The following is a 288,358-nucleotide window of genomic DNA, read 5'->3' as shown; positions in this document are numbered from 1 at the left end:
TTCCTGAACGCCGTGATGGATGGGGATGTTCTCAAATGAAGAGGAAGGGTATTCCAAGCTCTCGCCGCTCTGACAGAGATGGATTGGCCGCCGAGCCTACTATATTTAAATTTTGGCACATTCATTTGATGGAGATTGCTTGACCTAATAGGCCGTTGGGGACATAAAGGGAAAATCTATTCCTCAAATAGGCAGGACCCGTTTGATGGAGTGCTCGGTATGCCAGCACGAGGATCTTGAATAGAATCCTTTGAGCAACTGGGAGCCAATGAAGGGATCTAAGAGGTTGACGGACACTGGATCTTCTGGGTATGTTAAACAACAGCCGAACCGCAGCATTTTGGATGACTTGGAGGCGATGAATCAGATAAGCCGGGAGTCCACAGAATAGGGCATTCGCATAATCCAGTCTGGACAATATGAGAGCGCGAATGACCGTCTCCTTGGCCTCTCTCGGAAGCAAAGGGAGAAATCTGCGTAGGGTTTTGAGGGTGGAAAAGCAACTTCCAGTACGTTTTTTCAGATGGACCTCAAATTTGAGATTGTTACTAAACCAGACTCCTAGATTTTTTGCAGGTCCACCGATGGATTTGGGACATGAAAGATCAATGGGCCAGAGAGAGTCACTAAAGTTATCTGGAAAGGAGCCATACAGCAAGATTTCAGATTTGCTCTCATTACATTTAAGTTGGGCACAAGCCAGCCAGCGGAAGACCGATGATAAGCATAATTGAGCTCTCGATGTGTCCAAGTTGTTTTTGGGCCATGTGAACAAAAGCTGAGTATCATCAGCATAGGCCATAATTTTGGCTCCTAGCTGTTCCGCAAGATAAATGAGAGGGGTCACATATATATTAAAAAGCAGGGGGCTGAGGGTAGAGCCCTGTGGGACACCAGTTGAGAGTTTTTGAGAGAGGAGGAAAAAGGCGGCATCCACACTTGCTGGGACCTGTTGTGTAAAAAGGATGTCAACCAGCCAAGAGCGGAACCAGTTATGCCTATGGCCGCTAGTCTGGTAAGTAGGAGGGAGTGAGGAACCGTATCGAAGGCGGCAGAGAGGTCCAATAAAATCAGAGCCGCTCTGCCACCTCCGTCCAGACATTCCCGAATGGCCTCAGAAACCTCAACTAGAGCCGTCTCTGTGCTGAAAGTGGCTCTGAAGCCTGATTGCGCAGGGTGAAGAGCCTGAGAGCTTTCAACAAATTTGTCCAGCTGTGTGAAAGCAACTTTTTCACATATCTTTGCCAGGGCCGGCAACAATGATATGGGCCGGAAATTAGCAGGAACCTTCGGATCTAGGCCATTTTTTTTAAGAAGTGGTAACAGTTTGGCCTGCTTCCAGCATGCCGGAACAGTGGCAGTGGAAAAAGAGAGGTTGACAATATGTGTCACCTCTTGGCCAACTGTGTTAGCTAGGCCCGCAAGGACTCTGGCAGGGCAGGGATCAGCAGGGGATCCTGATTGTAAGGTAGCAAGAATTTTAACAATATCTGTTGTATCCGCTGGAGTAAAAGAGGCAAACTGATCCATAGGGACAGGCATAAAGGGGGAGGGAATAGACATTGAAGGTGGAAAGCTGTTGCATACAGTGAGCAGATCATCTTGGATTTTTGCAATTTTGTCCACGAAGAACGCGGAGAGTTCTTCACACCATTTTGCCGAAGAGGTTAGAAGAGGTTGAGCGGCACAGGGAGAGACAAAGCTTTTGACAACAGCAAAGATTTCCCTGCTGTTGTTATTGGCCTTGGTTATACGCTCATTATAGTATAAACTTTTTGCCGATTTAATTGCTGCATAGTACCTCTTTTGTGCCATTCTCAATTCTTTCTTAGCCTCAGGGAGATAGGCTTGTCTCCAACGTCTTTCAAGTTTTTTGCAACCTGATTTAAGATTGCGGAGAGTATTGGAAAACCAAGGTTTAGAAGGGGTAGAGCGCACTCTGCAAACACGACCTGTTTTGGTTGAAGAAGCAGCACCACATTCAATCCATGAATTAAATAAACTAACGGCTGGTTCAATTTCAGAGGGAAGTGTGGGGCGGGAGGTGTGTAATTGATCACAGAGCGTGGCTATATTAATTTTCTGTGTGTGAGCAGTAGAATGATTAGTCTCAACAGAGCGGGACAGGGGCCAGGTAAATCTTATCAGCATATGGTCAGACCAGGTTACTATTTCAGGGTCAGACGTATTTATATCAAAGTTAGTGCATAGTAGGTCAAGGACGTGACCCCCTGAATGGGTGGGAGCCTTAACCCACTGTTTTAGCTGGGCCATCGCAAAGGCATCATTTAGCCGAACGGTATCAGGTAGATCTAGCTGATCCACATGAATATTGAAATCCCCCAATAGGAGATATCTGGAGTATTTCAGGGCCCGTGGGACTATCATGTCCTCCAGTGCCTCTAGAAATTTACCTGCGTGGCCAGGTGGCCGGTATACCAGAGTTCCACGTAAGGTAAAGTGTGCCACCAGAGTGAGAGAAAAATGGAGCACCTCAGCATCAGCTGAGGGGCCCATAGAATCAAGGGAAAAAGTCCACTTGTCTCTGAAAATGGCTGCTATGCCACCTCCTCTGCCTAAGGGGCGATCCTGTCTGATGATTTTAAAGCCACGTGGAATAGCCAATTCCACCACTGGGTTGCATGTCTCATTAAGCCACGTTTCTGTGACAAAGAGAAGATCAAACTCATTGTCACTTAGTAATTCAAATATATCATTGGAGTGTTTGACCAATGATCTGGCATTGATCAAACCGGCTCGAAGACATGCCGCATCGATGGAAAGCTGGATAGGAGCAGTTAGAGTAGGCTGGAAGCAAAAATTGCATTTTTGGCAGGTACGCTGAGATGTATCAGCCAGATCCCAACGGTTCCTGCAGGGGCAGGAGTTAGCACTAAGTGCTATGAGATACTCACGGGAGTAAGAGACACGGGACTGATCAGTGGATGGAGGAGCGCCAACAGGGGGACTGACGCTGGCCGCGTCCGGGACACGCACGGGCACAGACGGGCCCTCCTTTGGCGCTCCTTCGGCGCGCAGACGGCGCGCCCGCTGCGCGTGGCCGCTGCGCGTCCTGAGGGGCATGGCTAATTATAGACTGAAGCCCCAACCTCCGCTGGACCGCTAACTCGGGTCCGGCAGGGTACGACCCACACCAAAGATGGCGGCCGACCTAGCCCTCCACAGCAAACGGCACGTGAAGCCGCGGTGGAACGGGGCTTAGGGGGAGTACAGTCAATGACAGTCAAATCACGGTAGGATAGTAAAATGAGCAGATAATATGGACACAATAAATGTAACAGGGTTTAAAAGTTCAGCAGCGTGAATTAAAAGATTTTTAAAAGTAAATCAGTACAAATGCATCCAATGGTAGTGACCAGCAGAGGAGAGCCCTCGCAATCTGCTCGCCCTTCTCGAGCGTTGTGCCGAGGTACTGCCACTGCCTCAACACAGAACGCGCTGCCCAACGAGCATCAGGTCTAATTATAGACTGAAGCCCCAACCTCCGCTGGACCGCTAACTCGGGTCCGGCAGGGTCCGACCCACACCAAAGATGGCGGCCGACCTAGCCCTCCACAGCAAACGGCACGTGAAGCCGCGGTGGAACGGGGCTTAGGGGGAGTACAGTCAATGACAGTCAAATCACGGTAGGATAGTAAAATGAGCAGATAATATGGACACAATAAATGTAACAGGGTTTAAAAGTTCAGCAGCGTGAATTAAAAGATTTTTAAAAGTAAATCAGTACAAATGCATCCAATGGTAGTGACCAGCAGAGGAGAGCCCTCGCAATCTGCTCGCCCTTCTCGAGCGTTGTGCCGAGGTACTGCCACTGCCTCAACACAGAACGCGCTGCCCAACGAGCATCAGGTCTAATTATAGACTGAAGCCCCAACCTCCGCTGGACCGCTAACTCGGGTCCGGCAGGGTCCGACCCACACCAAAGATGGCGGCCGACCTAGCCCTCCACAGCAAACGGCACGTGAAGCCGCGGTGGAACGGGGCTTAGGGGGAGTACAGTCAATGACAGTCAAATCACGGTAGGATAGTAAAATGAGCAGATAATATGGACACAATAAATGTAACAGGGTTTAAAAGTTCAGCAGCGTGAATTAAAAGATTTTTAAAAGTAAATCAGTACAAATGCATCCAATGGTAGTGACCAGCAGAGGAGAGCCCTCGCAATCTGCTCGCCCTTCTCGAGCGTTGTGCCGAGGTACTGCCACTGCCTCAACACAGAACGCGCTGCCCAACGAGCATCAGGTCTAATTATAGACTGAAGCCCCAACCTCCGCTGGACCGCTAACTCGGGTCCGGCAGGGTCCGACCCACACCAAAGATGGCGGCCGACCTAGCCCTCCACAGCAAACGGCACGTGAAGCCGCGGTGGAACGGGGCTAGGGGGAGTACAGTCAATGACAGTCAAATCACGGTAGGATAGTAAAATGAGCAGATAATATGGACACAATAAATGTAACAGTGTTTAAAAGTTCAGCAGCGTGAATTAAAAGATTTTTAAAAGTAAATCAGTACAAATGCATCCAATGGTAGTGACCAGCAGAGGAGAGCCCTCGCAATCTGCTCGCCCTTCTCGAGCGTTGTGCCGAGGTACTGCCACTGCCTCAACACAGAACGCGCTGCCCAACGAGCATCAGGTCTAATTATAGACTGAAGCCCCAACCTCCGCTGGACCGCTAACTCGGGTCCGGCAGGGTCCGACCCACACCAAAGATGGCGGCCGACCTAGCCCTCCACAGCAAACAGCACGTGAAGCCGCGGTGGAACGGGGCTTAGGGGGAGTACAGTCAATGACAGTCAAATCACGGTAGGATAGTAAAATGAGCAGATAATATGGACACAATAAATGTAACAGTGTTTAAAAGTTCAGCAGCGTGAATTAAAAGATTTTTAAAAGTAAATCAGTACAAATGCATCCAATGGTAGTGACCAGCAGAGGAGAGCCCTCGCAATCTGCTTGCCCTTCTCGAGCGTTGTGCCGAGGTACTGCCACTGCCTCAACACAGAACGCGCTGCCCAACGAGCATCAGGTCTAATTATAGACTGAAGCCCCAACCTCCACTGGACCGCTAACTCGGGTCCGGCAGGGTCCGACCCACACCAAAGATGGCGGCCGACCTAGCCCTCCACAGCAAACGGCACGTGAAGCCGCGGTGGAACGGGGCTAGGGGGAGTACAGTCAATGACAGTCAAATCACGGTAGGATAGTAAAATGAGCAGATAATATGGACACAATAAATGTAACAGTGTTTAAAAGTTCAGCAGCGTGAATTAAAAGATTTTTAAAAGTAAATCAGTACAAATGCATCCAATGGTAGTGACCAGCAGAGGAGAGCCCTCGCAATCTGCTCGCCCTTCTCGAGCGTTGTGCCGAGGTACTGCCACTGCCTCAACACAGAACGCGCTGCCCAACGAGCATCAGGTCTAATTATAGACTGAAGCCCCAACCTCCGCTGGACCGCTAACTCGGGTCCGGCAGGGTCCGACCCACACCAAAGATGGCGGCCGACCTAGCCCTCCACAGCAAACAGCACGTGAAGCCGCGGTGGAACGGGGCTTAGGGGGAGTACAGTCAATGACAGTCAAATCACGGTAGGATAGTAAAATGAGCAGATAATATGGACACAATAAATGTAACAGTGTTTAAAAGTTCAGCAGCGTGAATTAAAAGATTTTTAAAAGTAAATCAGTACAAATGCATCCAATGGTAGTGACCAGCAGAGGAGAGCCCTCGCAATCTGCTTGCCCTTCTCGAGCGTTGTGCCGAGGTACTGCCACTGCCTCAACACAGAACGCGCTGCCCAACGAGCATCAGGTCTAATTATAGACTGAAGCCCCAACCTCCACTGGACCGCTAACTCGGGTCCGGCAGGGTCCGACCCACACCAAAGATGGCGGCCGACCTAGCCCTCCACAGCAAACGGCACGTGAAGCCGCGGTGGAACGGGGCTTAGGGGGAGTACAGTCAATGACAGTCAAATCACGGTAGGATAGTAAAATGAGCAGATAATATGGGCACAATAAATGTAACAGTGTTTAAAAGTTCAGCAGCGTGAATTAAAAGATTTTTAAAAGTAAATCAGTACAAATGCATCCAATGGTAGTGACCAGCAGAGGAGAGCCCTCGCAATCTGCTTGCCCTTCTCGAGCGTTGTGCCGAGGTACTGCCACTGCCTCAACACAGAACGCGCTGCCCAACGAGCATCAGGTCTAATTATAGACTGAAGCCCCAACCTCCGCTGGACCGCTAACTCGGGTCCGGCAGGGTCCGACCCACACCAAAGATGGCGGCCGACCTAGCCCTCCACAGCAAACGGCACGTGAAGCCGCGGTGGAGCGGGGCTTAGGGGGAGTACAGTCAATGACAGTCAAATCACGGTAGGATAGTAAAATGAGCAGATAATATGGACACAATAAATGTAACAGTGTTTAAAAGTTCAGCAGCGTGAATTAAAAGATTTTTAAAAGTAAATCAGTACAAATGCATCCAATGGTAGTGACCAGCAGAGGAGAGCCCTCGCAATCTGCTCGCCCTTCTCGAGCGTTGTGCCGAGGTACTGCCACTGCCTCAAAACAGAACACAGTGGTGCTCTCAACTCGATGGCAAGTCCATTTAGTCCGGAATTCGTACATTATGGTTTAATAGCAACAACGCAAACGAGACTCTGCATTTAACTGCTGTCTGAAGGAGTCGGGTCAAGGCCTATTCCGCTTGTACCTTTAAAGGTTGCCAGCGATCAAAAGATGAAAGCATGCACGTCAGGGGCGCAACTAGGTCTTAATTTCGGGGGGGGCTAACATGGCAGATGAAGGGGCGTGGCTAATGAAAATCAATGGGGCGGAGCTAAAATGGCAGATAATCAGGATCGGTTAATGCTCAGGTCAAGCTGAGAAAAAAATGTGGTGAATTCTGCATTTGAAACTGGACAACAATTAAAGCACACATTTTTGTTAGTTTGATGCATTGCCCCCCAAAACCCATACTCGCCCTGAATCTTAAAATTACCCCTAGCACACCAAAACACATACCCACGCTGAACCCTAAAATTAACCCCCTCACACCCTAAAACCCATACCCGCCCTGAAATCTATAATTACCCCTGGCACCCCAAAACCCATACCCATCCTATCCCTAAAATTATCCCCCCTGGCACCCCAAAACCCATACCCACCCCACACCCTAAAATAACCCCCTGGCACCCCAAAACCCATTACCACCCTGAACCCTAAAATCACCCCCCTGGAGCCCCAAAACCCATACCCGCCCTGAACCTTAAATTACCCCTGGCAACCCAGAAACCATACCCATGCTGAACCATAAATTCCCCCCTTGCCCCCCAAAACCCAAACCCACCCTGAACCTTAAAATTACCCCAGGCACCCCAAAACCCATACCCATGCTGAACCATAAATTCCCCTCTGGCTCCCCATAACCCATACCCACCCTGAACCCTAAAATAGCCCCCTGACATCCTAAACCCACACCTGCCCTAAACCCTAAAATTACCCCTGGCACTATAAAACACATACCCACGCTGAACCCTAAAATTAATCCCATGGCACCCCAAAACCCACACCCACCCTGTACCTTAAAATTACCCCTGGCACCCCAAACCCCATACCCATGCTGAACCATAAATTCCCCTCTGGCACCCCATAACCCATACCCACCCTGAACCCTAAAATAGCCCCCTGACATCCCAAACCCACACCTGCCCTAAACCCTAAAAAACCCCTGGCACTATAAAACACATACCCACGCTGAACCCTAAAATTAATCCCATAGCACCCCAAAACCCACACCCACCCTGAACCTTAAAATTACCCATGGCACCCCAAACCACATACCCATGCTGAATCATAAATGCCCCCCGGCAACCCATAACCCACACCCTCCCTGAACCATAAATTCCCCCCTGGCACCCCATAACCCATACCCACCCTGAACCCTAAAATTGCCCCCTGACACGCCAAAACCCACACCTGCCCTGAACCCTAAAATTACCCCTGGCACACCAAAACACATACCCACGCTGAACCCTAAAATGTCCCCTGGCACCCCATAACCCATACCCACCCTGAACCCTAAAATAGCCCCCTGACATCCCAAAACCCACACCTGCCCTAAACCCTAAAATTACCCCTGGCACTATAAAACACATACCCACGCTGAACCCTAAAATTAATCCCATGGCACCCCAAAACCCACACCCACCCTGTACCTTAAAATTACCCCTGGCACCCCAAACCCCATACCCATGCTGAACCATAAATTCCCCTCTGGCACCCCATAACCCATACCCACCCTGAACCCTAAAATAGCCCCCTGACATCCCAAACCCACACCTGCCCTAAACCCTAAAATTACCCCTGGCACTATAAAACACATACCCACGCTGAACCCTAAAATGAATCCCATGGCACCCCAAAACCCACACCCACCCTGAACCTTAAAATTACCCCTGGCACCCCAAACCCCATACCCATGCTGAATCATAAATGCCCCCCGGCAACCCATAACCCACACCCTCCCTGAACCAAAAGTTCCCCCCTGGCACCCCAAAACCCACACCTGCCCTGAACCCTAAAATTACCCCTGGCACACCAAAACACATACCCATGCTGAACCATAAATTCCCCCCGGCACTCCATAACCCATACCCACCCTGAACCATAAATTCCCCCCTGGAACACCATACCCACCCTGAACCCTAAAATTGCCCCCAGACACCCCAAAACCCACACCTGCCCTGAACCATAAAATTACCCCTAGCACACCAAAACACATACCCACGCTGAGCCCTAAAATGTCCCCTGGAACCCCAAAACCCATACCCGCTCAGAACCCTAAAATTACCCCCTGGCACCCCAATCCGTAACCCACCCTGAACCATAAAATTACTCACTGGCACCCTAAATCCCACACCCACCCTGAACTCTAAAATTACCCACTAGCACCCCAAAAAAAAAATGAACACTACAAACTTACACTACATTTGCATATTTGGAGGGGACCGTCCTCTTTGACGTTTCTATGTATGTAAGTCAAAAACAACATTCACAGTAACCTAGATATGCAGGCAGTAGGTAATGCTGTGCTGAAAAATGCATTAAAGTTACTGGAACTTTCACAAAAAAACTGCGGCCTGCTCTTCTGATACTGTACTGTGGAGTCTGGCTGATCAGCAGCACTGCGTCCTGGCATCCAGCCCCTCCCGAAGGTCTCACTGTGTAGATCAATGTGGGTCAAATGCACAGACAGCAGGGGGAAAGGGATGGCCAGTGCAGGTAAAGCTGTTCCTTTGTAAATTAATTCCTGCTGGATAGCCCAGGGTTTGCTGTCTGTGCACTTGTATGGAATACACATCTATACAAGTGCACAGACAGCACACCCTGGGCTATGACGCCAGCAGAAATTCCTTTACAAAGGAAAAGCGTCACCTGCACTGGCCAGCCCTTTCCCCCTGCTGTGCACTTCACACCCCATGCTCACAACCCATTAAGTGCTTAGGTGAAATCCCTGCCTTCAGGCAAGGATTTCACCTCTGCACCACTCTAAAGGAAAACAAGAGGTGGGGGCAGGGGGGTTCACTCGAGGAAACTGTTCAGAGGCTGGCTGTCTGGGTCGGGCTGCCGGGCCTCTCAGAAAGCATTAAAAAAAATCACATTCTCGGATGCAGCCTTCTTGCATCATTTCAGTGCGTGTCATCTTAGCCCGGGCAGAGGAGGCGACGGGGGGGGGGGGGGGGGGGGGGGGGGGGCTGAAGCCCGGTGAGCCCAATGGGTGTTGCGCGCCTGATGCACGTGCATTATAGCACTGGTATGGGCGATATTGCACTCTTGGAGGGTGCTTTGCACACAATCAGAGAGACACTAGATAGCTGGCCGAGAGGCATGTTTATTTACACTATGGAAGCCAACCTGCGACCCATATTAGGTAGTACAATAAATAAAATGATCCGAAAAATCCTGTTGAAGAAGAATCCCTCAGGGTGAGGTAAAAAGTTAGCTTTACAAACCATTCAACCGCCTTCTCTCTGACTGCCAACATCCTAAGGCAAGCTCCATGTTAACATCCTCAAAAGGAAAGTGGGGCAATACAAAGAGAAGAAGAAGAGGGGAGCGAGAAGAGGGGGAATGTACCACCTAAAGTAATTTACAACACCTCTCCACCAAACTAGCTCAATATGTACACATAAACAGTTAAAACAAAGTTCTACAGATTAATCCAATTAGTAATGTGATTGCCAACGTGGGGTCAGAGATTAAGTGTTTTCTCTAGGTCCTTGTGTTTTAGGGGAAATTTTAGATGTACTGTCGGAAAATGTATTCTTTGGATGAGAGCTTCTGGGCAACGAGCTACATTGTCCATACTCCAAGTACGACCATTTTCCAGCTCACCGTATTATGCTTAACACATTCATTTTTTTCTGGTGTGGAGAACAAACTTCTTACATGTATGGTAGAGTTTTTTTATTCTCACCCTTTGGCCTTCGCTCAAATCACGTTTAACCGTTCCCACTTTGACAGAATCCTTCTCTACCCATACAAGATTACCATCATTCAGCCAATCGGGGTGGGCTTAGAGCCGGGATTCCTTCCTTTAAGGGAGACAAAAGGAGATACCCCTGCATTGGGGTGGTGTGATATAACTATAACATTTTTCTCATCGCTTTATCAATTTGCTCCCCTGTGGTTTAGGCTAATTGTATGGCTTCTTTAATCATCCTGTTTGCCCTTTCCACTAGGCTAATTACTTTGGGATAATACAGGAGAGTTTGTATATGGTTGATGGATACATTTTTAAAGAATTGCATCATTTCTTCTGATGTGAACTGCACCCCATTGTCGGTGACTATAGTACAAGGAATGCCCTCCTTGAAGAATGTATCTGATCAAATTCAATTAATGCGGAGGTGTTAAAGTTGCTCACAAATTTAGTTGTGACCCAATGTGACTGGTAATCAACCACTACAAACATGTATCTGTTAAATACATTGGACACATTTATAGGTCCAATTATGTAGAGACCCAATTAGTCCCACGGTTTGTTAGGAACATTTACCGGGAGAAGGAGAACCTTGTGGGTAATCTTGGTTTTACCACTGGCTGAGCAAGCTGCCGTCAGATCTTCACCAGTCAGTGAGGGATATCATAATATGGCACTGACCTGGAGAGTCAATCACCAAAGTCAAAATAACCTTCCAAAGTACAACACAGAGGTTGATATTACGACCCAACCTAATTGTACTGAATGTATCAGGCTCTGAAAGATGATCAGCTGGGCATCCATGCCCAGAGAAGAGCTTCTGACCTGTAGCCCATTGAGCTCATCTGTGTGCACTGGAGCTGCTAACATCCTCAGGTGCTTGTAAGGCAGGTATGGGGCTGCTATGACAGGCAGTTGATGGATGCTCAGTCCAAATAAACACACTCAAGCTACTCAGTTTAAAAGTTTAAGTTTTCTGTGGTCCATGTGTTTCTGCTGGAGCCAGTAGCATTCAAGTCCTCTCTTAGGTTACGGAAACATTTACCCACATTGGAACAATTATTATCATCTGTGGTTATTAATGTGGCCCATTAATCATTTTACGCTTGAACGCTTTAGCAGTATGGATTGCCTTTATTGTAATATGCTATAAACGTCTGTTTTTCTCGTTGCCCGTAGAACAGATGGTGATTTTATTCTTTCACTTTTCACCATAAAGATTATGCATTTGCCTTTGACTCAGTCCTTCCATCTTCTATCGAAGTCTCAGGTCCTTAGTACATGCATAAGTGAAGAAAGCACAACCCCTTAAATGTGAGTGTTCTTTCATTTACATGGGGGACAGTTCACATATTTGTCTGTGCACGTGTCTGTGTCTGTGCACGTGCTGCATTTTATCAAACCTCAGGTAGAGACCCTGGAAGGAATGCCTGAGAGTAAGACACTCACGGGGTCGCAAGACCTTCCTCTGGTCCTCCCATTAAGGGCAGCAGACTGATATAGGTGCCTGGTCAGGCCAGGGTACCTCATGCACAGGCACCAGCAGTTTGACAGAGCAGAGCTGTCAGTATCTGGGTAGGGGTAGGCTAGAAGGGGGCCCTGAAGACTTTCACAAGGATGGATGCAGTCTGTCTGCACCCCCTTTCATGGGTTCCCCCCTCATGTATTGATAGGTCATCTGTATGTATATGTAAGTGGTATTTCTGAAGCACAAACCTAGCCAAAAAGCAGTAGAGCAGTGGAAATTGTGTAAGTCCAGCATAAAGCTAATGAGTGATATGAGTGGCAGCTGGTATGTTGTCTGCTGAACATGATGATTTAACGCCTTAACCGCTGTGGTTTTTCCGCCGCGGTGCAGGCGTTCTAAAGGGTGGGCGGGATCTGCGACGACCAACGGTCGTGTGCAGGAGGGAGTGCTCCCGTCGGCCAACAGCCGACGGGAGCACGGAAGGGGTTAATGCTCTTTAAAGAGGTGAGTGTTGTCGTCTCACTCCTTTACTGGAGCATCGTTGGGGTTATCCTGGTTGATACACAGACGTTGTTCCAGATCCTGGCTGCATAGATGGAAAATGCCGGTTCTCTTGCTTTTTTTCTTTTTTACACTTCCTATTCTGCAGTCTGATGTGTGTCCTGCCTGCTGGTATGCCAAAAACCCCCAGAGATGGCGTGCCGAGAACCACCATGGTGAGCTTGTCTGTAAAACAAGTAGGAGAGCTGGTTGTGATGGCTTTGCAAATGATGCAGCTGTTTTTGAAGATGATGCAGGCTGACAAGGAGATACAAGGCATTCCATCAGGTTGGGGGTGATGTGATTATCTGTATATAAACAAAGAGCGGTGTGACAAAATGAAGAAATAAATTGCCATGATAAAATAATAAAATATAAGTGTGCTAATCGATCCATAGCTATGTCAGTTAGTGGATCTGCCATAAAATTAAAATATATCTTTTTTGGCACTTGAGAGTAGGATCCCAATATGCACATTGGGTACTTGGTATAGGCGTACTCGTGGGCTGAAAGCCCATTTGATGAACAGGCCTCTGTTGTCCTGATTTCTCCACACCTTACTCTACTCTACCCTGTCCTATCCTACCCTACACTGGCCTAGCCTACTCTACCCTACCCTACAATATCCCTACCCTACCATATCCTGGTCTATCCTACCCTTCCTTGCCCTATGCTATCCTCGTATATCTTATGAATTTAAGTTCCCCAGTTTATGCGGATTCGTTTTTTTTATTTCAGTTGTAGCACCCTCAACGTTCCAATTTTGAGATACTACTTCCTCCTTTCCTGCCACTCAGCATTTCAATCTTTATTTTCTTTTTGTGATGGACTGATTTTCATTCCTTCCAATTATATTCTTGTTCTTCTATTAAAAACCAATCCTTATTCTACTGGCACCAGAGAAGAAGAAGCCTCTTTCCCTGCTACAAGAACAATCTTGTTATCCAAATCTTTGTTTCTTCATGAGAAATCCTTCGTGAGAATCAACTTTCCTGAGTCATGCTTCCCTTACTTCCGACAACCAGATTGCCTTGCTTCCTGCCCCTCCAGTGCCACATTCTTTATTTCTTCTTGTTCACCTGATGTCCCAATCTGTTTCCTTTTGTGACATTGACAATATCCCTCAGGAACCCAATGATGTTTAAAACTCTGTTGAGTTTTACTTCCTCCTCCTCCCAGACTCCACTACCGGAAGGAATACTTCTATATGGCTTGATTCACAAAGGTTCCTTAAAACGTTCTCACTAACATAAAGTGCAAGCTATAACTAGGTCTTGAGCTGCTCAGAATGTGTTGTCAATTTAAAAACTCTCCTATTGGTACCTAATGAACCATGATGCGTTTTGCAGAACACCATAGAAATCTTTTGATATTGACACTAGAGGAGACATCAGATTATTGCTTTAAAAGTTTGATTATATAAATGACCTACTATATAATTATGCATACATACATCCTTGACCTCCCCGGACGGACTCACATCACCCCGCACCTCAAGAAGCCTCAGTGGCTCCCGATCCCGTGGACATGCTGGTTCAAGATGCTGACTCACACATACAACCCTGCACGACGAAGGACCTTCATACCTCGAGAAACGAATGCCCTTCCCTCAATCAACCAGACACCTGCGATCTGCCTCCCTTTTCCTCGCAGACAGCCCTGGATCCGCCAATTCAACAGCGGAGGACACTGCTTTTCTCACCCAGCAGCTAAAGCCGGGATGACCTCAGGGCCGGAATGAGAACCAAACCCGGCCCTGGCAAAGTGCTCGGCCGGCCCCCTGGGGGTGCAACCGAGCTCTCTACCGGGGCCGGTTTTCGGCCGATTTTGTTACAGGGCCGATTTTGCAGCTATGCTGCAAAAACAGCCCTGTAACAAAAACGGCCTCCAGGTTCCAAAACCGCCCCCACCTTTGCGGCGCACCGGGGGATTGCCCGGTGCCCGCAACGGCCAGTCCGGGCTTGGATGACCTTCCCCTGCACCTCAGGAACGCCGCATCGCTCCGGTAATTCAGAAAAGGACTCAAGACACATTTGTTCGATTGAGCAGAGCACCGCCAAGCAGCTAGCAAATCCAGCGCCTTGAGACCCTCGCAGGTGATTGGCTGTGCTATATAAAGCTTGATTGTTTGATAAGGTAAATCTTTACAGCACCCAAATTATTTATTTAGATGTAAATTAGAGGTTATCAAGCCTAAGTACATATCACAATTTTGTGAACACATTGGAATTCCCTCCCCTTCATACTGTCTGACATCCCACTCATATGTAATTTACACAGTAACTGTTTGTTTGAAAGGTTTTATATAGCGCTGGCTAGACCCGGGGGTATCAGAGCGCTTTACATGGGGGAAAAACAAGATTACAGGAGTTGCTCAAAACGCATAGTATGAAACAATAAATAAAAACAAACGTTCCATTGAGGTCTAATAAACAGAGACATAGCAAGAGTAGAAAACTTTACATACATTTTTACATAGGATGGGGGATAGAAGGGGGGAGTGGGGGGTGAGGGGAGTAGAGATGGATAGGGTCATCAGAGGTCAGAGGTATGAGTACAATATACAGACACAACTTACAACTAAGGGCCTTACTTCATCACAAACGTGGCAGATGTCCCGCGTCCCTACAAGTGCATTACGTCACGTTGGTCCGAGTATCCGTCACCTGAACTCTAAATAAGTTCCTACATTTCTGCACCTTTGAATCGGTGAACCCTCTATACATTCCAAATAATAAATTACAACTCTTCAGCTGGTCAGTGAGACTTAGGCCTCAAAAAGTGTTATAAATTAGCCAAACAGTATTTATTAAATACACTTTGTGGATCCTTTGGATTCTGGTTGGTGGTCTCTTGAGGCACCAAAGCTGCAGAGGACAAGCCTGAGTGCAACACACATCAAACTGGCCTCATCCTGGTTGAGTGAACCTCTTTTCGTGGTCCACTTCTAAAAAAAATCCTCTTGGTGGACAGCGGAATCACTATTTCACACATCATTAGCATGAACACATTCCGGTCAGCCGCTACGCCAAGCTTGCCAGCTCTGTATTCGTTTTTGTTCCACAGAAACAAATCTATACTGTGGGAATGACACAAAACCTATGGCAGACGCCTATATCATAACACACAGCTTACTATCTGTGGCTGGAATGTCATAATGTCTGACAACTACTATAGTTGAAAACATTCATAGCACATTGGTGCGCACTCTCATGACAACGCAATTGGCTCCTCGACCCACCATGTAGACAGATGTGCATAGCTTGCACTGCCTACTGGCTTTGACTATGATATGGCTTGTACCGAGGGCAATGCAATGATAACAATACAGGAAGTTGAAAAAAGGCATAAGATGATTGACCTTTGCCAATAATTGCAAGACACAATTTATAGATTACTGCTCCCACACTCCAGGAGAAGCTGCAGCACTGGTTGTCCTCCTGGGTACAGCGCTCTTAAAACAGCATGGTTTGTCCGTCAATACTTTGTTTCATCGAAAAAAGCCATCTAACATTTTACAGAAAATCAAATGATTACAAGCACGTGTTGAACAACCTTTTCTTTCTATTTCCTGATAGCCTTGCAAGAATATGTCTGCGTTTCATGTTGTCCTACAGAAGGAGGCAAAAAACAAAGCATTGAATTCTTTTTGTGATGCTAGTCCCCCATCTCCATTTCATGGATTGCCAAGACTTTTGAAAATTCACTTTTATAGATTCCTTAGAGTTTAATACGTTTCCTGTTGGAGGGAAAGAGCGGGTTGGTTGGCTAATTGATAGCAACCCAGGTCAACACATTTCTGCTGGTGATGTCTGGAGCCTTTGTTCTTCTGGGACAGGATGTTTGATCCCTGTTGGTAATAACAGCTGGAAAGTGTTGTGTCTGGGGTAGTTTAGTGTCTGCATGATTGCTAAAGCTCGCACACCACAAGATAAATCCTTGGGACGCTTGCCATTCTGTGGTCTGCGAGGCAGCCGTCTGATCTGAGAGGTTTGCGAATGACCTCTCGCTCATCCCACTGAGGAGGTCTCCATCCAGCCACCATGCATTCTCTCCAGAATGGCTTCCAGGGGCATCTGTTTCTACAGCCTAGGTTGGCCTAGGTTGAGGGACTCCCATTCATCTGAGTCCACTATATGTCATACGGTGCTGAGAAAATAATCAGATATATTTTCATAAATTTTGAGAAAATTGCTTTTTTGGAAAATGACCGCATAGAATGTCAGTTTTCCATTCCCCAGTGTGCTTGGGGAAGAACATCTGCATTGAGAAGCCAGCGATCCTCCCGGATAATGGAATCAAAAAGTAACGCTGTCAGAGTGCTGAGTCTCCATGACGACAAAGCCGTAGGAAAGCAAGCCAATCACAGGTGGCCTCAATCTGGCCCCAAAGGCAGATGGACCTCCCACCACGAGGCCATTGGCCGCCAATGGCTGCTCCTGTTAGCGGAAGGGGTCCCATTGGAGATGTGTCCACATTTCAGTTCCCATGCCTTTCAAGACTTGGGGGCATATCAGCAACAACCGGAGATAATTATCGATAAGTGTACTTAGCGCTATGATAATTATCGTCGGCTATTGCTGGATTCTGTCGCGGAGATAGTGTGCTGTCAGCAACGCATATCTCCAAAACAATAGAAATCCAAGCGTTAGCTACAAAACAGCGCGATTATCGCTGGAAAACCAGCGATAATCGCACTGCGACAGGCGATACCTTGCTGATAGGGCAGGGTGGATTTAGCCCTGTAATCCACCTCCCATTGGATTACATGGCTAAGTCATATTAAAAGCAGGCATACAGAAACCTGCGTTAAGCGCGGTTAGTGCTTCTTTTATTATCGCTAAGCAGGTTAGCGATTTACTTGTTAATTGGAGAAATGTCGTTTAGCGACATTGTCCACGTAAGTTTGGCAAGGGACGCCCAATTTGCATCTCATTAGAGATGCAAAGCTGGACGTTGGGGTGAAAGGGCACGAAGGCAAGGATTCGCGCGATAGCGTGACCTTGCTGATAAAGCGATAAAATTATCGCTGCTTTTCGGCCGAAAACGGACGCAAAAGCGGCGATAATTTTATAGCGCCGCCTTTATGAAATGCCCCTTAGAAACCTATTTGGCATATAGACCATGTATTAACCAACTAGGTGGTTGAGGCATCAACGGCAAATAAAAGCAGAGGAGCATGGGTAATCGGGATTTCGTAAGCCAGGCCTCCCAGGGCGTAATTTTAAAAGACTGCGTAATTAATTACTAACAGTCAGGAGAACAGCTCATGGCTACTACACATGTGCACAATAATAGTTATACTAATTAGGCTCCAAAGGACACACTTGTTACGTTATGATTAATTTGAAGACCAATTGGTTTTTGCTGCAACAATGCTGCAATTTCAATAGTTGGTCCAAAGGGATCTTCCAGAGCAGGGGTGGCCCTCAGCCGAGAATCTAATATCCTAAGCAAATCATTGAATTAGCACCCCCACCATTTTTTAAATATTTTTTTTCTTTCCTATAACTTGGCACACTAGGCGACCGCCTAGTTCGTCAATATGGATATTCAGGAGTAGCCACTTTCTGTTGAGCTAAGTGCAGGGTTAAAAAGTGCCCCAGCCATGATGTATGAGGCGTGTACGAGGTGCATGTAAGATGGAGGCATATGATAGCTATTTGTAAAAAGACATTGCCAGACTCATGGAAAGTATTCCACAGAGCCCTTGGCAATCAAATGCAAGAATCAGATAATTGCACGCGCACACTGAAGCATGTAATGGCCATGTGCTGCGTAGTCTTTCTTGATTGGACATGCATTTATGTCACTCAGTTGCTTTCATCCTCTTTCTTAACTTAATAGTAGCTAGCTGTCTAGGTGATAGCTGCAGTTCTTTTCTGACAGGGATAGTGTCACAGGATAAATACAAGGAACTCGCTTTATTAATGTCATCCGCGAACTACGCAAAACCAATTGATGGACAAAATGCAGAATAATGTCAGACATTCTCCCCCAGTACAGAGATCTGGGCATAAATCCATAGTTTTTTTGCTCCCCATGCCATTCCAGTTTGAACCCAGCCATAAGCAAATCAGTCTTGACCCTGCGCCCAATGGGAACAGTCCAGACCGAACTGCCAGGCCAGGTCTTCCCTGCACTGGAAACAAGCGTCCTAGGGTCGGTTTCGGGGTATCACCCCTCATCAGCCTGGATAGCTTGACTCCAGTGGCATGGCGAGCACAGGCTCAATGTGCCACTGGATTCAAGATAGCCTGGCTGATGATGGGTGACATACCCAGAAACCAATCCCAGGATGCTTGTTTCCGGTCGGGGTAGGAACTGGCCTGGCAGTTAGGTCTGGACTGGGGAGCCAAAGAACGATGGATTTAACCCAGATCTGTTGACTGGGGGAGAATGTTTGATTTGCTCTGCATTCCTTCCATCATCTGTGTGTCTTTTCTGCGCAAACTACGTGGCACAGAGTACAGACAGCAATTCACAAAAATTGAAGGGGCATTCTTACCATCTCACACAGTGCCGCCGTGTGATACATGATATCGGCTCCCATCACACGGTCTCCCGGTGAGGAACCGATACCACACGGTGGCAGGGAAAACGAGCAGAAACCACTGTAAATAGTGGTTTTCCATCTCGTTTTTCTGAGGTTTTGAACTACCCACGTCCATTCAAGGGTGTGAAAACACCCCAGGACATCGGCACCAGCCTCAGCAAGCTTGGTTTTTTAGGCCCCTTCAAGGTCCCGCCCACTCCTCACGCAGTGAGATTGTTCTTCAAGTTGGCAGGTATGCAGGGGTAGAGGAAGTGGCATTATGAACCCTTTGATGACATCATAGAGTTGGTCATTGTCTTGCCCTTTGCCACTTAACAGAGTAAGGACAAATAGTGAAAACTACAGGAAGTCACCAGGCCCTAAGGGACCGGATTATATACTCTTCCTGCTCATTCACACAGGAGCAGGGAGGGCAGTGCCAGGGATACCAAAGGGGCAGCAGCTGTTACCACTGGCAGACAGTAAAAAAAGACTTGCTACAGCAAGGATTATTTGCTCCGGGGTAACGGCAATGCATTTTTGGAAACCCGATTTTTACTGCACAGTTTCGTATGCAGGTTGCCAGTCGTCCGATGCACTAAATCCGGGGCTGAGCCGTATGGTACCACGCATGTGTCCTCACTCATCCTTGCCCATGAATATGCATGTGGCCACGTGACTAAGGTAAAATCCTGTCTGTCCGTGCAGTATGCAAGACTGTGGCATGGCCCAGTACTCACCTCATGCAGGACCACTCGCCAGAGTCATGGTGTAAGTGGTCTGCCACATGGACCTATTCAAACCTGCCTTTGTTTGAGCCTTTTTGGAGCAAGCACAAAGCAACAAATCAGCAAGGTAATTCTCACTGCTGGACATGTTGCATCATCCCTCCCAGTGCATTATGGTATCTGTAGTTCAATTTATTCATTCTACTAAAGTTTCCAAAATTCTAAATGTTTATCAGTAACATACTACTTACAAGCAGCATATACTGCCCCAATTACTGACCGGTAAGCTTCATTACTTTTAGTCCTACTCGTTCGTGTCACAAATAATTACATTTGAGGTGATCCCACCTCTCAGACAGGAAAAATGCGCAGGAGAATTCTGGAATAACTCCCCTCCCCCACCTTCACCCCGGGTGCTATAATTAGGGCAGTATTTTCCAGAATCCTACTGTAATAACTAAGTGTGTCAGAGGTTTGTAATGACTGTGACAAGGACGTATAGGACTTAGAGTAATGAAGATTACCGGCAAGTAATTGGGGTATTATCTCTACATCCCTCGTAATTAGATTTGAGATATACCAAAAAAAAGAGCTTTTGATTGGAGCACAAAGACAATTCCTCTTACCTCCCTACTCAGGAAATATAACATCCCTTTCCACCTATATGCGGAAGACACACAACTATTCCTGGAAACCTCCTCCATTGCTGACATCCAGAGACTCAACGCAACACTCAGGGAGGTACAAGTCTGGCTCTCAAATAATCACCTAAAACTCAATCATGAGAAAACGGAAATACTCCTAATCACCAATAAAGATGAAAACCCACAAATTGCAAAATGGCTCAAAGCTATTGATGCCCTCAATGGCAACCTCATCCTAGCGGAGTCGGTAAAATCTCTTGGTATCACCTTAGACTCGAAACTAAACTTGAATAAACATATCTCAAAATCTGAAAAAAGTGCCTTCCTCAATCTGAAATTACTGTACAAAATCAAACCCTTCCTCCCACCCATTGACCTGCAACAAGCCACCCAAGCACTAGTGCTCTCCAGAATTGATTCAGGGAATGCAGCCCTGACGAGGACTTCTAAATCTCAGCTCGCTCCCCTGAAAATAACGTTAAATGCAGCAGCCAGAATGGTTACTGGTACTAAGAAATCTGATCACATCTCCCCTGCACTCAAAGAACTCAAATGGCTCCCAATTGAACTGAGAGCCAGCTTAAGAACAGCCTGCCTCACCCACAAAGCCCTGCACACAGGCAAACCGGAATACCTGGCTGCCAAACTCAAAAAGGCCGGCCAGTCCAGAAACCTCAGGAGCTCCAACACTCTGATACTCATCCCACTGAAATCTCGCAAGCAGAAAAACGCGACAAAATTGATTGCCGGAAACGCCCCAAAATCTGGAACTCCATCCCCCCTCACATCAGAACGATACCCTCATTTCCCAAATTCAAAAATCTGCTCAAAATCCTCTACCTAGACTGGTCTCAAACATACCGATAGAAGCCAGGATGCTCTCCACCCTGCACCTCTTCTATCCTTATATTTTGACCAGTGGCATTGACTCGGACCAAGAAATTCTTTCGGGACTCGCGTCCGGTGTGAACTAAGCAACCTTTGGGCGGCGCCTTGCTCGAACTGCATCTTCCTTGCCCTCCCGCGCCACCGCGCCTCTGTTCGTCCTACTCTCGGCCTGATCCACATCTTTGACTATAACCTGTACTGCATACTTGCTCATAATTTACTTGTTGTAAAGCGCTCAGATACCCTCGGGTCCAGCTAGCGCTATATAAAATTCCTAAAATAAAATAAAATAATTCAACCATTAGAATGCACACATGTCAGTGAAATTGCTCTCCCTCCCTCGCAGCTCCACCATCAAGTTAGGCCTTCCCCCGAGTCCCTGCACTCTCGAGTGTTGGTGTTCAAGGCTTGTCTCCTTTCTCTCGCTCCGCTCTTTCTCTCAGTTTTCACTCGTCTTTCACTGATTTCAATCTCCCCCTTTTACTCTCCTTCTGTGTCTTAACTCCATTTTCACCTGTTTTTCACCGATTTCAATCTCCCCCTCTCACTCTCCTTCTGTGTCTTTCCTCAGTTTTCACTTGTTTTTCACTAATTTCAATCTCCCCCTTTCACTCCCCCTCGGTATCTTTCCTCCGTTTTCACTTGTTTTTTCACAGATTTAATCTCCCCCTCTCACTCTCCTTCTTTGTCTTTCCTCCACTTTTCTTGCACTTTTCACTGCCTTATTTCCACGCTTTTTGCATTTTTCTGCCCGTTTTTCCCTGCCGCTGCTGCCCCTGTGGCCCCTCTCCCCCAGTACGACCAACGCGACCGGCCCAATCCAGCTCCCCTCCCCGCTCCCGCCTCCCAGCTGTCCAGCACTCCCCGACCTCTACTTCATGGCGGCCACTGCGGGGACAGGCGAGCAAGACCACTGACTCATTGTCCGTGAAATTGCTCTCTCTCCCTCGCAGCTCCACCATCAAGTGAGGCCTTCCCCCGAGTCCCTGCACTCTTGAGTGTTGGTGTTCGAGGCCCTCCTCCACCCGCAGGTTTTACCTGCGCCTCATCCCTGGTGATCTAGTGGATCTCTATCTCCTTTCTCTCACTCTGCTCTTTCTCTCCATTTTCACTCGTCTTTCACTGATTTCAATCTCCCCCTTTTACTCCCCTTCTGTGTCTTTCCTCCATTTTCAGACCTTTTTCACTGATTTCAATCCCCCTCTCTCACTCTACTTCTGTGTCTATCCTCCGTTTTCAGTTGTTTTTCATTAATTTCAATCTCTCCCTCTCACTCTCCTGTTTTTTCTCCGTTTTCACTTGTTTTTCACTAATTTAATCTCTCCCTTTAACTCCCCCTCTGTGTCTTTCCTCTGTTATCACACATTTTTTCACTGATTTAATATACCCCCTCTCACTCTTCATCTGTGTCTTTCCTCCAATCTTCTTGCACTTTTCACTGCCTCATTTCCACTCTTTCCTCTCTTTTTGCCTTTTTCTGCCTAATTTCCTGCTGCTGCTGCCCCCACGGCCCCTCCCCCCAGCACAACCTATGTGACCTGCCTAATCCAGCTCCCCTCCCCGCTTCCCAGCAGTCCAGACCTCCCTGACCCCTACTTAATGGCAGGCGCTGTGTGGCCGCGCAGCGGACACGCGTCAAAGGCTAGCCCGTCTGCACCCGTCGTTGACCGGACCGCGACCAGCGCCAGGAACCCTGGACCTCCGCATTGCCAACACTACGACCCAGCGGCACTCCACGCTCTCAACCCAGGAAGCAACAACAACTGCAAGCTTGCATCACCAGCCGACACCCACGGACCCTTCCGCTGTCACCGCTGCCAGCACACCCGTAACACCGCCAAGACCACGGATCCGGCGCAACCCACATGCAAGTCCACAACCAAACCGAAGCGCCCTGCAAGGCATCCTCCTAAATGTCCGATCCCTCCACAAACACGCCACCAAAATCTGGGACCTCCTCGACAGCACCACCCCGGACGTAGCATTCTTCACCAAAACATGGACCAACACCACCTCGGGACCGGACATCGCCATCGCCATTCCCCAAGGGTAAAGGAATCCCATTCCGCCGGGGAGGAGGAATCGCCATCGTCCACAAATCCACCCTCCGCCTGAGCGCACTCCCAGACGAGCCCACAGACCTGATGGAACCCCTTCACTTCAAGACACTGGCCAGCCCTACCACCACCCTCCAGGGAACCCACATCTACCGACTCCCTGGACGCTGTGAACTATTTTGCCAACACCATCATGGACATCATCTGCCCACATGCCATCGCGTCCACCAACTACACCCTACTGGGACACCTCAACTTCCACCTCGATAGCAAACTGGACCCCAGCACCACATCCCTCCTGGACAACCTCCACAACATTGGACTCCGCCAGATCGTGACCGAACCCACGCACTCAGCAGGACACACCCTCAAACCCCTCTTCACAACAGGAAATTCCATCTCCTTCACCCACACCACCGAACTCCCATGGACTGACCATCGATACGTCCACTTCACCTTCAGAACACCCACTATCCACAGACACCAGCACCTGCTCCAACGAAGAAACTGGACCAGAATCACTGACGACCAGCTAACCTCATCACTCAGCAACTCCACCTCAACCATCGCGGAAATCGACGACCCCAACATCGCAGCCCGAACCCTGCACAGATGCATCTCCAACAGTGCCAACACCATAGCCCCCTCAAGAAAAACAACAACACCCACACCCAGATGGTTTACCACTGAACTTCAAGAGTCCAGACGCACTTGCCGCCACCTCGGAAAGGCCTGGAGGAACATCAAATCCACAGAAGCCCACAACAACTTCAGAGCCGCCACCAACTCCCACCACCAAATCATTAGAAAAATGAGGAAAAAAGGGATTGAAGACAGAATCTCCACTCACGCACACAACAGCAAAGAACTCTTAAACATCATCAAGGAGTTCGCCCAACCGTGAGTCCACCAACATCCCTCCCTCACAAGACCTCTGCGACAAACTCAGCACTTTTTTCCACCACAAAATCAGGGTCAGACTGATTTGCATATGGCCATGTCTGAACTGGGGTGGCAGAGTGGGCTAAAGAACGGTGATGGATCTGATCTGTTGACTGGTTGTGAGTGTTTGATTGGTTCAGATGCTCCGTCCATCATCACCCCCCTTTGTACAACTAAACACCAACAAAACAGAAGTAATCATGGACCCAAACCCCGACGCCTGGAACAACACCTGGTGGCCCCCGCTCTCGGAAGCCCACCCATCCCCACGGACCTCGCACCTAACCTGGGAATCACCCTGGACTCCGAGCTCAAAATGAACAGCCAGGTTAACTACATCTCATCCTCCTGCTTCCACACCCTCCACCTCAATCAATCAATCAATCAGGGGTTTATAAAGCGTGCTAATCACCCGTGAGGGCCTCAAGGCGCTGGGGGGGAGCAGCTCCGGATCAATTGAAGAGCCAGGTCTCGAGGCCCTTCCTGAATGTGTGCAGGCTCGGGGAGTGTCTGATGTTGACAGGGAGCTCGTTCCAGGTCTTGGCCGCGATGTAGGAGAAAGCTCTCCCACCTGCTCTGTTTCTGCGGATGTGGGGGACTTCTACCAGGGCGAGGTTGACGGAGCGAAGGTTCCTTTTGGGTATGTGGAAGGAGACTCTCTTGTTGAGGTACTTGGGTCCGATGTTGTTGAGGGATTTGTAGGTGTGGATGAGGAGTTAGAAGGTGACCCTTTTCTCGACGGGGAGCCAGTGGAGGTCTCGTAGGTGTTGGGTCAAGTGCTTGTGGCATGGTGTCCCGAGGACAAGCCTGGCTGCGGCGTTCTGGATGGTTTGGAGTTTCTGTCGAAGATTTCTGTTGATTTCGGCATATAGGGCGTTGCCGTAGTCCAGTCTGCTGGTTATGAGCGCATGGGTGATGGTCCTTCTGCAATCTGGGGGGGATCCATTTGAAGGTCCTGCGGAGGATGGGCAGGCAGTTGAAGCTGGGGGAGGCGAGGGTGTTGATCTGGCGGTTCATGCCTCCTATGTAAGATCTTCAAAAGGATCCCCCTAAAACACAGAAAGACCATCACTCACGCTCTGGTCACCAGCAGACTCGACTAAGGCAAAGCACTCTATGGCGGAATAAACAAAAACCTCACCTGCAAGCGACAGAACATCCAGAACGCCGCCGCAAGACTGATCTTCAACATGCCAAGACACTGCCACATCTCCCAGCACTTGCGCATACTCTACTGGCTCCCCATCGAAGCTAGAGTCACCTTCAAGATGCTCACCCACAAGGCCCTCCACGACACCGAACCAGCATATCTGAACAGCCGGCTCAAATTCCACGCACCCCAGAGGACCCTATGATCAGCCAGCTCTTTTGCCGCTGTGGTTCGCCGCACCAGAAAGACCAGATCGGGAGGCCACTCTTTCTCCTTTCTTGCGGCCTGAGCCTGGAATGCCCTTCCGCTCCACCTCAGACTGACAACATCGCTCCTCATCTTCGCAAGAAACCTCAAAACCTGGCTCTTCGACAGACCCCCCCTTGATGGACTGGAACCTGCTAACACCACCCACCCAACCCAGTGCCTTGAGACCCTTACGGGTGAGTAGTCACGCTTAACAAACACCTGATTGATATACTTAATGTGAAGAAATAAATATTACAGAGTGATCTTCAGATGATTTCAGAACCCCAGTACCAAAATTCAATTGATTACCACATTATTCAGTCTATAATGTCTCACAAAAGTATTGTCTGATGCCCAAGTGGCCGCTCTCCATTTCTCCTGCATCAAGACTCCCCGAGGTTCTGCCCAAGAAGCTGCCACACTTCTTGTAGATCTGCCTTGCACTGAGCTCTGAGCTAGGACTGATTAATCCGCCTGAATAATCGTGGATTTGATCCATCTTCTCAGAGCCATCTTGATGGCTTTCCTACCCATTCCAGATTTACCAAAAGCCACAAAGAGATGATCAGAGCATCTGAATTACTTTGATGTGTTAAGATAAATAGAAATCGCTTGTTTAACATCCAGAGTATGCAAAGCAATTTCGACTTCAGGTGTGGAAAGAAGGAAAGAAGGCAGGAAGAATCACCTCTTGTGCCTCTTGTGAAGTGTGGAAAGAAGAATTAGCTTTAGGAATGAAAGAAGGGTCAAGTCTCAGAATAACCCAGTCATTAAAAAAATTAAAGAAAAGGAGATCGACAAAGCAAGGCTGGTAGTTCACCAAATCTACGGGCAGACGTAATGGTCACCAGAAAACACACCTTGAAAGAAAGAAATTTGAAATCTACTGATTCTAAAGGCTCAAATGGAGGACCCTGTAGGCCTTAAGAACCGAAGGAAGATCCAAGTACAAAAGGAGAGGCCTAGAAATAGGAAAGTTTCTGAATAACCTGAAGACCAAGGCCTCAATCTCATGGTGGTGTTCAGAAAATTCCCTGAAAGCCTTAATTGCAAACCATTAAGACTTCAAAGTAGAAATTGCAAGGTCAAGCTGAAAACCCTCCACCAAGAACTGTAACACTGAAGCAATCGGGCAAGAGGGTGCAGAAAGATAGTGCTTAGAACAACACAACAGTTATCAAAAGAAGCTCTGTGTTTAGAGCAAGCCCTAATAGTGGAAGGACACCAAGAACTTTCAAGCGTAGTAATCAAAGTGTCAGGAAAACCCCTCCTCACCAGACGCAATCTTTCAACTTCCATACCAACAGATTTAGGTTTGGAGGTAGAGGAAGAGAGGTGAAGGAAATAGAGGAACAATCTAAAAAGGACCCTGGACATGGATTTCAGTATCAGAAACCAAGAACAGCGAGGCCAAAAGGGAACCACCAGGAATACATTTGCCTTCACTCACTGAAATCCACCTTTGGAATCAAAAGACATGGTGGCAAGGCATAGATCAGCTTACTGGGCCATTCTAGCAGAAGAGCATCTGTTCCTCAAGCGTCTGTCCTTCTCCTTAAACTGATAACAGCATCTTTTGACCAGGACATTGTGCTGGGATGCAAACAAATCGAGGAACGGAATCCCGAACCTCCTGCAGATCTTCCTGAAGGCGGACTAAGATAGGGCAAGACCCTTGGATGCTGGACAACGCCTGCTCAATAATTCTGCCTGCAAAGTGTCCATCCCCCTGATGTGGACAAAAGTTAAGCTCTGTAGATTCATCTTTGCCCAAGAACTCAACACTTCTGTCACCATGTTGAGAGATATGGCGTGAGGACTGCTCTGGTGATTGACGTATGCCACAGAAACTGTGTTGTCTGTTCGCACAAATACACCGTTCTGAAAGGTCAACTTCTTGAAATCTAGCATGGCTCTGTGGATTGCGGAAAGTTCCCTCCAATTTGATGATCTTATCCTCTCAAACAGAGACCACTAGAACTGACAAGAATGATGATTGATGGTCGCACCCCAGCGCGCCAGGCTGGCACTCGTTATGAGGAATAGAGGAGGCTGGGGATGCATCTCCATACACTTCTCCAGACTCTGTGAGCTCCTTCTCCACTCTAATTTCTCCTTTAGTTCCAGTGACAGAGTCAAGGATTCCAAAGACTGGAACCTCAGAGAGGAACATTATGTGAAGATGCCATAACATTGGCTGGAGATGCATACGAGCCCACTGAGCTGCAACAACATGTGCCGCCATGTGGTCTTGAATCTCCATGCAAAGCCTGGCAGGAACTTCGTGTTTTTTGAACAAAGGTCTGATCAGGTTCTGTAATCGGATTGTCCTCCTCTCTGGCAGCCATCCCAGATTCATCTGAAATTGTGCACCAATGAAGACTATATCTCTCAAAGGATGAGGCTGGTATTTTGGAAAGGTTCAATAACAGGCCTAGACTGCTGAGCACTGACTTTGTCTACTCAAGAGAGTGGTTTGTTCGGTGGGAACAAGCAGCAACCAATCGTCTAGATAGGGGAAAGTCTGGATGCCTTGAAAGAGAAGAGGTGCAAACACTGATGCATCATTTTTGCAAAAACTGTTGGAGCAGATTTTTGGTCGAATGAAAGGACAATAAACTGCCAGTGTTGGTTGCCTACCACAAACCTCAGAAATCTCAAGTGATCCTTAACTATTGCCATAAGCACGTAAAGCATCCATCAGTGCTAATGTAATCTGGAAATAACCAGATCGTACCAAAGGGTTAATCCTCAGCAAGGTTTCCATCTTAAATTTGATAACTTGAATGAAGGTATTCAAGGGTTTCAGGTCTATCACCAAGCAAAATCCTCCTGTGGCTTTCCTGGCCAGAAACATAATGGAGTTAATGCCCAAACCCCTCTCAGAGAGTGGGACTGGGTGCATTGCTTTCTTGCAAACCAGGGCTGCTTTCCCCTTGAGGAGTGCCTTCTTCTTGAGTGGGTTTCTGGGTACTGGCATAAGAATGGTTCTTGAGTCCTCTGGAAGGGATAGCAACTCGATCTGGTAACCCCTCTTCACCACATTAAGAACTCATCTGTCTGATGTTATCTTCTGCCAGAAGGAGAAAAATTCCTTTATCCGTCCTCCAAACATAGGTTGCTGGCCAATTTCTTCTTCCTCTGCATAGACAGGAAGCCAGACCCTTGGGCTTGTATCCTGTTTCTGTCTTCAAAAAGAACAAAAGGACGCCTTCTAGCCTTGACCTCTTGGAGATTGCTCATAATTCTGCCTCCTTGACTGTTGCCTGAAAGATTTCCAATTAGAAGGCTTGGAGGATTAGGAAGACTACTTCCTGAATGAAGAAGAATCCTTTCTCTCTTTGAAAAGATGGTGGAGCTTCTCCTCTAAATCAGAACCAAACAACTTACAGCCATGGAAAGGCATCCGTAAAGCCACTGACCTCTGAGCTGAGTTAGTGCTCCAGTCCTTCAATAAGAGATTAGGTTTAGCAGCCATAATCAGCAAAACCAGTGGATCTTACAATATGAAAGAAAATATCCGACATTGAATCTACTTGCCGCTCCATTGACCCAAAGAAATCAGAACATTACTTTCCAAATTGCAAGCCTTTAAAAAAAACTTTAAAGTCTGAGATCAAGGATTGAGCATTATAGGCCCCATAAATGCCACCACTCATAGAACCTGGGTACCAGAAACACCTTTTTAAGTGAGGAATGACCCTTCTTAACCGCAGGGTGCGTCAATATGTTATCTTCTACCATCGACGACCTGCCCACCAGACTGGCCATCACAGAGTCAACATGAATATTATCTGGTCGGAGAGCCTCCATCTTCTCCAGGGGATATAATTTGGCAGTGAACCTAGGAAGTGCAATTTTCTCTGGATCCTTCCACTCCTGTTTGATCTTTCCCAGCACAAATTGATAAATAGGAAGTCCAGACTTAGCAGGTTTCTGAAAGTGCTGTAAAACCAGCACTGTGAGTGAAAATATTGTCGCGAACTACATATACTAGAATGCATTGCGAAGGAGGCCTGCCCAGTGTGCAAACCTCCCCTGTGAAAATGTTGAAGAACTCATCCCAGTAGGATGAATGCTGTCCTTCCTGTCTGAGCCAGAAGCGACGCCTTAGCTTTGTTAGGCATTTCACCTCTGTCCATTCCAAGAAAGAGACAGCGTTTACAACGCTGTGACTACCACGCGCGTTGGTAACAACGCGGACGTTACATCGTCCGCATTATCACGCATGGCATTACATCGCAAGTCGTTTCTACGACTTGCGCTAGATGGCGCGCAACACCAGGGAATGTGTTGGATTTTAATTCCAACACATTCCCTGCTATTGCGCTAAATGGAGTAGGAATAGTAATTTATACTATTCCTAAGTCCAGTGCACCATCTAGTGCAAGTCGTAGAAACGACTTGCGTTGTAATGCCATGCGTGATAACAACGAGAATGATGTAACATCCGCGTTGCTACCTACCGCAATGAAATTTGTGGCGTTGTAACATAACATATTCTTGCAAACAGCAGACAATACAAGGAAGGGGGTGTCCAGTACTGGCTGCTCAAGTACCAGACTGGAATAACTTTTTTTATGTGAGTAATACTACTTGATGAACTCCATGCTTCAGAATGGGTTGGGAGAGCTGGTGTAGTATGGTCAGTGTGTGAACCACTTTGGTGGGTGTAAAAATAACACCAAGGACCAAAGTTATGAAGGATTTGCACCGGTGCAGTGTCACAAAAAGTGATGCAAACTGGCGCAAAGTCTAAAATGGGATTTACTTTCCAGCGCAAATCTTCGGTTCATGCTGGGAAGTTGGCCTTAAGTAATGCAAAGTAGCACTTAGCACTACTTAGAGCCACTTGCCTCAAGGGTGTGTCCCATGGGTTATACATGAGCGTTCTCATGCAAGCACTCTTAGATTTTGACACAAAGCTCTATCTACTAAAACAAGCATTACAAAATGCAATAGGTCTCACCTTTCGTTAAGTTAAAGCCTTTAGCTTTGCTATACAATACCATTAGCAAAGCAAATGGCTTTAACTTAATCAAAGGCGAGACCTATTGCATTTTCAATGCTTGTTAATGATGCTCTGAATGTTAAGTTCGCGTGGATGAAGGGCTTGCACTGCGAGTTACACTCAGTATGCGCTCAACTCACTGTTTTCTTTGGATGGCCAGTATTTCCTCCGTTCCAGCATTGGCGCTTCAAACAATACATGTTTGATTTGCCCCTACGTAAAATAGGCCTGTGCATGTCACCATGGCATATACAACACTCACCTTGAACCGGCCTTGAAACTGACATCTCAACCCTACCTGTGCACCAACCCTTCACGTGCACACTCACCGGATCCAGTGCCAGTGCGCTCAGTGCGCGCACCTTAAGATGCTTCCGGCTGGTCTTGTGGTTTTAACTAAGCTGTGAAAATGGCTGTGCACCTAGAAGGTGTATGATTGAAAAGTGCAGCAGGTGCAGTGACACCAGGGACAAGGGGTTTGAGGGGTTCACTACACGCATACACCCCAGTTATGGTTTTTTCCCTACCAAACAAGAGGATGCGGGCCTATTTTCCTTTGAATTTGCAACCCACAGCCCCCTTGCTACAACCCTGTATCCAGCCGCATTTCTACTGCATTTTGTTATTACATTTTTGGTTGTGTACCAAACAGAGATTTTTCAAGACATTTCCAGAACGTTGTACCTTCCATCTGTGAACATTTGCTTTCCCTGAAGAACAAAACAGCGCTTTCGAAGGGTTGGTTCTGTCAGACACATGGGTACCCGCACTTCGATACAGGCCCTGTACTTTCAGTGGAACGGCGCTGACACAGAAAAGGGACACATTTGAGAGGCAAAAGCTGACTTCCGGCAGGTGAACCTCGATTCCCAACCTATGTATTCTCTGAGAAGGAAGCCTAGTACTTTAGTTAAAGGGCTGGTGCTGTCCGCCCTGAGTGCCTGTAATTCTCAGCGCTGCTGCAGTACATTTAATAGGAGAGAGCCTGCACGGCTCAGCAGGGTCGGACAAGGACAAAAAATAGACCCGGAGATCAAAATAAAAGTGGTCCCCATTTGCGAAAAAGGAGCAATGTCTGGGAAATCAACAGTACAAACCGGCCCACCTGGCCATAAAATCGGCCCACGACTGATTAAAAACTGGCCCACGCTGTTCTTCCAGACCAGCCCTTCCGGCCCTGCCTGATAGCCCAGTCCGACCTCAGGGGCAAACAGGCGCTAATGAGTACCTGCACTTCTCTATTTACATTTGAAGGTGTGGAAGGAAGGAATGATGGAAACGCTCCGAGTGGTAACCCGCGCCCGGCTGCTCGCAGGGGGTAGTGTCGTGATAACCACTGGACACTAGTGGAGTGACGTCATCTGTATATGGAAAGAACAGGGACCGCCTGGAGCAGAAGCAGACGTCATGGAGACAAAGCAGGGAAGATGTTCAGGCGCATTAGTACCAAGAAGCCAATGGCCGAACAAGTGGAGTCTGTGAACAGAAGAGAGTAAATGCTGCTTTTGGTGTTCAGTTCTGTGGTTCCAAGTTAATTCACGCAGGGCATCGGCATGACGGCGCAGACAGTACGTGTAGTGCCGCATGAGCCAGTTATATCTAGTAAGCACTGTTTAGCAATGTATCTTATTATCTGATGTAAAGCTGTTACTCAAAACGGATTTCAGCGAACGGGACCTCCCGAACAGCGTACGTTCAGTGGTACGTTTGAGTCAGTCTTCCCATTAGTCAAGTTACCAAACTTTAAGAAGTGTCACTCATTTAAATGTAGCAAGATGTTTCACCGCGGTTTGCACAAGATCATACCCAGTGTATGCATGTTGCGTGTGTACACAGAATGATCAGCGAAATGTAGTTTTCAGCGGCGCCTCATTTTCCGAGAAGGCAGGTTGCTAAAATGCAGTTAATGGGTGTCAACATTCTTTTGGGCAGATAACAGGTTAATACCACCCACTTAAGCAAGGTGAAGAGGGGGTAAATTGTGCTGCGAGAAGTCAAGCGGTATTTTTTTCGCTAGCTTGGCCAAAGGACAACTAAGCGCCGATAGCTCCGTATAACAAAGACTCGGTGAAATGTAAATAAAAGGTGGTGAGAAAAAAAAATAAACAAAGATGGCGTCAGGCTGTCCACATGTGCGGGCATTTGCATTTGTAATCGATTCAACATGTGCACGCATACGGAGGGACAAAAACTGCACGCGCATGTGGACAGCCCAATGCCATCTTTGTCCCTCCGTACACGTGCACATGTTGAATTGTTTACAAAAGCCCTCGCATGGCGAGGGCAGCGCTGTGCGCTGCTAACGCCAGGCGAGACCTAAAAAGGTAGACAGGGTTTTGAACCTAGTGGCAGTCATAACCTTTAAGAAAAGTTTTCTCACTAGCGCTCTGGCTTTGCATGTGTGCTGTACTGCACTCAACACCAGGACAGTTAGAAAAGATTTACAGTACCCATACACGGAAAAGTTTAAAAATATTTCTAAGCGTAGTATTTATGGTAGACCTAATGCACGCGTCTTTGCACTATGAGGCATATATGTGTGTGTGGTACAAAGCCGCCTACAGTGCGATAGCTCAGGGGGAGAGAAAAACAGCCCCATATTTTAGCAGATTTGGTGCTGTCCTGATCACTCTCTTTGACATAACACAGAGCAGTGCAGCAGCTCAGGTTTCTGAGCTGCTTTGCAGAACAGTTTTTAAAAATGTGCTCCCTAATGTTTAGCTACATGCTCATTTATGTGTTGCGACTTGCAGGTATGGGGGAGCACTGCCTTCAGGCTGCAGACACAGGTGATGGATAACAAACCAGCAAAGTGTCTCTTGCCTGAGAGCCTGGACCAAGAAACATCTGCTCACTCTACATTTTGTAGGCCAGAGAGGGTGGATAGAGCTGCAAGCAACATTACAGATCACAGATGATTTGTGTAGGCCTGGCTGCCCTAATTATTAGTGTGTCTTGTCCACCTCTAGTCCATGGTGTTTCCTGACTAGCATTTAGATGTCCTTGGTGGGAGTCTAGTGTTGCACCATAGTTGCTGGGTTGATGTAGAGTGTGATGAGGTCATGCTACGTGAGACCAACCACAAGATGAGATACCAGCATCCACATCTGGAGCAGAAGTAGCTTTGCCCCAGCTCCCTACATGAGGGGTCTGGATTTTACAACTATTCCCTCTAGTGTAAAAGCTGTGGACAGGCAAGACATGTTGGACAACGTCTTAGTCCCAAGGAAGTAATGCTGGATGGGTGTTAAGCATGTCTGAACTGTGCCGCTAGAGGGGCGGGCATAACTAGGATAACACCCTTTGAGTAACATATCTCACTAGTGCACATTAGAATGTGTCCCTTTCCTTGACTTGGTTTGCAGCAGCAACAGACATGAGTCAGGTCTTTACAACTATTCATTCATTCCCACTATTGAGTATTAATAACAGGTCCACTATTGAGCATTAGTAGCTTGCCCCTCCATTGAGTGCTAGTAAGGTTTCTCACTATTGGGTACTAGTATTGTGTCCCTCTATTGAAAGCTAGCAACATGTTCCTCAATTGTGTACTAGTAACATGTTCCTCTATTGTGTACTAGTAACAGGTACCTCCGTTGAGTACTAGTAACGTGTCCCACTATTGAGCACTTGTAATGTATTACACTACTGAGTACTAGTAACATGTCCCACTATTACTCAACTCAACTCACCTTTGATGAGGAGAACGGGAAATGGTAGGAAACGGAAATTAGCTAAAAGTGAGCGGATGGAGGTCAGAGCCAGAATAATTTGCCAGACTGGGGAAAACAGGCTAAAATTAGCAGTGTGGTCACGAACTTGGGATCTACTGATTCTGTTGGCAGGCATGAGTCCAAGACAGGAACCAGGACCCAGGTTAAACAATGTACTTTGTATGAGCCCCACGTCCCAGCTCAAAAATAAAAAAAGTCTCATTGATACACAATCAGCCCAAAAACACTCCTCAACTGCCACAAACTCCATTCTGGAATTGTCACATAGTCACCCTCACAGAGACTTAGTTAGACTATCATCCTCGGTGACTTACTAAGTGACCACCTCAAAGACCTCCTCTGCCCGAGGCCAAAGATCTTCAAAAATAAACAGGCCAGGAGAGGGGTTGGACTATCTGTGGTCTTCACAGATGGAGTAACTTGCTCTAAGTTACCCCTCCACCCAAAACAGTCTATCCATAATCCAAAATACATTGCTGCCCACTGCAATCTTTAGGCCAATAGTTCATTTATCATTGCAGTGGTATAACGGTCCCTGGATACAACCAAATATTCCTTTATTTTTTGACCTCTCTAACCAGAAATCCACCCCAATTCCCAGCAGCTGAAGTTAGCCGGAATTTCCACCCTCTACATAAGTTATCACATCAAGTAGTGAGGCCCATCTGGTTTCCCAACTCTATCATTTATCTTTGACCAGCGGTTGGGTTGGGGGTCCGGGCGGCATGGGAGAGAGACTTCGGCTACCCTCTACTGGACCAGACTTGGCTTTATTGCTGCGAGCAAACACAGTACATCTCTAGCAATCATCTGCATAAACTGGTGCATCTTGAATATCTACACAGAGCATAGATCACCTGCTAGCGAAGATGGATCCCAACAAACCACATTGATGCTCCAGATGGGCAATGGAACATGCCGATTTCTCTCTTGGCGTGGAGCTGTGCACCCATATTGGCATATTGGGGCAGGTCTTTCACCATCTATCCCTGATGATTGAATCCAAATTACATCCGACCCGGGTGCTGGTCCTGCTGGGTTATGTCAAGCCTTTGCTGGCGGGAGTAAGACAATTCGTTGCTATACTTCTTGCTAAGAGACAGGTCTAGTTACATTGGGGGGACCCACTATTCCAACGGTGAAGGCTTGGTTTTATGACTTAATCTATTGTGACATTACTAGTGATACGCATGCCACATTACAACCACTAACCCCGCGACCAAAACATATATGGCAGCCATTGACAGTACAGAAAGAAATTGGAGCAGAATTTTTTTAACTAGCCGACAGAAGGAAAGGACAGTGTACAAGGCTTCACATCACTGATCAGACTCTGATATCCCATTTACAGTCAGCAGTGCGTTGAAGTAACCGCAAGGGGACACATAGTTATAGTACTCTCCAAACCTCCTAAATAAATAATGCAAGAGGGTGCGCACTCCTGATCAGGGTGGAGTTGGCCCAGGCCACAGGTAATGTATTGAAGGGAAGTGCATTTGGGGCACTTCTGGACTAGGCTACCAGCATGACAGCTCATCAGGATCCCCTGTTGCTCAACCTCATCTGCCTGACGGATGCTGGGTGAGTCCCATGGTACCCTTACAACGACTGGTAGAGACATGTGCCCAAAACTCCAGAGAAAGGAGGAGAGATAGAGAGAGAGACAGAGAGAGAACAATAACACCTGAGGATGAAACTGTAGAACATGAGAAGACACAGCTCCAAACCAACCCTTTCCTTTATGCACAGGCATTGACGACACCCACCATGTGTGCAGAAACATCAACCGACCCATAGAAGTGTCCTATTGAACTGTGCACTCCAGCTCTTGTTAGTACCCTGAGATTCATGTTAATGGAGTCCTCATCTCCCCAAATTTATATTCTCCTGATGGGATCTGGACACGTCCTACAAGTGAATCTCATTCCTGCTGAGACGTCTTTGTCCCCTGCGTTATATGCTTTCCATGCTTCCCAGACCTATGAACAGGAAGTGTAAAGTGTGTGTGTGAGCACGCGCACCTGGCCTGAGAGGAATCATAGATGCTCCTAGAAAATGTTCCTGGTGTGGCTCCCGAGAAGTAAAGAGGAAGTCCTTCTTTATAGGCACACCAACCTGGAAGCTACGTGTGCACCACTTCTGTAAATGGCAGGTCGAATGTGCAATCCCAGAGTGGTGAACCAGCATGGGGACCTACTGCATGTTAAGAGTAGGCGCGAGGATGCTGCAAGGCAAGCATACTCAATAATAGTTTTCACCACCGAGCTACTCAAGATAACACATCGGAATGAATAGCAGAACCATAAAAGGAGTGGAGGCTGACCTGGCCCTAGTTTAATTACACATATGCCCATGGGAAGATCTCTACAGAAGCATAGTCCCAACTAGGAAATCAAACCGAGTAGACATATTAACCAAGGAGTATGTGTTAATTTAAGAAATGGGCTTTTGCCACAAATACAATACTACATTAAAAAAATAATATTTGCATTGATTGGTGTAGTGGTGGTACCTTTGGTGGGATTCTATAAATTATATCCTGTAAAGTGTGATGAAATAACCAGAATTGAATGCAAGAATTGGAAGTATGTGGGCTCTCTTTCTATCTTTTATGTAAATGTTTTTAATACGTTTCTTTGCACATATGTGGCCTCAAAGATGGTGGTAGATATCTAGCATGGTTCTGAATTTCACATACACACAGACAAGGATATTCTTCGAAGAGAACAGAATGATGTAAATGTGTAAAAAATGCAGGGATATGTTGTGATACAAAACAATCAAGGAATTGTAAGAAATTGAGTTATTGGTTGAGGGGATGGAATACCCACTGAGGCAACAAAAACAGTCCTTCTCATGGGGAACCACAAAAGTCACTAAATTAACCTGTGCTTAGCCCTCTGGTAGCTTGGCACAAAAGCAGTCAGGATTGACTTAGAGGCGCTGTGTTAAATAATTACGCGGCACACAAACAGTATTGTAGTGAAAACTAAAGATATAGGTAATTCAATCAGTGGACCAGAGATATGGAATTTCAAAGTTTTAGGTAAGTAAAGCACCTTAAAGCACAAACCGCTACTTGCTGTCATCTGGCCAGGCTAGATCAGGGGAAAGTCACAAGTTCAGGCCAACCGAGATGGAGCACGGGTCAGATACAGGGACCAGGCTAGTCCAGCTGAAAAATCTACCTTCTCAAAGTCCAGCGTGAAGAATTGAAAACTTCAGGATTTCACAGGAGGAGCTCAACTGATTCTATCCAAGGATCCAGGACCTGTGGGGGCACCTCTTTAGGATAAAGAACTCACTTGAGCAGAGGCCAGCAGGGCTCAGGCAGGTCCAGTTGCAGACCCAGACTGGGGCAATTGCAGCAGGACAGTTGGGCAATTGCAGGGAGGGCTCTGGAACTTGTTGTGTCCCTTAGCTTAAAATAGAAGGTCAGCTAACTGACCCTTGAAATCAGATGAAGGTAGCAGGTCAAGTCTTTTTTCTAGCAGAGCAGGTATCAAGCAACAGGGCGGTCCTCTGGGGAACAAAGTAGGCCTTAAGCAGCAGGGCAGACCTCTTGGGAACAAAGTGGGCCTCAAACAGCAAGACATTCCTCTGGTAGCAGTAGGGCAGACCCCTGAGGAACAAGGCAGCCCTCAAACTGCAGGGCAATCCTCTGGGGAATACTGGAGTCTTCAAGCAACAGGGCGGCCCTCTGTGGAACAAGGCAGTCCTTCCTCTGCAATGTCCACAGGTCCAGGAGTGTACTGATGGGTGGGTTGGGAGGTCCCTTATTTATTATGGAACAGTGTACTCATTGTTTATTATTGGTCCAATATTTATGCCTGGTGCCAAACTTTGAAGTGGGGGAATCCATCTACTAGTCTACCCCGATATCTGGTTCAGGGAATCTGGTTCCCTTCCCCAGCCAAGGCTTCAAGAACTCTGGGGTGACAGCAGATATGGGTCATGTTTCTTTATGTGTGTGTTCAAAGCAGCCCTTTGAAATGTCAGTGGGGCAGGGAACAGCTCCACCCCAACCCATCCTGGCAAGAGGGCCCTCTCTCAACTAAACCCATATCCTATTGTTTCCTGCCTGGGCTCAATAAGCCTTCCTAATGGGGGAGTCATTAACAAGCCTAGGCAGCTGGAAACTCCTAAAAGGTCTCAAAAGCTTTTGGAAAGGAAAAGGCCAACTTTCAAAAAGTGGCATTTTCAGAATTGTGACTTAAAATCCAACTTCACCAGTAAAAAGGATTTAAAATGACAAATCATTTGAGTTCAAACATGACATTTTTACCTGCACCCAATCAAAAGTTAGCACTTATTAAATGTAAAAGAATAACCCAATGTTATCCTATGGGAGATGTATGCCTCACGGTAATGAAACAAAAGTTTAAAAACACATGTACTACTTTCTTAAATGCAATATACCCTGGCCTATGGGCTTTATAGGGCCTGTCTTAAGAGTGACTGGGTGTTTATTTTGCTAGGTCGAATCAGCAGTTCAGGCTGGAATGGCAGACCTGAGACATGTTTTAAAGTGCTACTTTAGTGGATGGCACAATGAGAGCTGCAGGCCCTCTAGTACCATTTAATTTACAGGTCTTGGGTACATGAAGTACCATATAGTAAGGACGTATAAGTAAATAAAATGGCCAATCATGTGTAGGCCAATTTTTCCATGTTTTAGAAAGAGAGCACAAGTACTTTAGCACTGGTTAGCAGTGGTAAAGTGCACAGACTCTTAAAAGCCAACAACAATGAATTCAGAAAACAGGAGAGGTGAAGTCAAAAAGTTTGGGGTAAGTCCAACTGTGAACAATCATAATTAAATTCAAAATAAATATAGAAACTCTAGATTAAATTCAATTATTGCCTTTATAAAAGTAAAGAGAATTGATGACAGGCTTAAGGACTGTTTGCCGCTGTATGTGTGACAGACCTCACTTTCAGCAATCCACGTACATGTTTGAGAATGTGTCACAGTGGCATTTGCAGGCTCTTGGCCACACCTGGCCACCCCTTGCACATGCTTTGCTAGATTTCTTAGCTGGCGCACACAGTAGCAGTGGAGAATAAGCATGTTGCAGGCGCTGTTTCCTAGGCTTGGTAGGTATAGGGGCTTCCTAAATGGGAAGAGGCTGATGGTCCCTAGCAGATACAAAGATCGCAACAGACAGTCGGAGTCTGTTAAGCATCCTCGACCCTCTGGTTAGACGTGGGTGAGCAGTTGAGGGGTTAACACAGAAGAAGGTATTTGACTTGAGTCCAGGTAGAGTGCAATACAGTGATCCGAGCAATAATAGAGTATAAATGCAGAGCCAAAAACTTTTTTGAATCAACACTTTTATTAGCAACTCAAATACATATTTACGGTATAAACACTTCAGATCAAATAGAAAGCTAACAAAACACAATAATACTCACAACCCCACACAATTCTCAACATAAAGCAATAGTACAATGAGCCGGTGACGTTTTAAATGAGAATGGAAATATTAAGTGAGATCACTGAAACTTAGTACAGTTACACAACCAAAGGCACCAACCTGGCAAACTTTACTCTGAATGCAAAGTTCTAATGAGCTCGAAGTTCTAGTGAACTTCAGATGTAATAGTTGAGAAGCACTTATGAGGCCTAGAAAAACCTGCAACCCGGAAAGCAAAAATGCAATACACAGTGATATAAGTATGCAGAGTTTACAAACACAAAAGGTGTTCACAGTCCTGAGTTTTCAAGTTCATCAAATGAATATAAGCACACAGTGAACACAAGAGCAATAACAGTGTCATATGTGCCAGCAGGACAAGGGGAAAGTCCCTCAGACTGAATAAAAATGTGGAGGTACTGTGAAAGCAAACTGACCTCGGCCTGCTAGCTAGCACAGAGGGACAACTTACTAGGGATCATGTGTCTCAAGACAGATCATAAATGCCCCTGGATCTGGCTAGCTGACTAGCAAACTAGTAGAGTGACGTTTGTGCTTAGCAAGATCAAGGGAGTAACAATAACATCAACTAAAATAATAAAAGTTGGTACAATTAGATTTGTGTCAACACTGTCTGAGTTACATATGAAGGTTTGATCTCTTGGGTAGCCTGTCTCCATCATTACTGCGGGCGTCAAGGGGTTCAGCAGATGCTCTCAACCATTGATGTCCAATGAGGCGGAATTGAAGGCAGCCCACTGTTGTCTTGTGGAGAGCCTAGGACATCCGTATGCTCTCTTTAAGTGCAGGACTGCTTAAGCTAGCATTGGTCTTCCAACTCAGTTAAGCATAGAAACAGCAGAAAGGCAGTTAAAGCAGACCCTTAATGAACATTGAAATTCAATATTTATACTTATCTCAAGTAACTATAACGCATACCCTAAACTAACTATAACTCACGCCCCCACCAAGCACAACAATATGTTATTTCAGATGTTGCCATCTGTTATTAATTAGGTCATTGAACTTGTTAGGTAATTAGCAATGCATGTAAGGGCCCAAGTTATAGTTACTTTAGACCATAGGTTATAGTTACTTAAGATAACTATAACTGGTGAATTTCAGTGGTTTTATTAGTTTAAAACGGTACTCCCACCCCAGACCTATTTAATGCCAGCTGCAGCAGGGTCGCGCAGTAGGTGTTTTGCTGTCACACTGAAGGTGCCCCAAAGGCAAGCCCTGGCCCTCCCGCCCCCCAAAGATATACCATCGCTGAGCGCTACACCCTCAACCTCGGATGCCGCAGCAAACAGTGCGACTTCACCTGCCACTGCACACACACCAGCCCATCGACCAGCCCCACCCCGAACACACCACCTGAACAAAAACAACAACTTGCATGTGCCCTTCTCAAAACACGCTCACTATGCATGCATTCCACTGAATTATGGGACCTCATTGCCCCACTCGCACCCAACATTGTCTTCCTCACTGAGACCTGGCTCAACCCCAAATCTGCCCCAGACATTGCCACTGCGATCCCTGATGGATATAAGATCACTCACCAGGACCATACCACAAGGCTGGGAGTAGGAGTGGCCATCATCCACAACGAGGCCATACAGTGAACCACGGACAACATCAACACCCCCATGGAACATCTAAACTTCAAGCTCCACACATAAAACACAACCATCAGAGGCACCCTCACATACCGGCCCCCAAGCACAGGCTCCAGCTTCTGCAACACCATTGCAGATTTCATTGCACCCCTATCCTTAGACTCCAAGGACTACATCTTCCTCGGCGACCAAAATTTCCACATAGACAATCCCAATGACAAAACACACCACACACCTCCTGGACAGTATGAGCAGTCTCCGATTGACTAAGATCATCCACAACCCTACACACACCGTAGGGCACACGCTGGATCCAAGTTTCACCTCCAGCAACCGCGTCAAATACAGTCATGTCACAGAACTCACATGGACCGATCACTCCATCTCCAGCCCCTGGGCCACCAGCCCCAAGATGACCAACGCCCCCAACAAGAGGTAAAACAAAATCTCAGATACCAGCTTGGCGAACTCCCTCCATACCTTCAACCCTGCTATCGCCACCACCCTCAAACAGGGAGTGAAAAACGTCATCGACTGGATCACCAATTGCGCAGACTGTATCATATCCATCAAGAGCAAAATCAAGAGAAAATCCTTCAAAAAGACCAGCTGGTACACCAAAGAACTTAGAACAGTGAAATGAGCAAGCAAACAGTTGGAGGGGAGATGGCACACCAGCAAGGACACCCTTGACAGGGCAGCCTTCAAGACCTTCCTCAGTCTTTAGCACTGCCTCCTGAGGGCAACAAAGAAGACAGCCCCTGCTGCATGCATTGCAACTAGCGCCAAAAACACCAAGGAACTTTTCAAAATCGTTAAGGAATTCTCCAACCTGGCTGCCAGGGAAAACATCACACCCTCACAGGAGGTGTGTGACAACCTCACCCACTTCTTTCACAACAAGATTGAAACCATACTTCGAACGCAAACCCAAACCTACGGACTTCCTCGACAGATACACCACCACCATATCCAACACAAACCACATACTGACCACCTGGAACATTCTCTCCACCCAGGACACCACCTCTACCATAAAATCCATCCACTCGGGAGCTTCCACAGATTCATGCCCACACCACATCTTCAACCTCAGGAACCAAACAAACAGGCAGGAACTCACCACCCTACTCAACACCTCAATCAATGCCTCGATCACCACCATAACATTTCCAGATGCCTGGAAACACCATGAAGTCAGACCACTACTGAAAAAACCCACTGTCACCCCAGCGAACTCAAAAACTGCTGGCCAATCTTCCTGCTCTTATTCCCAGCGAAGTTACTGGAAAAGATCATCAACTCATGGAGCAGAACCAGCTACTTGATGTCTCCTAGTCTGGCTTCCACAGCAATCACGTCACTGAAATCACCCTGATCACAGCCAGCAACCCCCCTCACACAAGTAGAAACAGCAGCATTGATCCTCCTTAACCTCTCGGCAACCTTCGGCACCATATTCCACAACACACTGATTGAAAGACTCCACAACATCGGCATCCATGGGGATGTGCTCAGATGGATCAATTCCTTCCTCAACCAGATGAACCCAGAGGATCCACCACCCACCTTTCATCTCTGAGCCGAAGGAGATAACCAGCAGTGTCCCCCAGGGCTCATCCTTCAGCCCCACACTTTTCAATGCCTATATGATGCCGCTGGCCAACATTGTCAGATCCCATGGTCTCAACATTATTTCCTAAGCAGACAACACCCAACTCATCCTCTTACTCTCTGACGAACTTACCCCAATGAGAACCAACTTCCACAGATGCATGACAAACAGCACCGACTGGATGAAGACCAACTGCCTGCAGCTGAACACAGACAAGACGAAAGTACTGATCTTTGGCAACAGCAGCAACACACAGAAGAACTCCTGGTGGCCATAAGACCTAGAATCTGCACCTACGCCCTCCAACCACGCCAGAAACCTCAGAACCATTATTGACAGTAAGCTCAGCATGAAATCACAGATCAACACCATCTCCTCCGCCTGGTACCTCACTCCATGCATGCTACGTAAGATTTTCAAGTGGCTACCCCTACACAGGAGATACACCATTACACAAGCCCTTATCACCAGGTGACTGGACTATGGCAAAGCCCTCTACATAGGAATCACCACACACCTCCTACAGAACTTCAGACCATGCAGAATGCTTAAGCCAGACTCATCCTCGGCCTTCCCAGACGAACTCACATCACACCCCACCTGAAAAGATGCCAATTCAAGCTGCTGACCCAAGCACACAAAGCTCTACACAACCAAGGACCCGCCTACATTAACCACCACCTGAACTTCCACCAACCATAGAGAAGACTACGCTCCGCCTCCCTTTCACTTGCTAAAACTATGTTTAAAATGACATTTTCACCCAACTATAACGTCCCTAAAACCTTTGTTTTATTCAGTGATTTTTTCAATATAAAGTAAGATGTACATCACCATGCCTGCCATGGGGTTGGGTGAAGGGTTGTACAACAGCTGTTGACAGCCGAAACGCGTCCTGTCCCGGGTGACCCAATGGAATAAACAGTGGTGATTTCCTCCCATCCCATAGTGCTGTCTCTTTTTCTGATGAGGAAGGTTTTTGTGCTAATTTTACAAAGAGCTAACGGTAGCACTTTATCGTGTACCACTAGCGTTCAGGAAGCAAGCTGACCTAACCGCACCTTTTTGTAATATATATGATATACATATATATATTTTACTCTCCAATGTTGCGGCATAGCTCTCGAGGTTGACTCCCCTTCCAGTCCTCTAAGCCCCCTTTATTCTGTCCTGCTGTTCGGAGGACCGCCTGCCCTGCTGGATTGGTGGCACAGCTCTCACTTAACCTGAATTACTGGTACTGTTAATGTGAGTGGTTTAGTGGTTATTGGTAATATTTCTTGGTAAACTGATTTTCATTGGTCATTGGACTATTTAGTTCTGATCATTGGCACACTCAATCGTATTGGTCATTGGAGTATTTCATTTTATTGGTCATTAGCGTATTAAGGGGTCTATTAGAATAGCGGGCGGATCGCCACCGCACCGCACTATAAAATCCATGGAAAACGGACGCGGCGATTGCTGCCGCTTGACGCACACTGCGCTCGTATCATTTTCTTGCCTGCAAGGAGTTACCTGTAATTATTTTAAACTTGTGTGTGCACCTGTTTTTAACTAAACTTACCTGAAATTACTTTGCTGGAGACCCCGGTCCGCCGCGGCATAGTGCCGATTGAGCGGAGGGTCGCCCTAACGGCAACACCACTTCCGGCCTCCTCCCTCACTTCCGGGGGTTAGCGCTCCAGATTGCTTGGAGCTAGGCTATAATTAGATGCCCCTGGCGGCGCTCTGCAAACGGACGCGGCGATTGCTGCCGCTTGAAGCACATTGCGCTCGTATCATTTTCTTGCCTGCAAGTTACCTGTGATTATTTTAAACTTGTGTGTGTACCTGTTTTTACCTAAACTTCCCTGAAATTACTTTGCTGGAGACCCCGGTCCGCCGCGGCATAGTGCCGATTGAGCGGCGGGTCGCCCTACCGGCAACACCACTTCCGGCCTCCTCCCTCACTTCCGGGGGTTAGCGCTCCTCTCCCTTTCTCCCAGGGGGCTACTTAATATGGTGCCCAGTAGGATGCGCAGCGGACGTGCGCAGCGGGCGCGCCGATGGCGCACCAAAGGCGTGCCTAAGGCAAGCACATCTGCACCTGTCCGCGCAAGGCCCGGCCCAGGGGCCAGGCATAATGCCCCTTACATTACTTACACCTTGTCTGATCTTTACAACCTACAACATGAGGGTCCTATGAACCCTCTGGACAGGCAGGCTGCACTTAACTTGGGTATTTATGTCTCCAAACCCACCCGGTCCAGCCGACAGATAGGATTACTTCCTGTTAGGTCACCTGGGATCCCTCACTGTCCTCCTATATCCACTGTCCCGGCCCTAGTCCCTTTGACTGTTACCTATCTTAATACACGTTCGATGGTGAAACATCAACTGGAGATCTTTCAACTACTCGACGCTGGTACTACTGACATTCTCCTTCTGTCAGAAACTTGGCTGACGGACGACTCCGCACCTGATATTCTTGCCGCAATTCCTAATGGGTACTATATACTCCATTCTAATCGCCCTCAAGGTAAAATAGGTGGCGGAGTCGCAGCTATTATGCATCAAAAGCATAAATTTACCATCTTAGAAAGGGTCAGCCTTCCTGGTGTTGATAGTCTTGTACTACAATTCACTGCCCCTAAGTTTGCCTTTATTTGTGCCCTCTTTTATCGACCCCCTGATCACATGCCCTCATTTCCTCAGCTCTTTGGAGAACTGATCTCTCAACTTGCTCTCAATCATGCCAGAATCATTGTTATTGGCGATTTTAACTACTGGCCTCTAGATCCAGGTGAAAGCAACCTATCGGTTGAATTCTCGGATCTACTGACCGGCCTAAATTTCACCCAAAATATTAATAAAGCTACTCACATCAAGGGGCATATTCTAGATCAAGCTTGGACCTCTAATATTACAATCACTCCCCCTATTTTTTCTCCATGTCCTTGGTCTGACCACTCCTTTATTTCCTTTGTCATCACTCAGACCACTTATGTCCCTCCAATTCCTGTCAATAACTTTTTAGCCCGAAATTGGACACGATTTGACCAGAGCGATTTTCATAGTCTCTTGATCTCCTCTGCCCCTAAGGAACTGTCCTCTACCTCTGCTCAAGCTTCTAGTATTGCTAACTGGTTGGAATCAGCATGTGATAAAGTTGCTCCAATGAAAAGAATTAAAACTAAGCGTCCCCATGACGCTCAGCGCTGGTTTTCCAAGGATTTAAAAAAGGAGAAATTAGCCTTGCTCAATCAGTAACAACAATTAGAGAGAGAGGGAAACACAGGGACACTCTCATTCCCCTGGGGTCAATTTATGTTAAACAACAGAAGAGTGTCAAAATAAATGTAAGCACTAGAATAGAGAATGGAGGAAATCACCTAATTTCATCACACTGGAAATCATTAGGGATTATCTAGAAGCCCTCACTCACCACCCTGGGTGGTAACATGCTTCATCATCGGGCCCACCAGGAGAAGCCGAAGGCCTCCCTGGTGTGCTACAACGCCAGCTTACTGCGGAGCTGGTTATTGTGACAGTGATGTGAAAAAATAGTGATTTAAAAATGCCAAGAGGCTGTACCAGAAGAAAAATGTATTCGGTGGTCAGCTCGGCATAAATAAAACCATATGTGTTTGGAAATCTACCAAGTATTATATTGGATGTTTCCCCTTACAGTGGGGCCGACATGTTTCTGCCCGTATGTGTATGATTTACTGGCCTTTCATCAGGACCATATAGATGTGTACCTCGGCGGTGTGGGCTTGCTAAGGCCCACCCTTACCAGAGGACGTGAAAGTTAAAATTCAGTGAAAAAATTTGCAAAAAAACAAACCAACAAGTAGTGGGGTATTTTCTCAAAATTTGAGGTACCTGTATAGTTTGTAAGTTAAAAGATCCACGCCCCATAGGTCTCGGGAGGGGGGTGGGGGCGACAATGGCACACCGCCCTCAACGCCCGGCACCCGTTATAGCACCTAGCGATACCCTGCAACCGGACCTCGTTGATCCACGAGGTCCGGTTGCAGGGTATCACTAGGTGCTATAACGGGCATCCAGGGCATGGCCCTGGAGTGGATCAGATCCTTTCTATTCCATCGCTCCCAGGCTGTTCACCTATCCACCTTTTCAGCCACCCCCGAGAAATTAACCTGTGGGGTCCCACAAGGGTCTGCTTTATCACCACTTCTATTTAATCTGTATATGCAACCCCTGATTCGATCCCTACACAATAACTCGGCCACCATCCTCAATTACGCTGATGACATTCAAATGGTCTTTAATCTTAATTCCTCATCCACATCCATCGCCGACTTTCAGTCTACTATGACTTTTATTGGCGAATGGATGTGCCAAAGCCAATTGAAGCTGAACCCCAACAAAACAGAGCTGGTCTTAACAGGAGGCTCCCTTAATCCCTGTAACCCCAACTATTGGCCACCTTCTTGGGGCTCCGCCCCCTCCCCTGCCGACTCCGTAAAGAGCTTAGGGGTTATCATCAGCAAAGATCTTTCTCTTACACCTCAGATCAAGGCAGTTACTTCGTCATGTTTTTTCCATCTACGGAGAATTCGAAAAATTTCCAGGTTTTTGACCACTGAGGCCCTTGTATTAGTCATTATGGCATTGGTCACCTCCCGCCTTGACTATGCCAACGTTCTTTACGTTGGCATCCCAGCCTACCAGCTTCACCAATTACAACTGGTGCAGAATCAAGCGGCGAGACTTGTTTTCCGTCAATCTAAATATCAACACGTCTCCCCTCTGATGAAAAGGCTTCATTGGCTGCCAGTGGCGAAACGTGGTATCTTTAAACTTGGTTGTACTGTCTTTAAATCATTGACCGGCCATGGCCCTGCCTTCGTAACATCTAGGATTCACCGTTATGTCCCTTCTCATAACCTCCGCTCTTTGCACCACAATCTTCTTTCTGTTCCCTCCTTCAAGCGGAAGAAACACGGCAGCCTTGGGTTCTCTTTTTTGGCACCCAAGCTTTAGAACTCTCTTCCTTATGCACTCCGGTCCACCTCCTGTTATACATCCTTCAGGAAACTATTAAAAACTCACCTGTTTCGGCAAGCGTACGATGACTGAACACCTGCACCCTGCCTCCACCTGTGCTTATCCGTTCTATAGCGCCATGAAACCAGTGGTGTCCGAGCGCTTTATAAATAATTTTTACATTACATTAAATTACATTACAACACACACCTAAATTAAACTATAAAATAATAAAACACAATTAAAACTTATTGTAACTATTACTAACAACTATTAATTAAATAATTAAAATGTATTTAATACCCACCCTTTACCCCTTTAAAAGTAAAAACAACACACAAGAAATAAACAATTACCCCAAATAAATATCTAATAATTAATATTAATTAACAATTATATATCAATTAAACACAAATTACTTCCCACGGTTTACTCCTATAAACACCACAACACACTCCTAAAATGAATTACACAATTACCATAGTTAATTACCAATTAATTCATTAAAATTAATTAACAGCCAATTATTAATTAATTAGTCGTACATTACTTTACACATTTAGCAAAATAACATCTCAATTAAAAAAATATGAACAAATACAAATTAATCAATAAATGTAATATAATTAAATTACTTCCCACCATATTCCCCTATAAACCCACAACCCGCTACGGAACTACAAGCGCAAAATTCAAATAAAACAAATTTAATGACTACTAAAAATGTAACACATATGTTAAAAATACAAACAATTCTTCTACAAAAAAAATACATCACAGACATCACATACTCATGGAACATCGGCAGTTCCATTCTGCTGGCTGGCAAGGCCCTCGGACAGTATCCTAAGAAGATTAACATCCCAGCTCTCTCTAGAGCCTTGGCCCTTACACCTCCAGATAAGGTCGTTGACCTTGACGGAGCAGTGGAAATGTTTTCGAACTGGATCAGCCAGGCCGTTAACTCTCTCCCTCAGGCCTCTACAAAGGGGCTCCCCCTCTCAGCCTTGGTTCACCGACTCCCTCAAATCTTTGAAACTAGGGTGTAAAAAATTAGAGCGGGGTTGGCGCCGGGAGTATTGCCCCCGTGCGAAGGCGGCACTCCGTGCCGCTCAGAGGGAGTACTACGCTGCTATCAAAGAAGCCAAAGGCAACTTCTTTGCAGATAGAATTTCTAAAGCTAATAACAACAGCAAAGAAATTTTCGCCATTGTTCGCAGCTTTCTATCACCCGCTGCGGAACTCCCCCCCTCTCCTAATTCATTCCAATGGTGTGAGGATCTATCCAAATTTTTCACCGCCAAGATACAAAAAATACAAGACAGCCTACGGACCACCCCACTAGGCCTATCCCCTCTTTCTATACCGTCCGCCCCATGCTCCACTATACCCAACCAATTATTTTCGCATTTCATCTCTGTAGAGGAGAAAGACGTCCTAGCCATCCTCAAATCATTAAAATGTGGTTCGCCTGCAGACCCCTGCCATGCTGGGGTCCTGAGTGGGGTGGCAGAGACAATCGCTCCAGAGGTCGCGAAGTTGGTTAATAACTCATTTCAATCTGGAAGTTTGCCCATGCAATGGAAACATGCAAAACTCCTCCCTCTCCTTAAGAAACCTTCTGCCGATGCCACACTTCTCTCTTACTATCGCCCCATTTCCCTTCTTCCAGCCTTAGCTAAGGTGTGCGAGAAGGTGGCCTTCAAACAACTGGAGAGATTTGTGGAATCCACAGGAGCTCTACACCTGGCACATTCCGGATTTAGGACAGCATTTAGCACAGAGACTGCGCTAGTGGAAATTGCGGAGGCTATTAGGGAGTGCCTGGATGCAGGCGGCAGGGCGGCTCTGATTTTACTCGACCTCTCTGCCGCCTTCGATACGGTACCCCACCTCCAGCTCCTCTCCCGCCTGTCTGACATCGGTATTACTGGCACGGCCTGGGAATGGGTTAGATCCTTTTTGGACAATCGCTCCCAACAGGTGTGGATGCCCCCCTTCTCTTCATCAGACAGTATGGTAGCCACCGGTGTTCCTCAAGGGTCTACATTGAGCCCCCTTTTGTTCAACGTCTACCTTACTCCCCTGATCTGTCTGGCGAAGAAGCTGGGTGCCAAAATTATGGCTTACGCCGATGACACCCAGCTTCTCTTTACATGGAAGGGTGATGATCTGCAGACGGAGGTGGCCCATATGCCTCTCAGCGGTATTTTCGTGGCTAGCCCAGGCTAGCCTGAAATGTAATGAAGAGAAATCGGAGGTGCTCCTCTATGGCCATTTCCCCCCTGCTTTTAGAGAGTCTCTCCGGCCTCCTGGATTTCCGTGTCCCTCAGGAGATTGCGGTGTGGCAAAAAACCTGGGAATTTGGTTTGGGGGCGACTTAGGCTTCCATGAACAAATCATGCGTCTGTCAGGGGTGTGCTTTGGCACACTTAAAGCCCTGAGAAGATTCTTTCCCCTGCTTCCCCATGCTGCTAGGGAGACTGTGGCCAGGGCACTTATACTGGCACGCCTGGATTATGCCAACGCTCTTTATCTCGGCATTCCAGGGTACCGTCTGGGAAAATTACAGGTCATCCAGAACGCGGCAGTCAGGCTTTTATTTAACATCCCTAGATGCCTTAGCGTTCGCAAGCAGTTGAGCAACCTGCACTGGTTACCTGTTGCCCAGCGTGTGCATTTTAAAGCACTAACCATGACACATAAGGCACTTCATGGTTTGGGCCCTGCCTATATCAGTTCCAGGCTCTCCTTCTACACCCCCAGTCGTCCCCTGCGGTCAGCTATGCAAAGACGGCTGGTGATACCCAGATTTCGGAGAGCTCGTCTGGGGGGGCAGTCCTTTACGGTCAAGGCCGCCGCTCTTTGGAATGCTCTCCCCGACGATCTTCGGCATATCAAGGAACTGTCTACTTTCAAAAAAAGGCTAAAAACTCATCTGTTTAAACAGTCTATTTAGCCCTTACTGCCTCCCATGTTACTGTTTTCTCCACGCGCCAGGACACTCTTGAGTAGCAGTGCGCGATATAAATATCTTTATAACATAACATAACATAACATAACATAACACCTAAAATACATAACAATGATATTTCTAACAATCATATTAAACACTTCGATATTTATAAAATCGATATTACTTACCTTAAGTCGATATTCTTAACAACGATATTCTTGCTGTCGATATTTCTGACCCACGATATTAATAACTCGATATATGTGCAACTCTATATTTTGTACTCGATATTCTGTCTCTGCACCGGACGAACTACCTAAGAGTCGGCCCTCAATAACTATCACTGCAAGCTCAATGCTGTGAAAAAGGAGGCTTTGGCATACCGGATCAAGACCAGTGCCAACCAAACCAAGGAACTCTTCACCATTGTCAGAGAGTGCACCTGTCCGTCAGCCACCGAAAATTCGACCTCCTCCTCACAGGAACTCTGCGACACCCTCGCCGACCACTTCAACAACAAGATAGCAACATTAGACAGCAACTTTGATCCTCGAAGCACCAACCTCCTCAGCATCCCTGTGACCACTGCCTCCTACCACCCGCTCACCACATGGGAACAACTCAGTACACCAGTACTCTCATGAACTCCATCCACTCAACCAATGCCCTCACTGACTTTTCAGCCTCGGAAGAGACAAGATCAGTCACCAGTTCACCACGCATCCTGTAACATCAGTTTGATGCGTTAGGCCACCATCGGACCATGCATGGCTTCTGCACACATACCTGCAACATGTTCCCTAAGCTCTAATCCTATCCCATCCATAGTCGCACAGGTCCCGAATGCGCCCATGAATGTCCATTGATAATTTCCACTTGAACCACCAGCAACAGCTAATCGGCTGAAGGTGTTTGGGCGGGGCTAGTGCTTAACCAGGCTGTGGGCACTTGCCTGTGTAGCATGGACTCTGCAGCGGAATGAGGGTAGGGGTGCTGACTGCCTGGCAGTTTCTGTCCTGCAGTGCTACATGGGGATGCCTGACACAGTAGTGGAGGAGTTTTTGAGCCAGGAAGACAAATAATATATTGCTTGATATATATATTTTCCTTTTGTAAACATAATACATAATGTTTTGAAAATACACACACTCTGGTGTTTCATATTTATTATCCATGCTCTAAGGAGTACAGAGTCATCCTATCTGTCTTTTTCTTTGGCGTAAAACAACATGACCACATCACACCTGCACTGAAGGCCCTTCATTGGCTCCCTTGACAGAAAAGAGGAGATGTTCAATGTATCTGCCTTGTCCACATAGTCTTGCATGGACGAACTCTGATTTACCTGTCAAAAGTTGTTTGTCTCTTTTCTCTCCACCAGATGTTTAATGTCTTCCAGTCTTCTCCTGCTGTCCATCCTTCAACTTCTTACAAGAATTCAGAGGAATGAACCTTCATGCATGTGGCTCTTCTTTGTGGAGCTCTCCACATCTGTCTCCACAAACAGGATCTGACCCTATTTCTTCTTGCAGACTTCTGGCTAACCATCCTCCTGCTTGCCTTTATTCTCCTTCTTTTGGCAGACTTGTTTGTCAGATGCCTTCACCCTGTGTCTGCCTCTTTATGTTGCAGGCTCTTCACCAAGACTGTATTACTTTTCTACCAGCATACATGGTTGATGAATTCCTTCTGTTTATCCACTCTAACAGATGTTCAGTTATTATCCTGAACCTAGGGCCAGATGTACAAAGAATTTTTGTGGTTGCAAACGCTCCGATACCTTTTTCAGTGTACAAAGTCAATTTTGCAATTCGGCTAACAGGCTACCGAATCGTAACATGAGTTAAAGGGGACAAAAAATTGCTTTTTTAGAAGGGATATGTTTAGGGTGTTGTTTCCAAACAACAATTCCTTATGGTATGCATCAATGTTTTGCGATTGAAAACTGGTCACACAGCATCAAAATTCTCCCAGCACATGGTGATAACCCATTCACAAAGAATAGGGTACCCTGGGGACTGCTTCTCCTTAGTGAATGTAAACAAAAAAATTCTGGAGAGTAGGTAGTGCTCTAGGAGTCCACTGTCAACTCTCAATCAAACTTTTAAAAAGTTTCAAACTTTATTTTCTAAACTCGTGTTATTTTTTATTTATTTTTTTATTGAAAATGCGATCACAGAGATGGCTATCTGTGGATGCAAGCAGGCTACTATCTCTGTAATGGCCACCAATTAGCGCGAGTCACAGTTTGAGGCCTACCTCATAAATACTGATGAGCTACATCAGATTGTGACCCACTGTGATAAAAGTTTTGTGACCCTACCTATTTTTTCATACGTTGGTTGGAAACATTCCACACTTGTCGCAAAAATATTGGTCACAATTTGCAACAAGTATTTAGCGACCAGTGTTTTGTATATCTGGCCCTTAATCCATATTCAGTATTCTGTGTATCTGATTCATGGTACTCTGAACTACCCAAGACTAATTTTGCAGTGCTTTATGGAAAACACAATAAATAGGATAGAGGTCATCACAAATAGCTCTATGTAGGAAAAAAGGTTCTGCTTTTATGGTTAATGTAAGCCTCAGTTCAAATGACTCATGCTAACACATCAATGTACTTGTGGCTACTGTGATCCTGTTTAACTTTCTTTCTCATTACAGGAGTCCAGCTCTAAGCTACAGTAGTTTGAATTAATTAGGTGTTATACATGTTTTGGTTTCTGTAAGAATAGATAATCATTATCTGTGTTCATAGAATGAATAGTGATTTTACACACCTGTGCCTGGGACGACCTGACTATGATGGATCATCCTGTTAAGAGATATCTCTTGAAATCAATGCAGCTGAAAGCGTCCATTGTGTGATGCCTGGAAGAAGACTGCTAAGGTTTTATTGTCAATTCGTAATTCTGGTTGGTTACCCCTCACTGGGTACTGTGGGGAGTTTTTCAAACAGTTGAGAATTGTATGTTTAATTGTGCATTGTTTAGCTAGTTAGTTTCAGAGATGTTCTTTCCACTTGCTTGGCTCTCTCAGGGACTTTGCTCCTTCTAACAAAGAGTTAGACTACTGAGCAAATCCTCTCATCATTTGATTCTGCCTTGTAGAAGATGTATTAGCTCATACCTTCTGCTCCATAACCCTCATTCTTTCTATTTCCGAGCTTAGTATAGTAAGGAATCTTCCCTTGATGTGAAGCTGAATTTACCTGACCTGCTGATGGCACCTTTAAACAGTCTGTCTTTGCTGTTTTCAATTGCTTTGAATTATACTGCCCATTATAATGATTATTGATTTAAGACTAATGTGAATGATTTTAGTTGTTAGTCTGCTAATCTGCTAATATATTTGTAGTAACCAGGCACACACAAGAAGTCTTGAGCTGGTTAATTTATTGGCTACATGTATAACAAAGCCAATGTGACTCACTCTGCCAACAGCTAACAGCATAAGAGCAACAGAAAAGGTTGCTATGATACATGCATTTTAAAACTCCACATCATCATAGAACTAAATACTTTAAAGGTACACTACACATGAGATATACATCACAACATATCTTCTTCTCCTCTTAAAAAAACCAAAAGAAAAACAAAACAAAATAACAATAACTAAAACAAATATAGATTACAAAACTATGACCTATATCTGCCAGGTCTAAAAATGTTCCTAGAACTTTTCCTGTGACATGTCTGGTCACCACTAGAATGACCACAGTCTGATGAATTTGAATGTACATGTTTCTCCCGAATTTTCACAACTCTGTTAAGGTTCCACCAATGACCACCATCAACTTTTACAGCATTATCAAGAATTTTTACAACTTTAACAGGTGAACTAAATTTGCTGTCTCCTTTCTTTTTGTGAACAGCAGATCTAATTTTGATCATATCACCCACATTAAGCGGACTTTGAGAGATTTGAACGAATCAAACCAATCCTTTTGTTTAGCTTGAGCAAGGGCTACATTGTCACTTGCAATGGACATCAGTTGGGCTACATCTGATTCAGACTTTACCCATTTGCTCATCCAACCAGGTCTACAATTTGTGTTGGGTTTACGTCCCCTCAACAGCTCAAACGGTGAAACCTTCGTTGAAGAGTGTGGCGTTGTCCTATAGAACCACACCATAGTGTTTAAAGCTTTACAAATGTCATTCTCACTAGCGCTGGCCCACTTAATACACTCCCCCACCACCCTATTCCTCCTCTCAACTAAGCCATTGGTTTCCGGGTGATAGAGGGAACTCTTGTTGTGCTTAACACCTGACTCCGCAAGAAAACTCTTGAATTCTGTGCTGACAAATTGTTTTCCGTTGTCCGAGACCAGAGTTTCAGGAACACCTTGTCTCAACCACACATCTTTGAGAAATTCAACAACAGTTTTTGTGCTGGCCTCCTTCCCCATTCTCACTTCCGGCCATCTTGATTCATAATCCATAAGAACCAAAACAAATCTTAAACCCCCAGGAAGATCTTCGTATGGTCCCATGACATCAATACCTAACTTCATCCAAGGACCCTTGGGATATTCAATGGGGATCAAAGGAGGAACAGAAATTTTCAAACTTTTGTCGGATGCACCACAAACACAGCAACTGGCAACCACAAGATCAACCTCGTTATCCATACTTGGCCACCAATATATGTCCCGGAGGCGCCGTTTGGTAAGGGTAGCCCCAAGATGACCTTCATGAGCCCTATCAACAATAGTTTTCCTGAAGACACTGGGAGGTACAAACTTGTCCCCCCCTCAATAGTAAATCATCCTCTATGGATAATTCATCCTCAACTTTCCAGAAATGTTGGAGAGCAATAGGTAGGTTCTTTTCTCTTGGCCAACCATTTTTGACATAATTGAAAACTTCATGAATCACACAATCAGATTCCTAAGCCTTGATCCAATCACTCTCAGAACCCAGATCAAGATCAGGAAGATCTAAAACAGCAACCAAGCAGTCATCACAGTCCTCATTACAGAAATCATCTAAATTAACCTAATCAAGTTCATTCACTTTGACAGGGAAGCGTGAGAGAAAATCTGCCCGTCCATTTTTCCCACCAGAAATGTGTTCAATTCTAAATTGATATTGCAACAGTTTTGTCACCATACGAATTATTCTCGGTGAACAGCACTTACTCACACTTCCACCCAAAATGTTTACCAGTGGCTTATGATCCGTTAAAAGTAAAAACCACTTTCCACAGATGTACAGTCTGAACTTTTCTATTCCCCATGAACAAGCTAACAACTCCTTCTCAATGACAGAGTACAGGAGCTCAGGAGTCCTTAACACCCTAGTTGCAGAGCACACCGTATTCTCACAATTTTAGTCCCATTGAGTTTGGGTGGCACCAATACCTGCTTGACTCGCATCCACAGTGACACAGCAAGATAAACTAAGGTCAAATGGTTTTAAAATTGGACCATCTTTCAAGGCTGACTTAATCAACTTAAAAGCAGCAACACACTCCTCTCCCATACAAACTTGACTCCCTTGAGTAAATTACTTATGGGACGTGCCATAGAGGCAAAATTAGGAATGAACTGTTAGTAGTACTCACATAGTCCTAACAATGACTTGACACCAGCTGTGTCCACTGGTTCAGGAGCATCCATAATTGCCTGAAGTAAACCTGGACGAGGACTGATTCCATCTTGAGATATGACATGCCCCAAGTATTCAACTTTTGAGCAAAGAAATGTACATTTTTCTTCCTTTAATACCATACCACGTTTTTCGAACAATGTTAACACTTTTTCTAAAACAATGTCTTGAGATGTGATATCATTACCAAAAATTAGTACATCGTCCTGAAATACCAGAACACCTTCAACATCTTTGAGTATATTGCTCATTATCCTCTGGAAAACAGATGCTGCTGAAGCAAGTCCAAAAGGCATGCGACAGTAGCGAAATGTTCCCAGAGGCGAAACAAAAGAAGTTAAATGACGTGACTCAGGATCCAATTCTACCTGATGGTACGTACTGGCTAGATCCAATTTGGAGCAATAACGTGCACCCTTTGTTAACAAAAACAGATCATTGATCTTTGGCAAAGGGTGCAAGTCTACCCATATTTCTTTATTTAGGGATCTCAAATCAACACAGACCCAAAGATCACCTCCCCTCTTCCTTGCTACGATTAATGGAGAAAGGCACAAAGAGGAATCAGTAGGTTCAATGATACCTCTTTCGCACAACCCTTTTAGCGCTGCAGTAAGTTATGTTACCTTACTTTGATGAGGTAGTAGAAGTCCAACAAAGTCTTTTCGTCAAGATACTTCTTAGGTACACAGAATTTGAAGCCAGAAAATGCACTGCATAGCTCCTTACATGTAGCCAGGAATCGTCGCCATAAATTTGTAGTAACCAGGCACACACAAGAAGTCTTGAGCTGGTTAATTTATGTATAACAAAGCCAATGCGACTCGCTCTGCCAACAGCTAACAGCATAAGAGCAACAGATCATGTTCCTATGATACATGCATTCTAAAACTCCACATCATCATAGAACTAAGGGGCATATTACCAAGGAATAGCGATATTGATCGCAAAATGCGCTTAGCGCATTTTATTTTATCGTTGCCTATCGCTGGATATGTTAGCAGAGAAAACATGCTATTAGCAACGTTTTTCTCCATTGTGCTAAAATATCCAGGGATAGTGGCGAAATGCGTAAATATCACTGAGAATACAGAGATATTCACGCATTAGCGATGAAATGCTCTTAGCCATGTTATCCACCTCCCATTGGATAACATGGCTAAGAACTGGTCTGGGCAGGTGTTAGTATTTGGAGATATTCGTGCTTAGCGCGAATATTTCCATCGCTGCGCCTGCCTTACTAATAGGCGATAGCGACGTTAGCGACTGCTTTCAGTCGCTAACTGGTTGGGTACGCCCACTTTGCATGTCATTAGCGATAAACATCGCTGACATGCAAAGCGGGCCCCAAACCGCTTGCTATCGCCTAAAAGCTGTCGCTAACATCAGTTAGCGGCAGCTTGCTAATAGGGCGATAGAATTATCGTCGCTTAGCGGCCGAAAACAGCTGCTAAAGCGGCGATAATTGCCTATTGCCCTGCTTGATAATATGCCCCTAAATACTTTAAAGGTACACTACACATGAGATATACATCACAACATAAACCTTCATGGTTTGCAAATCTACTACTCTCTGTCGTTCTTGTGGGGTCTAATGTGCTCACTGTCCTTTACATATTGTTGATGTTAAACTACAGCCCTGGACAAAACGTCCATCCACTCAAGTGGAGCTTGGGCTTCATTTTCACCGTGGATCTGCATGGTGTAAATCCGATCCAACTGCAACACAGAGACAGTGCAAACTTCCCATGCACACAGACCAGATAGAGTAGCTTAGGCAGTAGCACTGCTAGCTTATACACACATGCAGTCACAGATTTACACGTACAGCCTAGATAACAGCAGTGGCCGCTTTCTTCACACTTTGAGGCAGATTTATCCACACTTTGAGCCAATGCACAGTCACAAAAAATGCCTAAACCAGTGCAAAGAGTTGATTTGCTATTTACTTTCCAGCGCAAAACTTTTTTTGCACTGTTAATTTGTCTAAAATTAAAACAAAGTTGCACTTTCCGCTGCGTTGTACTTTTGTATGTCCAGGGGATGTCCCATGTGTGGTACATGACCGTTCCAGCACATATACAATGTTTGAAAAGTTTTAAAGTATGTTGTAGCAAGTTTTTTGTACTGGAAGAACACAATTCCTGTAGAAAATCTAGGCTAAACGTAACACGCACACACGTGTGTGTGTGTGTTTGGCGCTAGCAGCCTGTTTCAGCTCCAGTGTAGGGGATGGCAGCAGCAGCATACAGTGGCGGCTCCTCTGCTAAGGCGGAGGAGCGGTGCCCCACTGCTCTTTGAGCAGTTAAAAAAAATGAAAAGAAATAATGATGATGATAAGACGTTATTATAATTTTATTTTTCTGTGCGACTCAAAGCCAGGTTAGTGTGGGCGGGGCTAGGCTCGCCACCGTCAGAGGGAAGAGTAGTTTGCGCTCTCTGAGTGAGCATGATGGTTTGTCCGGCCCTCAAACCAGCCAAACCGTCATGCACACTTAGCAAGTCTCCACCTGGCTGTGCTGCACAGCCCGGTGAGGAACATGACCGCTCAGGCACTGCCTGAGCGGCCAAACAGGCCACTCAGACCAATTGCAACGCTGCTGATGCAACGTCGTGATTGGCTGGCTGGGAGAGTCTGGGAGCCTGGGTGCGTCCGGTGCACCCAGTGCCGAGACTGAGTGATGGAGGAGAGGAAGCGGCGTTGACAGCGATGTTTTTTATATCACCCTATCCCTCACCCCTCTGCCAATGGCATCATATCTTTATAATTATAGCTCCGCGCTGTGTTGTCCCCAAATGCAACACAGTTCGGAAACATTGCTGCACTGCGTTGTGCAACTTTTTAACAAATCTTTCCGCGTGTGCGTAGTTATTCTTTGTGCGCAGGCTCTGTGGCACAAGTGATTAGATCACTATGCTTGAATCATGGCTGCCTTTCACTATCCAGCCAGTTTCACACACCCAGAGCTGAGGTATTGTACAAGCAAGAAGAATGCAGGCGGGAAACACACACTCACGCACACACACACTCATGCGCACACCCCTACACGCACACACATACGCACCCCCAACCATCCCTCCATGGAATGTAATAGGACATACAGAGAATGGCATTTTGTGTACAGTATTAACTCTCTACACGTTTTTATATTAGAAAGAAGTAAGGGTGTTGAATATAAGCTTTTAACTGGTGAATGAAAATGGCGAAATGACAACAGGTTGTGTAAATGCCACCTCAGTGACCACCAGATCAAAACTGCAGGGTTATTAAATGGTGTTTCCAACCTTCTTAAAGTCCAAAGATTGTTTCCTAACGCATTATATTGCATTCCAAACGCGTCTGGTGAAATATACGTGCACAGGACAGTAGAAACACTAACACTGCTTGTTGAGGCGGGCCCGAGCGGGTGCAGGGACGAGGCCGTCCGTGTTCCTGCCCTGTGAGACCCGGCTGTCCTCTCTGAGGCCTGGACTGCCACCTACTTGGCGAGCTTGACCCAGCTTTCCCCTCAGCCTGGAGCTGGTGGCATAAAGGCCGCATTCTCTTCCTGCTTGTGTGTCACCTGATTTCCTGCTTTGCCGCGAGGCATCGAATGCACCAGGTTATGTTACTTTCCAGTCTCTATTCCTTGTTCTCACCTCCCTGGGAACCCGAGCTGGCCATTAAAGTGAATTGCAATCAGATTCCGTGCGGTGGCTTCCCTGTCTCCTGCCAGAGCTGAGCTTTGCTGCTCTCTTGCTTCTGTTTAAAGAGCTGAAGGGAAAGAAGGTTTAATGCACCGGTTACTTACTGGATGTCTTTTTTACTCAAAGTCCTAGGGCCAGATTAACAAACATTTTGAAAACACTTTGCAAAAGTGATACAAAACCTGCACAATTTTTTTTATGGATTTACTTTCCAGTGCAAAATTGTTTAGCGCAAAAAGGTGGTCTGAAAGTAACGCAAAGCAGTGCAAAGTGCTGGTTTGCATTACTCTGCGTCAAGGGCAGGTTCCATGGGTGGTACACTGTCGTTCCCATGCAACCACCAATGGTTTTTGACCCGTAACCCTATCTACTAACAATGGTAGACAGGATTTTGAGCCAAAAAGTTACACCACTTGAAAGCAGGAGTTAAAAATGGGAAATGCTTTTTTTTCTCCTGTTTCCCACTTTGCAGCATACACCCAACATGCGAAAAGTTTTATAGTTAGTCTAGGCATAGTATTTTGTACTGGAAGGGCACCCTTACCGTACAAAACCCATGCTAGACGAACACTGACACCTTGGCACTATGATGCAAAGGTGTGTGCGTGGTGCTCAGCAGGCTAATTATGTGCCAGCCCTAGGGAGAGATCAGGATAGAGCCATATCTGAGTAGATAGGGTGCTTTCCAGTTCTCTCCCTCTCACGCAAAGCAGCAACTTTGGGTGCTGCGCTGCATTGGGTCAAAGTTTTGTTAATCTGGGCCCTAATCTTCCTTGTCTTAGACCAGTGGTTCCCAAACTTTTTTGACCCGCGGCTCCCTTGTCCCATTGACCATTGCCCGTAGTTCCCCCCTTTTACTATTTTGGGAAGGTGGGGGGATGTAAGCCCAGCCTCGGGAGTACTTGCATTTTTCTCCCTGAAAATAATTGGGATGAAGTTGATGAAGGTATTATAATCATACACGCAGGGTGTTTCATATTACTAAGGCGGCGCCTCTAATAAAATATTCCTAGTTACATTTCTTTTCCCATGCCTTTTTCAGAGTACCCTCTCACACTTTTTTATCCCACTTACAGTGCTCGATAGAACCCCAATGCATGTCGGCCCCATTGCCAAAGGGTTTCTGCGCTCGAAGAATATTTGCATGCACCTCCATTTCTACCCATGTCATACGTGCCAACACACCTGGCTCAGCAAGGTGACTCACGATTTATTAAACCACATACAGTTTATTTTTGCTGTCTTCTCCCAAAAATCGGCTCCAAATCAATGCAAGCCAAATAAATTCCTCTGATTTCTTTTTTTTTAAACATCCCTCTTTATTGCTACTAAATGATGGCATTACGCTGTATACTTCCCTGTGCTGAAGGAGAGAGCAGGTATGTCTGGAAATGTGTGTGTACTGAAAGAAATATGTACTGGAAGTACCTATGGTTCAAGTACATGTATCAATACTTAGGGGCTCATTAGGATGGCGGACGGAAGAGCCACCGCAGCCCTGGAGTAGGCGGAAAAACCCTTTTCCGTGTCCGCCTGCCGCGGATACTCCGTCCGCCATATCAGGATAGGAAAACGTGTCAAATTTCCGTCCGCGACGGTAAAGCACGCACCGCCGCCGAACTACACACGACCACGCGGCGGACGGAACACATCCGGAGGCTCCGCCGTACGTACTGACGTCTAAGACCGTCCCCCAAATCAAGATGGCGGAAAATACACATAAAACCGCAGCGGAAAAACAACCTGTCTGAACACGGCGGAATCCCCACAGCGAACATAGGTGACATAGCAGAGATACCCACCGCAAGCTGACCACCACCATGGACCCAGCGCTACACGCTTTCCCGATGCTCTTCGCGATCCACCACGTCCTAGTCATGGCCCACTATCGACGACGACGCAGGTAAGGCACAAACCATTGGCTGTCTGGAGGGGAATACCAGCAAGGGTCGTGACGTAGGGAGGGGGAGTGTCATGTTACCGAAACCACTGATGAGAAGCAAATACGAATACACATTTGTAGTACGCAAGCAGGAATGACAACGACAGACCACGAGACGTGATAGACTACCTTCATTGTACATCATAGGGGTATAATGACAGTGTATGCGTGAGCATGGGCAAAGTGGGCACCAGAGCAGCTACATCATTGGCAGTAAACGAGAGGGCAGAATGCAGTATCAGAGCATCAACAGGGCATTGTGGAGTACAGAGCAGGTACATCATAGGCAGTAAACGAGAGGGCAGAATGCAGTATCAGAACAGCAACAGGGCATTGTGGAGTACAGAGCAGGTACATCATAGGCAGTAAACGAGAGGGCAGAATGCAGTATCAGAGCATCAACAGGGCATTGTGGAGTACAGAGCAGGTACATCATAGGCAGTAAACGAGAGGGCAGAATGCAGTATCAGAACAGCAACAGGGCATTGTGGAGTACAGAGCAGGTACATCATAGGCAGTAAACGAGAGGGCAGACTGCAGTTTCAGAGCATCAACAGGGCATTGTGGAGTACAGAGCAGGTACATCATAGGCAGTAAACGAGAGGGCAGAATGCAGTATCAGAGCATCAACAGGGCATTGTGGAGTACAGAGCAGGTACATCATAGGCAGTAAACGAGAGGGCAGAATGCAGTATCAGAACAGCAACAGGGCATTGTGGAGTACAGAGCAGGTACATCATAGGCAGTAAACGAGAGGGCAGAATGCAGTATCAGAACAGCAACAGGGCATTGTGGAGTACAGAGCAGGTACATCATAGGCAGTAAACGAGAGTGCAGAATGCAGTATCAGAACAGCAACAGGGCATTGTGGAGTACAGAGCAGGTACATCATAGGCAGTAAACGAGAGGGCAGAATGCAGTATCAGAACAGCAACAGGGCATTGTGGAGTACAGAGCAGCTACATCATAGGCAGTAAACGAGAGGGGCTAAGTGCATCAACAGTCCATTGCACTGAACAGGTCCATCCGAGGCAGCACGTGAGAGTGGCTAAGTGCATCAACAGTCCATTGCACTGAACAGGTCCATCCGAGGCAGCACATGAGAGGGGCTAAGTGCATCAACAGTCCATTGCACTGAACAGGTACATCTGAAGCAGCACGTGAGAGGGGCTAAGTGCATCAACAGTCCATTGCACTGAACAGGTCCATCCGAGGCAGCACATGAGAGGGGCTAAGTGCATCAACAGTCCATTGCACTGAACAGGTCCATCCGAGGCAGCACATGAGAGGGGCTAAGTGCATCAACAGTCCATTGCACTGAACAGGTCCATCCGAGGCAGCACATGAGAGGGGCTAAGTGCATCAACAGTCCATTGCACTGAACAGGTACATCTGAAGCAGCACATGAGAGGGGCTAAGTGCATCAACAGTCCATTGCACTGAACAGGTCCATCCGAGGCAGCACATGAGAGGGGCTAAGTGCATCAACAGTCCATTGCACTGAACAGGTCCATCCGAGGCAGCACATGAGAGGGGCTAAGTGCATCAACAGTCCATTGCACTGAACAGGTTGATCAGAGGCAGCACATGAGAGTGCAGAATGCAGTATCAGAACAGCAACAGGGCATTGTGCAGTACAGAGCAGGTACATCATATGCAGTAAACGAGAGGGCAGAATGCAGTATCAGAGCATCAACAGGGCATTGTGCAGTACAGAGCAGGTACATCATAGGCAGTAAACGAGAGGGCAGAATGCAGTATCAGAGCATCAACAGGGCATTGTGGAGTACAGAGCAGGTACATCATAGGCAGTAAACGAGAGGGCAGAATGCAGTATCAGAGCATCAACAGGGCATTGTGGAGTACAGAGCAGGTACATCATAGGCAGTAAACGAGAGGGCAGAATGCAGTATCAGAGCATCAACAGGGCATTGTGGAGTACAGAGCAGGTACATCATAGGCAGTAAACGAGAGGGCAGAATGCAGTATCAGAACAGCAACAGGGCATTGTGGAGTACAGAGCAGGTACATCATAGGCAGTAAACGAGAGGGCAGAATGCAGTATCAGAACAGCAACAGGGCATTGTGGAGTACAGAGCAGGTACATCAGAGGCAGCACAAGTACGTGTCCCTACCAACCCGTCACAGGAACCACAAGAGTGCCACGCAGTTCTCAATGGACACACCATGTGAAATAACATTTGAGTGAAGTGTTCAGCACCTCACATCACAGAATCAGGGGGACTGCGTGAACTACCTGCCTCGGACACACTGGCAGCACCAGCAACAGGAGTGTGAGACACAGCCACAGCCCGAGTGACACACACATGGGCCACGGACCCAGACACACTGGCAGCACCAGCAACAGGAGTGTGAGACACAGACACAGCCCGACTGACACACACATGGGCCACGGACCCAGACACACTGGCAGCACCAGCAACAGGAGTGTGAGACACAGCCACAGCCCGAGTGACACACACATGGGCCACGGACCCAGACACACTGCCAGCACCAGCAACAGGAATGTGAGACACAGCCACAGATGTAGTCACTGACACGTGACCCACTGACCCAGACAGACTGCCAGCACCAGAAACAGGAGTGTGCAACACAGCCACAGATCTTCTAACTGACACGTGAGCCATAGACCCAGATAGACTGCCAGGACCTGCAACAGGAGAGGGCACAACAGAGACTGTGCCACTACATGATGCATGACAGCCAACAACAGACACAGTGCCACCATCTGATACATGAGAGTCAACTGCACCAGCGCCACTGGGACAACTGAAATGATGAGCCACAGGGCTGTATGGGCCAGGAGGCAGGGTGGGCCTGGGAGCTGGGGATAGCTGACCTTGAGCCAAATCGGGGTTGGCAGGTGTCAATGGTGTGTGTCTGCGTTTCTTAGGGATGTGTGAGTGCACCCTGGACAGGACAGGACTGCCAAGAGGTGGGGACTCTAAAGAATCACCACCCACCATAGGTGGAGCATCTGCAGCCGGGGATCGGGTTTCTGGGGACGTGCTGGAGCCTGCTTGTCGTTTGCTGTGTGCCTGCCGCCTGGACTCTGAATCATGTGTAATGGGGGATGCAACAACAGGGGACACCCTCCTCTGCTTCTGACTGGCCTGGATGGGAGTGGAGGTATGGGGGGACTCCGCCGCGGAGACATCTGTTTGGCGGTCAGTAGAAAACATCAGCCCCAGTGCAGCCAGGGGTGAAGTATGCCTGTCCTTGATTGCGCCATTGTCCTTGCTAGATGCCTTGTCCGTAGGATGTGCCTTATCCTTACGTAGAGTGTTGTCTCTGGATGTAGCCTGTGCCCTGGTCGCCGCCCTGTTCCTGCCAGCAGACTTGTCGTCTGTGGTGCACCTGTCTCCAGTAGACACCTGCTCTCTGTGTGTGTCCCTGCCCTTGGGAGATGGACCTTGCTCTGCTGTGGGCCTGCCCTTGGGAGTCTCCCTGCTCTTAGGAGGTGCCTTTGTCCTTTCACTGTCCTTGGGAGTGTCCCTTTCCTCTGCTGTGGGCCTGCCCTTGGGAGTCTCCCTGCTCTTAGGAGGTGCCTTTGTCCTTTCACTGTCCTTGGGAGTGTCCCTTTCCTCTGCTGTGGGCTTGCCCTTAGGAGTCTCCCTGCTCTTAGGAGGTGCCTTTGTCCTTTCACTATCCTTGGGAGTGTCCCTTTCCTCTGCTGTGGGCCTGCCCTTGGGAGTCTCCCTGCTCTTAGGAGGTGCCTTTGTCCTTTCACTGTCCTTGGGAGTGTCCCTTTCCTCTGCTGTGGGCCTGCCCTTGGGAGTCTCCCTGCTCTTAGGAGGTGCCTTTGTCCTTTCACTGTCCTTGGGAGTGTCCCTTTCCTCTGCTGTGGGCCTGCCCTTGGGAGTCTCCCTGCTCTTAGGAGGTGCCTTTGTCCTTTCACTGTCCTTGGGAGTGTCCCTTTCCTCTGCTGTGGGCCTGCCCTTGGGAGTCTCCCTGCACTTAGGAGGTGCCTTTGTCCTTTCACTGTCCTTGGGAGTGTCCCTTTCCTCTGCTGTGGGCCTGCCCTTGGGAGTCTCCCTGCTCTTAGGAGGTGCCTTTGTCCTTTCACTGTCCTTGGGAGTGTCCCTTTCCTCTGCTGTGGGCCTGCCCTTGGGAGTCTCCCTGCACTTAGGAGGTACCTTTGTCCTTTCACTGTCCTTGGGAGTGTCCCTTTCCTCTGCTGTGGGCCTGCCCTTGGGAGTCTCCCTGCTCTTAGGAGGTGCCTTTGTCCTTTCACTGTCCTTGGGAGTGTCCCTTTCCTCTGCTGTGGGCCTGCCCTTGGGAGTCTCCCTGCTCTTAGGAGGTGCCTTTGTCTTCTGACAGGCCTTGTCCAAGGTACAGTCCATGGACATGTGAGTATCCCTTGACTTGGGAGTACCTTTTGTGTTGAATGCCTGTGTAGCTCCTGAAGGCATGTCCCCCAACAACACTTGTGGATCCTGTGTGTGTACTCCAGTGTATCTGACGTTGTCTACGTGAACAGATTTAGCTGATCTAGGGGATGGGGTCTGTGCCCTGCGTGCCCTGACGTGCTGTCTGACACTGCTTCAGTGACAGTGCAATAACCTGTATTTGAGTCCTGCTCAGAATAATCACTACCCCCTGAGACATCCAGTGGTGTAGATGGGGAAACAGAAGTAGCACCCTGTTCATGCGACTGTACTATTGCAGACGACACACTGCTTGCCAATGACTGCACTGTCCTGTGTAGACCTGCAAGATCGCCATGCATCCCTTCCATAAATGCCACCACCTGCCCCAACTTCCTATCATGGTCCTGGAAAGCATTTGTCATATTGGTCTGCCCCACACACAGCTGTCGCAGCAGATCAACGGCCTCAGCACACAGTGCATTTTGGCTCACCGTGGCAGGGGCAGCGGTGCCTGCACCGAACGCCACTCTGCTCCCCCTACTCCTCCGGCCACGAACAGTACATGGTGCAGTTGGCGGAAGTGTGGGCCCTGTGTGCTGTCTTCCGACAGAAGGTGATGATTGCCCACTCCCAGTCTGTGACAACACTGCAGGCTCACCAAGAGTGTCCGACGAGGAGGACGATGGTGTCTCCACATGCGAGTCCTCAGGGACGGTCCTGTCCCCCTCTCCGGCGCTGGCCTCCTCTGTGTCAGTCTGCGTGTGTGCGAAGTCTGAGCCGGACTCATTTCCTTGACTCATCTCCACCGTCTGTGGTGAGTGTCCTCTGTCATTGCTGAAATGCACATAAAAGATGTGTGAGTCATGGGCACACTGACGTACAGAAGGACCAGGATTGCCAAATTCCATAGCTGACAAAGATTTAGTAGCCCCCATCCTGCACACGGCCCACCTCTACCAGTCATCCTCACATTTCCTGCCATGGGGCCATGGACCACTAGGGGATGTGCTTCAACACTCAACTACTAAGCAAGTGGCGTGTCAACATGGCGGACCTGGATGTCAAATGACAACCACCCAATGGGACCAAAATGGCATCACAGAGATACATACGCAACACGGAACTCAATACTGTGTCTGTGCACCAATACATGCATAGCACTCACAGGTTTCCTACACAGACAGTCTGCTCACCGCTAGTTTGCTGTTGATCGGCACTCAGACGTTCGGCCAGTTCAGGATGCGTCACTGCAATGATACGGTGCATGAGAGGGGTCATGGAGCGTCGGGCCAGACGGGGCGTCCTTGGAATCATGCCCAGTGTTACTTCCGCTACATTCTTGCTCAGCCTGGAAATGTCGTCCCAGCGTTTGTGGCAGTGTGTATGTCGTCTGTTGCACACCCCCAATGCCCGTACTTCCCGTGCTATGCTCCTCCACAGGTCCTTGCGAAGGTGCAGCTTGACCTACCATGATGGGAGACAAAAGGGTTTAAGTCAGTGGACAGTTGGCCTGTCACACACATAGGGGCAAGACGTAACTGTCAGCAGCCATGCACAATCAGGAACATATGTCTAGCCCACACTACACAGCTAAGATAGAAATAGGCCTGATTATTTGGCCCCCTCATGCACACCAACATGTCCCACACTGCACTTACCACCCGTCCTGGTGCGCCGTAGAGGCGGCCATAGTTGCGGAGTACACCGTCCACGAGGACATCAAGATCCGCGGCGGTGAAGGGTCGAGACCGGATCTCTTTGCCTCTCGACATGGCAAGATCACGGAGTATGGCACTAGAGCAGCAGTCGGTGGTCAGCTCAGCAGCAGCAGCAGGTTGAGGTGATGGTCACAGGCAGCAGTCGATGGTCAGCTCTGCAGCAGCAGCAGGTCGAGGTGATGGCCACAGGCAGCAGTCGGTGGTCAGCTCAGCAGCAGCAGCAGGTCGAGGTGATGGTCACAGGCAGCAGTCGGTGGTCAGCTCAGCAGCAGCAGCAGGTCGAGGTGAACAGGCAGCACTGGTCCCCAGGGTAGGAAGTGTCATTTTGGCCATCACACATATATAGGCCCCTCAGCACATGTCAGTGGCATACGTCGCCAGCAATTGGTCAGCCCTGGAAGCGTGTTCGTGAAATGGGCCAATGACTGGCCCTGTTGTTGCGGTGCACTGCTTCCGCTACTTGCGATTGGCCATATGCGGCCAGCGTCCCTCTTCCCATTGGCTGCACGTGCTCGGACCGTCACGGGCACACACCGGCAACCGCACGTGCAAGCTTCAGGCACGGATGCTTCAGTTGCAACAATGTTCTATCACTGGCACCACCATGGCGGTGCACGTACTCAGCGGGGGAGGTGCAGGCCTATACACCCTTTAGATGTACTCAATGGACATGCCAGTTCATGTCCCCTCTTACAGTCACATTGCATCATCCACCGTACACCGGCCGGAGCGACCGGGCCTAGGACGGCCGTGGCCGGCCATGTCCACAACCGCCGTGGCCGGCCATGTCCACAACCGCCGTGGCCGGCCATGTCCACAACCGCCGTGCCCGGCCCGCCATGTCCACAACCGCCGTGGCCGGCCATGTCCACAACTGCCGTGGCCGGCCATGTCCACAACCGCCGTGCCCGGCCCGGCCTAGGACGGCCGTGGCCGGCCATGTCCACAACCGCCGTGGCCGGCCATGTCCACAACCGTACATGGCCGGCCACGGCGGTTGTGGACATGGCCGGCCACGGCCGTCCTAGGCCGGGCCGGGCACGGCGGTTGTGGACATGGCCGGCCATGGCGGTTGTGGACATGGCCGGCTACGGCCGTCCTAGGCCGGGCCGGGCACGGCGGTTGTGGACATGGCCGGCCATGGCGGTTGTGGACATGGCCGGCTACGGCCGTCCTAGGCCGGGCCGGGCACGGCGGTTGTGGACATGGCCGGCCACGGCGGGTGTGGACATGGCCGGCCACGGCCGTCCTAGGCCCGGCCGCTCCGGCCGGTGTACGGTGGATGATGCAATGTGACTGTAAGAGGGGACATGAACTGGCATGTCCATTGAGTACATCTAAAGGGTGTATAGGCCTGCACCTCCCCCGCTGAGTACGTGCACCGCCATGGTGGCGCCAGTGATAGAACATTGTTGCAACTGAAGCATCCGTGCCTGAAGCTTGCACGTGCGGTTGCCGATGTGTGCCCATGACGGTCCGAGCACATGCAGCCAATGGGAAGAGGGCCGCTGGCCGCGTATGGCCTTTGGGAAGTAGCGGAAGTTGTGCACCGCCATGGCGGCGCCAATTATGTTATCTTGTCAGACGCTGAACCGTGATGTGTTGTGTGCAGTTGCGTCATGAGGGTTGTGAGCGTGATAGGGAAAGGTCATATGTCATACAATATAGCATGTGTGTCCATACTATGCCCATCGGTCGGCACACAATGGGCAACAGATGTGAATTTGGACGTGTTGACATCGGGTGTGACCCTACAGACGTTATTACATCTTCACAACTACACAGTACATCACGGCTGTATGGCCAAATTATGAATCTGTTGTCAGTGTGTGGTTCTGGCGAGGTGACTACAGTGGTGGTGGTACACATGCATTCCGTGTATGTGTTTTGGACGTTGTGTCACCATGCATCTAATTACCGTATGCACAACATTATTGGTGTTGGCATTGGTGCTTGATGACATGGCGTGTGTATCATTATCGTTTGTGTGCATGCAGTTGCATGTGTGTCTGTGATGTGGCTACTAAACATTAGGGTGAAGACTGACGTTTTGTCAGTAAGGTTCACATGTGATGGAGTTGTACACGTATGCGTCGTTTGTAAGTTGACCTAAGTTACATCTCTCTCCCACACAGGAGGGCTCCAAATGTGCATCGGCCATACACTGTGCTGGAGGATATGGTTGACGAGGAGGTGATTAGGAAATTCCGGCTGGATCGACGTCGGTTGCTGGAGCTTGTTGCTCAATTGTCTCCTCATCTGCAGCCACGTAGGACTTATCCTGGATCGATTACACCCACTGCTAAGGTAATGGCGGTACTACATTTCTTTGCTACTGGCACCTTTCAGTACACAGTTGGACATGCCGGGGGGATGTCACAGGCCATGTTCAGCACGGTTCTTCGGGATGTCTTAACAGCTATGATGCTGTACAAGAATGACTACATACATTTCCCACGGCCGGAAGAGTTGGCAGCAGTCAAAGCTGACTTCTATGTACTGGGCCACATACCTCACGTTGTGGGTTCAATTGATGGCACACACATCGCTATCATTCCACCACGGGCACGTGAGCAAGTTTTTAGGAATCGCAAACACTTCCATTCGCTGAACGTGCAGGTGGTGTGCCTGGCAAACAACATCATCTCCCATGTGTGTGCAAGATTTCCTGGCTCCGCACATGACGCCCACATCATGCGGAGCAGCATTGTCCCACGACTTATGGCAAATCTGCGACCCGGTCAAGCGTGGCTTGTTGGTGAGTGTGCAGTGGGGACTCTTGTGATCTCTGTGTGGCATGGGGTACCCACCATATCTTGTTGTGATGTTTGTGTCTGTCATCCCCCTACATAGGCGACTCGGCGTACCCAAACCGGCCCTGGCTCCTCAGTCCCCTACGTAATCCTACTACAGCGGGTGAAATGCAGTACAATGATGCACATGGAAGGACACGGAGAGTCATCGAACGTACCTTTGGACTGCTAAAGTCTAGGTTTAGGTGCCTCGATAAGACGGGAGGGGCCCTGCCTTACTCACCAGGAAAAGTATGCAGGATCGTGATTGCCTGCTGCATGCTCCACAACCTCGCAGTACGCAATGACATTGAACTGCTCTTGGACCCTGAAGACGAAGAAGTTCCTCGGCCTCCCATCCCACCCATGTCGACTGATGAGGATAGTGGTGAGGAGGAAGGTGTGGACCAGAGGCGCCAGCTCATAGATCGCTACTTCCCTTGAATGTGAGTAACTACCTCTAGTGGCGGTTGACAATGCCTCATGTATGTTTGCTGGTGTTGTGTGGATGTGGGGTGCATCAGCTGTGTGTTGTTTGTGATGGTTGCATATGTGTGTCTTCATTTCTTTGGACATACAAGTCTCCATGATGTGTGTGCTCTCATCCCATGCTTTTGTGATGATTGTAGTTTGTGTAATGTTGCTGTGCATTGTGTTGTGATGTGTGTCAATCTGTTTCCTGACGTGTGTTTGGTGTCTCTGATTTTCCCTAGGTAACTCCCGCAGCGCCATGATCATGTACGACTATGATCCCTGAACCAGTTTACGTCTGTTTCTGAAGGCAATCATGTTAATAAACATGGAGGCAAAACATCATTGTGTGTGTAAGTGAAATTTATTTACAGGTTGTGCTTTTGTGCTGGTGAATATTTACAAGTAAGTGGGGTGGAGGGAGTTGGAGTTGAAGGTAATGGCAGATGAAATGTCCGTGCTGACACCACATTGGGGGGTGTCAGGGTAGTCCAGCAGACCAGTGGGAATGATTGTCTATGTGGGACAGGATACTTAGGAGGGTGAATGTCTGGCACAGGCAGTGACATTGTCATTGGCGTCCCCTCTTGGAGCGTGTGGATGGCGCTCCAACACTGCTCTCAGCCACTTCCTGCCTTGGCCGGCCCCTCCGTCTCTGAGGTGGAACAGAGGCAGCTGGGGGGGCAGGTTGTGGATGTGCCACATCCGTCGCCAGGGGCGCAGGTGGTGGTGGCGGCGGTGGAGGCGGAGGTGACGGTGGCGGTGGAGGCGGAGGTGACGGTGGCGGTGGAGGTGGAGTTGACGGTGGCGCTATGACACTTGGTGGAGGGGGGGGGGTTGTTCCGGCCAACCCATTCCCTCCACATCGTTGCCTGCTGGCCCATGATGTGCACCATCTGGCCAAGGAACCCAGAGATTTCGCGCAACATGTTGGTGTTGTCCACTGCGTCCTGCTGTGCACGATCAGCGTTTGCCTGGGACCGGTCGTATGACGCCTGGCACCTGGCAAGGGCTTGTAGGGACTCTGCCACTGGATGGGGTAGCTGTCCTTCCTCTGTACGGCGGTGTGTGGGTCGCCTGATTGGCTGATGTCCCGTTGCCTGTCTTTGTGGCCCACTCACCCTGCTTGTGTGTGAGGCCGATGGACCAGCGTCGTGCGCTGGGTTAGGCTGGGTGGCACAGGCAGGAGTCGTGGTACTGGTGGTACTGGTGGTACTGGTGGTGGTGGGGACTGTGCAGATCACAGAGACAGGTGTCGCTGGAGTCACACATGCAACGGTGGTCGCTCCCGGGAGTCCCTGTGAGCCAGATGGCCCTGGCTGTGTGCTTGGTCCCGCTCCATCCTCCGCACCGGAGCTGCCTGTGTCCTCTTCACCAGAGAGTCCTGTATGTGTGGGAGGCGAGGCTGGCGGCCGGGTACTGGTTTCCCCAGTCAGTTCACGATCACCTGAGGGACAAGATAGAGCTGGTCAGTAATGTGGACATTACATGGTCATATAGATTAGTAGACATTTCTGTTTCCTGTCGCACACACCCCACCCTCCACCACCACCACCCTCCCCGTGAACATGGAGGCCTGTTGGGAGTTGTAGTTTGGACCTCTCACACACCCCACCCTCCACCACCCTCCACCCACCACCACCAACCTCCCCGTGAACATGGAGGCCTGTTGGGAGTTGTAGTTTGGACCTCTCACACACCCCACCCTCCACCACCCTCCACCCACCACCACCACCCTCCCCGTGAACATGGGGGCCTGTTGGTAGCCATGTACATGTTGGTGAGTATGTGTCCGACGTGCATGGGTTGGGGCCTGGGAGATGTGTCTTCTCAGTTGTGTGAGCCTGACCATGTCGTGCTGATCGTGGTGCTTGGTTTGTACTTACCAGCCTCTTCTCCTTCGTCAAGTCCGTCTAGGCTCTCTGGGTGTAGTATCACCAGCACCTTCTCCTCCCAATCGGTGTAGGGTATGGGCTCCGGGGGTGTTCCACCGCCAGTATGAATGGCTCTAGCGAAGTTTTTAGCTCGGATGCCCTTCACCCTGGTCTTCAGGTCATGCCACCGCCTCTGAATGTCATGCTTCGTCCTCGGCACAGTCCCCGACGCATTCACCCGAGTGACGATCCTGTCCCACATGTGGTTCTTTTGCGCCACGGACGTCTGCTGGACTTGGGCCCCGAAGATGTGGGTCTCAACACGGATTATTTCATCTACCATTACCCTCAACTCGGTCTCCGTGAATTTTGGGTTTTTTTTGGGTGCCATGGTGTGTGGTGCTCAGTGTGTGAGTTGAGTGAGTTGGGGGGTGCAGGTGTGTGGTGTGTGATGTGTAGGATTTGTGTGGTGGGTGTTTGTGTGGTGGGTGTGGTAGGGTGGTGGTTGTGTGTCTTCTATGTGAGTTAGCAGTATCTCGAATAGGGCCTCTTGCTAGCAGCAATGCTGTGATGCAAAGGATTGTGGTAGTGTGTGGGTGTCATTTTATAGTCGTGTCTCAATGGTTGTTGGCAGTCAGGTGGTAGGTGGGCGTGTTGACTAGTGTGCATTATTGGATACTTGGGACGTGTCATGGTGGCTTGTGCTTGGTGTTGGTGTATGGGGGGGCCTTGTCAATGTTCGTATGTTTGCTTTGGACTTGCGGTACACTTTCTAACATTTGTTTGCCGCTAGAGATGTTGTGCGTGTTGGCCTTCCGCAGTGATGCAGTGTTTATCGTTGCATTCTTTCCGCCGTGGACGTGGATGGCTGTGCGTTCCGTTGTACGGGCGGATTTATCCTAATTGCGGCCACGGAGTAATCACAGGTATGGCGGTACATGTGTTATTTTCCGCGGTCATTTCCGTCCGCGGCAGTGGTTGTTCATTGGACTCCGTCCGCCGCGGACGGAGTTGGATGTGTTCCGTCCACCACGGACGGTGTTGGTTATGATCCGTCCGCCGCGGTCGGAGTTTCGTGACATGATTATCCTAATCCCAACCGCGGAATCTCCGCGGCGCAGCCGGGAGTAAAATTTCCCCGACCATGGCGGACTGTACCCATTTCCGACCGCCATCCTAATCGACCCCTTAATACTTAATGTGTTTAATTGTCAGGACAACTATACTTTCCTGATAACTTGTATTGGTGTCAAATGCATTTGGAAAAAACAAAACTATTAAGGAGTCTAACAAAATAAATCATGCATCTTTGGCTTACTTTGGGAGTTTTGGAACATGGGGATCCATTGAAATATGGAAGTCATCTCCCTTGACATGCCATCAATTAAGCACTAGCTTTACAACTTTAGGCATGTCACTTACAAATCATCAACATCATGCGTTTAAGTCTAATTAGTTTAACTGAAGCCAACAAACCCTTCAACATTAAATGCATTAAAGTGCTTGGTGCGCGGCAGCCCAGGCTTGGTTTGGAGTTTCCCCGGGGAGCCACGGCACACAGTTTGGGAACCACTGTATTAGCCCCAGATTCCTCCTTAGCTCATCTCAACAGGTATATGAGGTGCCCATAATTCTAACATTTGTTTTAAAATAATTTCTCAGGTTCGGGCACTTTGCTGAGTGTAGGAAGCTGGCTCTTTATATGGTATACCAAAAAGAGGTATACTGTGCAAAGAGTCCAGATATTCCCTTATGAGTGGACAGGGGCTTGCTCTGGCAATCCCAAGATTCTCTTCTAAGGCATAGTGTGGTCGAGCATCCTTAGACTTATCAGAGAGCAGTGTTCAACATCTGCAAAATACACATAGTAAAAAAATTATGAATATGACTCAAGAAGAGATCCACATCAATGTATAAAAATAACATGTATCTTTATATATGTGTACGCACCAGAATCAATACAATCAGGTAAGTACATTTTGCAAGGGAAATACTTTTGCGTTTAAAAAGTCAACAGTGCATTTTTCAGAGGCTGTAATGTTGTCCTATGGAAGGAGAAACAAATACGGCATACAAGTTCTTTGCAGCGGCTTATGAGACCAACCTCCTGGACTTGAGGTGAGTAAGGGGAAAGGTCCAAGGCAGCGCCAGCAGGTCACCTCCAGTAGCACTAAGGCGGCTGGGTGCAGTGGTGCAGAACAGTGTTGGGCGCACAATGCAAGTCACTAGGGATCGGTCTTCTTGAACAGAGGCTGTAGGGTCGGACTTGGAGGCTAGTAAGGCTGAAACAACAGGGGGTTCAGGCCTCACAATGCTCGGGGACATGGAGACACCTTTGGGCCTCTTCGCCAGGGACAACTGGTGCAGAGGTGTCTTTAGGTGTCGGGTTTTCATCACCGTGAGCAGTTGTGGTACAGAGGGCCTGCAAAGAGAGGCTGCAGGCAGTGTTGATAAATCCACAGCGGGGAAACCCAAGGTGGGCTTCACGTCTGAAAGGTCTGGGTATCATGTTGGCACTGTTGGCCCACTTCAGCTCGGCAGCTCGGGTGCAGTGGTGCTTTCCGGCATCTAGTTTTCACACCTTGGTGCCTCTCAGCTTAGTCTTTGGTGCCTGCAAGATGCAGGGGAACAGCTCTGCTGCTCCAAGGGAGTTTCTGAGTCTTTGGAGAAGCGCTGGCAATCCTACCAGGCTTTGGAGGTTCACCAGCTTGCAGGGAGAGCCGACTCTGGCACAATTGTCGAGAATAGGTAAACAGGCCAGCAGGATTGGTGCCAAGTCAGTTGCTTCTTCTGCAGTTGTTGCTTTTGCAGCTCTTCTGCCCTTCTTCTTCTTTTAGTAGGCATCATCTGCTTCTTTGGAGCCAGGGCTCCCCTAAATGCTGAATTTATGGGCATTAGGTGACTGTAGGGTAGTAGCCAATGGGCTCCCTCTGCTTGGTGTCACTATGGCCCCTATATGACAACTTCCTGTGGGAGTAGGCATAACCCTGCCCTAGAATTCCTAAATTTGCCAAAACCAAGATTGCTAACTTTGAAAACTTGTCTCCACTCAAGTAGCCCACCTCAGGGGTGGCACCAGTCTGAGGGTGGACATGCCCTAGCTAATTTTCCCACCTGGCCAGGTGCCAAAGGGCTGTGGACAAAGGGAGTAGATTGGGTGGTGTGGAGTGGGGTACATTCGAGTGGAGTATATTGGGGTAGATTGGGGTCCATTGAAGTAGAGTGGGATAGTTTGGAGTGGGGTAGATTTGCTAGGGTAGAGTGGAGTGGGGTAAGTGCTATGGAGTAGAGGGGCATAGAGTGAAGGGGCGTGTTGTGTCATGGAGTGAGTGGCATAAATTTGAAATGCATAGAGTCAAGTTGTGTTGCATGTCGTAGAGTGCCTTAGAGTGAACGGATTTGAACCGAAATATGGTTTTACAGCACACAAACAATAATGTGTGCGAAATGTCATCACCTAGTGTATTGATTTGTCTTGATCGCTTCATTAGTACTAATTCAGATATATTCTAAAACGTCAGCAGAGTTCATGTTTTTTGTTGTGTGCTAGAAAATAAACATCCTACAGCCTCTCCTCTTACCTGGATACTCAGTAGGATTGTCACATAAGTCACAGACAGAAAAGTAAACACCTAGTTCCCACAGAAGAGAGAGCTTGACAATTGCCTTCTGTCTTTACAGAGAGTGAGTTTGTGGAAAAATACAATAAAAAAGGTTTGGGCAATGTGAGGGACGAAATCAAGCTGGACAGCCTAAAGCAAATAAAACCAGCAAATAGAAAGCCTGAAAATTAAAATTACAAACTACAAAGCCAATGGTAAGCAACTTGTAAAATGTATTAGTAGGTCAACTTTCTGAATGTCCTTAAGATGTCTTTAGAAAACCATAGACTTCGATCTAAAAAACAAATTACACAATGCCACTATATCAGTAATTGTTTGGCCTACCGTTCTGAATGCATTTATTAGATAAGTGATAGTTCTTGTGATTTTAGAGAAAAAATCTGGAGAGCATACCATCTCATTTCTATCTTGTAAGGTAAACAGATTAAGGATGATGAAGGCGGGGGCATGGCCTGCAGCCGAGAGGAATGGCTGCACTCTGAGTCGGGTCCTCTAACTACCGAGTGTTAACCCCAAATCCTGCAGAATCTGTCCTCATCTGCACTCCCCTGTCTTTCAGACAGCAAGGGTGAGACCTACCGCTCCGAGGGAGACAGCTGGAGCGGCTGGAGCGGCCGGAGCGGACAGAGCGAGTGGGGTGGAGTGCAGCATAGCGGCGCCTGCCTCCGACTCTGCTGCCTTGTGGTGAGGTGAAGGATCCCCGTGCAGCGACATTCACAGAGTTCGGGCCGGCGGGTGGCCAAGCGGGTGCTGGACGCCGGTCTACTGTGTCCTGCTGTTGGCAGTCCCCAGCAATGTGAACTCCAGACAAGCGGCTGCCATTGGACGTGCGGGCCGCAAGAGGCGGAGTGGGCCCAAGCAGCTGGGCGGTGGAGCCAAGTGGGCGAGAAAGAGTGGGTGGAGTGTCTAGCCCCCAACAGAATCCGATACAGAGATTGGCAAGGTGAGATGGCTGACCGTGCGCTAGGAAGCCCAGAGAGACCAGCGGAACCCCTGTGCGGCGCCGTGCTGCGACATGGGAGCTTATAGAGCGGTGCGATCGGTCCTAAGCCGGGGGAAGAGAAGGAGCCCTACGTATTGGGAAGAATATTGCTCATTGCCACTGACGAGAAAATTGAACAAGGCGGGTGGGCCCTGCGTGCCCATTCTGGTGGCTGGGCCACCGTCTGATGAACAACAAAGGAGCACATTGCCCGCGCCTGGTCCCAACCAGCAAAGAACTTTCAAAGAGCACGGGCCTGCTCTAAAATCGGAGGTCTCCAAAACCCTGTCAAATGTAAGGGGACAAAGCGGGCCCACGATTAAGGACAGAGGATCCACGGCCTACGCAACACATATACTCTAGCCATGACAGAGGCGCTAGGAACTCAGGGGATCTTCCACTTTGTGCCACGCGCCTGGTCATTGCCTGCCAGACAGCACAGAGGAACATGGCTCGTGGTGGGCCCCTATAGAGTGAGAATCCTTTGGAAGTATGGAGCCCTACTCCACACTTATTGGCCCTCCAGGACTCTACCACAACCAAAGAGGAGACATACGGTGTACAGGGTCCCAAGAAATATTCATGCGCATTACCTTCAGGCACAGAGGAGATCAAAAAAAGCTTGAGGTGCCACATAGGCCATATCTTGCGCATGCTCCCTAACTCTTATCAAGTATAGTGCATACAAAAGGACCTCACCATGGACAATCTAACTAAATAGATAAATACACTGTCTCCCTGTGGGCTCGGAAGAGGTACGATACACCTCCAGACAACTGGGGCAGTAGGAGGAATGACTCCAACACAGGACCCCACCCTCAGAGACATAATGAAAGCCGCCCGAGACTTGAAAAGCACGCTTGAACCCAAATTAGATGCGGTCACGGAGGAAGTGAACCTCCTTCGTGAGGATTTCCAGGGAAGGGCAGAAAAAGTGTCCGCAGCCAAAATGAATATAGGCAGTCTACAATCCAAAACGAAAAGGCTTGAGGACCAAGTCACCAAACTCACCAAGCAACAATGAGAAGTACTGGTGAGGCTTGAAGATCAAGAAGCTAATGTAAGTCGAAACAACATCCTAGTGGTGGGGGTTCCCGAAGAGGCTGAGGAACAATCCGTGGATCTCTTCATGGAAGACTTGATACTTAACACGCTGTGCCACCAAAAGACTATCTAATTTCTTCTCTGTGGGGAGAGCGCGCCGAGCATTGGGACCTGCACCGAGACCCCCCCCCCGAGAAAGATCATAGCTCAAATTCTCAACTATGGAGACCGCAACGCTATTTTGCAGGCATCCAGAACGTATGGAGAAATACAATATGCAAACGTGACAATCAGAATATTTCCTGACTTTACTCGCCAGGTGCAATGCCAACGTTTGACATTTGACTCTGTAAAAAAGGCCCTCCGTGAGAAAAATATTAATCATATGATGATATATCCAGCCAAATTAAGGGTATTTATGGAGGGAAAATCACATCTCTTCATGTGTCCAGGGGATGTATAGGACTGACTGAAGGACTGGCCAAAGTGGAACCTAAGGGATACATAAAGGATGCCATGGTAGTAGAATGAACAGAAGCGCTGAATGTGGAGGACCCATCTACCCCTGTGGTTCGTGGGGATGGTCCAGCTTGACAGTAAACTTGCTAGCTAGGCATTCTAAGCCGGGGGCTGGTCCGTGGTGGGGGAGAGATCTATTGAATGGGAGGGCGACGTGCCCCTGAAGGGGCATGGCTGAAATGACTTGCAATCTGGCCAAACTGACTAGGGATATGGGGGAGCAATGAGCTCGCGCAGAAGTAAGTGCAATGATGAGGACCTGATGCAGAGAGGTGTACATTGATTTAATGAAGTTTAATTAGCATTTACTGGTGGTATGTAGTATGTAGTATGTAGGGGATTTGTAAAATGGGAAGAAATATGGAGCCCTGGACTTAGAGTGAGTACAACCTTAATAAAGGTGTTGGAGAATATAATTGTTATATTGAAGTGCACACGATAAATACATCAGCAACTTGTTATTGAAATTCCAAACGTATCGCCTGAGTGTGTTGTACTGCTGACGATTGGTCAAAGGATGTGAACATTATATGATTATTTCTGCAGCTGCTACTGACTGTTTACCTTATTGATGTATGATGAGCATGTTCAATAAAAAGATTTTTTTTTAAAGTAGAAGGCACCTTTTATGCTTTTACATTTTTCTTCTATTGATACGTGGCTCGGTTTTTCACAAGGAAGGCCAACAAACTGACATTTTAAATCATAAAAAGTTACAACCAAAATGGTTGTCTTCAAAAGTTAAAAATGTCTTACATATTGCATAGAATTCCAATCACAGTTTGGGCTGGACTGACTTTACACAACCAAGGTGATTGAGGACAACGGACTATGGACTGCTTTCAAGGCTGGAAGAACTAAGAGATTCTCAGCCCTTGGGGGCCTGGGAGAATATTACTCTTATAGGAAAATGCATCATTTTAATGTGCTGACAAACAGTGCCCCTTAGTACCATGCAATAGCTCAGGGGTACTCATAGTACGGCCCGCGTACAGAGGGAGGGAGAGGGAAGGAGAGAGAGGGAGACCTCAGAGTGAGGGAGACCTCAGAGTGAGGGGGAGGGAAGGAGAGACAGTGAGAACTCAGAGTGAGGGAGAGGGAAGGAGAGAGAGGGAGAGCTCAGAGTGAGGGAGAGGGAAGGAGAGAGAGGGAGACCTCAGAGTGAGGGAGACCTCAGAGAGAGGGAGAGCTCAGAGTGAGGGGGAGGGAAAGAGAGAGAGGGAGACCTCAGAGAGAGGGAGAGCTCAGAGTGAGGGGGAGGGAAGGAGAGAGAGGGAGACCTCAGAGAGAGGGAGAGCTCAGAGTGAGGGGGAGGGAAGGAGAGACAGTGAGAACTCAGAGTGAGGGAGAGGGAAGGAGAGAGAGGGAGACCTCAGAGTGAGGGAGACCTCAGAGTGAGGGAGAGGGAAGGAGAGAGAGGGAGACCTCAGAGAGAGGGAGAGGGAAGGAGAGAGAGGGAGACCTCAGAGAGAGGGAGAGCTCAGAGTGAGGGGGAGGGAAGGAGAGAGAGGGAGACCTCAGAGAGAGGGAGAGCTCAGAGTGAGGGGGAGGGAAAGAGAGAGAGGGAGACCTCAGAGAGAGGGAGAGCTCAGAGTGAGGGGGAGGGAAGGAGAGAGAGGGAGACCTCAGAGAGAGGGAGAGCTCAGAGTGAGGGGGAGGGAAGGAGAGACAGTGAGAACTCAGAGTGAGGGAGAGGGAAGGAGAGAGAGGGAGACCTCAGAGTGAGGGAGACCTCAGAGTGAGGGAGAGGGAAGGAGAGAGAGGGAGACCTCAGAGAGAGGGAGAGCTCAGAGTGAGGGGGAGGGAAGGAGAGAGAGGGAGACCTCAGAGAGAGGGAGAGCTCAGAGTGAGGGGGAGGGAAGGAGAGACAGGGAGAACTCAGAGTGAGGGAGAGGGAAGTAGAGAGAGGGAGACCTCAGAGTGAGGGAGACCTCAGAGTGAGGGAGAGGGAAGGAGAGAGAGGGAGACCTCAGAGAGAGGGAGAGCTCAGAGTGAGGGGGAGGGAAGGAGAGAGAGGGAGACCTCAGAGAGAGGGAGAGCTCAGAGTGAGGGGGAGGGAAGGAGAGACAGGGAGAACTCAGAGTGAGGGAGAGGGAAGTAGAGAGAGGGAGACCTCAGAGTGAGGGAGACCTCAGAGTGAGGGAGAGGGAATGAGGGAGAGAGAAGGAGAGGGAGGGAGACAGAGGGAAGGAGGGAGAGGGAAGGAGAGAGAGGGAAATAGAGTAAGGGAGAGGGAAATAGAGTGAGGGAGAAGGAAACAGAGAGAGAGGGAGACAGAGAGAGTGAGACAGTCAGGGTGAGTGGGACAGAGGGAGGGAGAGGGAGACAGAGGGAGGGAGAGGGAGAGGGAGAGGGAAAGAGATGTGTGTATGCTAGTCTGGTGGCTCAGTGGACGAAAGCCTCCGCTGCAGGGACCTGTGATCAACCTCATGGTCACAGTTTTTTTTGCTCTAGCCCCGCCCCCTTCCCCACTGACCCCGCCCCCACCGGTGCGGCCCTCGGACACAAACCACACTGTAAATTTGGCCCCCGAGGGAAAGTTTGTGAGTACCCATGCAATAGCATAGCTCAAACTATTGGGATATGTTGCACGTTTCCTGTGTGACATCCCTGTAAAAACGAGGGGCATTTTAGTGGATTCATTTTTTTAATTTCATGTAGAATTAATCATTTCCCCATTTGTTCAAAAAGCATCTACCTAAAATTAGACTGGCTTGCTTGGTGCTATATAGGGCTTGTAGAATTAAGACACCATCTAGAGCTGCTTTGAGCTGCAAGTCCTGGCGCAGTGTCCATTGCTTAGGCCTGCTCTTTCTGGAGCCCCTGATGGTAAAGTTCTCTATTGAGAAGCAAGTCATCTGTCGACAAAGCACTTTCGCATAAGAATACCGAGGTCTCTGTAATCGACGCACATTCTGCATCCACTCAACAGCCGGGTCAGGTATCGTGTACCTATTATCCTGGTTGAAAGATTTCATTGAAAGATTTAGGGATAAACAGCACAAAACAACCTATTGCAGCAGCCTGATCATAGCAATGAAAGACACACTGTATGAGGATTCCGGGGTGGCACTGAGGCTACCAATGATGGAAGAGAAGAGCCCTTTCATCGAAGTCAGTGAGGGACCGGTGTGGGCATGTCATTGATGAACAAGAAATACAGGCGCGAGCAGGACGAGATATTTAATAACGTGCTTCATACATCAGCTTCATAGCCTCTAAGCGCTGTAAGCAACCACAGCTACTATCACCCAAATCAGTGGCCCTCACGTTATCAACCTTGGAATGATGGAAGGCTGACACTGTCTTCAACCTTGTGACCCACCCATCAGATAAAAAAAGACATACTAGAAGGATCCTCCCCACAGGCAATATTTGTTTTAAATAGCACATAAGCAGTGATGTCTCAAGCGAGTTAAGTTCTACCATGGTGAAAATACACCACCCTTGAATGTATATTTATGAATACAGTTGCTCACAATAGTAAGTTTTATTAGATCACATGTATGTTCATTTGCTTTGGCATAAGCATATATCATTGGCAGTCTATCCATCTATGCTCAACTCACCCAAACCCGCTGTACCTTTCAACCAGTACTGAGAAGAGGGGTCCCAGCAATGCACAACAAATTCGAAACAATTAAGTGACACTGGAAAAAATCAATTAGACCTGCATTTTTGTTTATTCACAATGTAGGTGTATGCAGAACGTCATTAAGTTGAATTTTTTTTTCAAATTTATCACCTTTTATACAGTGTGTAGGGGCACACTGTATAAAAGGTGATAATGTTGTGCATTGCTGGGACCCCTCTTCTCAGTACTGATATTACCCAGGTCCCAGTGACTTTCTTTGGGTTAACCCCTTTCTATACTGTAACTTTCAACCAGCACACATGCACACAGTGCTCAGTGTGCGGCCTTTCGATGTGTGCAGTAGCACCACATCCAGATCCTCACAAACACCCAAAGAAATGCCAACACGTGTGTTCACCCTTAAAGACCTTGCATTGTCCTGCTCAAACTCAGTCAGGCCTCATGCGCTCACTGGGGTTCTTCCTTGTCACATGGCAGACGTCCCTCTGTTGATGCAGCTGGCTCAAGAGTGACGTATGAGCCCAAAAACGTGACACTTGAATTCAAATCGAGCAATGTACAACCATTGATGTACACTACCATCAACCTGGTACACAGGACCTTCCAAAGGCCTCTGCCACCGTCACCATAAGTGAGAAATCATACTGCACACTCACCAACACTTCTTAATAAGTGACCCTCACCATTGAAAGTATAACTGCCTGAAGTCCATGAGTCATTTCAGAGTTATTTTTACTGTAAGGAGGTGTCCCACTGTCTACACAGTGCTGTCCTTGTAGCATTGTCTCCATAGCATTGCCCTTAAGCATAGGTCCATACCCAGGGACACATCACCTCAATGTATAACTCCTCTCAGCAGGGACATCATCCTTGCCAGACCTATTGCCCAGCAGCTTAAGATGACACACCTTGCAGGTGTATTTGAAGCTGGGCACCCCAAACTAGTCCTTGCGGGGTCACAGGGATGATTTCCATCTCAACAGGCCTCTTCCTCTGCCAGAAATGGCCCTCAATTGGCACCAGAGTCTTGCTTAATTTTTACGCAGGTCCTTATCAACTCATCAACAAACTATATGTGGTGGGCAGTAAACTCCGCTCCACCGGCGGAGTTGGCAGAGTTTTGCCCACTCTGCTCTCTGCTTGGAGCACGGAATTCAGCAAAAACTCTACCAATCGCCGCGTGGCGAAGTTTTTCTCATGCAGGGCTCATCACCGTTAAGTTGGCGAGAGTGAGCAAAATAATTAGCGCTAGAGCGCCTCCAGGCAAATTTCTCAACGTAGACAGTCACTGCAGGTTGCTACTGATCACAGTGAGAAAGTTGCTGCTCGCGTTGCAAAAGCTGCAGCTTGCGTAGAAAATCTACTCGAGCAGCAGAAAGAAGCAGCACCCTCTGGCACACTACGTTGTGCTGTTCACCGCTGAGTTTACAGAGCGGTACAAGCTCCCAGAGCTAAAACTCAGCACGAGCAGCGCTACTGACCGGAATTCTGCTGCTCACAGAATTCCACATAATCTCACTGAGTTTTTTAGGTAACTCTATGGAATTCCACGGAGTAAACCTCTGTGAGATCAGCCCACCCCTACAAAATATTAAAGTAAAAGAGCAAGACCTTCCTACGTGAGTCTGGAGCCATTCAGGTAGAGGTAGAAAGAAAGCTCTTTATTACATGTCAGACCTTTAGGATACAGCAACAGCAAGTAGGTCCTCTCAGGGCTCCATCCTCCCTCTACCTGTCCCTGTCTCCCAGTTCCCACTCCAGACCACACACTAGCATTCTATTACATCATTCACTCTTAGCATTCCCAACCCCACCTCAAATATACAGGGAATGGGGACACACAGAAGATACTACTCACATGCATGCATCTTGAATATGTTTGCTTTTTTGTTATGATAAAAACCAATATAAGAAGACATCTATGCCTGCCACACATGCACAAATAGGAGGGCCATTTTAGGATGAATTAATCATAAAGAAAAAGCATTCTAGGACGGCAGCCCCATGTGACGAATTGAAGGAGCCTCTGGAATCTTGGTTGTTGTAGTCGTGGCCTGTAAAGCAGTTCCTGTCTCTACCTGCCCTGGTGAAAACACGTTGCGAGAAAACGTTTGTCAGTGACTGCTGAGCTTTATCAAGCAATGCAAAGGTCGACACATATTTACCAAGTTCTGTGATAAAAGAATCTCCGAACAAGAGACCCTCCACCTTTATGCCAGGACCCATAGAAGCAAGGTTGACAAGTTTGGGGTCCAATTTTAACAACAGTCTCATACTGCATTTGTGGGTCAAAGCGGAGTTTGCATTGCCAAGCAAGCAAAAGGCTTGTTGTACCCACAGAGAGAGCTCGCTGGGATCAATGGGACACTTGTCCAGCCTTGCAGAGTCCACTAAATCAAAAAATCAATGAGAAATGACGATAGGAGACGAGAAGTGCTTTCATTTTGATTTACATTTGGAAGGACACGATTGTAAATTAGCATTATTTTTATTTTGGTTATTCCCCTCCTGAGCAGGAGGCCTGGGAGGAACCACGTCCTATGTCAGTGTGAGGAAACCTCACTGGTCAATAGCGCAGCATTATCAACCATTTTGGATTTAACACTAGCCACAGTCCATTGCCTTGCACTTTCTGCTTTCAGGTATTCAGATGCTCAATACATGTTATGTTATGTTATATTTAATTTGTAGAGCGCACGGCTACTTGGGAGTGTCCCGGCGCTAGCTAGCATGTCGAAGAGTAGAGGGAGAAACATGACAAGAGGAGCGGTTAGCCCTACGGAAGGGAAAAAGCACAAATACGATACACAGAGAGAAAAAAACGCAGCATGAACTGTTGACAGACTTTTCGGACTGCAATAAAATGGCTACTGCGGTCCAAGACGAGCCGGCGCATAAGGGGAGACAGCACTCGTGGACAATGTGGCAGTATGCCGACTTGGACAAACAACAAACTGGCAACACTAACAAACGGCATCCACAAAAGCCAATACAATATGTGAGAATTAACACAAACAATGCATGTAATAGTGAGAGAAGTAATCTGCAAATACTTATCTTGACTGCAAACAACAAGAAAAGAGGAATGTTTGCATTCAAGCCAGGTATTATAGGTGTTGCTAGGTTGTCATTGGCTGTTTAAGTGTACTACATTCTTTATCCCATTGGCTGTGGTTCCTAAGCCTTTTGGGATTTGAAGTTTTCTTATATATCTTGACTGCTGCTCTTAAAATATGGCAAGAATTAAAGGCATATTAGGAACCTCCAGTCTTGCAATAAAATCTAAATTATCCCCACTGCTAATCTGGAGGTCTTGCACCTGTGACCTTCAAATTCACAGTGAAATAAAGAGTGACTATTTGTTGATAACCAAACACAAGGAGAAGAAGGACCGAGCACTGAAACTTTTCGGACACTCACCCCCAGTCACAGATCTGGGTTGAATCATTCATCGTTCTTTAGCTCACTTCACCACCTCAGTTCAGACCCAGCTATATGCAAATCAGTCTTGACCCTGTGCCTCATGGGACCAGTCTAGCCCGAACTGCCAAGCCAGGTCTTCCCTGAACCGGAAAGAAGCATCTTGGGACCGGTTTCAGGGTAACACCTCTCATCAGCCAGGCTAGCTTGAATCCAGTGGTAAAGTGATCAAGGAACCCACGTCTGGACATACCCTGCCACCAATTGTGTGTTTTTTGCTTTCTCGCCCTAAGTGTGCCGGTTAAGCCCAGATGTGGGTTCCCAAGCTCACTGTGCCACTGGATTCAAGCTATCCTGGCTGATGAGGGGTGAAGCCCCGAAACTGGTCCTAGGATGCTTGTTTCCGGTCTAGGGAGGACCTGGTATAGGCAGTTAGGGCTGGACTTTTCCCATGAGGCACAGGGTCAAGACTAATTTGCATATGGCCATGTCTAAACTGGGGTGGCATGGTGAGCAAAAGAATGATAGATTTAACCCAGATCTCTTGACTGGGGGTGAATGTTTCAATTTGTTCTGCATTTCGTTCATCAATTGTATGTCTTTTGCTTTCTCGCCATTAGTGCACCAGGTATGCCCAGATATGGGTACCGGGCTCACTGTGCCACTGGATTGAAGCTATCCTGGCTGATGAGGGGTGAAACCACGAAACTGGTCCTACGTTGCTTGTTTCCGATCGAGAGAGGACCTGGTTTGGAAGTTCGGGTTAGACTGTTCCCATGAGGCACAGGGCCAAGACTGATTTGCATATGGCCGTGTCTAAACAGGGGTGGCTTGGTGTGCAAAAGAATGATGGATTTAACCCAGATCTCTTGACTGGGGTTGAACGTTTCAATTTGTTCTGCATTCCGTCCATCAATTGTTTGTCTTTTTCTCTTTCGGCCTAAGTGCACCGGGTATGCCCAGACGTGGGTCCGGGGCTCACTGTGCCACTGAATTCAAGCTATCCTGGCTGATGAGCGGTGAAACCATAAAACCAGTCCTTGGATGCTTGTTTCTGGTCCAGGAAGGACCTGGTTTGGAAGTTTGGGCTGGACTGTTCCCATAAAGCACAGGGTCAAGACTGATTTGCATATTACCAGGTCTAAACTGGGGTGGCATGGTTAGCAAAAGAATGATGTATTTAACCCAGATCTCTTGACTGGGGGTGAATGTTTTGATTTGTTCTGCATTACGTCCATCAATTTTGTGCCTTTTTATTTACTGATAATCATCATTAATAAGGACTGTGAGGGGGGGGAACACGGACTCACTAATAATGCGGTTAGGAGAGTTGTGCAAGAAACATCCTGTGCGATCTGGGATTAATGATCACTTATCAATTCATTTCCAAACCGTGCACCACCATTACAAGATATTGCTCCTCGCACAACTTGCCAACTAGAGCGTTTAGTCACCATTCAAGATAGACGGCCTAAGAATAATTACATGAGCAGAATGAGAGACACATGCCTAAAAAGGTTTTCTATTTCCCAAGGACCTAGACAAAAACATGCAGAGCCCAGCTTGGAACATCTTCTGTTTAACCCACGTGTCAAGCGCTCTGGATTCAAAGGATGAAAAATGTGTTGTACAGGAAAGGAGATAAAAAGAACACACTGCAGCTCAAACACTGGCAAACATTGCCTTGGCATTATTAAACAGGCAGGCTTGCTTTAGAATCTATGAAAACATTTTGCAGCACAAGTGTCGGGCTCTGAAAAACGATGGTGGGACCGCAGCATTAATCAATCAGTATTCTTTATTTTGCTATAATTAATTAGCATAAAAAGGCATATTAAATACAAATGTACATGTATTAGAAGTAAAAAAGTTCAATAAAATATATTAGTATGATATTAAAATTCCATTAAAAAAGACTTCTATTAAATGCTCCCAGTGATAATGTCAAATAGGGGGAGAGGTATAGTTACTGACATAAGGAACAATCAATTCAATCTTCAGTCTGATGGTCGAGATCTCCTGCTCCTCAAAGAGGACCAAAAAAATATATGTTCGGCAGAAACATGTTAAAGGGTCAATCAGCTTTTGCACCAAATATAAAGCTGGGCTGCATTGTCTGCAGTTGTGTTTGCGAATAAGTGTGAGGATATATCTTTTCCTTTCCATGTGGTAAAAAGTGCAGAAAAATACAAAATGCAGGCCTGTTTGAGGGGATGGGCCATCACAGGGACAAGCTGGAAGATAGTCTACAGTATGGGTGTTAGTGGGGTGACCTAACATCAGGGGGATATCATTTCATCTGAATCTCGCTAGGATGTATCGATTTTGGAAATTTATGACAACATTGAAATAGGAGTGTATATCTGTTGGTAATGTGGGTGCTCTCAGATATAGCCTCACCGTGGGTTTTTTTTACGAATATACTTCATTCTTCCTCTTACCATTTAAAAAAAAAAGAATTCCCTTTATTTTTGTCTTAGATATTGTCACACAGCTATGAGGGTTCTCAAATAACTCCCGCAATCCCATGGATCTCAAGGTGTCCCTGATATATTCTAGCCATGTGAGCCTGTGTGTCTTATCAAGTTTCAGACAATCCTTCAGGATGTTCTGGGAAAGGGTCACTGTCTCTCTTCTCCAAACTGAATGCCACAACAAGATCAGTGCTATACGGATGTAATCTGTGATGTATGCTATGCCCACAACAGTGTGGCAAATATAATTAGAGCAGCAACTAGCCTCTTAAGAAAACCGTCCTCCGTTTGTTGGCTGTAGCTAAATCCACCGTTCCTCATACGCCAACTCCATATGTGGCAACGGAGACGGATTTGACCAGATAGACCTTTTTTATTGCCTCTATCGGTTTAGAATCGAATTTCTTCGTAAACCTAGATGACCACAACGCTTTTTTCCAGTTGGAGGGCTTTGTTGGCTACCATGTGTTCTTTCTATGAAATAGAATTCCTAGCTAGGAAAAAGTATCTACCACCTCTATCTTATTTCCCTCTATATAATATTTTGGGGGTTTCTTCGGTCTTGCCCCCGCCACTAATACAAAAGTTTTCTGTTCATTTACCCGAAGATCCACATTTTTCATAAATTTTGTGTCGTCCACTACGAGTTTCTGCAGTTCGATTCCTGTCCGGGCTATTAGCACTGCATCATCTGCATAGAGGAGCTTCGGAACAAGTGCCAAATTCACTAGGGGAGACTGAGCTGCTTCAAATCCGTTAGTGTAAATAGAGAACAGGAGAGGCGCAAGAACGCACCGCTGCCTGACCCCGCGCTGAATAGAAAATCGGTTCGTATATTCCCTGTTCCTGCCATACCGTACACAGGCCGTCACTTGTGAGTACAGCTGTTGTATACATGTTATTATGGTATCATCTATTATTTATTTATTTTATTTATTTAAAGAGTTTTATGTAGCGCTGGCTAGACCCGAAGGTATCAGAGCGCTTTATATAAGGTTCCACATAGTTGCAAACTTACATCAGTTACATATTACCAATGATACCAGTAAAAACATTTAAGGAGCATAGAAGAAAAGGAAAATGTAGTGAGAAGGGTAAGGGGGCAGGGGAGAAAGGGGTAGGGTATAGATACAACGGAGAGACGAAGGGAAAGTCTGCCCAAGGTCCGGCTGGGTAGGTGTTGGCCGAGGGTGAATCCGCAGCCCATCTCCTAATCAGCTATCAGGTAGCTCCACCGGGCATCAGTCAAATAGCTAGGTCTCAACATGCTTTCCATGACTGACCATAACTTGGAGCGAGAGACACAGCCAAAGGCGGCTGATAGATCCATGAATGCCATATAAACCTGACCCTTCTTACCCGCCGTGCATTTTGAAATAATCAGACTCAGATAGATTGAGACATTGGTCCAATGTCCCTTTCCCTTTTTTAAAACCATACTGCGAGGGTATAAGTATATCCCTTTCCCGGGCCCAGTCCTCAATCTATTCAGTAATAGACGACCCATTATCTTTGCTATACCGTCCAGAAAGGAAATTGGCCTGCACTTTTGGGGTAGGGCCTTGTTTCCTTAGATGTTTGTCGGAGTGTGCCTTTTCTGCCTGCATATTGCTCTGCTGTTAGCGCCTTGACACCCTTGGGCTAAGTTAGCACTCTATACATTTTATATTCATTCATTCATTCATTGTCGCCTTTTTATAGATGGGGATCATTACTGACTTTGTCCAGGTAAATGTGGGCCCCGTCTTGGCTATGACTTTCAGGATATTAGTCAATACTGGTGCCCATAGATCTTGATTATCTAGGAAACAATTTATAGCAATCCCATCCGGTCCCGGGGCCTTGGTAGTGCTACAGTGCTCCAGCATAATCTGCCCCTGCCCTCCCCTGGTACGGCCATGCATAGAGGGCCAAGTGAGCCAAAAGGAGCGACAGGGCGCACTAATGTGACCATTGCTAATCTATTATGTTAGCTGAAAACTAATAAAAAGAAACCCAGGTTTAAAACAGCATGCTTTATAACAGCTGTACCATTGGTATACCTCCAGAGATTTCATGAAGGGGGTATGGAAAGCCATATATAAATATTTATTTATTTATTTAAGAAGCTTATAGAGCGTGCAGCTACCCGAAAGGGTCTCCGGGCGCTATCGGTGGGCAATAGCACGGCACAGCAGGAAGAATGCCTAAAAAGGTGGGGGTTCAGTCAGGGCTGCTGGAGAGCACAGTTCTGAAGTTCTTACGGAACTGAAGCCGTGAGTTACAGGATCTGAGAGCAATCGGCAGAGAATTCCAGAGTTTAGGGCCCATCAGAAAAGGAGCGCCCCTTAAAACGAGCTCTGCCAAACGCAGCCAAAGGCTGTCTCCCACTAAATGGCACCCTGTTTAAAGGAAAAGCTCGTCAGTAACTATATATTGGCCTTTTAATTTTATGGGAAAAGTCTTCCTCCAAACCATTTTGCCAAGAATCGCAGGTACATTTTTGCGAAGTTCAAAAACAATTCCAGTAGATAGAATTGCTTTGTAGGTGTGCGCTTTGTATGATTCACATTTAAAGTAGAGAGAGCTGCTGTGCATGGGAGGAATTAGGAAACTAATTCGATGCATTCAATAAAGTATGAATTTTGAAGTCCTCTGTCAAGAGTTTGACCCTAACTGGACTTTCAGGTGCCTCTTAAGGGACTGAGGGGGTTCCTGGAGGGGCAGGGATGCAACAGACTGTATCTGTCTGGTTGACAGCCCTGGGGTTTGACCCAATAGGGCCTCTCTGATAAATGGGTAAAAATAGTATATATCACAACAGCGGTCGCCCGATCCCTTCTACTCCAAAATGGGCGAAAACAGATGATTCCCTCATGGAAGGATTGGCTACAAAAGATGAGTCGAGTTAGAGTAAGCCAGCAACAATATGCAATTCGAACTGGGGGAGTAAGGAAATTTGAGAAGCTCTGGGGAGAATATTTCCAACAGGAAGAAACTGGTGCAGTTTGAAAATGGATTAAAAGAATTGTGATGTTCCCTTGCTCTACTCTGGTGGCTTTTTTTTTTTTATATATAGCTGTGCCTTTTATGGGATTTTGGTTTGGTTTACGATGATCTGATGAGTATTAACTTTGTTTTTCATATTTATTGTTTTTATAGAATGATATTGTATGTGCATGGAAAAAAATGGTATTTATTACTTATGTGGAAAGATCAATTTAACGCCTTATTTCGGCGCAGTGCTTGGCGTTCCAAAGAGTGGGCGGAGCCGCGTCGGCCGTTGAACATTCGCAGCACCACCCAGGTAGTGCTCCGAACGTTCAGCGGCCGACGGCAGCAGCTATGAGGTTAAGTCATATGTATGATACTGTTATACCTGGATCTCAATAATATATATATTTTTTTAAGTTGGTCACAAACAAAAAAAAAGACTGAATCTGGTGTGTTTGTGTGGTGTGTGTGTGCGGTGGGGAGGAGTGCGTGTGAGTGAGGGTGGAGGAGGTGTAGGGGTCTGGAGGAGGCGTGTTTGTGTGTGTGTGTGTGTGTGTGTGTGTGTGTGTGTGTGCACACTTACTTTTGCTTTGGCCTGCTCTGTGCTCAGCTTGGGGCCAGGCCACAGCAGGCCCTCATCATCAATGTTGGCCGCTCTTCAAAATGGCCGTCACCCAAAATGTCTGCCTTTGTTGAACTTGAGTTTCTTTGTGAGGATACATTTTTCACTCTCAGTCCAGACATTCCCAAACTGCACCACAGGATGAATGCTGCTGTCCTCAATTTGCACCTTCCCTGTGGGTCAGAGTGCACGGCGGCAGTGTATAACCACATTGTTGACAGCGAGGGCATTCGAGGGCGTGGTGGAAACAAGGGAGCTCTCCTAACACGGCAGGGTAAAAGAGATGCCATTAACACAACTTCTTCAGGTGTCTCTTTTATTCGTGGAAAGGCCAGTCAATGCCCCTGCTACAAACACTGTTTTGTCTATTTATCCGCTGACCCGCCGACAGTAGAATCCCGCCACTGTTCATCGGAGACGCGCGAGCCAAGATAACGAGATCTTCCCAGGATGCAAGGAAGGGCCTACTTTGTGAAAGTCTTTTGACTGAGGGTCATTAGACAGAGATAGTGGTCTTGATGGCTTGGTGCTCCCTTGTCCTGTTGGCCTACCTTCCCATCGCGCAACAGTGGGAAGATTCAGCCACCTTGTAGGCTTGCCTTTCCACCCCTGTCCTTCCAAATGGAGCTGCAAAAAAAAACCTGTTTCAACAGGTTGTTTCAGATAGGATCATTCAGCAGGGCCTCCCTGCTTTGTGCGCCACCTTTGTTTTCATCCCTCCGCCACAGTCCATCCAATTTGGTTTTTCTGGACGAAACAGATTACAAGCCCATGTGGCGGGGCGGGGGAATGGAGGCGTTGACAGGGCGCACAAAGAGGGCACCACTTTCAGCATAATGACTGCCATTCTGGCCTTCCCCTGGGGCCCCTGGGGGCCACAGAACTGCAGATGTCTTTCAGGCTTGGTCCAGCTCTTCTGTGCTTTTTTTCTGAGCATGTCTGCAAAGGGTGGGTGGCGCGCGACGCATTTACCGCCATCCCCACCACACTGTCCGCCGCAGTAGGCGCTCTCAATTTTTTGGCAGTGGGATCCGCTCTGTTCTTCACATACACCACTAAAAATGTGTATGCAATATTTCCTGATATTTGTAATTCAGATTCTCTGTTGGAAATTTGCAGGATTTAAACTGAATATAAAGTGTTATGCTCAAAAGTTAATTAGAATGATAAAAGGCAGCCATTGTGAATTCAACTTTGACACCCAGAAAAAAAGAAAGAAAAAATAAAGTAAGAAAGTAATAAATTAGCAGATCAAAGTTTTGGGGCCAGAGTAAATTCATTTGTTTCACTTTCATATCACCACAGAGGGATGTCTCCATGTGCACAAGGCAGGGTTGTATACAGTCGCCCTGAGTACCTTGGAGTACACTCTGAGCTCGATCAACACACAGCCTTAGCACGTGTAGGTCACATTTAAATGTCTCTATTTAGGAGTGAAAACTACTTACACCTGGAGACCTCATTCCACTCATATCCAATGTTACCCTTCAAGTAGTGACATTGTGCATGAGTGAGAGGGTGGGGATTGGACGTTTCATGGCAGGGTTACCCTTTAAAGTTTAGGAATACCCACCCCTTCCCACCCCGACAGCGCTGGAAAAGTAAATCCCATCCAGGGTGAGAATGGAAAGAGAACAAAACCGATAAAAGGTCGGGGTGCAGAGGAGGGTGTTTCTCCACAGGAAAAATATTTTTCCACATGAAAAAATCCGTTGCACTAAAAATAAAAAAGCTGCTGTTGTGCAAAGACAACTGAATTTTCCCACACATACATATACTCTTAGTACAAACAATAAATCATGCTGAAATGCATTCACATTTAATCCGGGCAGCATCGACAAAAACATACCTTCTGCTGTTCTTGAGAAACATTGGACAACATTTTAAAAAAAGGAAAAAATGGTGCAATGATGTTGTTGACACGGTTGCATCCACCGTGTACACCAAGTGGGTGACAGTGCATGTCTGTTCCTACAAAATGGCATGGGCATCTGTTATTAAACATGTCTGATGCGAGTTAGATCGCCAAATAAAAATAATGTAATTTAATCAGTTGGAAATAGCTTTTTTCAGAGATGTGGTTAAGCATCAATTTGCTGTCTGACCTTGCCAAAAAATAAAATCTGACCTTGCCAAAAAATAAAAATATATTAAAAAGTAGGATTGCAGGGGTAGAGGAAGAGCACGTGAAAGGAAACAGTCAGGGGGCCACAGCAGCTTGCCCCACACATCGCCCCTGCCAGCGCTGCCAACTACTAACACAACTACTAACCACCACACTCCTACAAGTGCCACAATTCAGATTATTTCAGGATCCCAAAGCTATACGCAAGGCTTGGGTGGCAGCTAATAGTCATTTTTAATGCATATTGATTTCATAATTAACTGTTGTTGTGGTCATCTCTAAATTAGCCAGACATTGACCTAAAGCTCTGGTAGCCAAAGCAAACAAAGCAAGTGAGCCCTACCCTGCCTACAAGAGCTCCCTTGTCTCGTTCATACAAGCATCTATGCATTCATTATTTCACCCTTCCATCCACCCGCTACAATATTTCATCCTTCAAGCCACTATTTCACCATTGCATTCTGTCATTCATTCATTCCTTCACCCATCATTCCGTCTCTCCCTATTCCACCCTACCACTTTGCCATCCACCCTTCCATCCACTATCCCATCTATCTATCCATCCATCCACTCACCAATCTATCCTTCCATCCACTCAACCATTCATCCATCCAACCATCCACTCTGACCTCCATCCTTCCATCTATCCACTCAGCAATCCAACCTTCCATCAACTCTGCCATGCAACCACCCATGCACTCTGCCATGCATCCACCCATCTACTCTGCCTTCTATCCACTCTGCCATGCATCCATCCATTCACTATGCCTTGCATTCACCCATCCACTCTGCCATGCATCCACCCATGCACTCTGCCATGCATCCACCCATCCACTCTGCCATGCATCCACCCATCCACTCTGCCATGCATCCACCCATCCACCCTGCCATGCATCCACCCATCCACTCATCAACCCATCCACTCTGCCATGTATCCACCCATCCACTCTCCCACGCATACATCCATCCATTCTGACTTGCATCCACCCATCCACTCTTCCATTCATTCATCCACTTTGACCTCCATCCGTACATCTATCCACTCAGCAATCCAACCATCCACTCAACCATTCATCCATTCATCCATCCATCCATCCACTTTGCCATGCATTCATCCATCCACTCTGCCATTTATCAATCCATCTACTCTGACATGCATCCACCCATCCACTCTTCCATTCATTCATCAACTCTGACCTCCATCCTTCCATCTATCCACTCGGCAATCCAACCTTTCATCCACTCAACCATTCATCCATCCATCCACTCTTTCATGCATCCACCCATCCACTCTGCCATCCATCCACTCTGCCATCCATCCACTCTGCCATGCATCCATCCATCTACTCGGCCGTGCATCCATCCATCCACTCTGCCATGCATCCATCCATCCACTCTGCCATGCATCATCCATGCACTCTGACATTCATCCACCCATCCATACACTCTCACATGCATCTAGCCACTCTGCCTTTCATCCATCCACCCTCCCATCCCATTCATCCATCTATCCATTCATCCACGCTGTCATCCAACCACTCTGCCATGCATCCACCCATACACTGTCCCATGCATCCACCCATCCACTCTGCCATGCATCCACCCATCCACTCTGTCATGCATCCACCCATCCTCTCATCCACCCATCCACTCATCCACCCATCCACTCAGCCATGCATCCACTCAGCCATGCATCCATCCATCAACTCTGCCATGTATCCATCCATGCACTCTGACATTCATCCACCCACCCATACACACTCACATGCATCTAGTCACTTTGCCATTCATCCATCCACCCTCCCATACTATCCATCCATCCATCCACACTGCCATGCATCCACTCATCCACACTGCCATGCATACACCCATCCACACTGCCATGCATCCACCCATCCACTGTCCCATGCATCCACCCATCCACTGTCCCATGCATCCACCCATCCACTGTCCCATGCATCCACCCATCCACTCTGCCATGCATCCACCCATCCACTGTCCCATGCATCCACCCATCCACTCTGCCATGCATCCACCCATCCACTGTCCCATGCATCCACCCATCCACTCTGCCATGCATCCAACCATTCGCTTTGCCATGCATCCATCCATCCATACACTCTCACATGCATCTAGTCACTTTGCCATTCATCCATCCACCCTCCCATACCATCCATCCATCTATCTATGCATCCACCCATCCACTCTGCCATCCATCCACTCAGCCATGCATCCATCCATGCACTCTGACATTCATCCACCCATCCATACACTCTCACATGCATCTAGCCACTCTGCCTTTCATCCATCCACCCGCCCATCCCATTCATCCATCTATCCATTCATCCACGCTGTCATCCAACCACTCTGCCATGCATCCACCCATCCACTGTCCCATGCATCCACCCATCCACTGTCCCATGCATCCACCCATCCACTCTGCCATGCATCCACCCATCCACTGTCCCATGCATCCACCCATCCACTGTCCCATGCATCCACCCATCAACTCTGCCATGCATCCACCCATTCTCTCTGCCATGCATCCATCCATCCATACACTTTTACATGCATCTAGTCACTTTGCCATTCATCCATCCTCTCATACCACCCATCCACTCCGCCATCCATCCACTCCGCCATGCATCCACCCATTCTCTCTGCCATGCATCCACCCATCCATACACTCTCACATGCATCTCGTCACTCTGCCATTCATCCATCCACCTTCTCATCCCATCCATCCATCTATCTATCCATCCATCCATTCACTCTGCCATCCATTCACTAGTCCATCTACTCTGCAGTTCATTTACTCTGCCATTGATCGATCCTCCCACCCATCCATCCATCCACTCTGCCATGCATCCATCCATCTACTCTTCCGTCCATTCACTCATCCATTCAACAACTCATACATCCATCCTTTTACTCTGCTACCCTTTCACCTGTCCATTTACCTATCCATCCCTTTACTGTGAAATCCTTTCACCTATCTGTCTATCCATTAACTCACTCATTCATCCACCTCTTTACTCTGCCATCCTATCACCTGTCCATTCACCCGTCCATTCACTCATCCTTTCACCCACTCATCAATCCATCCTACCTTCTATCCAGTATTCCCTCTATCGTTTCCTCTTCCATGTACCCATCTTTTCTTCTTTCCCGCTCGCTCTTCTGTTGACGCTGTATTCATGTACAGCGTTGATTAGGAGCTATTGTCTGCCGAGTTGCAGACAGAAGAGTCCCATGATAACCCCCCCTCCCCCCGGGGGTAGCTGCTAACGCAGGGGGTTCGCTACGGCCCTGTGGGGGTGTCTGGTAGAGGCACACACCGGACTAGGAACTGAAAGCAGCCCTGGCAAATTTTGACAGACCAGCCCCTGTCCGGCGAGTAGCGAGCGAGCGCAGCGAGCGAGCCCGACCACCACTAGGGGGGTTTGGGGGGGTTCTCCCCCCACGAAAATTTTGGAAAAAGACAGTCCAAAATGGTGAATTTTACAGCACGTTTTTCATTACATATTCAATTGTATTATCTTTCAAAGCACAGTAAATAGTACATGATGAACTTAAAGAGCACCAGGTTACCCACCCAGTCATATGTACCCATAGTCATTTTTCAGAGAGCACCAAAAATAGACACAAGTAGTGAATCAGAGAGAATAAAGTAAAAGTGAGACCAGTCCCCACACGGTGTGTAGCGCGCAAGCGCAGTGAGCAACCACTACTAGGGGGAGTTTGGGGGGTTGTCCCCCAAGAAAACTTTAGAAATAGAAAGGCCAAAACAAAGCATTTTTCAACACATTTTTCATTACATATTAGATTGTATTAGCTTTTAAAGCATAGTAAATGATTACCTTATGGAGCACCAGGATACCCAGTTATAAGTCACAGACATTCCTACAGAGTCTCCAGGTCACTGAGGCCAGAAACTATGGAAATAGCACACATACGCACCCAGGCCAGAAAGCATGAACAATTCACACAAAGGCACCCAGGCCAGTGGCACTGGAGCACTTTTCAGAGTGTGGGTGCTGCCATCAATGTTGCCTGTACATCACTGAAGTCGTGGGATTTTGAAAAATTCAAGAATTACACAAATAACAAGGGTAGCAATTCAGCCTTGCCTATTCCTGGACGTATACAACTTAAAAGTATATGCCAAACCATTTAAATACACTGCATGCAGCACTCTGCCTTATGGAAAGGGCTTGCACTAGTGGTGACATCCTGGTGACATATGTAGTAAAAGGGAATATTTTTAGGCCTGGCAAAAGGTTCCGTTAGCCAGGTCAAAATGGCAGTTTTACAACTGCACAGGCAGACTGCAATGACAGGCCCTGGACTTGACACATGTTTAAATAGGCTACTTACGTGGGTGGCACAATAAGTGTTGCACGCCCACTAGCAGCATTTAATTTACAATCCCTGGGTACATGTAGAGCCACATTTCTAGGGACTTACAAGTAAATTAAATGTTTCCATTCGGTGTAAGCCAATTTTACCATGTTTAAAGGAAAGAGCACAAGCACTTTAGCACTGGTTAGCGGTGGTAAAGTTCACGGAGCCCTAAGAGCCAACAAAAATGGCCTCTTTTGATGTAATAAAGCAGATCAAACATGAATTTAATGTCACACACACCAGGCTGCATGGGACTTTACACATCGATTCATCCATGGTAATTGGTAAATCAGTCGTGAAGTGACTTCACAACTGATTTACCAATTACCATGGATTGATGTGTTTTGTCTTGTGTACACCCTGTATGAGTTGCGCTAATTTGATGCCCTATTTAACAGGGGCTCTGACAGGTGACATTGTGCACCACTTACCTGCTCTGAAAATTAGCCGCAATGTCATGGTGTAAATTTGAGGCGGGTCCCCCCTCACAGAGGAGCTGCAGCGACAGCCCAGGATTTCCCACAGTCCGTGCGCTCCACCAGGGATGCCCCACAAAGCCTTCAGCACCATGAGCAATGGGCCAGCTCCCTGCGGGCCGGCCGCCACCCACAGACCAGGCCGGCCGCACTGTGGCTGACAGACATCTACCAGCCAGCGATTAAATCTACGTCAGGGATCACACCCACGGCGAGTGAGAGGGCTCACAAGACCACATGGGGAGGCCATTGTCTGCCCACCAATGTGGCCTAGAGAGGAGGACATAGACAGAGATGTAGATAAAAGGGTGGGCGCAAAGGTGAAAGGGATGGATGGGTGTTTGTATTGAGGTATGGATGGATGGGTGGCTTGATTGATAGATGGATTAGGTAGGTAGTCATGTAGGAAGATAGACAGACCGATGAAGAGACTCCGGCACCACCAATGAAATGTAACTTTAAATGTGGATAGACACTAACGTTTACATTTAAATGTAGATAGACAGACAGAAAGACAGGCTGACTGACTCCGTATAATACATAGCATGGAAATGACCTTATATGCATATATGCATGCAACAGGGTATATCGAAGAAAGAATGTGTGAAATCAATATTAAGGTAGAACCAAAAAAAGAGGGAGTAAACAAAGTTAAACGGAGTAAAATCAGGTCTCGACAAATCAATGCATAGTAGTGTTACTAGAGAGACAACACAGATCACACGAACAGAGAGGGAGGCACGCAGGATTTCTTATGGAGGTAACTGGGAAAAGATGGGCTCCTAAACAGTCAGACCCCTGCGTTTAAAAACAGACTAACTGGTGTTTACCCTGGGCACATCTTCAAAGCTGTGAGTGTGACTCAAGCAAGACACATCATCACATTTAATTAAGGTCAACAAACATATGCTCTTAAAACTACAACTAGAGTAGTCCTCCTTGTGGCCTGCTTGGCGTGAACGCACGTGCCTTGAGCACCCGCACCACCCCCAGGGTTTTAAAGCGCTATGTTTTGGTAACACGATAAGAAATGGTGTTATTGGCATTTCGCTCCATTTTATCCCTTTTGTTCTCACTTCTCAGGCCCCGTTCAAAGTGCGGATAATGGACTCTGATTCCTTTGCCCTCACGAAACAACTTAAGCTGTATCAGCTGTGCGTGCCACTCACCTGGTGATCATCAGACCCAGGTTCTGGGCAGTGTACAGACATGGATGGGCGCAGACAGCCTTGCCTTTGGCGCCCCTTCAGTACTTCAAAACAGGAAGAAATTGGTGCAAGATAAGAGGCTATCTTCCAACTGACTTCCAATTGCCACTCACTCCAAATTCTCTCCCCATTCTAAATTCCCAAAATCAACCCATATTAATTCTCACTTTCCCCTTTCCAGTTAGGCAACATTCCAGGGCAACTCAACTCAAACCTACAATACTCATCATAAAAATGAAGTGCTTTGGCTCTTGGTTATGCACAAATCTAGATTTAGAGCTCAGGCAGGGATGGACTGGAAAATGTTTAAACCAGCTCCAAACTACAGGGGGTCACAACTGTAATTGGGATATGCGGCTATGTGCAGGCCATAGGAGCCCATCCTGCTCTGAAAGCAGCCATCTTGCCTATAGTCTATTTGGAAAATGACAGTAGTTCTGTGTTCAGCTCAGCCCGGTCAGTTCCCTCTAATCTGAGGGTGTGAGTGGTCACCTATACTGTGCTTTTAATCTGCGCAGTGAGCCTGGGGAAGCGCAAACCACACTGGATGCTCTGACTGACAGCCATAAATTACTTCATTAGTCCCTATGTAGTGCAGAGCGGTGAAAAAAAATCTGATAGTATATTTTTTATCAGCTAAGTATTGCACAAGGCCTACAAAGTTGATTGGGGAAATAGAGAAGTGGCTGCTAGGGACCGTTTGTTTGTAGGGATGTGACCAGAGGGGGAAGCTACGGCATATATGTACTGCAAGGGCAGCTTTAGTTGGTGATTCTACATTTAGACATGCAAATAGGGTGAATGTGAACACCTGGAGTGAAATACAGTCCTGATTCAGCAGGAAAGCATCCCCAAATGCCTTTAATGGAGTCCAAGCTAGATGCCAGTTTTCAATTAGTAGTGAATACAGTATGGCAACAATCCAAGCCCAAGCCTCATTAGAATGCGCGAATATGCCGCTGCGTCCTGCTCCAAGTCTGACCTCATATCCTAGAGCCAGGTGGCCAGGCTAGCCAGCGCAGCCACCACTTCCCCGAACAGTCGCCGGTAGCTTTCTATTGGCAGCCTCTAACTCAAGAGGGTAGCTTGCATCTGTGGATGTGCCTGGAATCCACAAGAGATAAAAAAGAGGCACTCTTTGGTGAAAAGGATGAGGATTTTGGACTGAAATGAATTACTAAAACCCCACAGTAAGGCAGTGTAAGGTGCAGGGCGCTCTGAAACATGTACAACACCTTTTACCATAGATTCCCAATGGGAGTTTAATTCAAAGGTAGCCATAATGTCGTTTATTTGGGAGCAAAAAATGCTAATTTGCCATTGCTTGTGGTTCAATTCGCAGAGTGCCCGTGTTTGTCCAGAGAACGGAGGGTTGGGGGGGGGGGGATTTAGGAATCAAGTGGCCCGTCTAATGCTGTCTTAAAGACACAGTCCGACACCCTAAGATCATCTTCACAACCCCGATATGCAGACAGTCCGGTCTCAGTCAGTGGGTCCCACACCCTTCTGCTGTGAACTGTCATCATATTACAGACATAAACATGCTGTAAAACGCGTCCCATCGTTTTACTGGTAAAGTGAGATAGCTCCGTGTGTTGAGCGTCTGAGGCAGGAATCTGTGCCTAACCTGCGGATTTCTGACGAGGCCGGCCTTCATTCCCCCAAAATGAGCCCCTGCACTGAGTTCTCCAAGTTCACCCTGTTGCAAACCTTTATAAAGATCATGTCACTGGCCTCACAGACAGATTAAAAAACAAATGAGAGCATGTTGTTTGAGCATGTGGGGGACAGGTTCCCTCTGATTCCGGTTTAGATTACTTTAATTTAAGGTGTTTCAGTAGAGATTAATTTGACCAACTCTAAAGAGTTCAAATGGGCATGGCTCTGTTCAGAAGATGGGTAATAGAAAGCAATGACTGCATGTGAAACAAGACCCTGACCGCGTGAATCTTCAATTTTACCAACTAAGAATAGTTTATATTCTCAAAGCTCTTTAAAGAGCATACCACTGTTTTCCAAGAGGACACTATGCTATCACCAAACTGTACAATTGGTAATAACAAAACCTGAGGGTTTCTGCCAGAGACGCTAAAGTTACTGGAACAGGTTTTCATTGAGCACAAAGGGTGGGAAAACTATGGCATAGAAACCAGACCAAAATAGACTCTGTACCCTGATACTTATAAAATCTGTTCGCAAACTGGTCGGTAGCAATGCAAGACCATGAATTAAATTGGATCACTGAACCGTGGCAGCAGATTTTCCCTACTCTTAGCAGGGCTCAGTCCCATTATCAGGAATTTATTACAAACATTTATACACAGGCAAGAGCTGAGCCATTTTTCAAGCTAATGTTTACCCCAACAAAAACGCAGAATAGAACACGCGGTTAGAAATCACACTTTTAAAGGGATTCAATATCTTATTAGAGGAGACAGTGCCCTTCAAGCAAACATGTCAAAAACAAAAATGGCATAAACTAGATAACTCATTAGTATGATCTGGTGTGTGCGTATAAATGTTGGTATCTATTGTTATGTTCAATGCAATACGCACAAGAAAAAATAGAAAAACAAGCATCGAACCGGCCTGCTATGTGGGCAAAGTCAAGAAATATACATACGGGTAGTCAATCATCAAAGAGCATCTCCACAGTACCAATAATGCTCACTGTGTTCCTAAGCACTGGAAAGTGCATGATTTCTCTTTGACTCGACAGAGATTGGCTTGAGCTTGAACCAAAAGAATTTAAAATATTGCATGTCGGGTCATGGAGGTATCACCGAGCCTCCGCCGTCCTCCCTAAGCCTGGTTACCATAGCTGCCAAGGTTTTAGATTGCTATGTGTGACATTTTCATAAATTCAGTGTAACTATGAGTGACATTTCAACGACTATGAGTGACGCTTTCTCGCAAGCTTAAGTCAAGTAATAATGATGATGGAAGCATATAAATATCAGAAATTACACCCATTTCACCAAAGAGAAACTTTAAGAAGGTCTTAATATTACTGCAAAGCGCCGGGTATGGATGGGCACTATCCTAGTCAGTGGTGGCTGTTGACATTTGGAAGTGGTGGGACGATTCGGCAGCAGCACGGGTCATTGCTAACTCTTACATGCCAATAGACCTGATTCGGGAGGGGCAACCCATTTTTTCAAGCCAAAAATGACTATTTTAGGAACAGAGACAATATCAGATGCTGAGTTTACAGTAGGCCGGCCAATTGTCTTTTGATGGGCCCAGGTAGTTACACCTACAAGCATATATGCATTCTCTGAATATTGTCAGTATTATGAAATGTCAGGTTGTTCCTAAAAGCATCACACATGGCCCAAATGGTGGTGCATGCGAGACACCACTTTGCATCAGCTGGCAAAAATCATTCCACAATTGCGCCTTTCAACACCATTAAGGAGCAAAATAATTCTGCAAATAGATATACACTTGGATATATTTGATTCAAAAGCAAACAATTAGCCCCAGTATAATATATAGCAGTAAGAAATTGGTTGAAACAAATAAAGATGTTGGAGTGTGAGGTACATATCTTACACAGGAGGTGATTTATGTTTGTCCAGTCACACGAAGTAAGAAACCTAATTTTCTCTGTCTGTTGGTGAATATATTTGTGAATCAGTTCAAAACAGAAATGTGAGCACTGGGAAGTTTAGTTATTGTAGAAACAGAAATGCTACTTGCAGTGTTAACCGGGCGCCCAACCTTTTATTTGAGCAGCGCAACAATCATTTTAACTAAATGCTCAGCACATTGGCCCAGCAGCAAATGACAGGCCACATGCAAGAGCACAGGGTCTACAAAGAATAGTTTTTTTGCTCGGGGAGACTGGGGCTGCATTTAAGCTCTTTTTTTGGCAATAGTTGTCACAAATGTGTACCCAAACACGCTTAACTCTAATTTCAATGTACCCTCCCCTCCTATATGCAGGCTACCTCACGTTTTTCCCCCTGTAGCATGCTGCATACACAAGCACCCAAGAGTAGCAAGCGCCAAAGATAGCCACCTTCCACGCAGTAATCCTGCCATGTTTTATATCTTCAGTCGTTTCCATCACCTATCCAATTCTTCTGTTTAAGTAGTAACAGAAACAAAGAAATGTAAACAACTGTCTATAGTATTGAATGATCTTTAAAGCCAGCGTGACTGGCACGTCAGCAACTCATTCTGCAAAGCAGCAATCCACCTTAGAGTTCGGTCCAGGCTGCCGGCTTTCTCAATGAGTCCTGGCAGGCTGACTCTCAGATGGATTCTGTTACTACTTTTAGGCCCCGGCCCGGTTTCGTGACCGCAGCGCAGTGGATTTATTCAGGATTTATTTTGTGACCACTGCACTGCCCTCACTCAGGAAATCCACTGTGCTGCGGCCCCGCAACCAGGCTGGCGGGGCCTAAGTAACCACCACCAACCAGGCTTTTACTTTTTTTAAATTCTGGTCGAGTCGCTATGCCCCCAGCCCAGTTCCAGGACCCTGCAGTGCCTCACCTGCCAGGCGCCGGGTGGCAGACAGCACACGGGGAAATAATTAAAGGCAAGCCTCCATGATGCTCCGCTCCAGCCTCTCTTTCTCTGGAGTAGTGGCCGTGGCCCCGTCTCTCTGCCTCGCAGTCACGTGCACCAGACCCCACCCTATGAGTGAATCTTTACTGCGGCGCCTAAATGACATCACTGCGCGCTGCTCATCAATCATGGTGCGTGCAGGCAGCCACTCAGCCAGTGGCAGTGCGTGCCGGTGGATTTTTAAAATAATTAGTTCTCGTCTTGGCAGTGCCTAGAAATAAAATTTGGGTGGCAGAACATGCAGCATCACGGACGGCACCAGCAGCTGCTGCATTTATGTAGATAAATGTACTTGTTTGCTCGTCAGTCATGCCTCCCTCAAGGTCGAAATCGGCCTCGTAAACAAAACCGGCCCCCTGTCATAAAACCGGCCCCCACACCATCCAGCCGACCGGGGGATTGCCCGGTGCCCGGCATTATCAGTCCGGCCCTGCAACAGTGAGCAGCACATAAGGGGGAAAGCAACAAGGAGTGCAGGGGCAGGTATCTGACAGGGTAGAAGCACATAAGGGAGACAGCTGGAAAACACATGCTCGCTCATTGAGTTCTTAACGAAAAATAAAAAGTAATTCCCTAAAAATAAGCACTGGATACAAGTCAGCCAGTCAAAAAGACGGTAAAGAGGGTCTGCTTCAAAGGCGGGACAGACTCAAGAAGAGGAAAGAAGGAAGGCCATCGAAAAACAAGAAAGCTGAAAGAGTGAGAATAAACCAAAGCAAAGCTTCTGAAACGTGTTGTGAGCTCCCGGAAGCGGTAAATCTGCACCTGTGTGGCTGGTGGTCCTGCAAGTGTGGTTTTATTGATTTGTTTGTGAATTTGTCCCGTTGTCTTTTCCAAAGGAAGCCTCACTCACTCCTTCCTGGAATTTTGCTCATTGTACATTTTCCTTTCGTCTCAATCCCCACCTTTTACGTCTTTTTCATCCTCCCCTTGTGTCCTCAAATTCAAATTCAAAATTAACTTTATTCGGATTTCAATATGAAAACCACAAAAGTACAAATTTATACTGTAAAAAAACACTGATAAAAATAGATACGTTTAAAAAGTACATGATATGAGTTAAAAACAATTAGTTCACTGTATACTGTGCAATGGATTTACTAGAGGCCGTATTTAGGCGGATTCATAGGTTGTTCATAAGTTCGTACGGTGTTTAAGGCATACTCTAAGATAATGTGCCACGGATCTTGAGACTAGTAGATTGTCCAAGAGCTGCAATGCCAAGAATGCTGGGCGACATCTTCTGACCTTCATTGCTTTTAGGATTGGTAAAATCCATCTCTTCCGGAATGGAGTGTAAAAGGTACAGAAGAAGAGGACGTGGATTGTGGACTGGGAAGAATTAGAATCACAGGGGCATGGTGTTCTAGTGTATGTCCAGTTGTTTTGGGTGGGGAATGAAACCATGATGTGAAAAAGATTAAACCTGAAATGGGTTAACAGTAGTTTTTCGAAATGTGTCAAGTCTTCCTGTAGATATGGTTGTATGGATGGAACAGATTGTATCATGAGGCTATGTTGTACCGACGGTTTTCCTATTTCTGACATCAGTCTTAGTTGGTTTAAATGGGACAGACATATCTTTTTTAGTTCTTTTTTTGCTATGTCTGCGACTGATTGTGGGTCGTTGAAGAACCTCAGTAGACCAATATCTGTGAGGAAGGTTTTTACATAATGAAGCCACCTGATCTTTTCCATATGTTCTAGATTCATGCAATCCTCGATGATTGCTCTTGTGAGTGTGCATTCTTCCGTTGCCCATATTCTACGCCATAGCATTATGGGTTCGATCTTGATCAGATCTGAAATATATTCTAGTCCAAGTTCTAAGTGGCATCCAAAGGTAGTCGTACTCTTAGGGACTGCTAGTAAAAATTTGAGGAAGGTGTTTTCGATCTTTTGGATTTGTTCAACGTTTGCCGTTCCCCAAACTCCTGCTCCAAAGATAGCCGTGGTGATACACTTTGCTTTGTAAATCTTTAACATCTCCGCCAAGGGTTTTTTCCCTAGGCGGAGAGAAAAGGCTTTTAGGGCGCCGACTGTTCGTATGAGCGATAACTTGCGGGAATTAATTGCGTCTTTCCATTTGAACTCCTCGTCGATGGTAATTCCGAGATATGGGTAGGTTTTTGTTGTTTCGAGTGGTGTGTTATCTATTGAGAATGTTTTCGTCCTTTTCCCTTTACTGCCGACATGCATCACAAAAGTTTTCTTTATATTAACTTTCAAGTTGAGGTTAGTCATGAAGGTACAGTAGTTGTTTACGGCTTTTTGCAACTGTATTGGAGTTCGGGCAAGTATCACCGCGTCGTCGGCGTATAGCAATGCTGGAATTGGTCGCCGTCCTACTATTGGAAAGTCTTTTGTGCCCTGCAGCATTGCTGCCTCTAGTCCGTTGGTGTACAGCGTGAATAAGAAGGGGGCCAGGACACACCCCTGCCTGACCCCCTTCCGTATTGGGAAGCTGTCTGTGAGTTGTCCTTCCAGCCCGTATCTTACCTTGCCTGTGGCGTCAGAGTATAACTCGCGTAAAAAATCTACAATTGGGGGATCAATCCCCATGTCCAGCATTATTAGCCATAGTTTTGTGTGTACCACACAGTCAAACGCTGCCGTGAGGTCAACGTAGACTAGGTGGAGACTGGTTTTTTTGACACTTGTGTATTTTGCGGCCAGTAGAGTTAGGTTCAGGACTTGGTCCACGGTGCTCAGGCCAGCCCTGAACCCGTACTGAAGATCTGAGAGGACCCCGTGTTCCTGTGACCATTCCTGTAGACGATCGAGGAGGATCCTTCCTGCCATCTTACCCACAGAGTCCAGAAGTGAAATGGGTCGGTAGCAGGAAGGACTGTCTCTGTTTCCTTTCTTGAAGATGGGAATTAGGATTGATGTTGACCAAGATTTAGGGAGGGTTCTTTCCCTAGCTGCATTCAATACTTTTGTTAAGAGTGGGGACCAGAGGTCGGGAAGGAATTTATAGAGGTCCATTGGAACGGAGTCTGGGCCTGGCGCTTTGCCATTTTTTGCCGAATTGATGGCTTTCTGTGTCTCGTTGATGGTAAAGTGTATATCTAACGGATACTTCACCGCTGGGAGCGCTGGTCCAGTAGGTGGAGCTCCGGTTCTTGCCTCTCCGAAGACTTCTGAAAAGTACACTACCCAGTCTTTCGCATTGATTGCCACGTCTAGGGATGGACCCTCCTTATTCCCTGCTAGGAAAGGAGTCTTGACTGTTCTCCAGAATGCTATGTTGTCTTTTTGCAAACTACTATTTAAAAGCTGAATCCAGAGATTATGTTGAATCTCGTTTTTCCGTTCTTTGAGTGCTTGCGCATAACTTTTCCGTAGTTTGGCTATCTCTTCCCTGTTTCGTTCGTTCTTTGCTAGAGCTTTCTTTAGGGTAGAGTAGGCTTTTGTACACTTGGTGTTAAACCATCCATTTCTTTGTGTGTTGTTTTGTTTTCTGGGCTTGGTTAATTCATTTCCTATGGTTTTCACTATTCTGTCATAGTCGTTCAGAACTTCGTCAGCGCCTGCTGAAGGATTTAAGCAGTTTTCGATAAATGGCCTGCATTTGTCCACTATTCTTTTGGTGGTATGTTCTTGATCTAGGGTGCCCCATTTTAGGGTGAAGCCATTCAACCTGTTTAACATAAGATTGTCTTGTAGTAATAGAGTATGATTGTCTTTTACTCGATTCTTGTGGCGATCAGGTTCAAGGTATGTTAATTTGAGGGGATAGTGGTCACTTAGTACGTTGTTAACCACTTCAAACTGCTTTATAAAGCCGGCGTTGTTGTTAGAAACCAGGATGTAGTCAATTAGTGTTTGTGCCCCTCTTCCGTGAAAGGTTGGCTTGAATGGGGTTGTTGGTGACATTATCATATTTGCAAACCCTAGATCTAACTCGAAGATGGTGGCTTGTGTGTTATTTCCTTCTTCCGTATGTACAAAATGGGTTAGGGGATTATCATGTTCGTCAATGATCCCACAAGTGGGTGCATTGCTTTGACTGCAGATGTGTAAATTAAAGTCTCCTCCCCAGATTATTGAATGAGTAATTTTTACAAATTTGACTTTTTGGAAATTTATTGTTTCAGTTATTTCACTTAGTATTTTGAGTAAGTCTTCCGAGCTCATGTTGTTATAGAAATTTACAATTGTATAGGAGATATTAATAGTGACTTTAATATTGATTATTTGATAGTTCTGGTGAAGAGCTACAGGTGTTATATCTTGACATGGCCAAAGATTCGAGATGTATGTTATTAGGCCTCCTTTGCTTCTCCCTGATTGCGATTTGGTAGCTTTTGAAAAAAATGTTCTATATCCCTCTAGGTGGACTGGGTCGGTCAGCCATGTCTCTTGTAGACATATTAAATCTTGTGTATGGACCAGTTCCAGGAAGGCTTTTTCTTGGTGCTTTGTTGCAAGACCCGCCACGTTCCAGAACAACAGGTTCCTCTCGACTTTGTCTGTCATGTGATTCTTAATGGAGACAGATTTTTCTTGTATGCTTGCGTTTGGATAATCGGTTATCTGATTTGTTTTAGACAAACATTTATTTAAAGGTGATGATGATAGTTTCTGCACAACCAGGACCAAATTACCATGTTGTTGTCTAGTTTCGGTCTGACGGGCTCCATCTAATTTTCCCTGTTTTGATGTATCATTATTTGTTCTTCGCTTTGTTACGGACTGAGTTTTTCCTGTAATGTGTATTTTAGAAGCAGTAGGTGGCAAAAATGGTAGCGTGGTGGTTTTGTACGGGAGACTTGGAGAATGGGGCTGAGATGGTGGTCAGTCTACCATATCCAGACAGCTAAAATGATTAAATGTCGGAATTCCCGACCATGGTTCATTATACATTTGTTGATATGGTCTTTTACCGGAATTCCAGTCACCTCGGCTGGTGGGTTCGTATCCCCAGTCGCTGTGCGGATGGGACCTCTGGCTATATCCTTGTCCCCTATTTCCCTGGTGCCAATTTCTTGGTCCTTGCTCGGGTTGGCTCCAGGACCAATTTGATGGCCAAGTGGGGTCCTCGGAGCGATGGGATTGTCGGGGGTAGAAAAAAGATAGGCGTTTGACACTTATTCCTTCGTTGTATTCTGGAGTATCCCAGGAGCAAGTGTAATCAACTGCCCGTGGGTTTTCAAAATTTACGATTATGCAGTCTCCTGGGATTGTTTTAGGCTGGTGGCCAATCCACGAGACCCTTCTTACCGTGGTTATTCTGGGGATGTTGTTAGGGTGGTTAGGCCTGTTGACATTTAACCAGTAACGTACTTTATTTAGTAGGGACCATGTAGGTTCATCTGAGTCTCTGCCTAATTCGGGTACGCCCGTTAGAATGGCTACAAACGGAGTTGCCTCAGGAGGGAGATTTACTACCTTTCTCCATCTCTTGTTGAGTTGTCCTGTTTTGCTATTGTGGGTCTGTGTTTGTTCGAGTCTTGGGGGAATTTCAGTTGGTGGTTTGGAAGGTTTATTTGTCTGTACAGCGTTTGTTGAGTTGGAATCTGTATTTGGTTGGTTTTGAGTACCTGAGTTGTGTGTTGGTTTATTTTGATCAGTCTTTGTTTTTACGGTGTTAATTTGGTTGATAGATTTATTTTCTGGTTCTGTCACTGTTTTCGTTGTAGTTGTTGTGGTGGTAGTATGGACCGGTTTGTTAGCTGTTTGATTTGATGAGTTGATTGCATTTCTTTTTCCTGAGTCGGTGGCAGCGCCTAGAGGAGCAGGTAGATCGTTTTTCTTTGGGATAGTGGTTGTTTTTGCGGAGGCTATTAATATGGCCACTTGTTTTTCTATTACCTCAAGGCTTTTTTGTAAAGGTTGTAGTTGATATTTTATTATTTCCGCAATTTTATTTAGCAGAAGTGTGTCAACTTTAGAGTGATTTGTGACTTTTTCTGCTCGAACAAATGGTTTGTCTTGACGAATCTTGTTGGAACTGGATCTGTTTACGTGGTCTTCGACTATGAGGACATCGGATAGGATATTCTTAGCGGAGTCTGTGATGACAATGTTCTCCTGAGTTTGTTGACTAGCAGTATCTGGGTTAGTGGCACTTGTGTGCTCTGAACTATTAGATCTTAGTTGTAAAGGGTTCTGTTTTGGGATTGCTCCTTCTCTTATGCCTCTTAGTTCTTGTTGCGTTGGATCATTGATTGTCGGTTGGAGACTTGCGAAGATATCGGGGGTCAGTTCAAGATCCTGTGAGGATTGTGAGTTTGACAGTTGTGACAATTGTGTGGTTACCGATAAGTCAACGGTGTTAGGTAAGGCGTGTATTTCCACATTTGTGTCTATGATGGATTTTTTTGAGGATATCGCATTTGGTGTTTGGGCCTGTGCCAAAATGCCCAATGATGAGCGCCGAGCTTGGTCTAGCTCGTATGATACGCGACGGTCAATCATCAGAACTGTTTGATCTATGGTTTCGTTTACTTTATGTAGGAATTGTTCAATTGGACCGACAGTAGTTGATTCGTTTTTTTTCATAGTTTTGCTTCTAGAGCCTCTCGTGGTCATTGTATGTTTATTGACCAGGTGTGGAGCAAAGGTAATGACCTTGGTTGGTTTTGGTTCGGAAGGACGAGTGCTTATACTTTTTGTTAAGGGGCCTGTCCTCGGTGGTTTACCTTTACTTAGTTGTTAGGGTGGTGCGCCCGGCCCAGTCTCCTCCGGTCTGTGACGGGCTTGGACGGGCCCACCCTTGGCCCAGGCTTCGCCCAGCGTCCCGCTCGCGTCCCGCGAAGGGGGGCGCTGACGCCCTTTATGCGCCTCCTAGCGCGTCGTCAAGGGGGTGTGGCTGGAGACCTCGAGGGCTGCCGGGAGTTGTAGGCAGCCCCTCGCCTCGCTCCACTCGGCGTCCCCGCTGTCAATTGGCAGGAAACAGCAGGACGGCGGTAGAGAGGCGGTGGGGGGTCTCAACAGCACAGGAGTCCGTGACGGTGGCAGAGTCTTCCTCGCTCGCTCTGCGGAGTACAGGTCAGGCCGATAGTGCAGCTGGGCTGGTTTGGTGAAAACAGCGTGTGTCAGTTTCCTTGTGGGAGTAACGCCCTTTATGCGCCTCCTAGCGCGTCGTCAAGGGGGTGTGGCTGGAGACCTCGAGGGCTGCCGGGAGTTGTAGGCAGCCCCTCGCCTCTCTCCACTCGGCGTCCCCGCTGTCAATTGGCAGGAAACAGCAGGACGGCGGTAGAGAGGCGGTGGGGGGTCTCAACAGCACAGGAGTCCGTGACGGTGGCAGAGTCTTCCTCGCTCGCTCTGCGGAGTACAGGTCAGGCCGATAGTGCAGCTGGGCTGGTTTGGTGAAAACAGCGTGTGTCCTCAATGTGTTCCCCGAGTAGCTCTTTATTTATTTCTATATCGCGCGCACATTACTCAAATGTGCTAGTTTGTACAGGAGAGATGTTTCGTTCCTTTTTCAGCCCCTGTATTTATGTAAATATGGGCTGATGTACAGGTGAAGCAGACACATTTCTTAATTTGCACCAGTGGGTGCTCAAAAGGTTTTTCCAACAAGAACTGATGATGGAGCACATAGAGGTGTAAATGTGCCTGCCACTCTCTTCGGCATATCTCAGATAAACCCCACACATCACGGGTGCAAATGCTGCTGAAAACACGGGTGCGGTGGAAGGAACGCACAAAAAGGAACACAGCAGCCCGTCACTGCAGGGATCCGATAACAGGCACATTCATGGCCGGGACACTCCGCCTTTCATTCTCCCATGGGGTGGTGGCTCAGCGAGCTGATGTATCCACTGCAGGGATCTGTGACCCTCGATACATTCATGGCGGGATCACTCAGCCTTACATCCTCCCAGGGTGTGGTGACTCGGGGGCTGATGTATCCAATGCAGGGATATATACTCGACCCCCTGATAACAGGCACATTCATGACGGGGCCCTCGGCCTTTCTTTCTCCCAGAGTTTGGTGGCTCAGGGGTTGATGTGTGCACTGCAGGGATCTATGCTCGACCCCCTGATAACAGGCACAACATTCATGGCCGGGACACTCCGCCTTTCATTCTCCCATGGGGTGGTGGCTCAGCGAGCTGATGTGTCCACTACAGGGATCTGTGACCCTTGATACATTCATGGCGGGGCCACTCAGCATTTCATCCTCCCAGGGTGTGGTGACTCGGGGGCTGATGTGTCCACTGCTCGACCCCCTGATAACAGGCACATTCATGACGGGGCCCTCGGCCTTTCTTTCTCCCAGGGTTTGGTGGCTCAGCGAGCTGATGTGTCCACTGCAGGGATCTATGCTCGACCCCCTGATAACAGGCACATTCGTTGCGGGGCATCAGCCTTTCATCCTCCCAGGTTGTGGTGACTCGGGGGCTGATGTGTCCACCGCTCGACCCCCTGATAACAGGCACATTCATGGCGGGGCCTCCGCCTTTCATTCTCCCAGGGTTTGGTGGCTCAGCGAGCTGATGTGTCCACTGCAGGGATCTATGCTCGACCCCCTGATAACAGGCACATTCATGGCGGGGCCTCCGCCTTTCATTCTCCCAGGGTTTGGTGGCTCAGCGAGCTGATGTGTCCACTGCAGGGATCTATGCTCGACCCCCTGATAACAGGCACATTCGTTGCGGGGCATCAGCCTTTCATCCTCCCAGGTTGTGGTGACTCGGGGGCTGATGTGTCCACCGCTCGACCCCCTGATAACAGGCACATTCGTTGCGGGGCCTCCGCCTTTCATTCTCCCAGGGTGTGTCCACTGCAGGGATTTGTGGCTTCCCGGTAAAGGATGCAGTCGTGGCCCTTCATTCTCCCGAGGTCGCACAAACGAGCGCCATTAAGTTGAGGAACAATACACGTCTGTTAACGCTGCGCCTCTGCCCCGCCCTCGCCCTGGGTCACCAGTTGTCCTCGGGCTGCACTTCTGAACACCATCGTGTTTTATTTTCAGTTTGGCCCTCTTTGGAGCGCCCTGAAAAGCGCCCTTATAACGTGGGACCAGACTGCTCTATAGAAACACACTAATGATTGAATAAACATCCTTAAAATGTGATTTATGGCGGCGCATTGTTCATTTGCAAACAGAATATTCTTATCTCTTTTCATATGTGCCAACATCACAAATCAATTCCGATTCTGAAGCAACCAGTGGGTGCCTCGAAGCCAAACAAATGCTGCGGAAATGCATCTTTTATTGTCGTAATTTGCTCCTGTTTGCACGTTAGCGTGAGCCGAGGGTATCTTTCTCTCTGACTGGAGCACGGGTTGCATGTTTTTTGTTTTTTAGACTGACAAAGAGACGCTGGAGTTTGTGCTGCACTTCTGGAATTGTATTTATTTAATGCAATTTTATGTAGCGCGAACATTACCCGAAGGTGTCAGAGCGCTTTACAAAAGAGCCAGTTGTGTTACAGAAGGACTTTGGATTACATGAGTTACAAAAGATAGATAAACAGGAAAAATTTGCAAATTTACAAGTTGTAAAGTTGTAAAGTCACTCAAGGAAGAGATACAAACAGATAAACTCTAAAATCACATAGGAATGACGCGCACGCAGACGTTGCAGTGAGTTATTATAAAGTGTTCTGAAGATGTTGCATTCAGAGCCAGAGCACCATTAGGGCCAGTGTGTGGCGCTGTCGGGGGATGCTCGCACTTAAGACCACAGGAGTGCCCCACGGTGCAAGAGGTAACCTCGGAAGAGCCGCTGCTACGGGTGAGGGCCCAAACGGCAAAGTATCATTTTGTCTGGGGCTCCGGCAGTGCTGGTTGGGTGAGATCTGGCTCACTAACTAGAGCTGCCGGCGTTGGAGTCTGTGGACCCATGTTTGAATCCTGTCCTCGGCGCTTGGGTAAACATCGTGTGATTCTGGGCAAATCACTGACTCTCCCTGTGCATAACACAATGTGAAAATAGATATAACTTGCACCTGATGTGTAAGATAACCCATCCTCCCCACAATTAAGGTATAGTGCCGCCTACCTAGGTTAGCACTATACATGTTTTACAGAGGGATGGCCTTGGAGGGTGGTTTTGGTTTGGAGAGTGGCATTGGAGGCCGTGCACTAAACACAAGAACTGCGGGTGGGCTCATGTCACAGGAAAACAGCGGAATGATAGTATTTTTCTTTGTCTCAGCCTGTTGTCAGATGAACACAGTTACCAGGGTAGTGTGTTCAGTGCCTAGATATATATAAATCCGTAATTAGGAATACAGCTCAAATACCTGCTGTCTGACCCTAGCGAGCATGTGAAACCAGAATACAAATTTACTGTCACTTTGCAGCGTGAAAACCTCATCCTTGCATCACGAAGGCATACATTAGACATATCTTCCATTGGTGCAGCAGGTGTAGTTGCACCGGGGCCTGGATGCCGACGGTCCCACTGAACCTTCCTTCCTTGCATTAAGACCCGTGACACACTTAGCCTCATATATTTTTTAAGTGTTTCAATATTTGACGCAGTTTTTACTGATGGTACTTGTATCTTTGTGAACAATATGGGTCTGATTCATAAAGGTTTTCCCAACACGTACATTTTGCTCAGGTTGTAGGAACGCTTGTGGGTGTCAAGAACTCACACAATCACTACAGCCAGTGGCGTCACTAGGGGGGTGCGGGGGGTGCGGACCGCACCGGGTGACACCATCACAATGGGGTGACACCGTGCAGGCCTGCCAAGTTAGGAAGTGATGCTAACGCATTTCTGGCACATCTGACGTGCGTGTGCCGGCAGACTTCACTTGCCAGCGCTGGCTCAGTAACGGTTATACATCTCTTCATGTCATGCTACAATCTTACAATATGCCCTCTGCTGCCTGGAGCATCGGGCAAGGCCTGCCCTCAGCAGAGTCGTTGCGTTGAAGGCTCTGTGGCGCCGTGGTGGGGGGATGTGACCTCAGGTCAGTCAGAAGTGGCGAGCCCCGGGGGTAGGCCTCTGCCTGACACAGGTCATGCTGCTCGGTGTGAATTCCGCTCCCACCGTGTTCGCTCCAGCCTACCTGGAAACGGGACTCACTCCTCTCTGCTCTCCTGTGCATTGATGTGCTGTGGCTCCGAGTGCCTGCGCTAGGAAGTGCTGGGAGATGTCCCGTGAATACCCGCACCAGGACGTGAGCAAGTGCCGAGCAGCAGGTCCTCTGAACGGCGGCGCCAGGAGCCCACCCAGGGTAAGGGTATTATACATGAAAGTTATTCCGGCTTCCCCCTTCCCCTATGCCCATGGTTGCCTGGCTTGGACCTGCAGGTTGTCTCGGGGTGTGATGGGTGGCCACAGATTGAACATGCATGCCTGTTCAATCTGCCCTGGGGTCTTGTGCATGTGCGCCTATTAAAATCCCAGCATACCCCTCTCCTTTCTGACCCCGCCCCCTTACTCTTCCCCGGGACCTCACTCCCTTGGGTTGTCCGAAAGGGCTGATGGGGCTTCGTGGAAAATACCCTCACTGTACTGATGGGCTGTGAAGGGACTGAGTCACCCGAAAACTGCTTATGCCAAGACAATGAGTCGACCTTGTCCCATGCTAGGGATGCGTTAAATTCTTTGGCCTTCCTGAAGTTCACATCATACTCCTTCCACGCATCACCAGTGTATTGATCACTCCACCCCACAATCCTACTCAGGTAGCAAGCCATTTCGGCCTGCACATTTGGGGGGCGTTCTGCCGTGATGGCTGAAAGGACAGCGAAGGCCCTGATCCAGTTCTTCAATGTCTCCTCTACTCTAAACCTGGAGCATTGTGCCCTCCATTCGCTTGGATGCATCCACTCCTTCAATACCTTTGCCTGTTCCATCTCCCTATTGTCTAGCAGTAAAGAGTAAATGTAAACATATTTCCCTGCCCAAATCATCTCCTTCACTTCTTTGGACACATGTTGTCCCAAATTTTCACTCCTCGTTGGCACTAAGCCGTCCCCCAACAGCGGCAGAGACACTTCCTTACCATTCACAGGCACTGTAGCCGGTAGGGCACTCTCCCCGTTCGCCTGAGCAGGACCCGAACCTGTAAGGGAAGAAGATGCTGGTCCCGCACTGCTGGCAACCGCCGTTGAAGCCTTAATCTTTTCTACCAGTTTTTCTGCTTCGGCTACATGATCAGATGAATCAAAGGACATACCCCCCTTTTTTAACCACGGCAGCAAATCTGCTATCCGAGATACCAATTCAGAAGGCAATGCATCAGTACCCGCTGGGCCTGCCGGCATCACTGTGGGCACGGTCAGGGGCACAGGAGCAATGGGCAAGGGTGCGGGCGTAACTGGGACTGGCGCCGCGGGCGTAACTGGGATTGGAGCCACGGGCGGAGGGGCAGGCCCCAGAGGCGGGAGCGCCGGCGGGATGGCAGGAGCCGGTGCCACGGGCGCTGGGATCACAGGCATAGGTGCAACAGGCACCGGGACTACCGGCTCCGGGGTAGGAGTCGCGTACCTAGTTTTCTTGGCCTTAGACCTCTTTGGTGAGGTGACAAAATCCCCCCTTGGCAAGGGGGGTGCCTTCCTACGAACAGGCCGAGCCGATGGGCCAAGAGAATCATCAAACCTCTCATTAATTTGTGCCTCTAATTCATCAATCTTCCCCAACCGTTTGTTCATTTCGCCCATTTCCCGCATCATGGCTCGCATCATCACCTCCATCTTAGACCCTCCTTTACCCCCCCTTGTACCTGGCATGATGACAACTGCTACACTCCTAGTGTTACAATCAGGCGTACTTGTATTCTGTACCTTCACCAGATGGAGGGTCTCCAGGGGGCTTTCAGCACCAAGCAACGGCAACCGCAACACCACCGGCTTATCCGGCTATGTAAGGGGTGAGTAAACCTAATGTAGACCCACCCGGCGGCCACCAGGAGCAATGAATGCTAGCCCCCCGTTCGCCTCTTACCGACCAATCCCGTGTACTCGCCACCGATATCGGTCTGTTTACCACACCACACGTCCACGCCTTCGCGCTGAACCGTCAAAATTTTGCTGGAAAATTCACGTTAAATCCTGTAACAGAAAATGCTATTAATACTTGGAAATACACGGTCGTTCACCACTTGGCAATTCCCCTTACTGGCACATAGTACAGTTGTAGCCTTACATTAACAACACCTTCTGTAGTCTACCACATTAACAGTTTCATTCACCAAATTGTATAATATTCCCCACTTAGACCTTGAGAAATCCCCCCTAATTGTAGCAGTATCCCTCAATTTAACCTAATACAGTTGTAATCCTGCAGAAACTAACCCCTTTCTGCATTTAAATTACCAAATGGTTACACGCACCACATTGCCAGAAATTCACTAGGGTCTCCCTTCCAGGTGCTACCCTGGTCGACCCTGCTTAGCTTCCTTTCACTCCTATACATGAAATGCTTTCCAAACCGTGAAAACGAACCACTTTCGTAACCGATCTAAAAACGTTCCCGTTCCGCTCTAAGATGGCGGAAAATATTATTTTCCTGTGCCCAGTTGCAAAGACAGTTGAATCACCGATCTCGGGTCTGCCTTTGCATTCGCCCGGCTCCCCTTTTAAATATACCGGTACTGATGCACGTCTCCGATGCGCTCTCAGCACCCTGACCCTCGCAAAATACCTCAGTCAGCTCCTATGCAATCACCGCCTCAAGCGACTTGTCCCACGCTCCCCCGCCGCCGCTCAGCACACCGGCGCCGTGAGTTGCTGGGCAGATCTCTTCTCGCGGTGACCAGGATACCAATCCGCCGGCAGTCCTCGACCTGTTTCGGGAACCGGCGCCGTGAGTTGCTGGGCAGGTCTCTTCTCGTGGCGACCAGGATACCAATCCGCCGGCAGTCCTCGACCTGTTCCAGGAACCTGCAATAAAAAAGGACAAAATTAAAAACAAGAGGCCCCCGGGCGCGGGGCATGACCAGTTGCGTGGGAGCGTCCAGGAACAAGAGGGTCTCCTGGGCGCTCCCCGCCTCTATATTCCTAAGGGGCACGGTGGGGGGGCGGCTACGCCCCCCCACCCGGCCCCTCCTGCGGCCCGCCCCCGGACCCGGAAGTCCAATGATGACATCCGGGTCAGGGAGGGCACCTGGAGAAGGGAGCGGTCGCCGCGTCGCCATGCGGGCCGGGGGGCCAAGAGCCCCCCCTTTTCATACTGCACGGTCGGGCCTCGAAGCCCAGCTGAACCAGTGCAAACCGTATCTGAGGAAAACATGTATTTCCTAATGTGCGCAGATGTTGGGACTCAGTGGGTTACAGATTTCAGAAATACCAGCGTTTGTTTTATTGCCGGTAGTTTCAGGCAGGGAAAGGTCTGTAGATGCGTCTGAAAGGAGCGGGACGAATAACGAGCACAACAGCTGCTATAAAATAAAATATGAAAATATATGTGTCTCTAGGAAACTTGATATGGTCAGTTTGTTGTGTGGCTCCTAACTACTTTATTTTACTTTTTGTATCCAAACTGTGCAGTTTTAATAGTGTGAACACGATCAAAATGGGTGTCAGAGTGCTTTAGAAGCGAAGAAAAAATACTTGTAACCCTCGATCTCCCGCAATGGTATGTTTCATAGATTAACATGCTTGAATGAATCCCTATTGTGAGGCTTGGATCTCTCACTAGTCAATGCTAACACAGCAGTATGTGATAAAGAGGCTAGCATTGAAAACAAACAAAAAACAATCATAGAAATACCTGTAGCTCATCCACCTCATTTTAGGACCAGAAGTAGAGCAAATCAGGTGGCAGCTCACAGAGCTCCAACCTTCATGAGAGACACCAATTGACACATTTTCAAAACTCTTTTCTTGGAGTTAATAGCAGCTTCAGAAACAAGGAGCAGGGTGAGCACAGGTGAACCTATGAAAGATACCAATGTTGGAGAATTGTAGTTACAAGTAACTTGTTTATCCTCCAACATTTCAGAGATTTGCATGCTTGAGTTGAGAAAGATTACTAAACTAGTAGATCACATTAAGCATAATGTACAGGTGGAAATGAGGCAAGCCTTAATGAAACAGTTACATAGACCTAACTGTCCCACTGAGTCCTCTGATCTGGACTGGATATCCAAGCAGTACTTATTGGACTTGGCCTTTTCAGCAGGGTCACCCCGAAATGTTTTGCCTTCACCCCTCCTACTTTGCAAAATTTGCTTCTGTTGGCTTCTTAGGACTCTGTGCACCTCACCCCTGATTACCAGTGTTAACTACAGTGTGCAGGTTTTATTCATAGAATCAGCTTTGGTCGCGTGCAATATTCATGGACTTTCAATCATTCATGGTGACTCGTGACCTGGTCACTGACCCCGCTGACTCCCCTACCCAGCTTCCTCCTCACTTCTTACGCCTCACCCTTGCTCGCCCTCGCTGAGGGCTCCCGCTGCTAGCAAGTGGCTGTTCTCTGCTGTCCTCGGCATGCCTGCCTCCTCCTGCCCTGCTCTCCGCTTTTCCAGCCTCCTGTGCCTGTTCCTAGCCAACGTGACAACAATGAGAGTGCTTACACATGTTCTGTAGCTGTTCAGACCACAGCTTCGATGAGTGGATAGAGAAGTATTTTGGATGGTAGGTCCCTAATGTCTGTGTGTGTGTTTGGGGGGGGGGGAGCGGAAGCACGAGGCGCCTGCTGGCAATACAGGTCAGTCTGGCACTACGACAGTCACTGAGGCAGGCAGCGAGACCTCCCTCCTGAACCACAGACTCTGGCTCAACCTGGCACTACAGAGGGACACGTCATTGTGGCAAACCACCCTTCCAGTGTGGGTGGTTTGCAGGGTCCCAGGGATGCCTCCTTCTTGTGGGTCGTGTCTGTGGTACGTGAAAGCGCATTTCCCCTGCATCTCCCTTACCAGCAAATGTCACATTATTCATCTTGTTTATGGTGTGTTTCATAATTTTAGCTGTTGCTGCCTTCGAGTACTTGTGAGTGTTTTGGTTGGGCTTATAGACTCTTCATCCTGTTGTGTGAGTGAATTCAAGGGCTGTCTTTTATGTATGATTAGTGGCTGGGACATACACAAGTGCTTTAATGAAATTGTTGGTTACTTCTCTCGTTTGGTGGACCATGCTGGCTATTCTGTGCTGTCATTGCTGTAGCCACCTGTAATTGAATCGCAATTTATTTGAGGCACCATTTTACTGAATATGTACCCCCTGCTATACAATTATATTTGCATACTTTGTGCTATCCTGAAAATAAAGCCTGTGAGAGACCCTGGATGGAGGGAATGCTGTCCGGGGCTGTCGGGCCCTTAGCGGGGGTCTGGAACTAGACCTCTGTGGCCCGTTGGTCCGGACCGCCCAGGGCTCAGAAGCTGGAAACCTCTGCAGGTCCGGAGCATAGAGATGTGCATCTGCGAGCTAAGACCGGCCTGTGCAGAGGGGCCATTTGAGCTGATGGTGTGGAGCAGAGGGGATTTGCCCCCGGCAAGTCCAAGGCAGAGGGAGGGGCTGCTGGGACAGGAAGCCTGTGTGCAAAGACAGGGGGCACTCAGGTATTTTGTGGAGAGAAGGGCCCGGATGACGGACCCCTGGGGACCCTAAACTCTTTACTAAGGGTGTGCGAAATTCTGAAAAATCTTAGAAAATTCGACGTAATTATTCATATGAAATTTTTTAGTGCACAATGTACCATCACGTATATTTTTGATGCAAAGACACATTTGCATCAAACATTTGCTGAAAACAACAATTTCTGCGAACAACAGCTACTTGTGCTCTGGTTCGCCACTGTATCGATAGGAAAGGGGAGCCAATGCCTAAGAAAAGAACTTACCTTCCATAGGTACAGTCGTGAGGGGGTGACACCATGAGTTACCCGCACTGGGTGACACCAACCCTAGTGACGCCACTGACTACAACCTATGTGAATCGTTATTTTCACAAGCTGTGTACCACCACACCAGAAGGTTACAGTAACTGACTAACATATCAATCACTCAAATGACTTCCATATTTCACTATACTAATTCAACACTAATCCTTTATGGGTCCCGGAGTAGCGTGCTACTTGTCGAACAAGCCTTCGACGCCTCGTCAGGGGTAGTAAGCACTATATAAATGCAATGACAATACAATAAGGCGGGCCCTCATTTCGTGATGGCTGGTAATCAGGTCGGAAATCCCATATCTGGCAAATCTCAATACTGTAGAGTACAAAATGACAAAATGTGTCCTAAAAATGAGAAGCCGCATGTTTACCCACACAACGTGTACTCCCAAGCTGACGAGTCACTCCTGTTCGCGTCTGAATTTGCATTTACAAGAAACTTACAATGATGGATTTAGGAAAAACCCACAATGATGTCATGAACCCTCTAAGCCTGTCGTAAGACGCAACTCCTCACAGTAAGTGCTGTGTGAATTGGGCTCCTCGGTGTACAAGCCTCGCTCTGTTTGGGCCACTAAACCTCCGCTCCCAACGCGCTCTGTTTCTTGTCAGAATCCAGGCAGCGCTACATGGGGCACAGAGTCGGTCCACGCGGCCGACTGAACCCCCCCTCGGGGGCTCTGTTTGTTTGGACATCTCACGCCCCACCACCTCTTAAATGGGATTAATGAACCCGGAAACGGCCCGTGGGCCCCCGCCGGGGTGGACACAGGGCCCCGACCTTCGCCGCGTGAGCCCCACGCCAGTAATGTGCCCCCCCCGAGGCCCGCTCTTCACTCTGCCCTAATCCCCCAGGGCAAGAAAACAACATTCCGCTTCCATTCCGGCCCCGGCGTTCCTGTCCGGCGGGGGGGCTTCGGTGAGCGCGAGCACCGGGGTCTGGAGGCCCGGAGGGGCGTGCATCACGTGGGATGTGGGGGTCTCTGCCTTTTAGGAGATGCACTTTTAGAGATGCCACTTTTAGGGATGCCACCTCTTACAGCAGGTTACAGCCAAATCCGTAGGTGTTCACCTTGTTTTGCTTCTTTGCAGCTGGCTAGTTTTTAATTACGATTAGTATTTCTCCTGCTTTTTTTTTCTGGCTAGGCCACGTGCAATGGAAGGGCAACTAGTTAAGGTGGGTTTTACTTAGAGAGCAAGTATTTCTCTATTAAAATATACAATGACTTTCCAATACTTCTAGTGGTTTCCATCTGAGGTAATTAACCGTCTCCCAGTGTATTTGAGCGAACCGTCCCTTTAAAGGGGCTGGACAGTGAATGATGTCATGCTGCATCTCAAGACCCCTTCTGACATCATCAAACAAAGCAACGTTCTAGAGTGCTGATTGTTGCTGATTGGTTGCGATGTAGGAATGATTAAGCCAGGTGCCTCCCAACCCACCCCGTCAGGACTTACCTGTGCCTGCTCCTCCGACCAGGCAGGCCCTTGTGCCACCCCCTTCAGTACGTCCGAAGCTCCTTTCTAGCTCCTTCTACCTCTCGTCTCTCGCTCGCTCTCTCTCTTTCCAATGCTCCGTCTCTATATCCGGTGGACCTGTTCTTTTATTTCTTCTTGCTTTATTTCAGGTCTGATTTTCCTCTTCTGATATTTCATTACTGCCACTTTTGCTGTCTCATCTTTTTCGTCTTTGCTTTGTCACTCTCAGTCATTTCTGTTACTCACCGGCTCATTTCTGCTTCTTTCACTTTGACTTTCTCGCTCATCTCCTCTTGCCCCTTTCTACTTGCTTCTCTTTTCTGCTCTCGGCCTTCTCTGCTCATTTCCTGCCTGGTTTTCTTGTTGCCTCTGTTGCTGTTTTCTGCTTTGTTTAAATTTGCCACTGTTGATCCTTTTCTAGGTCTTCCTTTGTTCTCCCCCCTTCTTTGGGCCTTCTCCAGCTCTTTTTCCACCCACGCACACCAAGCTCCCCCCTCACCCTCAGGACCTACTTCATAGCAAAAATGCAGCGGGCGCATGCAGAGGGCACGCCACTGGCATGTCACCGGTGCCAAAGGCAAGCCTTCTGTTCCTTGCCTGCAACAAGTGCAGATCCAAACCAACAATTGTTCCACTCTGGCAAACCGCATTGATGCCAGCACCAACAACAGCAAAGAGATGTTCGCCAATATGAAAGACTTCACCTCCTCAGAAGCATTCTCCAATCACATCACCCCTTCTTTGCCGCTGACCGCGGGACCCGCAGGGGAGCATGGGCGGGGCAGCGCCTTAGTCCCACCCGGCTAACGAGCAACCTATCGGCGCCCCTCCCTGCGTCCACCTCTCACGAACCAAAGGGGAGGGCTCACCTGGGGAGGAGGGGCGCCCCTCGGTACTTAACGTGGCAGCGCCATAGCTCGGCCTCTCTCTTCCCTTCCGGATCCTCCCGCGGCTCTGCTCTGATTCGTTCTCGGATCGCGTCGTCGGATCGTGGTAACACGCAAGGTATGTGCTTCCAACTTGCCTCCCCCCGGCCTCGTCCCTGGGCATGACCAGGTTGTACGGGGCCCAGTGGTATCGGCCACGGGGGGGGGGCTCTGTCATCGACGGGGGCCTCCTCCAGAGCTGTGGCGGAATACAGGGCGATCTGGAAGCAGACAGACAGTAAGGGTACCTCTGCAGCAGAAGGGTACAGTAAGGGTACCTCTGCCTTGCACAGTAAGGGTGCCTGAGCCAAGGACCAGGAGCCGAAGGAGGTTCCGGGAAACCGCGTCGGCGCCCCGTTAGTCCTTCGGGCGGCCGGGGGGCCTGAACCGACCGGGGGTGTGCCACACCGCTCCGCCCTGACAGGGGGGGCGGGAGTTTAACGAAATGGTAATGTGCTGCACCGTCAGAGCATCGACTCGCCGTGTAAGATGGCTCCTTAGGCATGCGGGACAGCGAGGGGCTGCCGCTTTGGATCGCCCGTAAGATGACCCACCATAACGTCATACCTGTGTTGTATGAAATAAACCTGCAGCAGTTCTTTCCCACAAATATGTCTCCTGAGTTTCCTTGGTGTGGGAAGTGTAATTGTGTATTTGTACAAGCGGGGGGAGCGCATGGCAGTGTGGGCACTATGAAAAGCTCTCACAATCCTTTTGCTGGAAGATAAGCACCAAATACAACAACTTTGACATACAACTGGAATCAACCAAACTTGCTACATGACTCCCTATCTTTCCCAAGGTAACCACTCTGACCACTTGGCCCAACCTTCTCGGCCAATAAAAATGCTTCAACCATGCAGTCCATTCACTCCAGAGCCCCCACGGACCTGTGACCAACTAAACCTTCACCAAAAGACTACAGGCCAGCAGCACAGAGTTCATCCCGATCCTAAATGTCTCCATATCTCCTGCTACCTTCCTGGACATATGTAAATGGAAATGTGTTTGTATTTATACAGCGCACTTCTACCCAGAGGTCTCGTAGCGCTGTATTCATACCGCTGTGGAACCCATCCTGGCTTTCCTGTGAAATCTCCACTCCTGGGCACCCCCAAGGTGAAGCCAGGCATCCAAGCACTGCTGGGGCCGTTGTGGAGATTAAGCAAGCTATTGCCTAGAGTCACAGAGTGGGACCCATGATTAGACTAGGCACCAATGCGAGAATTATCAGGTCCGGGGAAATTGAGTCCAAGAGCCGCCGAGGCGGGAATTGAACCCTGGTCCCAGGCCAGACCTCTGCATCAGGGTCTGCCTCTCTAACCATTGAGCCACGCTTCTCCACACATATGGAAACATATCATAATACTTCCCGCCTCCAAGAAGCCTTTTGTGGACCAAACAACGCTTGACAACTACAGACCCATCCCCCTACTTCCGTACCAGTCCAAAGTCCTGGAAAACATCTACTATCAACAGACACCTTACCAACCATCTCAATGACCACCAACTCTTCACCGCCACTCAATCCAGCTCCAGACCAAATCACAGCATTGAGTCAGCCCTCACCGCCATCACAAATAACATCCATATGATCCTTGACAGAGGAGACATGGCTGCCCTCATCCTCCTGGACCGTTCCACGCCATTCACCGCATCCCTCCCTATCCTCATCCAATTTTTGCTTGAGATTGAAATCCAAGGGCCTGCTCTCCTTTGGATATTTTCCTTCTCCTTCCTGACAGGTAGGACATAGTCAGTCAGCTTAGCCCCCTACTCTTCAGATGCCCCAAACCTTAGATGTGGTGTGCCACAAAGACCCTCACTGAGCCTGACCCTCTTCAACACTTAAATGATCCCGCTAGCAAGCATCATCCTCACCCACATCAATGTTGTATACTATGCGGATGATACCTCGCTCATATTCTCCGTCATGGACAAGACCCCCATCACCCGGACCAAGTTTGCCACCGACATGACTGAAGACAGTGACTGGATGAAGACCAACTGTTTAAAGCTTAACATTTAGCCAGGACTTTCAGGACGAACACATCTCCATGGGACTCCACCTGGTTGCCAGGCGAACACGGATTTAAACACACACCCACCCTCACCACTCACGCCAAGAATCTTGGGATTGTGATCGCCAGCCAACTTGGCATGACCACCCACGTCAACGCTGTATGAGCTTCCTGCTTCAACACCCTGAAGATGCTGAAAAATAATCTTCAAATGGCTCTCAGCCAGCACCCGTAAAACTGTCACACAAGCCCTCTAGCATACAGGAACACCCTCAATGCTGGAGTCAGCAAAAAAGCTACTAAACGGCATCCAGAATCACTCTTAAACACCACTCTCAAATCTCACCTTACCTGAAGGGATCTCCATTCATAAACTAGCACAATCCAAACACTTCACCCACACTTTCAAGGCACTACATAACACTGGTCCAGCATACCGCAGCAATCTCATCTGCATTCACAACCCTTCCAGACACTTCCTCTCATATGGACTTTTACTTGCACAAATCCCTCAAAGATGGAAAAACTGATCTGGTGGTCGAGCCTTCTCTTATATCACTCCTAAAGTGTGGAATGATCTGCAGCTACACATAAGATCATTCTCACTTTTTGAATTCCACAGGAAGTTGAAGTCCTGGATTTTTGAGTAGTCCCACTAGGCCCTAGGTGTTGGAGACACACACCTGCTCAGCGACAGGATAACCCCCCTGGTGATAGTGCACAGTACAGATCTGCATAACCTAACAGACTTCAAACCATTCAGAACACGGCAGCCAGGATCACACTTAACCTTCCACACAAAACGCACATGATACCACACCACAGGAAGCTCCCAATACATAAACAAGCCCAGTACAAACTCAACACACGCACACACACACACTCAAAGCACTCCACAACACGAGTCCAGCCTACCTCAGTAAACAAATCTATTTTCACAAACCTACCAAACACATATGCTGGGGCATACCCCATGCATACACAGAACCAGAACACAAGGTCAGTTTTTCTCTAATATCACATTTGAAGCCCGGGATAACCTGCTGATACACATCAGAGCCACTTTTTCTGTCCTTGAGTTCTACTGTCCTAGAGTTCTGCAAGAAGCTGAAGACCTAGCTCTTTGAATAGACCCACTCCCCAGCGCTAGGCCAGATTAATATTGCACCTGCTGCAGTGCCAGGATACCTTCCCGGGATGATAGTGCACTTTACAAATAAACATAACTTAACAACACAATATTAAAGAGATCTGATTTTTTTCTCTACACTGGCTGGCCCCCTTGAGCTGTGCACGGATGGGTTAGTTTGGATGATGTCACCTGGTGCTGTTTTGAAGGATATGCAGAGTGGCTCTAGTTGGCCTTTATGACTCTCCCTTCTCCATTACTGGCTGGCTTGGATGAGACAACTCTCTGCTTCATTGCATTGGGTGACTCTCAGAACCCTTTGTGTGGCTGAGTCAGAGAAGAGTTCTAGCGCCGGGACACTTTCAGTAGCTGTGCACTTTATAAATTCAACATAACATAACATAACATAACATAACATAACAGTCAGCCTTAGGAATGGGATACTCTGAGAGATGAAAGTAGGTCGGTGAAGTTCTGAGACATTTAGGGTTGAATGAATCAAAGGACATTTGCATTAGCAAAGTGAAAAGAGGCATGCTTTCCAAATACAAAACCTCGATAGCAATACGTGAAAGTGAAATTACAATCCCAAAATGTATTTTCAAATTACTATATCAATTTAGGAGTCAGGAAGCAGAGGGGCCAAACAATCGTTTCCCCCCCCGCTTTTGCAACTCATTAAAAATGTGTCAAATACTCTTATCCACCCATGCGGTTGTAAAGCATTGAATCTTTAGTAACTGCTGAAAGCAGTTGGTGATCATTCCCAAAGTGCAAGCGGTCTATGAAGGATGCTTCCGCTGTGCAAGGGACAGCTGCCAGTAAGAGGGAGATGACACAGCTTTTCCACAGCAAATGCATGTAGTGGAGAAGTGTGGCTCAATGGTTAGAGCGGCAGACCCTGATGCAGAAGTCTGGCCCGGGACCAGGGTTCAATTCCCGCCTCGGCGGGTCTTGGACTCAATTTCCCCAGACCTGATAATTCTCGCCTCGGTGCCTGTTCCAATCATGGGTCCCACGCTGCAACTCTGGGCAATAGCTGGCTTAATCTCCACAACGGCCCCCACAACGCTAAGGATGCCTGGCCTCCACCTTGGGGGTGCCCAGGAGTGGACACCTCACAGGGAAAGCCAGGATGGGTTCAACAGCGGTATTCGTACAAGCGCCTTGAGACCCTTGCGGGTGAGTAGTGCGCTATACAAGTTTCAATTTACATGCTTCTCAGTGTCCTTTTCTTGATGTGCCATTTTTAGGTCTTGCCTAGGCAGCACTTGCACTGTCTCTTCAAGACATGCTGTGTACAGGATATGGGCTTTAAGCTGCGCCCATTTCCTGCCCATGTTTTCAATTGGCCCTTGTGGCTGTCTTGTGTAAAAAAAAAAATTCTTAGGTTAGTTTGCTTAGTCGTCCCTTCTTAGCGCCTCCTTTTCTACTCTTGAAACCTCCCATATGGACTGTGCCTTTACTTTATTTTGTTTAATTTACAATGTCAGAGCACTATTTTCTTAAAAGGATGATGTTGCTGGTACAAAGCTACAATTTCTCAACTGCACTTCCCTGACCATAACGGTATTGTTAATGTATTTTGTTTCTTCTGGTGCAGCGTGGCATGCTGCGTTTTGTCTTGAAGTATGGTGGCCGCGCCTTTCTTTTGTTCTGCACGGTGCGGCGTGCCCACCTCTATTTTTTAAATAAATAACTTAAAACATAATTTAACTCTCAGAGCGGTGCCCGTTTTACGAGCTCCGAGCTTTATATTTTAATTGCAGCTTCAGCTCTGCGTGTCCCCGTGGGGTGCCCTCCTTCTCTCTACAGAAAAAAACCCTGCCCATTCTGCACTCCTTCTGCTCCACTGCCTGCTTATGGAGACTGCGCTTTTAACTTCAGTGCTCTGCTTGGAATAAATGCACCGCAGCCGCCATTTCAGATTATTCCTTTTGTTGCAGCGCGGATTGTTTGCAGAAGCCTATCTAATGGGTTTTTAAATTGACCTACTTTTTTTGTCGCAGCGCGACATGCCGCGCTTCATTGTGAAATATGGCGGCCGCGCCTTTCTTTTGGAGAACGCACCATTTACAACATCCATAGCTCCAAGGATCGGGTTTCCCCACTGCTGGTATTATTCTATAAATGCCTTTTGTGTCACTGAGCATGATCCCTCACATGATGCAGTACCTTATGTGGCCACCAGAGGTCCCAAGAGATACCTAGTGATAACCTGTGGTACTGCCCCTTTCACTGCTTCGTGCACAGTAAAAAAGTGAATGTTATTGTGCCCAAAATAATTAGCTTCTTAGCTAAATGCTTTTAAGTCCCAAAGGCAAGACCTATTGCATTGAAAATGCTTGTTATGTTTGCTGTTAGTAAAGACCTTTTGATTTTACTAAAATTTTGGACATAATATATTTACTACTAGGGTTTTTCAGCCAGCACTTTCCATCCATTAGTCTTTTGTTGTGTCACTCACATTTTACTTCTGCTCAATATAGCATGCAGCATTGGGCAGACCTCTTCATCCACTGGCTAGTTTCACTGTAGGTGAAACAGCATTCAGCCCTTTCTCACGGAGCACATCCTCAAACAAAGTAGTTCCCTTAATTGCCATGTCCTACTATGGCAATGTGGGATTTATGAGTCCCAAAAATATTTTTGCTTCTAGCCAATTTGTTTTTTTAGATTGATGCGGGCCTAACAGCTTTCCCAACAATATCGCTTTGCAATAAACCATGACATAAGAAAACAGTCATTGATACAGCCAAAAGGCTGGTCGCCGATGTCACACCTATTGTCCTTGTCAACTGCTTGTCAGACATTGCAAATGTGAACGCTGTCCTTTGCAGGCTCCCATCTTGCAATTTGTAGTCATTCACAAAGAGTTGCAGGAGAAATCCTTGTTGGTTAATAAATCTTCCAACCCTCCTCAGAGTGAAGCAAAGCAAACAGACCCCAGTTGCCACAAAACACAGGAAGTGTTCTTGCACCTTTGTCTGTTTATTGGCATGCCAAGGCAGAAGGCGGACCCATTGTCACGTCTTGAAACAAGCTTCTTCAGCCCCTCATAGATATTCAGGGGAGCATATATAGGGCAGAAAGTGCTGTCATCAGTAAAATCCTTAGATGTGGACAAGGCCAAATACGGTTGTACATATACAAATAGATTTGTCATGCAAGCACAAGACATTGAACAATATAAGGACACAAGGGAACAGAAAGCAAGGTTAAGCAAAACCTGCAAGATTCAGAGGCTTTTCACAGCTGTCAACCCAGGACGTTTTAAAGAGGGAAATAAAGGTCCTGGTGTCAGGCTTGAATAGATTTTTAAAGGAGGGGGGATTTTAAGAGCACAGAGCAAGCAGTTTGGTCAGAGACAGACCTAGTTAGCTCAGTGGGTCTGAGGTAGTGTGGAGGAGAAATTGGGATTGATTCACTTATTTGGCTGATGAAAACATATAGATATATATTTTTCCTCACAAGATCCCTCCTTTTTGATAACAATATAAAATACCATTGTAAAAAAAATCTGAAATAAAATAATATATATATATATATATATATATTTTATATATATATACGGTAGAAATATAACGTATCGATAAAGTACATATCCTTGAATGGCATTACACAGTTTTTTAAATAACATGCATATATTAGCGTAGACATATCTAAGAGGTATTCATTTTTCAACATAGACACAAATATATACTAGTACTTAATTAATTTATTTTATATATCTATAGCCATTAATTCAAATGTCTCTCTGTGTGCTTTCTCTATATCCTGTTGTATTTGGAGATATCTACAGGCTAGCTCCTGCTCTGTAGGAGGTAGAATTTTAACTGCAGATATTGAATGGATGCTTCTACTACACAATTGCTGACCCATGGAGCAGCAACACTGAAGACAACACAAAAATATCACTATTGTTAAAAAGATACCCAGTAGTGCTAAAACTAAGTGCTTTAACCATCCTGTTGGTAGCCATGACCATTCTTCAGAATCTGTAATTTTCCCTGCTCCACAGAATATTTGAACTGCATTCTTAATTTGTGCCACATCCCTTGTTATGTTTCCACTTTTGTTTAAAAAATAACCGCAAGAGGAATTTAATATAACGCACAGTCTTCCTTGTTGTAGTGTCAGGAGGTCAGGTGCAATTCGGTGTTGAATAGTCATGGCATCTACTGAGTTAATTTCCATCTGTGAAGAACTGTAATCTTCATTCTCAGGGAATACTTACTAATAAAAAAAGAACTTGGCACAGAAGCTGAAAATATGAAAAGACATCTTTATTAAATTTAATAAGTGAGGCCACGTCACACAGAAGCCGTAGCAACTGAATGAGGCAGTCTGAGGAATACAGAAAAGAGAGGCCTTATATATGCTTTTAGGGTTACAAAACTCAGCATAAAAGAAAGGGGCAGTCCTAGCTTTTGCAAGTATGCAAAAAATGCCTAACATGGACATGCAAGGTCTGCCAAACGACAAACCCATTTTACAGTTGTCCGTCCCATAATCAATCATTGAACAAACCCAACATTCTTCTTTAGACAAGCCGGACAAACCCATAATAAAAGGACCACAACCCATATCATAAACAGACCATAAAAGAAGGAACAGGAACAGATAGAAGTAGGATACAGGGTGTGTGTGTGCATACCAAACTCTACAATGTCCTGTGCTTTGATCCTCAATCTTGATCAGCTAAAGGACAGGAACTGGTTTAACAAGGTCAGCTTCAGGCAACAGGGTCAGTTCACTCAGGTCAAACAGGAGTCAGGATGAACTCGAGCTAAGGCGTACATGTCCCCAAAAGACCAGCTCAGCCACAATCATTGGCCTATGTGAGGGCAACCACAAAATTGCTGCCATACACAAAATGGAACCCACGGGTTCAGAACTCATAGAACCTCAGACCCTCCTTTTGCCCTTACATAGCCAATCACTCAGTCTGTGTCTGAATCGATGTCAATACCATCCGTTATTCCCTTCACTAAGGCATTATTACTCGAGTTATCTTTCATGGAACGCAAGGGATAGACTTAGTTGGCATAAATAAACATCGTCTGATATGCCCATACAGACCCATTGTAACTAAATGACAGAACCAAATAGGGAATACCTCTATCTGTAGTATGTGGCATAAGACCACACACCCAACAATTAGTGGTGATCATTACTAACTGGTGTTGATGCAGAAGCTGTACAAAGGAATTATTAGTAAACTCTGACCTCCTAACCAGTTCATGTTCAGATAAAATTTGGAAAGAATGCGAAGAAGTAGTAGTAGGAAGAGACATAGGTTGGGAGGTGGGTACAGATGTCAATTGGGTAGCAAAAACAATCCAACCCACAAAAGACAACGTCATGCTTAAAAATACTAGAAAACATGTTATTAAGAACATATGGACAACAGGAGAAAGTAATGACCACTATTACCAATAAAAGTATAATTTTTCATAACTCTAAGCAGAAAGCAAATCCTAAAATTATCTAGTAACATTTTTTTATGGTTCCTATGCATTTCAGTAACTCATTATATGTTCAAGTGAAACAGTGGTGATCCTTATTAATGCTCTCAGATGAAAAGCGATACTCTTCCACAGAGAATGGACTTTATTCCGCTTTTACTAAACAGAATACTACTTTAAAACAATGCCAGCAAAACAGCAAAAATTAGTCTCCTAACACCCATTTTATGCAATCACACGGGAAATACCCAGAGTCCGTCCAAGCCTCTCCGGCAGGCTTCTATTGTTCATCAAAATCCTCTTCTGTTGTTTTCTTCCGCATGGGCCTCTTCATTCAGGGCTTTCATGAAAATAGTCCTTCTCAGTATCCGTTGGAGTGCCCTCCTGGCAAACACTCATAGCTCATTCGAAAGTCTCAATGTCTCAATGCAGTGCACCAATATCTCTTCTCTGAGGCAGGCACTACAGACAGTGTGCTCTCCATTGATCAAGGGCACAGATCATTTTATGCAGATCCGGGCCTACATTCTCAGGCTCCAACAGTCATTACTCAGTGTCAGAGAACGCTCAGGCTGCTCTTTCATGGGCACCATAATGTAATGCCTTTTGCCAATCTCGAATCCTCCGGTGCACTGCACTTCCGTTGGAGCAAAGGAAAAGGGGGGGTGTGGCCAAAACTCAGGCCAAGGGACTCAAGGGACTGCACACTGTCAGAGGTTACCAGTACATGACAGGTGGAAGACTGAAGCCTCAATTCTTTCGCTCTTTTGCACTGAAACTCTGGTTCTGTGGCAAAACCAGCTCCTCCTTCTCGCTCTTTTGCACTGAAACTCTGGTTCTGTGGCAAAACCAGCTCCTCCTTCTTTTTTGATGTTCAACGCCTTCTGATGAAGCAAGCACAATACTTTGGCGATATTATTGATGGCACGCTGGCGATCGCTGTCTGGGTGCTGGGACTTTTCATCTGTTAGCTGTCGCTAATGGGATTGTGGGTGAGTTTGCAGGTTATTATGACTTAATCCCGCAGAACTTAGTGACGTAGGAAATGGGACACATTTATTATTTTCCTTCAATTTAGTACAAAAACAGTTCATTTAACAAAGGGACTGCAAACAGGTGGCCTGCAATCTTCAAAGGAGTTGCTATACGCCATGGAACTATTGTGATCTAAAATACACTGTCATTCTCATAGAATACAAAGACAAAGGCAATAAGCAAAACAGTGCCTCTAATTTCTTCAATTGGGTTTCCATGTGAGAGCATATCCTCCACCATCTAAGGGTAGATAACTATATGAGAATTTTATCTAAATGGATGTCCTCACACATAGTGGCATCATCTAATGGGGTAAACACATTTTTTCTCTCAATAATTACATATAGGTGTTCCTAAATTCCTTATCTAAAACATTTCAAAAGAGAAATCACATGATACAGATTATCAGGGACATGTAGATACCTCCCTTTTAATAACTGTGCATCAAGTGCACTACGCAATACACAGGCTAATAATCAAAATGTGGAAACTTGTCTTATAATAGCATTGAGTCAGTTAACCAGTCCATCACTACCATGACGGTCAGACTGGAAAACATCGAGGTAGGCCTAAAGAAAATGTCTTAAAAACCAGTCTAGTTATACAAAAGGGATTTATACATAATATGGGGTTCCTAGTACATTACTGCAATCTGGAAGTGTGAACCTAATACAATAATAACAAAAAGAAGGCTAACTGGTGAAAGGAATATGGAAAAGGGAAAATGGGACTAGGACACAGCTAAAATCCCCAATTACTAGGCACGATGCAACATCAATCAGGGGAAGAATTAAGCCTTGTTTCCTTTATGGTACAAAGCCATACACTATTCAGGAAGCAAAACAAAACTGACTAATGTAATGTAACAATTAGGTCACCATGCACAAAAGTCACAGATCTATAATTTATCCTTACGTCCAATTCAGGATACATAATTTTAGGGCTGCCTGTTCCTTATAGGAAAGGGAGCAGTAATGTGACTGTAGGTGAAATCTTGTTTCCTGTGTATGTTTTTATTTTTGTTCAAATACCATTATAGCCAAATTTGACATGCACTGGTGAAGTGTTGTCTGTCTTGCTCACAGGATGAAAAAATATCATATCTGTGAAATTTAGCGCAAATTCACCCAGCTGTTGAACAGGATACACATCGTCATGTATATCCCTTCACAACACAGGTAAACTTGTAATAGTATCATAAGCAGCAACATAAAACAAAAAACATGCAAAAAAACGCACAAAACGGACATGTCAAGCCATTAGATATACTCGCTGTATATCAAGCACAAAAAGCATAGACAAAACAATAGCATATATAAATGAGCGGTGACGCATAACACCGTGTCAGGTTTAAAATCCTTACCCTCCTTTTTGACAGTAGATCACCAATTAGTGGATATCTGCTGTCAAATACAACTTTCAGACACACAGAACCAGCAAGAACAATTCATGATAGAACCAAATACACAAACATGAAAAACGCATGGACATTTCTTTCCAAAGGAGTTACGCAAAAACACATCTCATTTCAACCAACCAAACTCACGTGTCTTGTCAGCCTTAAAATCAACCAGAGCAATCCATGGATGATCTGTGAGCAGAAGCAAAAAAATACACAACACACAAAAGAGAGACATTTCTCATAACAAACAGACATCAATTATAACTTTTAATCAGAAGACAAAACATAATACACATTAACAGACACAAAAATAAGTTTCCATTACTTAACTGTTACCATCTTGTCAGTCACCTTGCAACATAAAGCCCTTTTAACTTTCCAAAAGTAACATTTTTTCACTGACACTCCATGTTAGCCTTGCGCCACAATTCGTTCTCACTTAGGCATGTAGCCTTTAAAATTTCAATAAAAGGCTTTGTCTTATTTTCTGTCTAAGACTTAATGCAATGCTTCATTTTCGGTCAAATAAAAGCAACTAGCAGACATTATTTTTTAGAGGCAGAGATACAAATATATAATTTCTGCAGAGCATTTAGCATGTGTTGGGACTTTCAAAGAAACCTTTTTCATATTTTCCCTTTGGAATTAAGTTTTTTAATTTTGTGGAGAAACCAGAAACCCTTCCTTTTAGAGGCCTGTTTAGCAAGGTCATTCTGCATTTCACAGAGACAAAGCCCTAATTTAAAAGGTCACAAATGTCAACATGACAGCCTCCTTCCATTGTTTACAGGGAAACTAAAGATAACACCTCGGTGGGACTCGAGCCAACCTCTGCAGCTGTCCTAGCCCCCAGCTTCTGCTCACTAAGAAGTTTGTCAAAGACAAAAGGCCTTCCGGATTCCTCCTAACCTGCAATAATTCACTCTATTTAAAACACATGTTATGTATATTACTCCTGTTAGGGGCTATAATTTATTTCTATACTTATATTATTAAAACATTTACTGTGAATAATTCGCAGAACATAAACACACATACCAGTTTTTAGAACAAATGCTTGTTTGCAATGGTACTCATTTCATCAACCTTAAATAGATGAAGGTCTCAGTTAGGTCCAGCCGAAGTTAAAAACCTTCAACCCTGATATTAAACTCAAACCTCTGCACCAGGCACATTGGCTCACTGAGCCATTAAACGCAACCCCAAATGGGAACAACCTGCAAATTTGTGTTTTATACCTAAATGTATGCATTTACTGAAGCTTAAAGCACTTTAAAGCTATTATAAATGGCAAAAATACCCAAATTCGACTTTGATATTTGGGGCACTTAAAAATAAATATCCTATAAGTATGTTACATATTAATCATCCTCAGAATGTTCTTTACACATTACAGTTATTAGACATTAGACATATCTCATGTAAATCCTTAGAAAAATGAGTTTATTACGCCTGCGCTAAGTGAAATGTCATATGCTAATGTCCTCATTATGCAGTGCAACACAACTGAAATAAAATGTTAATGCAAGGGGGTCATAGTATGAGTATTAAGCTTCATGAATAGTAAAAAACGAATTTTGTAGCACTTATTTTTTATAATTATTTTTTATAATTAATAATTATTTTTAATAAACCCAATCATTTTTGCTAATTTCACATATAAAAGCAAGCTGCAACCCTTGCCTATCATTTTAGATGCATTCATTTATAAGCCTAAGCACAGAAGCCTAACTTGAAACATGACACAATTTGGCGCCACATTTTTTCTTTCTAAAAAGGACAGTTTTATTTAGCAACAGAGCCAAGAATATGCGAGAGAGGAAAACCCTTAATTAAAATGTCTTCCTGTAATACAAAATAATGAACCTTAGGTTTGGAACCTTTTGAAAACAACAATCTAAAATGTAAAGATTCACCCGTGTTTTAGCTAAGGGCAAAGTCCTGGCTGAATAAATACTCCTGTTTATTCTGTGACCTGCCAAGACAACAGCTATTTGCTCAGAGGTAATAAAAGTTCCCCTCTCAGTATCGTAACATGAGCATGGTGACAGTCTTTTTCAAACTAAGACATATCAATGCGTCTGAGTTCAGCAAAAAATTTACTTCAGCTGAAGTGCTTGCCTGGTAATTTCTAATACAATGTATGTAAGTAAAAAATGCTGTAAGTTTGTTTTCCTACAAAATACACCATTTTCGTTTTTGAGGCTCTTTTTTTTAATTCCTAGTGAATGTGAATTTAAATTTTAGTTTTTAAGCATTTTAGACATTTTGCTTAAAAGACTGAAAACATCAAGAAAAACCACGAACAGACATTGAGCTCATTTCAGACATAAACAGAAAGGGTTCAAACACTCAGGACACACAATACAGCGCGCTTTAGCCATGCATTTCGTGAATAGCGCCATCGCTATGTACTTACAGAAGTTGCACTAATGGGAAACCCACATAGACATTTAAACACACATTTAACCCACAAATCAATACTCAGGACAGAAACCAAGGACAGCCCACAGACTGTACTTAAACCAAACCATTTGTAAATACTAGTTGTAAGTCATATTTACAAGAAACGCTTCTCAATTGTGTTTCAAAAGACTGCAAAAATAGCCCAACAGACTGATGTATGTCCAAGAAGCGAAATTACACTCAATTCACTAGCTTTGGCTAGCAGAACACCATCAAATCGCTCTGGATATCTTCCTTCATAACATTGCGCAAAACAAAGGATCCCTATATGTATTATGTCATATTTTGATTCCCTGGGGATACAAAATCACCAAGGAAGAAATATGTTTGTAAATCTAAACCTATTTAGATATTCCCTCTAGGGAAGCCGGCTAATTTACTTCACATCACACTATGGTACCTTCCAGATAAAGCCACACATTCTTCGTATGTGAGCTTTTAAACAGGCATGCCAAAAAATATTGCAAAATATACAATATTATAATCAATGTAGTGCTTAATGTACTTTTCGTACGTGCACCGTTCAACTAAACCAAATAGAGAAAATTCTCCTCATTACCTGTTCTACACAAATTGCAATTCGCATATACAAACCTATACAAATCCAAAGTTGGCCAATACAAATTCCAAAGTTCCAAAGTTACAATCCTAAATTTGCTAAGACCAGGCATCTTATAGCTCACTAATCTAGCTTCAAACTTCAAGGGGTTATCAAAAACGATATACTCGCAAATATACGAGACCCTCGGCTTTGATAATTGCAATAACCAAATCAAAACCAAGAAACCAAACAAAGTCGTGGGAGCGACCCACTTGTACTTCTTATTTTTACTAATCAAAAGGTTATCCAAATTCTAACTGTCAAGTTCTACATGACCTCACATGTCTTTTTTAGAATACTCACGCCAAAAAGGTTCTCAGTCAGGAGTGACATCATGTGGAGGATCAAAATCAGGAAGATCAGAAATATACTGGGCTGCAGAATCAAAGAATCTCCAGAATCCCTGTGCACAGAGTACCTCCTTAGTAGAATCCTGTTCTTTCCTCCTCAGTAGATTTCAGTCCTCTGACCAGATCACTCCCACAGAAAGTCACTTCTCTGATGAAGCCCACGTTGGCCGCGCCATTTGAAGAACTGTAATCTTCATTCTCAGGGAATCTTACTAATAAAAAAAGAACTTGGCACAGAAGCTGAAAATATGAAAAGACATCTTTATTAAATTTAATAAGCGAGGCCACGTCACACAGAAGCCGTAGCAACTGAATGAGGCAGTCTGAGGAATATTGAAAACAGAGGCCTTATATATGCTTTTAGGGTTACAAAACTCAGCATAAAAGAAAGGGGCAGTCCTAGTTTTTGCAAGCATGCAAAAAATGCCTAACATGGACATGCAAGGTCTGCCAAACGACAAACCCATTTTACAGTTGTCCGGCCCATAATCAATCATTGAACAAACCCAACATTCTTCTTTAGACAAGCCGGACAAACCCATAATAAAAGGACCACAACCCATATCATAAACAGACCATAAAAGAAGGAACAGGAACAGATAGAAGTAGGATAAGGGGTGTGTGTGTGCATACCAAACTCTACAATGTCCTGTGCTTTGATCCTCAATCTTGATCAGCTAAAGGGCAGGAACTGGTTTAACAAGGTCAGCTTCAGGCAACAGGGTCAGTTCACTCAGGTCAAACAGGAGTCAGCATGAACTCGAGCCAAGGCGTACATGTCCCTATAAGACCAGCTCAGCCACAATCATTGGCCTATGTGAGGGCAATCACAAAATGGCTGCCATACACAAAATGGAACCCACGGGTTCAGAATTCACAGAACCTCATCTGCAGCTGTTGAAGTGCATCTCTTGTTGCATTGAATGCTACAGCTAGCTCAACAGACATATTAACTAGGGCCAATGTTAAATCATATACCCCATATCCAGGAATAAATATACACATTAGTTCAAAGAATAGACCCTGTCTAGTTTCCAGAATAGGTGCATGCATATCTCTTTTATATTTATGAGCAAAACGTCCCAAATTTAGTGGCTCACGGGTTGGAATGTGTAGCACGACTGAAATGTTTGGTGTAAGATAAGAAATAGCACACATGTCTTCCCAGTGCCGGTGAAGCACCTTGTATGCTTTAGTGCCACAAATAAAATACATTCCGCCCTGTAACTGTGTGTCCAATGTGTGATATTTACTGAGAGGAAGGCCTACCCTTTCAGCAAAAGTGTTTTGGAATTGATAACGCCATTTGTAATTAATCCATGAAGAATTTATAAGCGTAACATTTGCCCATGGTGCCATGTATGAGCAGCGAGCTGACCATGAGGGGTGTTCAAATATTTTAGAAATCACATTTGGTGCCCTAACATGCTTATTCTTTTGCTCAATACATGGATTGTACAGAAGACCAGCAGGTGTTATTAATAGTGTCTCTCCATCTACAGTGATGTTACAGTAATGCAAAGTGTAGTTTACTTGTTTTCCTCGTACCTTAGCTGTCCAGTTCCTACTTAATAACTGTCTGTCTTTTATGTTCCAATTCCCTGTGATTTTATCAAATTCTAAAATGTTAGGATACTGGCTACTTTTTAATTGTCCTAAGTATCGGGAAGCTGAGTTACATCCTGAAACATGATGCTTTAAACATAGAGGAAATGCTTTTTCCTTGTCTTTGTATTCTACTGTAGGAGACACCTGGTATTGGGCTTGAATATTTGGCAGTATGGTACAACGTGGGTACCATCCAATCCTTCCTTCTCCACAATCCCAGGTTACATTGGATATGAGGCATTCTATTCCTTGCGCATAATTTAGTATAGGCACAGGTGTTTCATATAGGCCAATTGGGTCGCTGGGGTGTCTGGATAATTCTCTACAAATCCAGCAATTTTGAAGACCTAAAGCCTGGGCAACTTTCTCATGTACGGCAATGATGGGATGGTCAGCAGGTTGTTGCAATACAGGTAGCACACACATAATTAAGGTACTAAAAAGTATTGTTAGCATAATGCAATGCATTTTCTTGACAGTGGTAAATATCACTTTCAGAATTTAAAATATTGTTATGCTGTGTCTCTCTGTCTCAGTTCCAGGGTACTTTCTGTAAGTCTCAATAATGAAAAGTTCTTGTGGTGCGCTGTCATCTGCTTCTCCTTCTGGTCCGTAGTCATCTTGTTCAGGGGCGATTTTACGGAACTGCCCAGCGTTGTCCTATTCAGTCTTGGCAGGTGTAGACCTTCACCTTTTTCTAGACTGCGTTGTCTTCTTCACTCAACAGCATCAGTTGGTGTCACCGTTCCTGGGACACTTGATGATGGACCCTGAGCGTTGTTGTTAGGAAAGGTCTGGTCTGTCTCCCCCTTGTCCTTTGTTTCGCGCTGCTCCACTTGTGGCCGGTAGTCATCTGTTAAAGGTGCCTCTGCCTCAGGCGTTGTTGGTCCAGGTCTGCATCGTTTTCCATGCAGCCACTCGGGACGTACCTGCACCTTTAGTGATGTTCTGGTAACCAGGAGCACAACGTAGGGTCCAGAAACATGCCAAAATGGGGTATTAGCAGGAGGAATTAGGCCCCATGGGTTCTAACATTATTGACGACTGCGTTGACAATCAGGGAAGTGAGTTGAAATAGTTGTTAGCCTCAAATGACCTTGTAGATTTAGTCAATATTTCTTTAGATGCCGGCTCGAGTGTACCCACTTTCAGGGGGAGGGGTCGGCTTTCCATCATTGATTAAGGGCCAGATGTAGGTAAATATCATTTACCGATTCTAAAATACCGAATTTTATCGATTCGGTATTTTAGAATTGGTAAATGATATGTAGCAAATGATTTGGTAAATTTTACCGAATCGGTAAAATTCGGTAAATAACGATTCGGTATTTACCGAATAGGTATTCCCCATTCATTCCTATGGGCCTCGAATGAGAATTATCGATTTGGTAAATACCGAATCGGTAAAAGGGGGTAGACTTACAAGGGTGGCAGGGTGTCACATTGACCCCCTGTATAGTGCATGGGTGCACATGTGGCACACATACATGCCCTAAGGGCATGTATGTCTCCCACATGGCACAGTTGAAAAAAGCACAAAATTGCTTTTTTTAGGGTTTTCGATATTTACCACCAACTTGTAGTTGGTGGTAAATAACGAATCCTTACAAGTGAAAAGCACTCACTTGAGTGCTTCCTACATTAAGGATTCAGTAATTTACCGAATCGGTATTTAAGAATTTGGTAATTTACAGATTCCTTAAATTACCGATTCAGTAAATTACTGAATCCTTAAATTAGGCCCCTACGTCTGAAAAGCCTAATACCGGTCGGTAACGGCCGAGGCTTCCTACATATGGCCCTATATCTTTTGTCCAAGGAGCCTCCTTGAATGTTCTCCAAGAGTACCACCCTAGAGTCACATTGGGGGATCATAATCCACCATGTTTTGAAGGGATCTTTCCCATGAGAATGGATAAACTGCGGCAAGTAGTTTTCAAATAAATCATCATTGAAGGGATAGGCTTAGGTTGAATTGCTTGCTTAAAGACCCTAAACAGACGCTCAGTCTTCTTCTTAAAACACTTGCCTTTATTCATGGATTATCTCACTGAGAACACTGGAGACTTTCTATTTGTAGCCTTTCAGCTTCTATGCCTAAATATTAAAAGTCATTTAATGAAACCCTCTATCCAGGCTTTCCAGCAATCTATCGGTCAGTCGACAATAGGACTCGTAAGGACCTCTTGAGGGTTTGTTTGGAAAAGTACTTTAATACTGTAGGAAGGTAGGATCCTTTTGCATGTGTACACCCACTTTTTGCCTGGTGCTAAGCTGGTTTTTGACTAGTCTGGCTGGGCTCCTGCTAATCAAGACCCCAGTCTATCTGCTTTCTCCCTAAACTGTTATGCTTTGTACTTACAGATTGGATACTGGTGTACCCTTTGTCAGTTCCTAGTATATGGTACCCATGTACCCAGGGCATAGGTACCGCAGAGATCTCCCATGGGCTGCAGCCTGTTTTATGCCACCCATGAGAGGCCATTCAAATGGGAACTACAGACCTGCCATTGCATTCACCACTTAATTAGGACATAGGTTCACCATATCTAAGGGTCACTGCACTTAAACCTATAAGTCACCCCTCTAGCAGGCCTTTACAACCCTTAAAGGCAGGGTGCTGGGTTGTAAGTGAGAGGGTGCCCCTGCATGAGCAGGACACCCCTGCAGCCTACGCAGTCCATTCTCCCGGGTTGTCAGTGAAGCAGCCATATGCTAATATAGAGGGGCATTACGCGACCACGTGTTGACCATCTAAAAAAAAACGGCTGCAACAAACCCTATAGTGTTTGGTGTCAAACATGTTGGAATCATACCCCCACACTGGTAACTGGTGTGGGAGGTATGATTCCACCAACCAGAAGGCCCTTCGTGGGGCCCTCAGTGTTCCCGGTACCAACGTTCTAGCTCCGGACCGCACAAAATGGTAGCTGCCAACCAGAAACACATATCTGCTCTTCTGCTGCTGAGCCAAGCTTGCGCAGAGTAAGGCAGAACAATAGGCATCCTGTCACAGGGAGGTGTGACCACCTCCCAGACAGGATTTAGTGTATTAGGGCTGGATGGGTGTGCTTGCCAGTGATTGATTACCTGCAGGAGGGGCACATTTGGTGTCCGGGTGCATAGTCCAGTTCAAGCTAGTCCTGGGAGCCATTGGCTCCCGCTCTGGCGCAAAACTGGACATAGGGCATAGGAGTAACCTCCCCCCTGTCTCGACCCTCCCCTGGGAGGGTCCCCTAAATCTTTCCAACCCTCTTCCGTGGGTACTTAAGGGCTTACCTGGTTGGAGGACCTTAGATTAGTTGGGGACAAGATTCAGAACTGAAAGCACTGCACTTCGACCATCTGGGCACACTGAACTTCGTTTGGGCTTGACTTTGTCTCCCTCACAGTCTGTTGTATCGTCTGTGTCTGTGCACCTTACAGGATCCATGTAGGATCTGTGGAGCATCCACGACACCTGAAGATAATTTCCCTTGAAGTGAAGGAGTCACTACCTGCATTCACAGGCACTGCAACACTGCTGACCGGTCTGCTGACCCCAAGCTCCTATGGATTTCGAAAGGCTCAGCAATACAGAAGGTGGGTTTCTATGTCCCTCGAGACCCGAGCTGCCCTCTCACCGAGTTTGCGGCCAGTATCCTGACCTGGCTGTTCGAGCAGTAGCGGACCCCCTCCCCCCAGCACCTTGAGACCCTCCGGGTGAGTAGTGCGCTATATAAATGCTCTGATTGATTGATTGATTGATTATCCCTCGTGGGGGGGGGTGCAATTCCCGAACCCCTGAGCACCGCATACTTTTGCAAGTGCAAGCACTTTTGCAAGTGCATGTGCTTGTTGGCAATCCTTTGAGAAGTGCATTGGGCTCCAAGTGGCCCCAACCTCTGGCAACTTTTCCTAAAAAGATCTTCAAGCACCGTGTCTCCTGTGCCTCCGGCCTGTGGGTTCAATTGAGGGTCATCTTTATTTTTTATGGGCTCCCCTGATTGCTCTGGGCTTGCTCTGACTCCCCTGCTTGAGTCTCTTGGACCTTGCTGGCCTGAACCGTACACTTCCTTGACTTCCTGCGTGGGTTGCTTTTGCCATGGCTTGTTGGTGCTCCCACTGGACATCGACCCCTCAGCACTCAACATCCTTCGTGGGACAGCTCGCATCCGGCTCCTGGTTGTCCTCGATGTCGCCTGCTCCCCGCAACTGCAGAGTCAAGGTCACTGTCAACTATCCGGAAGCACCCGACATCGGTGGGCATTCGTCTACTGACCCACTGGTCACTCTCAAGTGACCCAGACTCTGTCCCCTCTGCTGTCAGGTACTCTTTGACAAGAATACACATTAGGATTCCAACAGACACGTTCTCCTCTTCCAGCTGCTGCACTTTCCTGAAGTCCTCCATTGGGTTCGACTGCAGTTTCTGATGCCACTTCACACCTATGCACCCGTCCAGGGCTGGCTTTAGCACTGGTGGTACCCATTGCGACAATCATTTTTGGCGCCCCCATAGCCCATGAACACCACCTTAGATTCTCTCATTACCACAGGGAAAAAGTGCCCCTCATCTCTCAAATATTAAGATTTTGCTAAACACAGGCCCCCCCCCCGAGGTCATCACCCCCTCCACAGGTCAGCACCCAGTGTGGCCACACCGGTCGCACTGCCCAAAAGCCAGCCCTGCATCCGGCTTCCCTAGGATAGGAAACCTGGGCAACACGGTATCCACGAGTGGGGTGGTTCTCCAACCTTCTGTCTTCTACAGGGTTACTTCAGGGTCCACTGGGAATGGTCCTTAATCTTTAAAATTCCAACTGCAACTTGCACATGGACTTGTACGGAGCACCCGGTCGTGTTCATACACTGCACACACACTCCGTGGGGTCCCACCTTGGGTGGTTCTTGGGGTCCCAGCAATTCTAAGTCCTCTCGACATTGTCCTGACTCGAGTCGTGGTTCTTATACTACTTTCTTAGTATATGGTTTGATCCCCCTAGGCCCCGTTGTGTATTAGTGCTATTTACTGTGATTTCTATGCTAAATTATTGTGTGCTTTGTGTCTATCTGTGTGCGGGAGATACTTTAACGTACTACATAGTGTTATATAATAAATACATATTGTTAAAACTACTGTGTGGTTCTCTTTTCATTTAATCTATACTATACGATTGCATTCTGGTAAAACAAGCTGCTTTATACTCCTTCAAACTAAGCCTGAAGGCTGCTTTCCACAGCTACCAATTGGATAGCTTTCTAAGGTTGTCTGAGACCTCCTAAATCACTATAAGGGTTGCCTGAACTGGTGCAAGGTGCCCACTTACATTAGTGGACATAATATACCAGGCCAACCTCTCACAAATACATCTAAGATAATTATACTACACATAAAAGTAGAACAAACAGTTAAAACCAGATGTCTCTACAACCCTCTGGGCCAGAGTTCTGAACCCAAACAGTATTATAGCGCCTAGATGCCAAGCACAATAAAAACACAGTTAATATAAAAACATACAATTAGCATTGGATATTACAGATCATGTAACACCGGGCTGCTCTCATTCACTAGACCTTGATACCAATCTTTGGATTGAAAGGATATAGTTTCAGCATATGATGTGAACTCAAAGGTTCTTGATCAGCCCCATAACCCCCACCCAAAGCAACAGAAGTGCCCTCCCGTCCTGAGTGAGGACACTGCTTTAGTGGCATCAGGGATCTGGCCACAGGTGCCTGATGTCTTGGCACAGTTTACTGGAGTCCCACTAGTTCAGTAGCCACTGGCTAGCTGTAGGAGGGTAGTGGCTGGACAGAGTGCCAGTTCACCCTGATACCCCCAGAGATCACAAAAAGAAAGGTGGGGGCCTGTTTCACTGGCCTCTATTCCCAGCTACTGCTTGTACAGGCTGCCACGGCACAGGGAAGGAGTTTAGAGGTGATTGGATCTCACCTCCTAGGACTAGAATCAAGCTTCTCCTTCTCTGGCTCCCTTGATGTGCTGCAAGCTTCCTTTTCTCCTTTTGCAGCTGTCTGCAATTCTCTTGTTCAAATATCCTGCTCACCAAGCCACACAGAAACAGCTGGTCTTGTTCCATGCTGCTGATGCTCGGGAAACATCCTTTACGACGCAACTTTTACCACGCAGTGGGGGGCGCTAGAGGGCGCACTGCGGAATGGCTGGCTGAGAGAGTCAGCTCCGCCGGACAGGAGTGAAATAGCGGCCTAAGACCCCCATTGAGTGAGATATAAGGAGCTAAAATAATAGAAATGGCAGTCGGAATGCATCCCGCATGATCCCTGTGTGCTGGGCGGACGACTTTCTAATGCCTGAGACGGATATCGGAGAAAATTTAGATGAAGCCGGACGGACTCACAAAATGGCCGCGCCTGGTGATCGGAGCAACGAGAGGTTTTGAAGACTGACTGCCTTCCCCTGCGCCGCCCTGCCCCGGTAAGCGGCCCACTGAAGAGACCCCCTGACGTACAAGTAAGCGCACAGCAAGCGGCAACGGGAGTGAGGGGAAAACGCTATAAATAGACGTGCGTTCCAGCGGACCCAAAATGGCGGAGGCGCTGGAACGCATAGCGAAAACGGCAAGAGGGGAGAGCACAGCACGAGTGGACCCACACAGCGCAGGCAAGAACTGACCCAGGGCGGAGGGGGAAGGAAAAAGTGCGGCGAACTGCAGGAAAAGCATAATTTAAAAGGCGCACGCACAAGCATGAATGACGGCATATGACAAAAGATCGCCCGGTGAAGTAGAGGAGAGCGCGGGAAGACACTCTGGGCAGAGGCAGTGACGTGATTGCTACTGCAAGCTAGAGATGCCACGAGTAACATTGCCAGCGCTAAGTGGCTGATGATTCGCGTTGCAGTTACACAGCGACCCACCTGCATTACCCACACTTGTGAGTCCCTACAGCAGAGAGGAACCTGAGACACCCTGACGATCAGGCACAGTAGGGGCGAAACAGCGATACGCCAAACGGACATCTGCTAACTGGCGCTCCTGGGCTACTGCAACGCCAGGGAACATGGCCTGAACTGAGGTGGCCCCTCTCTCGCCAGAAAAGAAAACGCGAAGGAGCACGAGAACCGCGTCTCCGCCTGATGAATAGGGCTACTGCACAAGCGTGATCACGACCACCGACCCACCGGAACCAATCCATCACGAGCGCCCAGGCAACAATAAGCCCGTTGCGACACGGCTCTCCTACTTGCTCGGGTGAGATGGGTAAGCCGGATAAACAGCAATCTAAGTTACCGTTTGAATCCAAGAAACAAACCAAGAACGGTGCGACTGCCCCGGAACTGGACGACGATCAGGGCACGACTGAAACTACGGGAATGGAAGGAGTCCTGAGAGCTATTCAGCAAAGTCTCCAAGAGATGAATGGTAAACTTGATAGTGTGGTGCAACGAGTAGACAATATGGCGGCCAAAATAGAACAACATGAAGGACGATTGACGGAAGCGGAGCAGAGAATCTCAACAGTGGAAGACGACTCCAGGAACGCGCTGAAAACTTGCGGAGGATTTGATAAAACGCTGGAGACCCTTCGAACAAAGGTGGAGGACCAGGAAGCGAGATCTAGGCGCAATAATGTACGAATTTCTGACCTTCCGGAGTCCACCAACACGGGCAAGATGGAGACCTACATCGAAACATTGCTCACAGAGATCTTTGGCGCTGAAAAACTGTCAAATGTGTTCCTGGTGGAAAGGGCCCACCGTTCATTGGCACCGGCACCTAAACCAGGGATGGCCCCGCGCATGATTATAGCCCGCATACTAAATTACAGGGACCGGGATACAGTCCTTAGATTGGCCAGAGAGATGGGCAAAATCACGCATCACGGAAATACACTAGAATTTTATCCAGACCACACTATGGCAGTGCAGATGGCGCGCAAAGAATTTGCCCCGGTAAAGAAAAAATTGCGAGAACTGGGATTGGACTACGCAATGCTCTACCCGGCAAAGCTCAAAATCATAAATGCGGGTAAACCGATTGTGCTCCCAACGGTGCAGGCGGCGCAGGAATACATCAAGAAACTGAAGAACCGGAGGAAATCGCAAGAACGGGATGAGCTGACTAGCGATGTTGAATGATGATTCGAAAGAACAGACTACAAACCGGTATCTGTGACGGGACGAAGTACACCTCTGAAACAAGATGTTGCAGATAGACACTTATGCGGACAAAGACAATAGGCATAGGGGGAAAAATGACCGAATCTACTATCTAGATACCGCAAGATAGAAGAGACCCCCTTGCAGTACATTCATGGCCGCACCCGTTGCCAGAGCCGGAGGTGATGCCACCCGCAGTGAGTACTATGAACGCACATGGGACACTTGGGTGAAGGGAGGCTGGAACCAAGTTGCGGAATTCTGGGTGGCACCAACCTAGGTAAAACGTTTGGAAGTAAATGGAGCACAAACTGATTGAGCTCTGGTTTCACAGGCAGGGATGGAAAGTTGACAGACACTGCAAGGTCACACTGTCTGCACTGGTAAAGACAGGATAGAACGCCTATAAGTGAGTGCATTGGACTAACAAAGCAAGACAATCGCTATAATGCAGTGGAGGATGTTGTGCTGTAAGGCAAAGTACATTTAAGAATGGGATATGATGGGGGAAAAAAGGACACATGTGTGATATATTGACTTGACCGCTACCTCCTGTCCACATCCAATACGTGGATGGAGATGTGTGCACCTGGTGACACCCCCAAGAGGGTGCGCCCCAACTCCAGTTTTATGATTGTTTTGTATGTTAGAAAGGGAAGGCTTTGGCAACGTTTGGGAGCTGAAGTGGGAGGGAGGAGGACGGGGGGATTCGGAGTTGTTAGAATTCAACCTCTGTGTCTGAGAGGCATGGCGACCTTCATATTTCTGAAATACACAGTAAAGATAGTAATAGTGCATTTCAACCACAACTGCTTACACCAAGGGATGGGACAAACTACTGACACTCGACCCATGAGGGAGAACACTGACATATCAGAATATAAACAGGTATTACCAACATGACTAGATCACATGGTATAAAGTTTATCACGTGGAATGTACGGGGACTGGGTAACCCCAAAAAAATCCGACAAATGTTTGCGTATTTTGACAGGTTACATATTGATATAGCCTTTCTGCAGGAAACACACATAGCAAATACCAGGGAGTCTAGTTTGGGTGCTCGATGGGCAGAATCGGTTACAAACTCAAATTATTCATCATACTTCAGAGGGGTCAGCATACTAGTTCGCAAAGGGACACACTTCACGATAGACTACACGCACACTGATCGAGAAGGCAGATGCATAGTGGTGGTGGGTACCGTGCGGCACCGACGGCTGGCTCTAGTTAACACATATGGCCCTAATATAGATGATCCAGGGTACTTGAGGGCAATGTGGGACATAATTGCAGACCTTCAGGTAGAACACGTGCTGTGGGGGGGGGGCTTTAATGTGGCACTGCGTGATGGCCTTGATAGGACCACAGGAACATTAGAACCACATGTAAGAGCAAGAGCGATGATCCAAGATGCCATAGCCGACCTAAACATGACGGATATATGGAGAGATCAAAACCCGACGATGACAGTGGCGACCCATATAAACGCTGTACACAACAGCTGGTCCAGACTAGACTACTGGTTGGGAACACATGAACTGACAACATGGGCCACTGATATAAAACACCTACCACGAACTTTGTCAGATCATAGCCCGGTACTGGTTGAGATGACTATCCCGCATTATGAGCCGCCACCATTTGCTTGGAGGTTTAATGCAGCGGCATTACAAGATACCCTATATGTAGACACTCTGCACACAGCAATGGTAGACTATTTTGAATTGAATGGCCCCACGACGGACGATCCTGGTCTGCTGTGGGAGGCTTTTAAAGCCACGATACGCGGGGTAAGCATAAGTACCTCCACAGGCATTTTAAGAGATATTAGACAACAACTGCACTCACGCGAGGCCGAGATGCTCAAATTAGAACAGCAATACGCACAAACGAGGGACACTAAATTGTTGGGAGACATACAAGCCTTACTAGTGGAACACCGCCAATTTGCAGCAGACGAGCTTAAATATGTATCCAAACGCAAAAATGCTAGACGGTATGGGGAGGGAGGCAGGCCGGGTAAAGCACTTGCAGATAAGATTTGCTCGGGACGTGCACCCCAATATATCACGGCTATACGAACCCGGGAAGGGAATGTCATCAGAGACGTTCCGGGAATAAAGAGGGAATTTATGGACACGTATGGTGCACTGTATGCAGCGCGCCCCTTGATACCGCAAGAAGAATTATTGGAATATATGGCAGACGTGGAAATTGCATGGCTAGCAAATGGGCACCGAGAATACCTGGCTCGCCCTATCACTGTAGAGGAAGTCACGGATATCATTAGGAAACTACCAAATGGCAAGGCACCGGGGCCTGATGGGTTCGTGGCGGAATTTTATAATCAGTTTGCAGACCTACTAGCCCCACATTTAGTGAGAGTATACGGAGCGGCACATGAGGCACAAACACTACCAGCATCAATGCGTGAGGCTATGCTTATTGCACTGTTGAAGCCTAGGAAAGACGAAGATAGATGTGATTCCTATCACCCTCTCTCACTCATCAACGTGGACGCGAAAATAATAGCAAGCTTATTGGCAGATAGACTTAAGCCACTGATGCCCATGTTGATACGACCGGATCAATCCGGGTTTATACCAGATAGATCCACCATGCACAACACACGAACATTATTCGCACTAGCCCATTATTTGGCACCAGACATTAAGGCTGTGGCGGTACTGTTGGACGCAGCCAAGGCCTTTGACACCATAGACTGGCCGTTTCTACAGGCAGTGCTAGTACGCATGGGTTTCCCAGGTATTTTTCTGGGGTGGATCACAATGCTGTACACGAACCTGACAGCTGGAGTCAAAATTAACAAATATATCACAGAACCCATTAAGATCTGTAGAGGAACAAGACAGGGATGCCCCCTTTCACCATTACTATTCGCGTTAATACTGGAACCCCTAGCATGCAAAATTTGGCAGCACCATCACTATTCGGCAATACAACTACCAGCACGGCCCATACACATCTCACTCTACGCAGATGATATGGTATTATACGTTAAAAATCCGGAACAGCACCTTAATCCCTTGTTAAGAGAATACATCAAATTCGGCCAACACTCGGGATTGCAGATAAATTGGTCTAAGTCCCTAGTATTAGCATTAACAGACAGCACACATCCCACAACACTGGACTACCCATTGGAGTGGTCGGACGAGCCGACCAAATATTTAGGAATCTGGTTCCATAGAGACCCGGAGCTAGTAATACGAACTAATTATGGTAAAACTATCATGTCCCTAGAGGAAAAAATTACAAGATGGAATAAACTACCACTATCCTTGGCAGACAGAGTAGCGATAGTCAAAATGGTGCTATTACCAAAGTTCCTCTATTTATTTAATAATATCCCGATAAAACCATCTGCAGAGGTCTTCCGCAACATTACGAAATTGGTGCTTAACTTACTCTGGGCGGGAAAACAGGCCAGGCTAGAATTACACACTATGACATTGCCGTTTGCTCAGGGAGGTTTCAAGGTCCCAGACTTTTATCTTTATTACCTGTGCGCTCAGGCGCAATTCGCGCATTACTAGTACCACGAAATACCGTTCCTGACGCATGTCGCGGTGGAAGCGGGTGATGCAGACCTGATCCCACTAACAAGCATATTAACACACAAAAGGCCTAGGTTACACGATCATGATATTAACCCAGTAAACACTACCACAGAAGCGTGGAGACTGATAGGAAAGGTAGCGAAATGCTTGCCACTTTATGCACCTGCACTCCCCCTAGCACACCATCCAGCACTTTCAGTAACACAGGAGAAGGTTGGCATGGACCTGCTAAAACGAGCTGGGATAGACAAATTTGGCGACTTATATGAAGATGGGATGTTCCGGACACTAGATAAACTGGACTATGTCACTAACCCGACACTATTGTTTAACTTCACCTATTACAGGGTGCAGAGGGCGGTGAAAGAACATTTTCCAAACTACCCGAATGAACCCGAGACTCTGACGTCTCTGCAGTTAATACTTACCACTCCCTCGGCCTCGCACATGGTATCGAAATTGTACACTAGCTTACAGCGGGACGTGGGAGGAACCACGGAGAAAGCGAGGGATAAATGGACTAATGCATTAGACACACCACTAACAGACGAGGAATGGTTAACAGCGTGCCTACTTACGGGTATGCTGACACCCAATGGGAATTTGAAGATCATTCACTACAAGTATCTCCACCAGATGTACTATACCCCGCTAAGGTTGTTTAGATATGGCCTACGAGATGACTCGCGTTGTGTGAGGTGTGGGCAGGAAAACGCTGACTTCATACATCTAGCGTGGAATTGTAGAAAAGTGGCAGGCTTTTGGGGAGAGGTGATACAGGCCCTTAGTGAAATGCTAGGAACATCACTGCAATGCGAGGCAAAGGTCTGCATGCTAGGCATTATACCACAGCTGAGAGCACAAAGGCGTAGATTCTGCGTGGTGGCATTGTTGATAGCCAGGCGCAGGGTTTCGATGCATTGGAATAGCAAAATGGGGCCGAAGACTACACAATGGCTAGAAGATCTAACGTATTTTCAGGACACGCTGGTAACCTATGAGGAAGAGTTGCCGGCCAGGTCACGCCCAAAAGATTATTGGATGTATTTACGCACCTATTTATTAAACCGCGAATCGGTAGACACTGTTGAAAGCTAATACCTTGGTGTAAAATAAGTTCAGTGAAATGAAATGTGGACATGTCGTGAGGAAGGAGGAGGGAGGATGCTGTGACACAGGGGCATGAGTTTTCTTTAGAGTTTTTATGTGTTTGGTTAGACTGTTTACAGACTGGTTAAAGAGTAAAATGGCAAGCTAATCACGATGTACATAAGCACTAATCTAAGTACTGCATTATCGTCTGCTGAGACGCCGCCGAGCCTTTGGATGTCGGCTGATGGGCTGTGTAAGTGACCGAACACGTTGCTGATGATACAATTACATGGCCGGCCTGATGAGGTTGTAGGCGATACCATGTTTGTAGGTACTATGAAATGTGTGCTAAACTGCTTGCACCAATAAATAAATTAAAAAAAAAAAACTTTTACCACGCAGTGCCTTTACAACGCAGGTTTTTCAACTCAAGTCATTACAATGAATTGCACTGGAGGGCGCTCTAGGATGAGTAATAGTTTAATTTACTATCCAACACCTTCCCTAATATCCACGGGGACTGGAGTTGGAATAGTAAATTAAACTATTCACTATCCAGCACCCCCCAACGCAAGTTGTTGTAACGACTTGCGTTGAAAAACCTGCGTTGTAAAGGCATGCGTAGTAAAAGCATGCGTTGTAACAACGTACATCCCTGATGCCCTGGATCCTCATCGAACTCTTGGCAGCAGAATCCATCAGTCATGGAGAAAACCTTATCAGATTCCAGACGCAGTGAGCAAGTGTCTTATCTTGCCTTCACACCGCGGGTCCCGGCTGGCTTCCTTTGGACGGACCGGGTGTGGCCGCCTTCTCAGTCACAGACCAGCCTTGAACAACAGCTGACCAGTCAAAGTCTGCTACTTTTGCATCCAGATTACACCTCCAATCACAAATCATTCATGGCTCGTTCAATGCCTGACCAAAACATGCACAGGATAACTTACAACATTCCCCTGTACCAACCCGGGCTATTCCCTAAAGTGGAATTTGAATTATCTCCAGACAAGGAGGCATTGACCATGAGGGGAGGGTCCTCTTGGCAGAGTTAATGCAGCTAAACCCAGATAAGAGCTGTGTGTCTACCCCAGCCCACCGGGCCTCTCCAAGGAAATGGGGAGGGGCCAGGGGGGGGGTGATGTCCAGCAGAACAGCTCACATTCCACACCATGGCTCAACTCACCATCCCTCCCCAGTACACCCACTGGCTCTCAAACATGTCAGATAGACAAGGCAACAGGACCCCAGGCATGGCAGACTGCACAGACTTGATCAGGAGGGTGGCTAGTGACTCACCCCTCCCGACTATAGATTTATTGCTGCCACCACGGTCAGTCAACCACGGCCTGGGTAGAGAGGGCAGTAGTCACTCTCTGGAAAATAGGGGTGCACCAGGCATGCCCCCTTGACCTCAGAGTCAAGCTCTAGGGTCTCAATCCAGGTAAACAGGGAGACCGTCAGTGGACATGTATGATTGTCATGCTCACTGAGGTAGGAATCTAGAAACCATACAGTGGCTTTTGAGTGACTTGTCTGGAGATTAGCATAAGGCAGGGGAAGCACTCTCTCCAGAGACATGCAGAAGACTTCCTGTCCCAACAGATAGATACCCATGGACATCATTAAGTGTGACACCGAGATTTTGGGCCCAATGCTCACTAATATGTTTAACAGTTCTTTTTGTGCCAGATTACCACGTTTGTGGGCACTTTCAACTATTGTTCCTGTCTTCAAAAAAGGGGACCGCGGGTCACCAAAGTGTAATTGGCCAATTCCACTTATTGACAATTCAGTAAAAACTTTGGGGAGAGTAATTTTTAATTATTTTCAGACCTGGATTAGTCTTAACAATGTTCTGTCCTCATGTCAGCAGGGCTTTGGTCCAGGGATTGGTACGGTGGACCGATGCTTAAAGCTGCATTTGGTTGTGGTTTTTAGTAAGCGTCAACAGCAGAATTTGTATATGTTTTAGCCCCAGGAGAGATGGTGTATGATCTGCAGTTGGAACTCTCATGATGGCAAACGTTGCCACTCTTTAGATTCAGGAGAAGCACAGTACTCGATTTATTGGGTTTCCCTGACGAACCTATGGTCTGCAGGAATCACCTACTAGTCTACCCTTATGATGGAGCTGCAGAACAATCAGCATATTTATGTTTTGTTTGTAAATTTTACCAAACTCTCTTTCTAATCTGTCTTAAATTCATCCTGAAACCACTGGCGTTCCAGAATTGTAACAAAGCTTTGTTGTAGTTACAGTCGTTAGGCAGCCTGAACGTCTGTTATAGAGCATCATGCTTTTTAAAAATGGCTGTTAGAAAGTTAGAAATAGGAAATATATGGAAGGTGAAGGAGTGAAGGAGTGTTTTTCATGCTTGTCTTGTTAATTGTAAATATTTCTGGGGTTGCTCTTAGCTTGTACCAATGTACTCCACTTTTCACTTGCTGCACTTTACAGGGATCAAGCTCCCCTGGATACAACTGTTTTACCATGTTATCATTCATTTTATTTATTAGATTTAATGGACGTCACTCCTTTGATGTAAGTTATTTATTCTGTGTTATATTTTTTAATTAATTAATTCTTTCTTTATTCGGCTTTAGACATTGCAAAACCATAAAAGCAGCAACATGGAATAAACAATTACATAATTTGTTTAAAAAAATATCAATGTGTCATAAAAACTGATTTAACAGGAATCTAAATTGTTAAAAAGTTGGGTTCCATAAAAATACAGTAATTGGTAAGTTCCGGCATTTAAAGATTTTTCCTATGCCTGACAATGCATTTTAAGAAGTTTAATACATGATAGCAGGTGCATTCAGAATCTAACAGTTGTAAACATAACATAGTGGGACGGCATTGTCTAAAACCCCAGCGTTTTAACAGGGGAATAGCCAGATTTTTCTGTGGGTATAATAATATTTACAGAACAATATTGTGTGCATACAGGACTGTGGCGACGTATCGTCACAAGGGCAATATGCTGAAATTGGTTCCCATATGTTCTTTACTGGAAAGGCTACAAACCTGTGGAAAAGATCAAGTCTGAACCTTGTCAGAAGCATCCTTTCATAGGTACTGATCTCTAATGCCAGGTAAGGCTGTATTTGCAGCGTGAGCTGTACCATGTTTGCATGTAAAACAGATGGTTTGGTTGAGACCAGAGTGAGCCTAAGAGTCTCTAGATGGTTCGGGGCTATTTGCTTCAACTCTTTCTTTGTTATCTCAGTTAACTTTTCAGGTATAAGATAGTACTTTTCTAGACCCAGGTCTAAAAAGAAATGCCTGACATAGCTGAGCCAAGCAATTTTGTGCGCGTGGTCCAGCACCATGGAATCCTCTAAAATTTGTTTGGACAACGCATTTTTGTGCGAGACCCAAATGCGCCTCCAAAGTAGCAGTGGTTGGACCTTTATCAGGTCTTCTAAATAAGGAATTCCTAATTCCACATGGCATGCATAGATCGAGGAGCATTTTGGCGCAGATAGGAGGAATCTCATAAAAGAATTTTCCGCTATCTGAAGGGAACTAACATCTGCATGCCCCCATACTCCGGCCCCATACAGCGCGATTGCTTGGCATTTCGCGGCGTAGATTTTTAGCAGCTCAACCGGGGGTCTCCTTCCCAATCGTTGGGAGAAATTCATCAATGCCACGATTGCTCTCTTAAAGAGATGCCTCCTGGCCTCTATGGCTGCCTTCCAGTTTAGTTTTTCATCGATCATTATACCTAAATAAGGATACTGGGGGGTCCTCTCAAGTTTCTGTTCGTTCAAGTAAGTATTCTTTATTCGTTTTTTTCCTCCACCCACCACCATGACAATTTTTTTTTGACGTTTATATGTAGATCTAAAGCACTCATGAAATCAGCATACTTAGTCAGGGACTTCTGTAGTTCAGTCGGTGTGCGGGCCAGGATGACCGCGTCATCCGCATAGAGTAGAGCGGGAATCAGGCGTTGGTTTAATCTGGGGAGGTCCTGCCCCCCTCTCAGCATCTCCCCCTCCAATCCATTGGTGTACAGCGAGAAGAGAAAGGGGGCCAGAACGCACCCCTGCCTGACTCCTCGCTCCACTCCAAATGATGCGGAAAGCTCCCCTTTTACGCCGAAGCGCACTCTTGCAGAAGCCTCAGAATATAGTTCTCTCAGGAAATCCAAGAGGGGGGATCCACCCCCATGGTTCTCAAGACAGACCATAGCTTCGCATGAGATACGCAATCGAACGCAGCGGACAGGTCTACGTATACCATATACATTGTCCCCTGCTTTGCGTGAATATATTTGGACACGATCATACTTAGATTAAGGGCCTGCTCTACGGTTCCGAAACCTTCCCTAAATCCGAATTGTAAATCGGAAAGAATGTTCCTATCTTCCGCCCATTGCTGGAGCCGCTCGAGCACAACTTTGCCGACTACTTTGCCCAGAGAGTCCAGCAATGAGATGGGGCGGTAACATGTGACATCCTGGCGATCCCCCTTTTTGAAAATTGGCACCATGATGGACTTGGACCAGGACTCCATCAATCCCACTTTCGCTGTTGCGGTACATACTCTAGTGAGTATGGGGGCCCAGAGGTCCGGAAGATGTTTAAAAAGGTCCACTGGCACCCCATCAGGCCCAGGTGCTTTCCCACCTTTGCTTGTTTTTAGTGCCTGTATTACATCGGGTATGTCGAATTGCAGGGGAATTGGAAATTCAACTGGGGGAAAAGAGTGGTCTAGCCCTTCAGTTGGAGATGTTAATTTGAATATGTTTGAGAAGTGGGCTACCCAGATTTCCTCTTCTATGGCCACTTCAATCTTAGGGCTGTTAGAGTCAGATAGAAAGGGTGTTGTGACTGTCCGCCAGAAGGACTCACTATTTTTTGTGACTGCACTTTTGTGCAGGTCGGCCCATAATGCTTGTTTTAACTCCTGTTTTCTCAACTTCCTTGCCTTATTATATTGGAGCCTAAGGTGCTGAATCTGCTGTTGAACTCTATGTGGTTGATTGAGGGCCGTTTTCAACATGGTTAGTGCCACAGTACAATCGTGGTTAAACCACCCTAATACAGCTGGCTTAGTAGTTTTAGAATTTATAGTCAGCAATCCATTAATTTTATCTAATATTGTCTTGAAATTTACAAGGACCACCCCATCATCTACTGAAGGATCTAAGCATTTTGTTATGTTCGGGTATATTATTTTTATCAGTTTATCAGTTAGTTGGGAGGGATCTATCTTTTCCCATTTCAAAGTATACCCATTTCTCTTGCCCAGTTCTATTTTATTTTGGGATAGGGTGTTTGCTATGATTGCTGTTTGGGATTCTAAATTATTCAAATGGATATCCAACTTAAGGGCAGAGTGATCACGTAGAATATTATTCATAAGTGTAAAATCCCTAGTTAAATCTCTTAGTCCATCCGTCAGGAGGATATAGTCAACGGTAGTCTGATGCCCCCTCCCTAGGTATGTTGGATCTAAGAAGTTCCGAGCAGAGCTTGTTTTATTTACTATGGACAGTTCTAAGTCTAAAAGGAGGTTGTTCATAACTATCCCTGTCCTTGTGTGGGAGAAGTGCATGAGGGGGATGTCATGCTCATCCACCACCCCACAGCACCGTTTACCCGAATGTGGGCAGGGGTGTAAATTAAAATCCCCTCCCCATAGTAAATGGACTATCCCTTTTCTTTCATACAGTTGTCGGAACTGAGCTATTTTTTCCTGAATTGTCGAAAGAGTAAAGCAAAAGTGGTCATCCTCTAGATTGTTATAAAAATGTATTAGTATGATTGTTACTTTTTTCTCTGCCGAAAGACAGAGTAATTGGAAATTTGGGGCAAATTCTGTTCTTAATACCTTCAGGTTTTTTATGGTATTTGCTATATAAGTAATCAGACCCCCCTTAGGCCTGCCCGCGTTACTGGCAAGGGCTGGAGAGAAATACGTTTTATAGCCCGGGAGATGTAACTCCATCGTGGCCCATGTCTCTTGTAGGTAAATAATTTTTCCTACCTCTAGGAAGAGGACGGCAGACCCGTCCTCGATTTTGGGGCAAAGGCCTGCAATATTCCAGAAGATGACCGACAGGGATTGTGTTTTATTCTCTGAGCCTAAAATTATCGTCCCTATAGGGTCTGGGGGTGAAATGTCCTGGTCGGTATTTACTTTCTCTACTAATGGTCAGTCGACCATTTCTAGGCCACTGAACCGGTTCGTAGTCGGTATACCCAACCAGCCGTCCCAATGCGGTATTTCCCTATGAGGAGGTCTGTATGGTCTATGTGCGTGCCCACCCCACTGCTCCCACTCTCTACCTCGATTCCGTGGTCCCACTATCTGCCAGGGACCCTCATAGTTGTGGTGGCGTGGATCCGCTGGCCGCTAAGAGCTGTCATATTCCTTATAGCGCGGGGCCGTTTTAGGTCTGGAGTTGTCATGTTCCCAGGGCTGAGGGACTGCTGCGCGCCAGGAACTATCGAAATCCTGGAGATAGCTGTTGTGCTGTCTTGAGGGGTAGAAAAAGAAAAGACGCTTTGTGTCTATCCCACCACTTATACTATGATATTCCCAATAGCAAATATAGTCTACTACTCTGGGGTCTTCAAAAGTGATCACAATGCAGTCTCCCTGTATTGTTTTTTTGCCATGACCTACCCATGGGGTCCTATGTACCGTTAATATCCTACTTGACCAGTTAGGTGGAATTGGGTGGTTTGTACTTAGCCAATGTTGCGCCTTATTTTTTAAGGACCAAATAGATTCTGCACCTGCCCCACCAAGTCTGGTACGCCAGTCATCACGACCACGAAAGGACATGCCTCCGGTGGCATGTTGACGGCGAGTCTACCCTCATGTGTTCCTCTGGTCCCCCCTTTATTTACTGCTGGATTTAGTATTTTTGGGGCTGGTGTTTTTGGTACCGTAATGTTCTGAGGTAAAGGTGTTGTAATTTTAGGGGAGGGTTTCTCCAAGAGATGCCTTTACTATTGTTTGTGCTTTTGGAGCTAGGCACAGTGGAATTATGGTTTTCTTTTGTGGGATAGATGCGGTCGGCTTATTTATCCCCACTTTTTGGGGCCCTTGGACCGGCTTTGATTTTGGAGGGTTTATGAGCTTGGATAATTGGTTCTCTATATTTAGTAATCTGCTTTGTAAGGGAAGAAAAAGCGCATTAAGTAGGACAGCTATTTTGTTTACCAACTCTGAGGTGTCATCTGGTTCTGGTTCTTTGCTAGGGGGTAAAAGAACAGGGGATCCTGAGACTCTAGTATCCAGTGTATAGTGCAAAGAATGATGCACCAACACAGGGCGAACTGTATCATCCACTGTTTTCAGGGTTGGCCCTACCATGTTTGAATTTGCAATTGATTCCACAGGGTCCGTGGCTATTATTTTTCCCCCTTTTCCTTTCTTTTCTTGATTGCCTCCTCCCTCCTCCCTCTTGCTTGTCTTACTTCTTCTGGGGTATGATCGGGTAAGATTTCAGGTGTTTTTTCTAAATCTGAACTCGAAATGGAGAGTTGGGAGGCTGAGAGATCTACTACGTTTGGGAGGCTAAGCCTGTTATTACCTTGTGGCGCTTGTGTCAGATTGCCACCTGGCTCGGGAGTTCTTGCATCAGCCAGTGGCCCCATGGATGATCGCTTTGCAAGGGCGAGCTCGGTGGATACTCTATGTTCCATCATGCTGATGCTTTCATCTATGAACGAGTTTGCCCTAGTGATAAAGTCGTCCATAGGTCCTAACAACTGCTCACCTACCCCCATTTTTTTAGATTTACTACCCCTCGTCAACATATTTAGTAACTTGAATTCACGGGATCTTTGTAGGGAGTCAGTGACAAAGAAAGTTTATACGTCACACTAAATTAGTGTAATGAACAGAAAGAGTACATACCGTTCTAGTCCATATAAGCAGAGGTTAGAGAGATGGCCCGGTCCGATCTCTCACGTTCTCGAACGGCCTCAAACGGCCCGCTCTTTGCCCGCGCTTCGCCCCGAGCTCAGTCCCGCACGCGTCCCGCGTCGCGATGGAGCAACGTCAGTAAAATACGTGCAGGCGGGGGTGTGGCCGCCGGGGGAAGAGGCACCAGCTGTGCAGAGTGGAGAATGCTGGGCGTCGCAGTCCCCCGGTAGGTTCCCTTCAGTAAGCAAGCAACAGAGTCCTCAACCTGGGCACTTTCGTGCTGGGAGCCTGTTGGTTTTCCGCCGACTGCGGAAAGCGCTCACACCAGCTGATGTGCCTCAGGGAGCAGAACAGGGATATCGAAGCGCAAACACTCAAGCTGTGAAGCAATCCTCGGCAACAGGTTATTTAGATCCGTGAGCGGCACCCGCAGAGCGGGTGTCACAAAAGGTTATCAAGGCTGCTGGCGGGGGGCGTGGCCGCCGGGGGAAGAGGCACCAGCTGTGCAGAGTGGAGAATGCTGGGCCTCGCAGTCCCCCGGTAGGTTCCCTTCAGTAAGCAAGCAACAGAGTCCTCAACCTGGGCACTTTCGTGCTGGGAGCGTGTTGGTTTTCCGCCGACTGCGGAAAGCGCTCACACCAGCTGATGTGCCTCAGGGAGCAGTACAGGGATATTGAAGCGCAAACACTCAAGCTGTGAAGCAATCCTCGGCAACAGGTTATTTAGATCCGTGAGCGGCACCCGCAGAGCGGGTGTCACAAAAGGTTATCAAGGCTGCTGGCGGGGGGCGTGGCCGCCGGGGGAAGAGGCACCAGCTGTGCAGAGTGGAGAATGCTGGGCCTCGCAGTCCCCCGGTAGGTTCCCTTCAGTAAGCAAGCAACAGAGTCCTCAACCTGGGCACTTTCGTGCTGGGAGCGTGTTGGTTTTCCGCCGACTGCGGAAAGCGCTCACACCAGCTGATGTGCCTCAGGGAGCAGTACAGGGATATTGAAGCGCAAACACTCAAGCTGTGAAGCAATCCTCGGCAACAGGTTATTTAGATCCGTGAGCGGCACCCGCGGAGCGGGTGTCCGAAAGGTTATCAAGGCTGCTGGCGGGGGGCGTGGCCACCGGGGGAAGAGGCACCAGCTGTGCAGAGTGGAGAATGCTGGGCCTCGCAGTCCCCCGGTAGGTTCCCTCCAGTAAGCAAGCAACAGAGTCCTCAACCTGGGCACTTTCGTGCTGGGAGCGTGTTGGTTTTCCGCCGACTGCGGAAAGCGCTCACACCAGCTGATGTGCCTCAGGGCGCAGAACAGGGATATCGAAGCGCAAACACTCAAGCTGTGAAGCAATCCTCGGCAACAGGTTATTTAGATCCGTGAGCGGCACCCGCAGAGCGGGTGTCGCAAAAGGTTATCAAGGCTGCTGGCGGGGGGCGTGGCCGCCGGGGGAAGAGGCACCAGCTGTGCAGAGTGGAGAATGCTGGGCGTCGCAGTCCCCCGGTAGGTTCCCTTCAGTAAGCAAGCAACAGAGTCCTCAACCTGGGCACTTTCGTGCTGGGAGCCTGTTGGTTTTCCGCCGACTGCGGAAAGCGCTCACACCAGCTGATGTGCCTCAGGGAGCAGAACAGGGATATCGAAGCGCAAACACTCAAGCTGTGAAGCAATCCTCGGCAACAGGTTATTTAGATCCGTGAGCGGCACCCGCAGAGCGGGTGTCGCAAAAGGTTATCAAGGCTGCTGGCGGGGGGCGTGGCCGCCGGGGGAAGAGGCACCAGCTGTGCAGAGTGGAGAATGCTGGGCGTCGCAGTCCCCCGGTAGGTTCCCTTCAGTAAGCAAGCAACAGAGTCCTCAACCTGGGCACTTTCGTGCTGGGAGCCTGTTGGTTTTCCGCCGACTGCGGAAAGCGCTCACACCAGCTGATGTGCCTCAGGGAGCAGAACAGGGATATCGAAGCGCAAACACTCAAGCTGTGAAGCAATCCTCGGCAACAGGTTATTTAGATCCGTGAGCGGCACCCGCAGAGCGGGTGTCACAAAAGGTTATCAAGGCTGCTGGCGGGGGGCGTGGCCGCCGGGGGAAGAGGCACCAGCTGTGCAGAGTGGAGAATGCTGGGCCTCGCAGTCCCCCGGTAGGTTCCCTTCAGTAAGCAAGCAACAGAGTCCTCAACCTGGGCACTTTCGTGCTGGGAGCGTGTTGGTTTTCCGCCGACTGCGGAAAGCGCTCACACCAGCTGATGTGCCTCAGGGAGCAGTACAGGGATATTGAAGCGCAAACACTCAAGCTGTGAAGCAATCCTCGGCAACAGGTTATTTAGATCCGTGAGCGGCACCCGCGGAGCGGGTGTCCGAAAGGTTATCAAGGCTGCTGGCGGGGGGCGTGGCCACCGGGGGAAGAGGCACCAGCTGTGCAGAGTGGAGAATGCTGGGCCTCGCAGTCCCCCGGTAGGTTCCCTCCAGTAAGCAAGCAACAGAGTCCTCAACCTGGGCACTTTCGTGCTGGGAGCGTGTTGGTTTTCCGCCGACTGCGGAAAGCGCTCACACCAGCTGATGTGCCTCAGGGCGCAGAACAGGGATATCGAAGCGCAAACACTCAAGCTGTGAAGCAATCCTCGGCAACAGGTTATTTAGATCCGTGAGCGGCACCCGCAGAGCGGGTGTCGCAAAAGGTTATCAAGGCTGCTGGCGGGGGGCGTGGCCGCCGGGGGAAGAGGCACCAGCTGTGCAGAGTGGAGAATGCTGGGCCTCGCAGTCCCCCGGTAGGTTCCCTTCAGTAAACAAGCAACAGAGTCCTCAACCTGGGCACTTTCGTGCTGGGAGCGTGTTGGTTTTCCGCCGACTGCGGAAAGCGCTCACACCAGCTGATGTGCCTCAGGGAGCAGAACAGGGATATCGAAGCGCAAACACACAAGCTGTGAAGCAATCCTCGGCAACAGGTTATTTAGATCCGTGAGCGGCACCCGCAGAGCGGGTGTCGCAAAAGGTTATCAAGGCTGCTGGCGGGGGGCGTGGCCGCCGGGGGAAGAGGCACCAGCTGTGCAGAGTGGAGAATGCTGGGCCTCGCAGTCCCCCGGTAGGTTCCCTTCAGTAAGCAAGCAACAGAGTCCTCAACCTGGGCACTTTCGTGCTGGGAGCGTGTTGGTTTTCCGCCGACTGCGGAAAGCGCTCACACCAGCTGATGTGCCTCAGGGAGCAGAACAGGGATATCGAAGCGCAAACACTCAAGCTGTGAAGCAATCCTCTGCAACAGGTTATTTAGATCCGTGAGCGGCACCCGCAGAGCGGGTGTCGCAAAAGGTTATCAAGGCTGCTGGCGGGGGGCGTGGCCGCCGGGGGAAGAGGCACCAGCTGTGCAGAGTGGAGAATGCTGGGCCTCGCAGTCCCCCGGTAGGTTCCCTTCAGTAAGCAAGCAACAGAGTCCTCAACCTGGGCACTTTCGTGCTGGGAGCGTGTTGGTTTTCCGCCGACTGCGGAAAGCGCTCACACCAGCTGATGTGCCTCAGGGAGCAGAACAGGGATATCGAAGCGCAAACACACAAGCTGTGAAGCAATCCTCGGCAACAGGTTATTTAGATCCGTGAGCGGCACCCGCAGAGCGGGTGTCGCAAAAGGTTATCAAGGCTGCTGGCGGGGGGCGTGGCCGCCGGGGGAAGAGGCACCAGCTGTGCAGAGTGGAGAATGCTGGGCCTCGCAGTCCCCCGGTAGGTTCCCTTCAGTAAGCAAGCAACAGAGTCCTCAACCTGGGCACTTTCGTGCTGGGAGCGTGTTGGTTTTCCGCCGACTGCGGAAAGCGCTCACACCAGCTGATGTGCCTCAGGGAGCAGAACAGGGATATCGAAGCGCAAACACACAAGCTGTGAAGCAATCCTCGGCAACAGGTTATTTAGATCCGTGAGCGGCATATTTAACTCTTTTATGATTTTATTTTTAAAATCGAAGAAACAACATTGATGAGGATGAGTGGAGTGTTTACTTATTCATTACTTAATCATTCATTTTAGTAATGCCCTGCCTATAACCTTTTTTCCTCATGAAATCTTTATGTGAAAAAAGGAAGGTAGTTGGTCTGGTCCTTTATAAAGCTGTGTTTCTGTCCCCTAAGTGCCGCTTTTCAGCTAAGTGTGCCACTGTGACCTCCTAACAAGTCTTCCTGCCTTTGGAGGTTGTTGCACTGTTTACCTGGCAGTGGACCACTTCAGTCGTAATGTGGAATTCTACTTTCTGGCCCTGGAGAGAGATCACATCAGCAGAGCAAGTTTAGCTCTGTATAGTTTTCAGGCATCACAAATATGATTTTTAAAACTACGATTTACACTATAGATTGTGCATTAAAAATCTAGGGACAGATTTACTAACAAGTCACTCAACTGAATGCAGCAAAACAAGTTGCTTCTCTGCCTTGTCTGAAAGGGAGAAGGCAGGACTGGAGCATATCTACTATCTACTAATATATGGCACATTCATGCCCTCTCTCTGTGTTGGCCCATTGTGTACAGAATAATTCCAATGCAGGCACCCTTGAGCCATAGTGCCTTTGTTACTGCAAGGATTGTTTTTGTGCTGGTGATAGAGCGCGCAGGTCACCCCACTAGTTTTATTTACCATACTCACCTCGGCCCATAAAACAAACATACAATGAGTTTTAATCAGGTAACCTCTGCTTCTTCACTCTAATCAGTGATTTATACATTTCATTTAGGACCTACACCATTGACTTACCAATCCTTGATATAGGTACCTAAAGTCCTAAGGGATCAAGGGAGTTAGCAAGAATATAGGTAGGAAAATAACATTTGCACTCAAATAATAACCACAAACTCGGGAAAAGTTTTACCTCTTTATCTAAATTTCTTTAAAATGTCGTAATCCAAACATTGAACAATAGAAAATTCTCAATTAGGAAAATAACGATTAGAATGAAAATATGTAGTAATGTTATAAGGCAGTCATTAAGCATTTATCATGAGGGAGGGTACAGAAAAGGAAGCAATTCAATGACATTACCCACACAGTATATTTACCTAGAATGGTGAGAAGACCAACCCTGGCCACAGATCAGTCAAAGGATAGAGCCCAAAGTACAAGTGCCAGCATAGGCGACAGGTGCCAACCAGAAATCAGGACAGGTGCAATCAGATTTGGATCAGGAAAGGACCTCCACAGGCTAAGACCGGCACCCACAGTTAAAGTTGCTTCGCCAGCGCTACAAACCTCTCAGCAGCTAACAGCCAAACCCCGATTGGGTCAACGAATTCTCCGACAGAGTGCTCCGCCAGCACCCTAATTTCCGAAACCCGATTGGGTTACCGAATCTTCTGACAGAGTGCTCCGCCATCAACTCTGCTCTCGGTCACCTATTGAGTGCATTGGGTCAGTGACAGGTTAGCTATTCGGACAAGTCGAACAAAATCTCTAGCTAAGCCTACTCTGGTTATACTATTTTCCAGGACACTGTACCACCCCCCCACCCCCCAATTGTTGCAAATGTAAGGATTCCCAATTTCGATTAGACAAAAGGATGAGGAGAGGTCATCTCACCAGCAGGGCCGGACTGGCTACCGGGCAGTTAGGAATGCTGCTGAGCTGGGGGGTGATTTCGTTAATGGGGACCTCCGTGAGCGAAACGAAATTCGTTTTGCTTTCCGTATTTCATAGCACACGCAGGTCTCCATGGATGAAATCAGCCTCCACTGCATTAAAATCAGGCAGCAGCTCGGCAGCATTCTTAACTGCCCGGTAGCCAGTCCGGCCCTGCTCACCATACCAAATTGAAACTTTTGGAATGAATATTAATTCTAACGTTCCCGCCCATCAATTTACTTTCCCATGAACTTTTTATTCCACCCGGCAGTGAATGCATCAAATTTGAAACAATAGTCTTCAGTATTATACAGTCCAGTTCCTTCTCCTGGGGTCGAGAGGTTACTCTCCCAGGATCATCTTCTTGCAGGCTAGGAGTTGGCTGCAGTTCAATGACAACGACTCTGATGCTGGTGGAATCTTGTGCGCATGTTCAAAATGGGTGCAGTGGGGTTTCGTCAGGCCCAAAAGATTTACATGTAAAAAATAGAGGATAAACAATTTTAGAACAAAGAATAAATGAATGCACTGTATACCACTTATCCCTACTCTATTCCCATTACTTTATTTTAACTATTGCATTCATGTTTTAGTCAGAACGAACAGCATAGCAAAAGCAGCAGTGCAAGCTTCTCGCGTGTGAGAACATAGAGCAGCCATCTTAGTACTAGTGCACAGAAGCAAAAGTTTACCTCCAAGCGAAAGATACGTCATGTCACGTGAGTGTGACTGACGCATGCGCAGTAAGAAACCCCGCGTAGCAACGGCCATATTAGTGCAAGCGGATTATCGTTAGTAAAAGCACATAGGCAAGCTTTACTTAGATGTGTAAAAGTTGAGTAATGCGATATTAATAGACAATACAGGTTGATTAGTACATTACGAGTTATTAGAGAGGGTTGAATACAATCAAGTCCCTTTACGAGCGCAACCATGCTCCATCACTGGAAGGGACACTCATAAATGAAAGTCACCCATGATTGCAATTTTGTTGGCCTGTGCCTAGAGGCGCAGTGTCCAGAAGTCTTCCAGGTACTGCTGTGATGAGAGAGCATGGCTGGCAGGCCAATGTACACCCGAGGGATGAATAAGTGGACAATGCATGCCAGATCTGTGGGCTAAGACTATTAATGCCCCACATACCCTCTTTTTCGGATGAGTTTGGGGTAGGGGAGATCGTCTAGATCGTTTAAGGAACAGGAGTTGGCCTAACGGCTAGGGCGGTCAACCTCGAATCTGGGGAACTGGGTTTGAGTCTCTGCACAGACGATGAACATGCTGTGATTCTGGGCAAATCACTTAATCTCCCCGTGCCTAACAAAAAAAGAATGTGTCTTCATGTAACGCAACTAGTGCTATGTGAAGCGCTGTGATACCCAATTCGGGTCAGGTTCGCGCTATATAAAACTCTGTAAAATAAATAAAATTAAATAAATAGAGAGTAGGCAGAGCCATCTCTAAAAATGTCTTGGTGAGACCAACTCTGGTATTTGTAGTCAAATAAGAGGTCATGAATGTCTAGTGTGCTCTTCAATACTGGGTGAGTGGACTTTACAGATGGGTTAGGATTGGCAGGCTGGTTGGATTCAGATAAATCAGTGATAAATGTTTAACCTTTATCCTTGAGAAAACTCTAAAGTTGTTGTAGGTTTGGGGTTTCTTATCGATGAATAACTGTGTTAAGATGTCAAAACAGGCAATAATACAATGCAGTGGAGTTCACGCTTTGCCTTTAGCCATGCAATAGGCTGTATAATGTGCATTATTTTGTCCCAAGTTTTCCTAAACCCATTGTATATCATCTCGTAACTGCAGTGATCCTGGCTATTGTACTTTACAAATAAACATGGCTGCTTTGCTGGTCATTTAATGGGAGACAGCCATTACAACGCGGGCTATACACCGCGCTACCATTACGACGCAGCCATCACAACGCAAGTCGTTACAACGACTTGCGCTGGATGGCGCTATATACTAAGGAATAGTATGATTTACTATTCCAACACCTTCCCTACTGTTACGTAGGCTGGAGTTGGAATAGTAAATCATACTATTCCTAAATCCAGCGCCTCCAGCGCAAGTGGTTGTAACGACTTGCGTTGTGATGGCTGCGTCGTAATGGTAGCGCGTTGTAAAGCCCGCGTTGTAATGACATACATCCCCTTTAATAGAGATAGCTACTCTCCAATGTGTGATGATGTCAATATTTAGTATATTGTTGTAACTTAAGTTTTACCAAAGGAAATGATGGACGGAGCGTTGACAATACAAGCACTCACTCCCAGTCAACTGATCTGGGTTTAATCCATCACCGTTCTTTAGCCCACTCAGCCACCCCAGTTCAGACATGGCCATATGCAAATCAGTTTGACCCTGTGCCTCATGGCAACAGTCCAGCCCGAACTTAAGTTTACCCAACATAAATCTATTCGTAAACTAACAAGAAATCTGGACATACCGATAACTTGTTCTTCATCACACTGGCATTACCAAGTACTGTAAATGTCAGCCTTATATCTTATTTTTGTTTCATGTCTTATTTTCCAACGATGTGATAATAAGACACATGGATGTCCCTGTGCATCATAAACACTCATGTTGCAGTAACTCAATTTCATTGTCAAGTAAATTATAAAAATACACCAAGGCCCGAGAAGCTGGTATTTTCCACCCAGGAGATTGGCAGAGGAATGTTCCATATTATCGCATCAAGCAGGTCAGCTGAGGTCAGCAGAGTGCAAGTGTTCTCATTGGCCTCACAGTGCCTTACTCAAGCTTGATTGGCCAATGTTCATTCCTGCCAGCCTCTCCCTGCTGGGGTCCCATTCCAGAGCAGCAGTGACTCCAACTGTGTTAAAAGGCAGGTTAATCTTCACGCGCCAAGCCACAGCCATCCTGACAGGGGTAAGGGCCAGGGTCAGGCCGCGCTTATTAGTGATCTGATTGGACTCTCCTTGGCATGGGTGCCATTTTAACTCTGCTCCACTCCAAAGGGCTCAAGCTGGGATGAAGTACAACTCACACAGGCACAGACCATAAAATCGCTTCCAATCCTTTTTGAAGCCATCATTTTGCTTTAGAAAGCTACAGGGGCACAGGCCATTAGAAGGCCAGCTGCCAGGTCCAGTCATGTTCAGATCTCCAACCCAACCGGAACATCAAAGCCCTGATGCAATGTCGAGTTGAGGCCTTCCTTACCTGAGACATATGGTTCCACGGTGCAGCTACGAGGTGTCCCGGGTATGTGCGATTCTGGAGAAAAACATCTTAGGCCTTGATTGCGAGTGGTGGAAATCCTACCCAGAGCAGTGGAGATGGGCGAATGGAATTCCATCACTTGCCATTCTGAGTTGCCCTATTAGCTCTAGGGCTTCAAACGCTGAGACTGATAATTTTAGAGCCAGAGACACCGGGCACAGGTGCATATTTATAAGCCCCTAGCGCCACCACAACGTCACTATTCAGGACGTTGCAGTGGTGATAGGAGCTTCACCTTATTTACAAGGCAGCGTTAAGCCGCTTAACGTTGCTTAACGCTTCCTTGTAAATAAGGCCCCCTTTGACTCTACACTTAGCGTGAAAGGGGTGGGCAATGGGTGTTGCGCTGGGTGTTCCACCACAACACAAATTGATTTTGACGCTGCCCCCTATTTGGAGACGTAAATAGGAGGCATCGCCAAAATTAACACTAGGGAAAACCTGGTCTTAACCTAGCGAAACAGGGAGAAATGTTTCATTTCTCCTCATTTTTGCTATTTCCATGTGTGCTGCGTTCTGCAGCACACATAGAAACAGCAAAACGCCATTGATTGTTTATGTGCAGGAAGGTGACCCTTCCTGCACATAAATGATCTTCCCTTCAACCTAGACACCCTTGCACTATGGTGCAAGAGTGTCTGCGTTGGCGCTAGGCTGCTAAATTTAGCGCCAGTGCAGGGGGGGAACACAGGGCTGCACCATATTGTTGTAAATATATTGCAGCACTGCGTTTCAAAAGCGTCAGAGTGAGGCATTAAGCCAGGAAGGCTAACGCCGCACTACATCACTTCTTAGTAAAATATGCCCCACAGTGTCACCAGGGGCAGATGGGAAGCAGCTGGGAACAGCTCAGCCTGCAGGCAGCACAGCAGGGAGAGTATGCAGCACTGCCTCTACTCAGACCATAGACCACGCCCTCCACCCATCCCTCAAGCAGAAAGGCGGGGTGCATATGTGCACCCGTTAACATTCAGAGTTCTAGACCATTCCCATCGCAACCCTGAAGGAAGGACAGCGTATCAAGGGAATGAATGACACCACCTCCCATCCACCCAGAGCACAAAACGAAGGAAGCAGCAACCCTTCCTCCTGGATTCATCCAACCTGCCCCGTCTCCCCAGGAAGAAGATCAGCCCCGGGCAACCAGCAGTGCCCATGGATGTGTTCAACCTCCTTCCACCACCTAGTGCAAAGAACAGAGGGAGCAGACAATGCTCCCCCAGACCAGGCTAGCCTTCCCGACACCCTGATCCCCAACTCTTAACGCCTGACCCCCAAGGATGTATGTTGTTACTACGCATGCATTTACAACGCATGCCTTTACCACGCAGGTTTTACAACGCAAGTCGTTACAACGACTTGTGTTGGGGGCGCTGGATAGTGAATAGTTTAATTTACTATTCCAACTCCAGGCCCCGTGGATAGTAGGGAAGGTTTTGGATAGTAAATTAAACTATTCCCTATCCTAGAGCGCCCCCCAGCGCAATGCGTTGTAACGACTTGCGTTGTAAAAGTTGCGTGGTAAAGGTACTGCGTGGTAAAAGTTGTGTTGTAAACGCTGTTCTCCGACCCCCACTGGTCCTACCACTGACATTTTCTTCCTGGTTTTAGTGGGCAGAAAATGTGAGTGAGTCCCTTGAATCACGGATAAACACATGGGAAAGGACCTGCATCTCTTTGGGTAACGTAGTTATTCTTCATTTCGAGGCCAAACTGTATATAATTCCCAGAATCTGGTGCGGGCACATGCCTAGCCTATACATAGTATTCCTGTGATTATATATACCCTTGGACAGCTACATCTCAAAGTTTTTCCTCATGTTAGAAATTTAGCTGAATGTTTCTCCAGCCTGGCTCATCCGGCTAATATTCTTACATTTGTTTTTCTTTGTGGCGGTTATTTAAAACGGATCTTCGTTAAGTTCTGCTCTTGTGATTGCCACTTTTATTTTGAGGAAATTGTAGAGTTCAATGTCGTTTAGTTTGTGTGTGAGTTTTATGGTGTCGAAGGTGATGTGTGTGTCTTGGTTGCTTAGTTGGTTGGGGGTGGAGATGCCATGTTTGTACCAGGATGGCATGTTAAGCGTTTTCTCGCGGTACTTTATTTTAGGGTTAAATACCTTGGTCTACACTTGAGGTAGAGTGTCAGCGATATGTGATTCGAGAGTAAAACATACTTAAGGATCCTGTATTTGGGATTTTTTCTCCACTAAATTGTTTCCCAAGACCCTCCCAAGACGCCAGATCTGTTCTGGGGAATACCCTTCATGTCAAAACCACATAATCCCGTTTGTCACTCCCAATGAAGGGCTCTGTCCATCCTCTTCCACTTTAAGTAGATGATGGATAAAGCAAAGTGCTGTTTTTGCCTATGTTTTAAATGGTTCTGATCTGCAGGAAACAGTTCAGTAGATCACAGCGAGGAGTCCCTGCCTCCTGGGCAGCATAGAAGGGAGCTATGGACCAGATGTATCAAGGGTTTTCCCGTTCCCAAGTTTTCAAATGGGAAAAGGCCTTTTGTATCATCCCAAAAGGCCATCGCAAAATAAGGAATCGCAAATTTTGAGATGCGCTATTTTGCAAAGGCATTTAAGGAATCGCAAATTGCGATTCCTTAAATGCAGTTTTGCAAGCACCCACAATTTGCGATATGGCCTTAAGAAATAGTAAATTACCACCAACTTCAACTTGGTGGTAATTTGCGATTTCCGAGAAAAATTCACTTTTTTGCATTTTTCAAAGTGTCATGTGGCGCACATACATGCCGATAGGGCATGTATGTGCGCCACATGTGCACACATGCATATTTCAGGAGCGCAACAGGGTGTCTTGTTGGCACCCTTGTACCCTTGAAACTTCATTCGCAATTTGTTAGTACCTATTGGGTACTCGCAAACTGTGACTGTCTTCCCATACATTCCTATGGGCCTCTAGGCCCATAGGAATGAATGGGAAGGTATTCCTTAATTACGAATCGCAATTTGAAATTCGCAATTAAGGAATATGTAGGAATCACATTTATTATTGCGAAACCTACACACATTGCATTTTGCGAGTCCTTAATATCGAATCGGTAACATTTGCTATTAAGGACTCACAAAATACAATGATGATACATCTGCCCCTACGGTCCCTGGAGGCTGCGCGCATGTGCGCATGCGCATCCTACTTTCTCCAAGAGCACATGATCCCACCAGGAGCACGCAGCCCTGGTTCATTTTAAAAAGAGGAGGCTTGTGGCAGGGTGCTTTCTTTTTTCTTTGTGGCGGTTATTTAAAACGGATCTTCGTTAAGTTCTGCTCTTGTGATTGCCACTTTTATTTTGAGGAAATTGTAGAGTTCAATGTCGTTTAGTTTGTGTGTGAGTTTTATGGTGTCGAAGGTGATGTGTGTGTCTTGGTTGCTTAGTTGGTTGGGGGTGGAGATGCCATGTTTGTACCAGGATGGCATGTTAAGCGTTTTCTCGCGGTACTTTATTTTAGGGTTAAATACCTTGGTCTACACTTCGGGGGGTATCTCAAGACCACGCTAGACCACAATGAATCAACACTACTAAACCAACTGAAAGGGAGACTAGAGACGTGGTCACCTAGATTCATCAGCTGGTGGGGGAGAGTGGAAACAATCAAAATGATGCTAACACCTATGGTTAACTACATGCTCAACATGCTCCCACTGATCAACACAGAGGACTTTCACAAACACCAGCGACAATAGGGATACGAGACAGTGACGAGTGTTGGAATTGTAACAAACAAAAAGGAGACCTGGCACACCTAATCTTCCAATGCCCTAAGGTCAAACAATTCTGGAACAGAATAAGCGACTTTATAAACAATGCTCTGGGTTTCTCAATACAACTAGACTTCCACGGTTAGGCCACGGCCTTCAAGGCCCCATCAATCCAATCCAAAGAAGACAGAGAGCTGATTGACCTCCTACTCACAGCAGCGGTTAAGACGGTCCTAAGTAACTGGAAGGACACGGGGAAAGCATCCTTCAGGGTTTGGTTCAACTGGATCACCTTCCTGCGGGGTCCTGACACCATAACCTCAAACCACACATCAAAAACCTGCACAAGAGGCGAAATGTGTCTCTCCCTAGACAACTACCTGTCCTCACACAAACCCCCCTAGGTTGTCATCCAAGGAGGATAACACACCCACACACACCCACACGCATCGCAGGCGGAAAGCCTGGCCACCTCCATTGACACTCGAACAATGTGTTCCTCCCGCTTTCTCACTTTCTCTTTTTCCCACTTTCCTTTCCCTGTCACCTGGGGGTATATACACAGGCCGCTGATAATGCCACACACCGAGTATACGAATGTAGCACGCATGCTCTCACAAAAGGCCGTATGTAACCCAACCGGCATATAATGTTGTCAAGCTTTTTCCCCCCTCGGGCGACCTACACTGTACTCCTGTATACTGTACCTTGTATATAAAACTCTTTCTCAATAAAATTCACTTGAAATTAAAAAAAAACGGATCTTAATACAATGGCTCATCGCAAAATATAAAGGTTAGCTTCTTGGGGTCCTCTGTCATAGGCTCTGGATCACCTCCCAGGAGGAGGGGGAGCGATGACCTTTAACACTACCAAGGAACACACTGACAAGAAAGAATTGTGGCAGTAAACAATGACTTGTTTGAAAAATAAGTTTACTGGCGCATTGTGTTGAAGTTAGCTACAAAATTGTGTGACCTAGAACCAGGAGCCTGAATAAATCTAATTGTTGCAGAGGGTTTCAGTGATACTGCACAAAATAATAAAAGAAGCAATGGCAAAGCCAATGAGAGCTATTGGTTTAGTTTACTTTAGCTGAGTTGTACAGCACTGTGGCTATACAGTATGTTTAAAGTTTAATTCTAAATTGCTATGAAACAGCCATTATTCATTTGTTATTGATGAATGCGTTAATTATGGTATGAGCTTTGCATTAAAATGTGAAACGAAAGGGAAGTAGCAGCACGAACAACTGTCTTAAAAAGTATTATTATATAGTCAATACTGCATCTTTTTATGGGGCTTTTGGGGCGCTTAACAAACAGATTGGGATGGGTAGTGCTAGGTAATAAATAAGATGGATAATGGATAGTGTGATAATAAATACACATCACATGTAGTGGAAAGGACTGTTTCATTTTAACTTATGAAATTATTTCATTTAAATTAATAAAAATGATTTGATTATGTTGCAAATTGATTAGTGTCCATATGCAAAAAAGATGAATGAAATTTCCCAAGTAACATTGCAAATGAAGAGAGGTGGGAAGCACATTTTCTTATCTCAAAGGAAATGGAATGCGACAGAGTCTGCTTAATAGGCAAGCAGTTCCCCAAATGTGATAATGTGTGCTTGAGCTAAGAATGGATGCTATTCATTTTTAAAAGCACAGCAAAAGTGTGTCCTTGAAGCTTGTTTTGTGGCAGAGTTGTGTTGAGAATAATACTTAGATTGTAGGTGAGGCGCAGACGCAAATATTGTTTAAAGCTGTCTAACATAACAAATGGAAGGCAGAATTGTTTAAGGTGGAATAAAGGTAAAATCATAGCTGAATGTAAATGTTGCCCTCTTGGTCGCTTTTTGGACAATCATAAGTGAAAATAAGTGAAGGGTAAACATTTCCTGTGAATCTTATACATATACTGTGTTTTTGCAGTCACAACTATTGTTTAACGATGTCTAACAAAAGAATTGAAAGGCAGCGTTGTTCTAGGAGATTAAAACTTAGGTTGTGGTTGTGGTCCAATCACAAATATTGTTTAAAGCTGCCTCACATAAGAAATGAAAGGCAGCATTGTCCGAGGTGGAATAAAGGTACATTAAAAAGTGAAAGTAGTTGCCCTCTTAGTCACTTTTTGGACACCCATGACCTAAATTAACTGAAGGGTAACATTTTCCAATGTACCCTGCACATATTCTGTGTTTTTGCAGTCACAGCTATTGCTTAAAGCTGTGTAACATAAGAATTGAAATGCAACTTTGTTTTAGGGGGATTGGAGGCAAATAAATAAGCCCTCACATGCAAAGTCCATCTGGTTCGAGATAAGAGAATGTGCTTCCCATACAGGAAAGGTGTGGCGCAGCGGCCAGGGCGACTGACTCACCTGCAATGTTAAGGCGGGGGCTGGATTCTTCTGTTTTTTAACATATTCACAATAACTAATTTTCACCACAATCATAAATTATGGTGCTGCTGGGACTAGAATGGGGTTCCCCAGCTTCAAAGGAAACAGCTCTGCACATAGCAAAACACATAGCAGTGTGGGTCTCATTATCTGCAGATCACTGACCTTTGAAGCTGGTGAACCATAAAAGCCCCAGCATCGCCACAACTGCTTGAAATTAGGGTGCAAATAATTATGATGCTCATGTAAAAAAGATGAATGAAATTTAACCCGGAACTTTGCAAGTGAAGAGAGTGTGGGAAGCACATTTTCTTATCTCACAGGAAACAGAATGCAACAGAGTGTGTGTTTAACAGTCAAGCAGTTCCAGAATGTGATAATGTGTGCTTTAGCTTAGAAAAACAAACACCCACGTGCAAGGTCCCCTCGCAGTCACGAGTCAAACACATAACTCAGGCCTATTTACAACAAGGGTGTGGCCGAGATGCAGTTGCAAACAGTGGTCAATGTAGACACAAACAACGGGAGGGCGCAAAGGAGCAGGTGACAAACCAGCTGCAAAAGATGCACTCTGTGGAGTGTCTCAACAAAAAGAAAACAATAGCTCCGAAAAGTGTGAGCAGTGTAAGGATACAAGTACTTGGGCCATGCTCCATGGGAGCTTCACATGTGGAGAGGTGTGGTGCAGCGGCCAGGGTAGCTGACTTCGGTGCACAGGGTTCATGGTTTGATCCCCGGCGGCTGCTCAGCTCAGCACCATGTAACTCTGGGCAATTGCTCACTTAATTTCCACGACGGCCCCCAGCGCCTTGAGACCCATAAAGGTGAGTAGTTTGCGGATTTATGCAAAAAGAGGAAGGGTCTGTTCGCAGTGCTGACCAGCAGGAAGCAAACAATTGCGAGTGGCTTTTTTTTTTGGGGGGGAGTTTTATATAGCGCGAACTAGAGCCGAACCGAATCAGTTATCAGAGCGCTTTACATAGCACCAGTTACGTTACATGAGGACACACTTTCATTTTTTAGGCACGGCTTTGAAGCCAACAATGGTAAGCACTGGGTGGGCTCCAAGCTCACTCACAGTAAACAACATGTCTCGAAGAGCGAGCACATGCACTGTCTGTGGGAGACCTAATAAAGAGGTCTGATAAGGTAGGGAATGCCAGGATGGATGGCTTCACACAGCTGGAGTTGTACTCTACTTGCTTGCTTGAAAGCACTCCAAGAGAGCGGACACTGGAAGAAGGGCACAGGAAAGAGGGGAGAAGCAAAGGAGAATGGGAGCTCTAATGTATGTTGGTTGTCCATATATCACCGTGGAGCTGCTGAAAGTGCTGCAATTGAATAGAGGAGGGAGGAAGAGGGTATAGAGAAGAGAGCAATGCCTTGGCATGTTGTTTGCTTTTGTAGCGCTACAGCGCCACAGTGCTGCTTCAAAGTGCTACATGGGATGCAGAATAGGAGGGAGAAAGTGAAGTGTAATCATGCATCATAAACAATATGTCTATCTTTTGTCTCTCTCTCTGACCCCTTCATCTCATTTTCCCTCCTCCCGTATTCCTTTTACCTTGTAGCACTTTGAAGCAGCCTCAGGGCAGCATTTACATTGTCCATCATGCCAGGACATTCTACTCTTCCCTGTGCTCCCTGTTCTCCCTCCCTCATCTGTTCACCTGCAGCGCTTGAAAGTATACAGACTATAAGACCATTCTAACATTCTAAATGTTCCAATGTTGTTTTTGTCTTTCTCTCTTCCCTCTTTCCTTTACTTACCTCCAAATTCTTTTAAAGCAGTGTTTTGAATCAACTCTAGGTTCTAGCATGAGAGCTATAAGAACAACCAATATGCTGTAAGTGAATCCATTTTTCCTATCCCTCCTTTCCTGCTTACTAAAAGGATCATCCTCTAGGATACTACCGTGGCATGCTTCATCCTCGAGCCCTTACCCAGGACACCTAGAGTGTCTGGGGGAGCTCAACCTCCCGATGGAGAGAACTTTTCTATGGGTAATGTCCAGTGGGAAGTTTAAAATTACCTCCAGTCTCCCGATAACATTGTGTGAAGTGTATGGCCACTTGGGTGAGGTAAAAAAGGATGGATGTCAAATGGGGATATATTATGATCCGCTACATCACTTGCACAAATGGTCTACATGTTTCAGCCTCTTAAGCACAGATCGGTCTGGTGGCTTTCCTCAGCACCTCCGTACAGATCCCTGGGAATTCTCTAAGTGTAGGGACATTATAACACAGCTTATGTCTTATGCCTATACGGTTTGTGATGTAGGTATTATGTTATGATGTAGGTGGTAAAAATGACATTCATTAATAAATTTCACAAATTTATATACACCTTGGGTTTAATTTGCCCGACATATGTCAATCCAAAAAAAGCACATCACAACAACATGAAGGAAAGGTTAATGATTATCGTCTCTAAATACATTGATCTAGAAACCAGGTGCATCTCACCACTTGAGAGCACTGTAGACACTACAAGAATGTGGTGGGTGGTCGCAATGTAGCAGAGAAATGGCTTATCGTGAATGGTAATCAAATGTCACGGTTTGAGCCATCAGGGTTATGCTAACTAGTATCTTGTACAGGAACAGTGTGAATATCAAGCAAATGCAAATACAATGACATTAGTTCAGAAGTGTGAAAATAGTACATAAAGGGGGGCGTGGCCAAGCAAGATGGTTGAGCGTACCTGTGCCGCTCAGCTCTGGACCCCCTACGGTGACCAACCGTCCGTAAATTTCACGGACCGTCCGTAATTTGGACCTCACGTCCGTTGTCCGTGAGGATCCCTTTTACGAACGCCTTTTGTCCGTAATTTTGGCCATCACAGGGAGCAGCACTGCTCCCCTGTGAGAAGCCTTACGCCCCTAGATGGAGCCACCTCCCACTCCTCCTGGAGCACAAAAGCAGCCCCACTCCGCCCATTGTCATTCTGTATGGGGCTGATGATTGCCACATACAGAATGACAATGGGGCACTCTGCGGTGTGACAACATGTGGTGGCCTCCTCCAGCCTCAGTGTGCAGCAGGGCATTCTGTTAGATAAAAGGTAAAACGCCCATGCTGCAATGTTAGAAAACAGTTTACATAAAGAAGCCTGTGAAACAAGTTAAAAACAACCGGTTATTGTTCTTTCACTGTCTCATCATTTTAGAACTGAAGTATTTTGAAAATTATATTAAACAAAGCCACGGTTGCTGCTTTTTTTATTTTAAGCAACTAACAAAGCGCAGATTTTTAGCCGAGGTGTTTTAAACCACGCCCTTAATTACATTGAACACCCCCTTTGAAGAGACTCCCCAGTTATTTTACACCACTTAAAGCCCTGGAAACAACACCATGTCACAGTCACCTCACATCCTGGCACTGAGCATCAAGCATGACTCATGACTTCTACGTTTTCAGATTGCCTATGTGCAGGGGCATAGTGAACCCTCCCCCACCCCTTGCTTTGGGAACTACAGCGAGGTGAAGTTCTTGATGGGCCTCTTCTGTCTGCAACTCTGCAGGCAAAGGCTCAGCTCATAATGTGAAAAGGTGGGAAAGTAAATAAGTGAAGGAATGTGTGAATGGCTGGATGGATTAGTGAAAGGGAATGGATGAATGAAAGGGTGAATGGATAGATAAAGAAAGGATGGATGGATGAGTGAATGAGTGGAAGTATGGATGAGAGAAAAGGTAAATAGATGGATGTATGGGTGGAAGGGTAGATGGATGGGTAAAAGGGTGGATGGGTGTGTGAAAGGATGGATGGATGAATGGAAGGGTAGATGATGGGCGAGGGAATGGTTGGATGGATGAGTGAAAGGATAGATGGATTGATGAATTGATAAGTAAAAGGGTGAATGGATGGTTGAGTGAAAGGGTGGATGTAAGGATTGATGAGTGAGTGAAAGGGGTAGATGTAAATGTAAATGTAAATGTGGGATACTTGTAAAGCGCACTGTTACTCTACCCGAGTGTCCTGGCGCTGTAGACCGCTGGGGAACCCGTCCTGGTTTTCCCTGTGAGATGGTCCCTTTTTCTGGGTATCTCCAGGGTGAAACCAGGCATCCCCGGCGTCTGTGGGGGGCCGTTGTAGAGAAGAGGCAAGCTTAATGCCCAGAGTTACCGAGTGTGTTCCCTGGTTAGAGTAGGCACTGTGGCGAGAATTATCGAGTCCGTTGACCCTGGTCCAAGACCCTGCCGCGTCGGGAATTGAACCCTGGTCCCGGGCCGTTCTCTGCTTACAGGTCTGCCGCCTCTAACCATTGAGTCACACCACTCTACTCCATGTACAAAAGAATGGATAGATGAGTGAAGAAGTGAAAGGGTGGATGGATGAGAGAACGGATGGATGCATGAGTGAAAGGATGGATGAATAATAGGATCAATGGATGGATTCATGAATGAATGAGTAGATGGATGGGTGGGTGGTTGGATGGATGGATACGTGGAAGGGGGATGGAGAGAGAAAGGGAGGATGAATGACTGAAAGAGTGAATGGGTGGCAGGCTAAGTGACTGGGTGGATGGATGAGTAAGTGAAAGGATGGCTGGATGGGTGAAAGGGTAAATGGCTGGATGGATGAGTGAATAGATGGATGGGTGGAAGAGTGAATGGATGAATGTACAGATGGATGGGGTGAAAGGGTGGATAGATGAATAATGGATGGATGAGTGAAAGGGTGGATGGAGGGATGGATGACTGACATGATGGATGGAAGGATACATGGTGGATAGGTTTGCAAATGGTTGACTATGTTTGGATATAGATGGACACATAGATGGAAGGACAGAATGAAAGTTGGGAATCTGAATGATAGCTAAAAGAATGATAACACCTTGTAGCACCCATTATCTTAAGTAACATTTCGTATACATTGACTTTCGCGTTAATATGAGTCATTGTCTCTGTATAATGTGTGTGTGATGTAACACACTCCGACACCCTGCCCTACATTCTTGGGATGAGTAACACTATAAAAGAAATTAAATACACATGAGAGACGGTCTATGTGAAGATGAGGGGCACCATTGGAGGGTGGTAGCAAGAACGGACTGGCCGGATCGGGGATCGGGTGTTTCCCTGGGAGGCTGGAAAGGGTGGGGAGTGGTTTTGTTAATGGGTGCTGGCACTGCAAAGTTCCTTTTATATCCAGTAGTTTTCAATCAACAATAAAAGCGGCCATTGTCTGGTGACTAACGTACCTGCTGGATTGAGATGATAATTTTGAATTGTCTTAGGTAGCAAGCTGCGGCCATACTGAAAAATCGTGAAGTGCATGATTGTCTCAACCTAATATAAACTAATTTTGTCTTGTACTTAGGTACAAGTCTATTTGCTTACTTATATTCTATTACCTTTTGTCCCGAAGTTTTGTCCTGAATTTTGAACTTTTGTCCTGAATTTTGTCCCTTTGTCCTGAATTTTTACACTCACCATCCTGAATTTGCACCTATGCCAGTTGGTCACCCTAGGACCCCCGTGGCTGTCCTAAGTGATTTTTCTGACCTGCAGAGAGTAGAGCTTGGCCCGCCGCAACAAGCCATGAGGTGGAACCGACCTGGAATGCAGCAAATGGTTCTGGCGGCAGCTCTGTGACGGGGAAGCGGACTATCTACGACGGTGTGAAGCAGGCCTGGAGCGTCCTCCATTTTGATGCGGAGAGTGGCGCGGGCTGGAACAAGCGCAATCTTTTGCCCGCCAAATGCCTCAGTTCCTAGCGTAATGAAACTTGGGCCGCTGCCGCCCATCCCCGGGGCTACGATGTTGTAGGGGCTGTCTGGGTCTGCCCGTGCCCGCCTGAGCATCTGCTACAGCCTTGATGGGGCACGCACTGGTCACACGGCTGCAAAGTTACTTGAGTGAGGCCGGGAGAAGCACCTGGAAATGCGCTTGTCGCTTGGAGGCCAATTAATAGCATGGGGAATGATTTTTGCTGGAGGTGAGAAGCGCTAGGAGATTGGGCCCTTAAAAACGTCTTGAGTGTCTGGTGGTTCCCGTGCTGGGAGAAGGCTCCATGTCTTCTCCCAGCCTGACCTTACAATGGCACCTACGCCCTGAACTGGCCCTGTGGTGTCCCTGGTTCTGTGCCGTTTGACCGCGAGAGGGGAGGTAAGCAACACACCCTCTCTCCTGTTCCCCCGTGGCTGAGTCATTTGCCCCTGGTTCCTCCGACCGTGGATGCCTCCTTCTCGCCCCAGCTGCCTGACCTTACGATGGCCGCTGGCACCACTTAGCTAGCGTCCAGCCTGTGATTGCACAGGGTGCCCGAAGAAACTAGGGCGCCCCCCAGAACACCTTTCCACGATACGAACCGGTCCAGGCTCTTGTGTTCCTCGCCGCAAAGCCCTTATACCACCTAAGACTTTACTACCGCAGAAAAGTCCTCCACTTTGGACAAGTTGGGTCAGGCGTGGACCATGGCTCTCACCAGGGAGGATCTGGTAGCCGCGCTAAGGGACTTTAAAACTGACCTCTACCAAGAGTTGAAGAAAGACCAACATGCCTCCATAGACCAACTGAAAGCCAACCTCACGGTAAAGTTGACCTCCCTGCACCAAGATGTGGACGCGGTGGGCTCCAGGGTGCTGGAAGTGGAGGATCAGACACAGGCCTTCGATGCCCGCTCCCACAGCCTACAGGAATCCCAGTTGGCACTTCAGTCCCAACTATAACAGCTGCTTCTGAAAGTGGAGGATTTGGAGAACAGGTCTTGCGGGGTAAATGCATCCAACTTAATGCCGCCCTCAATAAACAAAGGGTGAAAGAACGCCTAGCTTTGGAGGTGGAACTAGAGGCCACTGAAAAAGCGCACAAGGACCAGCCGACTTGGGCGCTACAGAGACAGTGCACAGCCCTGAGGGGTAAGCTTAGGGCTATCTACCATAATAGAGCAGAATACACTTTACTCAAACTGCGACAGACATCATACGTGCAGGGGGACAAGGTTGGAGCCCATTTAGCTCGTCAGCTGTGAGAATAATGAGAGCTCGAGTATAGAGAGGGTATATTAGGCACCGCCTGGCACCTCTCTCACAATGACACCAGTAAAGCTAACATTTTTGGAGCCTTCTATGGAGACCTCTACCGATGAGCTCCCCCTGACCTCATCTTGCAACAGCAATATCTTGACTCATTAGAACTCCCTCGTCTAACACCAGCGGCGGTGGAAACGTTAGATGATCCCATCACATCAGAGGAGGTTAGACAAGCCATTAATAAACCTAAACCACACAAGGCACCGGGGCCGGACGGCCTCACAGCACACTTTTATGAGTGCGTTGCCTCCGAGCTGACTCCACATTTAAACTCTCTGTTTAATGCCATTGCGCTGGATGCCAGGGTTTCGGCCTCGATGGCCGGGGCTGCCATCTCTGTCATGCCAAAATCCATGAAGGACCCTCAGATTTGTGCATCTTATCGACCTATAGCCCTCCTCAACCTAGATGCGAAGCTTTACTCTTTGATCTTGGCTGCCAGGCTTGAGACTTGATGCCCACTCTAATCCATCCAGACCAGTCTGGCTTTATAAAGGGTCGGCAAACGCATGACAATACTCGATGCACTATTCACCTTATGGAAAAGGTCTCTAAGTTCCGAATCCCCGCAATTCTGGTGGGGCTCGATGCCGAGAAGGCCTTTGATATGGTCGACTGGTCCTTTATTTTCCTCACCATGCAGGGATTTGGCTTTGGATAGGGGTTCCTCAATATGGTCAGGGTCAACTATCATCTCCCGCAATCATGGGTAATAGTTAATGGTCACCAGTCCCTACCTTTTGCCCTTAGCAGAGGCACGTGTCAGGGTTGCCCGCTTTCCCCCTCCTACTTGCCCTTAGCATTGAACCCCTTGCTACACAATTCAGAGATAACGAGGCAATACTAGGCATACACTTTGGGGGCACGGAGCATAAAGCTTCTTTTTTTGCGGATGATGTTCTGTTAATGCTGTTGGAACCATCCACTTCCCTCAGAGCGGTGCAGGAAGATCTACGAAACTTTGAGCAGGTCTCTGGTTTCAAAGTGAATCTCTCTAAATCTTCCATATTAAATCTCATACTCTCAGATGCAGCTGCAGTGTCCCTGCGGGGCCAAACACTCCCTGCTTTATCTCGGTGTGCTTCTCACTCCTAAAATTGGCAACCTATACAAGGTAAACTTCCCTCCACTGGAATCGCAGCTCAAACAACATCTTAAAAGATGGAAGCCAATGTATACCTTATGGCTTGGGCGGATCAACGCCGTCAAGATGGTAGTGCTGCCCCAGCTTTTGTATCTCTTTCAGGCACTCCCCAAAGCACTAGAGCGTGATTTCTTACCACGCTTACGATCATTGGTCATCAAGTTTATCTGGCAGGGACGGAGAGCTCCCCTCCCCTTTCACGTTCTGCGATGCCCTACACACCAAGGGGGTGTTGCTCTCTCCGTCTTCCATTTATATTATCAGGCAGCTCAACTGAGAGTGATTATGGAGTGGACAGTGCGAGAATCTGAAAAGCACTGGCTCCATATGGATAGGACGATCGTGGGGTGGACCATATGGGATGTCCTCTGGAAGCCGAATATGACAGGCCGGCAAATGCATACCTTAGCACACCCACTTGCACGGTATGAGACCAGGTTACGAAGCAAGAGGACTGGACCACTTTCCCCTCTCCTTACACTCCGATACATTTTAATCCTGCCTTTCCACCGGCAATGAGTCAGGGACACTTTGAAAGCTGGCGGGAGGGTGGTTGTTTGAAACTGTCGGACTTATTCCATAACTTTGACATCCGGACCTTTGACACTTGCAAAAGAGAATTCCTGGTTCCCCATAAGGAACATTATCAATACCTGCAACTAAAGCACTGGGTCACCCTCCCACACATGCAAGATGCCGCTACCAGAGATCTCACGGCAATGGAACGGTTGGTACGCAAGGCGGGAAACATGAAGGGGGCGATCTCTTCACTATATACTCTACACCTAGATACCATACACGCACCCCAAGTGCGTTACATGTCCTTTTGGGAGCAGATGCTGGGTCGGAGGGTCTCAGATGCCAAATGGAAAGATCTATGTGGCGACATCGTAAAATGTAATCACTCGGTGGCTCTGCAGGAAGCACTCTACAAGACACTACTGGACTGGTAGGTACATTCACCCCACCAAGCTCAAAAAGATCTTCCCTGACACCTCAGATCACTGCTGGCGGGGCTGTGGGTTGCAGGGGGATTTTCGCCATATCTGGTTGGATTGTCCAGGTATCCGGCCTTTTTGGGAAGAAAACATCTCGTACATTAAGGACATACTGCGGTACCCCGTCCCGACTTCTATAGAGGAGGTTCTACTAGGCCTTAGGGATCCCAAATTTGAGCACCAAATAAGGGCAGACAAGTCTATCTTGTGGGCATGCCTGGGGCTGGAGAAAATCACGATTGCATTTTCGTGGAAAAATAAGGCCGCACCGGAGATTTCTTTATGGCATCCCCGGCTGTGGATAATTCTCTCTATGGAACGCCTTGCAGACATCTTTCGGGAGGATTATAAGGCCTTTGACACTAATTGGGGCCCATTGGTGTATTATTTGTCCATGGGCCTACCCTGGGTGGTGTGCCCTCCCTCCTTAAGGTCCATGCATCTCTTTCAGTTCTATCTCCCTCGTTATGAATTGACCACAGCCTCCGCCACTCCTCTCACAATTTAGGCTCTGTTTCTGCAGCAGCACCTTCTTGACACACCTATGCGACTTACTCTAGTCTTGTACGGTTTCACCACCACCAGGGCTTGGGAGGGGGGAAGGTTGGGATGGAGTTGCTTGGTTCTTCTTTTTCATTTTTTCATTTTTTGCTGTCTAAATGGCTTTTCTCACAGGCTGTTTGCCTGACACAAAATAGTTCTCAGCTTTGTAGATAACAGGGGGATTGTATCAGACCTAGCGCTATGTCTAACTGTACTTCCATTAGCCGAGGGTTCTGTGCACCCTAGTGTACTCTGTAAGTGGTATTCCTTTTAATGCTGAATAAAAAGATTTTTGACATTAAAAAAAGTACATCAAAGGAGGCTCTTAATGGCCCCACAGGGTGTATTGGAGGAGGGTAGACTCTGTAGTCACACACCGTAGAGACAAAGTGTAAGCAAAATGTATGGTGAGGAAGTTTCAAACCTTAAGAGTCCTCCCCCTGTTGGTGCCCGTACTTACTTCATCGAGGGTTCTACCCCTTGGTGGTACCTAACAGAACCTCCATGCCAGAATCTCTTCAGTATCCTGTGTCTGATTCATCACGGCCGTCTCCCAGCAGCCTTCCGTCTATGCCAGAATCACTTCAGTATCCTGTGTCTGATTCATCTAGGCCAATGTCCAGCAGCCACCAGGACCAGACTGAGAACCCAAAGCAGCCCTGGCAATATCGTCGGACCAGCTCTCCGGGGGTGTGCAAGTGTGAAGCACTGCTGCTTTTGTTAATGGGAGACTATACTGCAGTACCGCTAAAAAGCTGGCCCCCAGTAACAAAACCAGCCACCACCACTTTAAAATGGGACCCCACCCGTCCAGTCTCCCAGAGAAACGCCCGACTCTTGTTACAACCAGTCCAGCCGTGGCAGCCACCCATCCATGCCAGAATCTCTTCAGTATCCTATTTCTGGTTCATCTCGCCCAACATCCATCAGCCAGCCAGCCACCCGTCCATGCCAGAATCTCTTCAGTATCCTATTTCTGGTTCATCTCGCCCAACATCCATCAGCCAGCCAGCCACCCGTCCATGCCAGAATCTCTTCAGTATCCTATTTCTGGTTCATCTCGCCCAACATCCATCAGCCAGCCAGCCACCCGTCCATGCCAGAATCTCTTCAGTATCCTATTTCTGGTTCATCTCGCCCAACATCCATCAGCCAGCCAGCCACCCGTCCATGCCAGAATCTCTTCAGTATCCTGTGTCTGATTCATCTCGCCCGATCTACGGAAGGTCTCTTGTCTCTACCTTCAGTCTTCCAAGAGGTCCTGGTTCATTCACACTGACAAAATCCCTCCTTTTGGGAGAGGTAATGTTAGAGGCTGTTACTTCTCATTCATGGCCCCTCCCTCTGGCATGCACTCCCCTTGAACATGTGAAAAACATTCCTTTTTTTAGGTTGAGCTTGGGCAGCACATGCGCTGCTCTGTGAGGCATGCTGTTTTGGAGTATGAACTTGAAGCACCGCCCACTCTCTGCTCATATTTGTCATAGGCTTGTGTCATTGTTCTTTGTAAATGATGGCTTCGGATTAGTTAATAGGCCTGTTAGTCCCTCCTTAGTACCACCTTGTTTTCATTTGTAGCCTTTCATGAGGACTGGCCCTTTTACTTTGGTTGTTACACAGTACGTCTGTAAGCACTATTTTCTTTACTGAGTTTCTCCTACTGCAGGCACGACATGCTTTCCTGCAACATTCAGTGCGCCATGTGCGCTTTCACTTTCCAAGCAGCCATTGACAATGATGGCTGCTTCTTTGGAATGCAATAGGTCCCGCAAGTTTAAAAAGTACTGTTTTGGAAAATGAAAGTGATGACATACAATTCTAGTACGCTTATAAAGTATGGTAAGGCAGCACCAGTGGTGGTGCCATATTACTACAAATGGCACAAAACATGGCCTTTTTTCAGTGTATGCATAATGTTGCAACAGGAAAAATGCTGATTTGACTTGAGAGCTAAAAATCAATGCACATTTCTGTTGTCAGCTATGGTGTGAGAAATGCTATGAGGGGTATTGATGGACTAATTCTCCCAACCTTAAGATTGGGGTGAGGGAGAGAGGTGGAGAGTTAATGTTATGGTACATTGGGGATTAGGGATCGACCATCCTTCAGCATTCAGATGACCTGTGGAAAGGAGCCTCCAAACAGACACTGAACCACGAGGAGGAGGACTGGTTACTGTGGACTGCAGCAGCACACCAGAATTTATTCTGATGTTTATGACAATTAAAAAGTGTGTTTTTTAAAGTAACTGGTGACTTGAAAAACCAAGGAGGGTATTGAGAAATGCCGAAAACCTGCCAAGAGGAAGTGAAGTATCCCTGACAATAAGTCAAAACTATTGAAAAGGTGAGCAAACAGTTGCAAGTTGATTACAAAGAGTTGTGGACTTGAAGTTGGTGGGAACTGCGATTGCAGAACAATCATACATCCCCCTGTGCCTCGCTATTAGTAAGGGAGGCCTTTGGCGCACCCCTTCCTAATAGCAACTAGCAAGCCCTATTTCGCAAGTTGGTAGTAGGTTACTGACTCACAAAATAAAGTTTTGTACATGCTACAACCATATTTAGCGGTCGCAAATGGCCCGAACTTCCTGTTTGCGACTGCTAAAAACAGTTGTACATCTGGCCCTAAGGGGCTGATTATGATAGCGGATAATCCGCATCCTCCGGGCCGGCGGAAGCCACCTCCGGCCCGGAGGATGCGGATTATCCGCTGCGGACTGAGAAAAGACCCCCGCCAGATTAGGATGGCTGGGGCATCTTTTTCCAGTCCGCCGTTTTTCCGCTGCGGTCGCCCTCCGACCGCGGCGGAAAAGCTCTAACATGGCTGGCGGTGTCTATCAGACACCACCAGCCATATTAGGATGGCTGTGCTCCTATGCCTTTCCACGGCGGCATTTCTGCCGTGGAAAGGCATACGGTGTTTTCTTTGGGAGCCCGTTGCGGGCCCCCAGGGGTGAAGGGGGGTGGGGGGTGCACATGGGGGGTAGCTATGGTACCCCCATGCCTTTGCGTGCACGAAGCGGCAGGCACCACGCGGTGCCTGCAGCTTCGTGCATGCAAAGGTAAACATGCTTTTTTTAACATTGCAGCGTGTGCTGCTTCAAGCAGCACCCGCCGCAATGTTAAAAATACAGGATGTGACCGCCAGGGTGGCGGTCACATCCTAATTAGCACAGAGGGACCGCTGCTGCCCCTGCGGACGGTCCCTCGTCCTCTGGGGTGGCGAAAGGACCCAGGTCCGTCCGCCATCCTAATAGACCCATAAATGTCTATGTCTTGAGGTAAGACTTTAGGTGATATCTGAGTGAAAACCTCGATCACTGAACACAATCGTCTAATGATTGATGCTGCTGTTGGCTGCTCTGGGCTCAGAAATGTGTTGCAGATGCCTGGGTCACTGAGTTGTTCTGAAACTGAAATATGTTGCATCACTATTCAATCCAAGGTCAGGAGAGGTCGTTGGCTTTATTCAAGAAATGCAGGTCTTAATAGGCACCCCCTGGGTCTGCCTAGATTCTCCAGTGCTTGGGAGTCTAAGACAAAACAAATGGCAGTGTGCAAAGGGACTGAATGTTCCATAACCTGTGCATTTATTTTATGTACCTATTTATAGTGCAGCTTCCAAGCACTGTCAAATAACGATGAGATCAGAGGAAGAGCCGCTGGCCACCACTTACCAAAATATCAAAAACCACACAAAGGGGATCAGACCTGCCACATAAATTGCATTTTATATTCACATAAGAAGGGGATTGGTTCTAAATCATTCACAGATTTGGCAGGAAGCGTTTGTGTTTATTAACTTGTTTTTCACAATGAACCCAGACTGTGGTAGTGCTCAGGCAAAGCAGCACTTAAGTTTTCACAGGTGTGTGACTTTAGCAAGACCACCTTCAGTCAGACCCCAAATCATTATGGTAGATGAAGTCCTTGCATCTTTCATGTTTTAGTCCATTCTACACCACACAAATGAAGGCCACTTGTTGCCCCTCGTCTCACTTTTTTTTATATTCATTTGTTTATATGTCTAATAAATGGCCTATGTGCTAAAGGTTGCTTTATTTAAAAAGTGGGATTTTATGTGATAATTTAGCGAGAAAATGATTTGATTATCGAAATTAGAATTTTAAATAAAGTCTTTAAGCACAGGAGGTCACTATACATACACACACGCACAGACACACACGCATACATATATATTCACACAAAAAATGTTGAAAGGATATTATAGTTAGGTGAAAATGTCACATACCATTTTAAACGATCAAAAACCCTGAAATTCGCTATAGTTATCTCAAATAACTAGATCTCATTTCCTACAGTAACTATAACTTGCACCCCTGCCATGCACATTGTTTTAATCAATGGTATAATTTCAGATGTTGCTGTAGTATTATCAATGATGTCACAGAACATGTCATGAGTGATTTAATATGTGAGGTCACACGCAGTGCATATAAAGAGAACAAGTTATAGGTACTTTAGGGCATGTTTTATAGTTCTTTGAGATAACTGTAATTGGTGAATTTCAGTGGTTTTGTTAGTTTTTAAATTATATGTTTTAACTGACATTTTCATCTAACTACAACTTCCTTTTAATCTCGTTTTTTTAAAGGAAAGTGAGATATTATTACCATACCTAACTATAATGTCGCTTTAACCTTTGTTTTTTTCAGTGAATTTCTAAGATTATTTTTATTGTAAAGTAATATTTTATTAACATAAATAATGCCAACCTCACACTGCACTTGCATGGAGTTGGTCGCAAGGCTTAGCTTGTGGTCAGGCCCTGCGTACAACCCCTGTGGCCACCCAACCACCCTCTGGTGCCCGGCTCCCAAACCCCAGCAGTCACAAGCTTCTGACTATGTCATGTTTCAATTTAAAGCATGTCATTTTAAGCAAGGCAGACCTACTGACTATGTCACAGGGTCAGAACTCGGGGTGGGCAGCACTGGCGAAGTTTGACATCATAGGAATCCGTGGGGTAACATAAAAACTCTGCGAGAATCCACAAGCAGGCCGAATCAGCATGATTAGGCTTTCCTGTTTTCAGTTTCTATTTTAGGTAAATTCTGGTGTTTGTTTTTTCAGTGTTTTCCAGTGATTTTAATACCTTAAAAAACAGTGGTTATCAGTGGTTACACATTTTCGCGCCATTCAAAACAACAGAAACAGTGTTTTTCTGGTGTTTATGGAACTTTTTGCTTTTATTATTACTTGCATCTGCCATGATAGTGCATGGTATATAGACAGTGTATGTACAGTGTATATGGGGTCCAAATGCATTTTTACCAATCAAACTTATCATAGTACACCATACAATACTTCTTCAGTGAGTCTTTGGTCATGCACGCTCGCTCTTTCCTTGTCATGTAAACTTTTATTTGTGAAAAGGCCCTCTCAACATTGGCACTTGTGACAGGCAACGTCAAAATATCCAGTATGCAATTTACTAACTCTAGCCACTGGCATAGCTTTCCATGCCAATACTGGTGCACCTGAAGATTGTGATTCTCTGTGACAGGTTCTGCAACATATCCTTTGAACTGGGCGCATATGCCCTCAGAGTTACTGAAGCGGTAAAAAATGAGGCATCACTTTTGAAACTCCGGAGAAAATCTCCCTTTATGGAAGGGATCTATAATTTGTGTAAAATACCACAGTCAGGCTTCATTGGCTTCAAATGCCATGGTTGGTGAAGGGCTATTTCTCATACATTGTAAAATAAAAGTTCCTGAATTGCCCCTTAACATTTCTTTGCTTACCAAGTGGCAAGCACTCTAACATGGAACATATTGCAGTGCCAAAGTCACTAAAAGTGTTTGCCAGCTTACTCTCAAGAAGATGTTTCACATCTACACAAATTATGCTGAACACTTGGCAGACAAGGGTGTTTTCAGACACTAGTTTTTTTATTATGTCCACTACAGCAGTCATGCTTTCCTGTAAAAATCGAAGAATGCAGTAGAGTGTACTTTTTTCAAATCACCATCAAAATGTGACCAAAGATCCTCACATTTCTTGCTGTTTTTATCATCACTCAGCAAAAATTCTGTAAACGGTTGTCACATGGATAATATAGCATTCATTACCTCTAGAACTGAGAACTACCAGCTCTGTGTCACATTTGGTATGATTCTTTCTTTGATGCCACGCAAAGCACAAAATGGGAAATATTTGTTTTTTAGTTCCCACACATAACAAAACAGTGCACCAGAATGGACTAAAAAGTCACTAGCATTCTTAATTAACTCTGAAGATTGGAAAGATGCTTTCAGATTGCCATCTAACAAGTGGCAAGGGTCTCTTACAGGGAAGCACTTCAGCTCAGGTATCGATTTTGATAGGTCAACACACAACCATTTCATATACGTAGCTGAATCATTGCAAATAAAAAAATATCACTACAATCTTTGTTGAACTTGGTAAGAACTTTTTGCAGCAGCATTCCAAGTGACACTGCATTCCATGTTTTCCAAAAGTCTGGTGTCATGTTTTCCCCAGTATCCCAGATGCTTTGTGACTGTACTCTTTTCACATATACCTGTCATTATACCTTGCATTGAAGGTTTAAAGCCTGGGGTGCTTGGCAATTCACCTACTATCAAATACTGACTCACTACAAAAGGGGGCTGATGTATCAAGGGTTTTTACCCATTCTCTGTGGTTAAATGTGATGGTACATATTGGAAAAGATTCTTATGAAAGCTACATTTTTCCTTTCAGTGAAAGACTCAAACGTAGCCAAAAAATCAAATATGATTTAGATATTTAATGATTCTCTACAATTTATAAAATAAATAAATACCTAAAATATGCTTCTAACCCCTGTATCTTTAGACCAAGGACCACAAAACTGAAAAACGGATGAATAAACTCAAGCAGAATAATGTTAGCCCAGTCCTTTTTAATGCTACCTTATATAACAAAGTTACATTGTATTCACCCATTCAGGAAGAAATAAAAATGATTCTTTCAGTCTCCTTTTCCTTTCTTTGAATGGCATTTAGTTTGTGGTTGTGCAGGGGTTTTTTCAGTGTTTATATGTTTACACTGGTGAAGGCTATTTCCCTTTTGGTGGGGGTTTATCAGTTATTATAGGTTTAAACCTAAAACCGGACAGCCTAAGCATGATTGATGATTTGCAGTGCCGGGATCTTGTTTCACGCTGCAAAATCAGCGTGAATGGCACCATGCGGCACACCAGTGGGCACTGCATCTCTGCTTCCTTTTGAGTAGATTTTCTGCTCAAGCAGTGGTTTTCTCACTGCGAACTGTGGCGACTGCCCGGGACCACCCGTGTTGAGAAAATATTGTCGGGTGCCATACTAGTGCCCGAAAATCATGATAGGGGACACCAATTCTAGCTTATCAACTTAATGTTGGTGAGCCGTGCGTGAGAAAAAACTCTGCCCCGCAGCAGTTGGCAGAGTTTTGCCAGAACTGTGTGTTGCAAGTGTACAAACTATGCAAAATCCATCAGCAGAGCAGAATTTATTGCCCACTCCCTTATCAGAACACCAAAATATATCAAATCGGGCCTACTAGGTTTATGAAAGAAAGGGTCAGCATATTAACATATATAAAGCAGGCCTATTATCTATGTAAAGAAAGTAACCAATAATGATAATCAAATGTACAATATATACATTTTCTCAAAGCAATGTTCAATAAAAGTAATTCCTAGTATTTTTTTCATTAAAACCTTATAAAAAAATTAACATGTCTTTGAGTCTTTCTTCTAGCTTTATCAGGCCATATTGTACAGCCATAGAACCCAACACAAGGGTACCCTGAATTCCACCTGAAGAGCATACAGGTCCAGCTCGGAATGCTGGGTCATGGGTTTAATGACACAGGAATTGTAATGTTTTCTTTAAATCTTGCTGGGGTCCACCTAGAGTCCACCTGGGCACAGACTTCATTGGTGGTTGTGGGGGGAGCCACAGGTCCGGACCTACAGCTTGCAGGAGCCGAACACTTTCTTTATTGGTGGGAGCTCACACAGGGCAGCTTCGTTAGGGGCCACATGGGGACCCCAATACCCCTAAGGCCCCTGCCAGCTCTCCAACCAGCAACATACTGGGTACTGGTGGGAGCCTGCTCTATTACTTTGCTTCCACCCGGACGGGAGCAGCTGATATCACTTTGATAGAACAAACGTAGGGGTTTCCAGCTTTGTAAATGTTTACCGGTTGAAGGAGACCAGGGTTCGCAAACGGCTAATGGAAAGTGAAACTTGTAACCACTTGGAGCCTGGGCAGTATCATTTTTTACACACATGTGTTTGGGTAGAGATACTTTTAGATGAAGCTGTTTTAGTATAAAAAAATTCTTTCAATTTATAGATTTTTTCTACTCATCTTATATTGAGTTTTACCAGAGTTTTAGGTTACTAGAACCAGGTAGCTTTGCAACCACATTTTCATTACTGCAGTAATATGTATTTAAGTAAATGATAGAGCCCTTCGTTGACTATAGAGAGGAAGAACGCCCTCTTACAAATGTCCGCCTCCATTTTGTAAGTGCTGACGTATGTAAAGCAGTCAATTTGGTTGGACACTGATGCACTTTTTCAGAACGCCACTTCACCAGTTACTTTTTTGCACACATAAGCGCATATAAGGATTTAAGTCCAGGTGGATGGGAGAGGAAACTAGTGGGTAACTGAAGCGCATGTAAACCCATAGATGCTACCCTTAGGACACTGTGTATTTATTTATTGCTATGACTTGTTGAATTTACTTCACAGTAATCTTAGAAGACATGAATGCATGGCAGAATCAAACTGGTAAATACATTCTATAATATGGATTGGATGTTAGATTTACGGTGTCATAAGATACCTTTGCGATATAACTAGGCATTGTAAAAATGTTCGGTGGTAGTCTAGGCATGGGAACTGAAAGTACAGCATGTATGTTAATTGTGTTGACTGTAATGTTTTTAAATATGGTGTAAATTGGGAAATAGGATTCAGATAAGATTTGATGACATTGCTTGTTTTACATGGATGTGGTTCATTGCACGTGCTTCACTTCAATGTTAATACTATTATTTGGCAGATGGAAACTGATTTTCAAATTGGTATACACTATGTATTTGTACTATATTTATTTTACCTTTTGACAGGATATTACTTTCTTTTTGTCTTTGACTGCCGGCAGGCGCCACTTTGCTCTGCTTTTACGCTTATGCAGATGGTAATTGGTTGGCAAAATATTGTTTTCCCTTTTGCGACCGCTGTTAGTATTCTTCTAGAGAAAAGTGCAAAACAATGCATTAAATGCAGGTTTCCAGTGGATCACTGAAATATTATCGACGGTCACATTATCGACTTGCAAAAATATCGTTGAATAATTATCGACTACAAAAATATCGACTTTGTATACTTATTACACAAACTACAAAAATATCGAGTCAAAAATATCGAGTATTTAGAATATCGAGATCATAAATATCGCCTTAATAAATATTGACTACAAATATATCGTTGTTCATGACATTACCCCTAACACTACAAAAATATTGACTACTAAAATATAGAGTTCAAAAATATCGTTAAAAAAAAAATATTGAGTTCTTTTTTGTACCCATTCATGTCTAAAATACCATATTAATCGTCTATAAAACTCATTGCTCTATACAAAAAACATTTTACATATAATACCTGTTACTTTTATAACATTCCTATTTATCTACATTTGCTATACATTCTATTAAATGCGTTCTATCATTTTAAAAATATTCTTTACATTTAACTAACATTTTCATTATTTTTTTCCACTTACACATCTATTTTATTTAACAACTAACCTGCTTTAATGCGGAAATCACCACATACCACCATTCTCACATCAACAAACACACCAATTAACAAAAAAAAATTCAAACTAGCCTATACAATCCTTCCTTTCATCCTACAACCAATCAAATCAAAGCACACAAAATACACATACTATAAAAGGGATACATGCATTCTACCATTTGCTGCTGCTAACTCTATAGAAAGAAGATGCCAACACACTGAAGAATTTGTTCCTGAACAAACATCTTTAAAGATCCAGCTCACTACCTAATTATTCAAGTAAGTTACAGTGCATTATTTAGAAATCTAAATTAGTAGTCTACTATTTTACTTATATCTCCTAACTCTTGCACTTATTTAATTTTTATCTCCTCCTACATTTCTGATAGAAACTACTACAAATAAATTCCTAATACATGCTCCTATTTCTTCACCTAAAAAATCTGATAGTAAGTATATATTAATGCTCTGTTATATACCAACTGCTGTTTTTAAACACTATTTCACAAGATTCATACTTTATTTTAAACATTTTATTCACAGATATTCTGAGATTTTCCTATTTCAACACTACAAATGTATAAAACTACACTAATTAAACATGTAAGTATATATGTTTTTGTTAGTAAACACCCAATATTAAAAATGCTATTTTCTAAACAAGATATCTTGCATATTACATCTTCCCTACAGATCCAATAAAAACATCCAACATCAACTATACCAAAAGACAAGACTACCCTTGTAAAAAATGTAAGTATACTTGTAATTTGTCTAAAACGTCCGAAAAAAACGAAAACTATGTTCTTAACACCATGTTATGTATTTTATATTTCCTCTACAGATATTGTGAATGCATCATACATCTATTCTACCTACAGCAAACAAAACTACTTATTTAGAAGTTAGTATACTTTTAAATATTTCCAATTTCCCAACGGTTCTAAATATTTTTTATAATATTTTACATTTATTTATTCTATCTTCTGTACAGATCTGAACTTTACTACCTTGATGTACTCCACCAAATACTACAACTCAACTATTTAAACAAGTAAGTATATGTAATGTTCACATCAAATGTACTACTAAGCAAAATTAAAAACTGCTTTTTCCTAGGAAAAACGTTTGTTATGTGTAAACATTAACTTAGCATTTCTATATTTTCATACCAACAGTAAATAAAGAAATACATACAAGAAAATCCTTCAAAATACAGTTCTGCATTTGTGATTACTACTTTTAGTAACTGTAAGTATAAATACATCATTAATTATGTTACCACCACAAAGTGAAATATATGTTTTTTGATTTTATTTCTTTCTACTCTTTCCTAGAACAAGTAAAACAAAATGACAGAAGGTGCAGAATTTGTTATGTCACAGAAAAATAAATTACTGTTATGTTATATGGGTTATGTTTATAATCAGGAAAGACAAAGTGGTAGAAAAGTTTTCTGGAAATGTACCAAATATTACTCAAACAAATGTTATGGAAGGGCTACTACTGAGGAAACTAATGTGTTATTTACCAGGGAACACAATCATCCCCCCAATGTCACAGAAATTGAAATAAGAGATGCTTTAGAAAGTATAAAAACTGCGAGCACACAAAGTGATAAACCAACAACACAAATCCTTAAAGAAGAACTGTTAAAAGTCCCAGCCCATGCTTCAGGTCAACTACCCTCTATTGACTCCCTAAAACGCACAATTGCATACACTAAAAGACGCACTTCCACAACCCCACCCAACCCTACTACTTTTGAGGAAATTATTATTTCACCAGAAATGTCCATCACACACAATAAAGACAAATTTATCCTTTTTGACAATGAAAGCAGTACAAACAGAATCATAATGTTTGCAACTGCAAGTAATTTAAGAAAAATCCAACAGTGTCCCCAATGGATGATGGATGGAACATTTAAACCATGCCCAAAACCTTTTTATCAACTATATTCCATCCACGGTTTATACCATAACTATAACATCCCTTTCATTTACTGTTTGCTACCAAACAAACAGCAAAACACTTACACAGAAATATTAAATGTTCTCAAAAATGAAATCAATAATTATTTTCCACAAAAAATAATTATTGATTTCGAATTAGCTATGATTAATAGCATTTTGAAAACATTTCCCCACACAGCAATCCAGGGTTGCTACTATCATTTCAATCAGAGCATATGGAGACATCTCCAGAAATCAACTTTAAGTATTCTATACTCAACAGATATCACCTTTGCCTATCAAATTAAAAAATTGATAGCACTGGCCTACGTTCCTGTTACCGATGTAGCGGAACACTATAATTTATTAATTGACAGCACATATTACAAGAGGAATGAAGATAAACTAACCCCATTACTGGACTATTTCGAAGATACTTGGGTGGGAAGGTTGCACAGATCTGGACATCGACGCCAACTCAAATTCCAAATCCCTTGGTGGAATGTCTATCTTAGTACTTTAAACCAAGAGGCTAAAACAAACAACAGTGTAGAAGGGTGGCATAATGCTTTCCAAGCGACCACAAGCAGAACCAGACCCACATTCCATAACCTACTAGAAGCTTTGAAAAAAGAACAAAGCTATCAAGAACTAAGAATGGAACAATCTGTGACCCAAATTGGTCCAAAACTAAGTAAACAAACTAAACAAATGTTCCGACTACTGCAAAGTCAAGTCACACTATATCCTACAACTAGAGGATTAGAATACCTGTCAATAATAGCTAAAACCCTACTATAAAAATGTCTACCAAATATACTAATGTCTTCTTACAATAATGGTACATATAAAAATCATAAACATTTCTAAACAATTATAAATAATACATATTTGTTTAACAAACTTATCAAAATTTGGGACATTATTTCTGAACAAATATGCAATATTTATAATTACATCACACATACACATTACATAAAGATCGACATTTCCCACCCAATAAAAAAGTACTTTAAATACTTACAATTTTTGTAGATGAAAAAGACGTAATGAAGCAAAATAAAATCCATACAATCCATTGCAATGTAGGACAATTCCAATATGGGAAACCATCAAAAACCCGTAAAATATGTAAAAATAAAATAAACGCTCCAGGAAATTCCGAAAACAGTAGTGTGGACACTTTAGTATTTAAAGTGATATACACACAACTTTTAAAAAACGGTCACGCATATCAATGTATCAATCCAATACGAAACCCTCCAAAAACCCGAAAAAAGGTTAAAAAAATTTAAATCCGCTCCTGGCAAACACGAAAAATAGGAGATACACGTCAAAATATAACCATAATAAGTCATACATTAGTATCTCCGAAAAAAAACACGCTTCCTTCCATGTAGTTTTCATGCGAGGAACCGGAACCTGTAAAAAAACATACATAACGAAACCCACCCACAAACAGCCCATAACATTTGTAAATACACTCACAATTAACATTAACCATGTAAGAAGACATTTCCTAACACTTAAAATAACACTAGAGAGGAGGAGCTTGGCGGGCATCCGTGATGGCCGCGTGAGCACAGCGCTCTCCGGACCCCCGCCACTCCCGGCATGATATCCTGAACATATCCTGATTCTTCACGAGGATTTATGTAGAGGACGCTGGGCTGATCTTCCTGGGACTTTTGGAATTTGATTTGGACCCGGGGCGCCGAAGTTACGGCGATTCGAATTTTCGGGGTCCGCCCTCGCGGTGCGCCCGGGACTGGGTGAGGCTCTCTGGCCGTCTCGGAGTTGAACAACAGCGGCAGGGGGATTGGACTTGTGGGTCCCCCTCTTAAGTTTCGGTTTCGATTCGGCCTCAGACTGAGACATCTGGCTGGGGAGTCTGGCGCACGAGACGGCTGTCGGGCCTTTGGCTGGCTTATTCTCCTTTCAGGCTGGTCCTCTCCTAGTGGTACCCTTGCAGCTGCCTTTTGGTCCCGACGCCCTGCTTTCCTGTGGCCATTTCCATCGGGTCGAGTGGGTCTCCTGGTGACGCGGTTTCCGACATGGCGGGCAGAGGGGACCGAGAGACACGAAAGACCAAGACGCCCCTGCGTGGGGGCCCGGTCCAGTCTAACGTTATGGACCGCTACACCCATGCGAAGAGGTCCCCCGGAGCCGCCCTGCCTGGCCCAAGTGCGGTTGACCACAGTGTGGACGCGTCAATGGAACCGTCCTTGCAGGACATCATGGGCGCCATTTCTGGCATGAAGGAAACGATAGGCCAACAATATGAAGCTTTGGCCCACAAAATCGACACCGTGGCCATTGATGTGACCTTGATTCGGGCCGACCTATCTAAAACCAATGAGAAGGTGAAGTCATTGGATCTCAAGTCATCCAGCCTCACGGCAGACGTCTCGGAGATACAGACGGAGATTGGCAACCTCCGTAGGGTGAACGATTTCATGACCCGGCGCTTGGAGGACTTTGAGAACAGGGCACGTCGCTGTAATGTGCGTGTGGTTGGTGTTCCGGAGAATCCAGAACCGCACTCTGTTGATCTCCTGGTCGAGGACCTGATCCAGAACTACCTCTCTCCGTCTGGGCTGAGTAAATTCTTCGCCGTGGAGCGTGCCCATCGTGTTCCGGGAGGCCAGGGTAAGCCGGGCGCCCCGCCGAGGCCTATTGTTGCGAAACTCTTCCACTATAGGGATCGGGACGCTATCCTGCAGGCATCACGTGTGAAGGGCCCGGTGGCCTTTGAGAATGCCACGGTGAACTTTTATCCGGACTTTTCTCAACAGGTGCGGAAACAGCGTATGGGCTTCCGTGAAGTTAAGAAGCGTCTCCGGGACATGGGATTGCGCTACGCTATGCTTTTTCCGACCAGGCTGCGAGTTGAGTACAATGACCGAACCTTTTTCTTTGATCGGCCTGATTCTGTGAATGACTGGCTGGACTCTCTCCCGGACCGACCTCCTGCGGCTGAGTCCGCCGCCCACCCGGGTGGTGCTGAGGGTGGTGTAGAGAGCTGAACTGTTGGTCTATGCCCAGGTCCTCGTGTAAAGTAACTTCTTCTGGGATTCTATGCCTCAGTGCCTCTATTGTCTATGTGTTTTCCTTGTTATTTGTTTTGTGGGGGTGGCGGGTAGGCCAGAGCCTTTCCTCCTCCGGGGTCTTTTTGTAGAATGGGGGTTCTTGGGCGACAGGCACACTGCATGTTGGGGTGGCTTTTTAGCTTCTTGCAGGGGTGCAGGGTGGGGGGTGTTTCCTTTATTGTTGGGGGGTGGGTGGATGGGAAGTTTGATGTTTGTGTGTTGTGTTTTCAAGGCGATTCTATCTTGCTAAAGATGTTTTTGATGTCATGCTCATTGGAAGGGGGTTGCGGCGTTGCTGTGTGGGATGGGGGTAGCGGGTTGAGGTTTATTTCGTGGAATGTTAATGGTCTGGGGGATCGTATTAAGCGGGGTGTGGTGTTGCGATGTCTACGACGTTTGTCTCCAGATATTGTTTTTCTACAGGAGACTCATTTGGTGGGCAATACCTGTCGTGCAATGAATAGGTGGGGCTATCGCCTCGCCGCGCATTCGGGGTTTACCACGGGTTCTAGGGGGGTGGGTATCCTTGTTCGGGCTTCCCTCCCCCTAGCTATTGATGATGTGATCCTTGATGATCGGGGACGTTATGCCGTCCTCGTGGGTCGCTATGAGGGTCGGACCCTTTCCTTGTTTGCCGTTTATGTGCCCCCCGGTCTACAGACCTCTACCTTTTCCGATTTGGGCCGTGTGTTGTTGAACCTCCCAGATAGTACTCTCTTCATAGCAGGTGACTTTAATTCTGTGTTTTCCGGTCTACATGATCGTCACCCCCCTAGGGACACCCCTTTGGCCCAACAGTGGCTGGGTGGGTTTCTGGATACGTTCGGCCCGGTGGATTGCTGGAGGCTTATGCATCCTACTCAGCTTCAATACACTTTCCACTCTGGGGCCCATGGGAGTCTGTCTAGACTGGATTATTTCCTGATGCCTGCGGCGCAGTCGCCGGCGGTTCGTGAGATTAGACACCTCCCCCGGGGCATCTCTGATCATTCTCCGCTCTGGCTTTGTTTTGAGGTGGGAGTGGAGGCGGCGGGCCGGGTGGCTCCTATCAACCCTTGGTATCTCACCTCCCCCGAGACCCGCAATCTCTTGATTAAGTCTTTGGACAATTATTGTTTAGACAACGAGGGTTCCGTCTCCTCTGCGGTATCCCTGTGGGAGGCCTTTAAGACGGTGATTCGTGGGCAGGCCCTTTCCCTTATTACTGAATCCAAAAGGGTGAGGAATCGGGAGGTGGTGGACCTTGAGAGGGAGATTGCTGAGATAGAGGCTGACCTAGAATTGGATGTTACATCTGATAAACTCCACGCCCTGGGTCTGAAACAATTTGCTTATAAGTCTTTGGTCACAGATGCGGCTAAACTGATGTTTCGGGAGCAACAGGGTCGTTTGTATGATGTGGGGGACAAAGCGGGTAAATTACTGGCATGGTTGGATAAGAAGGAGAGGGCGAATCGTGTGGTGCCTGTGATTCAAACTTTGAACGGTGTGAGAGTGACAGACCCGGTTGGAATAGTTGAATGTTTTGTGGATTATTTTCGTGTGATTTATACCCCTGTGTCTGAACGGGATGTTGATGACTCTCGCCTTTTGTTGCGTGATATAGCTCTGCCCAGTGTTTCCGATTTGGACCGAGTCTCTTTGGAGTCCCCTTTTACTACGGACGAGATAGCGACGACCATTCGCTCACTCCGTTCGGGCAAAGCTTTGGGCCCGAATGGATTGCCAATTGAATTGTACAAGCTACGTCCTGACAGGGTGGCGCCCTATCTTCGTACCATGTTTTTGGAATCCCGCGAACGGGGTATTCTCCCATATGATCAGCGTCTGGCTACGATAGTTGTTATTCCCAAAGAAGGTAAACCTCGGGACCTTTGTTCGTCTTACACGCCCATTTCCCTGTTGAATGTTGAACCCAAGGTCCTGGCTAAGCTCCTGGCTACCCGCCTCTTGACGGTCATTAGTGGCTTGGTTCATCCGGATCAATCCGAATTTATCCCGCATCGCAACACGGCTCTTAACCTACGTCGTCTCCACGGCGCTGTTGCGAGGGCGGGGCTTCTGACGGAGCCGGCCATTTTGGCTTCACTAGACGCCTCGATGGCCTTTGACACGGTAGAGTGGCCCTATCTTTGGGCGGCTCTTGAGAAATTTGGTTTTGGGCCTGAGTTTATTGGTTGGGTGAAGTTGTTATACGTTGAACCCTTGGCACAGGTAGTGGTAAACGGTCGGGTTTCTGTCCCCTTCTGTCTTGGTAGGGGGACCCGTCAGGGGTGCCCCTTGTCTCCGTTGCTTTTCGCGCTTGCTCTGGAACCGTTGGCTGCGTGGCTTCGATGGGAACCTTCACTCAAAGGGATCCGTTGGTCACCGGATTTTGAAGACCGCGTCTCGCTTTACGCGGATGATATTCTTCTGTATCTTACTTCCCCGCGTAAATCTTTAAATGTCTTATTTGGCGTTCTTACTTCGTTTGGTGCTAATTCGGGTCTGGTTATTAATTGGGCTAAGTCCTGTGTGTATGTTCTCTCGGGTGTTTTGCCCCCTTTACCGGACAGGTTTCCTATCCAGGTTGTCCAATCTGGCTTTAAATATTTGGGGATCTTTATTACGCTGGACTCCTCACTCCGGTTCGAGCGTAACCTCCTCCCCCCGCTTCTTAGACTGCGACTGGATGTGGCCCGTTGGCGTAAGCTACCCCTGTCTCCTCTGGGCAGGGCTGCCCTTTTTAAAATGATGTCTTTGCCGCGATTCCTCTACGCGCTTCAAAATTCTTATGACGACATTCCCGCTACCTATTTCCGAGAGATTGAGAGTCTTCAGAGGCAGCTGATCTGGGACGGGCGTCCACGTATTGCCCTTGCGAAACTTTCCATCCCTTGGTATGACGGGGGCATGGCGCTCCCCGATATCAAGAGATATTATTGGGCTGCCCAGCTGTCTGCCATTAACCACGCAATGTATTCCCCGGGTCGAGATCCGGCCTTTGAGATGGATAGACTCCAGCTGCCGGGGAGGGATTTTAATAGAGCGCTTTATTCCAGATCGGCCGGGCGCCATCTTGTGGGCCCGTCCAGGACCGCTGTCAATGTGTGGCGCGCCGCGAATGTGAGTTTGGGATGGGAGAACCGACTGACAATGGCGACTCCGCTTTATGCTTCTGAACGTTTGGGGGGTCTCTGGTCTACTAAGGGCTTTGACCGCTGGGATATGATTGGTATATGTAAGGTGGGTGACGTCTGTGTGAAGGGTAGAGTGAAGTCTTTCCAGGCCCTTAAGGCAGAATATGACTTGAGTGATAGGGAGTTTTTTCGGTATTTGCAGGTCCGGCATGCCCTGGCCTCAGTTCTGACTCCTGATGTGACCCTGCCCGAGTCCTCCCCCCTTGAGGATCGCATACTGGATGGACACCTGCCTGATAGCACTATCTCCCTTATTTACAAGAAACTGATTAATAATCGCGCTGACTTATTGGTCCGACTTAGGGAGGTTTGGGTCGGTGACGGATTGGACTTGGATGTCGAGGATTGGCAGTCGGCACTCTTTTCTCCGAAAGAGGTCGCCATCCCCGCCCGTCTCCGTTTGGTTCAACTTAAGATCCTCCACCGGGTGTATGTAACTGGTCCGTGTCTGGTTGTGATGGGTTTTTCCCCAGATGGCTTATGCAAGCGTGGTTGTGGGATGAGTGCTACATTTCTGCATATTCTTTGGGAGTGCCCGGTGGTAGCAGCCTACTGGATTGATGTGCTTGCGGTGATGACTGATGTGACTGGTATTACCCTGCGACCTGAGGCCCGACGATGCCTGTTGAACGTGTGGGAGCCCACCGACTATTCTGTGGCCCAGACCAGATGGGCGACCTTGGGATACATGGTCGCGAAGCGGGACATTGCGCAACTTTGGGGCGCATCCCGACCGCCCGAAGTCTCGGTGTGGGAGGATAACATGGACTGGTCCATGTTCCGAGAGAAGACCGTCTATGTGGCTAGGGGCAGACCCAGGGCGTGGACGAAGATTTGGGGTCAGTGGAATGCATATCGTGGAGATATTTGTACCCCTCCCTCGGTTGACACTCCCGATGTTACCTTATCTCCCTAGGCTGACGTTCCCGAAATTTTCTCATGTTGTTTTAGGATTTTCCTGCCCTCCCCGCTGGCCCCCCCCCCCGGCCTTGCCGAGTCCCATTGATTTGCTTTTGTCTTCCTGATTAGTGGCCTTCCCCTCCGCCTTCTGGGCTGACTTGATTAATGTGCATTCGCCTTGTTTAGAGTTCGTTGTTTTTATGATTAATACAGAAAATTTTTATGTCCTGTCCTATGCTTTGAGCAATAATTGGTATATGATATGTGCCTGGCCACAAAAGTGATTGTTTGCTTCTTATGTTGTGCGTTGCTATTAGCGGCCAGCCCGTGTGGTTGTGGGCCCATCTTTGTAATTTTTATTTGATTGCTCAATAAAAGTCTTTAACAAAAAATAAATAAATAAATAAATAAAATAACACTAGAACTAAAACATACACAACGCATCTATAACGACGACATTTCACCTAAACGCTATATAAACAATTCATACATACACACAAAAACACTACACAGTTCGAATATACCCTCAAACATTACCACTCAGTTACAAATTGTATGTAAAATTAACCTTACCTCTCTCCACACGAAGCAACTCCCAACCGCGAGCTTCTCCAGTCCTGAATGAAGCGCAATAACCTTACGCGGTAAAAAAGTAGTCCCCTTAAACCATTTTAGAAAAGGTATCATAGAAAATACAATGTTATAGTATAAAAATATAATACATACACATTGTTATTGTAACAAATTAATACACTACACTCATTATAATTTAAACTGTTTAAAAAATATAAATTTATTTAATATTAATTAATATATAGTAATAATTATATATTAATAATATTAAAAAATTATGTAACAATTGAAATAATATATGTAAATAATTTGTTATTTTGTAAATTTATAGGAATAACTTAGGGGGCCATTAGGATGGCGGGCGGGCTTTGCCCGTCCGCCACCCTATCGGGAAACGGGACCGCCCGCCTCGAGGGCGGGGGTCCCGAAATGTGCATTAGGATGCGCCCGCCACACAGGCGGGCGCATCCTGTATTGTTGCCATTGCGGCGGGCGGAGCAGTAATCTCCGCCCGCCGCCTTGTTAAACGTGCACGTTGTGCATTTCTAAGTGTAACATGACAGGCACCGCGCGGTGCCTGCCATGATGCACTTTGAAATGCGGGGGGGTACCATAGGTACCCCCCATGTGCAACCCCCCAAGCCAGAGACTCCCAGGGGGCCCGCAACGGGCCCCCGCAGGGAGTCTCCGCATGCCTTTCCGTGGCGGCATTGCCGCCACGGAAATGCATTGGTGTAAGCCCATTGTAATATGGCGGGCGGTGTCTAACAGACACTGCCACCATGTAACTCGTTTTCCGCCCCGGCCGCCAGGCGACCGGGGCGGTAAACATGCGGGCAGTGTTTCTCACCGCCGCGGTCCACCCCGCCATACTAATATGGCGGGGGGGATTTGGGCTGTGGATGTCGGGCGGATTTCCTCCGCCAGGCTGGCGGTAGCCACCGCCAGCCTGGCGGAGGAAATCCGCCCGACATCCTAATGGACCCCTTTGTGTTTATTTATAACTAAACATTATAATTGTTTATGTAAATAATTAATAATAATAAATAATATAACTTATTTATTGTTATTAATTAAAAAATTATAACCATTTACTATATAAATAATGCCCTAAAATAATGTATTTTTATTTCTCTGAATGTATGTTTTTCTGAAAAGAAGAGATAAATGTTTAAGTTTATTAATTAATAATAATAATAATAAATATATTTGTTATTATTTTTATTAATTATTAAAAAATGTTTTATAATAATTTCTAAGTATTATAAAAGTATTGAATTGCATAAATAATCATTTGCCAATACCAGATATTATTATTAAACATATTATTCCCCTTTACAGTTATAAAGTTAACAACATAATATATTTACATTGTCTGAAATATGTGCCAAAAAATGTCTTAATTTGTATTTCCATATCTTGAGCAAATATAATAATTGTCATGTTACTTTATAAAAATGTTAATTTAAAAATTAAATATTTAATAATATTAATATATAATATTAACATTATTAAATATAAATGGAAGAAGCAGAAAAAAAATGGTCTTTTTTTTATTTCAATTTAAATACTTGTTACTCAAAGTTAATGATGATAAATATTTTTATTTACAGAAAAAATGTTGTGAAATAATTTTTTGTTAAAAATTACAACATGTACATAAATGATAATGTGTTATTATGCAAATACTACATTTCCAAAAATGTTTATGTTATTTTTGATTGTGATTGTATAGTAGTACACATTAAAAAATTTCAAATTTGTAATAAAGTTTTGTGAAAACATCCATTTTGCATTATTTAGTAATATAATAACACGGTAATGTACAATTATATGCAAATGTGCTGGACACTGACCAATTAATAATTGCTATTCCTACTCCATTCAAACTATTATCAGGGAAGTTGCAGGACACTGACCAATTATTATTTACTATTCCTACTCAAGTGAAACTAATATCAGGAAAGGTGCTGGACACTGACCATGTATAAATTAGAATAGCTACTTTAGTATAATGTTATTGTATGAAATTTTGTCAAAATGTTAAATATTTTTTATTAATTTTATTTACATATATTTTTAGTATTTTTTTAGCTGAGTAGTACAAAAATAATTTTTTACCATAAAAATTTGCAACTTTTTGTCACTAATTTTTTTTAAAATTTTTTAAATATTTTTAATATTTTGTAGCACACTTTATATACACAAAACTGACCCTGAACCCTAAAAATACCCCTTTACCCAAAAACTGAAAACTGACCCTGAACTCAAAAATATACCCCTTTACCCAAGAACTGAAAACTGACCCTGAACCCAAAAAATACCCCTTTATCCAAGAACTGAAAACTGACCCTGAACTCAAAAAAATACCCCTTTATCCAAAAACTGAAAACTGATCCTGAACCCAAAAAATACCCCTTTACCCAAGAACTGAAAACTGACCCTGAACCCAAAAAATACCCCTTTACCCAAGAACTGAAAACTGACCCTGAACCCTAAAAAAAAACCCTTAACCCAAGAACTGAAAACTGACCCTGAACTCAAAAATATACCCCTTTACCCAAGAACAGAAAACTGACCCTGAACCCTAAAAATACCCCTTTATCCAAGAACTTAAAACTGACCCAGAACCCTTAAAAATACCCCTTTATCCAAAAACTGAAAACTGACCCTGAACTCTAAAAAATACCCCTTTATCCAAAAACTGAAAACTGACCCTGAACCCAAAAAATACCCCTTTACCCAAGAACTGAAAACTGACCCTGAACCCAAAAAATACCCCTTTACCCAAGAACTGAAAACTGACCCTGAACCCTACAAATACTCCTTTACCCAAAATTGATTAATATTATTTAATTACCAATTAATTATTAATTAACAATAACAAAGAAGTTATTATATTAGCACATTAGCTGTAATTAATTTAATGTAATAATTAATATTATTATTTCCAAATTAATTAATTAACTATAACTAAAAATTAAATATAGAAAAATGACTCTAAATAATATAATAAACTAAATAATAGTAATTAATTACCAATTAATTAATAATAAAAAATTATATACAAAATTATATTATTTAATTAACTAATTAATATTAATTATTTACCAATTAAATAATAATTATAAATTTTTACAAACATATATTAATTAATTATTTATTTTAAATTACTCCCCACCCTTATCCCCTATTAACCCAACATCCCGCTCCTATACATTAACTACAATTTATAACAATAACAAAAAAAATTATATATTGGCACAATACCTGTAATTAATTTAATGTAATAATTATTATTATTTTTTCCTAATTCATTAATTAACAATAACAAATTATACTATATATAAAAATAACTCACATTAATTTAATTAACTTATTAATATTAATTAATTACCAATTAATTACTAATAATAAATATGTACACAATTATATAAATTAATTACCTAAATAATATTAATTAGTTAATTAATTAACTAATTAATATTAATTAATTACCAATTAATTGATAATAAAAATTATGTACAAAATTATACTAATTAATTAACTAATTAATATTAATTAGTTAATTAATTAAGTAATTATTAATAATAATTTACCAATTAATTAATAATAAAAAAAAATTCAAACATATATTAATTAATTATTTCTTTTAAATTACTCCCCACCCTTATCCCCTATTAACCCAACATCCCGCTCCTAAACATTAACTACAATTTATATTACTATTAATAAAAAATATTTTTTTAACCTTTTTTCTACATATTATCGATATTTTTTACTTTGACTATATATCGATATTTTGTCTTGTTGATGTTTTTGAGTCGATATTTTAGTACTCGATATTTTTTTATCATTCATTTAATCGATATTTTTCCCAAAAATATTTTTGTTATCGATATTTTATTATTATCGATATTTTTAACTCGATATTTTGTCCATTCGATATTGTGGAGTCGATATTATGTCTAGTTACCGTTTCCAGTCAGTAATGGACAAGCCTGGATTGGCAAAGGGTGGACTGGCACCCCACCAGTGACACCAAGGTTGGAATCCTTTATATACAACAGCCCTGCTGCCCTTTATCCAACACTTACATGCCTGAAGAATGATTAAATGCTTTATTTATCATGCCAATATTGCTCCTGGTGCAAATTGGCAACCAAGGCCATTACTTTTATTTGCGGGCGGGGGAACTAGGTGCACTTGATATGATTAATTCCTCTTCTCGTCGGAAGACAAATAAGTGCCTGACTGGAGTCATATATGCGTGCCATGCTCAGAGATGAACACATACAGTAAGATGCTGCACAAGCTGAGCTGTGACCCTGGGTAAGCCAGTTTGGCATCATGGATATCTTGCAAGTGCTTAGAATCAGGCATTGACTTTATCAAGGGTGCCGGCAGAATCAGTGGAATCTTGCGGAGTTTTTCTGTAACTCCGTGGAGTAAAACTGCGCGAGTACCGCCCACCTTCAACTGTAATAGCGAAAAATAATGCTCACAGCCCACCCTACATATTCTCAGAGGTTCAGAAGAGTCATCTCTTCCCACAAATTTCACACCAATTACTGGCTGGCAGAAGTGGGAGAGCTGATGCACAGTTAGCCTCCAGGAACTTCAGACGTTGTAAAGGTAGGTTTCTGATTTAGGGAACTTTATCAACGTCATCTTCCACCAGGAGCATCTTGAGAACCCTGAGCAACTGGATGATGTTTTCAATTGTTATGATTTTTAGAGCGACCAGAAACAGCCCATGTATATTTCAAAAAGGTCCAGGGCGAATCGAGTTCTTCTTGGAATTATTAACATATCTTACAGAATCTCTCAAAGTGGAAGGAAAGGTCAGTAAACTTATTTAAGTGACAAAGTGCCTGTCATTCACTAGGTCATGAGCCCATCAATACGTACCAGTAGGGCGAGTATAAAGAAAAGAGTTTGAGTGGGCAATAAAGTGCACCAGCAAATTGAGTTGTTCATTGTTGCTGGCATTTCCATGACCCTCTTCTGATGAGACTGCAGCTCTTCCTCCATAAATTAGATCTAGAACAGCTGGACCAAAGATCCATGTTCCTCCTGCTCAGTATGTATCCTAGAGTTGTCCTGCTCTCTTGTCTCATTCAACAGGGTCTTGGTCTGATCTTGAAGCTCAGAAGATGGTGCATGCCCTCTCCTTCCTCACCTACACCCTCAATAGAGCCAGCCACTCTTAAGGGAAACAGCAGCTCCCATTCGACCTCCCAGTTCATTTTCCTTTTCTCAGGTCCAAGGTCAGGCGAATACAAGGTACAAGTTGAAAGCAAGGATCAAAGCAGAACTTGTAAAATAAGCAGACTTCTGCAGCTCGCCTAACCTGCAGCGTATGCTGTACTAAAGCAAACACTAACTTTTTTTAAAGGAATGTGGAGGAGTGTGGCTCAATGGTTAGAGCGGCTGACCTTGATGCAGAGCTCTGGCCAGGGACCAGGGTTCGATCCCCGCCTCAGGTGGGTCTCGGGCTCAAATTCCTCTGACCGGATATTCTCGCCTCAGTGCCTATTCTAATCATGGGTCCCATGCTGCAACTCTGGGCAATAGCTTGCTTAATCTCCACAACGGCCCCAACAGCGCGAGGATGCCTGGCTTCAACATGGGGGTGCCCAGGAGTGGACACTTCACAAGGAAAACCAGGAAGGGTTCCTTAGCGTCATGAGTACAAGCGCCGGGAGACCCGGTCCGGGTTGCTGCGCGCTATACAAGTACAAAAACATTTACATTTAAAACGTTTACATTTACATTTACATTACAGAGTGGCAGTCTTCACTCTGTCGCTATAGTTAGGACCTATTTACCATAGGATATGGATTTTCCGGTTTGGTAATAACTTTGGCGCTGTTTGAATCCTCAACGAACTTTCCCAAAACAGTTCATCCATCTCAGCTTCTTCCTGAAAAGTTTTGTGGTGATCCATCAAGCAGGAGCTGAGACAAAATGGGGATGGCCCAAAATGTTAAGTTCCCATTGTTTTTTTCATAGGAAATTTGGACAGCGATACCGTGAAAACATCTAAATGGAACTACGCTAAATTTGGCAGAAAGCTAGATCTTGGTTCAGAATGCATGTTCTTTAGATTTGGTGTAAGTCACTTCAGTAGTGTTTGAATAAGGTTCACAAATGTATTATATCTGAAACATTCAGCTGAGGGGTCTTTTTCAGGGCAAGCAATCTAATTGGCTGACTGTAACACGAAAAGAAATGTTGCTGCAGTCATTACTGGACCAGGGGACTTAGGGCCATATGTATCAAGCCTTTTTCCTATTCGCAAATGGGCCGATTCTCAGAATCTGCCCGTTTGCGAATGGGAAAAAGCCTTTTGGGATGTATCATCCCAAAAGGCCATTGCAAAATAGAGAATCGCAAAATGTGTGATTCTCTATTTTGCGAATGCAATTAAGGAATTGCAAATTGCGATTCCTTAAGTGCAGTAATGGAAGCACCAGAAATTTGCTATGTCGCCTTAAGGAATTGCAAATTATCACCAACTTCAAGTTGGTGGTAATTTGCGAGTTTCTAGAAAAAAAACTTGTTTGCTTTTTTCAAAGTGCCATTTGGCGCCCATACATGCCTTTAGGGCATGCATGCGCGCAAAATGTGCACACTTGCATATTTCAGGGGTGCAAGAGGGTGTCCTTTTGGCACCCTTGCAGCCTTGAAATTGCATTCTCAATTTGCGATTCTCTAATTGCTAATCGCAATTTGAGAATGTCTTCCCATTCATTCCTATGGGCCTCTAGAGGGAATCGCAAACTGCTTTTCGCAATTAAGGAATATGTACAATTTGCAAATCTTTCTGCAAATCCTACATACATCTCGTTTTGCGATTCTCAAATAGCGATTCTCTAAAATTCGCTATTTGAGAATCGCAAAACCAAACTTTCATACATATGCCCCTCAGTCCCTATCCTGAAAAGTTTTTTTTTTTTAAAGAATATAATGGTTAGGGTAGGACCACCCTGCCCTCTTAGCCCTTTTGGGGGGAAGGAGGTCCCAGAGGGACCCCTCAGGGGCTAAACCTTTTTTTTAAAATGTTTTATTTTGCTATGTTTCTCCAGTAGGATTGCGGGGAAAAATGTTGGGCGTTTTAAAAAAAAAAAACTCTCAATGTGGGCTAGGGCATGTGGGTCAAACCACACAGATTATTTATCTTATGGGGAGGGGCAAGGGACATGTCTGAGCTGATTTTGGCACATACTTTTGAAAGAGAAGGGGGGGTGAGACTTCCCTCATCATGCCTCTCTGAGACCCAGGGACCCCATCCTCAGGTAGCAAGGGTAAAGGTCACTTGGCTGGTTACACGTTAACACATGGGCACACGTGTTAGGTTGTGTGAGGTCTGCATGTGTGAGACTCCTGTCATTCGCAGCCCAGTAACTGCGCATTCTGAGAGTTCCAAGACTGCCTTAGAGTGCAGTTTCGCTTCCCTTTGGCCTAAAGAGCCCAATGAGGTATCAAAATGAGGTGCAACCTGTATGCCAAACTCAAATCTGCGAGTTCCAAGAAGATATCTGTGTGAGTTATGGGTCATCCAAGATTGTCCTATTTATCTGGCACAGCTCTGGATCAGAGCATATGCCATTTCTCACCCTGCTGTGCCAAGTTAACTACATTTCTCTCCAGTAGCAGGAGGAAAGACCACTCCACATAAAGGGATAAAATAACAATGCTTCACTCAGCTCCTGAGGAGGAAAGGGGTGGGGATGAAGGATCTGCATCGTTCAATAAGCTGTCTCATTGAACCAGGTAGGGGCCAGCTCAAGCCCACTGAACAATGGATGGAGCCCTTTAAAGATTTGGTGGAAAAAGCCCTGGCAGTGATGTCAGTGAAGGGTGGAGCTGAGGCCCCCAGAGGGGATGTGACCGGTGGCTCTTGGGTGACACCATTTTGAATTGTCCTTGTATACTGTGCAGGAGAGTTCAGGACAGAGATGCCTAGCTTCCAGAACTTTCCACCCCCCACTTAAAAGGTCTTGCACAAGGAGGAGAGCTCTCTTGGTTGTGTTTTTCCACTGGACATTTGGATGGGAAGTGGCCGCCATAGACAAATGGAAGGAGGAACCCCCTGACATCCATCTGGACCAAGGACTCTGACTACAGTTGCCCCCAGGAACAGTGGGGCTCTCCCCAGGACCAAGGAAGCTAGTTCCCTCGCACCCCTAAGGACTAGTTGGGGGAAGACCTGAATGTCTGCGCCAAGGAGGTGCGAAGCCCCACAGGAGAAAAAGGAGAAAGGCTGAAACAGGGAGCCAGTGGAACAAGCTCCCTGAAAAGTTGCCACCTTAGAGGCCAGGTGGCTAGGACTCATGGGCAGGAGCAACATTTGCCAAAGATAGAGCAAAACAATCAGACGAGGCCTAAGATACTGCAGGACAAAGAATTTGAACTTTGACCCCCTGCGAGGCCGGAAGCACATGGGACTCTGCCGCAGGAGTACTTTGCAAGGAAGATGGCCAGTATTTAATCCTGTGAGGTGACGTGCGTGGGGCCGCCTCTTCAGAGCTCAGAGGGCCAGGGGGATCTCAACTCCTAGGCCTGATTTCACCTATGGGGGCCGGGGACCCCAACTCGGGGCTTTCCACCACCAACAAGAAGGTGAGACTGTTGTCGTGCTCCCGTGAAGTAATGGAAGGGTTCCAGCATCCCAACTCTGGCCCTGACACCCTCAAGGACAGGGGGGGCTCTGTCGCGCTCTCCCGAGAAAAAGACCAGGAGTAGGTCCCCTGCCTGTGGCAGTGGGCAAGGAAGGAAAGAGCTGCCAGTTCCCGCGGTAGAGAGGCTGCCGCGCGGGTGCCGGTGAGCCAGCCAGGGGTGAGTTCCCTGGGCTGCAACCAATGCTGGAGGCATGCAGGGGTGCCAGAGTGGATCCACGCAACCCCAAGATAAAAATAAAATAGCAAGCAGTGCAGTGCAAGCCCGTGCAGTACTTCAAAAAATGGAGGCCGGAGCCGCCAATCAAGTATTTACCCTGCAGAGGGAGCACCCCATAATGCCCTGCAGGTCTAAAATCTGCAAGGCATTTTTACCGCGTGTGGTGGCCCTAGGACAGAGGGGACACCACCAAAGAGCAAATGAGCATGTTGGGGCAGGCCCGGACTGGCCGTTGCGGGCACCGGGCAATCCCCCGGTGCGCCGCAAGGGTGGGGGCCGGTTTTGGGCCCTGGGGGCCGTTTTTGTTACAGAGCCGTTTTTGCAGCATAGCTGCAAAATCGGCCCTGAAACAAAATCGGCCGAAAACCGACCCCGGCAAAGAGCTCGGTCGCACCCCTAGGGGGCCGGCCGAGCACTTTGCCAGGGCCGGTTTTGGTTCTCAGTCCGGCTCTGTGTGGGGGTACTGCAGGAGTTCAGGGACCAATACATAAAAGCATTGACCCGAAGTCTGATGGGTCAAAGAAAATGTGATCAACCTGGGATTGTCTTCTCTTATTAAGCACTCCCCAGACTGGAGCATGTGCTCCACAGCTGGGACTGCAGCACCTTCTAGGGGCTGAGTTTATGGTTGCAGGCTCTGTGGCCTAAGGATAGTTAAAGACTCCGAGCCTTGGTGTACTGAAAATTACTTATTTAAAGATGGTTGTCATAAGGATTTGACCAATGATTTATTGAAAGTGTTCTTCAAAACAGTTTGTCAATACCTTCTTATACATGTGGGGCATTTTCCTGGATTGCCCTCGGTGCACCTTTCAGAAGGTGCCACAAAGTTGGAGGGGAGTAAGATCCTATCTATTGGCACATCCTACTTTATTGAGGATATATCTGTGTTTGCATTGTTTTGAAGAATGGAGAACCCCTCACTTGTTCATGTAATATGATTTCATACGTTCCCTTATTCATCTCTCCTTTATTTATGATAGTGGTTACTATGTCATGATTGCCAAATGGAATTGATTTTTTTTTATTGCTCTTGTTTCTCCTTTTTTATCTTTATTCGTCTACAAATATTCTTTGGCCTATTTTAATTTTTCGGTTTAATATATATTTATGTCCGATCCATCTTTCTATTGGTACATCAGCCTTGAATAAGCCCCAGGCCTGCGCGCCAGAAGGAGCGAAACACGCATTGGCGGGTTCGATCTAGTATAAGTGATTCTGACTTCTAAGAATCGCTTTTTGAATATGGTGATAGGAACCAATAAATGGATTAACAATCATCACTAAATGGAATTTTCCGATCAATTACAATTTTATTCCTCTTTAACTTGGTGTACCAAACTACTTTCAGAAAGGTGCGCCTAGAACAATCCAGAAATATATGTGCCACATTAGGGTAAATATGCTGCCCCCAGGGCAGCTGCAAAATTGCGCTGGCCCCAGAGCAGCGCATTCATGTGAAAAATGGAGCGGCTGCTTTAAAGCCGCTCTGTATTTTCACAGTACAGGCGGCAACCCGCCTGCACTTTTAAAGGGAATTCGAGATCCCCTTGCAGGCGGAAGTAGTCAGTGACTTCACCCGCCTGCAAAGGGATGTCTGGGAGGTCCATGGGGCCTGCGTTGCCCCCGCCAGAGGGCTGCAATCAGGGGGTGCACTTTAAGTTGGTACACTGTCAGTGCACCTCCTGAGAGCTTCTTTGCCTCTGCGCCCGTGTCTGTAATATGGCGTGGTCGTGGAGGCAGAGGAACTCCCTCATTTGCACGGGGCAAGCCCCCATGCAAATGTGGGAACACCCTCTGAAGATAGAGCTGGCGCTTTATGTGTGCCAGCGCTATTGGTATTACAGAAGGGGCCACACAAGCGTCTGCAGCCCCTCTGTAAAACCAAAGTGCCCCTGGGGGCACACAAACCAGGCACACACGCCTGTTGCATTTCCGGGCACTTTGTGCACTACAGCCCCAGAAGTCTAAGAAATGATTTATTAAACACTACTTTACTTAAAGGGTTGTTTATGCTGACAGTAATTCATATTCCTAAGAGGGTGCAATGTTTATTATTAATGATGTGAGCACCTCATTGCCATGCCTGAATACTCATAATAAGTGTAGAAGAGGATCTCATGCTTTACTACAGATAATGCAGGGATGTCATGCATTATTACTGATAATGTAGACACATGATTTGAATGCTTGAAAAATTCATACTAAACTCAGAGGCATTATGGTTATTGAGCCAGTGATGGAATAAAGCATTACCATAACATGTAATGGCAATCTTGCAATGGGACAACATTGACCTAATGTAAACTGCCTCCCCCATACATGGTTATGTGCCGCATTGTACATGAAGGGGGTGTACTGTGAATTTTGGGAGCATGACCCTTTAGAGGTCACATGTAACGTTGCCAAAGGTATTTGCATTGCCTAATGTATATTTGTAAATTAATGGGAAGCACCACTAAAGCTAGGTGCCTCTGACTCCTGTCTTGCAGCATGGCGTTGCATTGTCTTCTTGAATCAAGCCATAAGAAAGCTGTTCATGCCCAAAGGTAGGGCGTTCAGGTATCTAGGTTTGATCCTACTACAGCTGCTGCAAGTAGTCATCCTTAGACCACAATGTCATGATCTTACCTAACCGTTTAGGTTGAAACAACTTAGAATGGCAAAGCTGCAATACTTGTTTTTGCAGGTCGTGGGAATACAGGGGCATATTACCAACAACTAGCGATAATTATCGCTGAGTTGGCTTAGCGGGAATATTTCTATCGCCGCCCTTCACCTGTTTTTATCGCTGAGATACCTTGCTATTAGCAAGGTTTCTCTCAGGAGCGATAAAAAACAGGCGAAATGCGTGAATATTGCTGTCAATACAGCGATATTCAGGCATTACCGTGACAATGCTCTTAGCCATGTTATCCACCTCTCATTGGATAACATGGCTATGAACTGGTCAGGGCAGGCGTTAGCTTTTGGAGATATTCGAGCTTAGCGCAAATATTTCCAAAACTACGCCTGTGTTGATAATAGGCGATAGTGATTGCAGCGACTGTTTTCAGTCGCTGACATTTTGGCACGCCCACTTTGCATGTCATTAGCGATAATTATCGCTGACATGCAAAGCGGGCCCCAAAATGCCCGCTATCGCCTACAAGCTGTCGCTAACTGGTGTTAGCGACAGCTTGGTAATAGGGTGATAAAATTATCGCCGCTTTAGCGGGAAAAAGTCCCGCTAAAGCGGAGATAATGGCCCTTGGTAATATGCCCCTTGGTAATATGCCCCACAGTTTTTAGTACCAACATTTTAGCTTCCAACAGATAATGTATGTTGGCAGGGGATGCTCCCCCGCTGTCACTGAGTGACCAGATGGAGTTGTCAGGCTCAATATATTTACTATTCTCAATGACACAGCTATTTACCTTGAGACATAAAGGTTATTTTGATGTAGTGGATAAATATTGTTGTTATGTGATATATTGCTAACGATATAGTGAGAGAGTACGCAGAACACCAACTCAGGTGACTGAAAGGTGAGGGTGAATATATCTTCTTAAGAAATTGAAAAGATGTCTCGCCACTGCCCCACCACAGGAAGTTTGTACCACAGGAAAGGGCCAGTTGTTTTCATCTTACCATCCCAATGTATAAGAAAGTGTAAAAATATAAAGTAGAGATTGTGGCTCCTGATGAAGACAGAATTCCTGCTATTTGCCAAGAACAACAAGCAGCAAGTAGTACACACCTGACTCAATAATATTAACCTTAACAGCTTTGAATCCCAAGCTTTGAATCTTAAGTAGGGCGGTCAACCTCGAATCTGGGGAACCGGGTTTGAGTCTCGGCAATGACTCTGAACATCCTATGATTCTGGGAAAATCACTTAATCTCCCTGTGCCTAACAAAAATGAATGTGTATCCTCATGTAATGTAACTGGTGCTATGTAAAGCACTCTGATACCCGATGCGGGTCAAGTTTGCGCTGTATGAAACTCTGCACAAAAATAACGATTCACTGAAGTCACTTAATAGCTCAACTTTTACCAAGTTCCATGTTACTTGGATTCACCCTGGACACCAACTTTACCCTCAAGGAACACAGTGCCAAAAATGCAAAGATGGCACAACACAAACTCTCTGTCCTAAAGGAAGGGAAACTGTTTCTACCAGTAGGTGACTTCAAAACTGCTTTTCAAACCCTCGTACTCTTGCAACTGGATGATGGAAATACACTGTTCAATCGCCTCCCAAACTCCACATTCCCCCACACCGCCTCAAAGGCATTCATACAGACTGCACTGAGGTACGTCTCACTCAGGGCTTGAAGAAATATGATCACATCACCTCCATCTTGATGGTACTCCACTGGCTGCCCTTGCAGGCCTGAACCATCTTCAAAACAGCTGCATCATTTACAGGGAAGCTGCATAATTTCCAAGCCATTGTGACCAGCTCCACTGCTTATCTATCAGAAAAACTCACCATCTCTGGTAGCTCCCTACACACCTGCAGCCACAACACCTTCAGACTAGTGAGTAAGAAATGAAAAAAAGAATAAACAAGGCAGCAAGACTCTTCATCAAGGCCCTCAGGATCTAGAACAACATCCCCGCATCCATAGGGACCGCTCCAAGGCTGCTCTAATTTAGGACCAGCCTCTGTAATGAACACTACATTACAATGCATTAACAATACCCTTCCTCTCCCAGAATCCAGCTACCTCTCTTAGCTTGTGTTGTTTGCTTGCGTTTGATACTGTACCGTGCTCCTCTACCTTTTGGCTCTTTTCGCGCAAAACAAATACCACATATTTATAGACATGAGTAGCACCAAGTAACAGAGCAGAAACCCCTAGAAGTAGCCAATGCTGGTAAGGATTAAAGTAATGAAACATGAATTGCCCTAGAATCTGAGAAGTAGCCATTTGACTGCAATGGATTGAGCAAAATGTGGTCCCATGATTTTCTGAGCACCGGGTGTTGGCTAATGATTGCCTGAGAGGAAGGCCCATGTTGGCAACCTGCCAGAGGGAACAGTTATTATGTCCTACACATGTCTGTGTGGGCATACTGAGAATGTGTCTACGTTATAGTGTATGGCATGTTGTGTGTGTGTTTAGGTTGAAAGCTGGTTCTGTCTGGTAGGACTGGCAGGGGAGAGCTCTCCCTGTTGTAAACTGTCTCCCTGTATGGTCCTGTATGTTCCTGTGACCTTTTATAAACTGGGCCTTCATACTGTCTCCTTCATGTTGCTACCAAGTTGTTTTATATATCAATATTGTAGATTACAGAGAGCAAAACATACATCTAATATATCGATTTTCGTGGGGCCTCCAAATACCCCAAATATCAGTCCTGGAGTTTATAGAGGCTTACCAAGAAAGGGAATGGACTTGTTTTCCAGGCTCTATGGCAATGCAAGTGGAGGAGTCATTTTGGTCAAGTCTATCTGGTCTGTAAAGGTTTGGTCATTTTGTGTTGGTGCCATCAAGGGATATCGGGTAAGGAGTTAAGACTTTGCAATAAAATACACGTGTTGGCAGTGCTCGATGAAAGTGGAGAGGATGAAAGTTTACAGTGTATTCTGGTGAATCACGCCAACGTATTGAAATGAATCCTTAACCTGCAATTGTCCTCCTTGAATGCTGAACATTGCTTACAAGCACTTTTATTCTAAATTAAATTCACTCTCTGTTTTATGCCCAATCTTAAATTTGTTCAGTTTTTTGTTGTACCTACTGCTGTAGGTACAGCGCTCTGATACGCCGTGGGTCTGTTTCACACTATAGAAAACAAATAAATAAAATATAATGGGAGAGCTAAAGAGTTTTGAATATGTGATCAATGGTAAGACCCACATTGAGCACAAGATTAGAAGTGTCCCTTTAAGTGCAAGATGTGAGCTTTAGAAAGTGCCCATTTGTGGAGATGGAGTGACTGAGCTCAGCAAGTTCTTGCTTTGAATATTCTAGATTGTAGACACTTGCAAGAAAACACTTCTGCATCAACTTGCATCTCCAACCGGGTAACCAGGGTCAGCCGGCACCTTCAGCCCAAGAATGATGGCACAATTGCTGCTCTAGGCTGGGTCAAATGGGTTTCAAAGCTGGATCTGAGATCGAAGTCTAATCTGGCAGTCCTGGAAGATGAATGTCACCCCCCCTCCCTCAATCAAAAAAAAAAGAGGCACTGCCCCGAGGGATGGGATCATCGGGGCCAATAGAGGCCTCAGGAAGGGGGCCATGCAGCCCCCCTCCTTAAAAAAGATATATTTTTAAATAATAAATATGTTGCCATGCCCCGAGTGATGGGTTCCCTGGCGCCGAAATTGGCCTCGGGAGGGGGGCCACGCAGCCCCCTTCCCTGTTTTTTGTTTCAAGAAAAAATCAGGTGGGGTATGGGGTCCCCAGGGGCCGAAACTATTGTAAAAGAAGGGGGGTTACACACCCCCTTCTAAAAAATAAAATTTCAAAAAAGCCGGCATCGTGTCGGAGGCCCACCCCCTACCTGCAGCAAACGCGCCCCCTGGAGTGTTGTAAGTTAGGAATGTAATGCCCCTTGAATACTGAGGGTCCCTGGGGGCCAACTAACCAACCAGGTACCTCCAATATGCACCTGAGAGCTGCATTGCAGAGAGGGGGTCAGAGGCCACGCCCCTTTTTACACCTCTCTGCAACCCAGCTCTGTGGCGCTTACTGGAGGTACCTGGTGGGCTATTTGGCCCCCAGGGACCCTCAGGACTCAAGGGGACTTAATCCCCCAATTTACAATGCGCCAGGGGCTGCGTTTGTACAGTGGTGCAGGGAGGGGGGGGGGGGGCCGGGGTCCTGACATAACAAATGTGCAAATGTGTCCCTTTTTACACCACTCTTCAAATGCGGCTTCTGTTGCACTGCTGGTGGGGCGATGAGGTCCTCTTGTGGCCCGAGGACCTCAGGACACAAGTGGACTTCATACTCCGAGCAGCAGTGCGCCAGAAGCTGTGTTTGCAGCGTGCTGTAAAAAGGGTGGTGGCCTCAGAACACCTCTCTGCAACGCAGCTCTATATAGTTTTAAGGTTTTAAGGACTTGGGGGAGAACTAATATTCCAAGATGGTATCTTAGACTTTGGAGAGAGGGCCTCATTCATGAAAAAGTAGGACAAATGTACCCTCAGACGTGAGCCTACATACAAGTGCAGATTTACTACTGTTTGCAATTCACCAACATTCCCAGTAGAACGCCTGGACAGCTGTGTAGGCTTCCAGCTGTAATACTATGTACATCATCTGACATGTCTCACAGGGTCCTGTTCCCTCTGTGTGGAATTCTATATAACACGGAATCTCTTGCAAGCAGAATGGAGCCTCCTGCACAACTGGCTATTGTTATGGCCAAAGTACCTTTGTGGATGGAGTCCTCAGAGTTCGAATAGTAAGCGACAAGTTTTGTCCACAAATGTGAAAAGATTGCCTGAGGACGGGTGCATGTTTGGAATGAATAGGATGAATATCTTGGACATATGGTAAGTGTGGAGGGACTGACTCCCATAGCAAGATTCTGAAAGCAATTGTGGAGACACAAGACCCAAAGGAGAGGGAACAAGTGTTGGCATTGTTGGGATCTTGTGAATTTTGTGTGATGTTTGTTTTGGGTTTTGCCGGACTCACAGAACTCTTGAACAGCCATTTTGGTTGAATAAGCAAGCGCTTGTGCAAGCACTTGTGTTACACACTTTTGTCAATGGGATACTTGTGCATCTTTGTGCTGATGCGAGAGAATGTGGGTTGGAGGTAGTCCTGTCTCAGAAGGAGGATCTTGATGAGGCAGCTGTGGATTTGTGTCACATGACTTGAGGCCACAAGAGAGAAACTTCTCTGTAATTGAATCAGAAATCCCTGTGTGCACGTGGGTAGTTGTGCACTTGTGCAAACACTAGCGTTACACACTTTTGTCCAGGGTACATCTGCGTATCTCTGCTCTGATGGGAGAGAGTGTGGGTTGGAGGTTGTCCTGTCTCTGAAGGAGTTTCTGGATGAGGTAGCTGTGGTTTGAGGCCACAAGAGAGACACTACTCTGAGATTGAATCAGATATCCCTGTGCGCACTTAAGTAATCGAGCCCTTGAAATTGCACAATTATGGAAGAAAGTGTACAGTGAGAACGGATAGTAAGACAATGATCTACATGTCTGGAGCTCACACGGTGACAACATTAGATCCACTGCGTGGATGGAAGCTGAATACCAGATTAATGTTCAGAGAATGCAGTGAAAAAAATAAGTTTAATAGGCCATTACATTTTAAAACATTGTTAAAAAAAATTAAAACAGTTACAAAAATCCATAAATTTGCTCTGACTAGAACAAAGGAGGATGGGTGACTGCTTGGACCCTGTCTGTGCTTGCGCCCTACACGCCACCCTGATTCGAATGATAAAATAAAGCAATAATCACGGTTGGGGGGCTGCTCAGGCATGTGTTCCGGTGCCACTGCACCTGCTGCACCAATGGAAGCCACGTTCCGTCCAAGCAGCATTACAAATAAATCCAAGAGCTGCATTGATAGCGGGGCTGTTGTTTTTGCTCACTTTACTCAATCTGCCGCTCATTCCTTAAATTCTCGTTTTTTTCTGCCCAGGATATTTCTGCCAAGGGTCGTCTATGAAATTATGATGGCTCCCATTCACAAAATTCTCTTTTCTGGGTACTACTGCAGCACTTGTGCCAGGAATACTTCTCTCGGTGCTTTCGCCCGGGTCACAGGATATAAGAAACATTTGTTGAAGATGGCAGAACATTTTTGCTGTGTTTTCTCTCAAACAGCCAGTAGTTTTTTGTCCGCCGCGTGCTTTCCTGCCTTGCTGAAGAATGCAGTCATTCCCAGCTCTGATCTCCAGCCGATGACTGATAAAGCTCCAGGCCGAGCAGAGAATGCAACACCACACCCCCCTGGGGGGAGACCCGACCTTCATAGGGCTTTCCAAAGCTGTGCGAGGCGCGGCCGACTCACATAACGTGACCTCCCCAGAAAGCAAGCCATGTAGTAAAAGAAGGCCCATCAGCTCCAGGAAGTGTGCTGCCCCAGTCACTTGTCTTTCATGTGGCGCCAGATCTGTTAACCTATCCAAAATGGCTGCCGCTGGCCTGGGACACCGCTGGCTAGATGGCCTGGTGTTGGAAGGAGGCTTATCCCTCGTAAGCTGTCAAGCGAAATCACAAAATTAAGTTGACAACGATCTACATTGGGAAAAAATAGAGTGGAAAGCAGAACTGGGCGAAGAAAGGAAGTTCTGCGGCTTGTGGTAGTGATTAGCAAAATAGAAGAAATTCAGGAGGCAATGTTTGATCTGAACCCTGCCCCACCAAACACATACACATGTTTTGTCCTTGCACCGCTCAGCTGCTGCCTGTTTTTTTGCTGTACAATAGTTGTTCACACTTCTGGGCACTCTTTCTCTCCTCTGTAAACTCAGCAAGCGCCAAGACACTTTTTAGGTATTCGAGCGCTTTACAAAAATAATAACATAACTGCAACCTATCAGAAATAGCAGAGTGCCTGGAAGCTTACCTGCCCCGTGCCCTGCACGACCTGGGCTTTATAAAGCTAAGGAGTTAGGTCCATACAGGGTATGGGGTAGGCTGGACCCTATTATATTAGAAAACGCAAAAATATGCCTACACCCAACCAATTTTCAAACCCTTATTTTTGAGCAATAGGGTAAACACAAAATTCTTGAGTTTGACCCGGTATTTTTTATTTATACCTGCTATTTTAGAATTTTTACACTGTTTTTTTTGAATTTCGCAAAAAAGGAAAGACTGTACATTCAATACATTTCAATTACAATACACAACTATTTACAAACAAATATTTACATTTCGTATACACAATTATCATACATTCCACAAAGAATACAATATACAAACAATAATAATAATTGACATTTTTCAGTAGAGTTAATCTATATCCATAAAGAAAGAAAGGACAAAGTCAAAAGAAGGAGCACGTCCTCAAATGAGGATAACTTTACAACCAGACGAGGTCAGTTCAAACGCTTAATGGTATTGATTGCTCCCTCCGATGTGAAACAGTGTAAAAATTCTAAAATAGACAGGTATAAATAAAAATACCGGGTCAAACTCAAGAATTTTGTGTTTACCCTAATGCTCAAAAATAAGGGTTTGAAAATTGGTTGGGTGTAGGCATATTTTTGTGTTTTCTGTATGATCTGGGAGCACGCACAAATGCAAAGCATAGATGGCAGAGGATTGTGAGACTGTCTGTGCAGCATAACTAAAGCAAAGCCCATGCAAATTCTCAGCAGTGAGTCATTTGGTGGATGGGAGCATCTTCCACACCAGGCCTCTGGTGGTCCTACCTGCCTGGAAAGCTACCTTGGCAGGCAACAGCGTACCATTCACTGCGGATGCCAACCAGAGCTGCACCAGACTACAGACTGTCCTCGGCAGGTGAACTTGCCAACCTCTTGCCTCCTCCTAGCTCTTGACTATGCCAGAGAGGGCATTGTCCGTTGGGTTACCAACAGCAGAACCGCCTGATAGGGACAATCATCAGGACAGTGAGTGTTGCATTGTCAGGGCTCCTGTGGGAATCATGACTCCCCTCTGCGGTCATTTGTAGGAGCATACATGCCAACATTTTGGAAGAGCAAACTGGGAGATGAAAAAAAATAAATAAGCGGGATAATCTACTTCCCCTATTGTCTTCTATTGATGCAGAGGCAATTTCAGGTGGACCACAGCCAAAATAGAGCAATTTTTGGCTTCAGAAATTTGGGACTCTCCTGCCTGAAAATTTTTGCTAGCAGCCATCACAAGACTTAGGGACCTAGTTCTCTGTCCTGCAATAATTTTTGTAAAAAATAACATAAGGAGTTATGGTAGGGATACCCTGCCCTTATCACATGTAAGGGGGGTCAGAATGAGAACCCCCTGGCCAAGAAATGAAAACATTTTGTTAGTTTTTGCTGCAATCCGATGGAAGTCCTGAGCAATACAGCAAAAAAGAAAAAAAAGAAATGGATTCAAGATATTTAAAAAAAAAAAAAATTGCTCAGTGGGGCATGAGTGGGGTCCCCCTCCCTAAGGCCAATTTGGGCCCCCAGCCAACATTTGTAAAAAAACAAAAAACAAAAGGGAGCAAACCTCTAAAGACCTAGGGGACACCATCCCCAAGCCAAGGCACCTTAATAAAGGGGAAGTGGTGCGCCAACCCTCCGCGAGCCGATCACAGGCCAAATAGTAATGAATGGGAGGGTGTTCAGAGACCCCCTCCCTGAGCCGATCATGGCCCCGGGGATCCCTCAAGGGCCCTTGCCTTGGATATCTAATTACCCCACTTATTATATCACTCATGACATGTTCTATAAGATAATTGATAACATGACTGCAACATCTGAAATTACTTTGAGAAGGCTGTTTATGGCGGGGGCGCAAGCTATAGTTACCTTAGGGCACAAACTATAATTACTAGAGATAACTATAACTGACAAATGTCAGTGTTTTTTTTAATGTTAAATTGTTACTGCAATTTTCACCTAACTGACTGTAACGTCACTTTAATCTTTGTTTTCGTGAAAAAGGCTAAGTCAGCCGAAAAGTGTCTGACACATTCAGTGTGAAACCGCTATGTAAATAAACTTCGATTGAAGACTACGTGGAGTGCCATTCTGTTTATTATCCATAATGGACGAGTTGTGCAGTTAAATATGTCCAGGCGCACGCTTTCTGCGAGCACCCCAGGAGATTTGGCTGCATGCCGTCTTCACGCAGACTGAAAGGAGGATAGATTATATATATATGGAGTGGAAGTATTTATTGAGAATAATGCAATTTCCACTAAGTTACATCAAAAGCCCACAGCAGGCAATTCACAGCTGCATGCGTCCAGTCACCACCCCCAGCATCTTATCCAGAGTATTCCTTATAGGGAGATGCTGCGGGTCAAACTTATTTGCAGTAATGATGTTGATTGTCTAGCAGCTCAGGACATCAGTAGAAAAAGTTTCTTAGCACGAGGTTATTCAATAGCTGTTGTTGACAAAGCAATTAACAAAACTAAATTGCTCACAAGGGACCAGGCACTTATTCCCAGAAGAATGGCTGGTATACCCATGAAAGATGCCAATTCCAAAACTAGGGTCATCCTCACATACAGTAAACAACATAAGGCTATCAGGGGTATTTTAAAATGCAATTGGAACCCGGTACTTAAAGACCCGGTAATAGGTGCTGATTTGGCACTGGAAGGTCGTACTCCCCAATTGACTTTAAGAAAGGCCAGATCGATGGGTAATTGCCCAGTGAAAAACAATCCTGAAATCAAACCACCATCTAATTGGTTATTTACACAGAAGGGATTCTTCAAATGTGCTACGTGTAAAGCATGTAAGTTTGCCAAATACAAAAAAGAGTATACTACTCCCTTTTTGCCTCAACCTAAGTGCATTACTAAGAGAATCAGTTGTAAGACTGTACGTGCTGGAGTGTTCATGTGCACTTAGATACATAGGCAGCACGAAGCTGCCAGTGCACAAAAGAATTCTCCAGCACTTACGCGCGATCTCCAACAAAGATCAAGCTTATCCTGTGGCAAGGCACTTTGAAACAGTACATGCAAGTAACCTAAAACATCTAAGTTACTATGCAATTGACTGTGTGCCCCCACTACGGAGGGGTGGGAATAGGGAGGGTGCCCTTCGCCTTTTGGAGACACAATACATTCTTGAACTTAATACTAAGTCCCCGTCAGGATTGAATACAACTGAAGACTTATATACATGTCTCTAAAATTGTATCTTTACTCTGATATGTATTGTATATATTGTCCGTGGTTCCTGTTTTACCGAATTTAACACAGACCAATATAATGAGCCTTTTCCAATGTTCATACAGCATTCTCCTTTTCTACTGATCAGGGGACGGTTTCTAAACAACCATGTGGATCATAATAATTATTATTAATTTTAATTCTTTTTAGGATTTGTTTCACTTTTACCTTTATGCACATTTTTGATATTTACTATACTGTTTTCCGGATGGTTAAGATTTGATAGTATGAGTTTGGCTTTTCTTGAATAGATCAATAGCTTATGATTTATTTTCTTAGGATGAATTAACATTCCCCTTTTGTATTAGACAGCATTTTAACTTTTGTACTTTAGGCTCTCTTTTTACACAACATGACTGTGTATTCAGGACCTGGTGGATGAATATAATGAGATACTTGGTTTTATTTTTGTATCTTATAGTGTAATTTTTAAGCATGTTTACATTTAAAATTTTTGTACTCTATTAATCTGACTGCCCTTTATTAGATGGCGTCTTTTACTGTATGAAAGAAACAATGTACTCATATGGTTTATTTAATGAATGTTTTTTTATATACTTTTATATATATACATATTTATATATATTTATTTGTATATGATCCAAGGCCGCATTGTAAATTAATTCAACTTGCATTTATGCAGTAATTTATACCACAGTCTGTCGCATTTAGTATATGTGTATAGTACGATAGTCTGTCTTCGCTACTTATCAATGTACAGATAAGCTGACTTTGGTTTTAATTTGCACTTGCACTTTAAAAAGGTCTTCTTTCATACGCAACGCGTAATGTGATCAAGGCCCAGGTGGGGCTGAAATGCTTCGTGGTGGCGATGCAGGGTGCTCGTTAAATAAATTTATTTGCACAAAGAACTTACTGGGTCCGTGAAAATTCATCTTTCCGACTGGATTGGATTGTTTGGATGAAATACTATGATATATATATGTGACCAAGAGCCCGTGAGCTCGAAACGCGTCGTTTGTTTATGCCCAAATAAACAACTTTCAAAGTACCTGATGGTGTGGCTTGTCATCCTTGTTTGGAACGAGAGGATTCTGTGGATATATATATATATATATATATATATATATATATATATATATATATATATTCACTGAAAAAACCATAGGTTTTACACACGTTATAGTTAGGAAGTAGCATTTACAAAACCTATGAAATTCACTGAAAAAACCATAGGTTTGACAACAGTTATAGTTAGCTGGAAATTTTACTGATATAAAACCAATGAAATTCCACGTTATAGTTAGTTGGACTCACTATAACTTGCGCGTGTAATGCACTGCTGATGACGTCACATATTACATCACTCATGACATCACTGATGACACCATCCAGTGAATGTGTGTCTTTCTGAAAAATATATATATGTTATTATATGTATATATTATTGAATATCTTAGTGAATACATATATTAGTGAGTAATGCTTAAATATTTAAATATATGTATTAGTGTTTCACTTTGTGTATAAGTGGCTGCATGGGTTGATGAGTAGGTACATGTGTATGTATATAGGTTATTAGATGTTTTTCTTAGTATCAGTATAAGTGTTTGCATGGTTTGGTAGGGGTATTACTTAGTACATAGATGCAAGAATGACTGAGTCTCTGTTTGTATGTGTTTTGAAGACAGCATATGTGCAAGACTGTATGGGTGGATTAGTGTCCATATGTCTGTGTTAGTGAGTGAATGACTGTCTTATTAGTGTCTTTATCAGTAACTACATATGATTTAATGTAGTATATGTGAATATTGATGTATATAAGTGACTATATGTGAGAGTGAGGGATTATAAGAGTTCCTCTTTAAATTAGTATGTGTTTCTATAAGTGATTTTTTAAGAGAGTAAGTATGTGTAAGTTTCCTTGAAGTAAAGTGGTAGTGTGTGTATAGCTGTTTATGTAAATAAATGGATGTTCAATAGTTTATTTGCATGTGTGAGTATGTGTGTGAATAACTTTTGGATGACTGTCGGTGTGTAACAGGATGTATAGGTGTATCACTACATATGATTAGTGAATATATATATGAGTGACTATATAGAACTGTTGGTGAATTACTGCATGTGTATATAGATGGTGGAATTATTGAATTGGTTGTTGTAACTGGTATGGGTATCTCCATTTTTTTCAAAATTTTAGTTTCTATTTTTGAATGTGTTTCAAGGGTTAGATTACAGTGAAAGGAGGTCTGTCACTGTGTCACAAGGATGGTGTCATCAGTGATGTCATGAGTGATGTAATATGTGACGTCAATAGGAGTGCATTACACGCGCAAGTTATAGTGAGTCCAACTAACTATAACGTGGAATTTCATTGGTTTTATATCAGTAAAATTTCCAGCTAACTATAACTGTTGTCAAACCTATGTTTTTTTCAGTGAATTTCATAGGTTTTGTAAATGCTACTTCCTAACTATAACGTGTGTAAAACCTATGGTTTTTTCAGTGAATTTAATTGGTTTTTAAAATGCTAATTCAGAAATATCTCGTGTATACAACCTATACTTTTGTCAATAAAGTTCTGGCAATATTTTTTTCGGAAACAAGCAGTTTTCTTCACTGTTCAAGTTGCATAGAGACTCCTTGTAAAGCGATACAGAATTAGAAAGTCTGTACCTTGCCTTTTTTTCAACGCATTAAAATATGTCTGTAAATAAAAATAGCCTTTCTAAACTTTCGTGCACGACCCGGTGTGCGCACTCTCGGTAACAGTTCTCAATAAAATGGATAGCGCATTTCCAGGCTTTCATGCGCGACCGACTGCGCGCACCCGCCTATATATTTCGTGAAAACTTTGCAATCTGAACTTATTGAATTTCTTCATAGACCCATCAAAGAACTTATAATACGTCAAAGAGACTAAACCTAGGCTTCTTTTTTAATATTATGAAAATTTTCATTAAATGGAGCCGAATGTCTTTTTAAACTTTCGTGTGTGACCGAATGTACACACCTTGGTTTTAAAAAAAAAAATATAAAAGGTTTTATACTTTAACAATTGTATGCTTGATTCGAGCTCAGAAGATATATTAGATCCGGATATGTTTGGATTTACTCCTTTTCACGTTTTGAAACTTCGCTGAATTAGACCGCTACTTCCAAATGGCGTACGTGACCAGATACTATCACCGCGTACACGTCCTGAGACGCCCATGTGAAGTCATGTGACTTGAAAACAACACTTCCAATTGGTTCTTAGTAGTTTCTATTCTGCAATTTACACGGAGAACTCCACCCACTTCTCTCACTATCTTTTCTACTCTCAAAAGAGAACAACGTTCAACACCCTTCGGAAGACTTTGCTGAAATGGCTGCCACCCCGCATTCATCTTCCGAATCTGAAGAAAATGAGCGACTACCTTTAAAAAGAAAAAAGGAATCTTTTATTTGGCAATTTTTCACTTATCCTGAACAACAAAAGAAAGTAAATGCGGCAAAAGTTACCTGCAAGATATGCAATTCGGTTCTCTCAAGAGGAAATCCAAGAAAAAATTATTCCTTTTCCATACATACCATGGTGCGGCATGTCAAACAAGTGCACCCTGTGGAATTTGCAAAGGCATCGACAAGAGCCCTGGCCACGCTATTACCATCAGAGGTGGCCAGCACATCTTCTGGTGGACGACCTGTATCTCCATCGAGTGCTGTGATGGACTTGAGACCATATCTTGCAAAGGTGCACATGAAATGCAACGAGGAGAAATTCTTCTGTACGGAGAGCAGAGCCTCATTCTTACTAAACTAAAAATTGAGAGTCATAAATGCCCCGAGAAAAGATAAATTTCTTCATTTCATTTTCATCCTGTGTCACACTTGAAAATGTTGTTGCATGTTTAAAAAATCAAAAACAACATAACAGTTGTTTAAAAAAAAAAAAAAAAAAAAAAAAGTTCTTTTCAGAACTAACTCATTGTAACAAAAACAGCTCCAGGAGCATATTATAAAGGGGGTTTATCTCCGCTTTTTTGCCTTTCGTTCGTGCGCGACCGTGTGCGCGCACCCGCCTATATATTTCGGGAAAACTTCGCGATTGCAAATTATTAAATTTCTTCATAGACCCATCAAAGAACTTATACTACGTCAAAGACAGTAAACCTAGGCTTCTTTTTTATTATTATGAAAATTTTCATTAAATGGAGCCGAATGTCTTTTTAAACTTTCGTGTGTGACCGAATGTACACACCTTGGTATTTTAAAAAAAATATATAAAAGGTTTTATACTTTAACAATTGTATGCTTGATTCGAGCTCAGAAGATATATTAAATCCGGATATATTTGGATTTACTCCTTTTCACGTTTTGAAACTTCGCTGAATTAGACCGCTACTTCCAAATGGCGTACGTGACCAGATACTATCACCGCGTACACGTCCTGAGACGCGCATGTGAAGTCATGTGACTTCAAAACAACACTTCCAATTGGTTCTTAGTAGTTTATATTCTGCAATTTACACGAAGCACTCCACCCACTTCTCTCACATCTCTACCCTGTTATCTGCAGTTGTGAACATCAAAAGGAGCTGCGCTACGCCCCTGTAAGAGGCCTCACTCCCACTGCTGCAACGGCTTGGCAGTCCTCCAGATGCACAGGAACAGCCCCTCCGATCCATTGAAGTTCTGTGTCGGTCTCAATACCACTAACGAAATGAAAATAAGCACTGAAGAATATTTATGCTGTAGCAGGAAGAGTACTACATGCTTGCAGAATGCATTCTATTACCTATAAAAAGGTGAAACACCCATGCTACAATCATATAGAATACTTCCTCTAAAGAAGCCTGTGAATAACTTTAGAACATCAGGTTAACCTTTTTTTACTCTCTCATCATTGTTAAAGATAAGTATTTACAATACTATATTAAACAATGCCATGGTTTTTCCTTTTTAATTTTAAAAATCTTGCAATCTTTCACAAACCCAATACTCATGGCTTCTTTTTCGTGACAAAAATCTTGCAATATTACATACCTACATAGAATAACAGAAAAAACATAAAACTACAAAGGCCAAACAGTCTACTAAACGCGGATTTGTAACCTATGGGGCAGATTTATGTTAACTACTTCATACCCAGATATGCACCAGTTAATGTGCACCACAGTATGCTAGTGCTCCGTTACCCATGGTGTGCCACATTTGAAATGTGGCGCACCATGGTACAAAAACACCATACATGCGTAACACATCTGTGCTCAAAAACTAATACATTGCTAGAGTTGCATCGCAACTGTGATGCAGCTCCAGCAAGGCTCACCAATGCACTATATTCACAATGCTGCGTCAATACCTACGCCTGCTTCAAGCACATGCACAGTTTTGAAACAGCATGGGCCTGAAAGTCACTGAGTGAAATATCATACATTACAGCCAGCCACTTTCAAGACGCATTCCTTCAGAGGAACACTTACCGGTTATTAGAGGTAGATCGTCCGACTCCACCGGAGGAGACCCCTAATAAAAAAGACATATATATAAAATGCGGACTAGCCGCTGTATCGTGCTAGCAAACTTTAACTTAAAAATCGTTAGAAAAAACAAAAGGAATCGAGCAAAATCAGTAGGCCACTGATAGGATCTCTTTTTCACCTCGCTAAAATAGAAACATTAGGAACAACCCCTCATGAGAAATATGAAACTAGTGAGAGAAACCGAGCTCGACGCCATGATGGCTGCAAGATAGCTCAGCTCCGCCGCCCACCCCGCCCAAAATAACGACAAACCCTATACAAATATTGTAAATAAATACAACACACCAGCAAAGTAACACGGTAAAACGTTTTATTAAATAACTATTTACATGGCAGCCTGCTGCAACATGAAAACAACACTTCCAATTGGTTCTTACTAGTTTCTATTCTGGAATTTACACGCAGCACTCCACCCACTTCTCTCACTATCTTTTTTACTCTCAAGAGAGAACAACGTCCTACATTTTTCGGAAGACTTTGGTGAAATGGCTACCGTATCTCATTCATCTTCCGAATCTGAACAAAATGATCGACTACCTTTAAGAAGAAAGAAAGAATCTTTCATCTGGCAATTTTTCACTTATCCTGAAGATCAAAAGAAAGTAAATGCACCAAAAGTAACCTGCACGATATGTGACTCATTTCTCTCAAGAGGAAATCCAACAAAAAAATATTCCTTTTCCATACATACCATGGTGCGGCATTTCAAACAAGTGCACCCTGTGCAATTTGCAGAGGCATCGACAAAAGCCCTGGCCACGCTATTACCATTAGAGGTGGCCAGCACATTTTTTGATCGACGACCTGTATCTCCATCGAGTGCAGAGATGGACTTGAGATATTTAACTATATATGGTCTATAACCTATGGTTTTTTCAGTGAATTTGCTCCGCCGCCCACCCCGCCCAAAATAACGAGAAACCCTATGCAAATATTATAAATATATACAACACACCAACAAAGTAACAGGGTAAAACGTTTCATTAAATAACTATTTACATGGCAGCCTGCTGCAACATCGATCCAAATGCATGGTTTTTTCAGTGAAATTCCTCCGCCGCCCACCCCGCCAAAAATAATGAGAAACCCTATGCAAATATTATAAATATATACAACACACCAACAAAGTAACAGGGTAAAACGTTTTATTAAATAACTATTTACATGGCAGCCTGCTGCAACATCTCCGCCAGGAGACGGCGTGGGGTGCACTGGAAGGGAGAGGCGGCGCGAACGAGCCTCCCCCACCTCCCCAGGTGGAGGTTTCTCAGCTACACCCCAGCGCTTCACTGATCTCCTTGTCCTCAGTCAAGCATCAATAGTAAGATTTTCATAGGTGAGTGTAGGTTCATAGTTTGCCATCCACAGACTAAAAGCCTGGAGTGGCAGTGAAAAAACCATAACTAGGTAAGAAGGAACGCAGAGGCTGTAGGAAGGACTCTGCATATGCTTGGTCTCTGAGATGCTTCGATGTCACAGCCTTCCACAAATGTCACAAGTCCTGGATGTTGGGTGCCATAGTTGAGGGTTTGACCTAAAGACACGTCCTGCGGTGCCCTGGTCCAACCATCACATATACCTGCGCCAGGAGACGGCGTGGGGTGCACTGGAAGGGAGAGGCGGCGCGAACGAGCCTCCCCCACCTCCCCAGGTGGAGGTTTCTCAGCTACACCCCTAAAGACACGTCCTGCGGTGCCCTGGTCCAACCATCACATATACCTGCGCCAGGAGACGGCGTGGGGTGCACTGGAAGGGAGAGGCGGCGCGAACGAGCCTCCCCCACCTCCCCAAATGGAGGTTTCTCAGCTGCACCCCAGCACTTCACTCGATATAGGCGGCCGGCTCCCAGGGTCCGGCGGAACTTTTAGCCTTTTGGTGACTCTTCCATTCTGGACCTTGTCCCACAATCCGTTTGACCTGCGGTGCCCTGGTCCAACCATCACATATACCTGTGCCAGGAGACGGCGTGGGGTGCACTGGAAGGGAGAGGCGGCGCGAACGAGCCTCCCCCACCTCCCCAGGTGGAGGTTTCTCAGCTACACCCCAGCGCTTCACTCGACAAGCTGAGTTGCGCCCGCTCCTGCGGCACAGTGCCTCGCTCGGCCAGCTGAATTACGCCTGCTCTTGCTATACAGCGTCTCACCCGCCATCCGGCTGAATTGCACCCACTCTTGCGGTACAGCGACAGGCGGCTGCCACGGAGCTCAGGAAATGGCGGTCGGCTCCACAGACTTGGGCCTGGCCTGCAAGGATGGCTCTGGACAACCCTGGAACTCGGACGCTTGACTGCTACGGCATGGGCCCCATTCCCAAAAGCGTCCCATCAGCCTTGAAGATTCTACAAGAGTCACCGGAGCCCCCGACTCCCGCAGAGTTCCGGTGGGGAGCTTCTGCCATGATTGCTCGCAGAATGGCCACGACGTAGCCACGGGGTGCTCTCATGCTGACGCCAGCTTCAGTCTGAAACTTCCAGAAACACTGTAGACTACCAATTCAATCAGTTCCGGTGGAGCCCCAACAACGTATCGCGTTGTTGCATAATGCATCATATGACACGCCGCGTTAGCGCACCCGGAAGTGCTCCGGTGCGCGAGGCGCGAAGCGCAGCTTCCCGGAAGCAATCCGGGGCGCGGCGCGTAACGCGTAACGTAAGCATAACAGGTCATGTGACTTGTTAATAAAACTTTTCATTGGTTTAGAAATATTTTTTGTCCCAAATGATGAAAACCCCTCCTTGTTTCCTCTTGGCTCCTGCCCCCTCCCCAAGTCTTGCTCGGCCAGCTGAGTTTCGCCCACTCGTGCAGCCTACGACATGGATACGCCGGGGCGTTATGGATCAGTATGAGCAAATATACACTTGGGGATTCACATGCAACAACAAGCCTTTGTATTTGGGGCTCTAAATCAACAACAGTGAGAGAACAGAACCGAACTAAGCACTCAGGGGCTACGTTTAAACGTAACATCATCTCCCCAGAGGTACATCACCTTACACACACATGCACTCTGATCTCCTTGGCCTCAGTCAAGCATCAATAGTATGATTTTCATAGGTGAGTCTAGGTTCATGGATTTCCATCCACAGTCTAAAAGCCTGGAGTGAGAGTGAAAAAACCATAACTAAGTAAGAAGGAAGGCAGAAACAGAATCTTCCTCTGCAACATCCGGCTCTGCATCGCTACTTACTTATAAATGCAGAAAAAACTCAATTAACACAAGGGCTCTTTTCAGAGCCACCTTATATCAAAGCACTCAAACTTCTGATTTATCTCCATTTTCACACTCTTCTCAATAAGTGTGCGCGCCCGAGTGCGCGCACCCCGCAACTTTTAAAAAAAAAAATATATATATTTTCGCCTTTAAGGACCTTACTGCACACCCTGAGAAAACCTACGCAGCAAAACAATCTCTACCTTCTCCCCTTTCCATGTTCCAACGCTTTCAAATGAACAATATATTTACTCCCAGTGACAAAATGGCGGTCAACACTTCCTGATTTCCTTCGAATCGAACATTAACACACGTCACGCAGCAAAAAAAAAATTCCGCTTGCGCGCAGCCGCTTGAGTGCGCGCACCCGTGCGAGCTTACAGATATATAATTGACTTTGACTTTAATTTTCTCAGCAACTACTGAACGGATTTACACCATTCCAAAAAAAGCGTAATCTGCGAGCCGGACTCTACAGTTTTGCCAAATTTCTTATAAACCCATTCAGCCGTTCGACCTGTAGCCGTGTCTAAACGTCCTATGGAAAATAACATGGAGAAAACACGTTTTGGGACCCCCCTTTTATCTCAGCCCCCGCTTCACCAATCCCCCCCAAACTTTCCGGGAAGGAGCGCAGCGGACCGAGCCATCTTCTTTGAGAAATTCGCAAAGATTCATCCACCAGGACCAAAGTTAATCCAAATAGAATGTTGAGGATTTCCTATGGAAACTAGGTCCTAACTATAACTACCTACTGGCGACCGCCAGTAGGTAATATATATATATATTAGTCACCAAGAAAGAACTTAATGTCCGCACACGCTCAATGTATAATTAAAGGGTTTATTAGCGCAGAGACTCCATGTTGCCCCCTACACCTACGCGTTTCGACAGCAGGTCTTGATCACAGTGTTGCCACTAGTCCTACATCTCTTTTCAGTTTTTATACCTTTCCACCCACTAGCAATTAATGATGCTAAGATCTGGAACTCCCTTCCTTCTCACTTGAGATCCAACCCCGACCTAGCCTCTTTCCGCAAACAACTAAAAACCCACCTGTTCAATTCTCTTTAATAAAACCCAGCCCTCCCTCCCTCTTCGGTTCTGTAACCTCACTCACCTTACCAACAGGTTCCTCTAGCGCTTGGACGCCTCAGGGCAGCAATTCGCGCTTTAAAAATCCACTTTCATTCATTCATTCATTCATTCATTCATTCATTCATGCATTGTGGGGGAGGTAGTTTCAAATAACATATATCAACAGAATCGTTTATGTCAATTAAAGCTTTGTAACATTATAGGCTTTTCTTAGTTACTCTAGTAAGATTCATATTGGCATTACATAATATGAAGTCTCTGTAATATGGTTAAATGCTAGGAATTTTCGTGTCGCCCATGTAGGGCATTAACCAAAATGCAAAAAACATACATTCTATTAAATAAGAGAATTTATGTTATTAGTATTGCAGTATACAGTATGGGCTAAGTGCCATCATGACTTCACCAGAATGATCTGACCAATTTGTTATAGTCTGTTCATAATGGGCTGAGTGCCCTACGGAATGGTAATAGAGTGACAACATAGGCCTGGGATTCATGTTAATTCAATTTATAATTGTCTTAGTCCATTTTCTTCATTTATTATTTTTCTCTCTTTTTTGTCCTTCCTGTTTCAATTACAGTTCCATCATACAGTTAGTTCACAGGTGGACATACATCTCTTCGTCCATATTTAATCCTCTCGGTGTTTTCGTTTGGAATCTTATAATTAGACGTGACTCCAATCTCTGTAGTTGTAGTTTTCTATTTCCCCCTCTTTCATTGGGAGGAATTGCCGCCATGCCACTGTATCTTATGTCTTTCCAGGTCTTTCCTTTGTGTCGTGACATATGCTTGGCTATTGCCTAAGACATGTCTCCATTTTGGATCGCTCTAATGTGTTCCAGGATTCTTTTGTGCAGTGGACAGGTCGTCATTCCGATGTAATTCTTGCCACAAGCACATGTTAGAATATATACCACATGAGTCGTCTTACATGTGATGATTTGTTCTATGTTGAATGTTTTTCCCTGGGGATCTTTCAGTGATTTAACAGATTCACCTACAGTACAGGCTTTACATTGAAAACATTTCTTGAATCCCTTTGGTCTTAATGAAAGCCAATCATTTGTCTTTTTCATCTCAAAGTGGCTTCTCACAAGTTTGTCCTGTAGTGAGGGTGGCTTTCTGAATGTTACAAGAGGGTGGTTGCCTAGTTGCTCTCCAATATCAGGATCGTTTTGAATTAAGTTCCAATATTTATTTAATATTGTTCTCACTTTTTGACTTTCTTTACTGTATGTGATAATCATACGGATTGGTTCTGGTTTTGATGGCGTTTCATTAGGTTTCTTTTTGTTGATCAATGTTTGTGTTCTACTTAGGTCTCTTGCCTTGAGTTCACCTTTTTTGACGTCATTGTATGCGTATCCTCGTTGCAAGAATCTTTTGGTGGTTTCTCTGTATTTCTGATTCATTTCTTTTGTATTAGAGCAGTTTCTTTTCATGCGGATGAATTCGCCGTAGGGAATACTCCTCTTTAGGTTTGTAGGGTGAAAGCTTTCACCATGTAAGATACTATTGGTTGCAGTGCTTTTACGATGGACCGTAGTTTCTAATTGTCCATTTTCAACGTAGACCTTAGTGTCCAGAAAGACAATTTCTTTGTCGCTGATTGCTGATGTAAATCTCAGCCCCATCTCATTATTATTCAGTTTTCCCAGATATTCATTGAATTCAGTGTCTGTTCCGTTCCAAATAAGGAACAGGTCATCGATGAAACGCAACCAAATTTTAATTTTCGAGGTGTAGTGGTCATTCTCTTCCCTCCAGGCTGTAGTTCTCTCCCACCAACCCATTGCTAGGTTGGCGTAGCTCGGTGAAAATGCAACTCCCATGGCGGTTCCGCATCGTTGGGCATAGTATGTTTTGTTGAAAAGGAAAACATTGTTGTTAAGACATAATTCTGTCATTTCCTTAATCATTCGCCAGTGTTGTAATTCTTCCAAGGGTTTCTGTTTCAAGAAGAAATCCATGGCTGTTAGGCCCATGTTGTGTGTTATTGAAGTGTACAAAGAAACTACATCAATAGTTGCAAGTTTGTAACCATCAACCCATGCGATGTTCATCACATTTCGTAAGAAGTCTCCTGTGTCCTTTATGTATGATGTTAAGGTGGGGACAATTGGTGCCAGAAAGTGATCAATGTAAATGGAAAGATTCTCATATAGGGAACCACAACTTGATATAATGGGTCTGCCCGGGGGTTTCTTCAGAGTTTTATGCACTTTCGGCAGAAAGTACATTGTGGGCATGACAGGATCTTCGATTGTCAAGAATTGTACTTCTTGATTCGTTAATAGTCCTTGATTTTCCCATTTAGTTAGTTTAGTGTTCAGTTCCCCTATCAATTCATTGATTGGATTCTTTTTAAGTTTTTCATAGTTTGTGGTTTCACCAAGTTGACGCATGGCTTCTTGTATATAGTCTAATTTGTCCATTAAGACTATATTCCCGCCTTTGTCAGCAGGTTTGATTTCTAGTGAATCATTTTCCATTAAGGTTTGCAACGCTTTACGTTCTACCACAGACATATTTTCTTTTTTACCCTTCTGTATATTTTTTTTCATTTTTTCAAGGTCTGCATTTACCAATTCAAAGAACGCATCTATTTTGTTGCCTGGATGCAACATTGGACAAAATCTTGATTGCTTCTTAAATTTCGTTTTTTGGTGTTGATCAATAGTTTGTCCCATGTTTAGTAATACTTGACTGTCAGTCATATCCATGCTTTCAGTCTCATTTACTAGTTCGAATGCGGTTCGCATAGCTGGAATTTCAGCAATTGTTATCCGTGTATCATTCGTGTCAACATGTGGTTCATTTTGTGCCATTTGATTTTCCTTTTTTTTGAAGAATTTTGCCAATTTTAGTTTTCGTGTATATTTGTAAAGATCTATTTTTGTTTCTACTGGATCGAAATGTTTCTCCGGGCAGAAAGTTAGGCCTTTATTGAGGAGATTTTCTTCAGCCCTAGTCAATACATGTTTGGATAGGTTGATTATTAGGTAGGGATCTGGTTCTCCTTTGTTTCTTTTTAGTTTGTCACTCTGTTTCGCAGATGATACCCCTTTGTTTTTTCCGGAGCCTCTTCTGGTTTTTCTTTGCTTTTTTTCTGGCTTTGTTGGCCCCTTCCTCTTGCTCTGGTTCTCTGTTGTCCCTGGCTTCTTCCTCTCCCCCTTCCTCGTCCTCTTCCTCTCGTTCGTTGTTGGTCTAGATATACCAACTTGACTTCCTCTAAAATGGAGTCCTTATTCCTGTGTTATCTTTTTCTTCATTTTCACTCCAATCTGTGTCCGATTCGCTCATAGTTAGGCTTGCAATTTCAGTCTGTGGTTGTGTTTTCAATTGCTGTTTTAATTGGTCAAATCTTTTCGCAAATGTTAGTATCCTACCACATGAATAATCTTGTTGGTCCCTTCTGTATTTTCGTTCTTTGCGCTCTTCTACTTCTGTTTCATGTTTATCCAAAGCAGTTTCCATGGTTTTTCTATATTTTTTTGATTCATCTTCTTTATCATGAGACAGAATCAGTGACTCAATTTCCGCTATTTTTTCATGCAATTCTTCTATGTCTATTTTTGCATGTTTGATTATTATTCTGATCGTGTTGGTAGACCATTGCGTATTATTATTGCCCCAGTCAATGAGCATTTCCGGACGTGTGTCAGGGTGGTTAGGGAGAGTGTATATTCTTAGACCTCTTGGGACCATCTTGCACTCCAGGTATTTTTCCATTGTTAAAACTTCCCAACTTTTTGTTATTTCTTTTTTGAGTAGTCTTTCCAATTTTACAAATAATTGTTTTAGCGTCATGGATCCAGGATCAGTTTCTTCTGGTTCTTTTCTAGCATTATTTTTCGTACTTTCTGGATTTTTATCTGTTTGAAAAATGGTTTGAGCACGCAGTGCTCTCTTGGTGACTAATTTAAATACAGGGAGACGTTCGTCCCTGTTGTCCAGCACCTACCGTGCAAAGCGTGCACCCCTTGAGAACGATTTGGTGAATAATTAAATTAATGGAGGCGGCACCCGACTATCCTCATCAGGATCCTATCTTGCAAAAGTAAAGGCTACACCGAGCAACGTTTGTCTGCAGCGCCACGGATTGGTTTTCGAGGCGGAGCAACTCACGTGGAAAGCAAGTCAGAGGATTACTGGAGCATTCAAGACGCTGAGGGAACCGTGTGAGGCGTTCAACCACGAAGAAAATACACGGAAAGCAGCTTTCCAAACGCGGCGTCTCCCGAACGAACAAACGAGGTGAGAGCGCTTCGCGTAAACAATGTTTTGAAATGCCCGACGGAGTCGCGGTAAATATCTCAGTATAACAAAACGAAGCAGCGTACTAAGCATAAGACTGTAGTCGTTACTGAATGTAATTAGCTCAATGTAAAAGGCGTGCAGAGACTATTCCAATACATGATTCCCCTGCCACGAGAACAGTTACATTTTCATTTAGAAACAAAATCGTTTTTGAATATTGAAATCGACTGTGCTGGGAAACATGGAAGACAGAGCAACCAAAAGAGCACTGCGTGCTCAAACCATTTTTCAAACAGATAAAAATCCAGAAAGTACGAAAAATAACGCTAGAAAAGAACCAGAAGAAACTGATCCTGGATCCATGACGCTAAAACAATTATTTGTAAAATTGGAAAGACTACTCAAAAAAGAAATAACAAAAAGTTGGGAAGTTTTAACAATGGAAAAATACCTGGAGTGCAAGATGGTCCCAAGAGGTCTAAGAATATACACTCTCCCTAACCACCCTGACACACGTCCGGAAATGCTCATTGACTGGGGCAATAATAATACGCAATGGTCTACCAACACGATCAGAATAATAATCAAACATGCGAAAATAGACATAGAAGAATTGCATGAAAAAATAGCGGAAATTGAGTCACTGATTCTGTCTCATGATAAAGAAGATGAATCAAAAAAATATAGAAAAACCATGGAAACTGCTTTGGATAAACATGAAACAGAAGTAGAAGAGCGCAAAGAACGAAAATACAGAAGGGACCAACAAGATTATTCATGTGGTAGGATACTAACATTTGCGAAAAGATTTGATCAATTAAAACAGCAATTGAAAACACAACCACAGACTGAAATTGCAAGCCTAACTATGAGTGAATCGGACACAGATTGGAGTGAAAATGAAGATCAAGATAACACAGGAATAAGGACTCCATTTTTAGAGGAAGTCAAGTTGGTATATCTAGACCAACAACGAACGAGAGGAAGAGGACGAGGAAGGGGGAGAGGAAGAAGCCAGGGACAACAGAGAACCAGAGCAAGAGGAAGGGGCCAACAAAGCCAGAAAAAAAGCGAAGAAAAACAAGAAGAGGCTCCGGAAAAAACAAAGGGGTATCATCTGCGAAACAGAGTGACAAACTAAAAAGAAACAAAGGAGAACCAGATCCCTACCTAATAATCAACCTATCCAAACATGTTTTGACTAGGGCTGAAGAAAATCTCCTCAATAAAGGCCTAACTTTCTGCCCGGATAAACATTTCGATCCAGTAGAAACAAAAATAGATCTTTACAAATATACACGAAAACTAAAATTGGCAAAATTCTTCAAAAAAAAGGAAAATCAAATGGCACAAAATGAACCACATGTTGACACGAATGATACACGGATAACAATTGCTGAAATTCCAGCTATGCGAACCGCATTCGAACTAGTAAATGAGACTGAAAGCATGGATATGACTGACAGTCAAGTATTACTAAACATGGGACAAACTATTGATCAACACCAAAAAACGAAATTTAAGAAGCAATCAAGATTTTGTCCAATGTTGCATCCAGGCAACAAAATAGATGCGTTCTTTGAATTGGTAAATGCAGACCTTGAAAAAATGAAAAAAAATATACAGAAGGGTAAAAAAGAAAATATGTCTGTGGCAGAACGTAAAGCGTTGCAAACCTTAATGGAAAATGATTCACTAGAAATCAAACCTGCTGACAAAGGCGGGAATATAGTCTTAATGGACAAATTAGACTATATACAAGAAGCCATGCGTCAACTTGGTGAAACCACAAACTATGAAAAACTTAAAAACAATCCAATCAATGAATTGATAGGGGAACTGAACACTAAACTAACTAAATGGGAAAATCAAGGACTATTAACGAATCAAGAAGTACAATTCTTGACAATCGAAGATCCTGTCATGCCCACAATGTACTTTCTGCCGAAAGTGCATAAACTCTGAAGAAACCCCCGGGCAGACCCATTATATCAAGTTGTGGTTCTCTATATGAGAATCTTTCCATTTACATTGATCACTTTCTGGCACCAATTGTCCCCACCTTAACATCATACATAAAGGACACAGGAGACTTCTTACGAAATGTGATGAACATCGCATGGGTTGATGGTTACAAACTTGCAACTATTGATGTAGTTTCTTTGTACACTTCAATAACACACAACATGGGCCTAACAGCCATGGATTTCTTCTTGAAACAGAAACCCTTGGAAGAATTACAACACTGGCGAATGATTAAGGAAATGACAGAATTATGTCTTAACAACAATGTTTTCCCTTTCAACAAAACATACTATGCCCAACGATGCGGAACCGCCATGGGAGTTGCATTTTCACCGAGCTACGCCAACCTAGCAATGGGTTGGTGGGAGAGAACTACAGCCTGGAGGGAAGAGAATGACCACTACACCTCGAAAATTATAATTTGGTTGCGTTTCATCGATGACCTGTTCCTTATTTGGAACGGAACAGACACTGAATTCAATGAATATCTGGGAAAACTGAATAATAATGAGATGGGGCTGAGATTTACATCAGCAATCAGCGACAAAGAAATTGTCTTTCTGGACACTAAGGTCTACGTTGAAAATGGACAATTAGAAACTACGGTCCATCGTAAAAGCACTGCAACCAATAGTATCTTACATGTTGAAAGCTTTCACCCTACAAACCTAAAGAGGAGTATTCCCTACGGCGAATTCATCCGCATGAAAAGAAACTGCTCTAATACAAAAGAAATGAATCAGAAATACAGAGAAACCACCAAAAGATTCTTGCAACGAGGATACGCATACAATGACGTCAAAAAAGGTGAACTCAAGGCAAGAGACCTAAGTAGAACACAAACATTGATCAACAAAAAGAAACCTAATGAAACGCCATCAAAACCAGAACCAATCCGTATGATTATCACATACAGTAAAGAAAGTCAAAAAGTGAGAACAATATTAAATAAATATTGGAACTTAATTCAAAACGATCCTGATATTGGAGAGCAACTAGGCAACCACCCTCTTGTAACATTCAGAAAGCCACCCTCACTACAGGACAAACTTGTGAGAAGCCACTTTGAGATGAAAAAGACAAATGATTGGCTTTCATTAAGACAAAAGGGATTCAAGAAATGTTTTCAATGTAAAGCCTGTACTGTAGGTGAATCTGTTAAATCACTGAAAGATCCCCAGGGAAAAACATTCAACATAGAACAAATCATCACATGTAAGACGACTCATGTGGTATATATTCTAACATGTGCTTGTGGCAAGAATTACATCGGAATGACGACCTGTCCACTGCACAAAAGAATCCTGGAACACATTAGAGCGATCCAAAATGGAGACATGTCTTATGCAATAGCCAAGCATATGTCACGACACAAAGGAAAGACCTGGAAAGACATAAGATACAGTGGCATGGCGGCAATTCCTCCCAATGAAAGAGGGGGAAATAGAAAACTACAACTACAGAGATTGGAGTCACGTCTAATTATAAGATTCCAAACGAAAACATCGAGAGGATTAAATATGGACGAAGAGATGTATGTCCACCTGTGAACTAACTGTATGATGGAACTGTAATTGAAACAGGAAGGACAAAAAAGAGAGAAAAATAATAAATGAAGAAAGTGGACTAAGACAATTATAAATTGAATTAACATGAATCCCAGGCCTATGTTGTCACTCTATTACAATTCCGTAGGGCACTCAGCCCATTACGAACAGACTATAACAAATTGGTCAGATCATTCTGGTGAAGTCATGATGGCACTTAGCCCATACTGTATACTGCAATACTAATAACATAAATTCTCTTATTTAATAGAATGTATGTTTATTTGCATTTTGGTTAATGCCCTACATGGGCGACACGAAAATTCCTAGCATTTAACCATATTACAGAGACTTCATATTATGTAATGCCAATATGAATCTTACTAGAGTGACTAAGAAAAGCCTATAATGTTACAAAGCTTTAATTGACATAAACGATTCTGTTGATATATGTTATTTGAAACTACCTCCCCCACAATGCATCATTAATTGCTAGTGGGTGGAAAGGTATAAAAACTGAAAAGAGATGTAGGACTAGTGGCAACACTGTGATCAAGACCTGCGGTCGAAACGCGTAGGTGTAGGGGGCTACATGGAGTCTCTGCGCTAATAAACCCTTTAATTATACATTGAGCGTGTGCGGACATTAAGTTCTTTCTTGGTGACTAATTTAAATACAGGGAGACGTTCGTCCCTGTTGTCCAGCACCTACCGTGCAAAGCGTGCACCCCTTGAGGACGATTTGGTGATTAAATAAATATATATATATATATATATATATATATATATATATATATATATATATATATATGCCACGAACTCCGTCAAGTCCCAAAGAATCACCCTCAGAACAACAACGAAACCGGACCCACACGGATAGTTTTGCAAAATTTAAAGTTTATTCCATCCTTTTGTGCAGAGAACACGCCGCCATGACGCGTTTCGGGACCTCCGCCCCTTGATCACATGACATGGTCCGATTGTACACCCATCACTTTTAAAGTGCTAATACACAGTCAGCTGACACCATGGCCTGTGGAAATAAAAAACAGACTTCAGCCTGGTTCAATAGCACTCATACATTGAGATGTGTCCACTTCTGAACATTTTTGTATGGTCCAAATGCATTACACATTCAACTATGGATTTGAAGATACAAAACATAGCATTTTTCAAAGGAAAGTAGTTCCTTCTTTGTGCTTGTTTCATTCAATGTTCCCACTGATACGCTAACGTCATTTCCATATAAATAAATTGATTAAAATACATCATCAATTAAGACGCTAAGCAATTCATATATATCAGGTTAAAATCGTATAAAAGAATATATATATATATACAATTTCTATATATTGTGCAAATTTGCTGTATTATGTGCAAACCACGCAAATGGAAAGACCTCGTTAATCTAGTTGGGAACACATAGTATGGACCATTTTATCAAAATTGTGCCCCAGTGGGCATTTCGTGCTACTCATAACCACTGCCTCCACACTGCCATATCATGGGTTCAACAGCTGGTGCACTGAAAAAAGAACTTTATCACAATCATCATTGTGATAAACAAAACCCTATTACCCAGTGAAACAATATTTGTTGTTGTTCCCACCACCATAAAACAGAGTTAAAAATAGGAGGACGGCTATCTACATGTCCGACTCATTTGCATCTCAGTTTGTTTGCAGTAGCTCATAGCCAAGAGGCTCAGACGGTATGTATGATTAGATCCCTAATAAAGACAAGAATGTAAGTCTTCCGTTTGATTCAAACCGTTCGGGGTTTTGGAATTCAACTCCAATATATAGCGGGTTTCTAGAACTCGCAGCTGAGCCTCTCTATCCCCGCCTCTGCGCAGTGGCGGGACCATATCAATGGCAAAGTACTGCAAACATCCTATATCTCCCCCGTGAACAGTGTTGACATGCCTAGCCACAGGGTAAGCCTCATCCTTGTTAGTGACCGCTCTCAGGTGCTGAAGAATGCGCTTGTGAACCTGCAACTTCGTGCTACCCACGTAGCGCAGGCCACAAGCACATTCCAACACATAGATGACGAAGTCTGATTTACAGGTGATTTTCTTTTTAATTTCTTTCACCTCATTGTTAAAGGCAGTAGTATAGGTGGTTCTATTCTTGCCTATCTTACATGCCTTGCAGACTGCACATTTGAGAAAGCCCTTGCTCTTCCCTAGCCAGTTGTCATTGGCTATCTCCGGGCTGCTCTTCACTAGCATATCACTCATAGATCTGGCTCTACTGTATGTTATAGCCGGTCTATTGGCAAGGGTCCCCCCAATAACCGGATCACCCTTGACTACCTGCCAGTTTTTACGAATGATGTTTAGTATTGCTTTGTGCTGTCTGCTGTATGCTGTTATCAGTCTAGGTTGACCAGACTCCCTCTCCAAAATTAGTGTAGGATCAGCATCCGCTGATTGGCCGTGCCCTGCAGTTAAATTTGCACGCCTCATGGCACTCTCCACCATTGGTTGCGAATAGCCTCTTTCAATAAACCTTGTGCTGCTGGCTTTCTGTGCTATCTCACAGCTTTCATCTGTGCTGCAGATTCTTCTGATTCTCAGCATCTCCCCGTAGGGGATGCTGCGAATCAGATGTGCTGGGTGGTGGCTGGTGGCGTGTAACACTGTGTTTCCTGCTGTCAATTTGCGATGTAGGTCAGTCACCAACCTACCATTCACAATGCTCACCTCCACATCCAAAAAGGCAACCTTCGTGCTGCTAATCTGGCCCGTAAATTGTAGGTTCAAATTGTTTACATTGATCTCAGTTATGAACCTGGTTGCCCCTTCCTCTGACCCCCTCCAAACAATAAAAAGGTCATCAATGAACCTGTACCAGGCTATGATGTTGTTAGCCATGGTACTCGCATAGGTTTTTGCTAGGACCTGCTCCTCCCAAAGCCCCATATGCAGACAGGCATAGCTCGGGGAGAAGCAGGCCCCCATGGCAACTCCCCTCAGTTGCTGGAATACCTGTTTTTGGAACAAGAAAAAGTTGCTCTTGAGGCAGATTTCTGTCATCTCACTGACCATATTATTGTGCTGTAGCATGCATGCAGGTCTACGCTTCAAATAGTGTTTCACCGCCCTCAGACCATCATCATGATTAATACTGGTGTATAAGGAAGTTACATCTAGCGTTAGTAATAAGTAATCTTCCTTCCACTCCAAGGTTCTGATCTTATCCAAAAAGTCACCAGTATCCCTGATATATGAGGGAAGCATCCTCACATGCTCCTGCAGGAAATGGTCAATATACTTCGAAGCATTCTCAAAAGGACCCTGTCTGGCGGAGATAATGGGCCTCCCTGGTGGTTTGGTCACACTCTTGTGGATCTTTGGGATCATGTAAAACACAGGGATCACAGGGTAATTTGATTTGAGAAATTTTTGCTCATCCCCACTTAGTAATCCCATACCCTTCCATGTATACAATCGCTCCTACAATAACAATTTCTATCATTCAATTGCAGTAGAGCCTCTTCCATATACGTTTGTTTAGGCCACAGGACAATGTTGCCCCCCTTATCTGATTGCTTAATGATCACATTATTCTCCCCCTGTAGCTTCTTCATTAGACTTCCATAGGCATTATTACACTTTTTGCTGTATTTAATGTCTTTTGTCTTAGAAGCCTGATGCAGATCCTTTAAGTCAGAAATCACCAGATTGTTGAAGACTTCTATGTTGTCATACACGGATATGGGGTTAAATGTCGATTTTGGTCTAAAACCTGTGGCCCCTGGGGCATTTGTTGTTAACACCTGTTCCCTCTCAGTGTCCACCAGGGTTCCCCCTTCTATGTTCAAATCGACCAAGTCCACATACAGCTCCACCTCTCCTGCTAAACAGGTACCCATATCCGGATCAGTTCTGATCTTGTCTTGCAATGGTTTTCGCATCTTAAGTTTGTTCTGCAAGAATAGCTTTCTGAGTTTCAATTTCCTTATGTACTTAAAAAAGTCCATTCTTGTTTGCGCATAATTGAATGTACATGGGGGGCAATAGGTTAAGCCCAATGATAAAGTTTTAACCTCATTGTTAGTTAAACGAACATTTGACAGATTAATCACAGAAAGTCTGTTGCTTACTTGTGCATTCAATTGCGGTTCCAGCGTTTGCGACCCCGACCCTGTGCAGATGGTTTCTTCGTTCCGGTGTGCTGCTCGCCTTCTCCTCCGCCACTTGCGTTTGAGGTTGCGTTTCTGCCTGTTTTCATGCCAGCGGTGTGTGATCTTAGGGTCTGTCTGCGGTCGTTTCGTAGGCACTCCACCTCCTCTCCCAACGACCGCTTGGTAAACCCCACCGCCTCATTCGTATTGCGTTGATCATTTTCGGATTCACTGCCCGGTATAGAACTTAAATTTGATTCAGATGTTGACGGGCTTATGTTCCTACTGCTGCTCTGCCCTGCACCTCCTGAGGGAACGCCGGTCGGTACCTTTGGATGATCGTATTTTTTCGAAAAGGTAAAAATGCGGCCATTCTGGTAATCTAGTTTGTCCCTCTGAAACTTGAAGGTTTTCCTTCTCTTGATTACCTCCTCTTCTTTGGTGAGTCGTTGTGTCATCGTTTCACGCAAACGTTTTTCCTGTTCCGCATCATTTAATCATTTAATTCATTTATTTTCACCCCCAATTTCTCTCCATCGCTCTCCGCATACTTGATCAAGATTTTTAATAATCCACTCGAGTAGTCCAAGTTACATCCCGCCCACTCGATCAACATTTCTGGGTCCGGGTTTTCGAAGCTGGGGGCTAACAAACTCCTTAAGCCTCGTGGGGCACGACCAACCTCTAAGTAGCGGGACAGTGATTTCTTTTCCCACCACTTCGACTGTTCCGCCCGCATGGCTTTTTCTAATTTTCTAAAAAGTTCTTTCATTGCGTTAGTCCCAGTACTTAATGGTGTCACCAACCCCTTGGGGTCGTTGTCAACAATAGGGGCATTGTCAAACATTCCGATAGCCGCCTCCTCGCGGTTTCTGACCACATCAGCGGCGGCCATGGTCTCTGCACTTCAAATGTTCGTAATTAACGGATGTGTGTATGCACTCGGCTATGTGTAACGCGGATGTGAATAACCCCTCACACAGCGCCGCTTCCTCCTTCAGTCCCGAATACGATTCCCCGCGGCCCCTCACCAAGCCGTCGACTGCTCTTCGCGGCGTCGGTTCTACCACAGCCGTGGGAACTGCCTCGCCTTGCAGTGCAGTCTTTGCTCCAGGGGATTTCCGCTCGTCGGGGGCTGCTGCAGTTGCTCCTACTAGAGCTGTCGAATTTTGCTGGAAACCCGCAAACCTGCTTCCTTCCGCTTTCGCCTAAGTTACTGAAGGGGTCCGGTAAACACCCAGAAGCTGTCGGTGTAATAACGTGCCACGAACTCCGTCAAGTCCCAAAGAATCACCCTCAGAACAACAACGAAACCGGACCCACACGGATAGTTTTGCAAAATTTAAAGTTTATTCCATCCTTTTGTGCAGAGAACACGCCGCCATGATATATTTATATATCCAAAGAAACCCTCCTGGAAGAAAGGCAGAGGCCACAACGGGGAACAGTATGAAGGCTTTCTTTATTGCAAAGTTGGACGGCACTCCGGGCGTATGCATTTCCGCTGTGTAGCTTCGTCAGCGCCCAGCGTGGTACTCTGGAGGATGGTCGAGTGCCTGTTAATAAAATGAGAGTTCATTCACTGCCACATTTGTAGATCGCTCCGCCCTTGGTGATGCCTGACAGCACCAATCACAGCGTCTCAAGAGTGCAAAGCACTTCATCTCCCAGCATGCAGTGTTAAGCTAGGAAAGGGCAGCCAGATGGTAGCGCGACCCACAAAGTAGCACTCGATCACTTCTCTCACTGTTACCGTGTCCCCTGCAACGTACAGCCTCCTTGGGTCCCCAACTGCACAACCTTCGACATCAGGGATCAATTTCACGGGGGTAAGTCCGACAGTGCGTCTCTCCCAATGCGGAGTTGATAACTCCGACACCGCTGTGTTTTTCCCTGTTGGCTGGGGTGGGCCTGATCTGTTTCAATAACTTGAAGAGAAAAGTTTCTCGCCGGGGCAAGAAAGGACGCCAGTATGGATCAGGCCAACTTGCATGCAGGGGCCTCTGTAAATTGCCGCTGGCTGGTAATTGTCAATATCCAAAGAAACCCTCCTGGAAGAAAGGCAGAGGCCACAACGGGGAACAGTATGAAGGCTTTCTTTATTGCAAAGTTGGACGGCACTCCGGGCGTATGCATTTCCGCTGTGTAACTTCGTCAGCGCCCAGCGTGGTACTCTGGAGGATGGTCGAGTGCCTGTTAATAAAATGAGAGTTCATTCACTGCCACATTTGTAGATCGCTCCGCCCTTGGTGATGACTGACAGCACCAATCACGGCGTCTCAAGAGTGGAAAGCACTTCATCTCCCAGCATGCAGTGTTAAGCTAGGAAAGGGCAGCCAGATGGTAGCGCGACCCACAAAGTAGCACTCGATCCCTTCTCTCACTGTTGCCGTGTCCCCTGCAACGTACAGCCTCCTTGGGTCCCCAACTGCACAACCTTCGACATCAGGGATCAATTTCACGGGGGTAAGTCCGACAGTGTGTCTCTCCCAATATATATATATATATATACCTATGTATATATTTAGGTATATATATATATATATATGCATGTATATATATATATATATAGGTGTGTGTGTGTGTGTGTGTGTGTATATATATATTACCTACTGGCGGTTGCCAGTAGGTAGTTATAGTTAGGACCTAGTTACCATAGGAAAATCGCAACATTCTATTCCCAATAACTTTGGCGCCGATTGACGAATCTTTGCGAAATTTTTAAAACTTATGGCCTGCTTCAGTCCGCTACTATCTTTAAAGTTTTGGGGAGATTTGGCAAGGGGGGCTGAGAAAAAGGGGGGTCCCAAAACGTGTTTTCTCAATGCAATTTTCCATAGGAAACTTTAGACACGGTTACTGCCTGAACAGCTGAACGGAATTACACCAAATTTGGCAAAAAGGTAGCCCTTGGTTCAGAAAAATCCCTTTTTGTTAAATGGTGTAAATCCGTTCAGTAGTTTTTAAAATATTAATGGAAAAAGAAATATATATATATCTGGGTGTAGCCTAATCACACATCTCATCGTGAGATCTGATTGGCTGTCAGCACTTCATCCAAGAAGGGTTGGCAGCCATCTTGGGACCAATATACATCATTGCACCTCATTAAAAAGCATTGCAGTTAATAGAAGGTTTTACGACTTTAGTTACATTATAAATCATTTGTTGATGGTACCATACTCATTTTAGGAATTGTGGTGTGTTCTAAGGGGATTTTTGCATGTGAAAAAGCCTTCTGCTGGGATATCATGAATCATGTTTGAAAGAAAACTATTTTCTCATGCTTTTCCCACAGACGTTTGGAAGGTGATCTATAAGCTAAACTTAGCACATATTTTCTGTAAATTCACATTATCTTTCTCAGTCATGTGAGAATGAAGTCTGACATTCTCAGTAAAACATGTACATTCAGCAAGGGCAGAGACTGTCAGTTGATTCCTTTGTGTTCTACTGCAGCTTCCCAGAGTGCTCTAAAGAACAACTAGAGTGCTAACAGCCTTACTTATGACAAAAGTATAACACACCTGAAGCCATCTTGATTGGAATAAAGTGGTAACTCTTAAAACATTTAATTTAAAAAGGAACAAAATGAGGGGGTTCATTTTACCATAGGAAGTATGATTAGTGCTGCAGAAAGAAAAATTAGGGCACATTTTGAGTGACTTCTCAAATCCTCTTCTATTTCATAAAAAAATTCTGACATGCAGACTGAAACCTGCACTTTTAATACCAGCAGCAGACTTCCCTGGTGAGCAGTAAGTAGCTTTACTACAGTTATCTAATAAGCAACTGGAGTGTTAACATTCTGAATTTATGGCAAATGTGTGACACATCTGAATTCCTTCTTGATGGAATCAAAGTAAAAAACTGAAAGTATTTCCTACTGAGGAGACTGTAGTAAATTAGGAAACTTCATAACAAATAAGTCTCCCAAGATGGCCACCAGAGACAAAAGAGTCCAAATGTAGCAGAAATATCATCCAAATGTAGCCCACGTATAGCTCAATTACAGAATGTCCCAGAGTGTTCTTAAGAACAACTAGAGCGCTTACTGTCTCACTTATGACAAAAGTATGGCACACCTGAAACCGTCTTGATTGGAATAAACTGGTATCACTTAAAACATTTAATTTAAAAAGGAACACAAGGGGGTTCATTTTGCCATAGAAATTATGATTAGTGCTGAAGAAAGAAAAATGAGGGCACATTTCGAGTGACTTCTCAAATCCTCTTCTATTTCATTAAAAAATTCTGACATGCAGACTGAAACATGCACTTTTAATACCAGCTGGAGACTTCCGTGGTGAGCAGTAGCTTTACTACAGTGATCTAATGAGCAACTAGAGTGCTAACATTTAGAATTTATGGCAAATGTGTGACATATCTAAATACCTTCTTGATGAAATCAAAGTAAAAAATTGAAAGCATTTCCTACTGAGGAGACTGAAGTAAATGAGGAAATTAGAAAACCTCATAACAAATAAATCTCCCAAGATGACCACCAGAGACAAAAGTGCCCAAATGTAGCACAAATAACACCCCGATGTAGCCCACATGTAGCCCAATGACAGAAGTGTGCAAAACACTTTTTATTTTTGTGTTTTTGCAGATTTATATAGTGCAGACTTGTCAGGTATGGGAGTGCTTTACATGAGCATTTGTTACATCACACAAGAACAAATTCATTTTGGTTTTAGACATGGGGAGATTAAGTGATTTGACCAGAATCACAGAATGTCGAACTGAAGCAGAAACTCCAACCTGGTTCCCCAGTTGCAAAGTCTGCATCTCTGGAAGTAACACCACATCCTCTCCCCTAAGTCCAACTGGATAAAAAAACAAAGATAACAAATAATTTAAAAGGGCTTTGACCCTATTTGAAAACTCAGAAAATATGTCCTCATTTTAGTTTTTTAGAGCACTAACCATAATTTTGATGCAAATAAGACCATCTCATATATGTAATTTCTAAAGGAAATGCTCTAGGTATTACAGTTTTGATTACATCAAGTTGACCTCAGGCGTTCCACACTTTTGTAATAAATATAGAATGTTAGCAATCAAGTTATTCATTAGGATACTGTTGAGAGGCAGAGGCCAGGGGCACGGACTCCTAAAATTGAAGGTAGGTAGGAGGGTGCAGAGGTAACAATTTGACCACACTGGGCAGGCAGGAAGGGCAGTGGCAGCACAACAGACTATGGAGGGCAGTGGAAAGGGGGGCAGGTGCAACAAACCACAATACAGGACTGGCAAGAGAGGCTGTGGCAATATATTAGACCATTGTGGGCAGAAGGAAGAGGAAGTGGTAGTACAACCATACATGTCAACAGACCCAATTCAGCCAGGAAACGTTCAACGTTTTTAAGCCCAAATGGGCTTTATTTGATCTGTCTCCTGTCTACAATCTCCTCTTTTTTAATGTAAGTTAAAGGGGAAAATCAATACCCCAGATTTTTTCAAAGTGTCCCTCTTATCAAGTTCAAAATGTTAGCAAGTATGGTACATTGGATCATGGAAGGCAGAAGGAATTGGGGTAGGGACATGGACTCGGATAACAGAGGACAGGAGGGACATGGAGAGGTGCACCAAACTGACCCTACAGTGTAGGCATCAGGGTTTGCTGCAGCACAATACACCACACAGGGCATGCAGAACGGAAGTGCAGCACAACAATCCATAGAAAGCAAGAGGGAGGGGACAGTACCATGCTCATGGACAACAGAGAACAGAGGGGAAAGAGGCAATGGTAGCTAGCTGACCATAATGGACAGACAGGAGAGAAAGGTGCAGCAAAAGGGACCATAAAGGGCAGGAGGGACAGATCAGGGGCATTACAATGGAACAGACAAGCCAGGAGGGAGGAAATAGGGGTCTGCACATGGAAACAGAGGACAGGGGGCAAGGGGGAAGGGCAGGAGCAGCAATATGACTATGGAGGTCAGGCAGGATGGGCACTAGAAGCAAGATACACCATGGAGAGCAACAGTGAGACTATAATGGCATACACACAGACCGTGGAGGGAAGGTGGGAGGGGCTGTGGCAGCACAGAAGGCCTTGCATGGCAAGCAGGAGGGCCGTGACAGCACAATGGCAATGATGGGCAAGAAGGAGGGTGCAGGGGCATGCACAATGGACCATGGAGGATAGAAGGGAGGTCAGGTCCTGGGCACAGACAGAGAGTTCAGTGGAAGGGGCCTCACAACACACCACGCAGGGCAGGCAGGAGGAGCAGTTGCAGCACAACAGACCAGGGAGGACAGAAGGGTGTGGCAGTAAAATGGACCATGGAGGACAGGAGGAAAGGGATAGGGGCATGGAATGTGGACAGGCAGGGTGGAGGTGGCAGGGACAGGTTGCAGTCATCTGACAATGCAAGGCAGGTGGGAGGGGAGTGGCAGCTCAACAGAACACTCTGTAGATTGGAGTGGCAGGTCCATGGAACATGGTGGGCAAAAAGGATGGAGCATGGGCATGCACACAGACATCGTAGGGCAGGGGGAAGGAGAATAGGGGCAGCAAGATAAGCACAGAGACTAAGCAGGAGGTCATTGATGGGGCATAGAATTGGGCAATGGAGGGCAGGAGGAGTGGACTGGTACATCATGCTAAATGGAGGGCAGTGGCAGCACATCAGACCATGCATGGTAGGAGGGAGGAGGCTAGTCCATGGACTTAGACAACAGAGGATAGGGAGGAGGTGGATGGGGAAGCAAGCTAACTGTTCAGAGAAGGTGGGAAGGCCAGTGGCAGAACAATGGCCACACAGGGCTGTAATAAGAGAGCAGGGACATGGACTTAGACAATTGATGCCTAGTCAAGTCAAGTCAAGTCAGAATTTGTATAGCGCACTACATACCCAGAGGGTCTCAAGGCGCTTAGGAAGGGGGGAGGTTTACTTATCGAAAATCCAGGTTTTAAGCTGTTTTCTGAAGGCTAGGTGGTTTTGAGTGAGGCGGAGGTGGATGGGAAGGGAATTCCAGGTTTTGGCTGCTAAGTAGGAGAAGGATCTTCCCCCCATGGTGGTTTTGTGGATGCGCGGGATGGTGGCGAGGGCTTGGTTGGATGAACACAGCTGGCGGGTGGGGGTGTAAAAGGAAAGGCGCGTGTTGAGGCAGTCCGGACCAAGTTCGTAGAGGGCTTTGTGTGCGTGGGTGAGGAGACGGAACATTATCCTTTTGTTGATGGGGAGCCAGTGCAGGTCTTTCAGGTGACCGGAGATGTGGTCTTTGCGAGGGATGTCTAGTATGAGTCTGGCTGAAGCATTTTGGATGCGTTGGAGTTTTTTCTGTAGTTTTGCGGTGGTACCGGCGTAAAGGGTGTTTCCGTAGTCCAGACGGCTAGTAATCAGTGCGTGGGTGACCGTTTTTCTTGTTTCGGTGGGGATCCAGCTAAATGTTTTTTTGAGCATTCGTAGGATGTTGAAGCATGATGATGAGACGGCATTGACTTGTCTGGTCATCGAGAGTGAGGAGTCCAGGATGATGCCCAGGTTCCGTGCGTGGTCCGTCGGTATGGGGGCTTTTCCTAGGGCCGTTGGCCACCAAGAGTCGTCCCAGGCGGAAGGGGATGCACCTAAAATGAGGACTTCCGTTTTGTCCGAGTTCAGTTTCAGACGGCTGTGCTTCATCCACTCGGCTACTTCTTTCATCCCTTCATGTAGGTTGGTTTTGGCGGTGATTGGATCTTTGGTGAGTGAGAGGATCAGCTGAGTGTCATCAGCGTAGGAGATGATGTTGAGGTTGTGTTGACGTGCGATGGTTGCGAGGGGGCTCATGTAGACGTTGAAGAGGGTCAATCAATCAATCAGAGCATTTATATAGCGCACTACTCACCCGGAGGGTCTCAAGGCGCTGGGGGGAGGGGGTCCGCTACTGCTCGAACAGCCAGGTCTTGAGCTGCTTCCTGAAGGCGAGGTGGTCCTGGGTCAGGCGGAGGTGAGTCGGAAGGGAGTTCCAGGTCTTGGCGGCCAGGTAGGAGAAGGACCTTCCTCCTGTGGTGGCTCTTCGGATGCGGGGGACGGCGGCGAGGGCGTGGCTGGTCGATCGAAGCTGGCGTTTGGGAGCGTAGACGTTGAGGCGGCTGTTGAGGTATCCTGGTCCTTGGTTGTGTAGGGCTTTGTGTGCGTGGGTGAGGAGCCGGAAGGTGATTCTCTTGTTGACCGGGAGCCAGTGCAGGTCTCTCAGGTGTCCGGAGATGTGGCTGCGGCGGGGGTTGTCCAGGATGAGTCGTGCTGAGGTGTTCTGGATCCGCTGGAGTCTCTTCTGGAGTTTGGCGGTGGTTCCGGCGTAGAGGGAGTTGCCATAGTCCAGACGGCTGGTGACGAGGGCCTGGGTGACCGTCTTCCTGGTCTCGGTGGGGATCCATCGGAAGATCTTACGTAGCATGCGCAGGATGTGGAAGCACGACGAGGAGACGGCGTTGACTTGTCTGGTCATGGAGAGGGAGGAGTCCAGGATGAAGCCCAGGTTGCGTGCGTGGTCTGTTGGTTTGGGTGCGCTGCCCAGGTCGGGGGGCCACCAGTAGTCGTCCCAGGCAGAGGGTGAGGATCCCAGGTTGAGGACTTCCGTCTTGTCCGAGTTCAGTTTCAGGCGGCTGTTCAACATCCATGTGGCTACGTCTGTCATCCCTTCGTGCAGGTTGGCTCTGGCGGTGGCGGGGTCGTTAGTGAGGGAGAGGATCAGCTGGGTGTTGTCGGCGTAGGAGATGATGTTCAGGTTGTGCTGGTGTGCGATGGCTGCGAGGGGGCTCATGTATACGTTGAAGAGTGTTGGGCTGAGCGAGGAGCCTTGAGGAACGCCGCAGATGACTTCGGTGGCCTCCGATCTGAACGGGGGGAGGCGGACTCTCTGTGTCCTTCCGGCGAGGAAGGAGGTGATCCACTCCAGTGCCTTCTCCTGGATTCCGACGTTGCTGAGGCACTGTACTAGGGTACGGTGGCAGACAGTGTTGAAGGCCGCGGAGAGGTCCAGGAGGATGAGGGCCGCTGTTTCGCCGTTGTCAAGCAGGGCTCGGATGTCATCGGTAGCTGCGATCAGGGCGGTATCGGTGCTGTGGTTGGCCCGGAAGCCAGACTGCAAGAGGTCGAGGGAGCCGTTCGTCTCGAGGAAGGCGGCCAGTTGCTTGTTGACGGTCTTCTCGATGACTTTTGCCGGAAACGGGAGCAGCGAGATGGGGCGGTAGTTCTTGAGGTCGGTTGGGTCTGCTGATGGTTTCTTGAGTAGAGCGCTGAGTTCGGCTTGCTTCCAGCTCTCCGGGAAGGTGGCGATGTTGAAGGAGGTGTTGATGATGTCCCGCAGGTGGGGTGCGATGACAGCGTCGGCCTTGTTGAAGACGTGGTGAGGGCAGGGGTCTGTTGGAGATCCGGAGTGGATGGAGTTCATCGTGCGGATGGTGTCTTCGGTGCTGATCGGGGTCCAGGCGCGGAGGGTGGTGGTGGGGGGCGGTGGTTCGGTCGTGGCGTGCGTCGGTTGAGTGCTGAAGCTGTTGTGTATGTCCGCGATCTTGTTGTGGAAGTAGGAGGCGAGGGAGTTGCAGAGGTCTTGCGAAGGGGTGATGTCGTTGTTTCCGGCGTTGGGGTTGGAGAGCTCTTTCACGATGTTGAAGAGTTCCTTGCTGTTGTGTGCGTTGTTGTCCAGTCGTTCCTTGAATGCGGTTTTCTTGGTGGCGTGGATCAGCTGGTGGTGTTTTCGGGTGGCGAGCTTGAGGGCAGTCATGTTGTCCGGTGTTGGGTCTCTGCACCAGGTTTTCTCAAGTGCTCTGCAGTTCTTCTTGGAGCTCTTGAGTTCGTTGTTAACGCATGGGGCTTTCTTGCTGCCGGGTCTGCTCGGCGGGGTCTTCAGCGGGGCGAGGTCGTCTGCGCAGTCGCTGATCCATTTCGTGAGGTTGGTGGCTGCTTGGCTGGGGTTGGTTGTGCTGGTGGGAGGGTTCTTGCTCAGGGAAGTAGCGAGCTGGTCTGTAGTGATCTTGTTCCAGCTTCTGCGGGGAGCCTGTTGCTGGTGATGGTGGAGTGTGGTCCTTCTGAAGCTGAAGTGGACGCAGCTGTGGTCCGTCCAGTGGAGTCCCGTGGCGTGGCTGAAGGGGATGTCCTTGCTGGAAGAGAAGATCGGGTCGAGTGTGTGTCCGGCGTAGTGGGTGGGGGTGGTCACCAGTTGCTTGAGTCCGAGGTTGGCGAGGTTGTCCAGCAGGGTGGTGGTGTTGCGGTCGTTGTTGTTCTCCAGGTGGAAGTTGAGGTCCCCGAGGAGGATGTAGTCGGCGGAGGGGAGGGCGTGTGGGCTGATGAAGTCGGCGATGTCCTCGCTGAATTGTGTGCGTGGTCCCGGGGGTCTGTAGATGAGGGTGCCTCTGAGGGTGGTCTTGGGGTTGGCGTGGATCTGGAAGTGCAGGTGTTCGGCGGGTGCGAGGGTGTCGTCGGTGTTGGTCGTGATGCGGATGGTGTTCCTGGGGATGATGGCGATGCCTCCTCCTGTCTGGTTGACGCGGTCTCTCCGGATGATCTTGTAGCCTTCTGGGATGGCGATGGTGATGTCGGGCGCTGAGGAGGCGTTCATCCAGGTTTCCGTGATGAAGGCGACGTCTGGGTCTGTGGTGTCGAGCAGGTTCCATAGCTCGATGGCGTGTCTGTGGACGGAGCGGGTGTTGAGCAGAATGCACTTCAGGTGGGTGCTGCTGGTGTTCGGCTTGGTGGGTGCTGGTGTGGCGTGGGTCCGGTTGCAGGTGAACTTGCAGGAGTGGCAGCTGAAGGGTCCGTGGGTGCGTCTCGGTGTGGCTCGGTAGCAGCCCGGTGTTCGGCCGGTGTTGAGTGCGTTGAGGTCGGTGGCGTCGTAGGTCCGTCGGGTCGGCTTCCGGCGGTGGGGGCCAGGGGTCCTGGCGCTGGGCGCGGTCCAGGCGCGGACGGGCTCAGACGGGCTTACCTTTGGCGCACCTTCGGCGCTCAATCGGTGCTCCCGCTGCGCGCGTCCGCTGCGCGGTCGCTCTGGGGGCGTCATAAGAAGGGAGCCGGGAGGGAGGGTCAGCTGGGAGGCGGGGAGCACGTGGGCCAATCGGCAAGCGGGGGGGCGGGGTCGCGGCAGGAACGGCGGAAAAAAACGGCGGGCTTGGTGGGCGGCCCTGCGGCGGCTGGGGCGTCGGATCGACGTCTGGCAGGCAGCAGGTAGAGGTAGGCAGGCAGAGCAGGTGGGGAGCGTGTGGGCGACCAGGCCGTGGAGGGCGCAGTGGTCGCTGAGGGGCTGAGTGATGATCCTTGCGGGACGCCGCAGATAACTTCGGAGGCCTCTGACTTAAAAGGGGGAGGCGGACTCTCTGAGTTCTTCCAGCGAGGAACGATATGATCCAGTCCAATGCTTTTCCTTGGATTCCGATGTTTCTGAGGCGTTGTATCAGGGTGCTATGGCATACTGTGTCGAAGGCTGCAGAGAGGTCAAGGAGGATGAGGGCGACAGTGTCTCCGTTGTCCAGTAGTGTTCAAATGTCGTCTGTTGCTGCGATGAGGGCGGTTTCGGTGCTGTGTTTGGCTCGGAAGCCCGACTGTGAGGAGTCGAGTGATTTGTTGGTTTCGAGAAAGGCGGCGAGCTGACTGTTGATGGCTTTCTCAATGACTTTGGCAGGGAATGGGAGGATCGAGATGGGGCGGTAGTTTTTGAATTCGGTGGGGTCAGCTGTGGGTTTCTTCAGAAGGGCGCTGAGTTTGGCGTGTTTCCAGCTTTCTGGGAATGTGGCGGAGTTGAGGGAGCAGTTGATGACGTCTCGGAGATGGGGTGCGATAGCGGAGCTAGCTTTGTTGAAGATGTGATGGGGGCATGGGTCTGTAGGGGATCCTGAGTGAATGGAGTTCATCAGGTGAATGGTGTCTTCTGTGGTGATGGGGTTCCAGTTGGAAAGGTTATTCGGAGGAGGTACCGGTTCGGAGTTGAGTGGGGTGGACTGGTTTCCGGGTTGGTTGTCAAAGCTGTTATGAATGTCGGCGATTTTGTCATGGAAGAATGAGGTGAGGGAGTCGCAGAGGACTTGAGAGGGGGTGATGTCGTTTGAGCTGGCGGTGGGGTTAGTGAATTCTTTGATGATGTTGAAAAGTTCCTTGCTGTTGCGAGCGTTGTTGTCTAGTCGGTCTTTGAATGCTGATTTCTTGGCTGTCCGGATTAGTTGGTGGTGTTTGCGGGGGGGCGTTTTTGAAGGCGGCTTGGGTGATAGTGTTTGGGTCTTTTTTCCAAGTTTTCTCAAGGGAACGACAGAGCTTCTTGGATTTCGTAAGGTCATCGTTGAACCATGGGGCGTTCTTGCTTCCTTGCTTGATTTGATATTTTTTCAGGGGTGCTAGTTTGTCGGCGGTTTGGGTTAACCATTGTGTGAGGTTGATGGCGGCTTGGTTAGGGTTCGTTGAATAGGCAGGGGGTTTTTGAAGAAGCGATGTGGAGATCTGGTCGATGGTGATTTTGTTCCAATTTCTACGCAAAGTTCGTTGAGGGTGGTTGTGGATCGTGGTCTTATTGTAAGTGAAGTGGATGCAACTGTGGTCCGTCCAGTAGAGGGGTGTGGTGTGAGTGAAGGAGATATGCTTGCTGGAAGTGAAGATAGGGTCAAGTGTGTGTCCTGCGTAGTGAGTAGGGGTGTTGACAAGTTGTTTGAGTCCGAGATTGGCGAGATTGTCCAGAAGGGTGGTAGTGTTACTGTCGATGCTCTTTTCCAGATGGAAATTGAGGTCTCCCAGAAGAATGTATTCTTCCGAGGGGAGGGCGTCTGGGGTGATGAAGTCAGTGATGTCTTCGCTGAATTTTGTACGGGGTCCTGGTGGCCTGTAGAGGAGGGTGCCTCTGAGTGTTGTCTTGGGGTCGGTGTGGATCTGGAAGTGAAGGTGTTCGGCGATAGCGAGGTTGTCTTCTGAGCTTGTTAAGACGCGGATGGTGTTCTTGTGGGCGATGCCTCCTCCTGTTTGGATGGTGCGGTCCTTACGGATAATCTTGTAGCCGTCCGGGATGGCTATGGTGATGTCTGGAGCTGAAGAGGCATTCATCCACGTTTCTGTAAGGAAGGCGATGTCCGGAGAAGTGGTGTCGAGTAGATTCCAAAGGTCGATGGCGTGTTTGTGAACCGAGCGGTTGTTGAGAAGGATGCATTTAAGGTGGGTGGTTTTGGATCTCTGTTTGGTGTTTCTGGGTTTGGTGTGGGTCTTGATGCAGGAGAATTTGCAGGAGTGGCAGGTGAAGGGTCCATGGGTGTGTCCTGGTGCTGCTTGGGCGCAGTTAGGGAGTCGGCCGGCGTTCAGAGATAGGAGGGTGGAGGCGTCATATGTAATGCGGGTGGGGTGGGTGATGCGGGGACCAGGGGGTCTGGCGCTGGGCGCGGTCCAGGCACGGACGGGCGTAGACGGGCTTACCTTTGGCGCACCTTCGGCGTGGCCGTAGCGCGTGGACGCTGCGCGTTGGGACATCTGCCTTAAATGGATAGTGGAGGGGGGCGGAGCATGGGAGGGGCAGCTGGGAGGCGGGAGCGAGGTGGAGGGAGGGTCTGGGATGGGCCAACAAGAAGCTAAACAAAATGGCACTGGCAACAACAAACAAATGCTGCGAGGGGCTATATTGCCAATAAAGCGCTACGTTACAAGGATTCTAAAGGCAGCAGTGTAGAAGCGCTACGCGTTAGGCGGCAGGCAGGCAGATTAACTCACACAAAGAAAACGTCAACAAAAATACAATGTAATGCCCAGCAGTGGCAAGCGCTTCAAAGCGCTACACAAATACAGATAAATGCTAAGCAGTAATGTGGCACACAATCGCAATAAGCACTATACCGGAGGAGAGGAGGAGGGGGGAGCGACCGTTCTTGTTGAAGACTTGTTGATGCCTAGGAGGAGGGAAGGCAGCAAGCTTGGTGGGGGCAGCAAAATGCCAGGCCCTGATTCCAACCCCCCACCTTCCATTGTGATATGCATCCTATTTAACGTAAAAAAAAAAATTGCTGAAAAAAACAAAGCTTACAGGGACAGTATAGTTAGACTCAGATTTCACTCATGCACAACCAGTGAAATTCAGCAGTTATAGTTACCTGAGCTAACTGTAACTATCGCCCCCGCAATGTACTGCTAATGACCTCAGACATTACATCATTCATGAATTGGTCAGTTACATGAACAGTGGAGAAGTGTGGCTCAATGGTTAGAGCGGCAGACCCTGATGCAGAGGTCTAGCCCGGGATTAGGGTTCAATTCCCGCCTCGGCGGGTCTTGGGCTCAATTTCCTCGGACCTGATAATTCTCACCTCGGTGCCTATTCTAATCATGGGTCCCACTCTGCAACTCTGGGCAATAGCTTGCTTAATCTCCACAACAACGCTGGGATGCCTGGCTTCACCTTGGGGGTGCCCAGGAGTGGGCACTTCACAGGGAAATACCAGGAAGGGTTCCACAGCGGTATTCGTACAAGCGCCGAGATACCCCAGCTGGGGTCGATTAGTGCGCTATACAAGTACACTACATTCACATTAACATCAATCATGACATCACTCATGACATCTCAAATGAGCTGTGAATGGAATGGAACTATAATCACCAGAACTTTATTTAGGGATAGTGTGTGTATATTAACACCCCTTTTTTTTCTTTCTTTCGTGTAAGAACATTTATAATACTCAACGTGCCCAAGTTAATATGGCCGATAGCCTTTCACTTTAAAGTAATGTCTCGTCCATTGTTAATGTTGATGATTGCAATCCTAAGTATATTTATTATGAATAAGTCACACTGACGAACATACAGGTATGGCGGTCATGGGGCAAGATATGCTTAAATGACATTGTGTATTAACACTGGTTTTCTTTTCTTTATTGTATCAATTCCTGAATTTTGACATCGTGACCAGGCCAATATGTCCGCCAGCTTTTTGAATTAAAGTTATATGTAGTTATTTGTTAATGTTTGCAACTTTATGCATTTGTACATTTAAATAAGGATGCTACAATGACATCTTGTATCGTTATCAAGCTTTGGATGAGCCGAAACGCGTGGATCACGTCCTTTGCAAATTAAAAACTTCCAAACTAGAACCTGAGTGCTGATTCCTTTCTTGTAAGAGTGAGAGGAGATTAAATACATATATATAAAATTCACTGAAAAACCACAAGTTTCAGGGACATTATAGTTAGAAATGAGCATTTAAAAAACCTCCGAAATTCACTGAAAAACCACAGGTTTCATGGATGTCATAGTTAGTTGGACATTTCACTCGTACAAAACAAGAGAAATTCGGCAGTTATAGTTAGTTGTGCTAACTATAACTTGCACTGCTGATGACGTCACATATTACATCACTCATGACTTGGTCAGTGACATCACTGATGACATCACTGATGACATCTCAAATGACATCACTGATGACATCATCCACGTGATCATTTAATGCACCTCTTCACACCCTAAAATACAGACTACCATTCTCGAAACCATAGACACACCAATACCAATACAGCTACAATATTCAGTGCACTATGCATACAGACCTTTAACCAGCTACATACTATTGATACGCTCTTCTAAATACCCATTTAGTACCTATGCAGTCTAGGAATCCTTCTGTCTGTCCCATGCACTTCTCCATTCCCCTATCCAGCACTATCTACGTATCCTATCACTCCACCAATACCTAAGCACTTATAAATTCAGCACGCACTTTCTTTGCAACACTGAAATTTCTCCAGTTATTAGTCGTATACTTGGCGTAGTCCCTAACACAAGTGCAGGTACAATATTTTGTACACTATGCATGCACATCTCTAATCAGCTACAAGCTCTTCTAAATACCCAGTTAGTACCTATGCAGTGTAGGAATCCTCAAGTCTGTCCCATGCTTTTCTCCCATCACCCATCCAGCACTATTTACTTATCCTATTACTCCACCAATACCTAAGCACTTATAAATTCACTATACACTATACACTCTGTTTGTAATACTGTAATTGCTCTAGTTACTAGTCATGAACTTATAGAATGGCCTAGCTACTAACACAAGTACAGCTATAATATTTTGTGCACTCTCCAGGCAGATCTCTAACTAGCTACATACTATTGATACACTCTTCTAAATACCCAGTTAGTACTCATGCAGTGTAGGAATCGTCCAGTCTGTCCCATGCACTTCTTTAATCACTTATCTACCACTATCTACATATCCTATCACTCCACCAATACGTAAGCACTTATAAATTAAGTGTTCACTCTGTCTGCGGTTCTTTCATCATTCCAGTTACAAGTGGTATTCTTATAAAATGACCCAGGCACCAACACAAGTACACATAACATATTCTGTGCATAGTCCCTACAAATCTCTAAGCAGATACATACTATTGGTCCACTCCATTAAATACTGAAGTAGTGCCCATGCAGCGTAGGATATATCTTGTCAGTCTTATGCAATTCTTCAATCACCCATCCAGCACGATGTTCTTATTGTATCAGTCTGCCAATACCTAAGCACCCTGTGCCACCAGTATGTCACTGTTTGTAACGTAGTGATGCGCCAGGCACTCCTTCCTATTTACAAGGAGAGTAAGAGCCATCCTGCATGGTTTTTCCTCTACTTGTAAATACGACCCCTTCATACACAGAACTTTGCGTTGAAGGGGCGTTCCATAGGTGTTGCTGTGGGTGTTCCCACGCAACACCCATAGAACAAGACACATCTCCAGATTTATGAGAAATTGTAAATCTGGAGATGTGTGTGAATGCTGCACCATCCTAGAGTTGGTGTAGCAAGGCGCAACGAGGAGATTGTTTTCATTTCTCCTCATTTTTTCCTCTTTCAATGCATGCTGCATTCAACAGCATACATGGAAAGAGGAAAATGCCTTTACTGATTGTTTTTGTGCAGGAAGGTGTCCCTCTGTGCACAAAAACAATCTCCGCATGGTACAGACATCCTTGCACCATGGTGCAAGGGTGCCTGTGTAACCGCATGGCTGCAGTTTGTGCAGCAGTGTGAGAAAGTGCCATCTTTCTTGTCTTGGTATGCCCCCACTTTTTTCTGGACTGCTGATGTGCTTTGACTGAGTGTGCCTTGGGTTCCTGCCAACAAGGTACCCAGGGCCTGTGTTCCTTCCCTCAAACTGTGTTGAAACTAAAAACCCAATTGGCATCTCTGGCCACCTATCAGCCCTAGTAAATGGTACCTTAGGTGCCCAGGGCATGGTGACCAGAGAAGACCCCTGAGGACTGCAGCACTTATTGTGCCACCCTCAGGGGCCCTGTACCCTGACACCCACACACTGCCTTTGCAGGCTGAGTACAGAACTAAACCAAGAGTCAACATGGCACAAATCCCTGTGTGCCATGCCCGCAGAACCCACTGCCCTGGCATACTTCAGTCACCTCTCTAGCTGGGTGCCCTATGCCAGAGGTGTGGGCACAGGTGCATGAGCCCTGTGCCCCTACAGTACCCAGGGTCATTCCTGGGTATTGTAAGTGCAGTGATGCCATTCAGAGTATATGGTGCTGGGAGGTTGTCATTACGAACTCCACAGCATCATAATGGCTACACTGAAGACTGACAAGTTTGGTACCAAACTTCTCAGCACATTAAACCCACACTGATGCCAGTGTGAGATGTAATGTAAAATGCACCAGAGGTCATCTTAGAGATGCCCCCTGACCTACAATCCACATCTGGGCTGAGTGGCTGCAGAGGCTGCCACACAACAGACATGTTGCTGGACCCCTGGGTGGAGAGCCCCCGCTCTCCTGGGCCTGCAACAATGCACATCCTGGGTGAAGTGCTAGGTCTCCTCCCCCAGGATGGGCAGGTGGAAGCTTCAGAGGCAACTGGCCCCCAGCAGCCCTGACCCCCACTCTGGCAAGAAGACTGGCGGGAGAAACTACGTCAGGAAGGGGGGTGTGCCAGCCTGTGCCAACCCCACCCCTCAGGTGGGGGAGACGAAGTGAAGCACGATCCCGGGTTCCAGCCATCTTGAAGATAGGGAGCCCTGCCCAATCACAGCTAGGCTCCTGCCCTCCTCCCACAGGAGAGGAGCAGGCTAGGGGGTGTGCCCACCCCAGGACAGGGACCTATTGGTCCCTGCCCTTGCCCTACCTGTAACGCCCCTAAATTCAGTATTTAGGGGCTCCCTAAACCTTCCTTCCTCAGATCCCAATACCAAAAGAAGAAAGAAGATCAAGAAGAAGAAGACCCGCCTCGCAGTTGCTAACAACAGGACGAAAAACAACTGACTTGGCCCCAGTCCTACAGGCCTGCCGATCCTGGAACCTGCTCCTGCCTAAATCCCGGCGACTCCTGCGGACAGCAACCTTGGGACACACAGAGGACCTGCCTGCCTTGACCCTCCTAAAGATTGGGACTCCCATCAGCAGAGGCTCTGCTGCAACAACCCCCCCTGGTGCCACCCAGGAAGCTCCGGACCAGCCCACTCTGCACCCGCCGAGCCCGGGCAAAGCCCAACCGAACAAGGCCACAAGGATGTCTCCCCGGCGACTGGAACCCGAAGTCCAGTGTCCAAAGATCCTCCTCGAAGAACCAGACGACGCCTGTAGATGCAGAACCAGTGGCCACCCCAACCGCGACCAGCTGAGGGTAAGCTTTTCCGACACCCAAAGACACCCCTGCACCAGGTGCCCTGCAGCCCCTGTGCCTCCCTTTGGGGTACCTACCTGTGCTCCAAGATCCCAACTTACCTCTGGAAGTGCTGGTCGCCCCTGGAGAGTCTCCGTCCCCGAGCCTGCAGCCTTTGTTCCTTGTTGACCTTTCCCATTGGATAACATTGAGCGACCAACGGCTCAAAAGCACCCTGAACCCAGCCACCCGAGTGCCGCTGGCTGTGCCACCTTTGTCCCGTCCTAATTCCCCCCTTGCCCTGCGCAAGTGACCAGGAGCCCAGCTCCACAGCCACGTGGCCTGCTAGCCAGCAGCCACCAACCGAAGGCCCCCTTTCCCTCATTGGATATCATTGTGCCTAACTACCTCTGCACCCGGCCGCCCCTGTGCTGCTGGGGCTGAACCAACTGTACTTACCTGACCCTGGGGGACCCCTGAGTCTATGCACAGAACCTTAACTTCACCAGTCAAGTACTCACCTGGAAACCGGAACTCACTTACCTGCCATTGGATAACGTGGACCAATTTTGACTCGAAAATTTTCCAAGTGTGAAGTTTTGGACATTGCAAATATTCATATAAAATCAACCGAATTCCGAAGTACTCACCTGTGAGCAGGGGAGAAGCCAGTACTGTACCTTGCAGCCCAGCACTGAACCGCAAAAGTAATCCTTACCTGTAACCCATTGTCTGCTTTTCTATGACATTTCTTCTAAGTGTCTACTTTTGAAATCTTGAAATATTCTTTAAAAATCATACGAAATACCGAAACGCAATTACCTACCTGTTTTGAGTTAAGACCCCAGTGCTGGCCATAGGAGCAAAAGTAATGCGATCATACTTTACCTGCAACCTGAATTTTCTCCCATTGAATAACATGGCCAGATTTTCATTGAAAAGTTTCCAAGTGTGAACTTGTAAAACAGCTTTATATTCATGAAAATTCACTACAGTAACGAAAAAGTTTTTTGCTAACCTGGTTTCAGCTTAGATCCCAGGACTGAATCTAGGATCTAGTCCTGGAACTACTAAAGTAATCTGTACTGTAATCAATTGTACTTTTCTGATAACAATTCATTGAGCTCAATGCTAAAGTGTGTCTAGACTTGAGTTGCCGTCAGCAACCCATGTACCTATTGTGTTTACAAACTCTATTGCCTCCTTGCAAAGTAATTACATGAAAATACTCCTATCTAGCAAAGTATATTTGTATGCATGTTGGTTCTAAAAATAAAACAACTATATCTTTGGATATAAAAACAATTGGCCTGGAGTTCAGTTTTTGAGTGTGTGGAATCCTTTGCTGACTGAGTGTGTACAACAAATGCTTTGCACTGCCCTCTGGTACTGCCTTACTGCTCGACCAAGCTACCACTTTTGAGAGTAAGGTCAGTCCTGACTTTAACCTCTGTTATACCTTTGGGGTTTGTAGACTCTATACAGGCTGTACTTCATTATAGTCCAGCATATATAGAGCCACTTTCTCACAAGCAGTGCAGAGGAAAGCACAGAGTTGCAACATATTCATGTACATATGTCACATCCCTGTGCTTCGGAAGTGCCACAGTGCAGTGCAGCTAAAGAGCTTGCAGTGTCACGCTGCAGTACTTCCTCATAAATCTTCACCTATAAATTCACCATACACTACTAATGCATTCTTTCAGTCAATCATGCTGTATACATATCATCAACCAAACTTTCACACATTACCTTGCAATTATAGTTCTTTCTTCAACCAGATAAGGTAGTTCTAATAAGAACTTTTTTCTTTTGTATTTTTTTTATTTTTTTTTAACAATTTTGTATTTCTTTTTTGTGTTTTTAAAAAAAAATTAACAAAAAAAGAACGAATAAAACAGGAAACTTTTGGAATTACTTATAATTAACAATGATGGTTGCGTTATCCAGCACAAACTGCATCCACCGACTGCTCACCGAAGCATATAAGTTTCTTACACTGCACGCAGCGTTGCTCGAGAAAGGCGAATTCTGGCCTAATGTCCATTGCAGGTGTTCCTGAGGATGCTCCAGATGTACTTGCCACAGAAGGTGTGGGGTTCAAAGCAGCTCGCCTCATTTCCTCCCGAGCAAAATTGAGAGGATGTGTGGTCCGGAGATGCTTCTACATAGAAGCAGTGCCACCAGAGTATTTTTTTTCACTGCCTCTTGACAAGACTCGGTCACAAATTTTGCACGTCACCTTTCTCGCATTTACTTTCTTCTCTCCAGGTGGAAAAAGTTAAGAATTTCCACATGACAGATTCTGGCCTCTGTGGACGTGGTGCCTCCTGCAAGACTTCTTCTTCAGAAGATACTTCCTCCTGCTGCTGCTGCAGTCCAGATGCCATTTTGTTTGACATTTTTTGAAAAACACAAAAAAAAACACGCAAAATGTATTCTTGTAGGAAATGAGTTGTCTCTCTAAAGATGCTCCAACAAGAATGATTAAAATGGGTGGGGTCCTTCAATAGTTACAGAGGGAAATGTTATGAACCAATGAAATCTTTTTTTTAAGGTCACATGGGATCCGCGCACTCTGCGCTCACGAAGCACGCACCCGACGCAACTTCGCGAAAATTAATTTAAAAATTATATAAGTTTATTATAAGTACAAATATATTATTTTTATGAATATCCTAGATAACCTCTTGCCCTAATATGTATATTAAGGACACATACATTTAATTTTAGAACATAGCATCTTTTTGCCGGAGTCGTGCACCCAGCACGTATATATGATGTCACGCGGGACCCGCCACGGCGCAAGCGTCACGTACCGTAATGCGCATGTGTCGCAAATGTGCGGGAGCAGGAGTCGCGGACTGGTCGCATACCAATCGCGCACATCACGTAATATTAAATGTATATGATGTAACTGAAAAACACACAGCCGTATGCGGATCCTTCACGACTTTTCTAAAATGGCGGCTAGAATCTGCGCACCCACTGTGATGTGTACGCTTTGGGTGCGCGACTCCGAATTTTTTTGGGAAAAAAAGAAAATATAAATATATTAAAATAAAAAAATAAAACAAAAAAATTAAACAATCTTTCAGTTTGAATTAAAACATTTTTTTTTGCAATTTTCAGAAAAATATCTAATGTTATTTAATGAATAAAGTATTTATGAATAAATAGTTAAAAACTGTAGAAAATCAGTACAAAAAAATTGTTATAACTACTATTACACTTGAAAATTAGCATTTAAAAACCTTTTTAAATTCACTGAAAAAACCATAGGTTTCTGGGACGTTATAGTTAGAAATTAGCATTTAAAAAAGCTTTGAAATTCACTGAAAAACCCATAGGTTTCAAAGACGTTATTGTTAGAAATTAGCATTTAAAAAAACCTTAGAAATCCACAGAAAAAAACATAGGTTTCAGGGGTGTTATAGTTTGCAGGACATTTCACTCGTACAGAAACATAGAAATTCCTCCATTATAGTTAATTCTGCTAGCTATAACTCGCGCACCCGCATGCACTGCTGATGATGTCACATATTACATCATTCATGACATGGTCAGTGACATTACTGATGACATCACTGATGAATTCTCAAATGACATCACTGATGACATCATCCACGTGACAATCTGATACACCTCATCATACACTAGTATAACTTTCATCACTCACTGTAAAATACAGAGTACCATATTTGAAACCATTTACACACCAATACCAGTTACTACATACCCCATCACTGATTCCTAAGTCTACACGCACAACTACCCATTCAACAACAGAATCTTTTATACATGATGTCACTAATTCTTAGAACACTATCAAATGCACTTATACAGATAAATAGACATTGACACATCAGTAGTCATCTAAGTCGGCAATGCAGTCATCCTACTCACTCATGAAAAAAATTAATCACACTTATATTTACTCACTTACACAATTATACACATAACACCTCATTTATTCAAACACATAGTAACTCATAGTTAATATGTTAAAAAATTACCATTACAATTCTACACTCATTCATTTAGTTACTCTCACAATCACTGACTCTTACATATACTTATTTATATACACCAACACTCACATATAATGTCTTTTATTTTTTTACTTTGTTGAAGATCTACAACTAAAACATATATTCGCTCATGAACACAAAAATAAATACTCAGTCACCCAAACAACAGTGTCCACATGCACTCTTAAACCTATACACCTAGTCAATCAACCATTCACACATCTATGCATAGAGTTACACACACCACACTCCATCACACACAAACTCAGTGTCCCATACAAATACTCACCCAACTAATCAATATCTAATATACACACTCATATAGTTAGTGACCAACTGATGCAGCATGTTATACAACAACAGAGACAGTGATGCACACAATCACATAGTTTAGTTACTAATCCATGTATTACGTGAGACACTTTTAATTACTCACATAAACAGACAGTCAGACAGCTACTAAATCCTCCATCCAGACAGTTATATATCCACTCAATCTTCAATACATATTGGTATTTATATAATACATATTTAAATTTCAAACTAAACCACATTCACTGCATGATGTCATCAGTGATGTCATCAGTGATGTCATTTGAGATGTCATCAGTGATTTCATCAGTGATGTCACTGACCATGTCATGAATTATGTAATATGTGACATCATCAGCAGTGCATTGCGGGTGCGCGAGTTATAGTTTGCAGAACTAACTATAACGGAGGAATTTTTATGGTTTTGCATGAGTGAGATGTCCTGCTAACTATAACACCCCTGAAACCTCTGGTTTTTTCTGTGAATATATATATATATATATATGTATATACTGTCACAACTATAACTACCCAGAGGCAACTGCCATAATATATATATGAAATATCTATATACACATGTGTATATATGTGTGTGTGTGTGCATGTGTGCGTGTGTGGGTGTGTGTGTGTGTGTGTGTGTGCGTGTGTGTGTGTGTGTGTGTGTGTTGAGGCGAAACGACAACTAAACAATCAAGACCATTATGTACAACTCAAGAACAACCCGATGGAAGATTGGAGAGAGGAGTATCATGCCTTACTATTGGGCTGGAAAGATCGAGGCTTGATTGATTTTGACGAGTACTCATATTTGAAAACGGATAATCCCATCATAGCCACTATCTATTTTTTGCCAAAAGTGCATAAGGCAATGAAAAACCCGCCTGGCAGACCAATAGTGAGCTCTATAGGATCATTGTTGGAAACAACTTCAAGATTTATCGACATATTCTTGATGAATTATGTAACATCACAACCCTCATATTTGAGGGACACAGTGGATTTTCTCAATAAGATGTCAGACATGGAATAGAAAACAGGATATCTAATGACTACTATAGACGTATCATCATTATACACCTCAATACGTCATGAGGACGGAATAAGAGCCATCAAGAAGATCTTGGAGACGCGATCAATCAGCCAATTGGAACACTCTGCAATGCTGATCGACATGTTGATCTATTGCTTAAACCATAACATCTTTCTTTTCTTGGGAAACTTATACTTACAGAAGCAAGGTAATGCAATGGGGACATCTTTTGCCCCAACATACGCATACCTCATGATGGCCATCTGGGAGAATGAGGTCGTGGAACAAGAGAAGAAAAAACACTCAAAAATTTAAGTATGGTGTCGTTTCATTGACAACTTATTTGTCGTATGGGACGGGAAGAAGGCGGAGCTCCAAACCTTCATAGATTCGTTGGAAACTAACAACTACAATCTTCACTTCACATCAGCCATAAGTGAAACCAGTCTGGTATTCTTGGATGTAGAAATTTTCATTTTGAATAATCAACTTTGCACCAAGATACATAGAAAACCGACTTCTTGCAACAGCATCCTCCATGCCAACAGTGGGCCCCCAGTAAAATTGAAGTGGAGCATACCTTATGGCCAGATGTTAAGAGCTAAACGGAATTGCTCTGAAGTTATGGACCTCAAACAGGAAATTGAGGAAATGAGCGATCGGTTTCTGGAAAGGGGTTACCCAATAGAAATGATTGAGACAGCGGTATCAAGAATGAATTTAAAAGAAAGAACAGATCTCCTAATACCAGCAACTAGTAGAACAAGAGAAATGAAATATGGAACAGGAGAGAAAATGGAAGAAAGTCGCCTAAGCATGGATTTCAACAATCAAAGTGATGATCTGAGGAGGGCACTAAAGAAACACTGGAAAATTCTATTACTGGATGAAACCTTGAAGGATAATTTAACATCATTCCCAAGTGTCTCACTACGGGATATCCTAACCAAAAGTCATTTGGAAATTAAACCACCAACAAAGAAATCTTGGCTAACCACTCCTGGATTTTGGAAGTGCACGAAGTGTAAGGCCTGTGAACATGGTCTCAATATTACAGAGTACAAATTGCAGAATAGGAGGTCTGAAAAGATTGTGGATCACATCACGTGTGAATCAAAACACGTAGTCTACAGACTTTCATGCCCTTGTGGTAAGTCCTACATAGGGAGTACCATCAACAAATTGAAACTTAGGATACTCCAACACCTACGTGTGATAAAAAACAAGGACCCCAATTACCCGATGGCAAAACACTTCGAGGAATTCCATCTAAGTGATTGCAGCCAATTAAAATATTCAGGGATCAAGATCAGTAAACGATCACAAAGAGGGGGGGACCGCACTATGCAATTACGCAAACTAGAATCAAGAATGATCCTGGGGATGGGGACGGAATATCCTTATGGACATAATCAAGATGCGGAACTGTATGTACATCTGGAAATAGACTATGAGAATGATGAACTCAGATGAGCTGTGGATCTCCAATATCAATTGGATTTATGTATATAGGTGTAAATATTATGGAAAAGAGTGACTTGACTAGCCCAGCAAACTTGAGTGGCAATGAAACATGAGAGCTGCAAGAACATTTGATCAGAAAAATTGATATCAGCATTTTTTCCTGGAACATCACAACTATGCACCTGCAAAGGAAGAATATAGAAGAACTGTTCATTGTATATAAGTGTCGCAACATGAAAACTGTAAATAATGTACAAACAAATGAGGAGTTGAATTGCTCTCAACAGGACAATATGGAAGTATACTACTAGAGAACAGGATGTGGTACTTTACAGACTTGAAAAAGTAGTATAAGTGAAATGAGATCGCACTAGAAAGTACAGGAGGAATAAAGAACATCAGTTGCAACAACAATATCAACGGATAGAGAAATTGAGAAGATCTGTAAATAATTGTAAATAGTGTACATAGTTGGAGCGACAATGGAAAACCAGGACTGATTTATCTATTGTAGAAAGAGCAAATGAAGTGGCAGAATGGACAATAGATAATTAATTTAATTTGATATGGTGATTAATGAGTACTTTACAATGAATTAAATAATTCTGATCAGAATTTGAATGCATGCTGCGTGTAATGAAATCAGTACGATTTGATTTTAACTCAATTATGATTATGCACGTGTACTTTACTGTGAAAATTAATTGGAAATTTGAGTTAGAATCCTTTTACTCAAGAAAATGGCTCCGACCTTTTGGCTGTAATTTGTAAACAAGGTTGACTGTCTAGAGGAGCAATGGAAAGGGAAAAGGGTACTCTCACTAAGCACTTAAAGAGGGTCTAGACATCAGGGACTCTATGGTCCAGTGGAAGGCTAGCAGTAGCCGAAACGCGTAGGGCGTCCCATCTTTGCACGCAACTTTGCACATGGTGTGTAAAAAATAAAGAAATTTTTTTGAAAACTTACCTGCTGCTGTGCCGTGACTTCTGCCAGGAGGAAACCAGAGGGCTAGAGGATTCTAAGAAATATATATATATATCCCAGTGGCAGTTGCATAGGGAAAGTATTTTTTGTGTTGCTAATAATTGCCTAAATTTAAGAAATATTGGAAATTTAAGAAACATGTAAATACATTCAGGAGTTGCCTCATGCATAAAAAAAGAAAATGGAGAAAAAAGTACTTTACTGTGATTAAGACAAAACATAGCATAGTTTATGAAATAATGTCAAAAAAAAGAAAAAATAACTGTGTACTTTACAACACTTGACAAATGATTAATAAAATGTGTTCTAGTTGTTTTTTATATAAAGAAAAGAAGAAAAAGAAAAAAGAAGAAAAAAAATAGGCTATGGATACTTTAAAAACAGATGATCTGGACGAAAAAACTCTATGCTCCTGTAGAAGGCTAATGTCGAAAGGCATAGACTAGCCCTGTATCCCTGTAATACTGCATGAATGGTGAAATAAACTGAAAATTGAGCCCTGTGGTGCCGCTTGGTTCTTTTATTGCATCGAGGATAGCAGAAAGCTATTATATATATATATATATATATATATATATATATATAAATATATATATATATACATATATATACATATACATATACATATATGTATACACAGACTTCTTCATTTCGGCAGAAATACACCAGCAATCCGAGGGTTTTCTCACTCGGTTTTTATTCTTATAGTGATGGTATCTACGCGTTTCAGCTGCTACACGCAGCCTTCTTCATGATGCAGCGCCCCATTTTCAAATTCCTTAAATGCATATAGTGATTACACACATTGACACTGACAGAGGACAAATTCCATTGTGCAATAAGGCGAAACATCATGTAAATTAGGGCGCCATCTTGGAACAGGTTATATCGCATTACATGCAGTCATTTTTTAGATGCTAGTGCATATAATCTTCTAAAAAACTCTAATTGAACACCTTAATTTATAATTACTCAATTAATTCAAAAACAGAAGATAGAATAAAAATGGAAAGTTCCCTTTTATGTAGAAAGTGTATGAGTGTTTAACGTTCCTTAGCTGCCTTCTTTATACACAGAAATTCCAAATTTACAATGTCTATCATCCTTATTAAAGTGCTTATGCTGACTTTATTTCTCTCTTTTTTGTTTTTTTTCCAGTATATTACTACTCACATACTGTTTCCCTTTCTTTTATTTTTATTTAAAGTGCTAGTGCTTGTGCTAGGGCTTATTCCAATTAGACTATAAAGTGCTAAGTGAAAAAGTGCTTGTGTCCTATGTCCTCCTCCTAAAATTTCAATAACTTTCAATTAAAAAAATGTATTTTTTTGAATGTGCAAACTTTAAAGCAGTGTTCAATACAGGCAAGTAAACAAATCTTCATCGATATTTCATCTGTTAGGCTCCTTGCTGTCGAACTCAAAGATAAAATATGTTTCTAACTTTTGCTACACTTTTTCGCTATGTCCTCCCCTCTTTTTTTCTGGATATCTCAGCTATACAAATGTATCACATCAGTGTTGGATTGCGTTGATGATTTTTCTCGAAATGCCTTACTATTGGATAACTCCTATCTTTATTTATTATTGCTCTTCTGTGTTGCAGGATTCTCTTTTATAAATATATATCCCCCAGCTATGCATGTTTACATGTAGGCTGGTGGGAGGACCATGTCCTCAAGGTTAAGCACAAGACACTTTATGAACAATATGTGATTGAAATGTGGAGGTTTATAGATGATGTTTTTATTATGTGGAAGGGGACCCAAGAAGAGGCAAATAGATTTGTGGACCTCATTAATGTCAACACATACAATCTAATATTTACATCATACATTGATCCTTTGACAACCAACTTTCTTGACATTACTGTTACAGTTCATAATGAGGTAGTTGAGACATGCTTATACAGGAAACCAATGGCGGATAGTACATTGCTGCACGCCTCTAGTTTCCATCCTTACCACCTATTGCTAGTTTCCATATGGAGAATTTCTAAGAATCCGTAGAGCATGTAATTTTGAGTTTGCGTTGAAGAAGGCCCAAGAAACAGCCAAACTCAGACTTATCGAACGGGGCTATAATCCACATAAACTAAATCTGGCAATAAGAAAAGCAAACAACAAAAACAGATCAGAATTACTTAACACAGCTCCTAGGGTCGCCACTAGTACATCCACAGCTACTGACATTATTGGGAACCAGGAGAGAACAAAAGTAGAACCTTGTAGATTTATATCTGTAGGAAGGTGGATATCTGAGTATATGGTTACCCCAACTTTTTGCCTAGTGTTTAGATGGTTTTTGACTTAGTTGGCCTTAGACCCTGCTATTCAGGGCCCAAGGCTATCTGCTATCTCTGTAAAATGGACTCCATGCACTTTAGGTACATACCTAATTGGATATTGGGTCACCTTGTGAGCCCCTGTATAGTGTACCATAAGTACCAAGGGCATAGGTGCATCCAAGGCCTACCAGGGGCTGCAGCATGCATTATTCCACCCCTGGCTGGCCATCCAAACTGACACAACTGGCTGATCACTCAGCTGGGGCAAGGTCGTGTAATCACCCCTTGCTTAGGTATAGTATTCCTATACCCACCATTATATATAGACACATATATACCTATAAGTCACTCCTATGGCAGGCCTTAACAATCCTGGAGGCAGAGTGCTTGGTTTTTATGTGAGTTGGTGCTCTAGCATGAGCTGAGCCTGTCTGCAGCTTTCGGTACCATGTCCTTTTAGCTGTTCCATGATATAGCCATACCATATACTCTTAAGTGCATTATAATCCTCGCGGTTATTGCTATCTTTGGTTTGGCTTTATCAAAACATGTCGTGTAAGGTGTCATACGCTTAGGAATACTACCCCACCCCGCCAGTTCTGGAGGTGGGGTTAGCATTCCACCCTTCTAGAGGGAGAAGACATGTGGTTGTAGCTTTACCCGGTTAAAGTTAAACAGAGCCTCAGCATCAAAAAATGGATGCTGCTGCCACAGACACAAGTCTGACCTCCTGCTGCTGGACGAAACTCTGGCAGGGGAGGCCTGGACAATAGGTTTCCTGCCTTGGGAGGTGCGAGCACCTCCCCAGACAGGCTCTTGTGTATTGGTGCAGGGTGGTTTGAATGAAATGAGACACTGCCTGGGGCACACAAGGTGCCCCATGCATAGCCCCGTTCAAACCAGTTGCTGGGGCACTCCAGCCCCAGCTCTGGTGTGAAACTGGACAAAGGGAAAGGGGTGTAACCACCCCCTTCCCTGGTCCCACCCATAGGAGGGACCTAGCAGGTAATGCAGCCCCTCAAATCAGTATATAGGTAGGAGCTGAGTCTAGAGACTTTAGATTATCCTGAACTGAAACTCTGAAACGAAACTCTGGACCTTTGACATTCTACTGCAACTAGAAGACTGAAGAATCTCCCATGTGGTCAAGTAGTGACCACCCTGTGCAAACAGGCACCACCAGTAACTTGCCAGTTTGCTTCGTCGACGCTCCAGCCGGATCCCGACAACCTGCCAATGCAGTACCTGGACTTCCAGACTTCTCTGACTCCGATCCACATCCACAGCAGAGCTGAGACCTGTGGCGGACAAGAGAGACGTGAGACCGGACATCCTGCAAAACCTAATTTTTGCTAACTGCAGCTTCTGAGGCATCCTCAAAGTTGTGCATTGGGGTTTGAGAAGCCCCAAACCCGAGCCGTCAAGTGCACCGAAGCTCAGCCTTCCACACTCCACGAGTGCCGTGTGGGGCCTGTGCCTGCATTTCTCCTTGACGTGTCTTCGCAGTTACTAGCCCGTTGGCTAGTGACCATCCTGAAGACATCACCTTAAAACAATACCGCTTTCCTGGTTGCTCTGGGCTTGCTCCTGCTTTCCTGTAAAGGGGAAGCTACCCAGACCTTGCTGGTCTGAACAAGAAGCCAATCTTCCCTTTCTGCGTGGGTTGCCTTATCCAAGGCTTGTTGACTCCAATCCGGAAGCCAACACCGCCAACAGCGAGATCCTTTGTGGGACAGTCCGTATCCAGCTCCTGGTCATCGTCGACACCTCCTGGTCCACGTGGCTGCAGAGGCAAACTTTCCATCTTCATCTGATTGCATCTCGACATCGCCTGGTTCCTTCCTGGTTCCTTCCCGGTCACTGGCTAGTGACCCAGACTCTGTCCCCTCTGCTTTCAGGTTCTTCTCGACTCCAATTCACCCTTGGATCCACCCATGCATCTTCCTCCTGGTCGCCTGCAGCATCTTCTTGCAGCTCTCCATAGGATTCGACGACGAAACCCGACTGGACTTCACACCTATGCACCCGGCTTCCCTGGGTGAGGTAACTCGAGTACTCCGGTGCTCCCGTGGGTAGTAACTATCCAAGTGTCTTAGCTTAACAGGGTTTTCCCGTTGCCCATCTGGAAGTGTCCTAAATCTATTACTTTGTGACTTTTACATTCTCATTGACTTTCTATGGTAACCCGCGTGTGTGTTTAGACACTGCACACGCGTCCTGTGGGTCTCCTGCTCCCAATCCTTTGGTAGTCCTGTGTAGCCCCAGCGATTCTCTAGGCCCTATGCCTATTCACCTTTCCTGAAGTGGTTCTTATACCACTTCTTTAGTGTATGGTTCGTGAGGCCCCTAGGGCAGAATTGTATTTGTGCAACTTATAGTATGCTTATTGAGTAACTTGTGCTGTATCTCGAACTCTGACATCATAAAGAGTTAAGAGGGGTTGTGTTAGTAATAATACCTTTTGTGGTGTCCTTTCATCTGGTATTCAAGGGACTATTATTGGTAAAACAATTGGCTTCACATGCTCTCTGAAGTGTTAGCCTAAGACTGCTTTGGCCATGCTACCACTAGGATAGCTGGTCTATAAGGTTGACTTTACAACCATCACCATAAGGGTTGTTTGGACTGGTGCAAGGTGCTCACTAGAATAGTAGACAGTCTCATACCATCAAAAAAATAATTCATGCCCAATGGCCTATTGTTCTCACAGACATTGTTCTCCAAGGTGTACTCTCGAGCAAACCTAATTTTACTTATCCAAAGGCGCTTTCAATGCGCAGTGATCTAGTCAAGACCAGTCCTGAAGTTTACAACAAAAGCAATTGGCTTTCCCCCAAAAAAGGCTTTTTTAAATGTAGCACATGCCGGGCCTGTAAGTTTGGGGTGAACACCAACTCGTATTTTACTGCTTTTTCAGATGTCCCTATCAAAATTAGTGGACACTACACCTGTCATACTGATCACGCTGTTTATGTCCTCAAATTCATCTGCGGATTACAGTACGTGGAAAGCACAAAACGTCAGGTTCATGCACGAATCTTGCAACATCTTAGGGCCACTGTCAATTCAGATCCAACGTACCCTGTTGCCAGACACGTAAAAATGGAACATAACGGCAATCTCAATGTCTTACAATATTATGTCATTGATAGTGTCCCACAGAGCAAAAGGGGTGGCAACAGGGAAAAGATCCTCAGACAGTTGGAAGCCAAATACATTATTGAGCTTGACACTAAAAATCCGGGAGGGCTCAATATATGCGAAGATTTGCACCATTATCTCTAGATCTCTAATCAGGCAGCTCAGGAAGTATATTGACTATGTTTACAACAGCAATGCACTTTGGTTTTATATGGATTTTACTTCAGGAATCATGCTTTTAGACTTTATCTTTAACGATAACTTTAAAATCTTTTGCTGGGTGACTGATTTATGTGGGTTTTACCATTTATTTATATGTTTTATGAATGGATGGTTTTATACTATTTATTGGCGCATTTGCACAGATTTATCATCATGATATATCATCATGACCATAAAGAAGGGGGAATGGTGTCTTATAACATTGTGCTTTATGAAATGAGCGTCACTTCTGGACAAACAGCAAACATTCATGAATCCAATTACCAAGGGGGCTCCCTTGTGTAAACAATGTGGAATTTGATTGTTCTTCTCAGCAATACATTTCTGTTTTTTTGATTATGAAATTCAATTGATTAATTTCCCATAGCTCTCTTTTGATTAATGTTCTACTTTTTTTTACTGATATAAAGAGACAATATTTTAGCTCTTTCTCCCTGTCCAACATCTTAGTTCACATTTATTCCCGGACGGGATGTGTGAAGTATTATATACATATTTTATAATTCAGCACTTGCACTTTATTCACTTTTGTGGTTGTCTACTAAAGGCAGGGCAATGATTACATGGTGTTTTGTTTTTTTTGGCCAATTCACATGCAACCGCTATTTAAGTTGCAGTGGGAATAATTAGGTCATGAATAGGCTCTGTATAATGTCTGGAAGGAAATACTAATAATGCCTTAAACTATGGATTTTGTATAAAATACCTATTTTGGGGGGAAACCAATGTTTACATGATTGGGTTACTGCATATGTATTTGTACAGGTATCAAATGTTTTAACTTCCAACTGCTTTCTGCCTATGTAACCACGTGATGTTAGCCATTGTTTACATTGCAAGTTCTCAGTGGTGAACTAGACGAGTACTCAAAGTCTTTTTACCATGTTCATCACCAATAAGGTGACAGCCTAACACATGACGTTTTTACAATGTGCCAGGGGGTGTGTTTGCACACTTGCTATGTCAGGCCCCAACCCTTCCCTTCACCACTTTTCAAACGTGCCCCCTGGCGTGTTTTATGTTGGGGATTCATTCCCCTAGAGTCCTGATGGTCCCTGGGGGCCAACTAGCCCACCAGGTACCTCCAGTAAGCACCACACAGCTGCGTTGCAGAGAGGTGTAAAAAGGGATGCGGCCTCTGAACACCTCTCTGCAATTCAGCGCCCTGGGCGCATACTGGAGGTACCTGGTGGGCTAGTTGGCCCCCAGGGACTCTCAGGATTCAAGGGGACTAAAACCCCCAACTTAAAACACGCCACAGGGCGTGTTTGCACATTTGTCACATCAGGCCACACCCACTCCCTGCACCACTGTGCAAACGCAACCCCTGGTGCGTTGTAAATTGGTGGATTGAGTCCCCTTGAATCCTGAGATTCCCTGGGGGCCAACTAGCTAACCAGCTACCTCCAGTAAGCTCCACAGAGCTGTATTGCAGAGTGGTGGTCCAAGGCCATGCCCCCTTTTACACCACTCTACAACGCAGCTCTGTGGCGCTTACTGGAGGTAGCTGGTGGGCTAGTTGGCCACCAGGGACCATCAGGACTCAAGGGGAATTAATCCCCCAACTTAAAACGTGCTAGGGGGCGTGTTTGCACAGTGGTGAAGGGAAGGGGCGGGGCAAGTGTTCAAACTCACCCCCTCGCACATTGTAAATTGGGGGATTAAGTCCCCTTGAATCCTGAGGGTCCCTGGGGCAGACTAGCCCACCAGGTACTTCCAGTATCTGCCAGGGAGCTGCGTTGCAGAGAAGTGTTGAGGGGCCACGCCCCTTTTTACACTTTTCTGCAATGCAGCTCTGTGGCGCTTACTGGAGGTACCTGGTGGGCTAGTTGGCCCCTAGGGACCCTCAGGACCTCCGTGGAGGAATCTTCTAGTCGCGAGTAGTGGCGAGCTGGCGTTTTCACGGGCCGCGATTGTAGGAAGGTGGCTACCTGACTATGGTTACCCCAGATTTTTTGCCTGTGTTTAGCTGGTTTTTTGACTTAGTTGACCTGGTTCCCTGCTAATCAGGGCCCCAGGCCATCTGCTCTCTCTGTAAACTGGATTCCATGTACCCTAGGTACATACCAATTGGAAATGGACTCCTTGTCAGCCCCTGTAGAATGCACTATAGGTGCACAGGGCACAGGAGCCACTAAGGCCTACCAGGGGCTGCAGCATATCTTTTGCCACCCCTGGCTGGTTCTTAAATTGACACAACTGGCTGATCACTCAGCTGGGGTAAGGTGGTGTACACACCCCTTGCTTAGATATAGTATACCTATGTCTAAACCTATATCTGGACACATGTAAACCTGTGAGCCACTCCTATAGACAGGCCTCACCAATCCTGGAGGCTGGGTGCATGGTTTTTATGTGAGATGGAGCTCTAGCATGAGCTGAGCCTGTCTGCAGCCGTCGGGAACAAATCCCTAAGCTGTTTCAGGATAATGCCATACCATATACTATTAAGTGCCTTATAATCCTCGCGGTTATTTAGCAACTCTGGTTTGGCTTTATCAAAACATGTCGTGTAAGGTGTCATACGCTTTGGAATACCATCCCCTCGCCAGTTCTGGCGACGGGGATGGCATTCCACCCCTCTAGAGGGGTAAGACATGTTACTTCACTTTAATGCGGTTGATTTCTCCAAAGGCCTTAAGATCCACAAAATGGATGCCTCTGCCACAGACAAATGTCTGGACCCCTGGAGCTGACCGAAACCCAGTCAAGGGGGTCCTGGACAAAGGGTTTCCTGTCACAGGAGGGTGTCACCGCCCTCCAGACAGGAGATAGTGTATTGTAGCAGGGAGGTTTGAAAGAAACCAGACACTGCCTGGGGCGCACAAGGCTGCCCCTTGCATAATCCGGCCAAACCGGTTCTGGGGCACTCCAGCCCTCGTGCCAGGGCGGCCTGGATCAAAGGAAGGGGGTGTATCCACCCACTTCCTGGGTCCCACCCATAGGAGGGGACCTAGCAGGTAATCACGCCCACCAGATTCGAATAAGAGTGGGAGCAGTGCCAATGCACATCAGATTTCCTGGAAGAAACATTTGAAACGATATTCTGGACCCTTCGCCCTCCATCTCAACGTGGAAGCCCGAAGAATCTCCCTTGTGGTCAAGGAGTGACCACCCTGCAGCAGCAGGCACCATCCAGCCCTCGACGTCTACTTGGTTGCAGTTCCCGCCGGAACTCGAGCGACTGAGATCGACGAGATCAAGCCTGCCCAGCTTCTAACAGCCCGATCCACAGTCCCTGCAAAGCTGAGACCCGTGGAGGCGACCGGAAGCGTGGGGCACGCCATCTTGAAGTGACCACGAGACGCTGACCGTGCAGCCCACGAGTGACCCTCGAAGCTGTACACCGGGGTTTGAGAAGCCCCCACCCTGAGCTACTCCTGAGCCGAAGTTCAGCCCTCCACACTCGACGAGTGCTGCGTGGGGCCCTTTGGCACGATTTGGCTCAACGCGTTGGCCCGGTCACTTGCCAGCTGGCTTGTGGTCCCTGTGCCGACGAACTACAAAAGAAGACTCGTGATTCTAGTTGCTCTAGATCCACACCAGCTCCCCTGAAAGGGAGCCCCGACTCTGACCTTCCTGGTCCGAGTGAGACGCCATCTTCCAATCCCGCGTGGATTGCTCTTACCAAGGCTTGTTTGCTCCAAACCGGAAGCCGACTGCACCGACGGTGAGAGCCTGCGTGGGACAGATCGTGACCTGCTCCTGGACGTCGCAGATGCCCCAGAGCCCACGTGACAGCGAAGAGAAGCGCCTCGACGACCACCTGATTGCGCCCGACATTGCCTGGTTCCGTCCTGGTTCCACCCTGGTCACTGCTGAGTGACCCAGACTCTGTCCCCTCTGCTTTCAGGTACTCTACAACTTGAGTCCACCCTTGGACTCCACCGGACACTTCGTCTTCACCCTGCCTGCAGCCCTTTCAGCTTCAAGCACCAAGAGCCTGCGTGTCAAAACCCGACGCCACTTCGACCCTGTGCACCCACTTCCTGTGGGTGAGGTAACTTTGCTCCGCCGGTGTTCCCACACTGGTGCACACCTCTAGGGTCTGTGTGTTAAGTTTTGTTCCTCTAGGTTCAGCGGAAGTGTCCTTAAACTTTAACTATTTGACTTTTACGCACCATTGGTTAACATTGGTGCATGCGTGCGCTTTCCGCACATCTCCCGAATCCCGAGGGCCATTCCCGACTTCAGCATTGCTTGTCCTGACTGCTCCCAGCGATTCCCTAGGCCCTAGGCCTAACCACTGTTCGAGTGGCCTCTCTTATACCACTTGTTTAGTATATGGTTTGAGTGGCCCCCTGCCCTCATCCATAATTGTGCAACTTGTATGTTTAAACAGTGCTTTTGATTTAACGCTTGTGCCCCTTTATTCATAAAGAATACTGGGGATTGTTTTTAGTAATAAACACATATATTTTTATAATATATACTTGTGTGGTGTCCTTTCATTTGGTATTACAGGATTGTATGTGGTAAAACAGCTCGCTTAACACGACCTCTTAAGTTAAGCCTTTAGGCTGCTTAGTCCATGCTACCACTAGGATAGCTTGTCTAATAAGGTTGACTTACAACCAGACACCATAAGGGGATTGTTTGGTCAGGTAGTAGGTGGTTCCAGAATTGGAAACATCCCCTACCAGGCCAACTTCTCACATTGGTGGCAGCGGTGCGGATTTGAGCTTGCTGTTGTTTTACCATTGCAATCTTTATATCAAATTGAAAGATCACATCAAGTACCTCTAGGTACATATAAAATCAAAAGCTTAGCATATTAAGTTCTACTGAACTTAGTAGTTGTAGGTTGAAGGGAGTAGCACACCCCTGACTACAACTCACTAGCAAGGTCCAGTAGGAAAACACTTAGTGTAGGTAAGTGCACCACTTACACCTCACTAGTAACCATGTCCGACACAGGAAAGGCCTCAGGGTCTAGTCCTGTGACAGTTGACCCTACCCAGGCAACTTCTGGATATGACAAACTAACCCGCAGAGACTTGATTGTCTTGTGCAAAGCAAGAGGGTTAAAAAGGGGCAGAAGCCCCACCTGCCTAATCCTGATAGGACTCCTAGAACAGGATGACTTAGAGAGGGCAAAAGCAGCTTCCCTAGATACAGGAACTGAAGGGAACCCCCCTGCAGTTGATCCCCCTGAAGAGGAGGATGATGATGACTTGGATGAGGACTCAGAAGTTGAGGACTTAGAAGTACAGGATCAGGGTAGCCAGGTTCCAGTTGGTAGGCTTAGCCAGGCCAACTTGGACCTACTGGGGAATGGAGAGGGCCAGCACCTCCCCAGAACCCAACATATGATTCCCCCAGGCAACAGAAGAGTGAGATCCCCCTCAGGGGACTCTCATATTTCTAGTGCCTCCAGAGAATCACAGAGAAGCATGGGTGCTTCTCAAAAGCTAGAACATAGGGCCAGAATGAGGGCTGTCAAACTCCAGATAGAGAGGGAGGAGGTAGCCTTGGCTCAAGCTAAACTTGCCTTGGCAAGAGAGCAGAAATTGTGTGGCTTAGATGCCACTGGTGGCAGCAATATTCCTAAAGAGAAACCCAGGTCCTATGATAGTAGAAACCTGACAAAGATTGTGCCCCCCTTCAAAGAAGGGGATGACATCCACAAATGGATGACTGCTCTTGAGAGAGCCTGCATGGTACAGCAGGTTCCTGAGGAACAGTGGGCAGCAATCTTATGGTACTCCTTTTCAGAGAAAGGGAGGGACAAGCTCCTCACTGTCAGACATGAGGATGCAAACAATTACAAAGTCCTGAAGAGTGTTCTGATAGATGGGTTTGGCTTAACCACTGAACAGTACAGGTTCAAGTTCAGAGACACCCAGAAGACACAGACTCAGGACTGGACTGATTTTGTAGATTGTGCTACTAAGGCTCTGGAGGGTTGGCTACATGGCAGCAAAGTACATGACTTTACAGGGTTGTATAATTTGATTATGAGGGAGCAGATCCTAAGTAATTGTCAGAACCAGCTCTTACACCAGCACCTGGTCGACTCTGATCTGACCTCTCCCCAAGAATTGGGAAAGAAGGCAGACAAATGGGTCAGAACCAGGATTAGGCCTAAGAATCAGGACAGTAACCAGAAGAAGGAGTCTACCAAGCCTCAAGATAAGGGTGGGGATAAAAGTAAAGAAAAGACTTCCCCAGGGCCCCAAAACTCCAAGGATGGGGGTGGGTCCCAAGACACTTCTTCAACTGAGAAAAAACCCTATTGTTATCCCTGTAAACAGGTGGGGCATTGCAAAACAGACAGCTGTTGTCCCAAGAATAACAATAAAGAAAATATACCTCCAAAGCCAGCTTCAACACCTCCTGTTACTGTCAGCAGTAATCCCCCAGGAAGTGGAAGCACACCCAGGAATCTGGGTGGGTTTACTTTTGGAAATCAGGTGGACCCTGGCCTATCCAGGTCCCCATCACCCAATGATCTTGTTTATGAGGCTGGCATGGGGTTTGCCAACTTCTCTGCTTGCCCAAATACTTTGAGCAAGTATAGACAAGAACCCATCATCAATGGTTTAAGAGTTGAAGCTTTTAGAGACACAGGGGCTAGCATCACCATGGTGGCTGATGGCATAGTCCCCTCTAAGCAACTTTTACCTGGTGCCACATACCAGGTAATAAACATTGATGGCATCCAAACAAATCATCCCATGGCAGTAGTAAGTCTCAGCTGGGGAGGTGTCACTGGCCCAAAGAGAGTGGCAGTGTCCCCAAACTTGCCTGTAGACTGTCTACTGGGTAATGATTTAGAAATCTCAGCCTGGGCTGGGGTTGAACAGGAAATCCATTCTAGAATGGTAAATTCCAATGGAAAGGTTAGTGGGGCTGTAATGGCTACAGCCCCAATTCAAGATGTCCTTCCTGAAAAGGTTGGTAGGGCGGAGATACTCCCTGCCCCATCTTTAGCAAAAGCTCTTCCTGAACAGAATAGCAAAGCTGTTATGATAACAGCAGAAACCCAAACTGAGTCTCCTCCTGAAAAGGTTGGTGGGGCTGTGATGGCCACAGCCCAAACTCAAACTGACACGTGTGTTGTGAAACCTGAAATGATGGATAACTCCACACAAACTGAGAGCATGGAGGAGGAAGAGAAAT

Source organism: Lissotriton helveticus, chromosome 2_1, assembly GCF_964261635.1.
Source record: "Lissotriton helveticus chromosome 2_1, aLisHel1.1, whole genome shotgun sequence".
In the NCBI taxonomy this organism is placed as follows: Eukaryota; Metazoa; Chordata; class Amphibia; order Caudata; family Salamandridae; genus Lissotriton; species Lissotriton helveticus.
Note: the sequence above shows the minus strand (reverse complement) of the source record.